Here is a 288,358-nt window from a genome sequence, read left to right on the forward strand (position 1 = left end):
ATACCTCCCACTGTACAGTAACCATCACACCCCAACATACCTCCCTCTGTACAGTAACCATCACAGCCCGACATACCTCCCACTGTACAGTAACCATCACAGCCTGACATACCTCCCACTTTACAGTAACCATCACACCCCGACATTCCTCTCACTGTACAGTAATCATCACAGCCCGACATACCTCCCCCTGTACAGTAACCATCACACCCCGACATACCTCCTACTGTACAGTAACCATCACAGCACGACATACCTCCCACAGTCCTGTAACCATCACACCCCGACATACCTCCCACTGTACTGTATCCATCACAGCCCGACATACCTCCCACTGTACTGTAACCATCACACCCCGACATACCTCCCACTGTACTGTAACCATCACGGCCCGACATACCTCCCACTGTACGGTAACCATCACACCCCGACATACCTCCCACTGTACAGTAACCATCATGGCCCGACATACCTCCCACTGTACAGTAACCATCACAGCCCGACATACCTCCCACTGTACAGTAACCATCACAGCCCGACATACCTCCCACTGTATAGTAACCATCACGGCCCGACATACCTCCCACTGTACAGTAACCATCACACCCCAACATACATCCCACTGTACAGTAATCATCACACCCCGACATACCTCCCACTGTATAGTAACCATCACACCCCGACATACCTCCCACTGTACAGTAACCATCACACCCCGACATACCTCCCACTGTACAGTAACCATCACGGTCCGACATACCTCCCACTGTACAGTAACCATCACACCCCGACATACCTCCCACTGTACATAAACCATCACACCTCGACATACCTCCCACAGTACAGTAACCATCACACCCAGACATACCTCCCACTGTACAGTAACCATCACACCCCAACATAACTCCCTCTGTACAGTAACCATCACAGACCGACATACCTCCCATTGTACAGTAACCATCACACCCCAACATACCTCCCTCTGTACAGTAACCATCACACACCGACATACCTCCCACTGTACATTAACCATCACACCTCGACATACCTCCCACTGTACAGTAATCATCACACCCCAACATACCTCCCACTGTACAGTAACCATCACACCCCGACATACCTCCCACTGTACAGTAACCATCACACCTCGACATACCTCCCACTGTACAGTAACCATCACAGCCCGACATACCTCCCACTGTACAGTACCCATCACACCCCGACATACCTCCCACTGTACAGTAACCATCACGGCCCGACATACCTCCCACTGTACAGTAACCATCACACCCCGACATACCTCCCTCTGTACAGTAACCATCACAGACCGACATACCTCCCACTGTACAGTAACCATCACGGTCTGACATCCCTCCCACTGTACAGTAACCATCACACCCCGACATACCTCCCACTTTACAGTAACCATCACAGCCCGACATACCTCCCACTGTACAGTAACCATCACACCCCGACATACCTCCCACTGTACAGTAACCATCACAGCCCGACATACCTCCCACCGTACAGTAACCATCCCACCCCGCCATACCTCCCACTGTACAGTAACCATCACACCCCGATATACCTCCCACTGTACAGTAACCATCACACCCCGACATACCTCCCCCTGTACAGTAACCATCACACCCCGACATACCTCCCACTGCACAGTAACCATCACAGCCCGAAAAAACCTCCCACTGTACTGTAACCATCACAACCCGACATACCTCCCACTGTTCTGTAACCATCACAGCCCGACATACCTCCCACTGTACAATAACCATCACACCCCGACATACCTCCCACTGTACAGTAACCATCACACCCCGACATACCTCGCACTGTACAGTAACCATCACACCCCGACATACCTCCCACTGTACATTAACCATCACGGCCCGGCATACCTCCCTCTGTACAGTAACCATCACACCCCGACATACCTCCTCCTGTACAGTAACCATCACACCCCGACATACCTCCCAATGTACAGTAACCATCATGGCCCGACATACCTCCCACTGTATAGTAACCATCACACCCCGGCATACCTCTCACTGTACAGTAACCATCACAGCCTGACATACCTCCCACTGTACAGTAACCATTTCAGCCTGACATACCTCCCACTGTACAGTAACCATCACACCCCGACATACCTCCTCCTGTACAGTAACCATCACAGCCCGACATACCTCCCACTGTATAGTAACCATCACGGCCCGACATACCTCCCACTCTACAGTAACCATCACAGCCCGACATACCTCCCACTGTACAGTAACCATCACACCCCGACATACCTCCCACTGTACAGTAACCATCACAGTCCGACATATCTCCCACTGTACAGTAACCAACACACCCCGACATACCTCCCACTGTACAGTAACCATCACACCCAGACATACCTCCCACTGTACAGTAACCATCACGGCCCGACATCCCTCCCAATGTACAGTAACCATCACAGACCGATATACCTCCCACTGTACAGTAACCATCACACCCCGACATACCTCTCACTGTACAGTAACCATCACAGCCTGACATACCTCCCACTGTACAGTAACCATTTCAGCCTGACATACCTCCCACTGTACAGTAACCATCACAGCCCGACATACCTCCCACTGTACAGTAACCATCACACCCCGACCTACCTCCCACTGTACATTAACCATCACGGCCCGACATACCTCCCTCTGTACAGTAACCATCACACCCCGACATACCTCCTCCTGTACAGTAACCATCACACCCCGACATACCTCCCACTGTACATTAACCATCACGGCCCAACATACCTCCCTCTGTACAGAAACCATCACACCCCGACATACCTCCTCCTGTACAGTAACCATCACAGCCCGACATACCTCCCACTGTATAGTAACCATCACGGCCCGACATACCTCCCACTGTACAGTAACCATCACACCCCGACATACCTCCCACTGTACGGTAACCATCACAGCCCGACATACCTCCCACTGTACAGTAACCATCACAGCCCGACATACCTCCCACTCTACAGTAACCATCACAGCCCGACATACCTCCCACTGTACAGTAACCATCACGGCCCGACATCCCTCCCTCTGTACAGTAACCATCACAGCCCGACATACCTCCCACTGTACAGTAACCATCACAGCCCGACATACCTCCCACTGTACAGTAACCATCACACCTCGACATACCTCCCACAGTACAGTAACCATCACACCCAGACATACCTCCCACTGTACAGTAACCATCACACCCCAACATAACTCCCTCTGTACAGTAACCATCACAGACCGACATACCTCCCATTGTACAGTAACCATCACACCCCAACATACCTCCCTCTGTACAGTAACCATCACACACCGACATACCTCCCACTGTACATTAACCATCACACCTCGACATACCTCCCACTGTTCAGTAATCATCACACCCCAACATACCTCCCACTGTACAGTAACCATCACACCCCGACATACCTCCCACTGTACAGTAACCATCACACCTCGACATACCTCCCACTGTACAGTAATCATCACAGCCCGACATTCCTCCCACTGTACAGTACCCATCACACCCCGACATACTTCCCACTGTACAGTAACCATCACGGCCCGACATACCTCCCACTGTACAGTAACCATCACACCCCGACATACCTCCCTCTGTACAGTAACCATCACAGACCGACATACCTCCCACTGTACAGTAACCATCACGGTCTGACATCCCTCCCACTGTACAGTAACCATCACACCCCGACATACCTCCCACTTTACAGTAACCATCAGAGCCCGACATACCTCCCACTGTACAGTAACCATCACACCCCGACATACCTCCCACTGTACAGTAACCATCACAGCCCGACATACCTCCCACCGTACAGTAACCATCACACCCCGCCATACCTCCCACTGTACAGTAACCATCACACCCCGATATACCTCCCACTGTAGAGTAACCATCACACCCCGACATACCTCCCCCTGTACAGTAACCATCACACCCCGACATACCTCCCACTGCACAGTAACCATCACAGCCCAAAAAAACCTCCCACTGTACTGTAACCATCACAACCCGACATACCTCCCACTGTACTGTAACCATCACAGCCCGACATACCTCCCACTGTACAATAACCATCACACCCCGACATACCTCCCACTGTACAGTAACCATCACACCCCGACATACCTCGCACTGTACAGTAACCATCACAGCCCGACATACCTCCCACTGTACAGTAACCATCACACTCCGACATACCTCCCACTGTACATTAACCATCACGGCCCGACATACCTCCCTCTGTACAGTAACCATCACACCCCGACATACCTCCTCCTGTACAGTAACCATCACATCCCGACATACCTCCCACTGTACAGTAACCATCATGGCCCGACATACCTCCCACTGTATAGTAACCATCACACCCCGACATACCTCTCACTGTACAGTAACCATCACAGCCTGACATACCTCCCACTGTACAGTAACCATTTCAGCCTGACATACCTCCCACTGTACAGTAACCATCACAGCCCGACATACCTCCCACTGTACAGTAACCATCACACCCCGACATACCTCGCACTGTACATTAACCATCACGGCCCGACATACCTCCCTCTGTACAGTAACCATCACACCCCGACATACCTCCTCCTGTACAGTAACCATCACACCCCGACATACCTCCCACTGTACATTAACCATCACGGCCGGACATACCTCCCTCTGTACAGTAACCATCACACCCCGACATACCTCCTCCTGTACAGTAACCATCACAGCCCGACATACCTCCCACTGTATAGTAACCATCACGGCCCGACATACCTCCCACTGTACAGTAACCATCACACCCCGACATACCTCCCACTGTACAGTAACCATCACAGCCCGACATACCTCCCACTGTACAGTAACCATCACAGCCCGACATACCTCCCACTCTACAGTAACCATCACAGCCCGACATACCTCCCACTGTACAGTAACCATCACACCCCGACATACCTCCCACTGTATAGTAACCATCACAGTCCGACATACCTCCCACTGTACAGTAACCAACACACACCGACATACCTCCCACTGTACAGTAACCATCACACCCAGACATACCTCCCACTGTACAGTAACCATCACGGCCCGACATCCCTCCCACAGTACAGTAACCATCACAGACCGATATACCTCCCACTGTACAGTAACCATCACACCCCAACATACCTCCCTCTGTACAGTAACCATCACAGCCCGACATACCTCCCACTGTACAGTAACCATCACAGCCCGACATACCTCCCACTGTACAGTAACCATCACACCCCGACATTCCTCTCACTGTACAGTAATCATCACACCCCGACATACCTCCCCCTGTACCGTAACCATCACACCCCGACATACCTCCTACTGTACAGTAACCATCACAGCCCGACATACTTCCCACAGTACTGTAACCATCACACCCCGACATACCTCCCACTGTACTGTATCCATCACAGCCCGACATACCTCCCACTGTATTGTAACCATCACACCCCGACATACCTCCCACTGTACTGTAACCATCACGGCCCGACATACCTCCCACTGTACGGTAACCATCACACCCCGACATACCTCCCACTGTACAGTAACCATCATGGCCCGACATACCTCCCACTGTACAGTAACCATCACAGCCCGACATACCTCCCACTGTACAGTAACCATCACAGCCCGACATACCTCCCACTGTATAGTCACCATCACGGCCCGACATACCTCCCACTGTACAGTAACCATCACACCCCAACATACATCCCACTGTACAGTAATCATCACACCCCGACATACCTCCCACTGTATAGTAACCATCACACCCCGACATACCTCCAACTGTACAGTACCCATCACACCCCGACATACCTCCCACTGTACAGTAACCATCACGGTCCGACATACCTCCCACTGTACAGTAACCATCACACCCCGACATACCTCCCACTGTACAGTGACCATCACACCTCGACATACCTCCCACAGTACAGTAACGATCACACCCAGACATACCTCCCACTGTACAGTAACCATCACACCCCGACATACCTCCCTCTGTACAGTAACCATCACAGACCGACATACCTCCCATTGTACAGTAACCATCACACCCCAACATACCTCCCTCTGTACAGTAATCATCACACCCCAACATACCTCCCACTGTACAGTAACCATCACACCCCGACATACCTCCCACTGTACAGTAACCATCACACCTCGACATACCTCCCACTGTACAGTAACCATCACAGCCCGACATACCTCCCACTGTACAGTAACCATCACACCCCGACATACCTCCCACTGTACAGTAACCATCACGGCCCGACATACCTCCCACTGTACAGTAACCATCACACCCCGACATACCTCCCTCTGTACAGTAACCATCACAGACCGACATACCTCCCACTGTACAGTAACCATCACACCCCGACATACCTCCCTCTGTACAGTAACCATCACAGACCGACATACCTCCCACTGTACAGTAACCATCACACCTCGACATACCTCCCACTGTACAGTAACCATCACAGACCGACATACCTCCCACTGTACAGTAACCATCACACCCCGACATACCTCCCCCTGCACAGTAACCATCACAGACCGACATACCTCCCACTGTACAGTAACCATCACTCCCCGACATACCTCCCACTGTACAGTTACCATCACACCCCAACATACCTCCCTCTGTACAGTAACCATCACGGCCCGACATACCTCCCACTGTACAGTAACCATCACGGCCCGACATACCTCCCACTGTACAGTAATCATCACACCCCGACATACCCCCCACTGTACAGTAACCATCACACCTCGACATACCTCCCACTGTACAGTAACCATCACACCTCGACATACCTCCCACTGTACAGTAACCATCACAGCCCGACATACCTCCCACTGTACAGTAACCATCACGGCCCGACATACCTCCCACTGTACAGTAATCATCACACCCCGACATACCCCCCACTGTACAGTAACCATCACACCCCGACATACCTCCCTCTGTACAGTAACCATCACAGACCGACATACCTCCCACTGTACAGTAACCATCACGGTCTGACATCCCTCCCACTGTACAGTAACCATCACAGACCGACATACCTCCCACTGTACAGTAACCATCACACCTCGACATACCTCCCACTGTACAGTAACCATCACAGACCGACATACCTCCCACTGTACAGTAACCATCACACCCCGACATACCTCCCCCTGCACAGTAACCATCACAGACCGACATAACTCCCACTGTACAGTAACCATCACTCCCCGACATACCTCCCACTGTACAGTTACCATCACACCCCAACATACCTCCCTCTGTACAGTAACCATCACGGCCCGACATACCTCCCACTGTACAGTAACCATCACGGCCCGACATACCTCCCACTGTACAGTAATCATCACACCCCGACATACCCCCCACTGTACAGTAACCATCACACCTCGACATACCTCCCACTGTACAGTAACCATCACACCTCGACATACCTCCCACTGTACAGTAACCATCACAGCCCGATATACCTCCCTCTGTACAGTAACCATCACGGTCCGACATACCTCCCACTGTACAGTAACCATCACACCCCGACATACCTCCCACTGTACAGTAACCATCACACCCCGACATACCCCCCACTGTACAGTAACCATCACACCCCGACATACCTCCCACTGTACAGTAACCATCACAGCCCGACATACCTCCCCCTGTACAGTAACCATCACGGCCCGACATACCTCCCACTGTACAGTAACCATCACGGCCCGATATACCTCCCTCTGTACAGTAACCATCACGGTCCGACATACCTCCCACTGTACAGTAACCATCACGGCCCGACATACCTCCCACTGTACAGTAATCATCACACCCCGACATACCCCCCACTGTACAGTAACCAACACACCTCGACATACCTCCCACTATACAGTAACCATCACACCCCGACATACCTCCCACTGTACAGTAACCATCACACCCCGACATACCCCCCACTGTACAGTAATCATCACACCCCGACATACCCCCCACTGTACAGTAACCATCACACCTCGACATACCTCCCACTGTACAGTAACCATCACACCTCGACATACCTCCCACTGTACAGTAACCATCACAGCCCGATATACCTCCCTCTGTACAGTAACCATCACGGTCCGACATACCTCCCACTGTACAGTAACCATCACACCCCGACATACCTCCCACTGTACAGTAACCATCACACCCCGACATACCCCCCACTGTACAGTAACCATCACACCACGACATACCTCCCACTGTACAGTAACCATCACAGCCCGACATACCTCCCCCTGTACAGTAACCATCACGGCCCGACATACCTCCCACTGTACAGTAACCATCACGGCCCGATATACCTCCCTCTGTACAGTAACCATCACGGCCCGACATCCCTCCCACAGTACAGTAACCATCACAGACCGATATACCTCCCACTGTACAGTAACCATCACACCCCAACATACCTCCCTCTGTACAGTAACCATCACAGCCCGACATACCTCCCACTGTACAGTAACCATCACAGCCCGACATACCTCCCACTGTACAGTAACCATCACACCCCGACATTCCTCTCACTGTACAGTAATCATCACACCCCGACATACCTCCCCCTGTACCGTAACCATCACACCCCGACATACCTCCTACTGTACAGTAACCATCACAGCCCGACATACTTCCCACAGTACTGTAACCATCACACCCCGACATACCTCCCACTGTACTGTATCCATCACACCCCGACATACCTCCTACTGTACAGTAACCATCACAGCCCGACATACTTCCCACAGTACTGTAACCATCACACCCCGACATACCTCCCACTGTACTGTATCCATCACAGCCCGACATACCTCCCACTGTACAGTAATCATCACACCCCGACATACCCCCCACTGTACAGTAACCATCACACCTCGACATACCTCCCACTGTACAGTAACCATCACACCTCGACATACCTCCCACTGTACAGTAACCATCACAGCCCGATATACCTCCCTCTGTACAGTAACCATCACGGTCCGACATACCTCCCACTGTACAGTAACCATCACACCCCGACATACCTCCCACTGTACAGTAACCATCACACCCCGACATACCCCCCACTGTACAGTAACCATCACACCCCGACATACCTCCCACTGTACAGTAACCATCACAGCCCGACATACCTCCCCCTGTACAGTAACCATCACGGCCCGACATACCTCCCACTGTACAGTAACCATCACGGCCCGATATACCTCCCTCTGTACAGTAACCATCACGGTCCGACATACCTCCCACTGTACAGTAACCATCACGGCCCGACATACCTCCCACTGTACAGTAATCATCACACCCCGACATACCCCCCACTGTACAGTAACCAACACACCTCGACATACCTCCCACTATACAGTAACCATCACACCCCGACATACCTCCCACTGTACAGTAACCATCACACCCCGACATACCCCCCACTGTACAGTAATCATCACACCCCGACATACCCCCCACTGTACAGTAACCATCACACCTCGACATACCTCCCACTGTACAGTAACCATCACACCTCGACATACCTCCCACTGTACAGTAACCATCACAGCCCGATATACCTCCCTCTGTACAGTAACCATCACGGTCCGACATACCTCCCACTGTACAGTAACCATCACACCCCGACATACCTCCCACTGTACAGTAACCATCACACCCCGACATACCCCCCACTGTACAGTAACCATCACACCACGACATACCTCCCACTGTACAGTAACCATCACAGCCCGACATACCTCCCCCTGTACAGTAACCATCACGGCCCGACATACCTCCCACTGTACAGTAACCATCACGGCCCGATATACCTCCCTCTGTACAGTAACCATCACGGCCCGACATCCCTCCCACAGTACAGTAACCATCACAGACCGATATACCTCCCACTGTACAGTAACCATCACACCCCAACATACCTCCCTCTGTACAGTAACCATCACAGCCCGACATACCTCCCACTGTACAGTAACCATCACAGCCCGACATACCTCCCACTGTACAGTAACCATCACACCCCGACATTCCTCTCACTGTACAGTAATCATCACACCCCGACATACCTCCCCCTGTACCGTAACCATCACACCCCGACATACCTCCTACTGTACAGTAACCATCACAGCCCGACATACTTCCCACAGTACTGTAACCATCACACCCCGACATACCTCCCACTGTACTGTATCCATCACAGCCCGACATACCTCCCACTGTATTGTAACCATCACACCCCGACATACCTCCCACTGTACTGTAACCATCACGGCCCGACATACCTCCCACTGTACGGTAACCATCACACCCCGACATACCTCCCACTGTACAGTAACCATCATGGCCCGACATACCTCCCACTGTACAGTAACCATCACAGCCCGACATACCTCCCACTGTACAGTAACCATCACAGCCCGACATACCTCCCACTGTATAGTCACCATCACGGCCCGACATACCTCCCACTGTACAGTAACCATCACACCCCAACATACATCCCACTGTACAGTAATCATCACACCCCGACATACCTCCCACTGTATAGTAACCATCACACCCCGACATACCTCCAACTGTACAGTACCCATCACACCCCGACATACCTCCCACTGTACAGTAACCATCACGGTCCGACATACCTCCCACTGTACAGTAACCATCACACCCCGACATACCTCCCACTGTACAGTGACCATCACACCTCGACATACCTCCCACAGTACAGTAACGATCACACCCAGACATACCTCCCACTGTACAGTAACCATCACACCCCAACATACCTCCCTCTGTACAGTAACCATCACAGACCGACATACCTCCCATTGTACAGTAACCATCACACCCCAACATACCTCCCTCTGTACAGTAATCATCACACCCCAACATACCTCCCACTGTACAGTAACCATCACACCCCAACATACCTCCCACTGTACAGTAACCATCACACCTCGACATACCTCCCACTGTACAGTAACCATCACAGCCCGACATACCTCCCACTGTACAGTAACCATCACACCCCGACATACCTCCCACTGTACAGTAACCATCACGGCCCGACATACCTCCCACTGTACAGTAACCATCACACCCCGACATACCTCCCTCTGTACAGTAACCATCACAGACCGACATACCTCCCACTGTACAGTAACCATCACGGTCTGACATCCCTCCCACTGTACAGTAACCATCACAGACCGACATACCTCCCACTGTACAGTAACCATCACACCTCGACATACTTCCCACTGTACAGTAACCATCACAGACCGACATACCTCCCACTGTACAGTAACCATCACACCCCGACATACCTCCCCCTGCACAGTAACCATCACAGACCGACATACCTCCCACTGTACAGTAACCATCACTCCCCGACATACCTCCCACTGTACAGTTACCATCACACCCCAACATACCTCCCTCTGTACAGTAACCATCACGGCCCGACATACCTCCCACTGTACAGTAACCATCACGGCCCGACATACCTCCCACTGTACAGTAATCATCACACCCCGACATACCCCCCACTGTACAGTAACCATCACACCTCGACATACCTCCCACTGTACAGTAACCATCACACCTCGACATACCTCCCACTGTACAGTAACCATCACAGCCCGACATACCTCCCACTGTACAGTAACCATCACGGCCCGACATACCTCCCACTGTACAGTAATCATCACACCCCGACATACCCCCCACTGTACAGTAACCATCACACCCCGACATACCTCCCTCTGTACAGTAACCATCACAGACCGACATACCTCCCACTGTACAGTAACCATCACGGTCTGACATCCCTCCCACTGTACAGTAACCATCACAGACCGACATACCTCCCACTGTACAGTAACCATCACACCTCGACATACCTCCCACTGTACAGTAACCATCACAGACCGACATACCTCCCACTGTACAGTAACCATCACACCCCGACATACCTCCCCCTGCACAGTAACCATCACAGACCGACATACCTCCCACTGTACAGTAACCATCACTCCCCGACATACCTCCCACTGTACAGTTACCATCACACCCCAACATACCTCCCTCTGTACAGTAACCATCACGGCCCGACATACCTCCCACTGTACAGTAACCATCACGGCACGACATACCTCCCACTGTACAGTAATCATCACACCCCGACATACCCCCCACTGTACAGTAACCATCACACCTCGACATACCTCCCACTGTACAGTAACCATCACACCTCGACATACCTCCCACTGTACAGTAACCATCACAGCCCGATATACCTCCCTCTGTACAGTAACCATCACGGTCCGACATACCTCCCACTGTACAGTAACCATCACACCCCGACATACCTCCCACTGTACAGTAACCATCACACCCCGACATACCCCCCACTGTACAGTAACCATCACACCCCGACATACCTCCCACTGTACAGTAACCATCACAGCCCGACATACCTCCCCCTGTACAGTAACCATCACGGCCCGACATACCTCCCACTGTACAGTAACCATCACGGCCCGATATACCTCCCTCTGTACAGTAACCATCACGGTCCGACATACCTCCCACTGTACAGTAACCATCACGGCCCGACATACCTCCCACTGTACAGTAATCATCACACCCCGACATACCCCCCACTGTACAGTAACCAACACACCTCGACATACCTCCCACTATACAGTAACCATCACACCCCGACATACCTCCCACTGTACAGTAACCATCACACCCCGACATACCCCCCACTGTACAGTAACCATCACACCCCGACATACCTCCCACTGTACAGTAACCATCACACCCCGACATACCTCCCACTGTACAGTAACCATCACGGCCCGACATACCTCCCACTGTACAGTAACCATCACGGCCCGAGATCCCTCCGACTGGACAGGAACCACCACGGCCCGATATAACTCCCACTGTACTGTAACCATCACGAGCAGCATGGTTGCTCAGTGGATTGCACTGCTAGTTCACAGCACCAAGGTCCTGGGGTGACTGTCTGTGTGGAGTTTGCACGTTCACCCTGTGTCTGTGTGGGTATCCTCCCACAGTCCAAAGATGTGCACGTCAGGTGAATTGGCCATAATTAATTTCCCGTAGTATTAGGTGCTTTAGCCAGAGGGAAATTGGTCTGGGTGGATTACTCCTCTGAGGGTTGGTGTGGACTATTTGGGCTGATGGGCCTGTTTCCACACTGTAGGGAATCTAATCTACTCTCCAAGGTTCAATTCAGGAATATGATGGAATAATCATTTGTCTGAATGAGTGCAGCTCCAATAGTACTCTAATATGGACTTATTCGTGACAGGCTGTTGTATGGTGAACATCATGTCTCACAAACTTGATTGAACATTTTGAGGAAGTGACAAAGTTGATTGATGAGGGCATGGGGCTGGATGTTGCCATTTGGACCTTATCAAGGCCTTTGATATGGTTCCTTATGGCTGGAAGGTGAAGGGAAAGGGGATCAGCGGTCAGTTAGTAAGATGGATAGAGAACTGCTTGGTCATAGACTAAAGAGTAATGGTGGAACAGTGTTTTGTGATTGGAGACCTGTAAATAGATTAGCGGAGTTGCGGATTGTGAGGATCATTGCCAGAGAATACAGTAGGATATAGGTGGGCTGCAGACTTGGACAGAGAAAACACAGATATAACTTTATCTAGACAACTGTGACGTGATATGTTTTAGAAGGTCTTATGCAGGAGAGAAGTGTACAGTGGATGGAAAAACTACTGATTGAATCAGCATCCGAAAGGATCTTGGTGTACAGCTCCACAGTTCCCTGAAAGTGGTAACACGGGTGGAGAGGGTGATCAAGAAGACTAACGGCAAACTTGCAGACAAGCATCAGAGCATACAGTATGAAAATTAGCAGGTCATATTGCAGCTGTAGAGAAGCTTAGTTCGGGAACATTTAGAATATTGTGTACAGTACTGGTTGCCACACCAGCAGAACGATGTGGAAGTGTTGGAGAGGGTATGGAAAAGGTTTCCCAGGATGTTGCCTGGTTTGGAGGGTATTAGTCAGAAGGAGAAATTGAACAAACATGGTTTGTTTGCACCTGGTAACATTGGATATGGGGGTACCTGATAGATATTTACACAATTATCAGAGGCATAGATAGAAGGACAGTTAGAAGCTTTTTTTCCCAGAGTAGAAATTTCAATTACTCAAGACCGTAGGTTTTTGGTAAAGGGGAGAAAGTTTAGGAGATATGATCGGCAAGGTTTATTTTGCTTTTCCAGACAGAATGTGCAAGTGCCTGGAATGCAGTGATAGAGGGGAAGAAGCCAATATAGCAAGGTTTAAGAGGGATCTTGGCACAAGTATGAGTAAGTAGGGAACAGAATGACATGGCGGTGTCGAAGCAAAAGCGTTCTTTTTAACTTTAGAACGGCATCATGTGTCAGTGTGGTCTTGCTGGGATGAAGGGCCTGTTCCTGTGCTGGACTGATCTCGAAAACAAGGGAGTGGCGAGATGTTGACTGAATGATTACTAATGATCAACAGCCACATTCAGTGGGTCTATCCTCAACAACTTGCAGTTTCATATCCTCCCTCCCACAGTCGGGAAACTCAATATGGAGAATTTGACGTGAAAGTCCGAGCTGGTAACTGGTGACTCCATCTCGCCCCGCGCTCCTACGGCCTTCTATCTTGGATATCAACGTCTCGGTGGACACTGCACTGAGAGAAGCTGCATGTAATCCACACTCACCAATGCTGACATCTGACACGTCAGCCTCACCACGCCATCCCAGAATATCTCCGTCCCACTGACAGTGTACATTTGTACTTCAATGCTGCAGCTCAGGGTCCACTGACAACTCTCATTGCAATGCCGCTGCAAGGCCACTGTGCTCAGGGACACACCCAGCTCATGGACTATCCCTCTGGGCTGCTCACTCCGTGTTTGTACACACTCAATGATGCTGCAAGGACACTGAGCTTAGGCACACACCCAGTTCATGGACCGTCCGTCTGGGCTACTGACTCTGTGTTTGTACACATTCACTTTGAGCTGATTTGAATGCTGACAGAATTATTGCTTTGCCTTACCCTGTCTTTAGTAGTGTTACCCCTCAGCCAGAGCTACCAGGCTCACCCTCCTGCTGTATTGTTTTGGTGTTTAGATTAGATTAGATTAGATTACTTACAGTGTGGAAACAGGCCCTTCGGCCCAACAAGTCCACACCGCCCCGGCGAAGCGCAACCCACCCATACCCCTACATTTACCCCTTACCTAACACTACGGGCAATTTAGCATGGCCAATTCACCTGACCTGCACATCTTTGGACTGTGGGAGGAAACCGGAGTACCCGGAGGAAACCCACGCAGACACGGGGAGAACGTGCAAACTCCACACAGTTAGTCGCCTGAGGCGGGTCTGTTTAGCACAGACACAAACCCAGGAAGCTTGATATCATTGTCACGGTGCCCAGTAGTGAGACAAGGGGACTCAGATCCCAATCCGGGAGCTTGTATGTGGTCAGTCAGGCTCCTTCCCCTGTGAGGGGGATGAGGAGCTGAATGTTGGGGAGAGCCATGCCTCGTTTGGCTCTTTCTCTCCGATTGTGGAATGGTTCCTTCTGGAATGCGAAAATTAACAAATGTTATAAAGGGAGATGGAAAAGGTTGGTACAGCTGTTAGTGCTGGGACAGCTGGAGGAAAGGTGGCAAGGTATCCTGAGTGAGTGAGTGGGCAGCACAAACACCAACGCAGAGTGACAGAGAAGCGGTTAGAGAAAGACTGAGAGAAGATGCTGCATTCAGTGAGAGTGGGAGACCATAGGCCTTGGTGGGAGATGGGTGCAGTAACAGAGAGAGAATGTGGGCGAGGTCATTAAGTGCAGATGGTGGCACTTACCATGATGGAGGGGAGACGGTCACTGACCTGCTTCCTGCACTGCTGGGCATTCACCAAGAAGGCTGACAACTCACTGACCAGGGAACCCCCTCGGACCAAGCTGGCAGGGTATAATGTCATGGCCTCCCCTGCCAGTCCTGGAGGAAGATAATGTTCCTCTCCTGCACCATGTCATACACCAGAACCTCTGAGGCTTGGCCACAAAGTGAAGCTCCAGTTTTACCCTCTCTGCCATGTCCAGGGCAGTTTCGGAGTGATAATCCAAGTGTGTAATGACTTTTTAAAGATGGCCACTGGAACGGGGAGGCTGGTGCATTCTGGGAAATCCAGGCAGTGGGTGGTTGTTATGACAAAAGGAAAAATCATCACCTTAGTGTCAGATGAGCGGAAGAGCACACGGTCAGGAAGGGTAGTTAATGAAGCAGATTGTGGATGGCATCATGAGAAAATGCACTTCACCTTGTGGAGAGAAACCTTCCAGGAAACCCGACTAAAATCGGACTTGACCAAATCAAAAGATGGTTCAGGCCTCTGTCTGTCTGAACCAAAATAGGGATGCAGTGTGAAATATTGGGAGCAACAAACTTGGAGCGGAGAATCATAAGGAGATTCAAATCCTCAAAAAGGGGTAACACAATGTTCCAAACTGTTAAATAAAGCCGAGGAAAATGCCCTGCCTTATAGTTACCCACATTATCCAATCCTCACTGGATGCAGGGATGGTGCCGGAAGCCTGGAGAATGGCTAACACTGCAGCTTTGTTTAATGTCGAGCAAGGGACTGACAATAGGTCGCGGCTGGAATTCTGAGACAGTGGATGAACGGTCACTGAGAAAGTCCCGGGATTTGTTCAAGGAAGATTCTGTGTAATTAATCTGACTGTGTCGGTTTGAGGCAGTAACTTGTAACTGCATGTGACTTACATGGATATGATGAGAGATCCCATGGGAGCCTATTTAAAAACAGCAACTATGGGGTCCAGGTGAATGGAGCAAACAACCTAGAGAAGTGCAAGGCAATGTATTTGGGGACATCAACAAAAGAGAGGAATGGACAATAAATGAGAGAATAGTCTGTGTGGGCGGATAAATGAAGGTAGCTGGAAACATCAATCATCTCGTTAATGCAACAATTGGCATTATTTCCTCTATCAGACAAAATACGGAACTTCAGAGTTGGAAGCTTATCCTGGAACTGTATAAATAATGAGCTCAGTCACAGCTTGGAGACTGTGTACATTTCTGGTCATCCCATCACATGGAAGGATGGAATTGGACTGGAGAGGGTCCAGAGGAGATTCTCCTCCCTGTGACAGTGGAAGTGCAGTTATGGGGAACGATTGGAACGGAGGATGCTCAGAGGAGATTTGATTGGGGTGCACATATTGTCAGGAGCCTGGGTACAAAGGGAGAGAATACCTTGTTCCTGTTGGAGAGCTCAGTTACCAGTGGTGTATATTTAAGGTAATTGGTTGAAATATTTGTGAGGTTGTGAGGAAAGTTGTTATTTCACCCAGAGTATGGTCGGGATCTGGGAGTCACACATGGAAGGGGAGTAGAGGCAGAAACTCTCAAACCATTTTAAAAAGGTGCCGGGATCTGCAGCTGAAGTCCGACACTGTCTGGGGAGACAGAACTGGGGCTTCAAACAACAACGTTACATCTTGTCCAATGCAGACATTGGACAGAGTAATCTCCTCTGTACTGTGCTATTTTCTGAAATTTTCAAAGGTTACCAACATCTGATAGGATCAATACACAGGGATGAGGGGTGAGGGCAGGGAGTAGCAGTGTGCGAATTGATTAGCATCACAATAATACTGATCCCATCCTTTTACACAATGCTACTTCACTGTGTTGGCCTGCTTATCCTTCCTGTAGAAATGGGGAAAACCTTTGATTATCCAGTTCTCAGTCGTGGTCACACGACAGCCACATCTCCACAATCCCAGCTCCATCTGATCTAGCTATTTAAAGCTACCATTTCACTGGCCTTGTTGAAAGGTTCCCAGCTCCATTCTTGCCCCATTGAAGGCTGATCACAGTCAACTAATGTTTCTCACTCTTAATTATTGCATATCATTCTCTACCATCATTCTGAACTTTACAATAAAATGATCGCTGCACCCCAAAACGTTCCCCTACTGACACTGCATCCACTTGCCCCATCTCTTTCCCAAGGACCAGGTCCAACAGTGCATACTCTCTTAGGCTGGACACATACTCCTGAAGTGAGCTCTCCTCCATATAATCCAGGGATACTGGCCCCTCATGACCCTGCACCACCAATAACCCAGTCAATATCTGGATAAATTAAGTTTCTCAGTATAACTAATCTGTAGTATTATCATCGCTCTCAAATGCCCCTGCATATTTATTCTCTCCATCCTTTCCAATGGTGGCTGGCTGATAGACTGTACCTCAGTGTAATTGTACACTTTTTGTTCTGTAGCTCCAGCCAAATTCATTCCATCCTTGGATGGATCCTCATTCCCTTGGACCCCTTAACTAACGCTAATCTCAACCAGTACTTCTACCTTCATCTATTCCTTTCCCTACTATTATTTTGGAATCCTTTATACCTGGCAATATTGAACACAAAGGCCTGCCATTCCCTGAGCCAGCTCTCGCTGATCAGTACATCAGATTTCCACACACCAATCTGCATCTGGAAAGCCCCACATCCCGAGTATTCATGTCCATGTCCATAAGGCTTTCTTTCTCATTCTATCTTGCACTGATAAACTTGTTGTTGTAAATTAGTACCAACTATATCTCCCATTATTTTGAGATTCCTGGTAGTCTCCTCTACTATTCCTTTTTAAATCCTAAGCACACGCCAAGTTATTTTCAATCACTCCCAAACACCCCGTAAGAGATTTAGTCCTGGTTCTGTCACGTTAGCTCATCCAGCTTGTACAGCTGCTGCCTTCCCCAGAATCAGTCCCAATGTCCCAAGAATCTGAAGCCCTTCCTGCTGCACCATCGTTCCAGTCACACTCTCATCTACCTAAAACTCCGAGTTCTGTTCTCACTTGGAGACGGCACTGGCAGTAACCAAGGGATTGCTACATTTGAGGTCCTGCTTGCTTACCATCCACCAAGCTCCCTAAATTCTGATTCCCAGACCACTTCAACCTTCCCTCCCAGGTCATTCCTACCAACATGGCTGCTCACTGTCCATAAGACGAATGTCCTGCAGACACCGTGACATTCTTCACTCCACTATCCTGGAATTACAGGAACACTGACACCTTCTTCAATTTCCTGACTCCCCTGTGCCTATTACTCCACCTTCCTTATCCCCCACATCCCCCCCCCCCCCCCCCCCCCGCCACCTCCTGTACAGTCAGGCTGCTTGTGGTGCAGCAGACATGGCTCCGACTGCCCTCCCTGAGCATCCAGCACCTTCATCAGCTTCCAAACCAGGAAACTGAATTGGGACGGAGATATCAGGATATTATCCCATTCCTTGAATGTTTCTCTGCGATTGTCTATTCCCCTGTTCCCTTTCTTCTTCTCAGCTGTCATGTCTGCAGGGTGATCTACTCTGTGTGTGTACTATCCCCCTAATTCTCAGCATCACAGATGTCCCATTGAGTCTCTAGTCACTGTCTGAGCTCCAACACCCAGTGTCCAACTAGGACACGAGCAGGGGCTATAACATCCCAATGTAACAGAACACATTTTCCATCTGACAAACATGTCTTGTCATGTCTTAAAATGCAACATGTCTAGAGTAACTTCATTCTTAGTAATTAATTAAGTTAATATCAGGGAAATAACATTAATGGTTAACTCTCTAATTCCACTATGGCTTACTGAGGATAATTTATTATATTGGCTCAGAATTTCACTTCTTCCTCTTAGTTGTGAGTTCAACTCTTATTTCAGAAGTTGACAAAATACATTTGCTGACTTACAGCAGTTAACTGACAGTCGCTAATAACAACGTCATTAGAAGCCAATGAAACTTATAGCCTTTTCTGTGATGGCTCGAGCCCTTCTGTCAAACTCGGTGCAGGCAGGTCCAAGTAGCAGAAAGTTATCTCTCTGACTCCCAGGGACGTGTAATCCTCCAGCTCCCACTCCACTCTGCTCCCTCACAGGGTCACCGTCTCTGTGACTCCCAGGGACGTGTAATCCTCCAGCTCCCACTGCACCCTGCTCCCTCACAGGGTCACCGTCACTGTGACTCCCAGGTACGTGTAATCCTCAAGCTCCCACTCCACTCTGCTCCCTCACAGTGTCACCGTCTCTCTGACTCCCAGGGATGTGTAATCCTCCAGCTCATACTGCACTCTGTTCCCTCACTGGGTCACCGTCTCTGTGACTCCCAGGGACGTGTAATCCTCCAGCTCCCACTCCACTCTGCTCCCTCACAGTGTCACCGTCTCTGTGACTCCCAGGGACGTGTAATCCTCCAGCTCCCACTCCACTCTGCTCCCTCACAGGGTCACCGTCTCTGTGACTCCCAGATACGTGTAATCCTCCAGCTCCCACTCCACCCTGCTCCCTCACAGGGTCACCATCTCTGTGACTCCCAGGTACGTGTAATCCTCAAGCTCCCACTCCACTCTGCTCCCTCACAGTGTCACCGTCTCTCTGACTCCCAGGGATGTGTAATCCTCCAGCTCATACTGCACTCTGTTCCCTCACTGGGTCACCGTCTCTGTGACTCCAAGGGACGTGTAATCCTCCAGCTCCCACTCCACTCTGCTCCCTCACAGGGTCACCATGTCTGTGACTCCCAGGCCTTGACCCTCAGTGCTGATTTATATCCTCCCACTTTGGTGCTTCTGTAACACCCAGGTGAGTGTGAGCCTCATGTTCCTGCTTCAAGTTGCTGCCTCACGTGGTCACTCCCTTGTGACTTGGTGCTGGTTTAGAGCCTCCTGCTCTGCTGTTTGTTCAACACCAAGTCCCAGTCGGCCCCGATCCTCGCTGCTGATTTATATTCTCCAGCTTTGTGCTGCTCAAGGTCAGGTTTTCTCCCTTTGTCATTCCCAGCTAATGGTAGGCCTCAAGCCTCAGCTGAGATGTATAATATCCCACTCCACACTGCTCCCACATAGGATCGCCGCTGTGCCTTGGAGGACAGAGGAAAAGAGGAGGTTTAGAGTATACAGAGGGTGTTACAGTGATTGAGCGAGCTGTCGGGGATGGAACAGGTTATCTGGAGAGGTAGGCAGACCTGCAGTGTCTAAAGCAGGTTACTGGAAGATACAGGGAGGATTGTAGGCACTGAGGGAGGCAAAATAAATAGAGAGATGGTGGTTTGTTGGTTACGGAGCCTTGTAGACTCTAAAGGGCTTTTTGTGAGCTACTTACTGAGATGTGAAGACTTCAACAAATTCAAATTGACAGCCAGTAAGTGTTGTACGGTACTGGAGACTGTTGGATGTTACAGAGTTAGAAGACTCGCAGTAACTGGGGGGGTTACAGATGTTTGAAGCACTCGTGATATTCAAGGACCCTCAGGACATAAGGAGGTACAGAGATGGGAGCATTGCAAATTAGTGGGATTGCAGCGGCTGGAAGAGCTAACATGGATAAGGGGGATGAAAAGTACCAATTTAGCACAACCAGCCGCTGTAATTCACAGAGATTTAAGGAAGGGAACCTGTGCTGTCATTGATTACAGTTATATGGAGAGTTGCAGATACCGAGGGGTTACAAATTTAGAAAGGAAGAGGTTATAGAAAATCAGAAGTTTAAACAAGAATAAAAACATTTGAGAGATCATGAGTGTAGATGGGAATGGAGGTGGTGAGACATTCTGATGAACAATAAGTGTTGTCGGTAGAGGAAGATGTCACATATACAGGAAGAGCTGCATTGTCTATGCATTTACAGACATGAGGAGTGTTGTGGCGCCTGCTGGAGGGGATACAGATAACAGCATTTCCATCGGCTGGTGCAGTGGTTCAGGAAGGCAGCTCACCACCACCTTCTCAGGGACAACTCCAAATCAACAATACATCCAGCAATTCGCATGACCACGAGTGAATAAATAAATAAAAGATCTTCAAGCAGCACGGAGGTCACTCAGGAAGGCTCTTTCAACAGTCCTTCACAAACCCGGAACCACTATACCCTGGAAGTACATTAGTTCCAGGTGCACGGGAACACCAGCATTTCCAAAGTGACTGCCAAGCCACACTCCATCCTCCCAGCGCTGTATCTGTCCCTACACCAAAAGGACTGCAGTGCGTCAGGAAGGCAGGTTACCATCACCTTCTCCAGGGAAGTAGAAATGGGAAGGTAATGATGGCCGAGCAAGTGATGGCCACATCCCATCAATGAATTTGAACAAGGGAAACTCATGGACTGTTCATGTCCCCTTTGCTTCCTCCACACAACCCACATTCCTATCGAGTTCGATGTCAGCAACAAACATGGAATCAGTCGATTTTGTCCACCATCAAATGTATCGAATCCCTTTGTGAATAGTTAGGGGTCAAGCACTAATCCATTTATTCCCGCTTAGTTTTCAGTTAAAGAATTCCCATACCATGCCAGTACATTCCCTCCAACCCCACACATGTTAATTTTGCTTATCCTCCTCTTCATTGGGACCTTGTTGAAATATTTATAAAATTCCCGACAAACCGTTCCTCCCTTTTATCTACTTTGCTGTTTACAGCCAGACAGGAAATCAAATCCGGCAGGGTTTATGAAATGGAATTTCAGGTTCAGAACAACATGCTTGGCATGGATAGAGGATTGGCTGATTGACAGAAGACAGGGAGTGAGTATAAAGGAGTTGTTTTCACGATGGGATCTGGTGATGAGGGGAACTCCGCAGGGGTCAGTGTTGGGACCACGCTGTACATGTCATGCATTAACAGTCTGGAAAAAAATGTGAAGGGGGACAAGAACTAGTTTTCCAAGAATGAGCCCAGAATGAAATGCTTGTCATATGAGGAGCAGGTGAAGTCTCTGGATCTGTACTCGATGAGGTTTAGGAGGCAGTGGCTGAAACTCATTCAAACTTACACAATACTGAGGGGCCTAAATGGAGATGATGTGGGGAAGATGTTTCCACTCGGCAGAGAGACTAGGGGCCAAGGGCACATCTTCCGTGTGAAGGTACGACCCGTTAGAATGGAGATGTGAAGGAATTTATTCAGCCAGAGGGTGATGGATCAGTGGAACTCACTACCTCATGGGACTGTGGAAGTAAGTAATTCAGTGCATTTAACTCAGAGATAGATAGGCTGTTCATGAACGAAGAGATCAATGGTTACAGGGAGTAGCTGAGAGAATGGGGCTCACACAAAATACAGCCATATTTGAATGGTGTGGCAGTTTCGATAGACTGAATGGCCTAATTCTATTCTTGTACCCGATGGTCTTGTGGACAGTGCTTATTCCATAGGTTTCTAAGTGTGCATTTGTCCTTTCTGCCATATCGTTTACCATGCATTCGGGCATTTTCCTAATTTTTGCAGTCACCTCTTGGTTTCAGACAGACTGCAGAAAGCTGCACCACAGAGTAAGGTGGGGAGCCTTGTGTATAAACCTCAGAAAGGTGGTATACAAGGTCAGCAGGTCATAAAGAAGGCAAGTGGAATGCTGGGATTGATTCCAAAGGGAATGGAGAATAACAGTAGGGAAAGCCTGTAACAATTATAGAGAGTTCCAGTCAGCTCACACTGAGAATACTGTGAACAGGTTCGGTCCCCTATCTTGAGGGGGAATGTTCTTGCATTGGAGGCAGCCCAGAGAAGGTTCAACAGACTGTTGCTCAAAATGGAAGGTTATTGATTGAGTAGGTGGAGAAGGTTGAACTTGAACTCATTAGAATTTAGAAAATGAGGCAAAATTATTCATACACCGAATATCCTTGTGTTCTTACAGGTTCGGTACTGAGACGTTGTTCCCCTGAGCAAGAATCTGTAACCGGAGATAATGGGGAATGCAGGCACGAGGGAAGCTTACATAGAAAAGCAGGGAGACTGGAGGATGTTATAGAGTTCGGATGGTTTGAGATCACTGTTGGTGGTTAGAGATCAAATAGGTTGTCGGGATGAAAGATATCTCATAGAGGTAGAAGATTATCAGTCCAGAAGAAGTTACAGCGATATGGAGGAATATAGGGACTAGAGATTACACAGATAGGGCTGGTAGGTGGAGCTCCAGGAGATACAGAGACTGGAAGGTGGTCGGGACTGGAGATTACACAGATATGGATGGTAGTTGGAGCGACAGGAGGTTTTGGAGAAAAGGAGGGGCGTAGGCACTGGAAATTACAGAGATAGTGGTGGTGGTCGGAGCTGCAGGAGTTTTTAGAGAAAGGGAAGATTTGAGGGACTGGAGATTGCATAGAAAAGGGTGACAATTGGAGATGCAGGACTTACAGAAATGGGGACGGTTGTAGGTCTGGAGTGTACGCAGATAGGGATGGTGGTTGGAGCTTATGGAGTTTATAGGATAGGGAGGATTGTTAGTGCTGGGGATTACACTAACAAGGACAGTACTTGGATCTGCAGGGATCAGTGAGATAGGGAGGTTCAAAGTGGCTGGATAAGTTCACAGAGCCAGGGAGAATTTTTGCGATTGAAGAACTCAGAGATACTGAGGATTGTAAGGCCACAGGAGTTCAGAGAGTTAGTGGGGTCTATGAAGGCAGGATTGCAGCATTCCCATCAGTTACAGAGATGTGGAGTGCTGCTATGGAGGAGGTTACAGAAATCAAGAGGGTTGGAGATGCTGGAAGATGTGACAACGACAGTGAGCTGTAGTATTTGAGGAGGTTACAGCGACAGGGTGCATTGAGGAGTTGGAGGCTGCTACAGGTGTTAAACCTTACATCGATCAGGGGAGTTGGAATGTCTGGAGATAGAGAACGAGAATTGCATGGAATGAAGAATATCATTGTATTCAAAGGAGTCAGGGAAGATACAGGGAGATCTGAACGGACCACAGGTGATCAAAAGGACAGTGAGGCTTCTCACTGTAGGATGGGGCAGTTTACGCAGACAGTGAGTATTTTATGGAATGGTACTAGTTACTGAGATTACAAAGTTGTATAGAATTGAGGAACGAACAGAGATGTGAAAGGCTGTAGTTAATGAAGACATTTGTCAATGTCGGCTACTAAGGTTCTGGAAATTAAATGGATGTGAGAGCTGGACAGTCTGTTAGAGCTTACAGAGACAGGAACATCAATAGAGCTTGGTGACAATAACACATATTAGGAAGCATGACACACACTGGAGGAGGTTCCTGCGGTAGAGAGGGTTCTGGGCGAGGGTGACGTTTACACAGATAGAGGTGTAAGAGCTGGAGAAGATTATGGACATGATTAGAAAGATAGAGACCACAGGAGCTTACATTGACAGGGCGGGTGAAGTGACGGGAGGAGGTTACATAGATAGAGAGTTTTGTAGGAACTGGATTGAGAGAGTCACAGGCATTGGAGTGGGTTCTACAGGTTGCGAGTGGTGCAGCAACCAAACGCAGAGGATGACGCAGATAGGGAGGATGGTAAGATCTCCACATTATCAGAGGGTTTTAGGACTGGAAGAGTTTACATAGAAAAGGAGGAATGTTGGAGCTGTCGGAGTTTACAGAGACTGGGCGGTTTGGAGGGTTTGGGGTTATTTATGGATAGAGGTATATTTTTAGGGACTTTAATATGGAACGCAGAGGTAGAGTTTAGATTAGACTAAATCCCCGACAGTACTGAAACAGGCACTTCGGCCCAACAAGTCCACACCGACCTAACACGATGGACAAATTAGAATGGCCAATGCACGTAATCTGAATATCTTTGGACTGTGGGAGGAAACCAGAGCACCTGAAGGAAATCCACGGAGGCATGGGGAGAATGTGCAAGCTCCACACAGACAGTCACCCAAGCCTGGAATCAAACCTCAGTCCCTGCCACTGTCAGGCATCAGTGTTCATCACGGAGCCACCATGATGCCCCAAATTACAGAGTTACACAAAGAGAGAGTTTGAGATGGTGGGAGGGTTGTAGGATGTGGAGGAGCAAATAGAGGTATATGGTGTTGTTTCAGCTGGAAAAGGGTCTGTAGCTGTTTATATAGATAAGGAGGTCTTTAGGGATGGGAGATGGTTACTGAGGTCGTGTGGTGCTATAGGCCAGGAGGCAGGAATATGATCGGGCCTGCAGAAGGTTACAGTGATATCATGGTCTCTTGGGGCTTGAGAAAGATACACAGGTCGGTATTTTGGTCCGGGCTGAACGACTTTACAGAGACAGGGTAGACTGTAGTTGTTTTGCAAGACTACAGGAATAGGGATTATTGTACTGAGTCCAGGATGAGGTTATTGAGATTGGGCATGTTATTGAGACTGGAGCAATTTACAAATTGGGAGAGTCGTCAGCATTGGAGTAGGTTTCAAATATATAGCAGGATTATGGGAGGGGTGGAGGTTACAGAAATAAGACATTTCCTGGGAATTACAAGCATTCAAGACACTAGTACAGATGAGTTGGACCAAAAGGTGCGTTTCCTTGCTGTATGACGCTTTCACACGACAAGAGACAGTGTGAGAGGGGAACCTAGAACAGAAAGATCCCAGGTTTCAATACCACCTTCCTAAGGGAGGCCTGCTTTCCCCTCTGTTGTACTGATCCTCACTAAGACAGCACAGACCTGGATTGATAACTGTGAACTTCCTATATTGTCAGAGGAAGGCTCAGTACAGCAGAGATGAAAGTAAACAAGAGGGTGGGGATTGAGCCTGGGATCTTCATGCTCTGTGTTCACCCTTCAACACTGTATCTGTATTGTGTCTTCTGTATCAAACATCAATCCCTTAAATACGCTCTGCTCTGTTCACTGTGAGTGACCGTACCTCATTGCAGTATTTACTGAAGGTTCCAGATCTCACAATTCATCTCTCTCTGGCTGACTAACCATCCTCAATGAGGTGATTGACGAGATAGGGGTTGGGAATTCTGCTGAGTCAGGAATATCCTGAGTACAGACAGAAGACAGAGAAATAGACAGAATGGGAAATTAGACTGATGCATTGAGGGTTACACATGGAGAATGACACTGAGTCCCAGAGATCTGAAATATCCCAGTCTCCATCCCTGGCCTGTGCTGCCTCGACTCTCTGAAGTGGAGAATTCTGTTGGCTCAGGATCTGGAGTAGCTGCAAAAGGTGGAATCAGAGACAGCAATTAGACCCTGACAGTGACAGATACCAAATGGACAGATACTGAGTGATATCACCAGAGTGCAGGAAGGCATCAGGATCAAACCACAGTCAGGAAGAAGAGTGTTTGATTCATGGTGAACTGGGATCAGTACTCAGGGATGAGGGAGCTATCAGTGAGCCAGGCAATGGTCTGGTGTTACTCTCACTAGACTGTTCATCCAGAATTTAATGCTGGTGTCAGGCATACCCATGTGAATTCTCAATAGCCTTTAAGGAAGGAAATCTGTTATAGGCAGCTGGTCTGGCCTACATATGAATTCAGACCCACAACAATGGGACTGACACTCAACTGCCCTCTGACATGATCTAACAAGCCACTCAGCTCAAGGGCAGCTCAGGGTGGGCATGAAGTGCTGGCCAGCCAAAGACAGCAACATCCCATGAATGCTTTAAAACTAACCCTGCTGATAGCAGTATCCTGGCCAGTCATATCAGTAGGTTTATTTACAGAGAGGATTCGGGGATAGGGTTCAGGTGAAAGGAGCTTTCCAAATTCAAAGATGAAAGGTGAAGCATCGGAACAGCATGGGGAATGGGGCTGAAGACAAGCAGAAAGGAACGGGAAGGGACAGAGTTGAACTAAAACTGTACATCAGTGAGTAGGTTTGTGACAGGACATTGTGGGAAAGAGGAAATTATAATGTTCTTTTCTGGAATTGCCAAAGTATCTGCAATAAGGTAATAGATTAGTGACATAGAGATAGCTGAGATTTAGTCACCAGACAGTCATAATTACAGTGTGAACAAAAGGTGGAACATAAATATTTAATGGTAAACAACCTTAATGGATCTCAGGCCGAATAGGAGCGCAGGAGCCTAACCCTGACAGTGATGTGGAACAAAGGCAGTACAGAGAAAGCATTTGGCCTCAGATGATGTGGCTTAATCAGCCTGAATGTGAATTCTATGTCCTACGAGAGAAAAGCACAGCAGAAGAACTTTTATTTTTAAGGCTCCCTAGCAGCATTTCGTTGTTCATCACTGCAATAAACAGGAATTTGTTGGAATTTGTAACAAAGGTGGTGTGATAATTTTGAGAGACTTCAATATTTGCATGATCTGGGACAGTCGCACTGGCAAGAATGATATTCTGCAAGCTCCTGTTTGAATGTTTTTGTCAGTGTTTCTTTGAGTAACATATTGTCCAAATGGCTAGGGATGTCACTATCTCAGATCAACCGTTGAGTGATGAAGCTGACTGAAGGAGTGATGTAACACAGAGATCCTCCAGGAGATTGCAATATGGTGGAATTCAAAGAGATTATCAAGTTTTCAAGTGACCATAAAAATCACATGAGCATCAGAAACAAAGCCAATTACATGAGTGCAAGTGGAGAACTGACCAAGGTAAACAGGGGAAACCGACTAAAATATATGGTTGTAAGTGAACAGTGGAAAACAATTAGGGTCATACAGTCATAGAGATATACAGCTGAGAAATAAGCCCCTCAGTCCAATTCATCCACGCCGACCAGATGTCATAACCATTCTTGTCCCATTTACCGGCATTTAGCCCATATCCCACTAAACCCTTCCTATTCATATCGCCATCCAGGTGCCTTTTAAATGTTGCAACTATACTAGCCTCCACCACTTCCTCTGGCAGTTGATTCTGTACATACAACTCCCTCTGCATGAAATATTTGCCCCTTAGGTCCCTTTTAAATCTTTCACCTCTCACTTGAACTTATGCCTTCTGTTCTGGACTCCCCTACCCCAGGGATAAGACCTTGTCTGTTTATTCTAACCATGCTCCACATGATATTATAAACCTCGATAAGGCCAGCCCCTCAGCCTCTGACACTCGACTGTTTTCCCTCGAGTCTTTGTTACAAATTCCAACAAATTCCTGTTTATTGCAGTGATGAACAATGAAATGCTGCTCGGGAGCCTTATAAATAAACGTTCTTCTGTTGTGCCTTTCTCTCCAGCTGACACTCTTCACTCCATTGGCTCATCTGATAAAGAGGAGACAGTGAGGTCTACAAATGTTGGAGATCAGAGTTGAGTGTGTATTGCTGGAAAAGCACAAGTCAGGCACCATCTGAGTAGCAGGATAGTCGATGTTTTGGGCTGGAGCCCTTCCTCAGGAATGAGGCTGGGAGCCTCGGAGGTGGAGAGATAAATGGGAAGGGGAGTTGGGGGAAAGGTCACTGAGAGTGCAATAGGTGGTTGTTGATGGGGATAAGATTGTTAGGTCAGAGAGGACGGTGGAGCGGATAGGTGGGAAGGAAGATTGACAGGTGGGACAGGTCATGAGGGTAGCGCTGAGCTGGATGGTTGGAACTCGGGTAAGGGGGGAGGGGAAATGAGGAAACTGGTGACGTCCACATTGATGTCATGGGGTTGAAGGGTCCCAAGGCAGAAGATAAGACGTTCTTCTCTCTTCCTTCCTCAGGTGGTGAGGGAGTGGCGAAGTTCTCGGCAGAGTGGGAGGGGGAGTTCAAATGTTTGGCCACAGGGCGGTGAGTTGATTTTCAGGTGTCGTGGAGATGTTCTGTGAAGCAAGATGTGAGAAGGCATCAGTTTCCTCATCTCCTCGCAGACCACTTTAGAGAACATCTCCTAACATCTGCACCAATCAACCCCACCGCCCTGTTGGCCAGGATTCAAACCTGTGTGGGCAAGCCCCAATGGATTTCTAACCCATCGCCTAAACCACATGTCTACCACCACATGCTTACAGAGGATACAGAGCTAAGGAGGATTGTAGGGACTGGAAGATGTTTCACAGTTTAAGAGTGTAGTGGGGACTGGAGGAAAATACCAAAATCTGGAGGGTTTAAGATTGAAGGATTCTGCAGAGAAATGTTACAAGGTTAAAGCCAGGATTCTTGACAGTGAGGAGTAACAGAAAATTCTTGGGGTCAACGTCCAGAGATTCTTCAAAGTTGCCAACCAAGTTGTTAAGGGTTGTTAAGAAAGCCAATGATGTGTCAGCTTTCCTTAGTAGGGGATTGAGTTTAAGAGCTGTGAGGTTATGCTGCAGCTTGATACAGCCTGTGGTTAGACCACAATTGGAATATTGTGCTTAGTTTTGGTTGCCTCATTTCAGGAAAAACGTGGAAGCTTTGGAGATGGTGCAGAGGAGATTTATCAACATTCAGCCTGGACTGGAGGGGAGGACTTATGAAGAAAGGTTGAGGAGCAAGGGCTTTTCTGTTTGGAATAAAAAAGGATGAGAAGTGACTTGATAGAGGTGTATGAGATGATGAGAGGCATACATAGAGTGGGTGGCCTGAGTTTTTTTTTCCAATTGCGAAAATGGCTATATCTTGGAGGCAAAATTGTCAGGTAATTGGAGGAAGGTTGAGGGGTGATGTCAGAGGGAGGTACTTTAGACAGAGTGTGGTGGATGAGTGGAATGTATTGCCCGTATTGGTGGTAGAGTCAGATACATTAGGACATTTAAATACATTTTGGACAGGCACATGAGTGACAGCAAAATTAATTTCTCAAAATGGAGACCTGTGACCAGTGGAGCAGTCCCAGCACGGACCACAGGGATCCGTGCTGGGACCACTGTTGCTTTCGATACATATCAATGATTTGGAAGAAGGTATCGGTTCCTTGATTAGTTTGCAGATGACACTAAGATTAGTGGAGTAGCAGACAGTGAACGGGACTGTCAGAGAATACTACAGAATATAAATGGATTGGAGAGGCGGGCAGAGAAACGGCAGATGGAGTTCAATCTTGGCAAATGCAAGGTGATGCATGTCGGAAGATCCAATTCAAAAGTGAACCCACAGTAAATGGAAAAGTCCTGGGGAAAATTGATGTACAGAGATGTCTGGGTATTCAGGTCTATTATTCCTTGAAGGTGGTAATGCAGGTCAGTAAAGTGGTCAAGGTGGCATACGGCATACTTTCCTTCATTGGACGGGGTATTGAGTACAAGAGTTGGCAGGTAATGTTACAGTTGCTTAGGAGTTTGGTTTAGAATATTACGTACAGTTCTGGTCTCCACATTACCAAAAGGATGTGCATGCTTTGGAGAGGGTGCAGAGGAGGTTCAGCAGAATGTTGCCTGGCATAGAGGGCGCTAGCAATATGGAGAGATTGAATAGTTTTGGATTATTTTCATTAGAAATACAAAGTTTGATTGGGGACCTGATTGAGGTCTGCAAAATCATGGGATTTATAGACAAGGTGAATAGCAAGAAGCTTTTTTCCCCAGAGTGCGAAACTCAATTACTAGGGGTCACGAGTTCACAGTAAGAGAGGAAAGATTTAGGGCAGATATGCGTGGCAGGCCCCCATACGCAGAGAGTGATGGGGTCCTGGAACACTTTGCCAGCGGAGGAGGAACAGGCAGGAATGATAACGTCAGTTAAGATGTATCCAGACAGATGCCTGAATGGGCAGGGAGCAGATCCTCACAAAATAGGTGAAGGGTTTAGACAGAGAATCTGGATCAGCGGAGTCTTAGTGGGCTGAAGAGCCTGTTCCTGTGCTGTGATTTTCTTTGTTCTTTCAATGGTCTGCAGGTTAAATTGATCTTAGAGTAGGATAAAAGATTGGCACAACACTGAGGGCTGAAGGGCTTGTACTGTGCTGTACTGTTCCTTGTTTTAAATAGGGAGAGTTACGATGGCAGGAAGAGGTTTCAGGAGGCTGGAGAGGATGGGATCTGAATGAATAGACACATTAGGAAGGGTTTACTAGGATTGTCGGAGGTAACAGAGACAGCAATAATCTGATCTGGAGAAGACGACCCAGACTGGGAGGGTTGTGGTGAGTGGAGGTGGTTTCACAGGGAGCACATCGAGCCCCAGGATGTTACAGAAATGTGGATAGCTGTACTGTCTACATGTGTTCATGAAGATGGAGAGGTTGGGAGGGATGGAGCAGTTTACAGAGAGAAGGATGTTAGTAGGATGGAGCGGTTTACATAGACAGGGAGGATTTTCGGTGAATGGAGGAGATTATAGAGATAAAGTGGATTGTATAAACTGGAGGACCAAACAGAGATATGGAGAGTAGTCGTGACTGAAGATGTTTACAGATATAGGACGTTTAACTTTGCAGATTATTTAGATATGAAGAGTGTGGAGTCTGACAGATTTTCCAGAAGGGCAGTAATTTTGGTTGGAGACAGTTTCACAGATTAGGGAACATTAGTAACCTCCTCCAGAATGGTCAAAGTGGGAAGGGTTGTAGGGGAGGGTGACATTTACACAAGTAGGGGCATAAATGCTGGAGAAGGTTGTAGAGATGAGTAAATGGATGGAGATACAGGAGGGGCTTACATTGAAAAGGTGGGTGCTAGCGATGAGATGATGTTACACAGAGAGTGAGTCTTGTCCGAACTGGTTCGCGAGAGTCACAGGCTTTCAGTGGGTTCGACAGATTGGGAGTGCTCCAGGGACCTGAGAGGGTTGTTGTGTCTCCACCGAGTGATCGGGTCTTTAGGACTGGAAGAGGTTACGTAGATACGGAAACATCGAAGACAATGTGTGCCGCCTTCTTTTTCTTGAACAGAGCCTCAATATCCCCCATCAGCCATGGATCCCTAAACCTGCCAGCTTTTCCCGTCACTCTAACAGAGATCACACTTTTAAAATCCTCCCATTTGCCAGTCATTCCATTTCCTTCAAACAGACTCACCCAGTTGACAGGAGCATGATGTGGAGGAGCTGGTGTTGGACTGGGATGGACAACGTTAAAAACCACCCAACCCCAGCTTACAGTCCAGCGGGTTTATTTGGAGGCACTGGGTTTCATCGCGCTGCTCCTTCAGCAGGTGGTTGTGGAGCACAATAATCAGGCACAGAATTTATAGCAACAGGATTGCAGTGTCATGGAATGTAATACCAAACATATTTAGTTGAAGTTTTCATCTTTCAGAATGATCACCTGGATTTCGAAAGCTGGTCCTTTGAATTAAACCTGTTCGACTATAACCTGGTGTTGTGTGATTTTTAATTCACCCAATCGACCTCTGCTCAATCTGCCAAATAGCCCCAAAATTGGCCCTGCTGCAGATTAAGACCTTAATCTGTGGACCTGCCTGATCTTTTTCCATAACGATGTTAAAACGAGGACAGTTGTGGTCATTGGACCCAAAGTGCTCTCCGACTGACACTTCAGTCACTTGCCTGAACTCATTTTCTGAGGGGAGGTCTCGTTTTCAGCTGCCTGAGTAGAGTGGGGCCCTCTCCATTTTGATCGAGGAAACTTTCTTGGACACATTTGACAAATTCCACCCCATACAGGACCTTTTACACTCCGGGTGGTCCAGTCAATCCAGGGGAAGGTAAAATCTCCAACCAATACTATTCTATTATTTCTATAGGTACCTGCAATCTCTCTACACATTTTCTCCTCTAGTACCCGCTGGCTATTTGTGGGTCCAGAACACAATCCCAGCAGACTGACTATCCCCTTTTTGATTCTAAATTCTAACCATATGACCTCATTTGATCACCCCGAAAGAGTATCCTCTCTCAGCACTGTTGTTATGTCCTCCCTTACCAAAAGGGGCAACTCCCCCTCCTCACATACTTGCCCTTCTATCACGCCTGTAGCTTCCGTGTCCTGGAACACTGAGTTGCCAGTCCTGGCCTTCTCCCAGCGATGTTTAGGTTATGGTTATAATATCCTAGTCCCCAGAGCCAATCCATGCTCTGATCTCGTCTGCCTTACCTGTCAGGCCTCATGTCTCAAAATAAATGTCCTTTAAACCAGAAGTCTTTTCCCTCCCTTTACTGTGCCCCTAGATATCCTGGATAGAAAACATGCTCTCGATGGCTGATGCATTTTTCCCTTGACTGATCAATGGGCCGTCTCTTACTTAGAGTCAAAAACCCTGCCAAACTAGTTTAAACCCTCTGGGGTAAGACAAACAAATCTCCCCCCCCAGGGATACTGGTGCACCTCTGGTTCAAGTCTAACCTGCCCCCCTTTTTCAGGTCACCTCTACCCCAGAAGAGATCCCAATGATCCAAGAACTGAAAACCCTGCCCCCTCCACCAGCTCCTCAGCCACGTATCCATCTCGCCAATCTTTCTATTTCTACCCTTATTGGCATGTGGCACTGGGAGTATTCTGGAGATCACAACCCTTGAGGTATTGCTTTTTAACTTCTTTCCGCACTCCCTGTACGTATTTCACAGGATACCATCCCTTTGACTAACTGTGTCATGTGGACCAATGTGAACAATAACCTCTGAATATTTATCCTTCCACTTCAGAATGTTCTGTAACTGCTCAGAGACATCCTTGACCCTCATACCAGGGAGGCAGCACACCATCCTGGGGTCTCTTCTGCAGCCACACAACCGAACCTCCTATCAGTATCACTATCAATAGAGAGGATCGGACAAACAGAGATTGGGAGGACTATCTGCAGTTGGGTTTATATTTGGAAAGTGGGAGTACGTTAAAGCGATGCAGTGAGAGTTCAGGGCCAGTGTGTTCCTGACGAGGGAATAGTAAAGGCAGCTGGTCCAGCAAATACTAATCAAGTGATATCGTGAGTTTGATAAACAAAATACACTGCAATAAACACAGGTGAAGCCATTCAAAAAGTATAGGGAGTGCAAGTTGGGCTCCAGAAAAATGAATGTATTTTAGCAGTATAGTAAGGATAGGAAAATTACTGAGGGAAGAGTTGGAAACTAAAGGACCAATCTGTGCATGGAGCCAGAGGGAGTAGGTGAGAGCTTCAATTAATACTTCCCATCTGTATTCACACAGGAGAAAGGCATTGTACCCGGGGACTTCAGTTGGGATGGCAAGATCAATAAGGCGGAAGTGTTCAATTTGTTCACATGCATAAAGTTGGAGGAATCCCCAGTGCCCAATGAAATGTATTCCAGGCTGCTATGGGAGGTAAGGAAGGAGATTGCTGGGGCCCTGATGGATATGTTTAATACTTTGTTGGCCACAGGTGAAGTGCTGAATGACTGGAGAATCGCTAATGTGGTTCCTTTATTCAAGAAGGGCAGCAGGGATAGGCCAGGTAATTACAGAGCAGAGAGTCTGACAGCAGGGGCAGGGAAATCATTCGAAACAATTCTGATTGACAGAATGAATCAACATTTGGAAAGGCAAAGATCAATTATGGATACTCATCACGAATTTGATAAAGATCCTGTCCCAAATTCAGCAGAGATTTTTGTTTGAAATTATGATTGAGGATTTTGATGAGGGCAGTGCAGAAGCTGTAGGTTACATGAAGTTCATTAAGGAGCTTGACAAAGTCCCTCATGGAATGCAGGTCCAACAGACCAATGGGATCCAAGGCAATTTGACAACCTGGATCCACAACGGTGGAGGGTAAGTTTTGTGTTTGAAATTCTTTCACCAGCGGGTGTACCACAGGGATCTGAGCAGCAACCATTGCTGTTTATTATAGAAAATAGAACATCGAAAAGTACGGCACAGAACAGGCCCATAGGCCCACGAAGTTGTGCTGAGATTTAATCCTAATGTAAAATATAGTAACTTAACCTACGGACCCTTAGATTAGATTACATGACAGTGTGGAAACAGGCCCTTCGGCCCAACAAGTCCACACCGACCCGCCAAAGCGCAACCCACCCATACCCCTACATTTATCCCTTACCTAACACTACGGGCAATTTAGCATGGCCAATTTACCCTAACCTGCATTCTTTGGACTGTGGGAGGAAACCAGAGCACCCGGAGGAAACCCACGCAGACACGGGGAGAATGTGCAAACTCCACACAGACAGTCACCTGAGTCGGGAATTGAACCCAGGTCTCTGGCGCTGTGAGGCAGCAGTGCTAATCACTGTGCCACCGTGCCGCCCCTCAACTCACTACTATCCATGTGCATGTCCAGCAGTCGCTTAAATGTCCCCAATGACTTCGCTTCCACCAGCACCGCTGGCAATGCATTCCATGCATTCACAACTCTCTGCGTAAAGAACCTACCTCTGATGTCTCCTTTATACCTCCCTCCTAATATCTTCAAACTACGACTTCTCGTACCAGTCAATCCTGCCCTGGGGAAAAAAAGTCTCTGGCTATTTACTCTATGCATTCCTCTCATTATTTTGTACAGTATTATATACATTTATGAGTTGGATGTGAAAGCAGAAGGTATCATTAGTAAGTTTGCAGCTGACGTGAAGGTGAGGGTGCTGTCCGCAGTGAGGGAGATGGTCTCAGGCTATAGTCTGAAGGTTGAGGCTGGGACAGAATTTCAAGACAGGAATTTAAATAGAGGGAAAACTGATTCATTAAAGTGCATTTAATCGAAAGTAAAAAGCCTAACAGTTAAGGCAGATGAACTCAGTGCATGAACGGGAACATGGGACTGGGGTACCATAGTATGACAGAAACACAGCTGAGGGAGGGGCAGGACTGGGAGCTCAATGTTCCAGGGTACAGATTCTACAGGATGGAGAGAACAGGTGGTGAGAGAGAAGGGGGAGTGGAGTTTTTGATCAATGAAAACATTACAGCAGGACTTCGAGAGGATATTCCAGAGAACGCTCAGTGAAGCCATAATGGTGCAACTGAGAAATGAGAATGGGTTATCAGTTTGATATGACTGTACTACAGGCCCACAGTAGTCAGCGTGAATTTGAGCAGCAAATATGTCGGGAGATCTCAGAAATCTGTAAGAATGATAGGATTGTAATGGTCGGGGAGTTTAACTTTCCAAACCAAGACTCGGACTGCTAGAGTGTTCAGAGCTTGGGTGCGAAGAATTTGTTAGTCATATTTAAGAAAACTGTCTCAGTCAAAATGTAAATGGTCAGACTGCAGAAAGGGGTAAAACCTGACCTCCCCTTGGGAAACAAGGAAAGGAAAGGGACTGAGTCATTAGTGGGGCAACACTTTCGCAAAGTTCTCACGATTCTATTAGTTTGAAAATAGCGATGGAAAAGGATAAGCCTGGTCCACAAGTTAAAGATCAAAACTGGCCTTGCTTCAAGAGCTTTTAACAATTGATTGTGGAGGATATTTGCAGGTAAAGGGACGTCAGGCAGGTGAGAAACTTTCAAAAGAGAGATAAAATGAAAGGTCAGGGCCAGCATATTCCTGTTAGTGTGAATGACAATGCTGACACAAGTAGGAAACATTGGATAAGGGGGGGTATTGAGGATCTGGTCAACAAAAGGGGGCAAATGTCACATATAGCCAGCTGGTTTAATGGAATTCATTGAAGAACATTGCGGGTGGAGTAATACATTTAAGAGGGAAATCACGAGGGCCCAAAGGGGACCTGAGAAAGCTTTGGCAAATCAGGCTGAGGAAAATCCAAAGAGATTCTACATGTATATTAACAACACAAGATTAACTAGGGTGAGAATACGGCTCCTTGAAGATGAAAAGGAGCCAGCCACAGGAGATGGGTGAAATACTAAACGAAAATGTCACGTTTGATCTTACTGTGGAGGAAGACTGGTGAAGTCAGGGGGGAAAAATGTGATGTCTTCAAAAGACTCCAGATAACAGGAGGTACTAGAGGTATTAAAATGCATATAAGGGAGACAAGTCCTTGGGAACTAATGCAGTATATCTCAGGATATTGTGAGAAGCTCAGGAAGAAATTGCGGAGTCCCAAAAAGAGATTTTTCTATCACTGATAGTCGGAGGTTATCAGTGTCTCCAGGGAGCCAGGCGGGGGGCTAATGTTGTGCCAGTGCTTAGGAAAGGCTCCGAGGGAAAGCCAAGGGACATCAACACCAATTGGCTTGATGTCAGTGGTGCATACATTGTTGGAAGCAAGTCCGCAGGACAGGAGTTATATGCATTCCAAAGACAAGGATTGATTAGGGATAGTCAGCACAGCTTTGGAGTACTGCATAGAATTCTGATCATCCTGATTTAGGAAGCATTTTCTGAAACTGTAAATGCTGCAAGGATTGATGAAGATGTTACTGATACTGGAGGGTGTGACAGAAACAGAGAGGATGGATAAGCTGGAAAGTAACATGGGGGTGGGGGGGGATGAGATAGTTTTGGCAGATAAGGTAAAGGAGAATGCAACGAGTTTTCTACAGCACAAAAGTACAAAAATGCAACTGGAGAGACACTAGGGCCCCTCAAAGATCAGTGAGGCCATCGATGTGTGGAACCACAGGAGATGGGCAAGAGCCAAAATGAGCATTTCATGTCAGAACGTACTGTGAACAAAAACTAGGAAACAAAGGAAAGAAACAGTGATGGCTTGTAAAGAGTCCCTATTACAGAAGAGGTGGTACTGGAGGTCTTAGAACACAAAGGGAGAGAAAGCCCTAGGTCCTAAACAAGTGTATCCCAGAACATTGTGACAGCGTAGTGACAGGGACATGAGCAGGGATATTGATATCATTGTCTTTCTCATTTCCATTGGGTGTAGGTGGCTGAGGGGTGACCTTATCAAGGTTTAGAAAACCATGAAGGGCACAGGAAAGTTGATTAGCCAACGTCTTTACCCCAGGGTAGTGGGGTCCATAACTAGATGGGATTGAACTGCAAAAGGAGAAGGTGTTAGCAATTCTGGAAAGTGTTAAAATTGGTAAGTGCCTTGCACTAGATAGGATTGATCCTTGGATTCTCTGGTAAGCCAGGAAGGAGATTGTCGAGCCTTTGGCTTTGATCTTTATGTCATCATTGTGTACAAGAATAGGGCCAGATGGCTGGAGGAGAGCAAATGTTGACCCCTTGACCAAGAAGGGAAGTAGAGACAACCCTGGGTAATTATAGACCTGTGAGCCTTACTCCGATTCTGGGTAAAGTGTTGAAAAGGCTTGTAAAAGAGGCTAGGATTTATAATCATCTGGAGGTGAATACATTGATGAGGGATAGTCAGCACGGTTTTGTGAAGGGTAGGTCATGCCTCACAAACCTTATTGACGTATTTGAGAAGGTGACCTAACAGGTGGATGTGGGTAAAGCAGATCTTGGTAGTGCAGATGAACAGAGAGATCACTGTGTCTATGTACATGGATTCATTGAAAGTCACCACCCAGTTTGAAAGAGTTATTAAGAAGGCATTCAGCGGGTGAGCTTTTATTGGTACAGGGATTGAGTGTCAGAACCATGAGATAATGCTGCAGCTGTTCAAAACTCTGGTGCGGCCGCATTTGGAGTTTTGACTATGGTTCAGACCAACGCATTACAGGAAGGATGTTGAAGATTTGGATAGGGTTCAGAGGAGACTTACTAAGATTTTACCGAGTCTGGAGTGAAGGTCTTATGAGTAACGCTGAGAGACTTGAATCTGTTTCTGGTTGTGAGAAGACATTTGAGGCCAATTAATTGAGACATATAACATAAACAGAGTTAGATGAGTTGGACAGTGAGAGCCTTTTGTCTTGGATCACGATGCCTAATGCGAGGGGAGACAGTAAATTGAGGTAGATACTAATACTAATAAATAGATATGGGACAGATGCCAGAGGTAGGTTCTTTACTCAGAGTAGTCGGGCCATGGAATGCATTGCCGGCAACAGTGGTGGACTCGTCAACTTTAAGGGCATTTAAATGGTCCTTGGATAGGCATATGGACAAGAATGGACTAGTGTTAGTTACTTGGGCTTCAGATTAGTTCCACAGGTCAGCGCAACATCGAGTGCTGAAAGGCCAGTACTGCACTGTCATGATCTGTGTTCTAGAGGGCATAAATATGAGATGGGAGAGGAAAGACTTAGATGGGATTGGAGGAGAACATTTTTCACACAGAGGATGGCGCAGGCATGGAATGGGTTCCCAGGGGAAGTGGTAGAGAAAAGTACAATAACAACATGTAAAAGACATTTGGGCAGGTACATGGAGAGGAGAAGGTTTGAAGGGATATGGGTCAAGTGCAGGGAAACATGACTTGTTCAGGGACTCTGGTCAGCATGGACTAGTTGGATCCAAGGAACCCTTTTATGCTGCATGGCTCTGTCTCCAGTGATTGGAGGAGGAGATAAGGCATGTGATAGACACTGTAGCAAGTCACAGTGATAGTGATTGTAGTCTGGAATGCAGTACATTTCAAATATGTGGAGGGGCTATCGGGAAGGGAGGAGGTTACAGAGACAGGAACTGTTATAGGAGTTACAAATTATTGAAGACACTGGTGCACAAGACATGCCACAGATACAGTGTTGCAGAGTAATGAGTCTTAGTACAACAGAACTTACAGTAGGGGTGGGGATTGAGCCTGAGGGGTGTGTGTACTGTGCTCCCCCTCCAGTACTGTATCTATGTCATGTCTTGTTAGCCGATGTTTGGAGCCCACTCTTGCTCTCTGCTCTGTGCGCTGTCAGTGATCTTACCTTATGCAGGATTTATTGAAGACTCCAGATCTCCCTTCCCTTTGTCTTTCTGGCTGACCAACTATATTCAATGTGGTGATGGACGGGACACCCAGCAGATGGGAAGTCTATTGAGTCAGGAACCTACTGGAGACAGAGAAGTAGACAGAATGGGATGTTAGACGGACGAACTGAGGGTTACACATACAGAATGGCACTAAGTCACACAGAGATCTGGAAAATCCCAGTCTGCATCCTTGGCCTGTTCTGCCTCATCTCTCTGTAGTGGAGAATTCTGTTGGCTCAGGATCTGGAGTAGCTGCAAGAGTGAGAGACGCTGACAGAGGCAGCAATTAGACCCCCACAGTGAGGGATACCACATGGAGAGAGACTGAGTGATATCACCAGACTGCTTGAAGATGTCAGTATCAAATAATTGTGTAGGAAGAATGGGTTTTGCTTCAGTATGCACTGGCATAAACGATCAGGAATGAGCAACCTGTGAGCAGGTGAAGTGATGGCCGAGTGGTATTATTGCTAGAGCATGTATCCCAAACCTCAGCTAATGTTCAGGGGAGACAGGTTTGAATCCCACCAACAGAAATGGGGGAAGTTTAAATCAATAATTAAAAACAACTTGCAATTACAAATTCATGAATAAGTATGAAACCATTGCTGATGTCCAAAATAATCTTTGTTCATCAAAAAGACACTGGTCCTTTAGAGAAGAACATCTGCCTATCCTCACGTGGTCTGCACGACATACCCACAGTAAAGTGTTTGTCTCTCAATTTACCTCTGAAATGGCCGAGCAAGTTACTCAACTCAAAGGCAGCTCAGGCTGGGCAGCCAGAGACACCCATATCCCACAAGTAAATAAAAACAATCCCATTGCACTGGGATCCAGTGGAACCATGATGAGAACGGAGTATTGGTAATTATGTTGGCAGGTTTATGGACAGAGCTTTAAATTGATAGAGAGGATGCAGGGACAGGGTTCAAGTGAAAGGAGCTTTCCAAATCCAAAGATAAAAAGTGAAGCATCAGAACAGCATGGGAATGTGACTGAAGTCAAGCAGACAGGAACAGGATGGAAAAACTTTAACTAAAACTGTACATCAGGTTTGTGACAGGAGATTATGGGAAAGAGTAAATTATGTTTTATTTTGGAATGGACAAAGTATTTTCAATAAGGTAGATGGATTTGTGACACAGAGATAAATGGGATTTAGACACTAGAGAGACATGGTTACAGGACGAACAAAAGGTGGAACATAAATATTCAATGGTTCACAATCTTGCGGGGTCTAAGGCAGAATGGGAAAGGACGGTTGGGTAACGCTGACAGACATGGGTAACAAAGGCATTACAGAGAAAGTATTTGGCCACAGATCATGAAGTAGAATCTGTCTGAATGTAAATTCTGGCTACTACTTGCCAAGGTCACAAGCAGCAGAACAGTTTTAGCCACCGAACAGGATTTCCTTGCTCATCATTGCATTAAACAGGAACTCATTGGAATTTTTAACAAAGGCATTGAGATAATTTTGGGAAACTTCAATATTCGCATAATCTAGCACAATCACACTGACAAGAGTGATATTCGAAGAGGAGAACTTTTTTTTCCCATCAGTGTTTCTTTGAATATCACATTGTGCAACTGGCGAGGGACGCAGCTATCTCAGAGCGACTGTTGTCTGACGAAGCTGAGTGAATGAGTAATGGCACACAGGGAGATCCTCTGGGAAACTGGGATAAAGTGAAATTTAATTAATTCTAAAGCTTTAACATGAATCACAGAATGGACAAGACACAATGTGAAACAAAATAGCCCATTTACATGGGTTTGAGAGGAGAACTGACCAAGGGTTAACAGGATGAACAGACTAGAATGTGTGTCTGTAAGCAAACAGTTGAAAACACTTGAAGAATGATGTAAAACACTCAACAAAAGGACATTCCATTGAAACAGTCAAAATCTCAGCAAGAAATTTCCTGCTGTCCCTCACTCAGGACAAATGGATCTTATTAGATTATCAGGCTTAGAAGATCACCAAAAAGTACTAACAATTCTAAAGTGAGAGAGTGTTTATGCAGTAAGTGTTAGAGGGATTGTGAACTGTTTGCTTGCAGGAGGGGGGCAGTGAGAAGGGAAATCACTGTCAGGGTTTGATGAGATGATAGGAACAGGGAGAGGTGAAGGTGCTGGAGGTGGTGAGAGTGTTACAGAGAGTGGTCAGGGCCTGAATGGTGTTACAAAGCCAGTACGGATTGCTGCAGCTGGAGGGGTTCACAGAGGAATGGAGGGACATATGTATTTAACTTATTCATTCATGGGATGTGGGTGTCACTACCAGAACCAGCATTCTTTGCCCCACTGCTAATTACCCAGAGGGCAGCTCCGAATCAGCCATATTGCTGTGGGTCTGGAGTAACATGACAGACAGACCAGGTTAGAATGTCAGATGTCCTTCCCTAAAGGATGTAAGTGAACCAGATGTATTTCTCCTACTGATCAACAATGCTTTTATGGTGACCTCACCAGTGTCCACCACAACATGACATCCCAACTCCTACTCTCAATGCTGTGACCAATGAAGGTAACCATCCCAAACATCTGCTTCACCAACCTGTCTCCCTGAGACACCACTTTCAAAGAGCTGTGTACCTGCATCTCTGGCTCGCTGACTGACAACACTACCCAGGGCCCGAACATTAACTGTACAAGTCCCGCCATGGCTTGGTTTACCAAAATAGAACACTTCACATTATTTAATTAAACTCCATCTGCTATTCTTCAGCCCACTATCCCAGCAGTACTGTTCATCCTGTTTTATCATAGTTAACCTTCTTCACTGTCCAGTATATCAGTAATCTTAGTGCCACCTACAAACGTATTTACCAGGAAAGTAATATTCTCAGCCAAATCAATTATCCAAATGACAAACACCCCCAGTCAGAAAAACAAAATGTCTCCAATGACCCTCTGTCTCCTACCATGTGGTAAATTGTATATCCAGTTGACTAGCTCCTCCTGGATGCCGTATCCTTTTACTTTGATCAGAACATATTACCCAGTTTTCCATACGGAACGTAGAACATAAAACAGTACAGTATAAGGCCCTTGGGCCCTCAATGTTCTGCCGACCTTTTATCCTCCTCTAAGATCAAACTAACCTACATACATTTCATTTTGCACTATCATCCAAGTGCCTTTCCAAGATTCTTATTAAATGCCCTTAACGCACCTAACTACTACCACCACTGCAGTACATTCGACACACCCACCACTCTGTGGAGAACCAAACTCTGAAATCTCCCCTTAACCTTCTTCCAGTCACCTTAATATTATACTCCCTTCTGATAGACATTTCTGCCATGGGGGAAAAAATCACTGTTCACTGTGTCTGCACCTCTTATTATCTTGTTCTCCTCGACCAAGACGTCCCTCATCCTTCTTCACTCCAATGAGGAAAGCCTTACCTCCCTCAACCTTTCTTCATAAGACATGTTCTCCAGTACAGGCAGCACCCTTATAAATCTTCTCTTTACCATCTCTTAAGCTTTCACATCCTTCCTGTAATGAGAGAATCAAAACTGAATATAATATCAAAGAGTGGTCTAAGCAGAGCTCCATAGAGCTGCAGCATAGCCTCACGGCTCTGAAACTCAATCCCCCAGCTAATGAAAGCCAACACAACGTATTCCTTCTGAACAACCCTATCAGCTTGGGTAGCAACTTTGAGGGATCTATGGACATGGAACCAAATATCCAACTGTTACTCCACATGCCAAGAATCTTACTTTTAACCCAATATTCCAAATTCAAGTTACGACCTTCCAAAACGAATCACTTCACACTTTTCCAGGTTGAATTCTTTCTGCCACCTCTCAGCCCAGCTCCCCATCATGTCAATGCCCCGTTGCAACCAGCAACAGATCTCCACACTATCCACCACTCCAACAATCTTTGTGTCATTGGCAAACTTACTAAACCAATCTTCCACTCCCACATCCAAGTCATTTATAAAAATCACAAAGAGCATGGTTCCGGGAACTGATCCCTGCAGAACACGACTGGTCACTGAACTCCAGGCTGAAGGTTTTGTATCTATCATCGTCCTCTGTCTTCTAGAGGCCAGGAATTCTGCATCCAGACAGATAGGTTTCCCTGTATCCCATGCCTCCGTACTTTCTGAATAGTTGGAGGTCATGAGGTGCTGTATGAAAGGATGGAGAAGTGCTGTGGGGACTGGAGAAGGTTGCCGTGATATCATGTGCTGGAGAGGCTGGAACGTAGATCAGTAAGGGCTGGATGTTACAGACAGAGTAGGGTTGTAGGTGCTGGACAGGATGACAGACATAAGGAATTTTGTAGTGTTTTGGGGATAGTGGACACAACACTAAGTGTCAAAGTCATTTTGGAAAGAGATAAGGAGAGTGCAGAAGTGAAGGTGCCAAATTTGGAGAAGCTCCCTAATCATTAGAATATTACAGTCACTGGGCATTATCATTATCACGAGACAGGATCTGGCAAACACAGACTGGGAGGAACTATTTGCAGTTGGGTTCATATTCGGATAAAGGAAGAAAGTTCAAGTGATTCAGTGAGAATTCAGGGCTAGTGCGCACCCAGAAGAGAAGAGTGAAAGACAAAGGCAGTAACTGCAGTGAATACTGGTCACGCGATATCGTGACCTGGATAAAGTAAGTACAGTGCAATGAAAACAGGCGAAGCACTTCAAAAGTATAGAGAGTGCAAGGGGTCCTTAAAAATGAGGAGCAAAGAATGGGCTTGAAATACCCTTGGGAGATACCGTTAAGAAAAGGCCACAAGGTATTTTATCAAGGAAGAAGATTACTAGTTAAATAGTTGTGCCTGTTAGAAACCAAAGGGATAATCTGTGCATGGAGCCAGAGGAAGTAGGTGAGGTCTCCAATGAATACTTCCCATCGTATTCACACAGGAGAAAGACATTGTAGCCGGGGATTTCAGTTGGGATGGTGAGGTTCTACAACATGTTAAGATCAATAAGGAGCAAGTATTAAATGTCTTCACAGGCATAAAGGTGGGGAAATCCCCAAAGCCCAAAGAAATATATCCCAGGCTGCTATGGGAGGTAAGGGAGGAGATTGCTGGGGCACTGGTGGATATATTTAATACTTTGCTGGCCACAGGTGAAGTGCTGAATGACTGGAGGATCGCTAAGGTGGTTCCTTTGTTCAAGAAGGGCAGCAAGAATAGGCCAGGTAATTACAGAGCAGATAGTCTGACAACAGGGGGAGGGACATTTCTGGGAACAATTCTGAGGATGAATAAACACTTGAAAAGGCAGGGATCAACTTGGCTGAGTCATCGCGGATTTGGCAGAGGAAGATACTGTCTGAGGAATTCAGTTGCGTTTTTTTTTAAATGATCTCTCAAAATATTGATGAGGGCAGTGCAGATGATGTGGTTTACATGGACCTGAATAAGGCCTTTGACAAGGTCCCACATGGAAGGCTGGTCCGAAAGGGAAGAGCCACTGGGATTCAAGGCAAGTTGGTAAATTGGATACAAAATTCGTGGATAAACCTCTTCGTGTTTGAAATTCTTTCACCAGCGGGTGTACCACAGGGATCTGTGCAGGAACCAGCACTGGTTAATCTATTGAATAATAACTTCGATGTGAAAGCAAAAGTTATCATTCATAGGTTTGCAGTCGACATGAAAGATGAAGATGTTCACAGTGAAGGGGATGGTCTCTCGTTACAGTCTGATGACGATCAGATGATAATCTGAGCACAGTTTAGTTCTGATCAATGTGAGGTCATACCCTGTGGGAGGTATGATAAGCAAAGGGCAGACATAATGAATGGTTGGTTCTTGCCGACTACTGAGGAACGCAGGGACCTGAGTGGACAATCCAAATATCCCTAAAGGTGTCAGAACAGGTGGACTGGGTGGGGAAGGCACCTGAACTGGGAGCAGGAGGGGGACCCATATCCTGGTGGGGTGAATTGTGAGAGCTGCTTGAGAGGATATAATCCAATCTGGCAGGGTGTTGGACCGTAAACATTCATAAGGTCAGAAAGAAGATTGAGGTTGGTGCACAAGTTAAAGACAGCAATTTCAACAGACAAGGCAGGCAAGAACATAGCAGGGAATAGTGGAAAACCGATGATTAAACTGCATTTATTTCATTGCAAGGGGCCTGACAGCTAAGGAAGATGAACTCAGGACATGGATTGGAACATGGGACTGGGATATTATAGTTATTACAGAAACACAGCTGAGGGAGGGGCAGGACTGGCAGCTCATTGTTTCAAGGTAGAGATGCTACAGGAAGGGGAGGCAAGAGAGGACGCGTGGTGGTGGGTTTTGATTGCATGAATCATCACAGCAGTACTTAGAGAGGATATTCCTGTGGGATCGCCCAGTGAAGCTATGTTAGTGGAACTGAGAAATAAGAATGGGTCATCACTCTGACACAATTGTCCTATTGACCCCGAATAATCCGTGGCAGACTGAGAAACAAATATGTCAGGAGATCTCAAATATCGATCACAATAATAGGGTTGTTATGGCAGGGGTTTTTAAACTTTCCAAACTGAGACTGGGACTGCCAGTGTTCAGCATTTGCAAGGGAGGAATTTGGTAATTGCGTTCCAGAAAACTCCCAATCAATATGTAAATGGACTGAAAAGAGAAATGGGCAAAACCTGACCTCCACTTGGGAAACAAGGTAGGGAAAGGGACTGAGGCAGTTGTATGAGTTTGAAAATGGCTATGGAAAAGGACAGGCCTGGTCCACAAGTTCAAATTGTAAAATGAGGCCAGACTAATATTGATCGTATCAGCCAAGGAACTTTGAAAAGGTGATTGGAGAGTCCATTTACAGGGAAAGTGAAATCTGGCAAGTGAGAATATATTAAAAGTGAGATAAATTGAGCGTTCAGTGCCAGCATGTTCCTGTTTGTGTGCAAGTCAATGCTGACAGCATTTTGAAACACTGGCTGTCTGTTAAGAGTCTGGTCAAGGAAAAGGGGAACATGTCAGCTGGATGAAGGGAATCCACGAGGATCACAGGGGCTGGAGAAATACACTTTGGGTGGAAATCAGGAATGCAGAAAGGGTACATGAAATAGCCTCTGCAGAGAAGCATAAGGAGAATCCAAAAGTGGTTGTATAAATATATTAAGCGTAATAGAGTAACTCAAGACAAAATAAGGGCCCTTAAAGATGAATGAGGCAATTGATGTGCGGAAGTGCTGGATATTTCCTAAGACCCTAAACAATGTTTTCACTCCAGAACTTACTGTGGAGAAAGACTGGGGAACTCAGGGAACCACAATTCAGACCACAATTGAGTTCTCGGCAATTCCAGTCACCCTGCTATAGGAATGACGTTGTGAAATTTGAAAGTGCTCAGAAAAGATTAACAAGATATTGCCCGGGTTGTTGCTGAATAAGCTGGGGTTACTGTCACTGGAGAATCGGAGACTGAGGGGTGACCTTACAGAGGTTTATATAAACATGAGGGGTATGGATTGGGTAAACATTGAAGGTCTTTTCCCAGGGGTTGGGAGTCCAAAACTAGAGGGCATAGGTTTAAGGTTAGAGGGGAAAGATTTCAAAGGGACTGAAGGGACAGCTTTTTCATGCACATGGTGATGCGTGTATGGAATGAGCTGAGAGAGAAAGTAACATAGACTAATACAATTACAACATTTAAAAGGTATCTGGTTGGGTATATCAATAACAAGTGTTTTGAGGTACTTGGGCCAAATGCTGGTAAATGGGATGGATGCATTTAGATCTTCTGGTCAGCATAGATAAGTTGGACCGAAGGCTCTGCTTCCATGGTATCCATCTCTATGACTTGAAAAGAGTGCATATTATAGAAGAGGTGGTGCTGGAGGTTTTAAAACACAAAGGTATGGACAGCCCCACGACTTCATTAAGTGTATCATAGGACATTGTGGGATGCTAGGCAAGAAATTGTGGAGCACTGAGCAAAGGTATTTGTACAATTGACTGCCAAGTGTGAGGTGCTGGAAGACTGGAGGGTGGAATCGTGGACTGTGAAGGAGGTTTGCTAAAATGGATCTTGATAATATGGCTGAAATGGCTGAGAAACCGTAGATGGAATTCAATCTGAATAAATGCGAGGTAGTGCACTTGGTAAAACAAACAAGAGTAGAGCTTATACAATTAATGTTTGGGCCTCGGTTAGTGTTTTAGAGCAGAGGGCCCTCCGGGTTCAGGTACATAAATCTTGAAGCTTACATCACAGGATGGATAAGACAGTGCTTGGCATGCCTGACTATTGCTCAGTCCATTGAGTGGAGGATTTGGGACATCATGTTGAGATTGCACAGATATTGGTGAGGCCTGTTCTGCAATACTCTGTCCAGTTCTGGTCGCCCAGTTATTGTGAGGATATTATTAAGCTGCAGGGCGTTCAGAAGAGATTTACCAGAATGTGGCTGGGTATGGAAGGCTTGAGTTTTGAAAAAAAGCCCATCCAGCCAGTCTTTTTTCACTGGAGCCTGGAGGATGAGAGATGGCCTGATGGAAGTTTATGAAAAAGATGAGGGATATAGATAGAGTTAATGGCAGTTACCTTTTCCTCAGGATGGGGGAGTCTCAAGTGGAAGGGCCACATTTTTAAGGTGAGAAGAGGGACATGTTAAAAAAAAAACATGGGGGCTAATTGTTACACAGAGGGTGGTTTGAGAGTGGAATAAACTTCCTGAGGAAGGGGGGGGGGAAATGTGGGTACAAATACAATGTTTAAAACACATTTGATTAAGTACAGGAATAGGGAGGGGTAAGAGGGATATGGGCCAGCAACAGGCAGCTGGGATGTGTTTAGTTTTAGGTTATGTTTGGTACCAACTGAAGGGTCAGTTTCCATGCTGTATGGCTCTATGGCAAGAATATAGTTTTATTCCATTATTTATGAAAGGCTGCAATGGAAAGCCAGGGAACTTAAGACCAATTAGCCCAACGTCAGTGGTGGGTAAGTTGTGAAAGTGATTCTGCCAGATAGGAGTCACATTCATTTGGAAAAGCAAAGATTGATCAAAGATCGTCAGCAGGGCATTGTGCAGACAAAGTCAGGGCTCACGAACTTGATTGATTTCGTTGAAGTTGTGACCAGATATTGTCTACACCAATGTCAGCAGGGCCTTTGACAGGGTTTAGCATGATATACTGGTTAGTAAGGTTAGATCACATGGGATCAGGGAGAGCTCGCTAACTGGATACAAAATTGGCTTCACATTAGGAGACAGAGGGAGGTGGGAGAGGGTTGTTGTTCAGACTGGAGGCCTGTGACCAGCGGTGTGCCATCAGGATCAGGGATGGGCCCACTGATGTATATCATCTACATAAACGATTTGGTTGAGAATATAGGAGCCATTGTTTGTAATTTTATGGATGATCAAATTAATGGTGTAGTGGACAGTGAATACGGTTATCAAAGGGGATCTCGACCGACTGGTGCTGCATGCCTCTGTCTCCAGTTATTGGAGGAGGAGACTTCCGAGATAAGGCATGTTGTAGATACTGAAGCAAGTTACAGAGACAGGGATGGTAGGCTGGAATGCAGTACATTTCAAATATGTAGAGGGACGAAAGGGAAGGGAGGAGGTTACAGGGACTGGAACTGATGTAGGGGTTACACACTGTTGAAGACACTGGTCAAGGAGACATGACATAGATACAGTGTTGGAGAGGGAGCGCAGAACAGAAAGATCCCAGGCAGCAGTCCCACCCTCTCGTGGGAGGCCTGCTTTCCCCTTTGTTGTACTGATACTCACTAAGACAGCACAGACCTGGATCGATAACTGTGACACTCCCGATGCTGACTCAGTACAAAGTAAGTTAAAGTTGGGGCGGTGATTGAGCCTGGGGTGTGTCTGTACTGTGCTCCCCCTCCAGCACGGTATCTATGTCATGTCTTGTTAGCCGATGTTTGGACCCCTCTCATTGCTCCTTGCTCTGTGCACTGTGAGTGATCTTACCTCACTGCAGGATTTATTGAAGGCTCCAGATCTCCCTGCACTTTGTCTCTCTGGCTGACCAAACATCTTCAATGTGGTGATGGACGAAACACCCAGCAGCTGGGACTTCCACTGAGTCAGTAACTTCCTGAGTACCTATAGGAGACTGAAAGATAGATAGATTAGGAAATTAGACAGCAGCAGTGAGGGTTACACAGGGAGAATGATACTGTGTCCCACAGATATCTGGAAAATCCCAGTCTCCATCCCTGGCCTGTGCTGCTGTATCTCTCTGGAGTGGACAATTCTGTTGGCTCAGGATTTGGAGTTGCTGCAAGAGTGAGAGACACTGACAGAGGCAGCAATTAGATCCAGACAGTGAGGGATACCACTTAGAGAGAGACTGAGTGATATCACCAGAATTCAGGATGATTTTAGGATCAAACAAGTGTGTCGGAAGAACGAGTTTAGCTTCATGATGTATCAGTGCTCAGGGTTGAGCAACCTGTGCACAGGTGAAGTGCTGGCCTGGTATTATTGCTAGACCATGTATGCCAAACCTCAGTGAATGTTCTGTGGAGGCTGGTTTAAATCCCACCATCAGAAATGGAGAAATTTGAAATCAATAACTCAAACAAATGGTAATTAACAATCCATAAATACGTATGAAAACATTGCTGATGTACAAAAAAAAGCCCAAACACGTGTCTTTTAGAGAAGGACATCTGCCCATCCTCATGTGGTCTGCCCGACATACCCACAGAAAAATGTTTGCCTCTCAATGACCCTCTGAACTGGCCGAGCAAGTTAATCAGCTCAAGGGCAGCTAGGTCTGAGCAAGAAAGGCTGGTCAGCCAGAGACACCCATATCCCATACCTGATTTAAAATAATCCATTCGGATGGTCCCACTGGAACTGTGCAGGGACCAGTATCTTGGCCAATCATGTCGGTAGGTTTATGGACAGGGCTTCAAACTGACAGAGAGGATGCTGGGACTGGATTCAGGTAAAAGGAGCTTTCCAAATCCACAGAGAAAAGGTGAAGTATAGGAACAGTGTGGGAATGTGACTGAAGACAAGCAGAAAGGAACAGGATGGGACAGAGTTTAACTAAACCTGTACATCAGGGAATCGATTTGTGAGAGGAAATTGTGGGAAAGAGTAAATTATGTTTATTTTGGAATGGATAATGTCTCTTCAATAAGGTAGATTCATTTGTGACACAGAGATAAAAGAGACTTAGACACCAGAGAGACGTGTTTACAGGGCAAACAAAAGGTGGACATAAGTTTTCAATGGATCACAACCTTGCAGAAACTCAGGCAAAATGGGTAACACTAACAATAATGGATAACATAGGCATTACAGAGAAAGCATTTGGTCTCAGATCATGAAGTAGAGTCAGTCTGAATGTAAATTCTGGCTACTACTTGCCAAGGACACAAGCAGCAGAACAGTTTTAGCCACTGAACAGCATTTCATTGCTCATCACTGTATTAAACATTGTTAAAAAATTCCAAACACATTATGATAATTTTGGGAAACTTCAATATTCCCATAATCTGGGACAGTCACACTGACAACAGGAATATTGGAAGAGGAGTTCAGAGAACTTTTTTCAGTGTTGCTTTGAATAACAAATTGTGCAACTGGCTAGGGATATAACTATCTCAGTGCGATCGTTGTGTGATGAAACTTAGTGAATAAGTAATATCACCTGGAGAGATCCTCTGGGAAATTGTGATAAAGTGCAGTTTAAAGAAATATAAAGTTTTAAAGTGAATCACAGAAAGGACATGCGACAACTAGAAACAAAAATAACCAATTACATGGGTTTGAGAGGAGAAATGACCAAGGTAAACAGGCTAAACAGACTGAAATGTGTGCCTGTAAATGAACAGTGGAAACCATTTGAAGGAACAGTGTAAATCACTCAACGAAAGAACATTCCATTGAAGCAGACAGCATGAAATTTCCACCGGCCCCTCACTCAGGACAAAATGTATCATATTCGATTATGAGGATGAGAAGATCATCACAAAGTACTTAAAATGAGAGTGTGTTGAAGGAGTAAGTGTTAAAGGGATTGCAAAGGGTCTGCTAGCAGGGGGAAGGCAATGGGAAGGGGAATCATTGTCAGGATTTAATGTCACAAAAGGAACAGGGAGAGGTGAAGGTACTGGAGGTGGTAAGAGTGTTACAGAGAGTGGCCAGGGCATGAACAGTGTTACAAAGCCACACCGATTTGCTGCAGCTGGATGTGTTTGCAGAGGTAGGGACGGACGTATGTATTTTTATTTATCCATTCATGGGATGTGGGTGCCACTGCTAATTAGCCAGAGGACAGCTCAGAGTCAGACATATTGCAGTGGGTCTGGAGTCACATGTTAGCCAGACCATGTTAGAATGTCAGATGTCCTTCCCTAAAGGAGGTAAGTGAACCAGATGAGTTCTTCCCACTGATCAACAATGCTTTTATGGTGACCTGACCAATATCTTGTACAGATACAACATGACATCCCAACTCCAACACTTAATGCTCTGCCCAATAAAGGAAACCAGCCCAAACGCCTGTTTCACCAGCCTGTGATACCACTATCAAAGAACTGTGTACCTGCATTCCTGGGTCACTGATTGACAAAACTACCCAGGGCCAGAACATTAACTGTACAATCCCGCCCTGGTTTGTTTCACCAAAATGGATCACTTCACATTTATCTAATTAAACTCCATCTGTTATTCTTCAGCCCACTATCCCAGCAGTACTGTTCATCCTGTTGTATCACAGATAACTTCATCACTGTCCACTTTACCACCAATTCCAGTGTCACCCAAAAAACTTATTTAACGGGAAACCAATATTCCCATCCAAACCATTTATCCAAATAACAAACAACAGGGGACCGACTCCACCGCTGGTCACATGTCTCCAGTCAGAAAATAAACATGTCTCCCATCGCCCTCTGTCTCCTACCATCAAGCCCAACTTCCTATCCAGTTGACTAGCTTCTCCTGAATGCCATATCCTTTTACACTGATCTGAGCTTATTACCCAGTTTAAGATACGACAGTTAGAACACAGAACAGTACAGAACAAGACCCTTCAGCCATGGTGACATGCCAATCCTTTATCCGACCGTAAGATTAAAAAAGAGTGGCAGATAAAGTTTAATTCAAATAAGTGCGAGGTGTTCCATTTTAGGAAAGTACTTCTTAACAGGACTCAAACACTTAATGGTAAGGTCCTAGGGAGTGTTGCTGAACAAAGAGACCTTGGGGTACAGGTTCATAACACTTTGAAAGTGGAATCGCAGGCAGATAGGATAGTGAAGGCGGCCTTTTCTATGCTTTCCTTTATTGGTCAGAGTACCGTGTACAGGAGTTGGGAGGTCATGTTGCGACTGTACAGCACATTAGCTAGGCCATTGTTGGAATATTGCGTGCAATTTTGGTCTCCTTACTATCAGAAAGGTGTTGGGAAACTTGAAAGGGTTCAGAAAAGATTTGCAAGAATGTTGCCAGGGTTAGAGGATTTGAGCTACAGGGAGAGTGTCAGAGGCTGAGGGGTGACCTTAAAGAGGTTTACAAAATTATGAGGGGCATAGATAGGGTAAATAAACAAAGTATTTTCCATAGGGTAGGGAAGTCCAGAACTAGAGGGCATAGGTTTAGGGTGAGAGGGGAAAGATATGAAAGAGACCTAAGGGGCAACATTTTCACACAGAGGGTGGTACGTGTATGGAATGAGCTGTCAGAAGAAGTGGTGGAGGCTGGTACAATGGCAACATTTAACAGGTATTTGGATGTGTATATGAATTGGAGGGGTTTGGAGGGATACGGGCCGAGTGCTGGCAGGTGGGACTAGATTGGGTTGGGATATCTGGTCAGCATGGACGGGTTGGACTGAAGGGTCTGTTTCCATGCTGTACATCTCTATGACTCTAACTTCCATACCCTTCATTTTATTACCATTCATGTGCCTATCCAGAAGTATATTAAATGTCCCTAATGCATCTACTTTTACTGCCACCACTGGCAGTGCATTCCACATACACCAATCAGTCTGTAACGAGCCTACCTCTGAAATCTCCCCTTAACCATCCGCTAATCACCCGAAAATTATACCCCCTTGTCATAGCTATTTATGTCAGGGTAAAAAAATCTCTCTCTATTCACTCTATGACTCTCAGCACCTTGTTCACCTCTGCCAAGTCACCCGTCACCCTTCTTCACTCCAATGAGAAAAGCCTAATCTCCCTCAACCTTTCTTCATAAGACATGCTCTCCAGTACAGGCAGCAACCTGGTAAATCTCCTCTTTACCCTCTCTAAAGCTTCCACATCCTTCCTGTAATGAAGGGAACAGAACTTAACACAATATTCCAAATGGGGTCGAACCAGGGCTCTGTACAGCTGCAGCATAACCTCATGGCTTTAAAACTCAATTCTCAAACTAATGAAATCCAACACAATATATTCCTTTTTAACAAGCCTATCAGCTTGGGTGGCTACTTTGAGGGATCTAGGGACTTGGAACCCAAGATCCCTCTGTTCCTCCACACTGCCAAGGATCCTACCTTTAACGCTGTATCCTGCATTCAAATTCAATCTTCAAAATGAATGACTCCACACTTTTCCAGATTGAACTCCATCTGCCACTTCTCAGCCCAGCTCTACATCCTGTCAATGTCCCATTGCAACCGACAACAGCCCCCCACACTATCCACCACTCCACCAACCTTCGTGTCTTTGGCAAACTTACTCACCAACTCTTCCACTCACACATCCAACTTATTCATAAAATCACAAAGAGCAGAGGTCCTGTAACAACTCCCTGCAGAAAACCACAGGTCACTCAGCTCCAGGATGAATTGTTTCTATCGATCATCACCCTCTGTCTTCTGTGGGCCAGTAATCCCGTATCCAGACAGACAGGTTTCCCTGTATCCCATGTCTCCGTACTTTCTGAATGAGCCATAAAGGTGTTTCATCACATTCTCAAAAGATTCAATAAGACATGTAAGGCATGGCCTACCCCTTACAAAATCATGCTGACTACCTCTAATCAAACTATGGTTTCCCAAGGAATAATAAATCCTGTCTCTCAGAGTCCTCTCCAATAATCTGCACACCACAGACATAAGACCGAGAGGTGTGCATTTCCCAGGATTATCCCTATTCCCTTTCCTGAACAAGGGACTAATATTTTCCTGCCTCCAATCATCTGGTAAGACTCCAGTGGACAGTGAGGGCACAAAGGTCATCACCAGGTGCGCAGCAATCCATTCCCTCGGTTCGTATAGTAACTTTGGACGCATCTCGTCTGGTTCAGCGACATATCTATCCTTATCTTTTACGAAATTCTCAGCATATCGTCCTTCTTAACATCCACCTATACATGTACATCAGCCTGTATCACGCTGTCCTCACAAACGACAAGACCCTTCTCAGCAGTGAATACTGAGACATAGTATTCATGAAGGACCTCTCATTAAGGAGCTCCTTTATCTCAGAATCTCCTCGAACAACTTCCCCATCACTGGGCTCACCGGCTGTAATTTCCTGGCTTTTCCCTGCAGTCCTTAAGTGACGGAACAGCATTAACAACCCTCCAGTCCTCCAACACCTCACTGTGTCTGTTGATAATATAAATATCTCTGTTAGGGATTCTGTAATCTCTTCCCGAGCTTCCCACAATATTCTAGCACAGACCTAATGAGCTCCTGAGGATTGATCTACCTTTATTTGATTTAAGATTCCAACACTTGCTCTTCTCTGGTGAGGATTCTTTCCAACACATCACTATTTAATTCCCCAAGTTCCCGAGCTTCCATGTCTTTCGCCACAGTAAATTCTGACACGATTATTTTGTCTAAATATCTCACCCATCTCCTCTGGTTTCACACATTGGTGAGCTTATTGATCTTTAAGGGGCCCTATTCTCTACCAAATTACTCTTTAGCCCTTATTGAAACTTGTGTAAAGTTCAAATTCAAATACACCATATCCCCTATACCACTACACCCCTCCTACACCCTTACAATTCTGCCATTTATATTCACACCAACAAATTAAATCCAACAGGCTCAAAAACAAATTCTCTTTTATCAAATGTGTTTCTAAGTGGCCAGTTATTGTATATTGACATATCCTTTCTAACTATTTCAGCATGCTGGGTCAGATGCTGGGAAGTTAGAAAACTTAACAGTGCAGCACAGAAACAGGCCATTCGGCCCACCACGTCTATGCTGTCGAAGATACTATTCTAACTCATCCCATCTGCCTGCACATGGTCCATATCCCTCTATTCTCTACCTGTTCATGTTTCTGTCTTAATCCCACTTGAAACCTTTACTCACATTTCTGCTTCTACGACCTCCCTCAGTAACATCCACTCTACACAAAAAAACACTTGCCTCACACATCTCGTTTAAACTTCCTCTTTCTCACCTTAAACCAGTATTTGAAACCAGCTCTAGTATTTGAAACTTACACACTAGAAAAGAGATTCTGATTATCTAAATTATCTAACCCTGTTCCAAATGTTATATTACTGTACCTGGTCACCTGTCAGCCTCTTATACTCTCATTAAACAATCCAACTTTGTATAATTTCCTCTTACACCAAACACACCCTTAAAAATCCCTAACACAGGCAATGTGCTGATAAACCCCTTTTGTCCCCTCTCCAAAGCCTCCCCATCCTTCCTATTGTGTGGAGATGAGACCTGCACACAGTACTCCAGATGTGGCCAAACAAACATTTTATAGAATCACAGCATCAGATGCAATCCACAATACCCAACGTTGTGACCGATGAAGGTCAGTGCTCCATTTGTTTTCTTTCCCAGCTGAAACACTTCTGTTACCATTTTCTGAGAGTTACTGACTTGCACCAAGATCCTTCTGTATATCAATATCCCTCAGTATGATAACTTTCTTATTGAATTTGACACTATCTCACACTTGTCCAGATTAAACTAAATTTGCCATTTCTGTCTATCTCTCCAACTGTTCTGTTATCTCCTGCAGATTTTAGTTCATGAGGGAAGCAAAGGTTTTGTGGAAAAGGCAGGAAAGTAGAGTTGAACAGCCATGATCTGATTGAAGGACAGAGCATACTCAATGGGCCAAATGGCCTCATTCCCCTCCTAAATCTCATGGTCAGGGCACAAACTCAATATATCCTGCATAATATTATTTGTCTCTGCTCACAAAACTCCTTTATAATGGGATTCTTGGATATTTATTAGTACACAGCATTTGATCTACAAATATGATATGATGTTATAGAAAACTCTCACCTACAATCCAGGATTCTATCCGTTACAGTACTGATACCCATTGCTGTATGAATCGGCATGGAGACCACTGTCACACACAGTTACTGTCCTGCTCTTGCTACAAGTACATTCAGTGTCCTGACTGTAACCATATTGACATTCCCATCACTGGGTGGTGCCTACAAAAGAATTTCTGCTAACAGTTGCTGCTGCTTGCTTATTCTCAGCTCTACTTTTCATATTCAGATCCACATGTCTGTCTCATTAATGCATTAACATCATCCTTCCTTCACAACTTGTTGGCTTTTTGCCTAGTCTGCCTATTGGGACTAGATTGGGTTGGAATATCTGCTCAGCATGGATGGGTTGGACCGAAGGGTCGGTTTCCGTGCTGCACATCTCTCTGACTCTATGGCTCTATCCCAACAACCCTTCAGTATTCACTTCCCAGCGATGGTCATTCTGCAGCTACATCTCCGGAATGACAGTTCCATCATATCTGTTCACTGTCATTCCATCTCCCTTATGGCGAATACAGGGAGTCATTCCTCGGTAGTGGGGAGTTGAACAGATGCGTAGAGGTTACAGAGATAGGAAGGCTTACAGGACTCGAGGATGTTAGAGTTAAAGAGAGTTACATCTGGTCAAGAATGTCAGTGGGACAAAGGAGTTTGGGGATTGGAGGAACTTTCAGAGATAGAAGAGGGAGCTGGATTAGATTCTGGAGATAAGGATAGGGATGGAGAAAGGAAGAGATAAGCAGACGAAGAGGCACAGACAGGGGGCTGTTTCATCTCAGAGATTATTGTGTATACTAATAGAGATATGGAAGGTTGTCGTGACTGAAGACATTTACAGATATAAGGCGGCTTCTAGGCTCTGGAGGTTACAGAGATCAGAAGGCAATGGAGAATGCCAGGTTATTGGGATGGAGACAGTTACACAGATGGGGAGGGTTGCACAAACTGAAAGAGGTTCCTATGGTCGGGAGGGGTATGGTGTCGGGAATGAGAGTGAAATTTAACAAGATAAAGATCAAAGAATTGGAGAAGGATAAGGAGATTACAAATTTTTCACAGCTAAGGAAGGATTGTAGGAGCTGGAGAAGATTACATAGGTAGGGACGGATGGAGAGGTTAAAGACAAATACATTGACATGGAGGGTGGTATTGGTGGGAGGAGCTTACAGGGATAGACAGGGCTCTCAGGGTTTATAGGGATGAAGGAATTTAGTATCTACTGGAGAAGGTTAGGGATTAGGGTGTTAGGGACTGGAGAACCTGACAGAGACAGAGACAGAGACACAGAGAATGATGTGGACTAGAGGAGATTCCAAACAGAGGAAGGATTATCGGGACTGGAGAATATTACAGAGATCACTAACACAGCATGGGCCAGGATTGATGCCTGCGATCCCCTGTGCTGTCGCATTGAGGACCAATACAGAAGAGGTGAAAGCAGGACCCTCACAAGATGGTGGGAATGAAACCTAGAATGTTGCTGTTCCTTACCCAGCTCTGTATCTCTGTCCTGTCTTCCTGGTCTACCTCCACCCTGTGCTGTTTACTGTGAGCGATCTTAACAGTTGCAGGAATTACTGAAGGCCCCAGATCTCCCTCTCCATCTCTCTCTGGCTGACCAACCAGTTTCAATGAGGTGATGGATGAGACAGGAGTTAGGAACATCCTGATGACCTGCATGAGACAGAAATAGACAGAATGGGAAACTAGAATGATGCAATGAGGATAACACATGCAGAGTGGCACTGAGTCCAGCAGAGATCTCGATAATCCCAGTCTCCATCCCTTGCCTGTGCTGCTGCATCTCTCTGGAATGTTCAATTCTGTTGACTCAGGATCTCAGACCATCTGTAAGAGGGAGAAATGCTGACAGAGGCAGTAAATAGACTGACACAGCGAGGGATACCAGATGGAGAGATACTAAGTGATAGCACATTATTAGACACTGTATTAACAGGGAATTATTTGAATTTGTAACAAAGGCACTGGGATAATTGTGAGGGGATTCAACCTTCCTATCTCATCATCTCTTTGGCAGTGGCTCACAGATGAGGCTGACCCTCTCCCACTCTCAGTGGGGGTGGGAGAGTCTGGAGTTGGCTGTACAGACCGATGTGACCTTCCACAGACTCGGTTACACTTGAGGCTGATGGTGGACATGGAAAGGGGGTGGGTGGGGCGTTGATATAACAGCGCGCTCCTTGTGCTGTTTTCTCCTGGATTCCCGTTTTCCCCACAGAAAGTCTCGAGGTGCTCGACACCTTCCCAATGCTCCTTCCCCACTTCAGACGGTCTTGGCCGATTTGATTAAGAGCTGAAAAAAAAACTGATCAATTCTGAAGTAACCAACATTTAGAAATGTGTAGGAGTGCAGTAGGAAGAGGAAATATTGTCAGTGTTTAATCAGAGTAGCGGAACAGGGACAATTGAAGGTGCTGGAGTTGGTGAGAGTGTTACAGAGAGGGGCAAAGGCCTGAACAACATTACAAAGCCAGTACGGATTGCTGCAGCTAGAGCCGTTTGCAAAGGTAGGGATAGACATCTGTATTTTTCATTGATTCATTCACCGCCTAAGGATGTCACCGGATGGACCAGCATACATTGCCCTCCTGCTAATTGCCCAAGTGCAGCTCAGAGTCGGCCATATTGTTGTGGGACTGGAGTCACATGTGAGCCAGACCAGGTAAGAATGTCAGATATCCCTCCCTAAAGGACATATGTGAACAAGTTGGTTTTTTCCAGATAATCAACAATGCTTATACAGAGGCCTCACTAATGTCCTGTACAGATACACCATGACATCCCAACTCCTACTCTCAATGCTCTGCTCAATGAAGGGTAACCCTCCCAAACACCTGCTTCACCAGCCTGTTTACCCATGACGCTACTTTCAAAAAACTGTGTACCTGCATCACTGGGTCACTGACAACAGTACCCTGGGCCCGAACATTAATTGTACAAGTCCAGCCTGGTCTGCTTTACCACAATACAACATCTTGCATTTCTCCACCTGTTATTCCTAACCTCAGTGGTCCAGCAGTACTGTTGATCCCATTGTACTCTTCGATAACCCTCTTCACTGTCCACATTATCACCAATTTCAGTCTCACTCACAAACTTGAGAACCATGGCGACTGTATTATCATCCAAACTGTTTATATAAATGATGCACAACAGTGACCCAGCGCCGAACCCCAGGGCACACCGTTGGTCACAGGCCTGCAGTTTGAGCAGCAACTCTCTATGAACATGCTGTGTCTCCTACCATCAATCCTGTTTTGTATCCAGTTGGTGAGCGCTCCCTGGTTCTGTCTGATCTAAACTTACTAACCAGTCTGTCATGCAGAACCTTGTCAAAGGCCTTGATAAAGTTCATGTGGACATCGTGTACTGCTCTGCTTTGATCTCTCACTTGTCTACCTCCACACTCAGGTTTGAGGCATGATTTCCCATTCACAAAGCCATGCTGACGATCGTTAATCTGTCCTTACCTTTCCAAATGCACGATGATCGTTTCTCTCAGAATCTCCTCCAACAACTTACCACCCTGCCATCAGTCTCACTGGTCCGTAGTAGCTGTTGATGATACAAATATCTCTGGAAGGTGCCCTGTAATTTCCTCCCTGGCTTCTCACAAGGCGCTGGGATATATCTGACCATGTCCCAAGGTTTTATCTAACTTATTGCATTTTAAGACATCCAACACCTCCTGTTCTCCAATGTGCACTCTTTTCAAGATATCACTATGTATTTTCCTAACTTACCGAGCTTCCATGTCTTTCACCACAGTAAATCCTAACGCAAAATATGTGTTCAGTATCTCCCCCATCAGCAGTGATTCCACACAGACAGCCTCATTGATCTTTCAGGGTCCCTATTCTCTCCCGAGCTAAGTTTTAGCCCTTGTTGAAACTTGTCAAAATACTTCTGAAATTTCAAATATCCCTCTACCACAACTAGCCTCCCCCAACCTTATCTATTCTGCATTTATAGTCACACCAAAATATAGAATCCAACAGATTTAAAAATATTCTCCTTTTATAAAATCATACATCTCCCATTGTTTCTAAACATCCAGTTATCATTTATTGTCATATTCTTTATAGCACATTCCAGCACGTTACCGACTTACTGTCAGGCTAACACCGTTTGGTTCAGACTCACTGCACAAAGGATTTTGGGAATCCATGTGCATCAATCTGAAACAGGTAGCTTCCAGGATCAGCAGGTCATAGAGAAGGCAAAGGGAATGGAGTCTAAAAATAGGGAGGTCTTGCTAAAATGATGCAAGGTACAAGTCAGACCACACCTAGATTATAAAGAACAGTATGCGTGCCCTAAGGAAAGACATTCTTGTGTTGGAGGCAGGCCAGGGAAGGTTCACTCGGCTGATCCTGGAGATGGCAGGATTTTCCAATGAGAAGAGGTGGAGTAGATTGACCTTGAACCTAATGGGGTTTTGAAGAACGGGAGAGAAATTGAATGAAACATCCTGGATTGTGAGGGGCTTTGACAGGGTGGATGCCGTGAAGTTAGAAACTAGAATAGTACAGCACAGGAAAAGGCCCTTCGGCCCACCATGGCTGTGCTGACCATGATGCTATTCTAAACTAATCCCATCTGCCTGCACATGGGTGATATCCCTCTCTTCTCTGTTTGTTCATGTTTCTGTCTAAATGCTACTTCAAAACTGAGTGACAGTCTGCAGAGAACAACAGAATCCACGAATCCCCGTTGCATGTATCAGGGTCAATGACAAAAGTTTCATTCTTTTAAAAATGACAACTCCTCAATTCCTGCATCTCATAAAACTGCCATTTAAAAATATTAAAATAAAGAACATTCTAAATGAAGGTTTTGATGCGGTGACCTCTGGTCAGTCCTGTCGATCTGTTTGTTACCAGATGCACGGAGAGTGCTTTTTACCAGAGCATCACCAGGTCAGTGTCAGGCACACAGAGAGAACGGGCAAATAGATTCACACCTGAATTCACATCTCCCAGCCTGGCAATCGTAAGCTGTGCTCACCATTCCGGTAAAGATCTCTAGAAACAGGACATCAGAGCCAGAAGACTGGAGGTTGGCTATCGTGTTGCTACTATTTAACAAAGGCAGTAAGGAAAAGCCATGGAACTATAGACTGGTGAGCCTGACATCGGTGTGTACGTTGTTGGAGGGAATCGTGAGGGGCAGGATGAACATGTATTTGGAAAGGCAAGGACTGATTAGGGATAGTCAATATTTCTTTTTGAGTGGGAAATCATGTCTCACAAACTTGATTGAGTTTTTAGAAGAAGTAACAGAGAAGATTGATGAGGGCAGAGCAGTGGATGTGATCTATATGGACTTCAGTAAGGCGTTCAACAAGGTTCCCCATTGGAGACTGGTTAGCAAGGTTAGATCTCACGGAATACAGGGAGAACTAGCCATTTGGTAAAGAACTGGATCACAGGTAGAAGACAAAGAGTGGTGGTGGAGGGTTGGTTTGCAAACTGGAGGTCTGTGACCAGTGGAGTGCCACAAGGATCGGTGCTGGGTCCAATATTTTGCATTGTTTCCATAAATGATCTGGATGTGAGCATAAGAGGCATAGTTAGTAAGTTTGCAGATGACAACAAAATTGGAGGTGTAGTGGCCAGCAAAAGAGGTTACTTCCAATTACAATGAAATCTTGATCAGATGGGCCAATGCGCTGAGAAGTGGCAGATGGATATTAATTCAGATAAATGCGAGGTGCTGTATTTTGCGAAAGCAAATCTTTGCTGGACTTATACACTTAATGGTAAGTTTTGACGGAGTGTTGCTGAACATAGAGATATTGGAGTGCAGGTTCATAGCTCTTGAAAGCAGAGTTGCAGGTAGGTAGGATAGTGAAGAAGGCATTTGGTATGCTTTCTTTTATTGGTCAGAGTATTGAGTACAGGCATTGTGAGATCATGTTGTGGCTGTACAGGACATTGCTTAGGTCACTTTTGGAATACTGTGTGCAATTCTGGTCTCCTTTCTTTGAGAAAGATGTTGTGAAACTTGAAATGGTTCAGAAAAGATTTACAAGGATGTTGCCAGGATTGGAGGGTTTGTGCTATAGAGAGATTGAATAGGCTGTGGCTGTTTTCCCTGGAGCATCGAAGGCTGAGGGGTGATCATTTAGAGGTTTATAAAATCATTAGGGGCGACCATATAGAGTTTTATAAAACCATATAGAGCTTTATAAAGTAGGGGCATGGAGAGGCTAAAGAGACAAAGTCTTCACCCTCGGGAATGGGAGTCCAGAACTGGAGGACACAGGTTTACGGTTAGAGGAGAGAGATATAAAAGAGACTTAAGGGGCTTTTTTTCCACGCAGAGGGTAGTACGTGTATGGAATGAGCTGCCAGAGTAAGTGGTGGAGGCTGATACAAAGATATCCAGATGGGTATATGAATAGGAAGGGTTTGTAAGAATATGGGCCAGATGCTGGTAGGTGGGACTGGATTGGGTTGGGATATATGTTCGGCATAGACAGGTTAGACTGAAGGGTCTGCTTCCATGCTGTACATCTCTTTGACTCTAAGATCGGCTGAATGGTCCAATCAAAGATGATCTGTGATTCAAATCTTAACATCCTTCAGGGTCCACAACCCATTCTTGGTCCCATCCTGCAGGCTCTATGAATCCCACACTGTCTAACCTCCTGCAGGATCCACGTTCCTTCCTACATTAGTACCATCCTCCAGGTTCTGCAGCCCTTCCTACCTCCGTAACATGGCCCAGTCTCTACAAATCTTCCTTCCTTTGCAATGTTCCCCAGAAAGGCACTGGAGGATGGTGGCATTTACAGAGTTAGGGAGGGATATCGGGATTGGAGGATTTTGCAGGCATTAGGAATATAGGGACTTGAGGAGGTTTCACAGTTTATGAGTGTTATATAGATTGTAGGAAGTTACAAAGATAGGGATGGTTTCAGATTGGAAGAATCTGCAGAAAACGTTTACATGGTTAAAGGCAGGAACCTTAGCAGTGTGCACGAACAGAGTGATCCTGTGTCCCTGAAGTTACCACCCAAGTTGAGAGGGTGTTAAGAATGCATATGGTGTGTTGGCTTTCATTAGCAAGTATGGCTAAGACCCTAAACATTTGTTTTCCCTCCAGAACTTACTGTGGACAAAGACTGGGGAACGCAGAGAACAAGAGTAATACGTTAGACCACAATTGGAGTTCTCTGCAATTCCAACCTCCCTGCTACAGGAAGGATGTTGTGAAGCTTGAAAGTGTTCAGAAAAGATTAACAAGATGTTGCAAGGATTTCTGCTGAATAAGCTGGGGTTATTTTCCCTGGAGCATCAGAGACTGAGGGGTGACCTGACAGAGGTTTATATAAACATGAGGGGCATGGATTGGGTAAACAGTCAAGGTCTTTTCCCGGGGTTCGAGAGTCCAAACCTAGAGAGCATAGGTTTAAGGTTGAAGGGGAAAGGTTTAAAAAAGGGACTGAAGGGACAACTTTTTCATGCACATGGTGCTGTGTGAATGGAATAAGCTAAGAGAGAATGTAATGGAGACGGATACAATTATAACATTTAAAAGGTATCTGGATGGATATATGGACAGTCAGAGTTTAGCGGTACATGGGCCAAATGCTGGTAAATGGGATGAATTTATTTACATCTTGTAGTCAGCATGGATGAGTTGGACTGAAGGCTCTGTTTCCATGCTGCACACCTCTGTGATTTGAAAAGAGTGCATGTTACAGAAGAGGTGGTGCTGGTGGTTTTAAAACACAAAGGAATGGAAAGCCCCAGGCCCTGATTAAGAGTATCACAGGACATTGTGGGATGCTAGGGAAGAAATTGTGGAGCTTCTAGCAAGGGTATTTGTACCACTGACAGCCATGTGTGATTGGCTGGAAGGCTGGAGGGTGGCATAGTGGATTTCTAAGATTCCAAAGGGATCTTGATGAAATGGGTGAATTGGCTGAAAAACCGCAGATGGAATTCAATCTGAATAAATGCGAGGTAATGCATTTGGTAAAACAAACAAGGGTAGAGCTTATACAATTAATGTTCAGGCCTTGGTTAGTGTTTTAGAGCAAAGGGACCTCCGGGTTCAGGTACATAATTCTTGAAGCTTGCATCACAGGATGGGTAAGACAGTGCTTTGCATGCCTGACTATTGCTTAGTCCATTGAGTGTAGGATTTGGGACGTCATCTTGAGATTGTGCAGACATTTGTGAGGCCTGTTCTATAATACCACATCCAGTTCTGGTCGCCCAGTTATAGGGAGGATATTATTAACCTGAAGGGTGTTCAGAAGAGATTTACCAAGACGTTGCTGGGTATGAAATGTTTGAGTTCTGAAAAATGGCTGGATATGCAGAGTTTTTTTTGACTGGAGCCTGGAGGTTGAGAGGTGACCTTATAGAAGTTTAAGAAAAAAAGTTGGGATATACATAGAGTCAGTGGTAGCTGCCCTTTCCTTTGGGTGACGGAGTCACAAGTGGAGGGGCCACATTTTTCAGGTTAGAGGAGAGATATGTTCAAAAAAAAGGATATAAGGGGCAATTAGTTACACAGAGGGTGGTTTGGGTGTGGAATGAACTTCCTGAGGTGGATGTCGGTACAATTACGTTTAGTTAAGCACATGAATAGGAAAGGGTTGGAGGGATACAGGCCAGCAACAGGCAGCTGGGACAAGTTTAGTTTGAGATTATGGTTGGTATCAACCGAAGGGTCAGTTTCCATGCTGTACAGCACTGACAACACTATGGTTTTGATCCATTATTTAAGAAAGGCTGCAAGAGAAAGCCAGGGAACTGAAAACCAATTAGCCCAACGTCAGTGGTGGGTTAGTTGTGAAAGTGATTCTGCCAGACTGGAGTTACATTCGTTTGTAAAGACAAGGATTGATGAAAGATAGTCAGCATACAAAGTCAAGTCTCACTAACTTGATGGCTTGTGTTGAATTGGTGACCAGACATTGTCTACACCAATGTCAGCAGGGCCTTTGACGGGATTTAGCATGATTTAGGTTGTAGGTTTGCTCGCTGAGCTGTAGGTTTGATATCCAGATGTTTTGTTACCTGGCTGGGTAACATCATCAGTGGCGACCTCCAAGTGAAGTGAAGCTGTTGTCTCCTGCTTTCTATTTATATCTTTCTCCTGGATGGGTTTGTGGTGAACCCCAGGAACCCCATCCAGGATAAAGATATAAATAGAAAGCAGGAGACAACAGCTTCGCTTCACTTGAAGGTTGCCACTGATGATGTTACCGTGCCCAGGCAACGCAATGTCTAGATATCAAACCTACAGCTCAGAGAGCAAACCTACATCCTAAACCTCAATCTGAGCAACAAACCTTCATAAACCTTGCATTTAGCATGATATACTGGTTCGTAAGATTAGATCACATGTGATCAGGAAGAGCTAGTCAACTGGACACAAAATTGGATTGACAGTAGGAGACAGGGGTTGGTGGGAGAGGGTTGTTGTTCAGACTGGAGGCCTGTGCCCAGCGGTGTGCTACAAGGATCAGGGATGGGACACTGATGTGCATCATCTACATAAACAATTAGGTTGAGAATATTGGAGTCATTGTTAGTAATTTTGTGGATGATCAAATGAATGGTGTAGTGGGCAGTCAATACGGTTATCAAAGGGGATCTCGACCAACTGGGCCAGTGGACCAAGGCATGAAAGATGGATTTTAATTCAGGTATTGAGTTTTGGACTAACTCAGGTAATGGTACACTCCTGGGTAGTATTGTCGAACAGAGAGATACCAAGAGGTGCAGTTATATTGGTCTTTGGAAGTAGCATCACAGGTGGACAGGGTGGGGAAAGCGGTATTTGGCACACTTGCTGTCATTGGTCAACACTTTGATACATGAGTTGGAGATATTTGTAACATTGCCTTCAATATTTCCCTTGGAGAGAGGTGGCTTATAAAGGGGTGACCTTATAAAGGTTTATAAAACCATATGGAGAGTAAGAATGGTGAATAGCCACAGGTAAGTGAGTCCAAAACTAGAGGGTATAAACGTGAGGTGAGAGAACAAAGATTTAAAGAGGGAGCTGAGGGGCAACATCCACAGAGGATGGTGCATAGACGGAATGAACTGCCAGGGGCACATGGGAGAAACAAGAACAATTACAACTTGGAAAAGAAATTTAGGCAGGCACATGGAGAAGGGAAGGTTTGAAGGGATATGGGCCAAACACAGGCAAATGCGACTCATTCAGGTTTGGGGAAAATAGTCAGCATTGATGACTTGGACTGAAGGTTCTGTTTTCATGCAGCATGATCCTGTACCCAGTTAAAGAGGAGGAGAATACGGAGAGAAGGCATGTTGTAGACACTGAAGCAAGGTATCGTGATAGGGATGGTAGTCTGCAATGCGGTACATTTCAAATATGCGGAGGGCCTAGATGTAAAGAAGGAGGTTACAGAGATAGGAACTGTTATAGGAGTTAAAAATTATTGAAGACACTGATCCACAAGACATACCTTAGGTACAGTGTTGGAGAAGGTACACAGAACAGAAAGATCTCAGGCAGCATTCCCACCCTCTCGTGGGAGGCCTGCTTTCCCCTTTGTTGTACTGATGCTCACTAAGAGAGCACAGGCCTGGATTGATAACTGTGAACTCTCTACGTTGTCTCAGTACAATGTAAGTTAAAGTAGACGTGGTGATTGAGCCAGAGTTGTGTCTGTACTGTGCTCCCCCTCCAGCACCGTATCTATGTCATGTCCTGTTAGCTGATGTTTGGATCCCTCACATTGCTGTCTGCTCTGTGCATTGTGAGTGATCTTACCTCACTGCAGGATTTATTGAAGGCTCTAGATCTCCCTGCACTTTGTCTCTCTGGCTGACCAACCATCTTCAATGGGGTGATGGATGGAACACCCAGCAGCTGAGAAGTCTATTGAATCTCCCTGAGTACCTACAGGAGACAGACAAATAGACAGAATGGAAAATTACACTGATGTAGTGAAGGTTACACATGTAGAATGGCACTGAGTCCCACAGAGTCCCTGTGCTGTTGCATCCCTCTGGAGTGGAGAATTCTGTTAGCTCAGGATCTGGAGTAGCTGCAAGAGTGAGAGACACTGACAGAGGCAGCAATTAGACCCACACAGTAAGGGATACCACATGGAGAGAGACTGAGTGATATCACCAGAGTTCAGGAAGGTGTCAGGATCAAACAATTGTGACAGAAGAAGATGTTTAGCTTCATGATGCCCTGGTATCAGTGCTCAGGCATGAGCAACGTGCGAGCAGGTGAAGTGATGGCCTCGTGGTATTGTTGCTAGAGCATGTATCCAAAACCTCACTAATGTTCAGGGGAGACAGGTTTGAAACCCACCATCTGAAGTGGTGGAATTTGAAATCAATAAATTCAAATATTATAATTAACCATCCATAAATATGTATGAAACCATTGCTGAGGTACAAAAAACCCAAACACTTGTCCTTTCGAGAATGACATCTGCCCATCCTCACATAGTCTGCATGACATACCAACAGCAAAGTGTTTTCCAAATCCAAATAGAAAAAGGTGATGCATCAGAACAGCATGGGAATGTGGCTAAAGACAAGCAGAAAGGAACAGGCTGGGCCAGAGTTTAACTAAAACTCTACATTAACGAATTGGATTGTGATAGGAAATTGTGGAAAACAGAACAGAAACTTGTTTTCCGCATAGACAAAGTATCTTCAATAAGTTAGCTGGATTTGTGACACAGCTGAAAGAGATTTAGATACCAGAGAGATGTGGTTACAGGGTAAACAAAATGTGGAACATAAATATTCAATGGTTTACAACCTTGTGGAAACTCAGGCAAAATGGACAACACTAACAATAATGGGTAACAAAGGTGTTAGATAGAAAGCGCGGGGGGTGGGGGTGGGGTTTCTTAAAAATAAACGGGCAAACAATGGTCACAAAATATCCTTAGCAGATAATGTTCAGGATAAGCCACGAGATATTTAATAAGTACAGTTAGAGGAAGAGGATCCCCAACTAAGCAGTGGGGCCTGTTAGAAACCAAAGGGACAATCTGTGCATGGAGCCAGAGGAAGCAGGTGAGGTCTTCAATGAATACTTCCCATCTGTATTCACTCAGGAGAAAGGCATTGTAGGGATTTCAGTTGGGATGGTGAGGCTCTGGAACATCTTATGATCAATGAGAAGGAGGCGTTAAATGTATTCACAGGCAAAAAGGTGGAGAAATTCCCAGTTACAATAAAATATATCCCAGGCTGCTATAGGAGGTAAGGGAGGAGATTGCTGGGGCCCTGGCGGATATATTTAAAACTTTGCTGGCCACAGGTGAAGTGCTGAATGACTGGAGGATGGCGAATGTGGTTCATTTGTTCAAGAGCAGCAGTGATAGGCCAGGTAATTACAGAGAAGATAGTCTGACAACAGGGGGAGGGAAAATATTGGAAACAATTGTGAGGGACACGATGAATCAACATTCAAAAGGACAGGAATACATTAGGGATTGTCTGTATGGATTTGGTAGAGGACTGTCCTCTGATATTGATGAGGCCAGTGCAGATGGTGTGGTAACATGGTGTTTATTAATGTCTTTGACAAGGTCTCACATGGAAGGCCGGTCCAAAAGGAAAGAGCCCATGGAATCCAAGGCAAGTTGGAAAATTGGATCCATAATTGGTGGAGCAGGTTTTTCACAACTGGAAAACTTTGCCCAGCGGGTGTACCACAGGGTTCTGTACAGGAACCATTGCTGGTTATTATGTACATTAATATCTCAGATGTGAAAGCAGAAGGTATCATTGGTAGGTTTGCAGATGACATGAAAGGTGAGGGTGTTGTCCACAGTGAGGAGCATGGTCTCAGGCTGCAGTCTGATATCGATCAGATGATAAACTGAGCAGAGTAATGGAAGATGGAGTTTACTTCTGATCACTGTGAGGTAATGCACTGTGGGAAGTCTAATAAACGGACGATATCCATCATGAATGGTAGGTCCTCTTGGAGTACTGAGGAATACAGGGACCTTGGTGGACAAGTCCCTGGATGTCTGAAGGTGTCAGCACAGGTAGACAGGGTGGGGAAGATACCTGAACTGGGAACAGGAGGGGGAACCAACATCCTGGTGGGGAGAGTTGCTGGAGCTGCTCGCGAGGATTTAAAATCGTCTGGCAGGGATGTGGGACTGCAAACAGTCGTAAGGCCAGAAAGAAGTTTGAGGCTGGTATAAATGTTCAAGAGAGCAATTTAAATAGACAAGGCAGGCAAGAACATAGCAGGCAATGAGGGAAAATTGATTAATTAAACTGCATTTATTTCAATGCAAGGGGCCGCACAGATAAGGCAGATGAACCCAGAGCATGGAAGGGAACATGGGACTGGGATACCATAGATGTTACAGAAACACAGATAAGGGAGGGACAGGACTGGCAGCTCAATGTTCCATGGGACAGAGGCTACAGGAAGGATAGAACAGGAGGCAAAACAGGAGGAGAGGTGGTGGTTTTGATTGGGGGAAAACATCACAGCAGTACCTCGAGGGAATATTCATTCAGGATCGCCGAGTTAAATGATATTAGTGGAACTGAGAAATAAAAATTAGTCATCAGTTTGCTCCGATTGTACAAAAGCGATAGGCAATGGGAGATGAAAGAGCAAATATGTCAGGAGATCTCAGATATCTGTTAGAATGATAGCGTTGTAATGGTAGGGGATTTTAACCTTTCCAAACCTGGACTGGGATTGCTACTGTGTTAAGCAGTTGGATGGAAGGAATTTGTAAAGTGTTCCAGAAACTCCCAGTCATTATGTAAATGACCCAACTGGAGAATGGGGCTAAACCTGACCTCCACTTGAGAAACAAGGTAGGGAACAGGACTGAGGTGTTAGCAGGGACGCACTTTAGAAAGTCACCAGATTTGTAATAGTTTGAAAATAGTGATGGAAAAGGACAGGCCTGGTCCACAAGTTCAAGTTATACAATGGAGCAAGATAGTCATGAATTTTTAAAGTAGATTTGGGGAGGCTATTTGCAGATAAAGGGAAGTCTGGTAAGTAGGAATATTTTAAAACCGAGATAAAAGGAGCGTTCAACGCCAGCGTGTTCCTGTTAGTGTGCAGCTCAATGCTGACTGAATTAGGAAACACTGGCTGAGTTTCGAGGCTCCAGTCAAGAAGAAAAGGGTCACATGTCAGATATAACTGGCTGACTCAAGGGAATCCCTTCAGGAGCATCAGGGCTGTAGCAATACATTTAGGATGGAAATCAGGAATGTAAAAAGGGGACACGAGATCGCTTTGGCAGAGAAAGTTAAGGAGAATCCAAAGAGACTCTACAAGTGTATTAAGAGCAAAAGAAGAGCTCGGGACAAACCCAGTCTCCTTAATGATCAATGAAGGCAACGATGTGTGAAACTACAAGGTCCAAAACAAATATTTCACTTTGGAACTTACTGTGGATAAAGACTGGGGTGCTCAGGGAACTAAACAGTGTTTGGCCTGACTACTATTGGAATACTGTGTGCAATTCTGGTCTCAATGCTGTGGATGTTGTGGAACATGAAAGGGTTCAGGTGACCAAGGATTTGCCAGGGTTGTAGGGTTTGCGCTGCAGGGAAAAGCTGAATAAGCTGGGGCTGAATTCACTTGAACATGGGAGGCTGAGGAGTTACCTGATAAAGGAGTTTAAAATCATGATGGTCATCGATAGGGTGAATAGACAAGGTCTTTTCCCCAGGTTGGGGGGATTACAAACTGACAGGCCATAGCTTTAAAGTTCGAGGGGAAATTTTCAAAGGGACCTAAAGGACAATTGGTTCCTGCAGAGTGGATGGAATAAGCTGCCAGAGGAAATAGTGGAGGCTGATAGAAATACATTTAAAAGGCATGTGAATGGGTGTATGAATAGGAAGGGTTTAGAGGGATATTGGCAACATTCTTGCAAATGTGACTAGATACGTCATGCAGGATTTGGTCTGAAGGATCTACTTCTGTTCTGTACACCTCTGTGACTCAATGTCTTGAAATGAGTCCACATTATAGGAAAGGAGGTGCTGGAGGTTTTAATACACAAAGGTAGATAAATCCCCAGGACCTGATCAAATGTATATTAAGACATTGTGGGAAGCTGGTGAAGAAATTGTAGGGGCCCTAGCAGAGATGTTTGTACCATAGAGAGCTATGTGTGATAGGCTGTTAGACTGGAGGGTGGCATTGTGGACAGTGAAGAAGGTTTTCTAAGATGACAAAGGGATCCTGATGAAATGTGTGAATGGCTGAAAAATAGTAGATGGAGTTCAATCTGAATAAATGTGAGGTAAGGCATTTGGTGCAACAAACACGGGCAGGACTTATACAATTAATGATAGGACCTTCGGTAGTGTGTTGTAGAACTCGGGGTTCAGGGACATAATTCTGTGAAGCTTGCAACATGGAGAGACAGGATGGTCAAAAAAAGGTGCTTGCCTCACTTCCTTTCATTGCTCAGTCCTTTGGATATAGGAGTTGGGAAGTCACATTGAGATTATACAGTCCATTGCTGAGACCTCTTCTGGAATACTGTGTCCAGTTCTGGTCGCCCAGGATATCGGAAGGATATTATTAAGCTGGAGAGGGTTCAGAGGAGATTTACTGGGACGTGGACGGGTATGGAAGGTTACAGTTATAAAGAAAGGCTGGAGAGATTAGTATTTTTTTATTGAGGAGAAAGTGAGGACTGCAGATGCTGGAGATCAGAGCTGAAAATGTGTTGGTGAAAAAGCCTGAAGAAGAGCTGATGCCCGAAATGTTGATCCTCCTGTTCCTTGGATGCTGCCTGACCTGCTGCGCTTTTCTAGCAACACATTTTTTCACTGAAACCTGAATGTTGACAGATGACCTCATAGAAGTTTATAAAGTCATGAGGGGGATAGATAGAGTTAATGGGAGTTGTCTTTTCCCATGGACAGGGGAGTTTCAAGACAAGGCACTACATTTTTAAGTTTAGAGGAGAGACATATAAAAAAAAGACACGAGAGGCACTTTGTTACACAGAGGATGGGTTGTGTGTGGAATGAACTTCCCAAGGAAGGGGTGAACATGGGGACAATTACAATGTTTAAAAGACATTTGGATTACTCCAGGAATAGGAATGGTTTGAAGGGATATAATCCAGGAACAGGCAGGTGGGACGAGATCAGTTTTAGAGTATGGTTAGTGCTAACCAACAGTGCAGTATGACTGTCTGACTGTGATTATAATATTGTGCCATTAATTAAGGAAGGGTGCAAGAGAAAGCCAGGGGTGTACAGACTGGTGAGCCAGACATCAGGGTGAGTCAGTTGTTGAAGGTCATTCTGAGAGATATGACTTACTTGCAGTGGGAAAGATAAGGACTGATTACAACCAGCCAGCATGGCTTTGTGCGTGGGAAAACATGTCTCACAAACTTGATTGGAGTTTGTTCAAGATGTGACCAAGAAGACGAAGGCAGAGCAACAGACGTCAAGGTGTAGCATGACACATTGGTAAGTAAGGGTAGATCACAAGGGATCAGGGAGAGCTCACCAACTGGATACACAATGGGATGACAGTGGGAGACAGAGGGAGGTGGGAGAGGGTTGTTGTTCAGACTGGAGGCCTCTGACCAGCAGTCTGCTTTCAGGATTGGTGCACCATTTACATAAACAATCTGAGTGAAAATATAGCAGTCTCTGTTAGTATGTTTGTGGATACCAAGATTAGTGGAAGAGTGGGCAGGGAATATAGTTATCGAAGGGATATTAATCAACTGGGCTAGTGGGCCAAGGAATGAAAGATGGAATTTAATTCAGGTGCTGGATTGAATTAAGTCAAACCAGGGAGGACTAATACAGTTAATAGTCGGGCCCTGGACTGTGTTGTCAAACAGGGAGAGACCAAGAGGTGCAGTAACATGGTTAGTTGGAAGTGCCATCACAGGTGGACAGAGTGGTGGGGAAAGCAGCATTTGGCACACCTGTCTTCATTGGTCAGAGCATTGAGTACATGAGTTGGAGATATTTGTAACATTGTTGTCAATATTTCTCCTCAGCAGAGGAGGCCATGGGGTGACTTTATAAAGGCTTATGAAACCATGTAGGGCCTAAGTAAGGTGAATAGCCAAGGGTAGGTGAGTCCAAAGCTAGAGGCATAAACGTGAGGTGACAGAGCAAGGATTTAAAGAGGGAGCTGAGGGGCAACATTTTCCACAGAGGATGGTGCATAGACGGAATGGACTTCCAGAGGAAATGGCAAAAACAAGTACAATTACAACATGGAAAAGACACTTGGGCAGGTACATGGAGAGGAGAAGGTTTGAAGGGATATGAGCCCAACATAGGCAAATGCAACACATTCCATTTATGAAACCTCAGCCGAAGAGTCATGCAGCACAGAAACAGACCCTGTGTCTCCAGTTGTTGGAGAGGGAGACTATCGAGACAAGGCATGTTGGAGAGACTGAAGCAAGTTACAGCGATATGGATGGTCATCTGAACTGGAGGTTTCAAATATGTGAAATAATTGGTGAGAGGGGAGGAGAAGACAGAGATAGGAACTGTTATAGGAGTTAGAATGATTGAAGACACTGCTCCTCAATACAAGCCAGAGATACAGTGTTGGAGAGGGAATAGGGAACAGGAAGATCCCAGGAAGCATTACCACCATCTCGTGGGAGGCCTGCTTTCCCCTCTGTTGTCCTGATGCTCACCAAGATAGCACATATCTGGATTGAAAACTGGGAACTCTTGATGCTGTCTCAGTACAAAACCAAACTTAAAGTAAAGGTGGTGACTGAGCCTGGTGTGGGTCTGGACTGTACTCACCCTCCAGTACTATATTTATGTCATGTCTTGTTAGCTGATGTTTGGAGCCCTCTAATTGCTCTCTGTTCTGTGCACTGGAATGATCTTACCTGGCGGCAGGATTTATTGAAGACTCCCAACCTCCCTGACCTTTGTCTCTCTGGCTGACCAACCATCGTCCCAACCAGCAGTTGGCAAGTCTATTGAGTCATGAACTCCTTGAGTACCTGTAGAAGACACAGAAATAGGCAGAATGGGAAATTTGACTGATGCTGTGAGGGTTACACATGTAGAATGGCATTAAGCCCCACAGAGGTCTGGAAAATCCCAGTCTCCAATCCTGGTCTGTGCTGCCTCATCTCTCTGGAGTGGAGAATTCTGTTGGCTCAGGATCTGGAGTAGCCTCAAGAGTGAGAGGCGCTGACAGAAGCAGCAATTTGCCCCACACAGTGAGGGATACCACATGAGAGATACTGAGTCATATCACAGAGTGCAGGATCAAACAATTGTGCAGTAAGAAAGGGTTTTGATTCATGTTACAGTGGAATGCGCAAACTGTGAGCAGGCGAAGTGATGGACTAATGGCATTATTGTGAGATAATTAATCCAGAAACTCAGCAAATGTTCCCTGGACACAGGTTCAAATCCCACCATTGCAAATGTTTGGATGTGAATTAAATGTTTCAAAAAAGATTAGATTAAAAACCCATAAGTGAGTATTAAATAATTGCAGATGTAAGAAATATCCATAGAGTGCATTCCTGACTTTAGCGAAGTAATCTAAGATGGGACTGGGATATCACAGGTATTACAGAAACACATCTAGGGAGGGACAGGACAGGCAGCTCAATGTTCCAGGGGACAGATGCTGCAGGAAGGACAGAAGGGGAGCTGAGAGAGGAGGAGAGCTGCTGGTTCTGATGGGGTGAAACATCCCAGCAGGACTGAGAGAGGATATTCCTGCAGGACCGCCCAGTGAAGCTGTGTTCGTGGAATTAATCAATAACAATGGGTCTTCCCTTTCCTCTGATTGTTCTCCAGACCCAGATAGCCCCGCCCTCCTGCACCTTGACCTTCTCAAGATGGCGGCCCCCAGGCCCGCGCTCCCTCTTCCCTCAAACAAATGGCGGCTGTAACCCTGGGCCGCTTCCCTGATCAGAGACCGCCTCCTCCTGACCCGGGCCTGAAGGGTCTTTTTCGGGGTTTTAACCTTTACTTGGGACTTGTGAATTCTCTCCGTTCCTTTCTCCCAACAAGGCTCCCACACACCTGCTCTGAGCGCTGCTCTTTGAAGCCGATCGCAGACGCTGCCGGAGAAAACAGCTCCATGTCTCTCTGTCCTGGTCAATGTGACATTGCGCATGCTCCACATAGAAAGCAAACTACGCGTGCGTCTGAAGTTATCAATGAGTTTACAGAGAATATTCATACCTGCACAGAATCATGGGGGAAATATTAGTCATTAATAATTGCTCTGTCGAGTTATAGTCATGGCGCTATCTAGCATGTAAATAGACTGGTCGCTTCAATTTAACCATACCGGCCAGGTATGTAAATTACTAATTGTTCTGGGAGTTTGAAAAGAGGTTTCTTACTCGAATTGTGGAAATCGTTTGGAAATGTGTACGTTATCAGATTTGCATCTCAACTGTTTGTTAAATTTTCACATAGATGTTTGAGAGAGGTTTAATGCTCCACTATGTTAATGAGAATTATCAATCCTGCAAAACAGTTTGCTTTCTGACCAATCTTGAAGCGTTTACTCCCGGAGAATGCTTTGGCCACGATCCTCACTCACTTCTGGTTGGAGGACCGGCCGCTGCTCGGTCATCAGTTCTGCCCCTTCCTCCCAATTGCAGAGTTGATTCAGACGTGACTCAGCACAAGAAACAATAAGGGACAAGGGAAGTTAGAGTCAATGTCTTGTGATGTAGTGAAAATATCTCGAATCTTGGATCGAGAGGCTTGAGTTCAATTCACAGCAAGTGCAGGTGTGTGTAATAACTACTTTGAACAGGTTCATTAGGAAAAACAAGGGAAGTTAGGAACAGAGGAAAAAATATAGAAAATACATACAATGTGGTGGGGCTCTCAATGCTCAGAAGATTTCAGTCTTTACCAAGTGCTCAGGGCCCCATTGGTCCCAATACAGACTGTTGCACTCCTCCTTGTGCACAGCCAGATACCACGATTGTGGGGCAAAGTGTTGTGGTGGGATATGGAGTTGCTTTTGTAGAATTTCCTCAGTTTTAGAGGTGAAAATAGATGAGAAGGTGTCGGGTTTTGTATGGAGTTACCTCTTCCCCTCCTGTTGCAGCATCATATTATTGCCCTGACTCTACCTCGTACATTGTTGGCAGAGATCGCTGACATTTTGAAAGCCCACAATACAAGATCCATCACTCTGTTTAAGACAGCAGAAATCTCTTGTAGCACTATAGTCATAGAACAATACAGTGCAGAACAGGCCCTTCGGTCCTTGATGTTACGCCAACCTGTGAATTATTCTCAGCTCGTCCCCCTACACTATCCCAAAATCACCCATGTGCTTAAGTAAAGGATTGTTTAAATTTCCCTAATGTGGCTGAGTTAACTACATTAGCAGGTAGTGCATTCCATACCCTAACCACTCTCTGAGTAAAGACCCTGCCTCTGACATCTGTTTAAATCTATCACCCCTTAATTTGTAGTTGTACCCCCCATACATGCTAGCGTCATCATCCTAGGAAAAAGATTTTCACTGTCTACCCTATTTAATCCTCTGATCATCTTGTATGTCTCTATCAAATCCCCTCTTAGTCGCTTCTTGCCAATGAGAACAGGTTCAAGTCTCTCAACCTTTCCTCATAAGACCTTCCATCCAGACGAGGCAACATCCTGGTAAATCTCCTCTGCACTTTTTCAAATGCTTCCACATCCTTCCCGGATTATGGGCACCAGAACTGCACACAATATTCCAAGTATGGCCGCACCAGCATTTTGTTCAGTTGCAGCATGATATTGCAGCTCCGGAACTCAATTCCTCTATGAATGAAACCTAACACACCGTATACTGCCTTAACAGTACTATCCACCTGGGTGGCAACTTTCAGGCATCTATGTACATGGACTCCACCATCCCTCTGCACACCCACACTACCAAGAATCTTTCCATTAACCCAGTACTCTGCCTTCCTGTTATTCTTCTCAACGGCATCACCTCACATTTAGCTGCATTTAACTCCATTTGCCACCTCTCAGCATAATTCTGCAGTTTATCCAAGTCCACCTGCAATCTGTAACATTCTTCCACACTGTCCACTCCACGGACTTTAGTGTCGTTTGCAAGTTTACTGATCCAGCCACCTATGCCTGCATCTACGTAATTTATAAAAATGACAAACAGCAGTGGTGCCAAAACAGATCCTTGTGGCACACCACTACTAACCTGAGTCCAGGCTGAATATTTTCCATCAGCCACCACTCGCTGCCTTCTTTCAGAAAGCCAGTTTCGAATCCAAACTCCTATATCACTCTCTGTTTCATGTCTTTGCATTTTCTCCAACAGCCTACCATGTGGAACCTTATCAAATGCTTTACTGCAGGCCATGTATATCATGTCAACTGCCCCACCCTCATCTACATGCTTGGTCACCTTCTCAAAAAACTCAGAGGTTTGTGAGACATGACCTGCCCTTGATGAAACCACGTTGATTACCTGAAATCAAATTGTTGTTTGCTCATTGATTATAAATCTTATCTCTTATAATCCTTTGCAAAACCTTTCCTATAACAGAAGTAAGGCTCACTGGTCTATAATAACCTGGGTCATCTCCATTGCCCTTCTTGATCTCTCCATTGCCCTTCTTGATCAAGGGCACAACATTTGCAATCCTTCAGTCCTCTCGTACCAAACCTGTAGAGAATGACGACTCAAATATCAAAGCCAAAGTCTCTGTTATCTCCTCCCTAGCTTCCCAGAGAATCCTCAGATAAATCCCATCCAGCCCAGGGGTCTTGTCTACTTTCTGGAATTGATAACACCTGATTGTAACTAACCTCTATCCTTTCTAGTCTAATATGTTGTACCTCATTCTTCTCCTCTACAATATTCTCCTTTTCCTGAGTGAAAACTGATGAGAAATGTTCATTTAGCACCTCACCGATCTCCACAGGGTCCACACTGAACTTCCCACTTCTGTCTTTGACTGGCCATATTCCGACCCTATGCTTTTGTTTCTCACATACCTATAGAAAGCTTTAGGGTTCTCCTTTATTCTATTCACTAAAGACTGCTCGTGTCCTCTCTTTGCTCTTAACTCTCCCTTTAAATCCTTCCTATCTGATATGTAACTCTCCATTACCTCATCTGTACCATCTTGCCTCATCAACACATAAGCCTCCTTCTTCTTCTGAACAAGAGATGCAATTTCCACAGTAAACCATGGTTGCCTTACCTTATCACTTCCTTCCTGCCTGACAGGGACATACCTGTCAAGGACATGTAATATCTGTTCATTAAACCAGCTCCACATTTCAATAGTCTGCATCCCCTGCATTTTGCGACCCCATTCTATGCATCCTAATTCTTGCTGAATCGCATTATATTTGCCCCGCCCCATCGATAAGGAGGAGGTTAATTAGGTTGTTTCCGGAGTTGAGGGGCTTGGCTTAACAGTAGATTGGTAATGTATTCATTGGAATTCAGAAGAATGGAAAAATATAAAGTAATGAATGGAATGGATAAAATAGAAGTAGAGAGGATGTTGCCACTGGCAGGTGAAGCGAGCACAAGAGGGATCATCTCAAGATTAGAGGCAGCAAATTTAAGACTGAATTGAGAAGGAACTTCTTGACCTCTATGGAATTCATTGCCCAGGGAAGTAGTTGATGATAGTTCAGTAAACGTTTATAAAGCTAAGGTAGGTTTTTTAAAAAAGAAATAATTAATTAAGGTATACGGTGAGAACGTGAGTAAATGGTTCTGCATCCACGAAATAATCAGCCATGGTCACATTGAATGGCAAAGCAGGCTCAAAGGGCAGGACGGCCTTCTCCTGTTCCTAGTTCTTTTGTTATGTTATGCATTCCTCCCTCACTCGACTTGGAAGTGCTGGTTCTGGATTAGTGGTGCTGGAAGAACACAGTAGTTCAGGCAGCATATGAGGAGCAGTAAAATCGACGTTTCGGGCAAAAGCCCTCCATCAGGAATAAAGGCAGAGAGCCTGAAGTGTGGAGAGATAAGCTAGAAGAGGGTGGGGAGAAAGTAGCATAGAGTACAAGAGGTGAGTGGGGAAGGGTATGAAGGTGATAGTTCAGGGAGGAGGGTGGAGTGGATAGGAGGAAAAGAAGATAGGCATGTAGGACAAGTCAAGGGGACAGTGCTGAGCCAGAATTTTGGAACTAGGGTGAGGTGGGGGAATGGGGAAATGAGGAAACTGTTGAAGTCCACATTGTTGCCCTGGGGTTGAAATGTGGACTTCAACAATTTCCTCATTTCCCCTTCCCACACCTCACCCTAGTTACAAACTTCCAGCTCAGCAGTGTCCTCTTGACTTGTCCTACCTGCCTATCTTCTTTTCCACGTATCCACTCCACCCTCCCCCCACCCCATCACCTTCATCCCCTCCCCCACTCAATGCTACTTTCTCCCCACCCCCACCCTCCTCAAGCTTATCTCTCCACGCTTCAGGGTCTCTGCATTTATTCCTGATGAAGGGCTTTTGCCTGAAATGTCGAGTTTACTGCTCCTCGGATGCTGCCTGAACTGCTGTGCTCTTCCATCACCACTAATCCAGAATCTAGTTTCCAGCATCTGCAGTCATTGTTTTTACCTTAGAGGTGCTGGTGTTGGATTAGGATGGACAAAATTCAAAATTCACAGAACACCATGTTATAGTCTACTGGGTTCATTTGGAAGTACGAGCTTTGCTGCTTCTTCATCAGGTGGTTGTGTGATTTTTAACTTTGTCCCTCACTCTTGTAACTGATAAACAGCAACAAAAGTCATGAAGCAGTGCGCATGCTCTAGCTAACAATCGGGCCCGGGTGGGAGGAGGTTGAGCAATTCATCAACTTCACCAACACATTCCACCCTGACCTGAAATTAACCTGGACCACCTCTGACACCTCCCTCTCCTTCCTGGACCTCTCCATCTCCATTAATGACTACCGACTAGACACTGACATTTTTTACAAACCCACCAACTCCCACAGCTACCTGGATTATACTTCTTCCCACCCTACCTCTTGCAAAAATGCCATCCCATATTCCTAATTCCTCTTCCTCCACCGTATCTGATCCCAGGAGGACCAGTTCCACCACAGAACACACCAGATGGCTCCTTCTTTAGAGACCGCAATTTCCCTTCCCACGTGGTTAAGGATGCCCTCCAATGCATCTCGTCCACCTCCCGCACCTCCGCCCTCAGACCCCACCCCTCCAACCGTAACAATGACAGAATGCCCCTGGTGCTCACCTTCCACCCTACCAACCTTCGCATAAACCAAATCATCCATCAACATTTCCGCCACCTCCAAACAGACCCCACCGCCAGGGATATATTTCCCTCCCCACCCCTTTCCGCCTTCTGCAGAACCGTTCCCTCCGTGACTACCTGGTCATGTCCACGCCCCCCTACAACCCACCTTCCCATCCTGGCACTTTCCCTTGCCACCACAGGAACTGTAAAACCTGTGCCCACACCACCTCCCCTACCTCTATCCAAGGCCCTAAACGAGCCTTCCACATCCAAAGTTTTACTTGCACATCCATCAATATCATTTATGGTATCCGTTGCTCCCGATGCGGTCTCCTCTACATTGGAGAGACTGGGCGCCTCCTAGCAGAGCACTTTAGGGAATATCTCCGGGACACCCGCACCAATCAACCACACCGCCCCGTGGCCCAACATTTCAACTCCCCCTACCACTCTGCCAAGGACATGGAGGTCCTGGGCCTCCTTCAACATCGCTCCCTTACCATCAGACGCCTGGAGGAAGAACGCCTCATCTTCCGCCTCGGAACACTTCAACCCTAGGGCATCAATGTGGACTTCAACAGTTTCCTCATTTCCCCTTCCCCCACCTCACCCTAGTTCCAAACTTCCAGCTCAGCACTGTCCCCATGACTTGTCCTACCTGCCTATCGCCTTTTCCATCTATCCACTCCACCCTCTCCTCCCTGACCTATCACCTTCATCCCCTCCCCCACTCACCCATTGTACTCTATGCAACTTTCTCCCCACGCTTCAGGCTCACTGCCTTTATTTGGGCTTTTGCCCGAAACGTCGATTTCGCTGCTCCTTGGATGCTGCCTGAACTGCTGTGCTCCTCCAACACCACTAATCCAGAATCTGATTTCCAGCATCTGCAGTCATTGTTTTTACCCCGGGTTAATGATGTCAGTGGTGGACCAATGGAAAGGCAGGGGTAGAGCTGGAGGACCTGTTGGGGTAGTTGGTCCTCCGGTCAATCAGTGAATGAGGGCGGGACTTGACTATACCACGTGATCATCCTCGCGGTCGGCGCGGATGTTGGGGATGTGTGAGCGGAGTGCTGTCGGTAAGGAAAGAAATAAGCAGCAGGATGTGGGAGGGAAATGGTGTTGGTATGGTCTGAGAGGTTTTACAATCATTTGGTACACATCGGAAAATACAAATTTGAAACTTTCAGTCTCATTTTTGAAGTAAACGGGAAAATGCCTCGTTGAGTAATCGGCCCGAGTGAGCGCCGCCATCTTTATTCGGGGCAATGATTCACTGGACACGTGCGCGGCCGCCAGCTTTGTAGGGGGCAAAGTTCAGAGGGATGGATGTACAGTCTTCCCTGGTAAAAAGAGTCATAGGGCAGGATTTACACAGAGCACATTCAAACCCAGAGAAATGGACTTTTTTTCTGGATTTGTTTCGTAATTCATTTAAATGATTTGGATATGAATAGAGGCCGTTTAGTTAGTAAGTTTGCAGGTGACACCAAAATTGGAGGTATTGTGGACAATGAAGAAGGTTATCTCAGAGTACAGTGGGATATTGATCAGATGAGGAGTGGCAAAAAGGATTTAATGAAGGTAGATTAGATTAGGATATCTGGTTGGTATAGGTTGGACCGAAGAAGTCTGTTTTTGTGCTAGACATCTTTGACTGTGGGATCATAAAAGTGAACTCTGCCCTGGTTCATCTCTGGGTTCTCTGATGTCCACTTGTTCATTATCTCGCTTCCTCAATCTCTCATGGGTATATTTTTGCTCTGTATAGTATTTTACAATTACTTTCACAGCTGTTTTGAAAATGAATTGAAAAATGTAGAGCTGGAAAAACACAGCAGGCCAGGCAGCATCCGAGGAGCAGGAGTATCAACGTTTCGGGCATAAGCCCTTCTTCAGGAATGTAAATGAATTGTCTACTGCTGCCCGGCTCCTGACCGTATGATGTTCCATTATCAGGTTATTTTTTTCCACAATATCTTTGACAGTCAAGAATTCTTTTTTCCAATAAGCGAGTGCATTTTCCTTCAATTTCTGACAGTCAAATTCTGCACCATTTTCATTCCCTATAATTCATATTGCACTCCCTGAAACATCAACTGTGTATTTCTCCTTCCACAGAAACCAGCGATCAATGCCAAAGCCTTGTTGCCTGTGGAGAGGGTGATGTTTGACTTCCTTGTACTGCTGCAGTTTGTATGGTGAAGGTGCTCCCACAACGTGGTTGGGTAAGAGACATTACAGATTATTCACTCAGCGATATTGAAGAGTAGAAGATATCTGTACAAATCATCATGGTTTTAATTTCACAAAAATATTATTGAGAAGTTTTGACATAAGGTTACAGATGGAGAATATTGTGTCCAGTGACCAAAACCATTGCCAAATAAGCAGTTTTTCAAGAATGCCTTGAAGTAAGAAAGTAGATCTTAGAGAGTTAGAGTGGGGATTCCAGACCATGTTCCCTTGGAGTCTATAGAAATATTCACACAGGAGAACTCAAAAATAAACACATCATTGAGAGTCTGGACTAAAATGAGTTATTGAGATATGAAAAGGTGTGTGGTGCAGGGAGATAGGAATGATTACAGCCAGGAATTAATTCAAAGGAGCGAAAATAACCACTTGTTGCTTATAAATGGGAGTCTTTTGATTGATCAGCAAGTTTTGGTACAAGTGAGCACTTCGGCAGTAGAGTTTTCAATATTCTTGAGATTATCGGGAGGGTGAATGTGATGCTGGCCAGGAGTGGGTTTAGATAATGAAATCTAGAGTCAACAAAAGGAATGAATAAGAGTTTCAGCAAATGAGCTGAGACTGTGGTGAGGTCAGGTGATATGACTGAAGTCGAAATAGTGGTCTTGGAGGGGGGCTGACCTGTCATCCTCACCTCATTCAGCTGTTTGTCAGTTTGTGAATCAAGTCTGTAACAAGCTCAGGAACTGAGTGTCCCTGGCAGAACCCAAACTGGGCATCGCTGAGCAGGTTATTGCTGAGCAGTTGCTTGACAGCATTGTTGATGACACCTTCCATCACTTCACTGCTGAGCGAGTGTGGACTGATGGAGGGGAATTGGCTGAGTTGGATCTGCCCTGTGTTTTTGTGTTGGAACATCCCTGAGCAATGTTCCACAAAGTCGGTAGGTGCCAGTACTGGAACAGTACTTGTCTTGGTGGGCAGCAGGTTCTGGAGCACAGCCAACAGTATTATTGCCAGAATATTGGCAGGGCCCATACCTTTACACTGCTTATCCATTTCTTGATCTGATTGGAAATGAGTTTTCAACCAAGTCGATTCATATCTGTGATGGCAGGGACCAATGGAGAAGGCTCATCCACTTGGCACTGCTGGCTGAAAATCGCTGCTAATGCTGTCCTCTTATCTGTTGCATGAATCTGTGAGACCCCTCCATCAGTAAGGGTGGATATATCTGTGATGCTTCCTCCAGTGAGTTGTTTAATTGTCCATCACTATTCTTGACTTGGTGTGGCAGAACTGCAGAACTCCAATCTAATCTGTTGGTTATGGGATCACTTAGTTCTATTTGGTGTTGCTTGTGCTGTTTGGCTTGCAGGTTTGGTAGCTGCACCAGGTTGGCACCTAATTTTTAGGTATGCCTTGTACTGTTCCTGACATGCCCTCCTGCATTCACCATTGAACCAGGGTTGATTCCCCTGGCTTGATGTTAATGGTTAAGTGGGGGATATCAGGCCATGAGATTTCAGATTGGGCTGGAGTACAGTTCTGCTGCTGTTGTTGGCCCACAGTGAGGCAGAAGTTGCAGGGTCAAGAGGGCTGATTGTGTGGTTGTATTTTCCAGTGCATTGGTAGATGTAATGTGGCCCATCCAGTTTCATTCCTTTGTTGAGACTGTGTAGTGGTTAATACAATGAGTGACTTGATGGACCACTGTCGGGTTTCTTTCCCTCAAGGACATTGTCAATGGCAGAAAAACATCCCCAATGGTTCCATGGCAAACAGTAGATTCTTCATTCCAGTTATTTTTTTTTCTTGAATTCAGAGCCACCCTCTACCGATTTGGGATTCAAACCTGAACTTCAGTTGTATATTTTAATATTCTTGATAAATGATAAATACGACAGGTTTGTTCACTTATTTTTAGAATCACTATCACAGGTTTTGTTTATTGTTTTGGAAATAAAAACACTGTCCATTACCCTGTTTCCTCCATCCTCCCCTCCAACAACAAGAGTGAGGAGCACATGGAGTTTCTCTGTCAATAACATTGAGACAATCCGATCAGCTGCCTCTGCTTCTTTCCTCCCTCTCCACTAGCCCACCGAGCCATTCTGCCTCACAAGAGTGCTCCTCATTTTAGTCCTAAACTTGCATTTCCTTGAGTCCCTTGTCAAGCCTTATTAGAGATCATCTTGACCATTTACCCTCATGTAGCTAAATCATGGACATTCCAAATCTGTCTCATCCTCCTGCTTGTCACCGCCCTCCCTCCCTCCACCACGGTCACCCCCCCCCACTTGCAATTCACAGATATTGTTCCATGATCTGTCTGTCTGTCTTTTCTGGTTATGTCCTTCTCTCCCATTCTGCTAAAACCTAATATTTGACCTCACCATCGTTGGAAAATCCTGCTCCGTCTCCACTCTCCGTTTCCTTTCTGAATTCCTTGTATTTGGTGTCCCTCCAGGGTCTATCCTTGGTTTGTCCTGTTTCTCACCTACATACTGCCAGGAGATAACATCGCCCAAAAGCACCGTGTTAGGTTTCACATGTACACTGGCAATGCCCAGCTCTCCCTCCCCATCATCCCTCTCCATTACTCCACCATTACTCAGTTATCAAACTGCTTACCACACTTCAATTAGCTGCAATTCACTCCAATGATACACTGTCATTGTTAAACCCATTGCCTTCAGTTGCTATTCCAAATTCATTTCCCTTACTGCTGTGTCCCTCCCTCTCACTGGGAAGTGTCTGAGGCAGAACTACATTCTTCACAATATTGCTCTCATATCTGACCCCAAGGTGACCTTCTGATCAGACATCTACACAATCACAAACACCAGGAATTCCAATCTCTAAAACGTTGCTTATCTCCTTCTCACTCCAGCTCCATTGCTACTGAAACCCTAACCTGTGTCGGTGTTGCCTTTAACTTGAGAAATCTGAAACAGAGCCCTTGATTCCGCGACTGATCCAGAATCTGGTTCAAGACTCACCGTAATGGGACACATCCTCTCCATATTTACCCTGTCAAACCTCGACAGAATCCTGTATGTTTCAAAGAGATCACCTCTCATTCTTCCAAAGTCCAGTGAGTATATTCCCAACTTATTCAGCCTTTGCTTACAGGATGATCCCTTCAAAACAGGGATCATCCCAATGGATCTTCTCTGAAATGCCTCCAATAAACTGCTCTATTTCATGAACTAAAGTGACCAAATCTGTTCACGTTACTCCAGATGTGGTCTCACTTGTCATTTGTTTAGTTGCCCTAAGGTATATACTCCAAACTCTTACATTGCAAACTCTTTGAAATAAGGGACAGTATTCCATTCCCTTTCCTGATTCCCTGTTGTAACTGTGTGCTCGCTTTCTGTTTCCTGCTCATTTTCCCCCAGTCCCTTTGTGATGCAGCTTTCTACAGTTTATCCCAAGTTATACTCTATTTGCCAACTTGTTGCCCAAGTTTCCTGTGAATATCTCTCTGTAAACTGTTTATAATCCTTTTGGAACTTTCCTGTTATGCCTTTTCTGGGAGATTCCCCCCTCATTATTCGAAACATGTACTGTGAGCACTGGGCAGTGGGAAGCATGCACAGTTGCTATCTTTCAGGGATACTCTGTTTCATGACTGGGAGGAGCTTGTTGCCCATTGGTCAGAATGGAGACAACTTGCCCATCAAGGTGCATGAGCCTTTCACACCCCATGTCTTATTGAGGAGGCTCAGCGGCAGAATGGAAGGAAAGAAAAGGAAGCAAATCCTCCTCTCCATATCTCACTGAATCTTGGAACATTCTGTCCCATATTCAGTCACATGAAGTTCCAAGGTGGAAATTCATAGAAACCCACATAGATTTGCCCTTGAAGAGCCTGCTGACCTCCACCAGGGGTAATGTGTACAGTCATCCTGGGCCAGGAGGAAGGGATTGTATGAGTTTCAAACTTGTACTGACAGTGACGGATTTTATAAACTTGTATTACAGGTAGATATTCAGATGGTAATCTCAGTCATTGTAACGCCAAACTCTGACAGAATTACTCAATACATCAGGGCCTGGATATTCGTATTGTGTGAGAGTATTGTGTTCCAGATCAATACCATTTGCTGAATAAAAGTTCTCCTTTGAATCAAACCATCCTTTCAATAGATCTTCCCAAATCTTCAACATGTGTCCTGGAATCCTTGTATAATGAGCTGAAGGATCTAAGGTTTATTATAATAATGCGTAACTTTTGTAAACCACTTTGTCACAGCTCCCCAAATTTCTTTTGCTACAAGGAGAACACCTCAGTTTCCCCAAACTCCTGATTCCCCAATGTCTGTTTGCTCTCTATAAGGTACACATCAGGGTTGTGTTGGAACATTCTCCACTTGCCTGCATCAGTGCACCCCCCTCCAACAATATTAAAGAAAGTGAATATCCTCCAGGATAAAGTACTGTACCCGAGTGATTTCCCATCCACCACCTTCAGCATTCCCTCTCCCCACCCTAGAGGCACAGTGGCATCACTGTGTAAAAGATCAAGTCAGCATTGTCCTACCCGACCACAGGACAGCTCTCTCATTAGAGAGAGATGTCTGGTAGTGGTTAACCTGAATATTACCACAGCGCAGGCAAGGGGAGAGGTTGAAAAGGAGAGTCCATTAATTGCGGATGGTTATTCTTGATGTATATTAGCAACACACATGTCACGTGAACAATTAATGTTAAAAAAGGCCCACAAATTCTGCAACTAAAATCCCCCATTCCTTGAACCATCCTGGTAAATCTCCAGTGCCCCCTGTCAGGGACCCTGCCATCCTTCCCAATGGGCGATCTCTGGTTCGCACAAACCGTGCTGCTCTGTACTCTGTTATTGAGACTGGAGGAGATTAGAGATTGGAGGATGTTGCAGAGATTGAGATGTCTTTGATGCAGAGATAATGATAGTTCTGAGGCTAGAGAGGAATTATAGAAATAAGAATGAGTTGTTAGCTTTCCCAACACTACCTCTTTACTGATAATGATTGTTTCTCTGTCCTCATCTGCCACATCCTCCATAGGCCTGTGACAATGACAGTACACAGACAGTATGTTCCCGTTAAGGCCAAGGCTGGGAGGCATCGAGAATGCTGCATGACCTGAGAAATTGAGGCTCTGGTCAAGAAAATGAAGGAAGGATATGTCAGGTACAGACCGCACTGTGTTTGTGTGAATCCCTAGAGGACTGTAAGGGCAGTAGGAGTATACTCGCGGGAAACCAGGAGGCGAAAAAGGGGACATGAGATAGCTTTGGGAAAAAGGTTTAAGGAGAATCCAAAGAGATTCTACAAATACACTAAAGACAAAAGAATAACTAGGCAGCGAATAGCCACCCTCAAAGATCAACAAGACTGTCTATGGAACAGCAGGAGGTGGGAGAGATTCTGTAATTATTTCATGTCAGTTTTTACTGAAAGGGGATGTGGAAGTTAGAGAAGTTGGAGAAATAAATATTGATAACTTGGCGAGTGTACATATTACAGAGGAGGAGGTATTGGATGTCTTAAAATGCATAAAAGTTGATAAATCCCTGGAATTTAATCAGGTATATCCCAGAACTTTGTAGGTAATTAGAGAAGCTTTTGCTGGGCCCCTCGCTATGATATTTGTATCATTGATCGCCACATGTGAGGTGCTGGAAGATTTGTCCCATTATTTGAGAAAGGTGGTAAGGAAAAGCCAGGGAACTATAGACCGGTGAGCCTGAAGTCAGTGGCAAAGAAGTTGTTGGAAGGGATTCTTAGGGACAGGATTTACATGTCATTGGAAAAGCAAGAAAATATTAGGGAGAGTCAGCATAGCTTTGTGCATTGAAATCAGTACCTTGGACTTGAGAAAGACACAAGGTTTCACATAACACACTGGTTAGCAGGTTCAATACCATAGAATTCTGTCAGAACTAGCTGTTTGGATACGGAATTGGCTGGAAGGTCAAACAGTCATAGATGGACAGCACACAAACAGAGACCCGTCGGTCCAACCAGTACATGCTGATCAGATATCCCAATGCAATCTAGTCCCCCCTGTCAGCACCCGGCCCATATCCTTCCTATTCATATAAACATGAAGATGCCTTTTAAATGTTGCAATTGTAATGGCCTCCACCACTTCCTCTGACAGCTCATTCCATACACGTACCACCCTCTGTGTGAAAACGTTGTCTCTCAAGTCTCTTTAAAGTCTTTCCCCTCATACCATAAACCTATGCCCTCTTGTGCTGGGAACCCCCACGCCAGGGAAAAGACTTTGTCTATTTATCATATCAATCCATCTCAGGTTTTTATATACATAGATAAGATCACCTCTCAGCCTCCAACGCTGCAGGGAAAACAGCCCCAATCTATTCAACCTCTATTCAACCCCCCAGCCTAACTCAAATCCTCCAACCCTGGCAAAGGTCTTGTAAATCTTTTCTGAACCCTTTCAAGTTTCACAACATCCTTCCAATAGGAGGGAGACCAGATTTGTACACAACGTTCCAAAAGTGGCCTAACCAATGTCCTGTACAGCCACAACATGACCTCACAACTCCTGTACTCAATACTTTGTCCGATAAAGGAAAGCATACCAAATGCCGCCTTCACTATCCTATCTACCTGCACTCCAAGGATTCTTTGTTCAGTAACACTCACCAGGACCTTACCATTAAGTGTATAAGACCTGCTAAGATTTGAGTTTCCAAAATGCCAATCCTCAGCCCATTCACCCATCTGATCAAGATCCCATTGTACTCTGAGGTACTGTTTATCACTGTCCACTACACCTCCAGATTTGGTGTCATCTCACTAACTATACCTCCGATGTTCACATCCAAGTCATTGATATAAATGATGAAAGGTAGTGGATCCAGGAGTGATCCTTGTAACAGTCCACTAGTCACAGGCCTCCAGTGTGAAGAGCCAGTTCTGTATCCAAATGGTTAGTTCTCCCTGTATGCCATGAGCACTAACCTTGCTGAGAAGTCAGTGTCAGAGTGGAGGGTACTTTTTGGACTGGAAGCCTGTGATGACCAATATGCTGTCAGGCTGGGTACTGGGTCCACTGCTTTTTGCCATTTATATAAATGATTTCTATGTGAATATAGGAGCTATGGTTAGTAGGTTTACAATAGACACCAAAATTGGAGGTGCAGTGGACAGCAAAGTTACCCGAGAGTACAATGAGACTCCAATCAAATGTGCTGAGGAGTGGCAAATGAAGTTTAATTTAGATAAATATGAGGTTCTGCATTTTGGAAAAGCAAATCAGGACAGGATTTCTACACTTAATGGGAAGGTCCTGGTGATTGTTGCTGAACAAAGAGATCTTGGAGTGCAGGTTCATAGTTCCTTGAAAGTGGAATCATAGATAGGCAGGGCAGTGAAGAAAGTGTTTGGTACTTGCCTTTATTGGTCAGTGCATTGAGTACAGGAGTTGTGACGTCATTTTGCGGCTGTACAGGACATTCATTCAGCCACTTCTGGAATTCTGCTTTCAGTCCTGCTCTCCCTGCTATCGAAATGATATTGTTAAACTTGAAAGGATTCAGAAATAATGCAAAGATGTTGCCAGGGTTGAGGGATTTAGCTATAGGGAGAGGCTGAATAGACTGAGGCTGTTTTCACTGGAGAATCGGATGCTGAGAGGTGACCGTAGAGTTTGATAAAATCGTGAGGGACATGGATAGGGTAAACAGCCAGGGTCGTATTCCTGTTTAGGTGAGTCCAAAACTAGAAAGCACAGGCATGAGGGAAAAGATTGAAAAGGGATATTAGGGGCAAAGGTACGTGTATGGAATGAGCTGCCAGAGAAAGTGTGGAGGCTGGTACAGTTACAATATTTAAAAGGCATCTCATTGGATATGTGATTGGGAAAGGTTTCGAAGGATATGGGCCAACTGTTGGCATATGGGCCAAGATTAATTTAGGATATCTGGTCAGCATGGACAAGTTGGACTGAAGGGTCTGGTTCTGTGCTGTACATCTCCACGGCACTAATAAATTAAAATTAAGATAGGTTTCTCTGTTATGGAGAGTTAGCAGAAGGTCTGACAATTCTCCTTGGAGCTGAGAAGGTTAAGCAGTGATTTCGACCAGGAGTTGATTTGTTTCCAGGGTATTTCATTTACAGAGAGACAGAGTGAGAAATTTTTAATGTCACAATTTTTAGTAACTATTTTCAGGTAACTGGCAAATAATGCAAAGAAAAATGTGAAGATTATTTTACTCACTAAGTTCTGAGCATCTGGAACAGTTTGACCAACAGCTGGATGCAGATTCAGTAATTATTGTCAAAACAAATTTGAAATTTAACATTTTTAAGGAAGGATTTGGAGGGCTCTGTCCAAATGGGAGGTGAGTTGGGACTGACTGGTACCATCTCCAGAGGGAGAGAGTACAGCCCCAATGGGCTGAATAGCCCTCAGCCCCTGTCCTCTGTGATACTGACCCATCCAGAAGCTCATCACAGGGCAGAGCCGTAGAGATGTACAGCATGAAAACAAAACCCTTTGGTTAAACTGGGCCATTCTGACTAGATATCCCAACCTAATCTTGTCCCTTTTGCAAACACTTGGCACATATCACTCTACACCCTTCCTATACATATACCCATCCAGATGCCAAATGGTATAATTATACCAACATCCTCCACTTCCTGACAGAAGACTCCATACATGCACCAACCTCAGTGGGGGAAAAAAATGCCCCTCAGATCCATTTTAAATTCTTCCCCTCTCACCTTAAACCTACACCCTCTCATTCTCGACTCGCCGACCCCAGGGAAATGACCTTGTCTATTTATCCTACCCATGCCCCTCATGATTTTATAAACCTCTCTGAGGTCACCCCTCAGCCTCTGATACACCTGGAAGGATCCCAACACTCATGTCACAATGGGGCCTGGCTGATTGACACAGCTTCAGACCAATAGGAGAGTTGGCGTGATCCTCCAGCCAATGGGAGTGAATGAGGGGTCCAGCAGGCCAACACATGACCATCAGCTTTGCAGGCGCAGTGTCACTGTGAGGGGGGACTGAATATGAAGGAGTGGGAGAGACAGCAGATACTGGGAGAGAGATGGAGTTAGTGTGGACTGGGAAGGTTGATAAACACTGTTTCATTCTGCTGGACCTGAATTATATACTCCGGGTAAATTAGAACCAGAAGAACTGTGGATGCTGTAAATCACACACAACAACCAGAAGGTACTGGAAATGCTCAGCAGATCAGGCAGCATCTGTGAAAAGAAATCAGTTCGCATTTTCGATCCAGTGACGCTTCCTCGGGAACTGACGTTACTGAGAAAAAAAGTCTGTTTTTATGCAGAAGGTAGGGGTTAAGGAGTAAATGATAGGTGGGGATAGAGTCCAAAGAGAGAGATAGGAGCAGTTGGACAAAGGAGTGAATAACGATCGGATGGGGGGGTGGGGGGGAAGGTGAATAGCTGTTTATGGGGACTGTTAGTGGCTAACCATAGGTAATGTGTAATGGTAGGCTACGTAATAACAAGGCCTGGTATGTGGGGTAGGGGGCAAAGATGAGGTGTTCTTCCTCCAGATGTTGGGTGGCTCGGATTTGGGGATGGAGGACTTGCATGTCCTTGGCAGCATGGTGGCGAAGGGAGTGGGGGGTAGCCGAAATGGTCGGCCACAGGGCGGTGGGGTTGGTTGGTGCATGTGTCCCAGAAATGTTCCCTGAAATATTCCACAATTTGGCATCCCGAGAGCAAGGGACACACTAGGTGAGGTGTTTGGGTGGGCAGGGAAATGTCTGCTGGATGTGGAAGGATCCAGTGGTGCCTTGGATGGAGTTAAAGGGAGGGTTTGGGCAAAGATTTTCCATCTCTTGCAGTGGCAAGCAAAGGTGCCTGGAGTGAAGAGTGGGTTGGTGGGGAGTGTGGATCTAAAGTGGAAGTCACAGAAGGTATGATCTCTGTGGAATGCTGAAAGGGGTGGGGAGGGAAATATATCTCAGGGGGTTGGATCTGATGGTGGAAGGTGAGGATGGTGGGGTTCCATCTTAGTTGAATTTGACGGGGTGGAGTTCAAGGGCAGTGGTGTGGGAAGTGGAGGAGATACACTGGAAGGCATTGTTAACAACATGTGAGGGGAAATTGCAACCCTTGAAATAGGAAGCCATTTGGGTATGTTCTGAAGTGTTCTTCCAGCTTGCATCAAGCTTCACTGGAACACTGCAGTAAGCATGAGACAGAGATGTTGGACAGGGAACACTCTTGTGTGTTAAAGAACAGGCAACTGGAAGCTCAAGGTATTTTTTGCAGGCACAATGTAGCTACCATTTTCACCACTGCCACTGAAATGCTAGAAGGTTCCTGTCTCCTCCATTAACAACTTTCCAACTTCCCACTCCCTTATCTTTCCAAATGTTCCTGTGTCTCTTTGGGCTCTGTCCCCACCTATTATTTACTCTTTAACCCCTATCTCCTATAGTCCAAAGATCTATAGGTGAGGTGAATTGGCCCAGCTAAGGTTCCCGTAGTGTTCAGGGATGTGCATTAGTTCGGGGGAAATGGAGAGTAATAGAATAGGAGAATGGGTCTGGGTGGGATAAACTTCGGAGGGTGGGTGTGGAATTGTTGGGCCAAAGGGCCTGTTTCCTGAAGGGATTCTAATTTTCCCAGCTGTCATCGGTTCGGAGGAAGGGTCACTGGACCTGCGGTAACCCATGGTGTGTGCAGGAGGCGGAAAGGGGAAAGGGGAGAGTGGCAGCAGAAACCGGATGAAATGTATCCGTGTAGACTGGGAGGATTTATTTACACTCTGTGCAGGTCGTTAGTCTGAATTAGAAACTCTTGGTCCCACATTTGCAGCAAAGGGGAAGATGGCTTGGGCCTCAGGCAGTGAGAGGTCCTGGGTTATGGCCACCATCTTTATTTGGGGCAAAGTACAGCAAGGAGCATGTACTTGTCCTCTTCCTGGGTGGAGGCGGGGTGATTTGAAGAGGAGCATTTACACATCAAACACATACCAAGAGAAGTGTTTACCTTCACTGTTCATCTTGCACTGACTGTGAGCTTTGTTTTGTGAATTCATTTTATAGGATATTAATTGAGAATAATTGAGACTGGGATCTCAAAAAACATGTTTCTACAGTCAGCGGAGTCATCAGGATCTGAATATCATTGGCATTTAACTGTGGAAGGAGAAAGGTTTGTTTGTTCTGTCTGTGGGAATATATCTTCAATATTTTTGTCTAGCCAAAGGCAGAAAGATGTTCAAGTTCATGGTTGGATCCCCCTTGGGGTATGTGTTCAATTCTTGGCCCTGCAGCTGTGGAAGGAGGTATTGACCTGAGAGAGAGCACAGATTTATCCAAATTACACCTCGTCTTTTTGCAGGAACTGTCAGATTTAGTCTCAATCATCCACTTTATAATGTTAAACTGTAAACTCCCTACTTCCAATTCTCTGCAAATTTCTCATTGAAATTCCTTGTGGACTCAAATTCCAGCACCATTTCAGGTGGAATGTTCCAGATTCTGACAACTGTCTGTTCATTCAGAAACTGCTGAAGTCCATTTTGACTGGGGTTACAAAGGGCTGAATTGAAAGATGATTTGCTGTTCCTGAGCTCCCATTGTGTTGTATTGGAACAGTACAGGAGGCTGAAGGAAGTGTAGGTGTGAGCAGACAATGAAAATGCCCGGGCTACACTGTGAGTGCTGCTTGGCTCAATGAGAGTGTTTTGGAGTTGGGTGTAAATAGTGAGGTGAGACAGGGAGAAGGTGAAGCTGAAACTCCGTTTTAATTCAGGCCTTTCAGAAATTCACAGTCCCAATGGGAATAGCCAATTTTTCAGTGATACCTGTGGAGTATTTAAGTTTTTAAAGTATGACATATCAGCTTAAATAAAGATATTTTTTGTTATTGTAATGGACATGTTTGAAGTGAAGGAAGGTTGCTCACTCATTTAAATTCTCTTAATGGAAGTAACTAGATGAATGTAGAGAGACGTTGTGACAGGAGCCCTCAGACCCGTGGTGTGCTCCTCTTGCACAATGTGGGAAATAAGGGCCGCTTCCAGTGTCCCTGACGGCTATTTGTGCAGCAAGGGTTCCCATCTGCAGCTACTGGGAAACTGCTTTTCCGAGCTGGAGCTGAGAGTGGACTCACTGTGGAGCATCTGCAATACTGAGAATGTTATGGACAGCACGTTTAGTGAGTTAGTCACCCTGCAGGTGAGGGTTACACAGGCAGAAAGGGAATGGGTGACCATCAGATCTAGTAAAAGGCTCAGGAAGTGAGTACAGGAGTCCCCCGTTGTTATCCCCTTCTCATACAGATACTGTATACCACTTGGGATTCTGTAAGGGCGGGAATGGGTGGGGTGGCTTCTCGGGAAATCAGCAACAGCCAGGTTCATGACACCACAGAGAGCTCTGCTCAGGACAAGAGGAATGAGAGTGGCAGGGCTATAGTGACGGGATTCAATAATCAGGGGTACAGCCAGGCACTGCTGTGCCCACAGACATGAATCCAGGATGGTGTGTCATCTCCCTGGTGCCAAGATCCATGATATCATGGAGTGGCTGCAGGACATTCTGGAGCTGGAGGGTAAACAGGCCGTGGTGGTGCAACACACAGATACCAACGACATCGCTAAACAGAGGGATGAGGGCCTGAAAGCTGGATATAGGGAGAGCAGAGATACATTAAAATGTAGCTCCTGAAATGTAATAATGTCAGACTTACTCCCAGTGCCATGTGCTAATGAGAGCAGGAATGAGAAGGTAGATCAGCTGGATGTGTGGCTGGGGAAATGGTGTACCACAGAAGGGTTTTGATTCTTCAGGCACTGGGTCTGTTTCAGGGTGGGACCTATACCAGCCTGATCGGTTACCCCGGGCAGAGCTGAGACAAATCTGGTGGGGGCTTTTGCCAGTTCTGTTGGTGAGTTTGTAACTAGTCTGGCAGGGGGATGGGAACTAAAGTGTAGGCTTAGAGGGTCAGATTCAGGACAGGGAATGGGAGGTAGAATACTAGTGATGTAGTTAGCGGCTCAGAAAGCCAAAGGAAAGGAGGATTAAACGAAGATTGAGTCCCTCTTCAGCCATCAGTCCTGACATCCCAGGAAGGTGAGTCAACAAAATCTGGAGCTGTTTACATGTCTATGACTCTGTGTTTCAGGAAAATGGTGGAAATCTGCAATACAAACAAAAAGCGCTGGAGATCCTCGGCAGGTCAGGCAGCACTGGAAATGGTGACAGATGCAGGAAACATTGCAGCCTTGTAGAAGTGTTTAGATGATCACACCAAGCAGTAAAATATCGGTTACACACTGAGTGCCAGAACGTTGGACTAGCATAAATAGGTGCTTGATGACCAGCATGAATACGATGGGGCTGGAAAGTTGACGTTTTGGGTCAGGGTTATTTATCAAGACTGACAAAGGGTCCCGACCCAAAACATCAACCTTCCTGCTCCTCTGATGCTGCCTGACCTGCTGCACCTCCCCAGGTCCACATTGTACAGACTCTGACTTCCAGCATCTGCAGTCCTTAACTATCTTCACATCCCAGGACTCATCTGGTGATCCTCCTTTACACACTCTCAATAACCAGGACAGCCTTCCGTGGAAAAGGGGAACAAAGGTGTATACAGTACTCCAGGTGTGGTCTCACCAAGGCCCTTCCAGAAAGGGATCCCTGCCCCCATCTTATCCATAATGGTCATCAAGCACACATGCCTGGTGTGATCATCTCAACACTTCTTCAAGGCTGCAATGTTTCCTGCATCTGTCACCATTTCAGATGCTGCCAGACCTGCTGAGGATCTCCAGCACTTTGTTTTCTCTGCTGTAGAGTATTGAAAGGGGGGACTGGCAGTTGAGAAATTCAAATTGAACTTCATGTTACATGATCCGTGCCGATCTGAATATCATTGGCCTTTTCATCTGGAAGGAAAGGTTTGCATTCTCTCCGTGGGTGAATATTTCAAATGTCCGTGTGACGAAAAAAGTACTGAGACAGTGAAGTCCATGTTAGCGTGGGGACTTGGTTTTTTAAAGTCTAAAAAATCATGGCACATTTCCCTGGAACAGTCAAGCCACAGATTGGTTTTGTATGAGGACAATTAGCCATGAAACCAGAAAGACCAAAGGATTCCTGCATCATGGAAAAAGCTATGAAAATGGGATTGCTGTAATGGAGTGAATTATCAATCATTGATTGTAATCCATTGGTGTTGTCACATCGGTTCCAGCGCCGTAGGGACACACAGGAAATGTGATGAATGCAGTGTCAGTTTAAGTTATTCAACTGGAAAGGTGAAGAAGAAATTTACAAGGATGATGCCAGGTCTCAGGGGTCTGAGTTACAGGGAGAGGTTGGACAGGCGAGGACTTTTTTGTTTAGAGCAGAGGAAACCGAGGGGTAATATTTTATAGTAGTGTATAAGACCATGAGAGGCATGGGTAAGGTGAATGCCTCGGTCTTTTTCGCAGGGACTCAAGGATTGGAGGGCATCCGGTTAAAGTTAGAGGAGAAAGACTACATGGGAAACTGAGGGGCAAGTGTTCTACACAAAGGTGGTATGTATATGGAATGAGCTGCCAGTGGAAGTGGTTGAGGTGGGTATATTAACAACAAGTGAAAGACATTTGGACAAATACAAGGATAGGAAAGTTTCAGAGGCAGATGGGCCAAGTGCAGGGATATGGGGTTAGCGTGGATGGACATTCTGATTGGTATGGGCCAGTTTGGGCCAAAGGGCCTGTCTCTGCTGTAGGATTCTATAACTCTAAGTGCATTTGCTATTTCTACCCCTAACTCTGTTGGTATCCTGGGATGTATTCCATCAGGGCAATGAGACTTGTTTACCTTTAGCTCCATTAGCTTGCCCAGCTCTAACTCTTTCGTGATAATGATTGTTTCTAGATCCTCACCTTCCTCAGTCTCCTTATCAATTACTGGCATGTTCTTCGTATCCTCCACTGTGAAGACTGACTGCTGTGTACTCATATTCCTGAACCCTGTTGGATAGGAATAACCAGGCACAGAACTCTGAGAGGTCTTCTTTGAGTCTTTATTGATGAGACACGGCAGTTACCTGGATAGTGTACATGCAAAACACCTCCAGGCAGCATCAGGTAACTCCCCGCCTGTCGGATGTGCCACTCCCATTCTTAAACCTTTGTGGTTTGGGACCTTGAATAGAGACGTAGTCTCTCAGTATTATCTCCATGGCAACGGCAGTTAGAAAGTCTAGTTCAGTTCAGCACTTTGTGGCTAAAACACACACCCTTCCCCACACCCCTGTGGCTCCCTCAAGTATGTGACAGGCACTTCAGTTTCAGTGGGGTATCTATCAGGATTCTGATGTGGAGGAGCCGGTGGTGGGGTGGACAAAGTTTAAAAACCACACATCACCAGGTTATAGTCCAACAGGATTATTTGGAAGTACAAGCTTTTGGAGTGTGCTGTGATTTTTAACTTGATCAGGATTATCTCTATGGTAACTGTTAAATGCTTCAACAATTACAGAGGCCATATGTTCCCTACACAATAAGTTTCCCTCTAGCAGTGTAAACTGCTATTCTGGCCCTGGGGATAGCTACTCATCACTTTTTATCCCCAATTTCATCATGCTTTCTGTAGATCTTTGAAGTTTTTCCAATCTCCGAATTTATCCTTGGTCTTTGACAGTTTGTATGCCTTCTACTTCAATTTGACAGTCTCCCTTATTACCTTAGACATGGCAGATTACTCCTTTTTCCTACAGTCCTTCCTTTTCACTGATATATACTTTTGCTGAGAAATTTGAAAAATAACTTTGATATTCCTCCACTGTCTGTCAACTGTCCCACAGTAAAGTCTTTGCTTCCACTCTGCATTCGCCAACTCCTGCCTCATCATATTGTAGTCTCCTTTGTTTAAGCACAGTATCTTGGGATTGGATTTAAGCTTCCCGCTTTCCATCTGTGTTCTAAATTCTATCAGACTTATGACAAGTCATTTTATCAGATTATGAGGGGAGGCAATGTTTCTTGGGTGTTTTGGTTTCATTGTCAGTGACCTTGGCTTTGTAATAAAGTACAGGATAGATATTCACAACAGAGTATTCTGGACGCTGTGAATGTACTACACAGTCTAAAACCATAAATCACTGTCACCCCTCAGTTTAAAATTGCAAAATCATTATCTCCTAGACGCTTCCTCACTACCTAAGTTTGGAACACTAATCCACCTGACTATCCTGCTGTTTCTGAAAATCTCCTTTGGTGAAGATGGTGAGTTTTGGATTCATCTTTCTGGTTAGTACCATAAGAAGATAAGCCCTGGGCCCAGGAGAGGCAATGCAGCCCTTTGAACCAGCTCCACCATTTAATACGGTGATGATTGAGCTCACCTCGGTCACAGCTGGATTTTCCTGCCTGCTCTCTCTCACGCTTCAACTCATTGCAAATTAAACATCTGTATCTCTTCATTACATTTGCTCATTGTCTTGGCATCCACCGCATTTTGAATAGGAAATTCCACAGATTCACAACACATTGAGATAGGTACATTCTTCTTCATGAGAATAGAATAGAATCCCTATAGTGCAGAAACAGGGTATTCATCCATCGATTCCACACCAACCCTATAATGAGCATCCCACTCAGACCCACCCATTCCCTGTAACCCTACATTTCCCGTGGCTAATTGCCTAACCAGCACATGCATGGACCCTGTGAGCAGTTTGGCATGACCAATCCACCTAACCTGCACGTCTTTGCACTGTGGGAGGAAACTGGAGCACCGAACAAAACCATACAGACGTGGGGAGAATGTGTAAACTCCACACAGTTGCCTAACGCTGGAATCAAACCCGGGTCGCTGACGCTATGAGGCAGCAGTGTTAGCCACTGAGCCACCTCTGCTTAAAATCTGCTGCCCATTATTAACCTCCCCACCCCGCAATTGGCTGAATGTATTTTCCTTACGTCAGAAGTCCGGGTGTCTAAGCAGATGTCTCTGTAAATCCCAGTGGCAGCCCACATGTCCTGTGTGTCTGAATGGATATTCTATCGACAACACCCTCCAGCCCACACTTTCTCTCACTTTCCAGGGACAGGTCTCCAGAGGCTTAATGGGGACTACAAATCCCACAAGCCCTGAGGCAGGGACCACACGTGTGTGAGGAAACCCACCACTGTACATGTACAGAATGTGGGCGGGTTTTGGAGCATGTTCTTTGGGGTAACTCGCGGAAAGCATTTCACACTGTCATTGGCAGGAGAAGGGATGCATCTACCTATAGTATTGATCAGCTTTGGGGGGATCAAAGTGACACTACGCCTAGATGGGACCAAGTTCCATTCGCAACTTGTCATAACACTGGGAATTGACCAATGGGAAACAAGGAAGAATCTGACCCATTCTCCCAGTCTGAAGGTTCCTCTTCTGTCCAGGATCTGCCACCTCCCTTTCTGTTTCCTTTTGTTTCAGTCTGCTGTTACATTATTGACTTGCAGCAACTGAAGGGAAAAGAAGTGAACCCAGAATGGGTGCAGAGTCTAACCAGGGACGGGAAGTGGTGGCATGGATCTGTTTATCAGTAACACCATGAGAATGTAGAGGGTGTACATTAGGGGGTAGCAGAGTCAGAATGATGGGAGAGAGTAAGAGGGCTGGAGGGTTACAGCTTTGGGAGAAGAAAGGGGAGAAAGATATTCCAGAGAAACTAGAATTGTCTGTTCTCAATTTCTAATCTGTACATATTCCTTTTATACAAGGTGCGAGATAGTGAAGATTTGCAGACTGAAATCTCAAAATCACGTGCAGATCATGATTAAGTTACACAACATTTGATGAACCAAAGATGGAGAATCACTGGGCCAAAATCCTGCAACACTCTCTCTCCCAGCGTTGTCGGTCTCTCTGCGCCAAATGGACTGTGAATGGTACAAGACAGCAGCTCACTACCATCTTCTCAAGGGTAACTAGAGATGGGGAATAAATGCTGGCTGAGCCAGTCATGCCCATATCCTGGAAACCGTTTCTATCACTAGTTGCTGAAACCCAGTTGATGTTACTGCAGGATGATGAGGGACGCTGAGTGCATCCTCCAGGAGGCAGCACCATCACATTTCCCCTGCCTACACCTACACAGTAACGCAACAACGTCACTGGAACAAAAGGCAGTGAAGCTGAAGGAGGACTTCGATATAGTTCTTCAAGGTAAAGTCATGAAAGGGGATTGGAACACAGCAGGAACAGGAGATTGAGCTGGATGGTCAGCTGTTTCCCATTGAATGGTGGAGCAGGATTGAAAGGCTGAATGGTCTCCTCCTGCTGCTATCTCCCAGGTATGTATATAGTCATGGAGCCCGGGTAGGAAGAAGGGGGCAGGGATTCTCCAGGAGATTGCACTTCCACATCAGTTTTCAGTGAAAGGATGGTTTGATGGATTTTATTTAACATTTATCTTTAACACGAGGTTTGTAAATTTTGGTTTCAAATGTTGTAAAAGCTTTTTGCACAGCAAATAAAATTAAAGAAAATAAATTGAACTGTCTGAATATAACAGTTTTAAAACTTTCAACCTCCTGTAAAACAAAATCCTGTCTATTCCCAGACACCAGCACTTTCCAGCTACTCAAACTCCTGGGAAATATTCCCTCTTTGTCTGAACCTTTGGTTTGATTTAACTGCTTTTCAGCTTTCGTTCTGTGAGCTGTGAAGTGTTGTTTTTCCCCTTTTCTCCGACCCAGAAATATTATCACAGCAAACTTCCCACCATCAAAATCATCATTATGCCATTTTGCTTTTGGTTAACATATAATCACCAGCAGTGCGAAAGTGAGGACTGCAGATGCTGGAAACCAGAGCCTAGATTAGAGGGGTGCTGGAAAAGGGCTTTTGCCAAAACATTCATTTTCCAGCTCCTCGGATCCTGCTTAACCTGCTGTGCTTTTCCAGCACCGCTCTAATCTAGACATATAATCACCAGCAGTAAACCATTCGTGTGACTAATAGAATATCTCCAAACAAAGCTCATTACGGGCCAAGCAAACCATTACAAGTGACAGAGTGAGAAGGGACCAAATCTAAGTAGAGTTGTGGGGAGGGGGCAGCGGTGGAGATAAAGCACTATATCCCCTACAGTGCCCACCTCTATCTAAAGGCATAGACAGCATTGATGCACACCACATGCTCCTTCTCTAAGGCACCCTGCTCTGTTGCATTTATCCTCAGTCAGTGAATAAAATCCCTACAGTGTGGGAGGAGAGCATTGTCCCATCAAACGCCACCGACCATCCGAAGAACATCACGCCCAGAGCACTCTATCACTGTAACACTGCATTTCCCATGGCTGATCCACCTAGTCTGCACATCTTTGGACTATGGGAGGAAACCAGAGCACCTGGAGGAGACTCACACTATCATGGGGAGAATGTGGGAACTCCACACAGGCCGTTGGCCAAGGCTGGACTCCAACCTTGTACCTGATGCTGTGAAGCAGCCGTGCTACAGTCACAATTTAAATCAAAACTGATGATCCCTGCTCATTGTCACAGTGCTGTTTGTGGAGACTTACTGCCCAGAGAGACATCCTGAGGTTTAGAAAGTGGCAACGTAAGTTCAGTCACGTCCAGCCCAGTTAATGTGGTTAACAACAACATCAATACTCCAGCAGTGTCATCAAGTACAAGGTCCACTCCTGACTCTGATGGACAGTAACATCAGAATCAGAGTCCTGCAGTCCACATGGAGCAGGGGGGATGACCACTTCCCTGTGAGCACTCACTGGGCTCGCAATAGTGTTGAAGACGCAGCAAATCCCTTGTCACACAGAGGGGTGAACAGCTCCTACCCAGAGTGAACCCACTGGGGTCTCGGGGGATGGGATGAATCACTGAATCCCTTCTCCCACACTGACCATCGGAATGGCTTCTCCCCCTGTGTGGGCTCACTGGGGACTCCAAAGGTGCTGCATTTGAGTGTATCTCCCCCCACATTGGGAACAAGTGAATGACCTTTCCCCAGAGTGAGCTCGCTGGTGTTTAAGCAGATCAGAGGACTGAGTGAATGCTTTCCCACACACTGAGCAGGTGAATGGCCTCTCCCCGGTGGGAATGCACCAATGTCTCCTCAGGTGAGAGGTTTTAATTGTTAGCACTGCTGCCTCACAGCGCCAGAGACCCGGGTTCAATTCCCGCCTCAGGCAACTCACTGTGTGGAGTTTGCACGTTCTCCCCGTGTCTGCGTGGGTTTCCTCCGGGTGCTCCGGTTTCCTCCCACACTCCAAAGATGTGCAGGCCAGGTGAATTGGCCATGCTAAATTGCCCGTAGTGTTAGGTAAGGGGTAGATGTAGATGTAGGGGTATGGGTGGGTTACGCTTCGGCAGGGCGGTGTGGACTTGTTGGGCCGAAGGGCCTGTTTCCACACTGTAAGTAATCTAATCTAATCTAATCTAATCTTTCTCACAGATGGAGCAGGTGAAGGGTCTAAACCAACTGTGCCATCTCTGGTGCCTCAGCAGATTGTAGGATCGAGTAAATCCCTTCCCATACGTGGGGCAGGTGAACGGCCTCTCTGCAGTGTGACTGTGTTGGTGAGTGTTCCACTGGGAGGGTTAACTGAATTCCTTATTCTGATTGAGCCCGTCCTCCTGTTTCTCTCAGTTATTATTGACAATCTCACACCAGAACCTGTTCCAGAATGTGTTCCAGAACAGGCAGAATGGTCAGCTGCAGCTGGTCACCTGACCGGTCACTGGTCCTGAAAGGTTCACTCTCCACAGATGCTGCCAGATCTGCTGAATTTTTCCAGCGATTTCTGTGTTTTTTTTTCTGATTTCCCAGCATTTGCAGATGTTTAGTTTTCCAATACTCTTCTTGTCTGTTACAGAGGAGTTTATTAATGAAATTAGAGGGTTTTGAAAATTGTCCGTTAGGTCACACATCAGCTATGATCATCATGAATGGCAGAGCAAAGTCAAGGTGCTGAATGGCCTCCTCCTGTTCCAATGAAAGTTTTATTGTCAGCTTGTGGTAACATTTCCCCTCACTGCTCACTTCACCTCCACGTCGAACACATTGTTACTGACTGAACAAACCTCCTGTGTTTGAAATTAACTTGCTAATGTTCAGTGACTCCCTCTCCTGCCACCCGGGTTTAACTCTCATCATCGAATGCTGTCTCGTATTACTGCAGGAATGCCCACAAGGACTAATCCTGGAGTCTGTATCCCCTGGGATCCACAATCACCGTTTATTTCCTTCTTCCTATTTCATTCGGGTTATTGAACTCTCGGTTTCAATCCAATCTCCTGTCATGCTCTTCAACGTGTCCATGTGGGTGGACGAGAGGCAGCTGGGATATAATGAAGGGAAGTGGGGATTAGGCGGAAGTACGAGGAGCGGTGACAGCAAAGACAGTTCTCCTTGTAACGGCAGAGGTTCTCCATGACCCAGTGAGTGGTGAGGCACCTGAGTTCGTGAGCGGAGACAGATTCAATCAGGGATTTGGTAAGACACTCAGACATTGACCTGTCCATCTGATTGTTAACTCAGACAGATAGAAAGAAATATGCACATTTAGACAGCACCTTTGATGATCTGGGGCAATGAGACACGCTTCCAAACCAATGATTTCAACCACAAATCTCTGAAAACACAGACACAAAGCTTTCTACTTGTAACAGCTTGTCTCTGAGCCTCCTCTTTCCTTGAGAAAAGCGCTTTGAGCTGGTCAGCCTTTCCTGGTGAGTATAACCGCTATGGTCCTGTAAGATCCGTGACAGAACCTTTATTTTCCTCTTCCTTGTGAGTGATGAAAGTAGCAGAAACAGTTCCTGACCTGTGAGGGGTTTTGGTTGGAGTATTTATATTTACAAATCCATTCCCACCCTCTCATACAGTGTGAAATTGATGTAAAACTGAAGGAAATGAGTGGGTGAGCACCCACAGAATCATAAAGGAAGCATATGTATCTGAGTTGAATGAACCTGGCATGAGGAAAACATGACAACAATCACAACTAGTTAGAATCACAGAATCCCGCGGGTGCAGAAAGACTCTATTCGTCCCATCGAGTCTGCAATGACCTGCTTACCCACGCTACCACAATAACCACACATTAACCATGGCTAGCCCAACCCACCTAAATTGCACACTGCGACCATGTTAGCATGCCCAATCCAGTCACGTTACACATCTGTGGGAGGGTCACAAATTACATCCAAGTGCTAGGAATTGTGGATGAAGGCTCACAAATACTTGACTCTGACACAAATGCTCTGTTTTTCAAAATAAAATCTGGGGGACACTGCAACCGGAAAAAATTCTGATTATCTCAGGAGGAAGAGAATTCAAAACTCACGCCATTCACCCAGGGGGTGCAGTGAAAGTTACAGAGGTCTGGGAACCATCAGAAATGTAACAGGTTGTGAGCAAGGTGGGGGTGAGACAAGGATATAAAGACAGTCTGTCACATGGGGGAAGGCAGGAGAGATTAAATGGCAGAAATGGTCGTCCCTCAAGGCCACGGGGAATGGAGTTCGAGCTGGGAAAGAAACAAGGAAACAAGGTGTCCAGCTGCCAGAGTAACATGTTAAAAACAGATTATAAAAGCATAGAGGGCACAGTTCAGTCTGAAATTGTTGCTCTCAATGGTGAGTACAAAAAGCTGTAAAGCCTGGGGAGTTCTATTACAGCCAACACATACCCAGGATTGGCCAAGTGTGCTGTAAATATCTGATATTTCTTTTTTCTGACATTTGTAGTTCAAGTCTGATGGCGCTAGTAACTTTTCAATTTGTACTGGAGTTTAATATTCTGGAGAAATGTCAAATAAATCACATTGATCATATTCTGCAGATCTTAGTCCATTACCCTGCATGTTCCAGCATTTCAGTTACATCCATGTCCTGCCGGTGGGACAGGACACACAGGGATGGTGACGATGGTTTCTAGGGCATTGTAAGCTGTGATTCTGTGCGTATGACTGTGTCAGCTTGTTACTTGACTAGACTGCATTCCAAATCACCCAATAAGATGTTAGCAGGTTGAGACACTACAGTTGGAGCTCCTCTGCTCGCCAGTTCCTTTCCTTTCTGCTTTTTCAGAATTTCTTACTCTCTCACTCTCCCCTTTGCAGACTCTGACACCAGTGTCTCAACCTTGAATCATGACAATTTTTTTAAAAATTTATCTACAAGAAAACCAATGGAGGAAAATATACTATTCTTGCATCAACTGCATTTTTAAACAAAAACAATCCTGCTCAATAGACACTGTCTCATTTTTTTCCTTCAATTCAATCAATCAATATTTTGTCCCTCAGTTTACCGATCTTCATAAATATCCAATCAATTTCAGAGGAACATGCTGATAAAGTATTGAACCAATTTATCTGTTTAGGTTTTAGCATTAGTTATCAAGTCATTACCATTACAATAATTGCATAATAATTGGCCTGGGTAACAAGTGTATGGAGGTTCACGACTTAATTTATTGACTTTTTGAAAAATGGTGCAATATATCCTTTTTTCAGGATTCTAACAGTAACTGTTAATGCATTTGAATGACAATAATTATAGTATGCTTTAGTTTAGTCTTGCTAACAACTACATTGAAGTTTATATTTGAATTTAATCCAATCTTCCCTAGTACCTATACAGTAATATAAAAATCCATTTTATTTCCAATCAACACACCTACAAAAGAATCCATTATTTCTGATGCAATGCGCACTGTCAAAAATATGAGTTTTGCTTATTTGAATGATCTGTGTAATTCCAGCTTTATACATTTAGAAAATCCTAATTACTTTTCCCTGCAATAATTCCGTTCATTTCTGCAGATAGCACAGTCAAATAACAAGATGAAATTTATCATTATTCTTAAGTATGGTAATAGAATTTTGAAAATCTATGTGTTGTTAATATAAAATAATTGTTAATTTCAATCCATAGAATATAGAACAGTACAGCACAGTACAGGCCCTTTGGCCACGATGTTGTTCCGACATTTTATCCAACTCTAAGATCAAACTAACCAACATGCCCTTCATTTACTATCATCCATGTGCCTATCCAAGAGTCGCTTAGATGTCCCTGATGGATCTGAATCTTCTCCCACCACTGGCAGTGCATTCCACACACTCACCATTATCTATAAAGAAACTATCTCTGACATCTCCGCACAAATTCCCCCATTCATCTTAAAATTATGCCACTTTGTAGGGAAAAGTCTTTCATTATCCACTCTATCTATGCCTCTCATCAACTTACCCAAAGCTATCAAGTAAACTATCATCCTCATTCATTGCAATGACCAAAGCCCCAGCTCTGTCAACCTTTATTCATAAGACATGCCTTCCAGTCCAGACAACATTTTGATAAATCTCATCTGCACTTTTCCTAAAGCTTCCACATCCTATGTCTTATGAGGTGATCAGAACAGAACACAATATTCCAAGTATAGTCTCATCAGGGATCCATAGAGCTGCAGCATAACCTCGTGGCTCTTAAACTCAACCTCCCCATTAATGAAAGCCAACACGCTATGCACTGTCTTAATAGCCCTATCACCTTAGATGTCAGCTATGAGGGATGTATGGACATGCACCCCACGATCCCTCTGTTTCTTCACATTGTCAAGAATCCTGTATTTAATCTGAAAAATGTGCATTCAAATTTGAAATTCCAAAATGAATAATTTCACATTTTCCGAGGTTGAACTCCACCTGCCACTTCTCAGCCCACCTCTGCATCCTGTCAATGTCCTCGAGCAACCTACAAAAGCCCTCCACACTATCCACAACTCCACCAACCCTCGTGTCATTGGCAAACTTCCTAACCCACCCTTCCACTTCCTCATCCAAGTCATTTGTAAAAATCACAAAAAGCAGAGGTCCCACAACTGATCCCTTCAGAACACCATTGGTCACCGTGCTCCAAGCTGAAAACTAACCATTTAATCTCACCCTGTCCTCTATGGGTCAACCAATTTATTATCTAACCAGGCAGGTTTCCCTATATCCCATGTCTCATTACTTTCTGAATGAGCCTACAATGGAGAACCTTATCAAACATCTTGCTAAAATCCTTATACACCACATCCACTATTCTGTCCTCACCAATGTGTTTGCCACAACCTCAAATAATTCAATGAGGCTTGTGAGGCATAATCTGCCGCTCACAAAGCCATGTTGACCATCTTTAATTAATCTATGCTTTTCCAAATAATCATAAATCCTGTCTCTCAGAATTCTCTCCAAGAATTTGCCCACAACTGATGTAAGACTGACTCATCAATGATTCCCAGGATCATCTCAAATGCCTTTCTTCAATAAGGGAATAACTTTTGCCAACCTTCAATCATCTGGTATGACTCGAGTGGACAGTGAGGATGCAAAGATCATTGCCAAAACACAGTAATCAATTGCCTCCCTTTCCATAACAACATAGGTTATATCCTTTCTGGCCCAGGGCACTTATCTATCCCCATGATTTTTAAATATTTTCAGCACATTCTCTGTCTGAACATCGACCTGTTCCACCATATCAACCTGTTTCACGTTGTCCTAACAAGGAACAAGGTCCCACTCACTTGTGAATACTGAAGCAAAGTACTCAGTAAAGACCTCCCCTACCTGCTCAGACTCCTGGCACAAGTGTGCTTCACTATAAGGGGTATAAATGTGGAATTATGTCTCAGCACTGAATTAATGTAAAGATATTGCAGTGTACAATCACTCGACTACTTTGAATATTAAACGGTATTTTAACTGAGAAAACACAGTTAAATTGATTTGATTATGTTTCACTTCATGCTAACATTTATTGTATTTAGAACCACAATAAGAGTTTCCTTTTTACATATATGAAACTTACTTCAAATTCATCGCACGTTTATGTGAAGAAAATAGAATTAGCATCTGTTTGTTCCTTCCTTTATCAATGACTGTTCATTTTGAAATTGTGGAAGTTGTACGTTGTTGACAGGAAGGGAACTTGTCTTCGGCTGAATTTTCATTTTGAATGACTGATGCATTTTTAAAATTAAAGTACAATGATCATGCAGTTTTGTCAATTTGTCTTTCAAAGAATTGTCACGAGATTCTCTTTATTTAAGACTATCATTCATTTATTCTATTGTTAATGTAAAATATTGTTTAATTTCCAGTCCATTGCACACAGAAACTACCTAATTAATTCCCATTCAAATTACTAGAATAAACAGCTGATTAGTTTTCATTTTGAGTAACCATATTAACCATAATATTGTAGTCCTGCCGTCCTGAGTGGGAACATTACGAAAGGAGCCTGTGGAGCTGTGGCAGTGTCTCTATTACTAAACCCGAGGGAAGGTTTCAAATCAAACCTTCACCACAAATATATCAAGAGCTATTTGGATGGAGATTAGAGAGTACCTAAGCACAGATTGAACTGCTTTTCAATCCAACATTAGATCTGCTTTTATCTATTATATCAATAATCACAAAATCTGATGCTTATTTGTGTCAGGTTACCAAGAAATATGTGTTGGAAAATTCGCTTTAGCCACTTTGCTTTTACAAAAGACTTACATCTGTCCCTGTTTTCTCTGACTGGAAGAAATCTGAAGAGGATTTTCACTTTTACGAAGAAAAGGGGAGGTGTTTCCCATATAAATTAATGCTTCTTCGACGAACGCCTTTTCAGTTTATGTAAGGTTTCATAATAACGCTTTACTTTTGGACAGTGGGGAGACCTGTATCTAATTCTGTCGCTTATAAATTCCTGGAGAATATTTGAAAATGTTGCAGAATTAAAGATTACCATGTCTAAGTAATGAGATTGATCTTTTATTGCTGCAAAGGGGCAAGTCCAAAAAAATTGAAACACATTAAACATTATTCTGTCGTTGTATAAATTGAAAATAAAGTTGATATCTTCTTCAGTAAACTAACAAATGCTACCACGTATTACTTGTCAGTCAGCTGATTACCTACTTTGTTACTAAATGTTGTGATTCATCTATATATTACTCTGTCCTTTGATCAAAGTGAATTTGTAATTGTTGTTCAGTTTATGAATTGTCAGAAATTTGTTTTTATTTTTCCATTCACCTGTTCATTTTGACCGTAAGATTGAAATGCTTTGGAAATATTGGAGTTTGTTCATTTAAAAATAAGGTTTGCACATCTCACTTCTTGTATTATGATTCAAGTATGTTTTCTGGTGGAATTCTAGGAAATATCAAACATTTGTTGGCTTCAAATAAGGTCTTTAACACCCAGTTATCAATCTGTTGTTAATGTTTCAGCTGTTACATTGACATTGATTAGGTACTCATTCAGAGAGATCAACTGACAATTAGAAACTTGCAGGATTATTGAATTGAGAAAAAGATACAGACGTGGAAACATTTTTTAGAAGGAATTGCTTTTTCATTCAAATGTGTAGGCTGTTCAAGAATTCTATATCGCCTTCCATTGGTTTTCTTGTCGAGAACGTAAATTTATAATTCATGTGAATTTTAATGTGTTCTGTATTTTGAAATTTGTATCAGATTTAAGAAGAAAAAGAGGAGCAATTAACATCAAACGTTCCGTGAATAGAAAGCACAGTCAATTAAATTGACAGAGGTAACTTTTAGTATTGTCTCTGAATATTTAGTCAAATATTTCTAATGGCAAGAGCGTTGTACCGGTAAAGCACAGCAGGTCAGGCAGCATTCAAGGAGAAGCAGAATCGATGTTTTGGGCATAAGCCCTTCATCAGGAATCTTTTCGATACTCCTGCTCTTTGAATGTGCCTGCACTTTTGCAACACCACAGCTTTCCTCACTTTCTCCAAATATGCCTAATGAACATGAACTGAAAATGTTAGCATCAGCAGCTGAACAATACCAAATAAACACATTTTTTGCAATATTTATAGTGAAAACTTGTTTGAGAACATGCATCAAATCAGATCGAACAACATCTCTTGCCGTTAGAACACTTGGCCCTTCATAATAAAGAATAAACATGCTTTGAACAACCAGTATGGTGTATAACGACTGAACTGAAATACCAGAGGACAACGATTGCATTTATTGAAGGGAATGATAACCAGATCCTTACTGTGATAGTGCGATTGATCTCAGAAACAATAACATTTTACTGTGATTATTCTCTGAACAGTAATTAGATGGTCATGAGGATCTTTGTGCGGCTTTATGTGCAGTGTTTTGTTTGAACATTGATTCCAGTAACATTGAGATATTTTACATATTGACAATTGACAGTTAAAGGTAAGTTTTAAATGCAACAGTTAAAAAAAATTGTCAGTTTTGTTTAGCGAAACACAATTCTAAGTTTATACAATCCCTACTGTGTGGAAACAGGCCATTTGGCCCAACAAGTCTACACTGACGTTCCAAAGAATAATCCACTCAGCACCATTCTGCTCTCAGACAACTGGACATTTACTCCTGACTAATGCATATAACCTACACATCCCTGAACAGAACATGCAGCTTAGCATGGCCAATTTACCTCACCTGCATATCTTTGGATTGTGGGAGAAAACCAGAAGGTGGCCCAGTGTATTGTGACAAGACCATTATACCAAGTACCATCCCCAAAGGACTTAAGATGTATCTCTGAGCTGCGGTACTGTCTCTGATTATCTACATCCCACAATTTACTAAACTGCATGCATCAGCGTCTATTTCTTGTGGATTATCAGATGCAGGGACCGTTAATAATACATATGAAATTATATTTGACAAAATCCCAATACGAAGAGAGCTAGCATCATAACTCTAAGATCCCCAGCATTCTAAAAATTCTGCTGAAGTACAATAAAACTTAATACACAATCCTACAGAAATAATCCTGCGCTCGTGTCACCACTGTATAATCAGTTACTCTAAGTCTCTTCAGCCTGAGTTTCAGCGGGTCTTCCGTTGATTCGGCTGTCCAGACTTCTTCCTCAACTGCAGATTTCACTTTCCCTTTGATCCGAGTGTAGTGAGTCCAGCCTTTCTCCGCTGTCCTTATAGTCGTTTCGGTAATCAAAGGATCCCGATATGGCCCTTCCCAGTCCGGCTGCAATTTAGTCTCTGTCCATGATTTTACTAAAACCCAATCTCCCGGCCGGATGGGATCAACGGTGAATTCAAGGGGTGGAGTCTGTGCCAATAAACTCTGTTTCCTGAGGAAATTCCCAACCCTTTCATTATCTCCTGTAACACTTTAGAGGTAAAATGAGTTCCTTGGTCGAAATCTTTATGGTTCACTAGCCCATATCGGGGAATTATGTGCTCCAATATTGTTTTACACACCACACTCGCAGTGGCAGTAGCCTCAACCCAAAAAGATAGATGATCTACTATGACCAGTATATATTTTAGTCTTCCTGCTCTGGGTAGTTCAGTATAATCTTCTTGTATACTCTGGAAGAGTCTCAATCCCGGGTCTCTTCCTCCCGAGGTCTGTTTTCTCAAGACTTTATTATTTACCTTTCTGCATATGATACATCCCTCACATATGTGTTTAGCAATTGTATATATTCCTTTACATCCATATTCCCTAAGAACTAAAAGATACGTTGCTTGTACGGCCCAATGGCTGACTTGATGTAGGACAGCCATAATTTCTCGCATCTTCATTTTGTTTAACATTTCCCTTCCATCAGGTAACATCCAATGCCCATCTGCTGTTTTTTCAGCCCCAAAATCTGTCAATTATTTTTCAATTCTTTCAGTAAATATAAGAGCTTCCGGGGATCAGGAACAGGAGATATTAGGGAATGAATTAGCACTCCTTGTGTGTCCAGGCCTGCTTCCTTATCCACTTTATCGCCTAATCTTTTCCCCCTAACCTCTGGTTCATTTCCTTTCTGATGACCATTTACATGCACTACCGCTATTTCTCAGGGAAGTAATAGGGATTCCAAGACCCGTTTAATCAACTCCTCGTGTGCAAATTCCTTCCCCCGGCTATTGATCAGTGCTCTTTCCTGCCGGATCTTTCCGAAAGTGCCAACACCAAATACATATTTAGAGTCTCTGTATGCTGCTCCCTCTGTATTTTCTAACGCCCTAAGGACACTTTCCAATGCATAGAGTTCGCAGGTCTGAGCTGACCACCCATTTGGCAACCTTCCTGCCTCTACCACACCACCTTCCATCCCGTCTACGAGTACATACCCATTATGTCTTTTCTCTTCAGTCACCCGGGATGATCTGTCTATAAACAGTCAGGCTCCTGCATGAAGCGGAACATTTCTCAGGTCCATGAAGACTTAGTTTGGTATTCTATAATGTCAAGGCAGTCGTGCCCTGGATTCTAAGGATATTCTCCTTCCCCTTTCCAAAGAAAGGCAGCTGGATTTAAAAAATTATGCGTGACCAACACTACATCATCCTTTCTTACTAATATTGCCTCATATTTCAGAACCCGCGAATCTGTCAACCATCACCCAGCTTTTTGGTTTAGGATCATTCTCACTTGGTGTGGAGTGCTTACTAGTGTAAGCACCCAAGTGTAAGCTTCCTGCTTTCCTCCACCAACAGTGCAGTGGCAGCCACGGCCTGCACACACTCAGGCCTGCCCTGGGATACTGGATCCAATAGCTTTGAAAGATATGCTACTGGCTGTTTCATTACTCCCCACCTCTGGGTTAATACTCCCAAAGCCGCGCTCTTCATATATGGTAGCAAAGAGATGGAAAGGTTTATGTAGAGAAGGTAAGGCTGACCCGGGGGCATGATTCAGATCTCTTTTAAATTCTTAAATAGTTCTTTTTCCTATTCTTCCCAACTCAGACTCAGCGTGTTATAAATAGCTCCATAATACTCCCCCTTTGTTTTTATCTTTATCTTTAATCAGTTAGACTGGAAACGTCAGCTCTTATCTCTCCTTGCAGATGGTGCCAGACCGGCAGAGATTTTCCAGCATTTTCTCTTTTGGTTTCAGATTCCAGCATCCGCAGTAATTTGCTTTTATTAATGGCTCTATGATATTGCTGGTGATATGATAACTCCAGTGTCGATGCATGAGAGGTGAGCAAGCGAACGAATTGCCTCTGGAAGTCGTGTGACGAGTATCAACAGAGATCCAGGAAAATAACACGAACGAATCTTTGATTGAATTGAAGCGTGAACTCTGGTTCTCCTCCGAGACGGTGCCAGGTCTGCCTAAGACTGCACATATTTCATGTTTTGCATTTGTTGGTGAAAACAACTGAGATTGGTTGTTTTGCTGCAGTCATCACGGGGACGGCGATCAAGTCGTGCGTCTAACCCTGTCAAATGTTTTATTGCGCAGATGGCGCTTCCGGCTTTCTGGAGCACGTTGTTTGGAAACACAGCAACCACAAAAGCGCTGCATGAGGTCAGTGTGGGGATCGAACCCACGACCTTGGCGTTATTAGCACCACGCTCTAACCAGCTGAGCTAACCGACCAACGCGGGCGGCCCAGCGAAAGCAAATGCCTATATTGCCGGTGCTCACAACCACGGCTGCTCTGCATTTTCTGCTTCTCATCGATCGCACGATAGTCTGAAGTATTTCCTGTCGTTGCAAAGCTTTTCAACAAAAATAAAACATTTACTTTTCCGAACGCGCATACTCGAGTTAACTATTTGCTCTGATATCTAAAATTAAGCACAAAGTCCGGACGCATGCAATTTCAATCGCAACGCCACCAGCTCAGCTGCAGCTTCTCACGTTGACAAATTTCGTCTGGAGAACCGTACCTTCAACGATCGCTCACTGTTCTTCTGGATACTCACAGACCTTTGGAGTCAGGATTACGTGCTGCTGATTAACTGCGGCGAGCCTTATGCCAAATGCATTTGAATTGTAATCTATCAGTGGGGTTCTTTCTGCTCCCGAACGACGCAGTTGCTTTGGTGTCAGCAACAGCTCAGAAGTCAATTGCACGTTTTGCGCAATGACTCATGTTGCTTATGAAATCTTCGTTTGACAGCATATTTAGCAAGTTGTCAGGCCTTCCTGCAGAGTTTGTCAGCGACAGGTCAGCTGCTAAAATGATTGCTTCAGACAGCATGCGACATCATCCTACATTTGAAAATGGAAAAGGTGCAAACGTTTACAGGCTGAACACTCGCTCACTATTTCGCCTGGCACGTCAGAGGCTGGGAGCTGATTTTACGGAGGTTTTTCAATCATGAGGGGAATGAATCGGGGAAATAGACAAGTTCCTTTCGCTCAGGTGGGGCAGTTCAGAACTAGAGGGTATAAATCTGGTGTGGGAGGGTGAGAATTCGAAAGGCAGTGAGGGGCAACGGCTGCACGCAGAGGGTGGTGCGTTTCTGGAATAAGTTACCAGACGAGCCGGTGATGGATGGTATAATTCCAATACTAATAAGGAATCTGGGCGTGTACTTGAATAGGAAAGGTTTAGAGAGAAATGGGTCAAGTGCATGCAATCGCGGCTGGATCAGTTGAGGATATCTGTTCGGAATGGACGAGTGCGACCGAAGACGATGTTTTCAGTGCTGTCCATATCTAATGGCTCTATGATAGTACAGGTGAAATGATAAAAAAGATAAATAAAAAAAAAGAAGTAAAATTGTCTGAAGTTGTTGAATTCTAACAACTTCAGGTAATTTTATTTCAATTATTTTATTTAACTTTTTTAGTTGTGTTTTTTTTTCACTGTTCTGTACCTCTTATTTCTTGACTGTCTCTCTTTCTCTCGCTCCCCACTCTCTCAATACCTTTTTCCTCTCCTCTTCCCGCTTTGCTACCCTTCTCCTCTGTGTTCGATTTTGTCTCTGCTTCACCCATCCCTCACATATTTTGTCACATAGCGCTGGCTTCAGCCTGGGTCATTCACGCCTCTTAATCTCCCTCTAATCTCTGCATGCACTGTCATTATCACCTTTGCATCTGGAGCCTTGACTCACCTTCTCTCAGCGTGGTATAAATAGCTCCATAATACTCCCCCTTTGTTTTTATCTTAATCTTTAATCAGTTAGACTGGAAACGTCAGCTCTTTTCTCTCCTTGCAGATGGTGCCAGACCTGCAGAGATTTTCCAGCATTTTCTCTTTTGGTTTCAGATTCCAGCATCCGCAGTAATTTGCTTTTATTAATGGCTCTATGATATTGCTGGTGATATGATAACTCCAGTGTCGATGCATGAGAGGTGAGCAAGCGAACGAATTGCCTCTGGAAGTCGTGTGACGAGTATTAACAGAGATCCAGGAAAATAACACGAACGAATCTTTGATTGAATTGAAGCGTGAACTGTGGTTCTCCTCCGAGACGGTGCCAGGTCTGCCTAAGACTGCACATATTTCATGTTTTGCATTTGTTGGTGAAAACAACTGAGATTGGTTGTTTTGCTGCAGTCATCACGGGTACGGCGATCAAGTCGTGCGTCTAACTCTGTCAAATGTTTTATTGCGCAGATGGCGCTTCCGCCTTTCTGGAGCACGTTGTTTGGAAACACAGCAACCACACAAGCGCTGCATGTGGTCAGTGTGGGGATCGAACCCACGACCTTGGCGTTATTAGCACCACGCTCTAACCGGCTGAGCTAACCGACCAACGCGGGCGGCCCAGCGAAATCCTATATTGCCGCTGCTCACAACCACGGCTGCTCTGCATTTTCTGCTTCTCATCGATCGCACGATAGTCTGTCTGAAGTATTTCCTTTCGTTGCAAAGCTTTTCAACAAAAATAAAACATTTACTTTTCCGAACGCGCATACTCGAGTTAACTATTTGCTCTGATATCTCAAATTAAGCACAAAGTCCGGACGCATGCAATTTCAATCGCAACGCCACCAGCTCAGCTGCAGCTTCTCACGTTGACAAATTTCGTCTGGAGAACCGTACCTTCAACGATCGCTCACTGTTTTTCTGGATACTCACAGACCTTTTGAGTCAGGGTTACGTGCTGCTGATTAACTGCTACGAACCTTATGCCAAATGCATTTGAATTGTAATCTATCAGTGGGGTTCTTTCTGCTCCCGAACGACGCAGTTGCTTTGGTGTCAGCAGCATCTCAGAAGTCAATTGCACGTTTTGCTCAATGACTCATGTTGCTTATGAAATCTTCGTTTGACAGCATATTTAGCAAGTTGTCAGGCCTTCCTGCAGAGTTTGTCAGCGACAGGTCAGCTGCTAAAATGATTGCTTCAGACAGCATGCTACATCATCCTACATTTGAAAATGGAAAAGGTGCAAACGTTTACAGGCTGAACACTCGCTCACTATTTCGCCTGGCGCGTCAGAGGCTGGGAGCTGATCTTACGGAGGTTTTTCAATCATGAGGGGAATGAATCGGGTAAATAGACAAGTTCCTTTCGCTCAGGTGGGGCAGTTCAGAACTAGAGGGTATAAATCTGGTGTGAGAGGGTGAGAATTCGAAAGGCAGTGAGGGGCAACGGCTGCACGCAGAGGGTGGTGCGTTTCTGGAATAAGTTACCAGACGAGCTGGTGATGGATGGTATAATTCCAATACTGTTAAGGAATCTGGGCGTGTACTTGAATAGGAAAGGGTTAGAGAGAAATGGGTCAAGTGCATGCAATCGCGTCTGGATCATTTGAGGATATCTGTTCGGAATGGACGAGTGCGACCGAAGACTGTGTTTTCAGTGCTGTCCATATCTAATGGCTCTATGATAGTGCAGGTGAAATGATAAAAAAGATAAATAAAAAAAAGAAGTAAAATTGTCTGAAGTTGTTGAATTCTAACAACTTCAGGTGATTTTATTTCAATTATTTTATTTAACTTTTTTAGTTGTGTTTTTTTTCACTGTTCTGTACCTCTTATTTCTTGACTGTCTCTCTTTCTCTCGCTCCCCACTATCTCAATACCTTTTTCCTATCCTCTTCCCGCTTTGCTACCCTTCTCCCCTGTTTTCCATTTTGTCTCTGCTTCACCATTCCCTCACATATTTTGTCACATAGCGCTGCCTTCAGCCTGGGTCATTCACGCCTCTTAATCTCCCTTTAATCTCTCCATGCACTGTCATTATCACCTTTGCATCTGGAGCCTTGACTCACATTCTCTCAGCGTGGTATAAATAGCTCCATAATACTCCCCCTTTGTTTTTATCTTAATCTTTAATCAGTTAGACTGGAAACGTCAGCTCTTTTCTCTCCTTGCAGATGGTGCCAGACCTGCAGAGATTTTCCAGCATTTTCTCTTTTGGTTTCAGATTCCAGCATCCGCAGTAATTTGCTTTTATTAATGGCTCTATGATATTGCTGGTGATATGATAACTCCAGTGTCGATGCATGAGAGGTGAGCAAGCGAACGAATTGCCTCTGGAAGTCGTGTGACGAGTATCAACAGAGATCCAGGAAAATAACACGAACGAATCTTTGATTGAATTGAAGCGTGAACTCTGGTTCTCCTCCGAGACGGTGCCAGGTCTGCCTAATACTGCACATATTTCATGTTTTGCATTTGTTGGTGAAAACAACTGAGACTGGTTGTTTTGCTGCAGGCAACATCCACCAGTCATCACGGGTACGGCGATCAAGTCGTGCGTCTAACCCTGTCAAATGTTTTATTGCGCAGATGGCGCTTCCGGCTTTCTGGAGCACGTTGTTTGGAAACACAGCAACCACAAAAGCGCTGCATGTGGTCAGTGTGGGGATCGAACCCACGACCTTGGCGTTATTAGCACCACGCTCTAACCAGCTGAGCTAACCGACCAACGCGGGCGGCCCAGCGAAAGCAAATGCCTATATTGCCGGTGCTCACAACCACGGCTGCTCTGCATTTTCTGCTTCTCATCGATCGCACGATAGTCTGAAGTATTTCCTTTCGTTGCAAAGATTTTCAACAAAAATAAAACATTTACTTTTCCGAACGCGCATACTCGAGTTAACCATTTGCTCTGATATCTCAAATTAAGCACAAAGTCCGGACGCATGCAATTTCAATCGCAACGCCACCAGCTCAGCTGCAGCTTCTCACGTTGACAAATTTCGTCTGGAGAACCGTACCTTCAACGATCGCTCACTGTTTTTCTGGATACTCACCGACCTTTTGAGTCAGGGTTACGTGCTGCTGATTAACTGCTACGAACCTTATGCCAAATGCATTTGAATTGTAATCTATCAGTGGGGTTCTTTCTGCTCCCGAACGACGCAGTTGCTTTGGTGTCAGCAGCAGCTCAGAAGTCAATTGCACGTTTTGCTCAATGACTCATGTTGCTTATGAAATCTTCGTTTGACAGCATATTTAGCAAGTTGTCAGGCCTTCCTGCAGAGTTTGTCAGCGACAGGTCAGCTGCTAAAATGATTGCTTCAGACAGCATGCTACATCATCCGACATTTGAAAATGGAAAAGGTGCAAACGTTTACAGGCTGAACACTCGCTCACTATTTCGCCTGGCGCGTCAGAGGCTGGGAGCTGATCTTACGGAGGTTTTTCAATCATGAGGGGCATGAATCGGGTAAATAGACAAGTTCCTTTCGCTTAGGTGGGGCAGTTCAGAACTAGAGGGTATAAATCTGGTGTGGGAGGGTGAGAATTCGAAAGGCAGTGAGGGGCAACGGCTGCACGCAATGGTGGTGCGTTTCTGGAATAAGTTACCAGACGAGCTGGTGATGGATGGTATAATTCCAATACTGTTAAGGAATCTGGGCGTGTACTTGAATAGGAAAGGGTTAGAGAGAAATGGGTCAAGTGCATGCAATCGCGGCTGGATCAGTTGAGGATATCTGTTCGGAATGGACGAGTGCGACCGAAGACTGTGTTTTCAGTGCTGTCCATATCTAATGGCTCTATGATAGTGCAGGTGAAATGATAAAAAAGATAAATAAAAAAAAGAAGTAAAATTGTCTGAAGTTGTTGAATTCTAACAACTTCAGGTAATTTTATTTCAATTATTTTATTTAACTTTTTTAGTTGTGTTTTTTTTCACTGTTCTGTACCTCTTATTTCTTGACTGTCTCTCTTTCTCTCGCTCCCCACTATCTCAATACCTTTTTCCTATCCTCTTCCCACTTTGCTACCCTTCTCCCCTGTTTTCCATTTTGTCTCTGCTTCACCATTCCCTCACATATTTTGTCACATAGCGCTGCCTTCAGCCTGGGTCATTCACGCCTCTTAATCTCCCTTTAATCTCTCCATGCACTGTCATTATCACCTTTGCATCTGGAGCCTTGACTCACATTCTCTCAGCGTGGTATAAATAGCTCCATAATACTCCCCCTTTGTTTTTATCTTAATCTTTAATCATTTAGACTGGAAACGTCAGCTCTTTTCTCTCCTTGCAGATGGTTCCAGACCTGCAGAGATTTTCCAGCATTTTCTCTTTTGGTTTCAGATTCCAGCATCCGCAGTAATTTGCTTTTATTAATGGCTCTATGATATTGCTGGTGATATGATAACTCCAGTGTCGATGCATGAGAGGTGAGCAAGCGAACGAATTGCCTCTGGAAGTCGTGTGACGAGTATCAACAGAGATCCAGGAAAATAACACGAACGAATCTTTGATTGAATTGAAGCGTGAACTCTGGTTCTCCTCCGAGACGGTGCCAGGTCTGCCTAATACTGCACATATTTCATGTTTTGTATTTGTTGGTGAAAACAACTGAGACTGGTTGTTTTGCTGCAGGCAACATCCACCAGTCATCACGGGTACGGCGATCAAGTCGTGCGTCTAACCCTGTCAAATGTTTTATTGCGCAGATGGCGCTTCCGGCTTTTTGGAGCACGTTGTTTGGAAACACAGCAACCACAAAAGCGCTGCATGTGGTCAGTGTGGGGATCGAACCCACGACCTTGGCGTTATTAGCACCACGCTCTAACCAGCTGAGCTAACCGACCAACGCGGGCGGCCCTGCGAAAGCAAATGCCTATATTGCCGGTGCTCACAACCACGGCTGCTCTGCATTTTCTGCTTCTCATCGATCGCACGATAGTCTGAAGTATTTCCTTTCGTTGCAAAGATTTTCAACAAAAATAAAACATTTACTTTTCCGAACGCGCATACTCGAGTTAACTATTTGCTCTGATATCTAAAATTAAGCACAAAGTCCGGGCGCATGCAATTTCAATCGCAACGCCACCAGCTCAGCTGCAGCTTCTCACGTTGACAAATTTCGTCTGGAGAACCGTACCTTCAACGATCGCTCACTGTTCTTCTGGATACTCACAGACCTTTTGAGTCAGGATTACGTGCTGTTGACTAACTGCGGCGAGCCTTATGCCAAATGCATTTGAATTGTAATCTATCAGTGGGGTTCTTTCTGCTCCCGAACGACGCAGTTGCTTTGGTGTCAGCAACAGCTCAGAAGTCAATTGCACGTTTTGCGCAATGACTCATGTTGCTTATGAAATCTTCGTTTGACAGCATATTTAGCAAGTTGTCAGGCCTTCCTGCAGAGTTTGTCAGCGACAGGTCAGCTGCTAAAATGATTGCTTCAGACAGCATGCTACATCATCGTACATTTGAAAATGGAAAGGTGCAAACGTTTACAGGCTGAACACTCGCTCACTATTTCGCCTGGCACGTCAGAGGCTGGGAGCTGAACTTACGGAGGTTTTTCAATCATGAGGGGAATGAATCGGGGAAATAGACAAGTTCCTTTCGCTCAGGTGGGGCAGTTCAGAACTAGAGGGTATAAATCTGGTGTGGGAGGGTGAGAATTCGAAAGGCAGTGAGGGGCAACGGCTGCACGCAGAGGGTGGTGCGTTTCTGGAATAAGTTACCAGACGAGCCGGTGATGGATGGTATAATTCCAATACTAATAAGGAATCTGGGCGTGTACTTGAATAGGAAAGGTTTAGAGAGAAATGGGTCAAGTGCATGCAATCGCGGCTGGATCAGTTGAGGATATCTGTTCGGAATGGACGAGTGCGACCGAAGACGGTGTTTTCAGTGCTGTCCATATCTAATGGCTCTATGATAGTACAGGTGAAATGATAAAAAAGATAAATAAAAAAAAAGAAGTAAAATTGTCTGAAGTTGTTGAATTCTAACAACTTCAGGTAATTTTATTTCAATTATTTTATTTAACTTTTTTAGTTGTGTTTTTTTTTCACTGTTCTGTACCTCTTATTTCTTGACTGTCTCTCTTTCTCTCGCTCCCCACTCTCTCAATACCTTTTTCCTCTCCTCTTCCCGCTTTGCTACCCTTCTCCCCTGTGTTCGATTTTGTCTCTGCTTCACCCATCCCTCACATATTTTGTCACATAGCGCTGGCTTCAGCCTGGGTCATTCACGCTTCTTAATCTCCCTTTAATCTCTCCATGCACTGTCATTATCACCTTTGCATCTGGAGCCTTGACTCACCTTCTCTCAGCGTGGTATAAATAGCTCCATAATACTCCCCTTTGTTTTTATCTTTATCTTTAATCAGTTAGACTGGAAACGTCAGCTCTTTTCTCTCCTTGCAGATGGTGCCAGACCTGCTGAGATTTTCCAGCATTTTCTCTTTTGGTTTCAGATTCCAGCATCCGCAGTAATTTGCTTTTATTAATGGCTCTATGATATTGCTGGTGATATGATAACTCCAGTGTCGATGCATGAGAGGTGAGCAAGCGAACGAATTGCCTCTGGAAGTCGTGTGACGAGTATCAACAGAGATCCAGGAAAATAACACGAACGAATCTTTGATTGAATTGAAGCGTGAACTCTGGTTCTCCTCCGAGACGGTGCCAGGTCTGCCTAAGACTGCACATATTTCATGTTTTGCATTTGTTGGTGAAAACAACAGAGATTGGTTGTTTTGCTGCAGTCATCACGGGGACGGCGATCAAGTCGTGCGTCTAACCCTGTCAAATGTTTTATTGCGCAGATGGCGCTTCCGGCTTTTTGGAGCACGTTGTTTGGAAACACAGCAACCACAAAAGCGCTGCATGTGGTCAGTGTGGGGATCGAACCCACGACCTTGGCGTTATTAGCACCACGCTCTAACCAGCTGCGCTAACCGACCAACGCGGGCGGCCCAGCGAAAGCAAATGCCTATATTGCCGGTGCTCACAACCACGGCTGCTCTGCATTTTCTGCTTCTCATCGATCGCACGATAGTCTGAAGTATTTCCTTTCGTTGCAAAGATTTTCAACAAAAATAAAACATTTACTTTTCCGAACGCGCATACTCGAGTTAACTATTTGCTCTGATATCTAAAATTAAGCACAAAGTCCGGACGCATGCAATTTCAATCGCAACGCCACCAGCTCAGCTGCAGCTTCTCACGTTGACAAATTTCGTCTGGAGAACCGTACCTTCAACGATCGCTCACTGTTCTTCTGGACACTCACAGACCTTTGGAGTCAGGATTACGTGCTGTTGACTAACTGCGGCGAGCCTTATGCCAAATGCATTTGAATTGTAATCTATCAGTGGGGTTCTTTCTGCTCCCGAACGACGCAGTTGCTTTGGTGTCAGCAACAGCTCAGAAGTCAATTGCACGTTTTGCGCAATGACTCATGTTGCTTATGAAATCTTCGTTTGACAGCATATTTAGCAAGTTGTCAGGCCTTCCTGCAGAGTTTGTCAGCGACAGGTCAGCTGCTAAAATGATTGCTTCAGACAGCATGCTACATCATCCGACATTTGAAAATGGAAAAGGTGCAAACGTTTACAGGCTGAACACTCGCTCACTATTTCGCCTGGCACGTCAGAGGCTGGGAGCTGATCTTACGGAGGTTTTTCAATCATGAGGGGAATGAATCGGAGAAATAGACAAGTTCCTTTCGCTCAGGTGGGGCAGTTCAGAACTAGAGGGTATAAATCTGGTGTGGGAGGGTGAGAATTCGAAAGGCAGTGAGGGGCAACGGCTGCACGCAGAGGGTGGTGCGTTTCTGGAATAAGTTACCAGACGAGCCGGTGATGGATGGTATAATTCCAATACTAATAAGGAATCTGGGCGTGTACTTGAATAGGAAAGGTTTAGAGAGAAATGGGTCAAGTGCATGCAATCGCGGCTGGATCAGTTGAGGATATCTGTTCGGAATGGACGAGTGCGACCGAAGACGGTGTTTTCAGTGCTGTCCATATCTAATGGCTCTATGATAGTACAGGTGAAATGATAAAAAAGATAAATAAAAAAAAGAAGTAAAATTGTCTGAAGTTGTTGAATTCTAACAACTTCAGGTAATTTTATTTCAATTATTTTATTTAACTTTTTTAGTTGTGTTTTTTTTTCACTGTTCTGTACCTCTTATTTCTTGACTGTCTCTCTTTCTCTCGCTCCCCACTCTCTCAATACCTTTTTCCTCTCCTCTTCCCGCTTTGCTACCCTTCTCCCCTGTGTTCGATTTTGTCTCTGCTTCACCCATCCCTCACATATTTTGTCACATAGCGCTGGCTTCAGCCTGGGTCATTCACGCCTCTTAATCTCCCTCTAATCTCTGCATGCACTGTCATTATCACCTTTGCATCTGGAGCCTTGACTCACCTTCTCTCAGCGTGGTATAAATAGCTCCATAATACTCCCCTTTGTTTTTATCTTTATCTTTAATCAGTTAGACTGGAAACGTCAGCTCTTTTCTCTCCTTGCAGATGGTGCCAGACCTGCAGAGATTTTCCAGCATTTTCTCTTTTGGTTTCAGATTCCAGCATCCGCAGTAATTTGCTTTTATTAATGGCTCTATGATATTGCTGGTGATATGATAACTCCAGTGTCGATGCATGAGAGGTGAGCAAGCGAACGAATTGCCTCTGGAAGTCGTGTGACGAGTATTAACAGAGATCCAGGAAAATAACACGATCGAATCTTTGATTGAATTGAAGCGTGAACTGTGGTTCTCCTCCGAGACGGTGCCAGGTCTGCCTAAGACTGCACATATTTCATGTTTTGCATTTGTTGGTGAAAACAACTGAGATGGGTTGTTTTGCTGCAGTCATCACGGGGACGGCGATCAAGTCGTGCGTCTAACCCTGTCAAATGTTTTATTGCGCAGATGGCGCTTCCGGAGCACGTTGTTTGGAAACACAGCAACCACACAAGCGCTGCATGTGGTCAGTGTGGGGATCGAACCCACGACCTTGGCGTTATTAGCACCACGCTCTAACCAGCTGAGCTAACCGACCAACGCGGGCGGCCCAGCGAAAGCAAATGCCTATATTGCCGGTGCTCACAACCACGGCTGTTCTGCATTTTCTGCTTCTCATCGATCGCACGATAGTCTGAAGTATTTCCTTTCGTTGCAAAGCTTTTCAACAAAAATAAAACATTTACTTTTCCGAATGCGCATACTCGAGTTAACTATTTGCTCTGATATCTCAAATTAAGCACAAAGTCCGGACGCATGCAATTTCAATCGCAACGCCACCAGCTCAGCTGCAGCTTCTCACGTTGACAAATTTCGTCTGGAAAACCGTACCTTCAACGATCGCTCACTGTTCTTCTGGATACTCACAGACCTTTGGAGTCAGGGTTACGTGCTGCTGATTAACTGCGGCGAGCCTTATGCCAAATGCATTTGAATTGTAATCTATCAGTGGGGTTCTTTCTGCTCCAGAACGACGCAGTTGCTTTGGTGTCAGCAACAGCTCAGAAGTCAATTGCACGTTTTGCGCAATGACTCATGTTGCTTATGAAATCTTCGTTTGACTGCATATTTAGCAAGTTGTCAGGCCTTCCTGCAGAGTTTGTCAGCGACAGGTCAGCTGCTAAAATGATTGCTTCAGACAGCATGCGACATCATCCTACATTTGAAAATGGAAAAGGTGCAAACGTTTACAGGCTGAACACTCGCTCACTATTTCGCCTGGCGCGTCAGAGGCTGGGAGCTGATCTTACGGAGGTTTTTCAATCATGAGGGGAATGAATCGGGGAAATAGACAAGTTCCTTTCGCTCAGGTGGGGCAGTTCAGAACTAGAGGGTATAAATCTGGTGTGGGAGGGTGAGAATTCGAAAGGCAGTGAGGGGCAACGGCTGCACGCAGAGGGTGGTGCGTTTCTGGAATAAGTTACCAGACGAGCCGGTGATGGATGGTATAATTCCAATACTGTTAAGGAATCTGGGCGTGTACTTGAATAGGAAAGGTTTAGAGAGAAATGGGTCAAGTGCATGCAATCGCGGCTGGATCAGTTGAGGATATCTGTTCGGAATGGACGAGTGCGATCGAAGACGGTGTTTTCAGTGCTGTCCATATCTAATGGCTCTATGATAGTACAGGTGAAATGATAAAAAAGATAAATAAAAAAAAGAAGTAAAATTGTCTGAAGTTGTTGAATTCTAACAACTTCAGGTAATTTTATTTCAATTATTTTATTTAACTTTTTTAGTTGTGTTTTTTTTTCACTGTTCTGTACCTCTTATTTCTTGACTGTCTCTCTTTCTCTCGCTCCCCACTCTCTCAATACCTTTTTCCTCTCCTCTTCCCGCTTTGCTACCCTTCTCCCCTGTGTTCGATTTTGTCTCTGCTTCACCCATCCCTCACATATTTTGTCACATAGCGCTGGCTTCAGCCTGGGTCATTCACGCCTCTTAATCTCCCTTTAATCTCTGCATGCACTGTCATTATCACCTTTGCATCTGGAGCCTTGACTCACCTTCTCTCAGCGTGGTATAAATAGCTCCATAATACTCCCCTTTGTTTTCATCTTTATCTTTAATCAGTTAGACTGGAAACGTCAGCTCTTTTCTCTCCTTGCAGATGGTGCCAGACCTGCAGAGATTTTCCAGCATTTTCTCTTTTGGTTTCAGATTCCAGCATCCGCAGTAATTTGCTTTTATTAATGGCTCTATGATATTGCTGGTAATATGATAACTCCAGTGTCGATGCATGAGAGGTGAGCAAGTGAACGAATTGCCTCTGGAAGTCGTGTGACGAGTATTAACAGAGATCCAGGAAAATAACGCGAACGAATCTTTGATTGAATTGAAGCGTGAACTGTGGTTCTCCTCCGAGACGTTGCCAGGTCTGCCTAATACTGCACAAATTTCATGTTTTGCATTTGTTGGTGAAAAAAACTGTGATTGGTTGTTTTGCTGCAGTCATCACGGGGACGGCGATCAAGTCGTGCGTCTAACCCTGTCAAATGTTTTATTGCGCAGATGGCGCTTCCGGCTTTCTGGAGCACGTTGTTTGAAAACACCGCAACCAAACAAGCGCGGCAGGTGGTCAGTGTGGGGATCGAACCCACGACCTTGGCGTTATTAGCACCACGCTCTAACCGGCTGAGCTAACCGACCAACGCGGGCGGCCCAGCGAAAGCCTATATTGCCGGTGCTCACAACCACGGCTGCTCTGCATTTTCTGCTTCTCATCGATTGCACGATAGTCTGTCTGAAGTATTTCCTTTCGTTGCAAAGCTTTTCAACAAAAATAAAACATTTACTTTTCCGAACGCGCATACTCGAGTTAACTATTTGCTCTGATATCTCAAATTAAGCACAAAGTCCGGACGCATGCAATTTCAATCGCAACGCCACCAGCTCAGCTGCAGCTTCTCACGTTGACAAATTTCGTCTGGAGAACCGTACCTTCAACGATCGCTCACTGTTTTTCTGGATACTCACAGACCTTTTGAGTCAGGGTTACGTGCTGCTGATTAACTGCTACGAACCTTATGCCAAATGCATTTGAATTGTAATCTATCAGTGGGGTTCTTTCTGCTCCCGAACGACGCAGTTGCTTTGGTGTCAGCAGCAGCTCAGAAGTCAATTGCACGTTTTGCTCAATGACTCATGTTGCTTATGAAATCTTCGTTTGACAGCATATTTAGCAAGTTGTCAGGCCTTCCTGCAGAGTTTGTCAGCGACAGGTCAGCTGCTAAAATGATTGCTTCAGACAGCATGCTACATCATCCGACATTTGAAAATGGAAAAGGTGCAAACGTTTACAGGCTGAACACTCGCTCACTATTTCGCCTGGCGCGTCAGAGGCTGGGAGCTGATCTTACGGAGGTTTTTCAATCATGAGGGGCATGAATCGGGTAAATAGACAAGTTCCTTTCGCTCAGGTGGGGCAGTTCAGAACTAGAGGGTATAAATCTGGTGTGGGAGGGTGAGAATTCGAAAGGCAGTGAGGGGCAACGGCTGCACGCAGAGGGTGGTGCGTTTCTGGAATAAGTTACCAGACGAGCTGGTGATGGATGGTATAATTCCAATACTGTTAAGGAATCTGGGCGTGTACTTGAATAGGAAAGGGTTAGAGAGAAATGGGTCAAGTGCATGCAATCGCGTCTGGATCAGTTGAGGATATCTGTTCGGAATGGACGAGTGCGACCGAAGACTGTGTTTTCAGTGCTGTCCATATCTAATGGCTCTATGATAGTGCAGGTGAAATGATAAAAAAGATAAATAAAAAAAAGAAGTAAAATTGTCTGAAGTTGTTGAATTCTAACAACTTCAGGTAATTTTATTTCAATTATTTTATTTAACTTTTTTAGTTGTGTTTTTTTTCACTGTTCTGTACCTCTTATTTCTTGACTGTCTCTCTTTCTCTCGCTCCCCACTATCTCAATACCTTTTTCCTATCCTCTTCCCGCTTTGCTACCCTTCTCCCCTGTTTTCCATTTTGTCTCTGCTTCACCATTCCCTCACATATTTTGTCACATAGCGCTGCCTTCAGCCTGGGTCATTCACGCCTCTTAATCTCCCTTTAATCTCTCCATGCACTGTCATTATCACCTTTGCATCTGGAGCCTTGACTCACATTCTCTCAGCGTGGTATAAATAGCTCCATAATACTCCCCCTTTGTTTTTATCTTAATCTTTAATCAGTTAGACTGGAAACGTCAGCTCTTTTCTCTCCTTGCAGATGGTGCCAGACCTGCAGAGATTTTCCAGCATTTTCTCTTTTGGTTTCAGATTCCAGCATCCGCAGTAATTTGCTTTTATTAATGGCTCTATGATATTGCTGGTGATATGATAACTCCAGTGTCGATGCATGAGAGGTGAGCAAGCGAACGAATTGCCTCTGGAAGTCGTGTGACGAGTATCAACAGAGATCCAGGAAAATAACACGAACGAATCTTTGATTGAATTGAAGCGTGAACTCTGGTTCTCCTCCGAGACGGTGCCAGGTCTGCCTAATACTGCACATATTTCATGTTTTGCATTTGTTGGTGAAAACAACTGAGACTGGTTGTTTTGCTGCAGGCAACATCCACCAGTCATCACGGGTACGGCGATCAAGTCGTGCGTCTAACCCTGTCAAATGTTTTATTGCGCAGATGGCGCTTCCGGCTTTCTGGAGCACGTTGTTTGGAAACACAGCAACCACAAAAGCGCTGCATGTGGTCAGTGTGGGGATCGAACCCACGACCTTGGCGTTATTAGCACCACGCTCTAACCAGCTGAGCTAACCGACCAACGCGGGCGGCCCAGCGAAAGCAAATGCCTATATTGCCGGTGCTCACAACCACGGCTGCTCTGCATTTTCTGCTTCTCATCGATCGCACGATAGTCTGAAGTATTTCCTTTCGTTGCAAAGATTTTCAACAAAAATAAAACATTTACTTTTCCGAACGCGCATACTCGAGTTAACCATTTGCTCTGATATCTCAAATTAAGCACAAAGTCCGGACGCATGCAATTTCAATCGCAACGCCACCAGCTCAGCTGCAGCTTCTCACGTTGACAAATTTCGTCTGGAGAACCGTACCTTCAACGATCGCTCACTGTTTTTCTGGATACTCACCGACCTTTTGAGTCAGGGTTACGTGCTGCTGATTAACTGCTACGAACCTTATGCCAAATGCATTTGAATTGTAATCTATCAGTGGGGTTCTTTCTGCTCCCGAACGACGCAGTTGCTTTGGTGTCAGCAGCAGCTCAGAAGTCAATTGCACGTTTTGCTCAATGACTCATGTTGCTTATGAAATCTTCGTTTGACAGCATATTTAGCAAGTTGTCAGGCCTTCCTGCAGAGTTTGTCAGCGACAGGTCAGCTGCTAAAATGATTGCTTCAGACAGCATGCTACATCATCCGACATTTGAAAATGGAAAAGGTGCAAACGTTTACAGGCTGAACACTCGCTCACTATTTCGCCTGGCGCGTCAGAGGCTGGGAGCTGATCTTACGGAGGTTTTTCAATCATGAGGGACATATGAATCGGGTAAATAGACAAGTTCCTTTCGCTTAGGTGGGGCAGTTCAGAACTAGAGGGTATAAATCTGGTGTGGGAGGGTGAGAATTCGAAAGGCAGTGAGGGGCAACGGCTGCACGCAATGGTGGTGCGTTTCTGGAATAAGTTACCAGACGAGCTGGTGATGGATGGTATAATTCCAATACTGTTAAGGAATCTGGGCGTGTACTTGAATAGGAAAGGGTTAGAGAGAAATGGGTCAAGTGCATGCAATCGCGGCTGGATCAGTTGAGGATATCTGTTCGGAATGGACGAGTGCGACCGAAGACTGTGTTTTCAGTGCTGTCCATATCTAATGGCTCTATGATAGTGCAGGTGAAATGATAAAAAAGATAAATAAAAAAAAGAAGTAAAATTGTCTGAAGTTGTTGAATTCTAACAACTTCAGGTAATTTTATTTCAATTATTTTATTTAACTTTTTTAGTTGTGTTTTTTTTCACTGTTCTGTACCTCTTATTTCTTGACTGTCTCTCTTTCTCTCGCTCCCCACTATCTCAATACCTTTTTCCTATCCTCTTCCCACTTTGCTACCCTTCTCCCCTGTTTTCCATTTTGTCTCTGCTTCACCATTCCCTCACATATTTTGTCACATAGCGCTGCCTTCAGCCTGGGTCATTCACGCCTCTTAATCTCCCTTTAATCTCTCCATGCACTGTCATTATCACCTTTGCATCTGGAGCCTTGACTCACATTCTCTCAGCGTGGTAGAAATAGCTCCATAATACTCCCCCTTTGTTTTTATCTTAATCTTTAATCATTTAGACTGGAAACGTCAGCTCTTTTCTCTCCTTGCAGATGGTTCCAGACCTGCAGAGATTTTCCAGCATTTTCTCTTTTGGTTTCAGATTCCAGCATCCGCAGTAATTTGCTTTTATTAATGGCTCTATGATATTGCTGGTGATATGATAACTCCAGTGTCGATGCATGAGAGGTGAGCAAGCGAACGAATTGCCTCTGGAAGTCGTGTGACGAGTATCAACAGAGATCCAGGAAAATAACACGAACGAATCTTTGATTGAATTGAAGCGTGAACTCTGGTTCTCCTCCGAGACGGTGCCAGGTCTGCCTAATACTGCACATATTTCATGTTTTGTATTTGTTGGTGAAAACAACTGAGACTGGTTGTTTTGCTGCAGGCAACATCCACCAGTCATCACGGGTACGGCGATCAAGTCGTGCGTCTAACCCTGTCAAATGTTTTATTGCGCAGATGGCGCTTCCGGCTTTTTGGAGCACGTTGTTTGGAAACACAGCAACCACAAAAGCGCTGCATGTGGTCAGTGTGGGGATCGAACCCACGACCTTGGCGTTATTAGCACCACGCTCTAACCAGCTGAGCTAACCGACCAACGCGGGCGGCCCAGCGAAAGCAAATGCCTATATTGCCGGTGCTCACAACCACGGCTGCTCTGCATTTTCTGCTTCTCATCGATCGCACGATAGTCTGAAGTATTTCCTTTCGTTGCAAAGATTTTCAACAAAAATAAAACATTTACTTTTCCGAACGCGCATACTCGAGTTAACTATTTGCTCTGATATCTAAAATTAAGCACAAAGTCCGGGCGCATGCAATTTCAATCGCAACGCCACCAGCTCAGCTGCAGCTTCTCACGTTGACAAATTTCGTCTGGAGAACCGTACCTTCAACGATCGCTCACTGTTCTTCTGGATACTCACAGACCTTTTGAGTCAGGATTACGTGCTGTTGACTAACTGCGGCGAGCCTTATGCCAAAGGCATTTGAATTGTAATCTATCAGTGGGGTTCTTTCTGCTCCCGAACGACGCAGTTGCTTTGGTGTCAGCAACAGCTCAGAAGTCAATTGCACGTTTTGCGCAATGACTCATGTTGCTTATGAAATCTTCGTTTGACAGCATATTTAGCAAGTTGTCAGGCCTTCCTGCAGAGTTTGTCAGCGACAGGTCAGCTGCTAAAATGATTGCTTCAGACAGCATGCTACATCATCCGACATTTGAAAATGGAAAAGGTGCAAACGTTTACAGGCTGAACACTCGCTCACTATTTCGCCTGGCACGTCAGAGGCTGGGAGCTGAACTTACGGAGGTTTTTCAATCATGAGGGGAATGAATCGGGGAAATAGACAAGTTCCTTTCGCTCAGGTGGGGCAGTTCAGAACTAGAGGGTATAAATCTGGTGTGGGAGGGTGAGAATTCGAAAGGCAGTGAGGGGCAACGGCTGCACGCAGAGGGTGGTGCGTTTCTGGAATAAGTTACCAGACGAGCCGGTGATGGATGGTATAATTCCAATACTAATAAGGAATCTGGGCGTGTACTTGAATAGGAAAGGTTTAGAGAGAAATGGGTCAAGTGCATGCAATCGCGGCTGGATCAGTTGAGGATATCTGTTCGGAATGGACGAGTGCGACCGAAGACGGTGTTTTCAGTGCTGTCCATATCTAATGGCTCTATGATAGTACAGGTGAAATGATAAAAAAGATAAATAAAAAAAAAGAAGTAAAATTGTCTGAAGTTGTTGAATTCTAACAACTTCAGGTAATTTTATTTCAATTATTTTATTTAACTTTTTTAGTTGTGTTTTTTTTTCACTGTTCTGTACCTCTTATTTCTTGACTGTCTCTCTTTCTCTCGCTCCCCACTCTCTCAATACCTTTTTCCTCTCCTCTTCCCGCTTTGCTACCCTTCTCCCCTGTGTTCGATTTTGTCTCTGCTTCACCCATCCCTCACATATTTTGTCACATAGCGCTGGCTTCAGCCTGGGTCATTCACGCTTCTTAATCTCCCTTTAATCTCTCCATGCACTGTCATTATCACCTTTGCATCTGGAGCCTTGACTCACCTTCTCTCAGCGTGGTATAAATAGCTCCATAATACTCCCCTTTGTTTTTATCTTTATCTTTAATCAGTTAGACTGGAAACGTCAGCTCTTTTCTCTCCTTGCAGATGGTGCCAGACCTGCTGAGATTTTCCAGCATTTTCTCTTTTGGTTTCAGATTCCAGCATCCGCAGTAATTTGCTTTTATTAATGGCTCTATGATATTGCTGGTGATATGATAACTCCAGTGTCGATGCATGAGAGGTGAGCAAGCGAACGAATTGCCTCTGGAAGTCGTGTGACGAGTATCAACAGAGATCCAGGAAAATAACACGAACGAATCTTTGATTGAATTGAAGCGTGAACTCTGGTTCTCCTCCGAGACGGTGCCAGGTCTGCCTAAGACTGCACATATTTCATGTTTTGCATTTGTTGGTGAAAACAACAGAGATTGGTTGTTTTGCTGCAGTCATCACGGGGACGGCGATCAAGTCGTGCGTCTAACCCTGTCAAATGTTTTATTGCGCAGATGGCGCTTCCGGCTTTTTGGAGCACGTTGTTTGGAAACACAGCAACCACAAAAGCGCTGCATGTGGTCAGTGTGGGGATCGAACCCACGACCTTGGCGTTATTAGCACCACGCTCTAACCAGCTGAGCTAACCGACCAACGCGGGCGGCCCAGCGAAAGCAAATGCCTATATTGCCGGTGCTCACAACCACGGCTGCTCTGCATTTTCTGCTTCTCATCGATCGCACGATAGTCTGAAGTATTTCCTTTCGTTGCAAAGATTTTCAACAAAAATAAAACATTTACTTTTCCGAACGCGCATACTCGAGTTAACTATTTGCTCTGATATCTAAAATTAAGCACAAAGTCCGGACGCATGCAATTTCAATCGCAACGCCACCAGCTCAGCTGCAGCTTCTCACGTTGACAAATTTCGTCTGGAGAACCGTACCTTCAACGATCGCTCACTGTTCTTCTGGATACTCACAGACCTTTGGAGTCAGGATTACGTGCTGTTGACTAACTGCGGCGAGCCTTATGCCAAATGCATTTGAATTGTAATCTATCAGTGGGGTTCTTTCTGCTCCCGAACGACGCAGTTGCTTTGGTGTCAGCAACAGCTCAGAAGTCAATTGCACGTTTTGCGCAATGACTCATGTTGCTTATGAAATCTTCGTTTGACAGCATATTTAGCAAGTTGTCAGGCCTTCCTGCAGAGTTTGTCAGCGACAGGTCAGCTGCTAAAATGATTGCTTCAGACAGCATGCTACATCATCCGACATTTGAAAATGGAAAAGGTGCAAACGTTTACAGGCTGAACACTCGCTCACTATTTCGCCTGGCACGTCAGAGGCTGGGAGCTGATCTTACGGAGGTTTTTCAATCATGAGGGGAATGAATCGGAGAAATAGACAAGTTCCTTTCGCTCAGGTGGGGCAGTTCAGAACTAGAGGGTATAAATCTGGTGTGGGAGGGTGAGAATTCGAAAGGCAGTGAGGGGCAACGGCTGCACGCAGAGGGTGGTGCGTTTCTGGAATAAGTTACCAGACGAGCCGGTGATGGATGGTATAATTCCAATACTAATAAGGAATCTGGGCGTGTACTTGAATAGGAAAGGTTTAGAGAGAAATGGGTCAAGTGCATGCAATCGCGGCTGGATCAGTTGAGGATATCTGTTCGGAATGGACGAGTGCGACCGAAGACGGTGTTTTCAGTGCTGTCCATATCTAATGGCTCTATGATAGTACAGGTGAAATGATAAAAAAGATAAATAAAAAAAAGAAGTAAAATTGTCTGAAGTTGTTGAATTCTAACAACTTCAGGTAATTTTATTTCAATTATTTTATTTAACTTTTTTAGTTGTGTTTTTTTTTCACTGTTCTGTACCTCTTATTTCTTGACTGTCTCTCTTTCTCTCGCTCCCCACTCTCTCAATACATTTTTCCTCTCCTCTTCCCGCTTTGCTACCCTTCTCCCCTGTGTTCGATTTTGTTTCTGCTTCACCCATCCCTCACATATTTTGTCACATAGCGCTGGCTTCAGCCTGGGTCATTCACGCCTCTTAATCTCCCTCTAATCTCTGCATGCACTGTCATTATCACCTTTGCATCTGGAGCCTTGACTCACCTTCTCTCAGCGTGGTATAAATAGCTCCATAATACTCCCCTTTGTTTTTATCTTTATCTTTAATCAGTTAGACTGGAAACGTCAGCTCTTTTCTCTCCTTGCAGATGGTGCCAGACCTGCAGAGATTTTCCAGCATTTTCTCTTTTGGTTTCAGATTCCAGCATCCGCAGTAATTTGCTTTTATTAATGGCTCTATGATATTGCTGGTGATATGATAACTCCAGTGTCGATGCATGAGAGGTGAGCAAGCGAACGAATTGCCTCTGGAAGTCGTGTGACGAGTATTAACAGAGATCCAGGAAAATAACACGATCGAATCTTTGATTGAATTGAAGCGTGAACTGTGGTTCTCCTCCGAGACGGTGCCAGGTCTGCCTAAGACTGCACATATTTCATGTTTTGCATTTGTTGGTGAAAACAACTGAGATGGGTTGTTTTGCTGCAGTCATCACGGGGACGGCGATCAAGTCGTGCGTCTAACCCTGTCAAATGTTTTATTGCGCAGATGGCGCTTCCGGAGCACGTTGTTTGGAAACACAGCAACCACACAAGCGCTGCATGCGGTCAGTGTGGGGATCGAACCCACGACCTTGGCGTTATTAGCACCACGCTCTAACCAGCTGAGCTAACCGACCAACGCGGTCGGCCCAGCGAAAGCAAATGCCTATATTGCCGGTGCTCACAACCACGGCTGCTCTGCATTTTCTGCTTCTCATCGATCGCACGATAGTCTGAAGTATTTCCTTTCGTTGCAAAGATTTTCAACAAAAATAAAACATTTACTTTTCCGAACGCGCATACTCGAGTTAACCATTTGCTCTGATATCTCAAATTAAGCACAAAGTCCGGACGCATGCAATTTCAATCGCAACGCCACCAGCTCAGCTGCAGCTTCTCACGTTGACAAATTTCGTCTGGAGAACCGTACCTTCAACGATCGCTCACTGTTTTTCTGGATACTCACCGACCTTTTGAGTCAGGGTTACGTGCTGCTGATTAACTGCTACGAACCTTATGCCAAATGCATTTGAATTGTAATCTATCAGTGGGGTTCTTTCTGCTCCCGAACGACGCAGTTGCTTTGGTGTCAGCAGCAGCTCAGAAGTCAATTGCACGTTTTGCTCAATGACTCATGTTGCTTATGAAATCTTCGTTTGACAGCATATTTAGCAAGTTGTCAGGCCTTCCTGCAGAGTTTGTCAGCGACAGGTCAGCTGCTAAAATGATTGCTTCAGACAGCATGCTACATCATCCGACATTTGAAAATGGAAAAGGTGCAAACGTTTACAGGCTGAACACTCGCTCACTATTTCGCCTGGCGCGTCAGAGGCTGGGAGCTGATCTTACGGAGGTTTTTCAATCATGAGGGGCATGAATCGGGTAAATAGACAAGTTCCTTTCGCTCAGGTGGGGCAGTTCAGAACTAGAGGATATAAATCTGGTGTGGGAGGGTGAGAATTCGAAAGGCAGTGAGGGGCCACGGCTGCACGCAGAGGGTGGTGCGTTTCTGGAATAAGTTACCAGACGAGCTGGTGATGGATGGTATAATTCCAATACTAATAAGGAATCTGGGCGTGTACTTGAATAGGAAAGGGTTAGAGAGAAATGGGTCAAGTGCATGCAATCGCGTCTGGATCAGTTGAGGATATCTGTTCGGAATGGACGAGTGCGACCGAAGACTGTGTTTTCAGTGCTGTCCATATCTAATGGCTCTATGATAGTGCAGGTGAAATGATAAAAAAGATAAATAAAAAAAAGAAGTAAAATTGTCTGAAGTTGTTGAATTCTAACAACTTCAGGTAATTTTATTTCAATTATTTTATTTAACTTTTTTAGTTGTGTTTTTTTTCACTGTTCTGTACCTCTTATTTCTTGACTGTCTCTCTTTCTCTCGCTCCCCACTCTCTCAATACCTTTTTCCTATCCTCTTCCCGCTTTGCTACCCTTCTCCCCTGTTTACCATTTTGTCTCTGCTTCACCATTCCCTCACATATTTTGTCACATAGCGCTGGCTTCAGCCTGGGTCATTCACGCCTCTTAATCTCCCTTTAATCTCTCCATGCACTGTCATTATCACCTTTGCATCTGGAGCCTTGACTCACATTCTCTCAGCGTGGTATAAATAGCTCCATAATACTCCCCCTTTGTTTTTATCTTAATCTTTAATCAGTTAGACTGGAAACGTCAGCTCTTTTCTCTCCTTGCAGATGGTGCCAGACCTGCAGAGATTTTCCAGCATTTTCTCTTTTGGTTTCAGATTCCAGCATCCGCAGTAATTTGCTTTTATTAATGGCTCTATGATATTGCTGGTGATATGATAACTCCAGTGTCGATGCATGAGAGGTGAGCAAGCGAACGAATTGCCTCTGGAAGTCGTGTGACGAGTATTAACAGAGATCCAGGAAAAGAACACGAACGAATCTTTGATTGAATTGAAGCGTGAACTGTGGTTCTCCTCCGAGACGGTGCCAGGTCTGCCTAAGACTGCACATATTTCATGTTTTGTATTTGTTGGTGAAAACAACTGAGATTGGTTGTTTTGCTGCAGTCATCACGGGGACGGGGTTCAAGTCGTGCGTCTAACCCTGTCAAATGTTTTATTGCGCAGATGGCGCTTCCGGCTTTCTGGAGCACGTTGTTTGGAAACACAGCAACCACAAAAGCGCTGCATGTAGTCAGTGTGGGGATCGAACCCACGACCTTGGCGTTATTAGCACCACGCTCTAACCAGCTGAGCTAACCGACCAACGCGGGCGGCCCAGCGAAAGCAAATGCCTATATTGCCGGTGCTCACAACCACGGCTGTTCTGCATTTTCTGCTTCTCATCGATCGCACGATAGTCTGAAGTATTTCCTTTCGTTGCAAAGCTTTTCAACAAAAATAAAACATTTACTTTTCCGAATGCGCATACTCGAGTTAACTATTTGCTCTGATATCTCAAATTAAGCACAAAGTCCGGACGCATGCAATTTCAATCGCAACGCCACCAGCTCAGCTGCAGCTTCTCACGTTGACAAATTTCGTCTGGAAAACCGTACCTTCAACGATCGCTCACTGTTCTTCTGGATACTCACAGACCTTTGGAGTCAGGGTTACGTGCTGCTGATTAACTGCGGCGAGCCTTATGCCAAATGCATTTGAATTGTAATCTATCAGTGGGGTTCTTTCTGCTCCAGAACGACGCAGTTGCTTTGGTGTCAGCAACAGCTCAGAAGTCAATTGCACGTTTTGCGCAATGACTCATGTTGCTTATGAAATCTTCGTTTGACAGCATATTTAGCAAGTTGTCAGGCCTTCCTGCAGAGTTTGTCAGCGACAGGTCAGCTGCTAAAATGATTGCTTCAGACAGCATGCGACATCATCCTACATTTGAAAATGGAAAAGGTGCAAACGTTTACAGGCTGAACACTCGCTCACTATTTCGCCTGGCGCGTCAGAGGCTGGGAGCTGATCTTACGGAGGTTTTTCAATCATGAGGGGAATGAATCGGGGAAATAGACAAGTTCCTTTCGCTCAGGTGGGGCAGTTCAGAACTAGAGGGTATAAATCTGGTGTGGGAGGGTGAGAATTCGAAAGGCAGTGAGGGGCAACGGCTGCACGCAGAGGGTGGTGCGTTTCTGGAATAAGTTACCAGACGAGCCGGTGATGGATGGTATAATTCCAATACTGTTAAGGAATCTGGGCGTGTACTTGAATAGGAAAGGTTTAGAGAGAAATGGGTCAAGTGCATGCAATCGCGGCTGGATCAGTTGAGGATATCTGTTCGGAATGGACGAGTGCGATCGAAGACGGTGTTTTCAGTGCTGTCCATATCTAATGGCTCTATGATAGTACAGGTGAAATGATAAAAAAGATAAATAAAAAAAAGAAGTAAAATTGTCTGAAGTTGTTGAATTCTAACAACTTCAGGTAATTTTATTTCAATTATTTTATTTAACTTTTTTAGTTGTCTTTTTTTTTCACTGTTCTGTACCTCTTATTTCTTGACTGTCTCTCTTTCTCTCGCTCCCCACTCTCTCAATACCTTTTTCCTCTCCTCTTCCCGCTTTGCTACCCTTCTCCCCTGTGTTCGATTTTGTCTCTGCTTCACCCATCCCTCACATATTTTGTCACATAGCGCTGGCTTCAGCCTGGGTCATTCACGCCTCTTAATCTCCCTTTAATCTCTGCATGCACTGTCATTATCACCTTTGCATCTGGAGCCTTGACTCACCTTCTCTCAGCGTGGTATAAATAGGTCCATAATACTCCCCTTTGTTTTCATCTTTATCTTTAATCAGTTAGACTGGAAACGTCAGCTCTTTTCTCTCCTTGCAGATGGTGCCAGACCTGCAGAGATTTTCAAGCATTTTCTCTTTTGGTTTCAGATTCCAGCATCCGCAGTAATTTGCTTTTATTAATGGCTCTATGATATTGCTGGTAATATGATAACTCCAGTGTCGATGCATGAGAGGTGAGCAAGTGAACGAATTGCCTCTGGAAGTCGTGTGACGAGTATTAACAGAGATCCAGGAAAATAACGCGAACGAATCTTTGATTGAATTGAAGCGTGAACTGTGGTTCTCCTCCGAGACGTTGCCAGGTCTGCCTAATACTGCACAAATTTCATGTTTTGCATTTGTTGGTGAAAGAAACTGTGATTGGTTGTTTTGCTGCAGTCATCACGGGGACGGCGATCAAGTCGTGCGTCTAACCCTGTCAAATGTTTTATTGCGCAGATGGCGCTTCCGGCTTTCTGGAGCACGTTGTTTGAAAACACCGCAACCACACAAGCGCGGCAGGTGGTCAGTGTGGGGATCGAACCCACGATCTTGGCGTTATTAGCACCACGCTCTAACCGGCTGAGCTAACCGACCAACGCGGGCGGCCCAGCGAAAGCCTATATTGCCGGTGCTCACAACCACGGCTGCTCTGCATTTTCTGCTTCTCATCGATTGCACGATAGTCTGTCTGAAGTATTTCCTTTCGTTGCAAAGCTTTTCAACAAAAATAAAACATTTACTTTTCCGAACGCGCATACTCGAGTTAACTATTTGCTCTGATATCTCAAATTAAGCACAAAGTCCGGACGCATGCAATTTCAATCGCAACGCCACCAGCTCAGCTGCAGCTTCTCACGTTGACAAATTTCGTCTGGAGAACCGTACCTTCAACGATCGCTCACTGTTTTTCTGGATACTCACCGACCTTTTGAGTCAGGGTTACGTGCTGCTGATTAACTGCTACGAACCTTATGCCAAATGCATTTGAATTGTAATCTATCAGTGGGGTTCTTTCTGCTCCCGAACGACGCAGTTGCTTTGGTGTCAGCAGCAGCTCAGAAGTCAATTGCACGTTTTGCTCAATGACTCATGTTGCTTATGAAATCTTCGTTTGACAGCATATTTAGCAAGTTGTCAGGCCTTCCTGCAGAGTTTGTCAGCGACAGGTCAGCTGCTAAAATGATTGCTTCAGACAGCATGCTACATCATCCGACATTTGAAAATGGAAAAGGTGCAAACGTTTACAGGCTGAACACTCGCTCACTATTTCGCCTGGCGCGTCAGAGGCTGGGAGCTGATCTTACGGAGGTTTTTCAATCATGAGGGGCATGAATCGGGTAAATAGACAAGTTCCTTTCGCTCAGGTGGGGCAGTTCAGAACTAGAGGGTATAAATCTGGTGTGGGAGGGTGAGAATTCGAAAGGCAGTGAGGGGCAACGGCTGCACGCAGAGGGTGGTGCGTTTCTGGAATAAGTTACGAGACGAGCTGGTGATGGATGGTATAATTCCAATACTGTTAAGGAATCTGGGCGTGTACTTGAATAGGAAAGGGTTAGAGAGAAATGGGTCAAGTGCATGCAATCGCGTCTGGATCAGTTGAGGATATCTGTTCGGAATGGACGAGTGCGACCGAAGACTGTGTTTTCAGTGCTGTCCATATCTAATGGCTCTATGATAGTGCAGGTGAAATGATAAAAAAGATAAATAAAAAAAAGAAGTAAAATTGTCTGAAGTTGTTGAATTCTATCAACTTCAGGTAATTTTATTTCAATTATTTTATTTAACTTTTTTAGTTGTGTTTTTTTTCACTGTTCTGTACCTCTTATTTCTTGACTGTCTCTCTTTCTCTCGCTCCCCACTATCTCAATACCTTTTTCCTATCCTCTTCCCACTTTGCTACCCTTCTCCCCTGTTTTCCATTTTGTCTCTGCTTCACCATTCCCTCACATATTTTGTCACATAGCGCTGCCTTCAGCCTGGGTCATTCACGCCTCTTAATCTCCCTTTAATCTCTCCATGCACTGTCATTATCACCTTTGCATCTGGAGCCTTGACTCACATTCTCTCAGCGTGGTAGAAATAGCTCCATAATACTCCCCCTTTGTTTTTATCTTAATCTTTAATCATTTAGACTGGAAACGTCAGCTCTTTTCTCTCCTTGCAGATGGTTCCAGACCTGCAGAGATTTTCCAGCATTTTCTCTTTTGGTTTCAGATTCCAGCATCCGCAGTAATTTGCTTTTATTAATGGCTCTATGATATTGCTGGTGATATGATAACTCCAGTGTCGATGCATGAGAGGTGAGCAAGCGAACGAATTGCCTCTGGAAGTCGTGTGACGAGTATCAACAGAGATCCAGGAAAATAACACGAACGAATCTTTGATTGAATTGAAGCGTGAACTCTGGTTCTCCTCCGAGACGGTGCCAGGTCTGCCTAATACTGCACATATTTCATGTTTTGTATTTGTTGGTGAAAACAACTGAGACTGGTTGTTTTGCTGCAGGCAACATCCACCAGTCATCACGGGTACGGCGATCAAGTCGTGCGTCTAACCCTGTCAAATGTTTTATTGCGCAGATGGCGCTTCCGGCTTTTTGGAGCACGTTGTTTGGAAACACAGCAACCACAAAAGCGCTGCATGTGGTCAGTGTGGGGATCGAACCCACGACCTTGGCGTTATTAGCACCACGCTCTAACCAGCTGAGCTAACCGACCAACGCGGGCGGCCCAGCGAAAGCAAATGCCTATATTGCCGGTGCTCACAACCACGGCTGCTCTGCATTTTCTGCTTCTCATCGATCGCACGATAGTCTGAAGTATTTCCTTTCGTTGCAAAGATTTTCAACAAAAATAAAACATTTACTTTTCCGAACGCGCATACTCGAGTTAACTATTTGCTCTGATATCTAAAATTAAGCACAAAGTCCGGACGCATGCAATTTCAATCGCAACGCCACCAGCTCAGCTGCAGCTTCTCACGTTGACAAATTTCGTCTGGAGAACCGTACCTTCAACGATCGCTCACTGTTCTTCTGGATACTCACAGACCTTTGGAGTCAGGATTACGTGCTGTTGACTAACTGCGGCGAGCCGTATGCCAAATGCATTTGAATTGTAATCTATCAGTGGGGTTCTTTCTGCTCCAGAACGACGCAGTTGCTTTGGTGTCAGCAACAGCTCAGAAGTCAATTGCACGTTTTGCGCAATGACTCATGTTGCTTATGAAATCTTCGTTTGACAGCATATTTAGCAAGTTGTCAGGCCTTCCTGCAGAGTTTGTCAGCGACAGGTCAGCTGCTAAAATGATTGCTTCAGACAGCATGCTACATCATCGTACATTTGAAAATGGAAAAGGTGCAAACGTTTACAGGCTGAACACTCGCTCACTATTTCGCCTGGCACGTCAGAGTCTGGGAGCTGAACTTACGGAGGTTTTTCAATCATGAGGGGAATGAATCGGGGAAATAGACAAGTTCCTTTCGCTCAGGTGGGGCAGTTCAGAACTAGAGGGTATAAATCTGGTGTGGGAGGGTGAGAATTCGAAAGGCAGTGAGGGGCAACGGCTGCACGCAGAGGGTGGTGCGTTTCTGGAATAAGTTACCAGACGAGCCGGTGATGGATGGTATAATTCCAATACTAATAAGGAATCTGGGCGTGTACTTGAATAGGAAAGGTTTAGAGAGAAATGGGTCAAGTGCATGCAATCGCGGCTGGATCAGTTGAGGATATCTGTTCGGAATGGACGAGTGCGACCGAAGACGGTGTTTTCAGTGCTGTCCATATCTAATGGCTCTATGATAGTACAGGTGAAATGATAAAAAAGATAAATAAAAAAAAAGAAGTAAAATTGTCTGAAGTTGTTGAATTCTAACAACTTCAGGTAATTTTATTTCAATTATTTTATTTAACTTTTTTAGTTGTGTTTTTTTTTCACTGTTCTGTACCTCTTATTTCTTGACTGTCTCTCTTTCTCTCGCTCCCCACTCTCTCAATACCTTTTTCCTCTCCTCTTCCCGCTTTGCTACCCTTCTCCCCTGTGTTCGATTTTGTCTCTGCTTCACCCATCCCTCACATATTTTGTCACATAGCGCTGGCTTCAGCCTGGGTCATTCACGCTTCTTAATCTCCCTTTAATCTCTCCATGCACTGTCATTATCACCTTTGCATCTGGAGCCTTGACTCACCTTCTCTCAGCGTGGTATAAATAGCTCCATAATACTCCCCTTTGTTTTTATCTTTATCTTTAATCAGTTAGACTGGAAACGTCAGCTCTTTTGTCTCCTTGCAGATGGTGCCAGACCTGCTGAGATTTTCCAGCATTTTCTCTTTTGGTTTCAGATTCCAGCATCCGCAGTAATTTGCTTTTATTAATGGCTCTATGATATTGCTGGTGATATGATAACTCCAGTGTCGATGCATGAGAGGTGAGCAAGCGAACGAATTGCCTCTGGAAGTCGTGTGACGAGTATCAACAGAGATCCAGGAAAATAACACGAACGAATCTTTGATTGAATTGAAGCGTGAACTCTGGTTCTCCTCCGAGACGGTGCCAGGTCTGCCTAAGACTGCACATATTTCATGTTTTGCATTTGTTGGTGAAAACAACAGAGATTGGTTGTTTTGCTGCAGTCATCACGGGGACGGCGATCAAGTCGTGCGTCTAACCCTGTCAAATGTTTTATTGCGCAGATGGCGCTTCCGGCTTTTTGGAGCACGTTGTTTGGAAACACAGCAACCACAAAAGCGCTGCATGTGGTCAGTGTGGGGATCGAACCCACGACCTTGGCGTTATTAGCACCACGCTCTAACCAGCTGAGCTAACCGACCAACGCGGGCGGCCCAGCGAAAGCAAATGCCTATATTGCCGGTGCTCACAACCACGGCTGCTCTGCATTTTCTGCTTCTCATCGATCGCACGATAGTCTGAAGTATTTCCTTTCGTTGCAAAGATTTTCAACAAAAATAAAACATTTACTTTTCCGAACGCGCATACTCGAGTTAACTATTTGCTCTGATATCTAAAATTAAGCACAAAGTCCGGACGCATGCAATTTCAATCGCAACGCCACCAGCTCAGCTGCAGCTTCTCACGTTGACAAATTTCGTCTGGAGAACCGTACCTTCAACGATCGCTCACTGTTCTTCTGGATACTCACAGACCTTTGGAGTCAGGATTACGTGCTGTTGACTAACTGCGGCGAGCCTTATGCCAAATGCATTTGAATTGTAATCTATCAGTGGGGTTCTTTCTGCTCCCGAACGACGCAGTTGCTTTGGTGTCAGCAACAGCTCAGAAGTCAATTGCACGTTTTGCGCAATGACTCATGTTGCTTATGAAATCTTCGTTTGACAGCATATTTAGCAAGTTGTCAGGCCTTCCTGCAGAGTTTGTCAGCGACAGGTCAGCTGCTAAAATGATTGCTTCAGACAGCATGCTACATCATCCGACATTTGAAAATGGAAAAGGTGCAAACGTTTACAGGCTGAACACTCGCTCACTATTTCGCCTGGCACGTCAGAGGCTGGGAGCTGATCTTACGGAGGTTTTTCAATCATGAGGGGAATGAATCGGAGAAATAGACAAGTTCCTTTCGCTCAGGTGGGGCAGTTCAGAACTAGAGGGTATAAATCTGGTGTGGGAGGGTGAGAATTCGAAAGGCAGTGAGGGGCAACGGCTGCACGCAGAGGGTGGTGCGTTTCTGGAATAAGTTACCAGACGAGCCGGTGATGGATGGTATAATTCCAATACTAATAAGGAATCTGGGCGTGTACTTGAATAGGAAAGGTTTAGAGAGAAATGGGTCAAGTGCATGCAATCGCGGCTGGATCAGTTGAGGATATCTGTTCGGAATGGACGAGTGCGACCGAAGACGGTGTTTTCAGTGCTGTCCATATCTAATGGCTCTATGATAGTACAGGTGAAATGATAAAAAAGATAAATAAAAAAAAGAAGTAAAATTGTCTGAAGTTGTTGAATTCTAACAACTTCAGGTAATTTTATTTCAATTATTTTATTTAACTTTTTTAGTTGTGTTTTTTTTTCACTGTTCTGTACCTCTTATTTCTTGACTGTCTCTCTTTCTCTCGCTCCCCACTCTCTCAATACCTTTTTCCTCTCCTCTTCCCGCTTTGCTACCCTTCTCCCCTGTGTTCGATTTTGTCTCTGCTTCACCCATCCCTCACATATTTTGTCACATAGCGCTGGCTTCAGCCTGGGTCATTCACGCCTCTTAATCTCCCTCTAATCTCTGCATGCACTGTCATTATCACCTTTGCATCTGGAGCCTTGACTCACCTTCTCTCAGCGTGGTATAAATAGCTCCATAATACTCCCCTTTGTTTTTATCTTTATCTTTAATCAGTTAGACTGGAAACGTCAGCTCTTTTCTCTCCTTGCAGATGGTGCCAGACCTGCAGAGATTTTCCAGCATTTTCTCTTTTGGTTTCAGATTCCAGCATCCGCAGTAATTTGCTTTTATTAATGGCTCTATGATATTGCTGGTGATATGATAACTCCAGTGTCGATGCATGAGAGGTGAGCAAGCGAACGAATTGCCTCTGGAAGTCGTGTGACGAGTATTAACAGAGATCCAGGAAAATAACACGAACGAATCTTTGATTGAATTGAAGCGTGAACTCTGGTTCTCCTCCGAGACGGTGCCAGGTCTGCCTAAGACTGCACATATTTCATGTTTTGCATTTGTTGGTGAAAACAACTGAGATGGGTTGTTTTGCTGCAGTCATCACGGGGACGGCGATCAAGTCGTGCGTCTAACCCTGTCAAATGTTTTATTGCGCAGATGGCGCTTCCGGAGCACGTTGTTTGGAAACACAGCAACCACACAAGCGCTGCATGTGGTCAGTGTGGGGATCGAACCCACGACCTTGGCGTTATTAGCACCACGCTCTAACCAGCTGAGCTAACCGACCAACGCGGTCGGCCCAGCGAAAGCAAATGCCTATATTGCCGGTGCTCACAACCACGGCTGCTCTGCATTTTCTGCTTCTCATCGATCGCACGATAGTCTGAAGTATTTCCTTTCGTTGCAAAGATTTTCAACAAAAATAAAACATTTACTTTTCCGAACGCGCATACTCGAGTTAACCATTTGCTCTGATATCTCAAATTAAGCACAAAGTCCGGACGCATGCAATTTCAATCGCAACGCCACCAGCTCAGCTGCAGCTTCTCACGTTGACAAATTTCGTCTGGAGAACCGTACCTTCAACGATCGCTCACTGTTTTTCTGGATACTCACCGACCTTTTGAGTCAGGGTTACGTGCTGCTGATTAACTGCTACGAACCTTATGCCAAATGCATTTGAATTGTAATCTATCAGTGGGGTTCTTTCTGCTCCCGAACGACGCAGTTGCTTTGGTGTCAGCAGCAGCTCAGAAGTCAATTGCACGTTTTGCTCAATGACTCATGTTGCTTATGAAATCTTCGTTTGACAGCATATTTAGCAAGTTGTCAGGCCTTCCTGCAGAGTTTGTCAGCGACAGGTCAGCTGCTAAAATGATTGCTTCAGACAGCATGCTACATCATCCGACATTTGAAAATGGAAAAGGTGCAAACGTTTACAGGCTGAACACTCGCTCACTATTTCGCCTGGCGCGTCAGAGGCTGGGAGCTGATCTTACGGAGGTTTTTCAATCATGAGGGGCATGAATCGGGTAAATAGACAAGTTCCTTTCGCTCAGGTGGGGCAGTTCAGAACTAGAGGGTATAAATCTGGTGTGGGAGGGTGAGAATTCGAAAGGCAGTGAGGGGCCACGGCTGCACGCAGAGGGTGGTGCGTTTCTGGAATAAGTTACCAGACGAGCTGGTGATGGATGGTATAATTCCAATACTAATAAGGAATCTGGGCGTGTACTTGAATAGGAAAGGGTTAGAGAGAAATGGGTCAAGTGCATGCAATCGCGTCTGGATCAGTTGAGGATATCTGTTCGGAATGGACGAGTGCGACCGAAGACTGTGTTTTCAGTGCTGTCCATATCTAATGGCTCTATGATAGTGCAGGTGAAATGATAAAAAAGATAAATAAAAAAAAGAAGTAAAATTGTCTGAAGTTGTTGAATTCTAACAACTTCAGGTAATTTTATTTCAATTATTTTATTTAACTTTTTTAGTTGTGTTTTTTTTTCACTGTTCTGTACCTCTTATTTCTTGACTGTCTCTCTTTCTCTCGCTCCCCACTATCTCAATACCTTTTTCCTATCCTCTTCCCGCTTTGCTACCCTTCTCCCCTGTTTACCATTTTGTCTCTGCTTCACCATTCCCTCACATATTTTGTCACATAGCGCTGGCTTCAGCCTGGGTCATTCACGCCTCTTAATCTCCCTTTAATCTCTCCATGCACTGTCATTATCACCTTTGCATCTGGAGCCTTGACTCACATTCTCTCAGCGTGGTATAAATAGCTCCATAATACTCCCCCTTTGTTTTTATCTTAATCTTTAATCAGTTAGACTGGAAACGTCAGCTCTTTTCTCTCCTTGCAGATGGTGCCAGACCTGCAGAGATTTTCCAGCATTTTCTCTTTTGGTTTCAGATTCCAGCATCCGCAGTAATTTGCTTTTATTAATGGCTCTATGATATTGCTGGTGATATGATAACTCCAGTGTCGATGCATGAGAGGTGAGCAAGCGAACGAATTGCCTCTGGAAGTCGTGTGACGAGTATCAACAGAGATCCAGGAAAATAACACGAACGAATCTTTGATTGAATTGAAGCGTGAACTCTGGTTCTCCTCCGAGACGGTGCCAGGTCTGCCTAATACTGCACATATTTCATGTTTTGTATTTGTTGGTGAAAACAACTGAGACTGGTTGTTTTGCTGCAGGCAACATCCACCAGTCATCACGGGTACGGCGATCAAGTCGTGCGTCTAACCCTGTCAAATGTTTTATTGCGCAGATGGCGCTTCCGGCTTTTTGGAGCACGTTGTTTGGAAACACAGCAACCACAAAAGCGCTGCATGTGGTCAGTGTGGGGATCGAACCCACGACCTTGGCGTTATTAGCACCACGCTCTAACCAGCTGAGCTAACCGACCAACGCGGGCGGCCCGGCGAAAGCAAATGCCTATATTGCCGGTGCTCACAACCACGGCTGCTCTGCATTTTCTGCTTCTCATCGATCGCACGATAGTCTGAAGTATTTCCTTTCGTTGCAAAGCTTTTCAACAAAAATAAAACATTTACTTTTCCGAACGCGCATACTCGAGTTAACTATTTGCTCTGATATCTAAAATTAAGCACAAAGTCCGGACGCATGCAATTTCAATCGCAACGCCACCAGCTCAGCTGCAGCTTCTCACGTTGACAAATTTCGTCTGGAGAACCGTACCTTCAACGATCGCTCACTGTTCTTCTGGATACTCACAGACCTTTAGAGTCAGGATTACGTGCTGCTGATTAACTGCGGCGAGCCTTATGCCAAATGCATTTGAATTGTAATCTGTCAGTGGGGTTCTTTCTGCTCCCGAACGACGCAGTTGCTTTGGTGTCAGCAACAGCTCAGAAGTCAATTGCACGTTTTGCTCAATGACTCATGTTGCTTATGAAATCTTCGTTTGACAGCATATTTAGCAAGTTGTCAGGCCTTCCTGCAGAGTTTGTCAGCGACAGGTCAGCTGCTAAAATGATTGCTTCAGACAGCATGCTACATCATCCGACATTTGAAAATGGAAAAGGTGCAAACGTTTACAGGCTGAACACTCGCTCACTATTTCGCCTGGCGCGTCAGAGGCTGGGAGCTGATCTTACGGAGGTTTTTCAATCATGAGGGGCATGAATCGGGTAAATAGACAAGTTCCTTTCGCTCAGGTGGGGCAGTTCAGAACTAGAGGGTATAAATCTGGTGTGGGAGGGTGAGAATTCGAAAGGCAGTGAGGGGCAACGGCTGCACGCAATGGTGGTGCGTTTCTGGAATAAGTTATCAGACGAGCTGGTGATGGATGGTATAATTCCAATACTGTTAAGGAATCTGGGCGTGTACTTGAATAGGAAAGGGTTAGAGAGAAATGGGTCAAGTGCATGCAATCGCGTCTGGATCAGTTGAGGATATCTGTTCGGAATGGACGAGTGCGACCGAAGACTGTGTTTTCAGTGCTGTGCATATCTAATGGCTCTATGATAGTGCAGGTGAAATGATAAAAAAGATAAATAAAAAAAAGAAGTAAAATTGTCTGAAGTTGTTGAATTCTAACAACTTCAGGTAATTTTATTTCAATTATTTTATTTAACTTTTTTAGTTGTGTTTTTTTTCACTGTTCTGTACCTCTTATTTCTTGACTGTCTCTCTTTCTCTCGCTCCCCACTATCTCAATACCTTTTTCCTATCCTCTTCCCGCTTTGCTACCCTTCTCCCCTGTTTACCATTTTGTCTCTGCTTCACCATTCCCTCACATATTTTGTCACATAGCGCTGCCTTCAGCCTGGGTCATTCACGCCTCTTAATCTCCCTTTAATCTCTCCATGCACTGTCATTATCACCTTTGCATCTGGAGCCTTGACTCACATTCTCTCAGCGTGGTATAAATAGCTCCATAATACTCCCCCTTTGTTTTTATCTTAATCTTTAATCAGTTAGACTGGAAACGTCAGCTCTTTTCTCTCCTTGCAGATGGTGCCAGACCTGCAGAGATTTTCCAGCATTTTCTCTTTTGGTTTCAGATTCCAGCATCCGCAGTAATTTGCTTTTATTAATGGCTCTATGATATTGCTGGTGATATGATAACTCCAGTGTCGATGCATGAGAGGTGAGCAAGCGAACGAATTGCCTCTGGAAGTCGTGTGACGAGTATCAACAGAGATCCAGGAAAATAACACAAACGAATCTTTGATTGAATTGAAGCGTGAACTCTGGTTCTCCTCCGAGACGGTGCCAGGTCTGCCTAATACTGCACATATTTCATGTTTTGCATTTGTTGGTGAAAACAACTGAGACTGGTTGTTTTGCTGCAGGCAACATCCACCAGTCATCACGGGTACGGCGATCAAGTCGTGCGTCTAACCCTGTCAAATGTTTTATTGCGCAGATGGCGCTTCCGGCTTTTTGGAGCACGTTGTTTGGAAACACAGCAACCACAAAAGCGCTGCATGTGGTCAGTGTGGGGATCGAACCCACGACCTTGGCGTTATTAGCACCACGCTCTAACCAGCTGAGCTAACCGACCAACGCGGGCGGCCCAGCGAAAGCAAATGCCTATATTGCCGGTGCTCACAACCACGGCTGCTCTGCATTTTCTGCTTCTCATCGATCGCACGATAGTCTGAAGTATTTCCTGTCGTTGCAAAGCTTTTCAACAAAAATAAAACATTTACTTTTCCGAACGCGCATACTCGAGTTAACTATTTGCTCTGATATCTAAAATTAAGCACAAAGTCCGGACGCATGCAATTTCAATCGCAACGCCACCAGCTCAGCTGCAGCTTCTCACGTTGACAAATTTCGTCTGGAGAACCGTACCTTCAACGATCGCTCACTGTTCTTCTGGATACTCACCGACCTTTTGAGTCAGGATTACGTGCTGCTGATTAACTGCGGCGAGCCTTATGCCAAATGCATTTGAATTGTAATCTGTCAGTGGGGTTCTTTCTGCTCCCGAACGACGCAGTTGCTTTGGTGTCAGCAACAGCTCAGAAGTCAATTGCACGTTTTGCTCAATGACTCATGTTGCTTATGAAATCTTCGTTTGACAGCATATTTAGCAAGTTGTCAGGCCTTCCTGCAGAGTTTGTCAGCGACAGGTCAGCTGCTAAAATGATTGCTTCAGACAGCATGCTACATCATCCGACATTTGAAAATGGAAAAGGTGCAAACGTTTACAGGCTGAACACTCGCTCACTATTTCGCCTGGCGCGTCAGAGGCTGGGAGCTGATCTTACGGAGGTTTTTCAATCATGAGGGGCATGAATCGGGTAAATAGACAAGTTCCTTTCGCTCAGGTGGGGCAGTTCAGAACTAGAGGGTATAAATCTGGTGTGGGAGGGTGAGAATTCGAAAGGCAGTGAGGGGCAACGGCTGCACGCAATGGTGGTGCGTTTCTGGAATAAGTTATCAGACGAGCTGGTGATGGATGGTATAATTCCAATACTGTTAAGGAATCTGGGCGTGTACTTGAATAGGAAAGGGTTAGAGAGAAATGGGTCAAGTGCATGCAATCGCGTCTGGATCAGTTGAGGATATCTGTTCGGAATGGACGAGTGCGACCGAAGACTGTGTTTTCAGTGCTGTGCATATCTAATGGCTCTATGATAGTGCAGGTGAAATGATAAAAAAGATAAATAAAAAAAAGAAGTAAAATTGTCTGAAGTTGTTGAATTCTAACAACTTCAGGTAATTTTATTTCAATTATTTTATTTAACTTTTTTAGTTGTGTTTTTTTTCACTGTTCTGTACCTCTTATTTCTTGACTGTCTCTCTTTCTCTCGCTCCCCACTATCTCAATACCTTTTTCCTATCCTCTTCCCGCTTTGCTACCCTTCTCCCCTGTTTACCATTTTGTCTCTGCTTCACCATTCCCTCACATATTTTGTCACATAGCGCTGCCTTCAGCCTGGGTCATTCACGCCTCTTAATCTCCCTTTAATCTCTCCATGCACTGTCATTATCACCTTTGCATCTGGAGCCTTGACTCACATTCTCTCAGCGTGGTATAAATAGCTCCATAATACTCCCCCTTTGTTTTTATCTTAATCTTTAATCAGTTAGACTGGAAACGTCAGCTCTTTTCTCTCCTTGCAGATGGTGCCAGACCTGCAGAGATTTTCCAGCATTTTCTCTTTTGGTTTCAGATTCCAGCATCCGCAGTAATTTGCTTTTATTAATGGCTCTATGATATTGCTGGTGATATGATAACTCCAGTGTCGATGCATGAGAGGTGAGCAAGCGAACGAATTGCCTCTGGAAGTCGTGTGACGAGTATCAACAGAGATCCAGGAAAATAACACGAACGAATCTTTGATTGAATTGAAGCGTGAACTCTGGTTCTCCTCCGAGACGGTGCCAGGTCTGCCTAATACTGCACATATTTCATGTTTTGTATTTGTTGGTGAAAACAACTGAGACTGGTTGTTTTGCTGCAGGCAACATCCACCAGTCATCACGGGTACGGCGATCAAGTCGTGCGTCTAACCCTGTCAAATGTTTTATTGCGCAGATGGCGCTTCCGGCTTTTTGGAGCACGTTGTTTGGAAACACAGCAACCACAAAAGCGCTGCATGTGGTCAGTGTGGGGATCGAACCCACGACCTTGGCGTTATTAGCACCACGCTCTAACCAGCTGAGCTAACCGACCAACGCGGGCGGCCCGGCGAAAGCAAATGCCTATATTGCCGGTGCTCACAACCACGGCTGCTCTGCATTTTCTGCTTCTCATCGATCGCACGATAGTCTGAAGTATTTCCTTTCGTTGCAAAGCTTTTCAACAAAAATAAAACATTTACTTTTCCGAACGCGCATACTCGAGTTAACTATTTGCTCTGATATCTAAAATTAAGCACAAAGTCCGGACGCATGCAATTTCAATCGCAACGCCACCAGCTCAGCTGCAGCTTCTCACGTTGACAAATTTCGTCTGGAGAACCGTACCTTCAACGATCGCTCACTGTTCTTCTGGATACTCACAGACCTTTGGAGTCAGGATTACGTGCTGCTGATTAACTGCGGCGAGCCCTATGCCAAATGCATTTGAATTGTAATCTATCAGTGGGGTTCTTTCTGCTCCCGAACGACGCAGTTGCTTTGGTGTCAGCAACAGCTCAGAAGTCAATTGCACGTTTTGCGCAATGACTCATGTTGCTTATGAAATCTTCGTTTGACAGCATATTTAGCAAGTTGTCAGGCCTTCCTGCAGAGTTTGTCAGCGACAGGTCAGCTGCTAAAATGATTGCTTCAGACAGCATGCTACATCATCCGACATTTGAAAATGGAAAAGGTGCAAACGTTTACAGGCTGAACACTCGCTCACTATTTCGCCTGGCGCGTCAGAGGCTGGGAGCTGATCTTACGGAGGTTTTTCAATCATGAGGGGCATGAATCGGGTAAATAGACAACTTCCTTTCGCTCAGGTGGGGCAGTTCAGAACTAGAGGGTATAAATCTGGTGTGGGAGGGTGAGAATTCGAAAGGCAGTGAGGGGCAACGGCTGCACGCAATGGTGGTGCGTTTCTGGAATAAGTTATCAGACGAGCTGGTGATGGATGGTATAATTCCAATACTGTTAAGGAATCTGGGCGTGTACTTGAATAGGAAAGGGTTAGAGAGAAATGGGTCAAGTGCATGCAATCGCGTCTGGATCAGTTGAGGATATCTGTTCGGAATGGACGAGTGCGACCGAAGACTGTGTTTTCAGTGCTGTGCATATCTAATGGCTCTATGATAGTGCAGGTGAAATGATAAAAAAGATAAATAAAAAAAAGAAGTAAAATTGTCTGAAGTTGTTGAATTCTAACAACTTCAGGTAATTTTATTTCAATTATTTTATTTAACTTTTTTAGTTGTGTTTTTTTTCACTGTTCTGTACCTCTTATTTCTTGACTGTCTCTCTTTCTCTCGCTCCCCACTATCTCAATACCTTTTTCCTATCCTCTTCCCACTTTGCTACCCTTCTCCCCTGTTTTCCATTTTGTCTCTGCTTCACCATTCCCTCACATATTTTGTCACATAGCGCTGCCTTCAGCCTGGGTCATTCACGCCTCTTAATCTCCCTTTAATCTCTCCATGCACTGTCATTATCACCTTTGCATCTGGAGCCTTGACTCACATTCTCTCAGCGTGGTAGAAATAGCTCCATAATACTCCCCCTTTGTTTTTATCTTAATCTTTAATCATTTAGACTGGAAACGTCAGCTCTTTTCTCTCCTTGCAGATGGTTCCAGACCTGCAGAGATTTTCCAGCATTTTCTCTTTTGGTTTCAGATTCCAGCATCCGCAGTAATTTGCTTTTATTAATGGCTCTATGATATTGCTGGTGATATGATAACTCCAGTGTCGATGCATGAGAGGTGAGCAAGCGAACGAATTGCCTCTGGAAGTCGTGTGACGAGTATCAACAGAGATCCAGGAAAATAACACGAACGAATCTTTGATTGAATTGAAGCGTGAACTCTGGTTCTCCTCCGAGACGGTGCCAGGTCTGCCTAATACTGCACATATTTCATGTTTTGTATTTGTTGGTGAAAACAACTGAGACTGGTTGTTTTGCTGCAGGCAACATCCACCAGTCATCACGGGTACGGCGATCAAGTCGTGCGTCTAACCCTGTCAAATGTTTTATTGCGCAGATGGCGCTTCCGGCTTTTTGGAGCACGTTGTTTGGAAACACAGCAACCACAAAAGCGCTGCATGTGGTCAGTGTGGGGATCGAACCCACGACCTTGGCGTTATTAGCACCACGCTCTAACCAGCTGAGCTAACCGACCAACGCGGGCGGCCCAGCGAAAGCAAATGCCTATATTGCCGGTGCTCACAACCACGGCTGCTCTGCATTTTCTGCTTCTCATCGATCGCACGATAGTCTGAAGTATTTCCTTTCGTTGCAAAGATTTTCAACAAAAATAAAACATTTACTTTTCCGAACGCGCATACTCGAGTTAACTATTTGCTCTGATATCTAAAATTAAGCACAAAGTCCGGACGCATGCAATTTCAATCGCAACGCCACCAGCTCAGCTGCAGCTTCTCACGTTGACAAATTTCGTCTGGAGAACCGTACCTTCAACGATCGCTCACTGTTCTTCTGGATACTCACAGACCTTTGGAGTCAGGATTACGTGCTGTTGACTAACTGCGGCGAGCCGTATGCCAAATGCATTTGAATTGTAATCTATCAGTGGGGTTCTTTCTGCTCCAGAACGACGCAGTTGCTTTGGTGTCAGCAACAGCTCAGAAGTCAATTGCACGTTTTGCGCAATGACTCATGTTGCTTATGAAATCTTCGTTTGACAGCATATTTAGCAAGTTGTCAGGCCTTCCTGCAGAGTTTGTCAGCGACAGGTCAGCTGCTAAAATGATTGCTTCAGACAGCATGCTACATCATCGTACATTTGAAAATGGAAAAGGTGCAAACGTTTACAGGCTGAACACTCGCTCACTATTTCGCCTGGCACGTCAGAGGCTGGGAGCTGAACTTACGGAGGTTTTTCAATCATGAGGGGAATGAATCGGGGAAATAGACAAGTTCCTTTCGCTCAGGTGGGGCAGTTCAGAACTAGAGGGTATAAATCTGGTGTGGGAGGGTGAGAATTCGAAAGGCAGTGAGGGGCAACGGCTGCACGCAGAGGGTGGTGCGTTTCTGGAATAAGTTACCAGACGAGCCGGTGATGGATGGTATAATTCCAATACTAATAAGGAATCTGGGCGTGTACTTGAATAGGAAAGGTTTAGAGAGAAATGGGTCAAGTGCATGCAATCGCGGCTGGATCAGTTGAGGATATCTGTTCGGAATGGACGAGTGCGACCGAAGACGGTGTTTTCAGTGCTGTCCATATCTAATGGCTCTATGATAGTACAGGTGAAATGATAAAAAAGATAAATAAAAAAAAAGAAGTAAAATTGTCTGAAGTTGTTGAATTCTAACAACTTCAGGTAATTTTATTTCAATTATTTTATTTAACTTTTTTAGTTGTGTTTTTTTTTCACTGTTCTGTACCTCTTATTTCTTGACTGTCTCTCTTTCTCTCGCTCCCCACTCTCTCAATACCTTTTTCCTCTCCTCTTCCCGCTTTGCTACCCTTCTCCCCTGTGTTCGATTTTGTCTCTGCTTCACCCATCCCTCACATATTTTGTCACATAGCGCTGGCTTCAGCCTGGGTCATTCACGCTTCTTAATCTCCCTTTAATCTCTCCATGCACTGTCATTATCACCTTTGCATCTGGAGCCTTGACTCACCTTCTCTCAGCGTGGTATAAATAGCTCCATAATACTCCCCTTTGTTTTTATCTTTATCTTTAATCAGTTAGACTGGAAACGTCAGCTCTTTTGTCTCCTTGCAGATGGTGCCAGACCTGCTGAGATTTTCCAGCATTTTCTCTTTTGGTTTCAGATTCCAGCATCCGCAGTAATTTGCTTTTATTAATGGCTCTATGATATTGCTGGTGATATGATAACTCCAGTGTCGATGCATGAGAGGTGAGCAAGCGAACGAATTGCCTCTGGAAGTCGTGTGACGAGTATCAACAGAGATCCAGGAAAATAACACGAACGAATCTTTGATTGAATTGAAGCGTGAACTCTGGTTCTCCTCCGAGACGGTGCCAGGTCTGCCTAAGACTGCACATATTTCATGTTTTGCATTTGTTGGTGAAAACAACAGAGATTGGTTGTTTTGCTGCAGTCATCACGGGGACGGCGATCAAGTCGTGCGTCTAACCCTGTCAAATGTTTTATTGCGCAGATGGCGCTTCCGGCTTTTTGGAGCACGTTGTTTGGAAACACAGCAACCACAAAAGCGCTGCATGTGGTCAGTGTGGGGATCGAACCCACGACCTTGGCGTTATTAGCACCACGCTCTAACCAGCTGAGCTAACCGACCAACGCGGGCGGCCCAGCGAAAGCAAATGCCTATATTGCCGGTGCTCACAACCACGGCTGCTCTGCATTTTCTGCTTCTCATCGATCGCACGATAGTCTGAAGTATTTCCTTTCGTTGCAAAGATTTTCAACAAAAATAAAACATTTACTTTTCCGAACGCGCATACTCGAGTTAACTATTTGCTCTGATATCTAAAATTAAGCACAAAGTCCGGACGCATGCAATTTCAATCGCAACGCCACCAGCTCAGCTGCAGCTTCTCACGTTGACAAATTTCGTCTGGAGAACCGTACCTTCAACGATCGCTCACTGTTCTTCTGGATACTCACAGACCTTTGGAGTCAGGATTACGTGCTGTTGACTAACTGCGGCGAGCCTTATGCCAAATGCATTTGAATTGTAATCTATCAGTGGGGTTCTTTCTGCTCCCGAACGACGCAGTTGCTTTGGTGTCAGCAACAGCTCAGAAGTCAATTGCACGTTTTGCGCAATGACTCATGTTGCTTATGAAATCTTCGTTTGACAGCATATTTAGCAAGTTGTCAGGCCTTCCTGCAGAGTTTGTCAGCGACAGGTCAGCTGCTAAAATGATTGCTTCAGACAGCATGCTACATCATCCGACATTTGAAAATGGAAAAGGTGCAAACGTTTACAGGCTGAACACTCGCTCACTATTTCGCCTGGCACGTCAGAGGCTGGGAGCTGATCTTACGGAGGTTTTTCAATCATGAGGGGAATGAATCGGAGAAATAGACAAGTTCCTTTCGCTCAGGTGGGGCAGTTCAGAACTAGAGGGTATAAATCTGGTGTGGGAGGGTGAGAATTCGAAAGGCAGTGAGGGGCAACGGCTGCACGCAGAGGGTGGTGCGTTTCTGGAATAAGTTACCAGACGAGCCGGTGATGGATGGTATAATTCCAATACTAATAAGGAATCTGGGCGTGTACTTGAATAGGAAAGGTTTAGAGAGAAATGGGTCAAGTGCATGCAATCGCGGCTGGATCAGTTGAGGATATCTGTTCGGAATGGACGAGTGCGACCGAAGACGGTGTTTTCAGTGCTGTCCATATCTAATGGCTCTATGATAGTACAGGTGAAATGATAAAAAAGATAAATAAAAAAAAGAAGTAAAATTGTCTGAAGTTGTTGAATTCTAACAACTTCAGGTAATTTTATTTCAATTATTTTATTTAACTTTTTTAGTTGTGTTTTTTTTTCACTGTTCTGTACCTCTTATTTCTTGACTGTCTCTCTTTCTCTCGCTCCCCACTCTCTCAATACCTTTTTCCTCTCCTCTTCCCGCTTTGCTACCCTTCTCCCCTGTGTTCGATTTTGTCTCTGCTTCACCCATCCCTCACATATTTTGTCACATAGCGCTGGCTTCAGCCTGGGTCATTCACGCCTCTTAATCTCCCTCTAATCTCTGCATGCACTGTCATTATCACCTTTGCATCTGGAGCCTTGACTCACCTTCTCTCAGCGTGGTATAAATAGCTCCATAATACTCCCCTTTGTTTTTATCTTTATCTTTAATCAGTTAGACTGGAAACGTCAGCTCTTTTCTCTCCTTGCAGATGGTGCCAGACCTGCAGAGATTTTCCAGCATTTTCTCTTTTGGTTTCAGATTCCAGCATCCGCAGTAATTTGCTTTTATTAATGGCTCTATGATATTGCTGGTGATATGATAACTCCAGTGTCGATGCATGAGAGGTGAGCAAGCGAACGAATTGCCTCTGGAAGTCGTGTGACGAGTATTAACAGAGATCCAGGAAAATAACACGAACGAATCTTTGATTGAATTGAAGCGTGAACTCTGGTTCTCCTCCGAGACGGTGCCAGGTCTGCCTAAGACTGCACATATTTCATGTTTTGCATTTGTTGGTGAAAACAACTGAGATGGGTTGTTTTGCTGCAGTCATCACGGGGACGGCGATCAAGTCGTGCGTCTAACCCTGTCAAATGTTTTATTGCGCAGATGGCGCTTCCAGAGCACGTTGTTTGGAAACACAGCAACCACACAAGCGCTGCATGTGGTCAGTGTGGGGATCGAACCCACGACCTTGGCGTTATTAGCACCACGCTCTAACCAGCTGAGCTAACCGACCAACGCGGTCGGCCCAGCGAAAGCAAATGCCTATATTGCCGGTGCTCACAACCACGGCTGCTCTGCATTTTCTGCTTCTCATCGATCGCACGATAGTCTGAAGTATTTCCTTTCGTTGCAAAGATTTTCAACAAAAATAAAACATTTACTTTTCCGAACGCGCATACTCGAGTTAACCATTTGCTCTGATATCTCAAATTAAGCACAAAGTCCGGACGCATGCAATTTCAATCGCAACGCCACCAGCTCAGCTGCAGCTTCTCACGTTGACAAATTTCGTCTGGAGAACCGTACCTTCAACGATCGCTCACTGTTTTTCTGGATACTCACCGACCTTTTGAGTCAGGGTTACGTGCTGCTGATTAACTGCTACGAACCTTATGCCAAATGCATTTGAATTGTAATCTATCAGTGGGGTTCTTTCTGCTCCCGAACGACGCAGTTGCTTTGGTGTCAGCAGCAGCTCAGAAGTCAATTGCACGTTTTGCTCAATGACTCATGTTGCTTATGAAATCTTCGTTTGACAGCATATTTAGCAAGTTGTCAGGCCTTCCTGCAGAGTTTGTCAGCGACAGGTCAGCTGCTAAAATGATTGCTTCAGACAGCATGCTACATCATCCGACATTTGAAAATGGAAAAGGTGCAAACGTTTACAGGCTGAACACTCGCTCACTATTTCGCCTGGCGCGTCAGAGGCTGGGAGCTGATCTTACGGAGGTTTTTCAATCATGAGGGGCATGAATCGGGTAAATAGACAAGTTCCTTTCGCTCAGGTGGGGCAGTTCAGAACTAGAGGGTATAAATCTGGTGTGGGAGGGTGAGAATTCGAAAGGCAGTGAGGGGCCACGGCTGCACGCAGAGGGTGGTGCGTTTCTGGAATAAGTTACCAGACGAGCTGGTGATGGATGGTATAATTCCAATACTAATAAGGAATCTGGGCGTGTACTTGAATAGGAAAGGGTTAGAGAGAAATGGGTCAAGTGCATGCAATCGCGTCTGGATCAGTTGAGGATATCTGTTCGGAATGGACGAGTGCGACCGAAGACTGTGTTTTCAGTGCTGTCCATATCTAATGGCTCTATGATAGTGCAGGTGAAATGATAAAAAAGATAAATAAAAAAAAGAAGTAAAATTGTCTGAAGTTGTTGAATTCTAACAACTTCAGGTAATTTTATTTCAATTATTTTATTTAACTTTTTTAGTTGTGTTTTTTTTTCACTGTTCTGTACCTCTTATTTCTTGACTGTCTCTCTTTCTCTCGCTCCCCACTATCTCAATACCTTTTTCCTATCCTCTTCCCGCTTTGCTACCCTTCTCCCCTGTTTACCATTTTGTCTCTGCTTCACCATTCCCTCACATATTTTGTCACATAGCGCTGGCTTCAGCCTGGGTCATTCACGCCTCTTAATCTCCCTTTAATCTCTCCATGCACTGTCATTATCACCTTTGCATCTGGAGCCTTGACTCACATTCTCTCAGCGTGGTATAAATAGCTCCATAATACTCCCCCTTTGTTTTTATCTTAATCTTTAATCAGTTAGACTGGAAACGTCAGCTCTTTTCTCTCCTTGCAGATGGTGCCAGACCTGCTGAGATTTTCCAGCATTTTCTCTTTTGGTTTCAGATTCCAGCATCCGCAGTAATTTGCTTTTATTAATGGCTCTATGATATTGCTGGTGATATGATAACTCCAGTGTCGATGCATGAGAGGTGAGCAAGCGAACGAATTGCCTCTGGAAGTCGTGTGACGAGTATCAACAGAGATCCAGGAAAATAACACGAACGAATCTTTGATTGAATTGAAGCGTGAACTCTGGTTCTCCTCCGAGACGGTGCCAGGTCTGCCTAATACTGCACATATTTCATGTTTTGTATTTGTTGGTGAAAACAACTGAGACTGGTTGTTTTGCTGCAGGCAACATCCACCAGTCATCACGGGTACGGCGATCAAGTCGTGCGTCTAACCCTGTCAAATGTTTTATTGCGCAGATGGCGCTTCCGGCTTTTTGGAGCACGTTGTTTGGAAACACAGCAACCACAAAAGCGCTGCATGTGGTCAGTGTGGGGATCGAACCCACGACCTTGGCGTTATTAGCACCACGCTCTAACCAGCTGAGCTAACCGACCAACGCGGGCGGCCCGGCGAAAGCAAATGCCTATATTGCCGGTGCTCACAACCACGGCTGCTCTGCATTTTCTGCTTCTCATCGATCGCACGATAGTCTGAAGTATTTCCTTTCGTTGCAAAGCTTTTCAACAAAAATAAAACATTTACTTTTCCGAACGCGCATACTCGAGTTAACTATTTGCTCTGATATCTAAAATTAAGCACAAAGTCCGGACGCATGCAATTTCAATCGCAACGCCACCAGCTCAGCTGCAGCTTCTCACGTTGACAAATTTCGTCTGGAGAACCGTACCTTCAACGATCGCTCACTGTTCTTCTGGATACTCACAGACCTTTGGAGTCAGGATTACGTGCTGCTGATTAACTGCGGCGAGCCTTATGCCAAATGCATTTGAATTGTAATCTGTCAGTGGGGTTCTTTCTGCTCCCGAACGACGCAGTTGCTTTGGTGTCAGCAACAGCTCAGAAGTCAATTGCACGTTTTGCTCAATGACTCATGTTGCTTATGAAATCTTCGTTTGACAGCATATTTAGCAAGTTGTCAGGCCTTCCTGCAGAGTTTGTCAGCGACAGGTCAGCTGCTAAAATGATTGCTTCAGACAGCATGCTACATCATCCGACATTTGAAAATGGAAAAGGTGCAAACGTTTACAGGCTGAACACTCGCTCACTATTTCGCCTGGCGCGTCAGAGGCTGGGAGCTGATCTTACGGAGGTTTTTCAATCATGAGGGGCATGAATCGGGTAAATAGACAAGTTCCTTTCGCTCAGGTGGGGCAGTTCAGAACTAGAGGGTATAAATCTGGTGTGGGAGGGTGAGAATTCGAAAGGCAGTGAGGGGCAACGGCTGCACGCAATGGTGGTGCGTTTCTGGAATAAGTTATCAGACGAGCTGGTGATGGATGGTATAATTCCAATACTGTTAAGGAATCTGGGCGTGTACTTGAATAGGAAAGGGTTAGAGAGAAATGGGTCAAGTGCATGCAATCGCGTCTGGATCAGTTGAGGATATCTGTTCGGAATGGACGAGTGCGACCGAAGACTGTGTTTTCAGTGCTGTGCATATCTAATGGCTCTATGATAGTGCAGGTGAAATGATAAAAAAGATAAATAAAAAAAAGAAGTAAAATTGTCTGAAGTTGTTGAATTCTAACAACTTCAGGTAATTTTATTTCAATTATTTTATTTAACTTTTTTAGTTGTGTTTTTTTTCACTGTTCTGTACCTCTTATTTCTTGACTGTCTCTCTTTCTCTCGCTCCCCACTATCTCAATACCTTTTTCCTATCCTCTTCCCGCTTTGCTACCCTTCTCCCCTGTTTTCCATTTTGTCTCTGCTTCACCATTCCCTCACATATTTTGTCACATAGCGCTGCCTTCAGCCTGGGTCATTCACGCCTCTTAATCTCCCTTTAATCTCTCCATGCACTGTCATTATCACCTTTGCATCTGGAGCCTTGACTCACATTCTCTCAGCGTGGTATAAATAGCTCCATAATACTCCCCCTTTGTTTTTATCTTAATCTTTAATCAGTTAGACTGGAAACGTCAGCTCTTTTCTCTCCTTGCAGATGGTGCCAGACCTGCAGAGATTTTCCAGCATTTTCTCTTTTGGTTTCAGATTCCAGCATCCGCAGTAATTTGCTTTTATTAATGGCTCTATGATATTGCTGGTGATATGATAACTCCAGTGTCGATGCATGAGAGGTGAGCAAGCGAACGAATTGCCTCTGGAAGTCGTGTGACGAGTATCAACAGAGATCCAGGAAAATAACACGAACGAATCTTTGATTGAATTGAAGCGTGAACTCTGGTTCTCCTCCGAGACGGTGCCAGGTCTGCCTAATACTGCACATATTTCATGTTTTGCATTTGTTGGTGAAAACAACTGAGACTGGTTGTTTTGCTGCAGGCAACATCCACCAGTCATCACGGGTACGGCGATCAAGTCGTGCGTCTAACCCTGTCAAATGTTTTATTGCGCAGATGGCGCTTCCGGCTTTTTGGAGCACGTTGTTTGGAAACACAGCAACCACAAAAGCGCTGCATGTGGTCAGTGTGGGGATCGAACCCACGACCTTGGCGTTATTAGCACCACGCTCTAACCAGCTGAGCTAACCGACCAACGCGGCGGCCCGGCGAAAGCAAATGCCTATATTGCCGGTGCTCACAACCACGGCTGCTCTGCATTTTCTGCTTCTCATCGATCGCACGATAGTCTGAAGTATTTCCTGTCGTTGCAAAGCTTTTCAACAAAAATAAAACATTTACTTTTCCGAACGCGCATACTCGAGTTAACTATTTGCTCTGATATCTAAAATTAAGCACAAAGTCCGGACGCATGCAATTTCAATCGCAACGCCACCAGCTCAGCTGCAGCTTCTCACGTTGACAAATTTCGCCTGGAGAACCGTACCTTCAACGATCGCTCACTGTTCTTCTGGATACTCACCGACCTTTTGAGTCAGGATTACGTGCTGCTGATTAACTGCGGCGAGCCTTATGCCAAATGCATTTGAATTGTAATCTGTCAGTGGGGTTCTTTCTGCTCCCGAACGACGCAGTTGCTTTGGTGTCAGCAACAGCTCAGAAGTCAATTGCACGTTTTGCTCAATGACTCATGTTGCTTATGAAATCTTCGTTTGACAGCATATTTAGCAAGTTGTCAGGCCTTCCTGCAGAGTTTGTCAGCGACAGGTCAGCTGCTAAAATGATTGCTTCAGACAGCATGCTACATCATCCGACATTTGAAAATGGAAAAGGTGCAAACGTTTACAGGCTGAACACTCGCTCACTATTTCGCCTGGCGCGTCAGAGGCTGGGAGCTGATCTTACGGAGGTTTTTCAATCATGAGGGGCATGAATCGGGTAAATAGACAAGTTCCTTTCGCTCAGGTGGGGCAGTTCAGAACTAGAGGGTATAAATCTGGTGTGGGAGGGTGAGAATTCGAAAGGCAGTGAGGGGCAACGGCTGCACGCAATGGTGGTGCGTTTCTGGAATAAGTTATCAGACGAGCTGGTGATGGATGGTATAATTCCAATACTGTTAAGGAATCTGGGCGTGTACTTGAATAGGAAAGGGTTAGAGAGAAATGGGTCAAGTGCATGCAATCGCGTCTGGATCAGTTGAGGATATCTGTTCGGAATGGACGAGTGCGACCGAAGACTGTGTTTTCAGTGCTGTGCATATCTAATGGCTCTATGATAGTGCAGGTGAAATGATAAAAAAGATAAATAAAAAAAAGAAGTAAAATTGTCTGAAGTTGTTGAATTCTAACAACTTCAGGTAATTTTATTTCAATTATTTTATTTAACTTTTTTAGTTGTGTTTTTTTTCACTGTTCTGTACCTCTTATTTCTTGACTGTCTCTCTTTCTCTCGCTCCCCACTATCTCAATACCTTTTTCCTATCCTCTTCCCGCTTTGCTACCCTTCTCCCCTGTTTTCCATTTTGTCTCTGCTTCACCATTCCCTCACATATTTTGTCACATAGCGCTGCCTTCAGCCTGGGTCATTCACGCCTCTTAATCTCCCTTTAATCTCTCCATGCACTGTCATTATCACCTTTGCATCTGGAGCCTTGACTCACATTCTCTCAGCGTGGTATAAATAGCTCCATAATACTCCCCCTTTGTTTTTATCTTAATCTTTAATCAGTTAGACTGGAAACGTCAGCTCTTTTCTCTCCTTGCAGATGGTGCCAGACCTGCAGAGATTTTCCAGCATTTTCTCTTTTGGTTTCAGATTCCAGCATCCGCAGTAATTTGCTTTTATTAATGGCTCTATGATATTGCTGGTGATATGATAACTCCAGTGTCGATGCATGAGAGGTGAGCAAGCGAACGAATTGCCTCTGGAAGTCGTGTGACGAGTATCAACAGAGATCCAGGAAAATAACACGAACGAATCTTTGATTGAATTGAAGCGTGAACTCTGGTTCTCCTCCGAGACGGTGCCAGGTCTGCCTAATACTGCACATATTTCATGTTTTGTATTTGTTGGTGAAAACAACTGAGACTGGTTGTTTTGCTGCAGGCAACATCCACCAGTCATCACGGGTACGGCGATCAAGTCGTGCGTCTAACCCTGTCAAATGTTTTATTGCGCAGATGGCGCTTCCGGCTTTTTGGAGCACGTTGTTTGGAAACACAGCAACCACAAAAGCGCTGCATGTGGTCAGTGTGGGGATCGAACCCACGACCTTGGCGTTATTAGCACCACGCTCTAACCAGCTGAGCTAACCGACCAACGCGGGCGGCCCGGCGAAAGCAAATGCCTATATTGCCGGTGCTCACAACCACGGCTGCTCTGCATTTTCTGCTTCTCATCGATCGCACGATAGTCTGAAGTATTTCCTTTCGTTGCAAAGCTTTTCAACAAAAATAAAACATTTACTTTTCCGAACGCGCATACTCGAGTTAACTATTTGCTCTGATATCTAAAATTAAGCACAAAGTCCGGACGCATGCAATTTCAATCGCAACGCCACCAGCTCAGCTGCAGCTTCTCACGTTGACAAATTTCGTCTGGAGAACCGTACCTTCAACGATCGCTCACTGTTCTTCTGGATACTCACAGACCTTTGGAGTCAGGATTACGTGCTGCTGATTAACTGCGGCGAGCCTTATGCCAAATGCATTTGAATTGTAATCTATCAGTGGGGTTCTTTCTGCTCCCGAACGACGCAGTTGCTTTGGTGTCAGCAACAGCTCAGAAGTCAATTGCACGTTTTGCGCAATGACTCATGTTGCTTATGAAATCTTCGTTTGACAGCATATTTAGCAAGTTGTCAGGCCTTCCTGCAGAGTTTGTCAGCGACAGGTCAGCTGCTAAAATGATTGCTTCAGACAGCATGCTACATCATCCGACATTTGAAAATGGAAAAGGTGCAAACGTTTACAGGCTGAACACTCGCTCACTATTTCGCCTGGCGCGTCAGAGGCTGGGAGCTGATCTTACGGAGGTTTTTCAATCATGAGGGGCATGAATCGGGTAAATAGACAACTTCCTTTCGCTCAGGTGGGGCATTTCAGAACTAGAGGGTATAAATCTGGTGTGGGAGCGTGAGAATTCGAAAGGCAGTGAGGGGCAACGGCTGCACGCAATGGTGGTGCGTTTCTGGAATAAGTTATCAGACGAGCTGGTGATGGATGGTATAATTCCAATACTGTTAAGGAATCTGGGCGTGTACTTGAATAGGAAAGGGTTAGAGAGAAATGGGTCAAGTGCATGCAATCGCGTCTGGATCAGTTGAGGATATCTGTTCGGAATGGACGAGTGCGACCGAAGACTGTGTTTTCAGTGCTGTGCATATCTAATGGCTCTATGATAGTGCAGGTGAAATGATAAAAAAGATAAATAAAAAAAAGAAGTAAAATTGTCTGAAGTTGTTGAATTCTAACAACTTCAGGTAATTTTATTTCAATTATTTTATTTAACTTTTTTAGTTGTGTTTTTTTTCACTGTTCTGTACCTCTTATTTCTTGACTGTCTCTCTTTCTCTCGCTCCCCACTATCTCAATACCTTTTTCCTATCCTCTTCCCGCTTTGCTACCCTTCTCCCCTGTTTTCCATTTTGTCTCTGCTTCACCATTCCCTCACATATTTTGTCACATAGCGCTGGCTTCAGCCTGGGTCATTCACGCCTCTTAATCTCCCTTTAATCTCTCCATGCACTGTCATTATCACCTTTGCATCTGGAGCCTTGACTCACATTCTCTCAGCGTGGTATAAATAGCTCCATAATACTCCCCCTTTGTTTTTATCTTAATCTTTAATCAGTTAGACTGGAAACGTCAGCTCTTTTCTCTCCTTGCAGATGGTGCCAGACCTGCTGAGATTTTCCAGCATTTTCTCTTTTGGTTTCAGATTCCAGCATCCGCAGTAATTTGCTTTTATTAATGGCTCTATGATATTGCTGGTGATATGATAACTCCAGTGTCGATGCATGAGAGGTGAGCAAGCGAACGAATTGCCTCTGGAAGTCGTGTGACGAGTATCAACAGAGATCCAGGAAAATAACACGAACGAATCTTTGATTGAATTGAAGCGTGAACTCTGGTTCTCCTCCGAGACGGTGCCAGGTCTGCCTAATACTGCACATATTTCATGTTTTGCATTTGTTGGTGAAAACAACTGAGACTGGTTGTTTTGCTGCAGGCAACATCCACCAGTCATCACGGGTACGGCGATCAAGTCGTGCGTCTAACCCTGTCAAATGTTTTATTGCGCAGATGGCGCTTCCGGCTTTCTGGAGCACGTTGTTTGGAAACACAGCAACCACAAAAGCACTGCATGTGGTCAGTGTGGGGATCGAACCCACGACCTTGGCGTTATTAGCACCACGCTCTAACCAGCTGAGCTAACCGACCAACGCGGGCGGCCCAGCGAAAGCAAATGCCTATATTGCCGGTGCTCACAACCACGGCTGCTCTGCATTTTCTGCTTCTCATCGATCGCACGATAGTCTGAAGTATTTCCTTTCGTTGCAAAGATTTTCAACAAAAATAAAACATTTACTTTTCCGAACGCGCATACTCGAGTTAACCATTTGCTCTGATATCTCAAATTAAGCACAAAGTCCGGACGCATGCAATTTCAATCGCAACGCCACCAGCTCAGCTGCAGCTTCTCACGTTGACAAATTTCGTCTGGAGAACCGTACCTTCAACGATCGCTCACTGTTTTTCTGGATACTCACCGACCTTTTGAGTCAGGGTTACGTGCTGCTGATTAACTGCTACGAACCTTATGCCAAATGCATTTGAATTGTAATCTATCAGTGGGGTTCTTTCTGCTCCCGAACGACGCAGTTGCTTTGGTGTCAGCAACAGCTCAGAAGTCAATTGCACGTTTTGCTCAATGACTCATGTTGCTTCTGAAATCTTCGTTTGACAGCATATTTAGCAAGATGTCAGGCCTTCCTGCAGAGTTTGTCAGCGACAGGTCAGCTGCTAAAATGATTGCTTCAGACAGCATGCTACATCATCCGACATTTGAAAATGGAAAAGGTGCAAACGTTTACAGGCTGAACACTCGCTCACTATTTCGCCTGGCGCGTCAGAGGCTGGGAGCTGATCTTACGGAGGTTTTTCAATCATGAGGGGCATGAATCGGGTAAATAGATAAGTTCCTTTCGCTCAGGTGGGGCAGTTCAGAACTAGAGGGTATAAATCTGGTGTGGGAGGGTGAGAATTCGAAAGGCAGTGAGGGGCAACGGCTGCACGCAGAGGGTGGTGCGTTTCTGGAATAAGTTACCAGACGAGCTGGTGATGGATGGTATAATTCCAATACTGTTAAGGAATCTGGGCGTGTACTTGAATAGGAAAGGGTTAGAGAGAAATGGGTCAAGTGCATGCAATCGCGGCTGGATCAGTTGAGGATATCTGTTCGGAATGGACGAGTGCGACCGAAGACTGTGTTTTCAGTGCTGTCCATATCTAATGGCTCTATGATAGTACAGGTGAAATGATAAAAAAGATAAATAAAAAAAAGAAGTAAAATTGTCTGAAGTTGTTGAATTCTAACAACTTCAGGTAATTTTATTTCAATTATTTTATTTAACTTTTTTAGTTGTGTTTTTTTTTCACTGTTCTGTACCTCTTATTTCTTGACTGTCTCTCTTTCTCTCGCTCCCCACTCTCTCAATACCTTTTTCCTCTCCTCTTCCCGCTTTGCTACCCTTCTCCCCTGTGTTCGATTTTGTCTCTGCTTCACCCATCCCTCACATATTTTGTCACATAGCGCTGGCTTCAGCCTGGGTCATTCACGCCTCTTAATCTCCCTCTAAACTCTGCATGCACTGTCATTATCACCTTTGCATCTGGAGCCTTGACTCACCTTCTCTCAGCGTGGTATAAATAGCTCCATAATACTCCCCTTTGTTTTTATCTTTATCTTTAATCAGTTAGACTGGAAACGTCAGCTCTTTTCTCTCCTTGCAGATGGTGCCAGACCTGCAGAGATTTTCCAGCATTTTCTCTTTTGGTTTCAGATTCCAGCATCCGCAGTAATTTGCTTTTATTAATGGCTCTATGATATTGCTGGTGATATGATAACTCCAGTGTCGATGCATGAGAGGTGAGCAAGCGAACGAATTGCCTCTGGAAGTCGTGTGACGAGTATTAACAGAGATCCAGGAAAATAACACGATCGAATCTTTGATTGAATTGAAGCGTGAACTGTGGTTCTCCTCCGAGACGGTGCCAGGTCTGCCTAAGACTGCACATATTTCATGTTTTGCATTTGTTGGTGAAAACAACTGAGATGGGTTGTTTTGCTGCAGTCATCACGGGGACGGCGATCAAGTCGTGCGTCTAACCCTGTCAAATGTTTTATTGCGCAGATGGCGCTTCCGGAGCACGTTGTTTGGAAACACAGCAACCACACAAGCGCTGCATGTGGTCAGTGTGGGGATCGAACCCACGACCTTGGCGTTATTAGCACCACGCTCTAACCAGCTGAGCTAACCGACCAACGCGGTCGGCCCAGCGAAAGCAAATGCCTATATTGCCGGTGCTCACAACCACGGCTGCTCTGCATTTTCTGCTTCTCATCGATCGCACGATAGTCTGAAGTATTTCCTTTCGTTGCAAAGATTTTCAACAAAAATAAAACATTTACTTTTCCGAACGCGCATACTCGAGTTAACCATTTGCTCTGATATCTCAAATTAAGCACAAAGTCCGGACGCATGCAATTTCAATCGCAACGCCACCAGCTCAGCTGCAGCTTCTCACGTTGACAAATTTCGTCTGGAGAACCGTACCTTCAACGATCGCTCACTGTTTTTCTGGATACTCACCGACCTTTTGAGTCAGGGTTACGTGCTGCTGATTAACTGCTACGAACCTTATGCCAAATGCATTTGAATTGTAATCTATCAGTGGGGTTCTTTCTGCTCCCGAACGACGCAGTTGCTTTGGTGTCAGCAGCAGCTCAGAAGTCAATTGCACGTTTTGCTCAATGACTCATGTTGCTTATGAAATCTTCGTTTGACAGCATATTTAGCAAGTTGTCAGGCCTTCCTGCAGAGTTTGTCAGCGACAGGTCAGCTGCTAAAATGATTGCTTCAGACAGCATGCTACATCATCCGACATTTGAAAATGGAAAAGGTGCAAACGTTTACAGGCTGAACACTCGCTCACTATTTCGCCTGGCGCGTCAGAGGCTGGGAGCTGATCTTACGGAGGTTTTTCAATCATGAGGGGCATGAATCGGGTAAATAGACAAGTTCCTTTCGCTCAGGTGGGGCAGTTCAGAACTAGAGGGTATAAATCTGGTGTGGGAGGGTGAGAATTCGAAAGGCAGTGAGGGGCCACGGCTGCACGCAGAGGGTGGTGCGTTTCTGGAATAAGTTACCAGACGAGCTGGTGATGGATGGTATAATTCCAATACTAATAAGGAATCTGGGCGTGTACTTGAATAGGAAAGGGTTAGAGAGAAATGGGTCAAGTGCATGCAATCGCGTCTGGATCAGTTGAGGATATCTGTTCGGAATGGACGAGTGCGACCGAAGACTGTGTTTTCAGTGCTGTCCATATCTAATGGCTCTATGATAGTGCAGGTGAAATGATAAAAAAGATAAATAAAAAAAAGAAGTAAAATTGTCTGAAGTTGTTGAATTCTAACAACTTCAGGTAATTTTATTTCAATTATTTTATTTAACTTTTTTAGTTGTGTTTTTTTTCACTGTTCTGTACCTCTTATTTCTTGACTGTCTCTCTTTCTCTCGCTCCCCACTATCTCAATACCTTTTTCCTATCCTCTTCCCGCTTTGCTACCCTTCTCCCCTGTTTTCCATTTTGTCTCTGCTTCACCATTCCCTCACATATTTTGTCACATAGCGCTGCCTTCAGCCTGGGTCATTCACGCCTCTTAATCTCCCTTTAATCTCTCCATGCACTGTCATTATCACCTTTGCATCTGGAGCCTTGACTCACATTCTCTCAGCGTGGTATAAATAGCTCCATAATACTCCCCCTTTGTTTTTATCTTAATCTTTAATCAGTTAGACTGGAAACGTCAGCTCTTTTCTCTCCTTGCAGATGGTGCCAGACCTGCAGAGATTTTCCAGCATTTTCTCTTTTGGTTTCAGATTCCAGCATCCGCAGTAATTTGCTTTTATTAATGGCTCTATGATATTGCTGGTGATATGATAACTCCAGTGTCGATGCATGAGAGGTGAGCAAGCGAACGAATTGCCTCTGGAAGTCGTGTGACGAGTATCAACAGAGATCCAGGAAAATAACACGAACGAATCTTTGATTGAATTGAAGCGTGAACTCTGGTTCTCCTCCGAGACGGTGCCAGGTCTGCCTAATACTGCACATATTTCATGTTTTGTATTTGTTGGTGAAAACAACTGAGACTGGTTGTTTTGCTGCAGGCAACATCCACCAGTCATCACGGGTACGGCGATCAAGTCGTGCGTCTAACCCTGTCAAATGTTTTATTGCGCAGATGGCGCTTCCGGCTTTTTGGAGCACGTTGTTTGGAAACACAGCAACCACAAAAGCGCTGCATGTGGTCAGTGTGGGGATCGAACCCACGACCTTGGCGTTATTAGCACCACGCTCTAACCAGCTGAGCTAACCGACCAACGCGGGCGGCCCGGCGAAAGCAAATGCCTATATTGCCGGTGCTCACAACCACGGCTGCTCTGCATTTTCTGCTTCTCATCGATCGCACGATAGTCTGAAGTATTTCCTTTCGTTGCAAAGCTTTTCAACAAAAATAAAACATTTACTTTTCCGAACGCGCATACTCGAGTTAACTATTTGCTCTGATATCTAAAATTAAGCACAAAGTCCGGACGCATGCAATTTCAATCGCAACGCCACCAGCTCAGCTGCAGCTTCTCACGTTGACAAATTTCGTCTGGAGAACCGTACCTTCAACGATCGCTCACTGTTCTTCTGGATACTCACAGACCTTTGGAGTCAGGATTACGTGCTGCTGATTAACTGCGGCGAGCCTTATGCCAAATGCATTTGAATTGTAATCTATCAGTGGGGTTCTTTCTGCTCCCGAACGACGCAGTTGCTTTGGTGTCAGCAACAGCTCAGAAGTCAATTGCACGTTTTGCGCAATGACTCATGTTGCTTATGAAATCTTCGTTTGACAGCATATTTAGCAAGTTGTCAGGCCTTCCTGCAGAGTTTGTCAGCGACAGGTCAGCTGCTAAAATGATTGCTTCAGACAGCATGCTACATCATCCGACATTTGAAAATGGAAAAGGTGCAAACGTTTACAGGCTGAACACTCGCTCACTATTTCGCCTGGCGCGTCAGAGGCTGGGAGCTGATCTTACGGAGGTTTTTCAATCATGAGGGGCATGAATCGGGTAAATAGACAACTTCCTTTCGCTCAGGTGGGGCAGTTCAGAACTAGAGGGTATAAATCTGGTGTGGGAGCGTGAGAATTCGAAAGGCAGTGAGGGGCAACGGCTGCACGCAATGGTGGTGCGTTTCTGGAATAAGTTATCAGACGAGCTGGTGATGGATGGTATAATTCCAATACTAATAAGGAATCTGGGCGTGTACTTGAATAGGAAAGGGTTAGAGAGAAATGGGTCAAGTGCATGCAATCGCGTCTGGATCAGTTGAGGATATCTGTTCGGAATGGACGAGTGCGACCGAAGACTGTGTTTTCAGTGCTGTCCATATCTAATGGCTCTATGATAGTGCAGGTGAAATGATAAAAAAGATAAATAAAAAAAAGAAGTAAAATTGTCTGAAGTTGTTGAATTCTAACAACTTCAGGTAATTTTATTTCAATTATTTTATTTAACTTTTTTAGTTGTGTTTTTTTTCACTGTTCTGTACCTCTTATTTCTTGACTGTCTCTCTTTCTCTCGCTCCCCACTATCTCAATACCTTTTTCCTATCCTCTTCCCGCTTTGCTACCCTTCTCCCCTGTTTACCATTTTGTCTCTGCTTCACCATTCCCTCACATATTTTGTCACATAGCGCTGGCTTCAGCCTGGGTCATTCACGCCTCTTAATCTCCCTTTAATCTCTCCATGCACTGTCATTATCACCTTTGCATCTGGAGCCTTGACTCACATTCTCTCAGCGTGGTATAAATAGCTCCATAATACTCCCCCTTTGTTTTTATCTTAATCTTTAATCAGTTAGACTGGAAACGTCAGCTCTTTTCTCTCCTTGCAGATGGTGCCAGACCTGCAGAGATTTTCCAGCATTTTCACTTTTGGTTTCAGATTCCAGCATCCGCAGTAATTTGCTTTTATTAATGGCTCTATGATATTGCTGGTGATATGATAACTCCAGTGTCGATGCATGAGAGGTGAGCAAGCGAACGAATTGCCTCTGGAAGTCGTGTGACGAGTATCAACAGAGATCCAGGAAAATAACACGAACGAATCTTTGATTGAATTGAAGCGTGAACTCTGGTTCTCCTCCGAGACGGTGCCAGGTCTGCCTAATACTGCACATATTTCATGTTTTGTATTTGTTGGTGAAAACAACTGAGACTGGTTGTTTTGCTGCAGGCAACATCCACCAGTCATCACGGGTACGGCGATCAAGTCGTGCGTCTAACCCTGTCAAATGTTTTATTGCGCAGATGGCGCTTCCGGCTTTTTGGAGCACGTTGTTTGGAAACACAGCAACCACAAAAGCGCTGCATGTGGTCAGTGTGGGGATCGAACCCACGACCTTGGCGTTATTAGCACCACGCTCTAACCAGCTGAGCTAACCGACCAACGCGGGCGGCCCGGCGAAAGCAAATGCCTATATTGCCGGTGCTCACAACCACGGCTGCTCTGCATTTTCTGCTTCTCATCGATCGCACGATAGTCTGAAGTATTTCCTTTCGTTGCAAAGCTTTTCAACAAAAATAAAACATTTACTTTTCCGAACGCGCATACTCGAGTTAACTATTTGCTCTGATATCTAAAATTAAGCACAAAGTCCGGACGCATGCAATTTCAATCGCAACGCCACCAGCTCAGCTGCAGCTTCTCACGTTGACAAATTTCGTCTGGAGAACCGTACCTTCAACGATCGCTCACTGTTCTTCTGGATACTCACAGACCTTTGGAGTCAGGATTACGTGCTGCTGATTAACTGCGGCGAGCCTTATGCCAAATGCATTTGAATTGTAATCTATCAGTGGGGTTCTTTCTGCTCCCGGACGACGCAGTTGCTTTGGTGTCAGCAACAGCTCAGAAGTCAATTGCACGTTTTGCGCAATGACTCATGTTGCTTATGAAATCTTCGTTTGACAGCATATTTAGCAAGTTGTCAGGCCTTCCTGCAGAGTTTGTCAGCGACAGGTCAGCTGCTAAAATGATTGCTTCAGACAGCATGCTACATCATCCGACATTTGAAAATGGAAAAGGTGCAAACGTTTACAGGCTGAACACTCGCTCACTATTTCGCCTGGCGCGTCAGAGGCTGGGAGCTGATCTTACGGAGGTTTTTCAATCATGAGGGGCATGAATCGGGTAAATAGACAAGTTCCTTTCGCTCAGGTGGGGCAGTTCAGAACTAGAGGGTATAAATCTGGTGTGGGAGGGTGAGAATTCGAAAGGCAGTGAGGGGCAACGGCTGCACGCAGAGGGTGGTGCGTTTCTGGAATAAGTTACCAGACGAGCTGGTGATGGATGGTATAATTCCAATACTGTTAAGGAATCTGGGCGTGTACTTGAATAGGAAAGGGTTAGAGAGAAATGGGTCAAGTGCATGCAATCGCGGCTGGATCAGTTGAGGATATCTGTTCGGAATGGACGAGTGCGACCGAAGACTGTGTTTTCAGTGCTGTCCATATCTAATGGCTCTATGATAGTACAGGTGAAATGATAAAAAAGATAAATAAAAAAAAGAAGTAAAATTGTCTGAAGTTGTTGAATTCTAACAACTTCAGGTAATTTTATTTCAATTATTTTATTTAACTTTTTTAGTTGTGTTTTTTTTTCACTGTTCTGTACCTCTTATTTCTTGACTGTCTCTCTTTCTCTCGCTCCCCACTCTCTCAATACCTTTTTCCTCTCCTCTTCCCGCTTTGCTACCCTTCTCCCCTGTGTTCGATTTTGTCTCTGCTTCACCCATCACTCACATATTTTGTCACATAGCGCTGGCTTCAGCCTGGGTCATTCACGCCTCTTAATCTCCCTCTAAACTCTGCATGCACTGTCATTATCACCTTTGCATCTGGAGCCTTGACTCACCTTCTCTCAGCGTGGTATAAATAGCTCCATAATACTCCCCTTTGTTTTTATCTTTATCTTTAATCAGTTAGACTGGAAACGTCAGCTCTTTTCTCTCCTTGCAGATGGTGCCAGACCTGCAGAGATTTTCCAGCATTTTCTCTTTTGGTTTCAGATTCCAGCATCCGCAGTAATTTGCTTTTATTAATGGCTCTATGATATTGCTGGTGATATGATAACTCCAGTGTCGATGCATGAGAGGTGAGCAAGCGAACGAATTGCCTCTGGAAGTCGTGTGACGAGTATTAACAGAGATCCAGGAAAATAACACGATCGAATCTTTGATTGAATTGAAGCGTGAACTGTGGTTCTCCTCCGAGACGGTGCCAGGTCTGCCTAAGACTGCACATATTTCATGTTTTGCATTTGTTGGTGAAAACAACTCAGATGGGTTGTTTTGCTGCAGTCATCACGGGGACGGCGATCAAGTCGTGCGTCTAACCCTGTCAAATGTTTTATTGCGCAGATGGCGCTTCCGGAGCACGTTGTTTGGAAACACAGCAACCACACAAGCGCTGCATGTGGTCAGTGTGGGGATCGAACCCACGACCTTGGCGTTATTAGCACCACGCTCTAACCAGCTGAGCTAACCGACCAACGCGGTCGGCCCAGCGAAAGCAAATGCCTATATTGCCGGTGCTCACAACCACGGCTGCTCTGCATTTTCTGCTTCTCATCGATCGCACGATAGTCTGAAGTATTTCCTTTCGTTGCAAAGATTTTCAACAAAAATAAAACATTTACTTTTCCGAACGCGCATACTCGAGTTAACCATTTGCTCTGATATCTCAAATTAAGCACAAAGTCCGGACGCATGCAATTTCAATCGCAACGCCACCAGCTCAGCTGCAGCTTCTCACGTTGACAAATTTCGTCTGGAGAACCGTACCTTCAACGATCGCTCACTGTTTTTCTGGATACTCACCGACCTTTTGAGTCAGGGTTACGTGCTGCTGATTAACTGCTACGAACCTTATGCCAAATGCATTTGAATTGTAATCTATCAGTGGGGTTCTTTCTGCTCCCGAACGACGCAGTTGCTTTGGTGTCAGCAGCAGCTCAGAAGTCAATTGCACGTTTTGCTCAATGACTCATGTTGCTTATGAAATCTTCGTTTGACAGCATATTTAGCAAGTTGTCAGGCCTTCCTGCAGAGTTTGTCAGCGACAGGTCAGCTGCTAAAATGATTGCTTCAGACAGCATGCTACATCATCCGACATTTGAAAATGGAAAAGGTGCAAACGTTTACAGGCTGAACACTCGCTCACTATTTCGCCTGGCGCGTCAGAGGCTGGGAGCTGATCTTACGGAGGTTTTTCAATCATGAGGGGCATGAATCGGGTAAATAGACAAGTTCCTTTCGCTCAGGTGGGGCAGTTCAGAACTAGAGGGTATAAATCTGGTGTGGGAGGGTGAGAATTCGAAAGGCAGTGAGGGGCCACGGCTGCACGCAGAGGGTGGTGCGTTTCTGGAATAAGTTACCAGACGAGCTGGTGATGGATGGTATAATTCCAATACTAATAAGGAATCTGGGCGTGTACTTGAATAGGAAAGGGTTAGAGAGAAATGGGTCAAGTGCATGCAATCGCGTCTGGATCAGTTGAGGATATCTGTTCGGAATGGACGAGTGCGACCGAAGACTGTGTTTTCAGTGCTGTCCATATCTAATGGCTCTATGATAGTGCAGGTGAAATGATAAAAAAGATAAATAAAAAAAAGAAGTAAAATTGTCTGAAGTTGTTGAATTCTAACAACTTCAGGTAATTTTATTTCAATTATTTTATTTAACTTTTTTAGTTGTGTTTTTTTTCACTGTTCTGTACCTCTTATTTCTTGACTGTCTCTCTTTCTCTCGCTCCCCACTATCTCAATACCTTTTTCCTATCCTCTTCCCGCTTTGCTACCCTTCTCCCCTGTTTACCATTTTGTCTCTGCTTCACCATTCCCTCACATATTTTGTCACATAGCGCTGGCTTCAGCCTGGGTCATTCACGCCTCTTAATCTCCCTTTAATCTCTCCATGCACTGTCATTATCACCTTTGCATCTGGAGCCTTGACTCACATTCTCTCAGCGTGGTATAAATAGCTCCATAATACTCCCCCTTTGTTTTTATCTTAATCTTTAATCAGTTAGACTGGAAACGTCAGCTCTTTTCTCTCCTTGCAGATGGTGCCAGACCTGCAGAGATTTTCCAGCATTTTCACTTTTGGTTTCAGATTCCAGCATCCGCAGTAATTTGCTTTTATTAATGGCTCTATGATATTGCTGGTGATATGATAACTCCAGTGTCGATGCATGAGAGGTGAGCAAGCGAACGAATTGCCTCTGGAAGTCGTGTGACGAGTATCAACAGAGATCCAGGAAAATAACACGAACGAATCTTTGATTGAATTGAAGCGTGAACTCTGGTTCTCCTCCGAGACGGTGCCAGGTCTGCCTAATACTGCACATATTTCATGTTTTGTATTTGTTGGTGAAAACAACTGAGACTGGTTGTTTTGCTGCAGGCAACATCCACCAGTCATCACGGGTACGGCGATCAAGTCGTGCGTCTAACCCTGTCAAATGTTTTATTGCGCAGATGGCGCTTCCGGCTTTTTGGAGCACGTTGTTTGGAAACACAGCAACCACAAAAGCGCTGCATGTGGTCAGTGTGGGGATCGAACCCACGACCTTGGCGTTATTAGCACCACGCTCTAACCAGCTGAGCTAACCGACCAACGCGGGCGGCCCGGCGAAAGCAAATGCCTATATTGCCGGTGCTCACAACCACGGCTGCTCTGCATTTTCTGCTTCTCATCGATCGCACGATAGTCTGAAGTATTTCCTTTCGTTGCAAAGCTTTTCAACAAAAATAAAACATTTACTTTTCCGAACGCGCATACTCGAGTTAACTATTTGCTCTGATATCTAAAATTAAGCACAAAGTCCGGACGCATGCAATTTCAATCGCAACGCCACCAGCTCAGCTGCAGCTTCTCACGTTGACAAATTTCGTCTGGAGAACCGTACCTTCAACGATCGCTCACTGTTCTTCTGGATACTCACAGACCTTTGGAGTCAGGATTACGTGCTGCTGATTAACTGCGGCGAGCCTTATGCCAAATGCATTTGAATTGTAATCTATCAGTGGGGTTCTTTCTGCTCCCGAACGACGCAGTTGCTTTGGTGTCAGCAACAGCTCAGAAGTCAATTGCACGTTTTGCGCAATGACTCATGTTGCTTATGAAATCTTCGTTTGACAGCATATTTAGCAAGTTGTCAGGCCTTCCTGCAGAGTTTGTCAGCGACAGGTCAGCTGCTAAAATGATTGCTTCAGACAGCATGCTACATCATCCGACATTTGAAAATGGAAAAGGTGCAAACGTTTACAGGCTGAACACTCGCTCACTATTTCGCCTGGCGCGTCAGAGGCTGGGAGCTGATCTTACGGAGGTTTTTCAATCATGAGGGGCATGAATCGGGTAAATAGACAAGTTCCTTTCGCTCAGGTGGGGCAGTTCAGAACTAGAGGGTATAAATCTGGTGTGGGAGGGTGAGAATTCGAAAGGCAGTGAGGGGCAACTTCTGCACGCAGAGGGTGGTGCGTTTCTGGAATAAGTTACCAGACGAGCTGGTGATGGATGGTATAATTCCAATACTGTTAAGGAATCTGGGCGTGTACTTGAATAGGAAAGGGTTAGAGAGAAATGGGTCAAGTGCATGCAATCGCGGCTGGATCAGTTGAGGATATCTGTTCGGAATGGACGAGTGCGACCGAAGACGGTGTTTTCAGTGCTGTCCATATCTAATGGCTCTATGATAGTGCAGGTGAAATGATAAAAAAGATAAATAAAAAAAAGAAGTAAAATTGTCTGAAGTTGTTGAATTCTAACAACTTCAGGTAATTTTATTTCAATTATTTTATTTAACTTTTTTAGTTGTGTTTTTTTTTCACTGTTCTGTACCTCTTATTTCTTGACTGTCTCTCTTTCTCTCGCTCCCCACTATCTCAATACCTTTTTCCTATCCTCTTCCCGCTTTGCTACCCTTCTCCCCTGTTTTCCATTTTGTCTCTGCTTCACCATTCCCTCACATATTTTGTCACATAGCGCTGCCTTCAGCCTGGGTCATTCACGCCTCTTAATCTCCCTTTAATCTCTCCATGCACTGTCATTATCACCTTTGCATCTGGAGCCTTGACTCACATTCTCTCAGCGTGGTATAAATAGCTCCATAATACTCCCCCTTTGTTTTTATCTTAATCTTTAATCAGTTAGACTGGAAACGTCAGCTCTTTTCTCTCCTTGCAGATGGTGCCAGACCTGCAGAGATTTTCCAGCATTTTCTCTTTTGGTTTCAGATTCCAGCATCCGCAGTAATTTGCTTTTATTAATGGCTCTATGATATTGCTGGTGATATGATAACTCCAGTGTCGATGCATGAGAGGTGAGCAAGCGAACGAATTGCCTCTGGAAGTCGTGTGACGAGTATCAACAGAGATCCAGGAAAATAACACGAACGAATCTTTGATTGAATTGAAGCGTGAACTCTGGTTCTCCTCCGAGACGGTGCCAGGTCTGCCTAATACTGCACATATTTCATGTTTTGTATTTGTTGGTGAAAACAACTGAGACTGGTTGTTTTGCTGCAGGCAACATCCACCAGTCATCACGGGTACGGCGATCAAGTCGTGCGTCTAACCCTGTCAAATGTTTTATTGCGCAGATGGCGCTTCCGGCTTTTTGGAGCACGTTGTTTGGAAACACAGCAACCACAAAAGCGCTGCATGTGGTCAGTGTGGGGATCGAACCCACGACCTTGGCGTTATTAGCACCACGCTCTAACCAGCTGAGCTAACCGACCAACGCGGGCGGCCCAGCGAAAGCAAATGCCTATATTGCCGGTGCTCACAACCACGGCTGCTCTGCATTTTCTGCTTCTCATCGATCGCACGATAGTCTGAAGTATTTCCTGTCGTTGCAAAGCTTTTCAACAAAAATAAAACATTTACTTTTCCGAACGCGCATACTCGAGTTAACTATTTGCTCTGATATCTAAAATTAAGCACAAAGTCCGGACGCATGCAATTTCAATCGCAACGCCACCAGCTCAGCTGCAGCTTCTCACGTTGACAAATTTCGTCTGGAGAACCGTACCTTCAACGATCGCTCACTGTTCTTCTGGATACTCACAGACCTTTGGAGTCAGGATTACGTGCTGCTGATTAACTGCGGCGAGCCTTATGCCAAATGCATTTGAATTGTAATCTATCAGTGGGGTTCTTTCTGCTCCCGAACGACGCAGTTGCTTTGGTGTCAGCAACAGCTCAGAAGTCAATTGCACGTTTTGCGCAATGACTCATGTTGCTTATGAAATCTTCGTTTGACAGCATATTTAGCAAGTTGTCAGGCCTTCCTGCAGAGTTTGTCAGCGACAGGTCAGCTGCTAAAATGATTGCTTCAGACAGCATGCTACATCATCCGACATTTGAAAATGGAAAAGGTGCAAACGTTTACAGGCTGAACACTCGCTCACTATTTCGCCTGGCGCGTCAGAGGCTGGGAGCTGATCTTACGGAGGTTTTTCAATCATGAGGGGCATGAATCGGGTAAATAGACAACTTCCTTTCGCTCAGGTGGGGCAGTTCAGAACTAGAGGGTATAAATCTGGTGTGGGAGGGTGAGAATTCGAAAGGCAGTGAGGGGCAACTTCTGCACGCAGAGGGTGGTGCGTTTCTGGAATAAGTTACCAGACGAGCTGGTGATGGATGGTATAATTCCAATACTGTTAAGGAATCTGGGCGTGTACTTGAATAGGAAAGGGTTAGAGAGAAATGGGTCAAGTGCATGCAATCGCGGCTGGATCAGTTGAGGATATCTGTTCGGAATGGACGAGTGCGACCGAAGACGGTGTTTTCAGTGCTGTCCATATCTAATGGCTCTATGATAGTGCAGGTGAAATGATAAAAAAGATAAATAAAAAAAAGAAGTAAAATTGTCTGAAGTTGTTGAATTCTAACAACTTCAGGTAATTTTATTTCAATTATTTTATTTAACTTTTTTAGTTGTGTTTTTTTTTCACTGTTCTGTACCTCTTATTTCTTGACTGTCTCTCTTTCTCTCGCTCCCCACTATCTCAATACCTTTTTCCTATCCTCTTCCCGCTTTGCTACCCTTCTCCCCTGTTTTCCATTTTGTCTCTGCTTCACCATTCCCTCACATATTTTGTCACATAGCGCTGCCTTCAGCCTGGGTCATTCACGCCTCTTAATCTCCCTTTAATCTCTCCATGCACTGTCATTATCACCTTTGCATCTGGAGCCTTGACTCACATTCTCTCAGCGTGGTATAAATAGCTCCATAATACTCCCCCTTTGTTTTTATCTTAATCTTTAATCAGTTAGACTGGAAACGTCAGCTCTTTTCTCTCCTTGCAGATGGTGCCAGACCTGCAGAGATTTTCCAGCATTTTCTCTTTTGGTTTCAGATTCCAGCATCCGCAGTAATTTGCTTTTATTAATGGCTCTATGATATTGCTGGTGATATGATAACTCCAGTGTCGATGCATGAGAGGTGAGCAAGCGAACGAATTGCCTCTGGAAGTCGTGTGACGAGTATCAACAGAGATCCAGGAAAATAACACGAACGAATCTTTGATTGAATTGAAGCGTGAACTGTGGTTCTCCTCCGAGACGGTGCCAGGTCTGCCTAAGACTGCACATATTTCATGTTTTGTATTTGTTGGTGAAAACAACTGAGACTGGTTGTTTTGCTGCAGGCAACATCCACCAGTCATCACGGGTACGGCGATCAAGTCGTGCGTCTAACCCTGTCAAATGTTTTATTGCGCAGATGGCGCTTCCGGCTTTTTGGAGCACGTTGTTTGGAAACACAGCAACCACAAAAGCGCTGCATGTGGTCAGTGTGGGGATCGAACCCACGACCTTGGCGTTATTAGCACCACGCTCTAACCAGCTGAGCTAACCGACCAACGCGGGCGGCCCAGCGAAAGCAAATGCCTATATTGCCGGTGCTCACAACCACGGCTGCTCTGCATTTTCTGCTTCTCATCGATCGCACGATAGTCTGAAGTATTTCCTGTCGTTGCAAAGCTTTTCAACAAAAATAAAACATTTACTTTTCCGAACGCGCATACTCGAGTTAACTATTTGCTCTGATATCTAAAATTGAGCACAAAGTCCGGACGCATGCAATTTCAATCGCAACGCCACCAGCTCAGCTGCAGCTTCTCACGTTGACAAATTTCGTCTGGAGAACCGTACCTTCAACGATCGCTCACTGTTCTTCTGGATACTCACAGACCTTTAGAGTCAGGATTACGTGCTGCTGATTAACTGCGGCGAGCCTTATGCCAAATGCATTTGAATTGTAATCTGTCAGTGGGGTTCTTTCTGCTCCCGAACGACGCAGTTGCTTTGGTGTCAGCAACAGCTCAGAAGTCAATTGCACGTTTTGCTCAATGACTCATGTTGCTTATGAAATCTTCGTTTGACAGCATATTTAGCAAGTTGTCAGGCCTTCCTGCAGAGTTTGTCAGCGACAGGTCAGCTGCTAAAATGATTGCTTCAGACAGCATGCTACATCATCCGACATTTGAAAATGGAAAAGGTGCAAACGTTTACAGGCTGAACACTCGCTCACTATTTCGCCTGGCGCGTCAGAGGCTGGGAGCTGATCTTACGGAGGTTTTTCAATCATGAGGGGCATGAATCGGGTAAATAGACAAGTTCCTTTCGCTCAGGTGGGGCAGTTCAGAACTAGAGGGTATAAATCTGGTGTGGGAGGGTGAGAATTCGAAAGGCAGTGAGGGGCAACGGCTGCACGCAATGGTGGTGCGTTTCTGGAATAAGTTATCAGACGAGCTGGTGATGGATGGTATAATTCCAATACTGTTAAGGAATCTGGGCGTGTACTTGAATAGGAAAGGGTTAGAGAGAAATGGGTCAAGTGCATGCAATCGCGGCTGGATCAGTTGAGGATATCTGTTCGGAATGGACGAGTGCGACCGAAGACTGTGTTTTCAGTGCTGTGCATATCTAATGGCTCTATGATAGTGCAGGTGAAATGATAAAAAAGATAAATAAAAAAAAGAAGTAAAATTGTCTGAAGTTGTTGAATTCTAACAACTTCAGGTAATTTTATTTCAATTATTTTATTTAACTTTTTTAGTTGTGTTTTTTTTTCACTGTTCTGTACCTCTTATTTCTTGACTGTCTCTCTTTCTCTCGCTCCCCACTATCTCAATACCTTTTTCCTATCCTCTTCCCGCTTTGCTACCCTTCTCCCCTGTTTTCCATTTTGTCTCTGCTTCACCATTCCCTCACATATTTTGTCACATAGCGCTGCCTTCAGCCTGGGTCATTCACGCCTCTTAATCTCCCTTTAATCTCTCCATGCACTGTCATTATCACCTTTGCATCTGGAGCCTTGACTCACATTCTCTCAGCGTGGTATAAATAGCTCCATAATACTCCCCCTTTGTTTTTATCTTAATCTTTAATCAGTTAGACTGGAAACGTCAGCTCTTTTCTCTCCTTGCAGATGGTGCCAGACCTGCAGAGATTTTCCAGCATTTTCTCTTTTGGTTTCAGATTCCAGCATCCGCAGTAATTTGCTTTTATTAATGGCTCTATGATATTGCTGGTGATATGATAACTCCAGTGTCGATGCATGAGAGGTGAGCAAGCGAACGAATTGCCTCTGGAAGTCGTGTGACGAGTATCAACAGAGATCCAGGAAAATAACACGAACGAATCTTTGATTGAATTGAAGCGTGAACTCTGGTTCTCCTCCGAGACGGTGCCAGGTCTGCCTAATACTGCACATATTTCATGTTTTGCATTTGTTGGTGAAAACAACTGAGACTGGTTGTTTTGCTGCAGGCAACATCCACCAGTCATCACGGGTACGGCGATCAAGTCGTGCGTCTAACCCTGTCAAATGTTTTATTGCGCAGATGGCGCTTCCGGCTTTCTGGAGCACGTTGTTTGGAAACACAGCAACCACAAAAGCACTGCATGTGGTCAGTGTGGGGATCGAACCCACGACCTTGGCGTTATTAGCACCACGCTCTAACCAGCTGAGCTAACCGACCAACGCGGGTGGCCCAGCGAAAGCAAATGCCTATATTGCCGGTGCTCACAACCACGGCTGCTCTGCATTTTCTGCTTCTCATCGATCGCACGATAGTCTGAAGTATTTCCTTTCGTTGCAAAGATTTTCAACAAAAATAAAACATTTACTTTTCCGAACGCGCATACGCGAGTTAACCATTTGCTCTGATATCTCAAATTAAGCACAAAGTCCGGACGCATGCAATTTCAATCGCAACGCCACCAGCTCAGCTGCAGCTTCTCACGTTGACAAATTTCGTCTGGAGAACCGTACCTTCAACGATCGCTCACTGTTTTTCTGGATACTCACCGACCTTTTGAGTCAGGGTTACGTGCTGCTGATTAACTGCTACGAACCTTATGCCAAATGCATTTGAATTGTAATCTATCAGTGGGGTTCTTTCTGCTCCCGAACGACGCAGTTGCTTTGGTGTCAGCAGCAGCTCAGAAGTCAATTGCACGTTTTGCTCAATGACTCATGTTGCTTCTGAAATCTTCGTTTGACAGCATATTTAGCAAGATGTCAGGCCTTCCTGCAGAGTTTGTCAGCGACAGGTCAGCTGCTAAAATGATTGCTTCAGACAGCATGCTACATCATCCGACATTTGAAAATGGAAAAGGTGCAAACGTTTACAGGCTGAACACTCGCTCACTATTTCGCCTGGCGCGTCAGAGGCTGGGAGCTGATCTTACGGAGGTTTTTCAATCATGAGGGGCATGAATCGGGTAAATAGACAAGTTCCTTTCGCTCAGGTGGGGCAGTTCAGAACTAGAGGGTATAAATCTGGTGTGGGAGGGTGAGAATTCGAAAGGCAGTGAGGGGCAACGGCTGCACGCAGAGGGTGGTGCGTTTCTGGAATAAGTTACCAGACGAGCTGGTGATGGATGGTATAATTCCAATACTGTTAAGGAATCTGGGCGTGTACTTGAATAGGAAAGGGTTAGAGAGAAATGGGTCAAGTGCATGCAATCGCGGCTGGATCAGTTGAGGATATCTGTTCGGAATGGACGAGTGCGACCGAAGACTGTGTTTTCAGTGCTGTCCATATCTAATGGCTCTATGATAGTGCAGGTGAAATGATAAAAAAGATAAATAAAAAAAAGAAGTAAAATTGTCTGAAGTTGTTGAATTCTAACAACTTCAGGTAATTTTATTTCAATTATTTTATTTAACTTTTTTAGTTGTGTTTTTTTTTCACTGTTCTGTACCTCTTATTTCTTGACTGTCTCTCTTTCTCTCGCTCCCCACTATCTCAATACCTTTTTCCTATCCTCTTCCCGCTTTGCTACCCTTCTCCCCTGTTTTCCATTTTGTCTCTGCTTCACCATTCCCTCACATATTTTGTCACATAGCGCTGCCTTCAGCCTGGGTCATTCACGCCTCTTAATCTCCCTTTAATCTCTCCATGCACTGTCATTATCACCTTTGCATCTGGAGCCTTGACTCACATTCTCTCAGCGTGGTATAAATAGCTCCATAATACTCCCCCTTTGTTTTTATCTTAATCTTTAATCAGTTAGACTGGAAACGTCAGCTCTTTTCTCTCCTTGCAGATGGTGCCAGACCTGCAGAGATTTTCCAGCATTTTCTCTTTTGGTTTCAGATTCCAGCATCCGCAGTAATTTGCTTTTATTAATGGCTCTATGATATTGCTGGTGATATGATAACTCCAGTGTCGATGCATGAGAGGTGAGCAAGCGAACGAATTGCCTCTGGAAGTCGTGTGACGAGTATCAACAGAGATCCAGGAAAATAACACGAACGAATCTTTGATTGAATTGAAGCGTGAACTCTGGTTCTCCTCCGAGACGGTGCCAGGTCTGCCTAATACTGCACATATTTCATGTTTTGCATTTGTTGGTGAAAACAACTGAGACTGGTTGTTTTGCTGCAGGCAACATCCACCAGTCATCACGGGTACGGCGATCAAGTCGTGCGTCTAACCCTGTCAAATGTTTTATTGCGCAGATGGCGCTTCCGGCTTTCTGGAGCACGTTGTTTGGAAACACAGCAACCACAAAAGCACTGCATGTGGTCAGTGTGGGGATCGAACCCACGACCTTGGCGTTATTAGCACCACGCTCTAACCAGCTGAGCTAACCGACCAACGCGGGTGGCCCAGCGAAAGCAAATGCCTATATTGCCGGTGCTCACAACCACGGCTGCTCTGCATTTTCTGCTTCTCATCGATCGCACGATAGTCTGAAGTATTTCCTTTCGTTGCAAAGATTTTCAACAAAAATAAAACATTTACTTTTCCGAACGCGCATACGCGAGTTAACCATTTGCTCTGATATCTCAAATTAAGCACAAAGTCCGGACGCATGCAATTTCAATCGCAACGCCACCAGCTCAGCTGCAGCTTCTCACGTTGACAAATTTCGTCTGGAGAACCGTACCTTCAACGATCGCTCACTGTTTTTCTGGATACTCACCGACCTTTTGAGTCAGGGTTACGTGCTGCTGATTAACTGCTACGAACCTTATGCCAAATGCATTTGAATTGTAATCTATCAGTGGGGTTCTTTCTGCTCCCGAACGACGCAGTTGCTTTGGTGTCAGCAGCAGCTCAGAAGTCAATTGCACGTTTTGCTCAATGACTCATGTTGCTTCTGAAATCTTCGTTTGACAGCATATTTAGCAAGATGTCAGGCCTTCCTGCAGAGTTTGTCAGCGACAGGTCAGCTGCTAAAATGATTGCTTCAGACAGCATGCTACATCATCCGACATTTGAAAATGGAAAAGGTGCAAACGTTTACAGGCTGAACACTCGCTCACTATTTCGCCTGGCGCGTCAGAGGCTGGGAGCTGATCTTACGGAGGTTTTTCAATCATGAGGGGCATGAATCGGGTAAATAGACAAGTTCCTTTCGCTCAGGTGGGGCAGTTCAGAACTAGAGGGTATAAATCTGGTGTGGGAGGGTGAGAATTCGAAAGGCAGTGAGGGGCAACGGCTGCACGCAGAGGGTGGTGCGTTTCTGGAATAAGTTACCAGACGAGCTGGTGATGGATGGTATAATTCCAATACTGTTAAGGAATCTGGGCGTGTACTTGAATAGGAAAGGGTTAGAGAGAAATGGGTCAAGTGCATGCAATCGCGGCTGGATCAGTTGAGGATATCTGTTCGGAATGGACGAGTGCGACCGAAGACTGTGTTTTCAGTGCTGTCCATATCTAATGGCTCTATGATAGTGCAGGTGAAATGATAAAAAAGATAAATAAAAAAAAGAAGTAAAATTGTCTGAAGTTGTTGAATTCTAACAACTTCAGGTAATTTTATTTCAATTATTTTATTTAACTTTTTTAGTTGTGTTTTTTTTTCACTGTTCTGTACCTCTTATTTCTTGACTGTCTCTCTTTCTCTCGCTCCCCACTATCTCAATACCTTTTTCCTATCCTCTTCCCGCTTTGCTACCCTTCTCCCCTGTTTTCCATTTTGTCTCTGCTTCACCATTCCCTCACATATTTTGTCACATAGCGCTGCCTTCAGCCTGGGTCATTCACGCCTCTTAATCTCCCTTTAATCTCTCCATGCACTGTCATTATCACCTTTGCATCTGGAGCCTTGACTCACATTCTCTCAGCGTGGTATAAATAGCTCCATAATACTCCCCCTTTGTTTTTATCTTAATCTTTAATCAGTTAGACTGGAAACGTCAGCTCTTTTCTCTCCTTGCAGATGGTGCCAGACCTGCAGAGATTTTCCAGCATTTTCTCTTTTGGTTTCAGATTCCAGCATCCGCAGTAATTTGCTTTTATTAATGGCTCTATGATATTGCTGGTGATATGATAACTCCAGTGTCGATGCATGAGAGGTGAGCAAGCGAACGAATTGCCTCTGGAAGTCGTGTGACGAGTATCAACAGAGATCCAGGAAAATAACACGAACGAATCTTTGATTGAATTGAAGCGTGAACTCTGGTTCTCCTCCGAGACGGTGCCAGGTCTGCCTAATACTGCACATATTTCATGTTTTGCATTTGTTGGTGAAAACAACTGAGACTGGTTGTTTTGCTGCAGGCAACATCCACCAGTCATCACGGGTACGGCGATCAAGTCGTGCGTCTAACCCTGTCAAATGTTTTATTGCGCAGATGGCGCTTCCGGCTTTTTGGAGCACGTTGTTTGGAAACACAGCAACCACAAAAGCGCTGCATGTGGTCAGTGTGGGGATCGAACCCACGACCTTGGCGTTATTAGCACCACGCTCTAACCAGCTGAGCTAACCGATCAACGCGGGCGGCTCAGCGAAAGCAAATGCCTATATTGCCGGTGCTCACAACCACGGCTGCTCTGCATTTTCTGCTTCTCATCGATCGCACGATAGTCTGAAGTATTTCCTGTCGTTGCAAAGCTTTTCAACAAAAATAAAACATTTACTTTTCCGAACGCGCATACTCGAGTTAACTATTTGCTCTGATATCTAAAATTAAGCACAAAGTCCGGACGCATGCAATTTCAATCGCAACGCCACCAGCTCAGCTGCAGCTTCTCACGTTGACAAATTTCGTCTGGAGAACCGTACCTTCAACGATCGCTCACTGTTCTTCTGGATACTCACAGACCTTTGGAGTCAGGATTACGTGCTGCTGATTAACTGCGGCGAGCCTTATGCCAAATGCATTTGAATTGTAATCTATCAGTGGGGTTCTTTCTGCTCCCGAACGACGCAGTTGCTTTGGTGTCAGCAACAGCTCAGAAGTCAATTGCACGTTTTGCGCAATGACTCATGTTGCTTATGAAATCTTCGTTTGACAGCATATTTAGCAAGTTGTCAGGCCTTCCTGCAGAGTTTGTCAGCGACAGGTCAGCTGCTAAAATGATTGCTTCAGACAGCATGCTACATCATCCGACATTTGAAAATGGAAAAGGTGCAAACGTTTACAGGCTGAACACTCGCTCACTATTTCGCCTGGCGCGTCAGAGGCTGGGAGCTGATCTTACGGAGGTTTTTCAATCATGAGGGGCATGAATCGGGTAAATAGACAACTTCCTTTCGCTCAGGTGGGGCAGTTCAGAACTAGAGGGTATAAATCTGGTGTGGGAGGGTGAGAATTCGAAAGGCAGTGAGGGGCAACTTCTGCACGCAATGGTGGTGCGTTTCTGGAATAAGTTACCAGACGAGCTGGTGATGGATGGTATAATTCCAATACTGTTAAGGAATCTGGGCGTGTACTTGAATAGGAAAGGGTTAGAGAGAAATGGGTCAAGTGCATGCAATCGCGGCTGGATCAGTTGAGGATATCTGTTCGGAATGGACGAGTGCGACCGAAGACTGTGTTTTCAGTGCTGTCCATATCTAATGGCTCTATGATAGTGCAGGTGAAATGATAAAAAAGATAAATAAAAAAAAGAAGTAAAATTGTCTGAAGTTGTTGAATTCTAACAACTTCAGGTAATTTTATTTCAATTATTTTATTTAACTTTTTTAGTTGTGTTTTTTTTTCACTGTTCTGTACCTCTTATTTCTTGACTGTCTCTCTTTCTCTCGCTCCCCACTATCTCAATACCTTTTTCCTATCCTCTTCCCGCTTTGCTACCCTTCTCCCCTGTTTTCCATTTTGTCTCTGCTTCACCATTCCCTCACATATTTTGTCACATAGCGCTGCCTTCAGCCTGGGTCATTCACGCCTCTTAATCTCCCTTTAATCTCTCCATGCACTGTCATTATCACCTTTGCATCTGGAGCCTTGACTCACATTCTCTCAGCGTGGTATAAATAGCTCCATAATACTCCCCCTTTGTTTTTATCTTAATCTTTAATCAGTTAGACTGGAAACGTCAGCTCTTTTCTCTCCTTGCAGATGGTGCCAGACCTGCAGAGATTTTCCAGCATTTTCTCTTTTGGTTTCAGATTCCAGCATCCGCAGTAATTTGCTTTTATTAATGGCTCTATGATATTGCTGGTGATATGATAACTCCAGTGTCGATGCATGAGAGGTGAGCAAGCGAACGAATTGCCTCTGGAAGTCGTGTGACGAGTATCAACAGAGATCCAGGAAAATAACACGAACGAATCTTTGATTGAATTGAAGCGTGAACTGTGGTTCTCCTCCGAGACGGTGCCAGGTCTGCCTAAGACTGCACATATTTCATGTTTTGTATTTGTTGGTGAAAACAACTGAGACTGGTTGTTTTGCTGCAGGCAACATCCACCAGTCATCACGGGTACGGCGATCAAGTCGTGCGTCTAACCCTGTCAAATGTTTTATTGCGCAGATGGCGCTTCCGGCTTTTTGGAGCACGTTGTTTGGAAACACAGCAACCACAAAAGCGCTGCATGTGGTCAGTGTGGGGATCGAACCCACGACCTTGGCGTTATTAGCACCACGCTCTAACCAGCTGAGCTAACCGACCAACGCGGGCGGCCCAGCGAAAGCAAATGCCTATATTGCCGGTGCTCACAACCACGGCTGCTCTGCATTTTCTGCTTCTCATCGATCGCACGATAGTCTGAAGTATTTCCTTTCGTTGCAAAGCTTTTCAACAAAAATAAAACATTTACTTTTCCGAACGCGCATACTCGAGTTAACTATTTGCTCTGATATCTAAAATTGAGCACAAAGTCCGGACGCATGCAATTTCAATCGCAACGCCACCAGCTCAGCTGCAGCTTCTCACGTTGACAAATTTCGTCTGGAGAACCGTACCTTCAACGATCGCTCACTGTTCTTCTGGATACTCACAGACCTTTGGAGTCAGGATTACGTGCTGCTGATTAACTGCGGCGAGCCTTATGCCAAATGCATTTGAATTGTAATCTATCAGTGGGGTTCTTTCTGCTCCCGAACGACGCAGTTGCTTTGGTGTCAGCAACAGCTCAGAAGTCAATTGCACGTTTTGCGCAATGACTCATGTTGCTTATGAAATCTTCGTTTGACAGCATATTTAGCAAGTTGTCAGGCCTTCCTGCAGAGTTTGTCAGCGACAGGTCAGCTGCTAAAATGATTGCTTCAGACAGCATGCTACATCATCGTACATTTGAAAATGGAAAAGGTGCAAACGTTTACAGGCTGAACACTCGCTCACTATTTCGCCTGGCACGTCAGAGGCTGGGAGCTGATCTTACGGAGGTGTTTCAATCATGAGGGGCATGAATCGGGTAAATAGACAAGTTCCTTTCGCTCAGGTGGGGCAGTTCAGAACTAGAGGGTATAAATCTGGTGTGGGAGGGTGAGAATTCGAAAGGCAGTGAGGGGCAACGGCTGCACGCAATGGTGGTGCGTTTCTGGAATAAGTTACCAGACGAGCTGGTGATGGATGGTATAATTCCAATACTGTTAAGGAATCTGGGCGTGTACTTGAATAGGAAAGGGTTAGAGAGAAATGGGTCAAGTGCATGCAATCGCGGCTGGATCAGTTGAGGATATCTGTTCGGAATGGACGAGTGCGACCGAAGACTGTGTTTTCAGTGCTGTCCATATCTAATGGCTCTATGATAGTGCAGGTGAAATGATAAAAAAGATAAATAAAAAAAAGAAGGAAAATTGTCTGAAGTTGTTGAATTCTAACAACTTCAGGTAATTTTATTTCAATTATTTTATTTAACTTTTTTAGTTGTGTTTTTTTTCACTGTTCTGTACCTCTTATTTCTTGACTGTCTCTCTTTCTCTCGCTCCCCACTATCTCAATACCTTTTTCCTATCCTCTTCCCGCTTTGCTACCCTTCTCCCCTGTTTTCCATTTGTCTCTGCTTCACCATTCCCTCACATATTTTGTCACATAGCGCTGCCTTCAGCCTGGGTCATTCACGCCTCTTAATCTCCCTTTAATCTCTCCATGCACTGTCATTATCACCTTTGCATCTGGAGCCTTGACTCACATTCTCTCAGCGTGGTATAAATAGCTCCATAATACTCCCCCTTTGTTTTTATCTTAATCTTTAATCAGTTAGACTGGAAACGTCAGCTCTTTTCTCTCCTTGCAGATGGTGCCAGACCTGCAGAGATTTTCCAGCATTTTCTCTTTTGGTTTCAGATTCCAGCATCCGCAGTAATTTGCTTTTATTAATGGCTCTATGATATTGCTGGTGATATGATAACTCCAGTGTCGATGCATGAGAGGTGAGCAAGCGAACGAATTGCCTCTGGAAGTCGTGTGACGAGTATCAACAGAGATCCAGGAAAAGAACACGAACGAATCTTTGATTGAATTGAAGCGTGAACTCTGGTTCTCCTCCGAGACGGTGCCAGGTCTGCCTAATACTGCACATATTTCATGTTTTGTATTTGTTGGTGAAAACAACTGAGACTGGTTGTTTTGCTGCAGGCAACATCCACCAGTCATCACGGGTACGGCGATCAAGTCGTGCGTCTAACCCTGTCAAATGTTTTATTGCGCAGATGGCGCTTCCGGCTTTTTGGAGCACGTTGCTTGGAAACACAGCAACCACACAAGCGCTGCATGTGGTCAGTGTTGGGATCGAACCCACGACCTTGGCGTTATTAGCACCACGCTCTAACCAGCTGAGCTAACCGACCAACGCGGGCGTCGGAGCGAAAGCAAATGCCTATATTGCCGGTGCTCACAACCACGGCTGCTCTGCATTTTCTGCTTCTCATCGATCGCACGATAGTCTGAAGTATTTCCTTTCGTTGCAAAGCTTTTCAACAAAAATAAAACATTTACTTTTCCGAACGCGCATACTCGAGTTAACTATTTGCTCTGATATCTAAAATTAAGCACAAAGTCCGGACGCATGCAATTTCAATCGCAACGCCACCAGCTCAGCTGCAGCTTCTCACGTTGACAAATTTCGTCTGGAGAACTGTACCTTCAACGATCGCTCACTGTTCTTCTGGATACTCACAGACCTTTGGAGTCAGGTTTACGTGTTGCTGATTAACTGCGGCGAGCCTTATGCCAAATGCATTTGAATTGTAATCTATCAGTGGGGTTCTTTCTGCTCCCGAACGACGCACTTGCTTTGGTATCAGCAACAGCTCAGAAGTCAATTGCACGTTTTGCGCAATGACTCATGTTGCTTATGAAATCTTCGTTTGACAGCATATTTAGCAAGTTGTCAGGCCTTCCTGCAGAGTTTGTCAGCGACAGGTCAGCTGCTAAAATGATTGCTTCAGACAGCATGCTACATCATCGTACATTTGAAAATGGAAAAGGTGCAAACGTTTACAGGCTGAACACTCGCTCACTATTTCGCCTGGCACGTCAGAGGCTGGGAGCTGAACTTACGGAGGTTTTTCAATCATGAGGGGAATGAATCGGGGAAATAGACAAGTTCCTTTCGCTCAGGTGGGGCAGTTCAGAACTAGAGGGTATAAATCTGGTGTGGGAGGGTGAGAATTCGAAAGGCAGTGAGGGGCAACGGCTGCACGCAGAGGGTGGTGCGTTTCTGGAATAAGTTACCAGACGAGCCGGTGATGGATGGTATAATTCCAATACTAATAAGGAATCTGGGCGTGTACTTGAATAGGAAAGGTTTAGAGAGAAATGGGTCAAGTGCATGCAATCGCGGCTGGATCAGTTGAGGATATCTGTTCGGAATGGACGAGTGCGACCGAAGACGGTGTTTTCAGTGCTGTCCATATCTAATGGCTCTATGAGTATACAGGTGAAATGATAAAAAAGATAAATAAAAAAAAAGAAGTAAAATTGTCTGAAGTTGTTGAATTCTAACAACTTCAGGTAATTTTATTTCAATTATTTTATTTAACTTTTTTAGTTGTGTTTTTTTTTCACTGTTCTGTACCTCTTATTTCTTGACTGTCTCTCTTTCTCTCGCTCCCCACTCTCTCAATACCTTTTTCCTCTCCTCTTCCCGCTTTGCTACCCTTCTCCCCTGTGTTCGATTTTGTCTCTGCTTCACCCATCCCTCACATATTTTGTCACATAGCGCTGGCTTCAGCCTGGGTCATTCACGCTTCTTAATCTCCCTTTACTCTCTCCATGCACTGTCATTATCACCTTTGCATCTGGAGCCTTGACTCACCTTCTCTCAGCGTGGTATAAATAGCTCCATAATACTCCCCTTTGTTTTTATCTTTATCTTTAATCAGTTAGACTGGAAACGTCAGCTCTTTTCTCTCCTTGCAGATGGTGCCAGACCTGCTGAGATTTTCCAGCATTTTCTCTTTTGGTTTCAGATTCCAGCATCCGCAGTAATTTGCTTTTATTAATGGCTCTATGATATTGCTGGTGATATGATAACTCCAGTGTCGATGCATGAGAGGTGAGCAAGCGAACGAATTGCCTCTGGAAGTCGTGTGACGAGTATCAACAGAGATCCAGGAAAATAACACGAACGAATCTTTGATTGAATTGAAGCGTGAACTGTGGTTCTCCTCCGAGACGGTGCCAGGTCTGCCGAAGACTGCACATATTTCATGTTTTGCATTTGTTGGTGAAAACAACAGAGATTGGTTGTTTTGCTGCAGTCATCACGGGGACGGCGATCAAGTCGTGCGTCTAACCCTGTCAAATGTTTTATTGCGCAGATGGCGCTTCCGGCTTTTTGGAGCACGTTGTTTGGAAACACAGCAACCACAAAAGCGCTGCATGTGGTCAGTGTGGGGATCGAACCCACGACCTTGGCGTTATTAGCACCACGCTCTAACCAGCTGAGCTAACCGACCAACGCGGGCGGCCCAGCGAAAGCAAATGCCTATATTGCCGGTGCTCACAACCACGGCTGCTCTGCATTTTCTGCTTCTCATCGATCGCACGATAGTCTGAAGTATTTCCTTTCGTTGCAAAGCTTTTCAACAAAAATAAAACATTTACTTTTCCGAACGCGCATACTCGAGTTAACTATTTGCTCTGATATCTAAAATTAAGCACAAAGTCCGGACGCATGCAATTTCAATCGCAACGCCACCAGCTCAGCTGCAGCTTCTCACGTTGACAAATTTCGTCTGGGGAACCGTACCTTCAACGATCGCTCACTGTTCTTCTGGATACTCACAGACCTTTGGAGTCAGGATTACGTGCTGCTGATTAACTGCGGCGAGCCTTATGCCAAATGCATTTGAATTGTAATCTATCAGTGGGGTTCTTTCTGCTCCCGAACGACGCAGTTGCTTTGGTGTCAGCAACAGCTCAGAAGTCAATTGCACGTTTTGCGCAATGACTCATGTTGCTTATGAAATCTTCGTTTGACAGCATATTTAGCAAGTTGTCAGGCCTTCCTGCAGAGTTTGTCAGCGACAGGTCAGCTGCTAAAATGATTGCTTCAGACAGCATGCTACATCATCCTACATTTGAAAATGGATAAGGTGCAAACGTTTACAGGCTGAACACTCGCTCACTATTTCGCCTGGCACGTCAGAGGCTGGGAGCTGATCTTACGGAGGTTTTTCAATCATGAGGGGAATGAATCGGGGAAATAGACAAGTTCCTTTCGCTCAGGTGGGGCAGTTCAGAACTAGAGGGTATAAATCTGGTGTGGGAGGGTGAGAATTCGAAAGGCAGTGAGGGGCAACGGCTGCACGCAGAGGGTGGTGCGTTTCTGGAATAAGTTACCAGACGAGCCGGTGATGGATGGTATAATTCCAATACTAATAAGGAATCTGGGCGTGTACTTGAATAGGAAAGGTTTAGAGAGAAATGGGTCAAGTGCATGCAATCGCGGCTGGATCAGTTGAGGATATCTGTTCGGAATGGACGAGTGCGACCGAAGACGGTGTTTTCAGTGCTGTCCATATCTAATGGCTCTATGAGTATACAGGTGAAATGATAAAAAAGATAAATAAAAAAAAAGAAGTAAAATTGTCTGAAGTTGTTGAATTCTAACAACTTCAGGTAATTTTATTTCAATTATTTTATTTAACTTTTTTAGTTGTGTTTTTTTTTCACTGTTCTGTACCTCTTATTTCTTGACTGTCTCTCTTTCTCTCGCTCCCCACTCTCTCAATACCTTTTTCCTCTCCTCTTCCCGCTTTGCTACCCTTCTCCCCTGTGTTCGATTTTGTCTCTGCTTCACCCATCCCTCACATATTTTGTCACATAGCGCTGGCTTCAGCCTGGGTCATTCACGCTTCTTAATCTCCCTTTAATCTCTCCATGCACTGTCATTATCACCTTTGCATCTGGAGCCTTGACTCACCTTCTCTCAGCGTGGTATAAATAGCTCCATAATACTCCCCTTTGTTTTTATCTTTATCTTTAATCAGTTAGACTGGAAACGTCAGCTCTTTTCTCTCCTTGCAGATGGTGCCAGACCTGCTGAGATTTTCCAGCATTTTCTCTTTTGGTTTCAGATTCCAGCATCCGCAGTAATTTGCTTTTATTAATGGCTCTATGATATTGCTGGTGATATGATAACTCCAGTGTCGATGCATGAGAGGTGAGCAAGCGAACGAATTGCCTCTGGAAGTCGTGTGACGAGTATCAACAGAGATCCAGGAAAATAACACGAACGAATCTTTGATTGAATTGAAGCGTGAACTGTGGTTCTCCTCCGAGACGGTGCCAGGTCTGCCGAAGACTGCACATATTTCATGTTTTGCATTTGTTGGTGAAAACAACAGAGATTGGTTGTTTTGCTGCAGTCATCACGGGGACGGCGATCAAGTCGTGCGTCTAACCCTGTCAAATGTTTTATTGCGCAGATGGCGCTTCCGGCTTTTTGGAGCACGTTGTTTGGAAACACAGCAACCACAAAAGCGCTGCATGTGGTCAGTGTGGGGATCAAACCCACGACCTTGGCGTTATTAGCACCACGCTCTAACCAGCTGAGCTAACCGACCAACGCGGGCGTCGGAGCGAAAGCAAATGCCTACATTGCCGGTGCTCACAACCACGGCTGCTCTGCATTTTCTGCTTCTCATCGATCGCACGATAGTCTGAAGTATTTCCTTTCGTTGCAAAGATTTTCAACAAAAATAAAACATTTACTTTTCCGAACGCGCATACTCGAGTTAACTATTTGCTCTGATATCTCAAATTAAGCACAACGTCCGGACGCATGCAATTTCAATCGCAACGCCACCAGCTCAGCTGCAGCTTCTCACGTTGACAAATTTCGTCTGGGGAACCGTACCTTCAACGATCGCTCACTGTTCTTCTGGATACTCACAGACCTTTGGAGTCAGGATTACGTGCTGCTGATTAACTGCGGCGAGCCTTATGCCAAATGCATTTGAATTGTAATCTATCAGTGGGGTTCTTTCTGCTCCCGAACGACGCAGTTGCTTTGGTGTCAGCAACAGCTCAGAAGTCAATTGCACGTTTTGCGCAATGACTCATGTTGCTTATGAAATCTTCGTTTGACAGCATATTTAGCAAGTTGTCAGGCCTTCCTGCAGAGTTTGTCAGCGACAGGTCAGCTGCTAAAATGATTGCTTCAGACAGCATGCTACATCATCCTACATTTGAAAATGGAAAAGGTGCAAACGTTTACAGGCTGAACACTCGCTCACTATTTCGCCTGGCACGTCAGAGGCTGGGAGCTGATCTTACGGAGGTTTTTCAATCATGAGGGGAATGAATCGGGGAAATAGACAAGTTCCTTTCGCTCAGGTGGGGCAGTTCAGAACTAGAGGGTATAAATCTGGTGTGGGAGGGTGAGAATTCGAAAGGCAGTGAGGGGCAACGGCTGCACGCAGAGGGTGGTGCGTTTCTGGAATAAGTTACCAGACGAGCCGGTGATGGATGGTATAATTCCAATACTAATAAGGAATCTGGGCGTGTACTTGAATAGGAAAGGTTTAGAGAGAAATGGGTCAAGTGCATGCAATCGCGGCTGGATCAGTTGAGGATATCTGTTCGGAATGGACGAGTGCGACCGAAGACGGTGTTTTCAGTGCTGTCCATATCTAATGGCTCTATGAGTATACAGGTGAAATGATAAAAAAGATAAATAAAAAAAAAGAAGTAAAATTGTCTGAAGTTGTTGAATTCTAACAACTTCAGGTAATTTTATTTCAATTATTTTATTTAACTTTTTTAGTTGTGTTTTTTTTTCACTGTTCTGTACCTCTTATTTCTTGACTGTCTCTCTTTCTCTCGCTCCCCACTCTCTCAATACCTTTTTCCTCTCCTCTTCCCGCTTTGCTACCCTTCTCCCCTGTGTTCGATTTTGTCTCTGCTTCACCCATCCCTCACATATTTTGTCACATAGCGCTGCCTTCAGCCTGGGTCATTCACGCCTCTTAATCTCCCTCTAATCTCTGCATGCACTGTCATTATCACCTTTGCATCTGGAGCCTTGACTCACCTTCTCTCAGCGTGGTATAAATAGCTCCATAATACTCCCCTTTGTTTTTATCTTTATCTTTAATCAGTTAGACTGGAAACGTCAGCTCTTTTCTCTCCTTGCAGATGGTGCCAGACCTGCAGAGATTTTCCAGCATTTTCTCTTTTGGTTTCAGATTCCAGCATCCGCAGTAATTTGCTTTTATTAATGGCTCTATGATATTGCTGGTGATATGATAACTCCAGTGTCGATGCATGAGAGGTGAGCAAGCGAACGAATTGCCTCTGGAAGTCGTGTGACGAGTATTAACAGAGATCCAGGAAAATAACACGAACGAATCTTTGATTGAATTGAAGCGTGAACTCTGGTTCTCCTCCGAGACGGTGCCAGGTCTGCCTAAGACTGCACATATTTCATGTTTTGCATTTGTTGGTGAAAACAACTGAGATTGGTTGTTTTGCTGCAGTCATCACGGGGACGGCGATCAAGTCGTGCGTCTAACCCTGTCAAATGTTTTATTGCGCAGATGGCGCTTCCGGCTTTCTGGAGCACGTTGTTTGGAAACACAGCAACCACAAAAGCGCCGCATGTGGTCAGTGTGGGGATCGAACCCACGACCTTGGCGTTATTAGCACCACGCTCTAACCAGCTGAGCTAACCGACCAACGCGGGCGACCCAGCGAAAGCAAATGCCTATATTGCCGGTGCTCACAACCACGGCTGCTCTGCATTTTCTGCTTCTCATCGATCGCACGATAGTCTGAAGTATTTCCTTTCGTTGCAAAGATTTTCAACAAAAATAAAACATTTACTTTTCCGAACGCGCATACTCGAGTTAACTATTTGCTCTGATATCTAAAATTAAGCACAAAGTCCGGACGCATGCAATTTCAATCGCAACGCCACCAGCTCAGCTGCAGCTTCTCACGTTGACAAATTTCGTCTGGAGAACCGCACCTTCAACGATCGCTCACTGTTCTTCTGGATACTCACAGACCTTTGGAGTCAGGATTACGTGCTGCTGATTAACTGCGGCGAGCCTTATGCCAAATGCATTTGAATTGTAATCTATCAGTGGGGTTCTTTCTGCTCCCGAACGACGCAGTTGCTTTGGTGTCAGCAACAGCTCAGAAGTCAATTGCACGTTTTGCGCAATGACTCATGTTGCTTATGAAATCTTCGTTTGACAGCATATTTAGCAAGTTGTCAGGCCTTCCTGCAGAGTTTGTCAGCGACAGGTCAGCTGCTAAAATGATTGCTTCAGACAGCATGCTACATCATCCGACATTTGAAAATGGAAAAGGTGCAAACGTTTACAGGCTGAACACTCGCTCACTATTTCGCCTGGCGCGTCAGAGGCTGGGAGCTGATCTTACGGAGGTTTTTCAATCATGAGGGGCATGAATCGGGTAAATAGACAACTTCCTTTCGCTCAGGTGGGGCAGTTCAGAACTAGAGGGTATAAATCTGGTGTGGGAGGGTGAGAATTCGAAAGGCAGTGAGGGGCAACTTCTGCACGCATAGGGTGGTGCGTTTCTGGAATAAGTTACCAGACGAGCTGGTGATGGATGGTATAATTCCAATACTGTTAAGGAATCTGGGCGTGTACTTGAATAGGAAAGGGTTAGAGAGAAATGGGTCAAGTGCATGCAATCGCGGCTGGATCAGTTGAGGATATCTGTTCGGAATGGACGAGTGCGACCGAAGACTGTGTTTTCAGTGCTGTCCATATCTAATGGCTCTATGATAGTGCAGGTGAAATGATAAAAAAGATAAATAAAAAAAAGAAGTAAAATTGTCTGAAGTTGTTGAATTCTAACAACTTCAGGTAATTTTATTTCAATTATTTTATTTAACTTTTTTAGTTGTGTTTTTTTTTCACTGTTCTGTACCTCTTATTTCTTGACTGTCTCTCTTTCTCTCGCTCCCCACTATCTCAATGCCTTTTTCCTATCCTCTTCCCGCTTTGCTACCCTTCTCCCCTGTTTTCCATTTTGTCTCTGCTTCACCATTCCCTCACATATTTTGTCACATAGCGCTGCCTTCAGCCTGGGTCATTCACGCCTCTTAATCTCCCTTTAATCTCTCCATGCACTGTCATTATCACCTTTGCATCTGGAGCCTTGACTCACATTCTCTCAGCGTGGTATAAATAGCTCCATAATACTCCCCCTTTGTTTTTATCTTAATCTTTAATCAGTTAGACTGGAAACGTCAGCTCTTTTCTCTCCTTGCAGATGGTGCCAGACCTGCAGAGATTTTCCAGCATTTTCTCTTTTGGTTTCAGATTCCAGCATCCGCAGTAATTTGCTTTTATTAATGGCTCTATGATATTGCTGGTGATATGATAACTCCAGTGTCGATGCATGAGAGGTGAGCAAGCGAACGAATTGCCTCTGGAAGTCGTGTGACGAGTATCAACAGAGATCCAGGAAAATAACACGAACGAATCTTTGATTGAATTGAAGCGTGAACTCTGGTTCTCCTCCGAGACGGTGCCAGGTCTGCCTAATACTGCACATATTTCATGTTTTGTATTTGTTGGTGAAAACAACTGAGACTGGTTGTTTTGCTGCAGGCAACATCCACCAGTCATCACGGGTACGGCGATCAAGTCGTGCGTCTAACCCTGTCAAATGTTTTATTGCGCAGATGGCGCTTCCGGCTTTTTGGAGCACGTTGTTTGGAAACACAGCAACCACAAAAGCGCTGCATGTGGTCAGTGTGGGGATCGAACCCACGACCTTGGCGTTATTAGCACCACGCTCTAACCAGCTGAGCTAACCGACCAACGCGGGAGGCCCAGCGAAAGCAAATGCCTATATTGCCGGTGCTCACAACCACGGCTGCTCTGCATTTTCTGCTTCTCATCGATCGCACGATAGTCTGAAGTATTTCCTGTCGTTGCAAAGCTTTTCAACAAAAATAAAACATTTACTTTTCCGAACGCGCATACTCGAGTTAACTATTTGCTCTGATATCTAAAATTAAGCACAAAGTCCGGACGCATGCAATTTCAATCGCAACGCCACCAGCTCAGCTGCAGCTTCTCACGTTGACAAATTTCGTCTGGAGAACCGTACCTTCAACGATCGCTCACTGTTCTTCTGGATACTCACCGACCTTTAGAGTCAGGATTACGTGCTGCTGATTAACTGCGGCGAGCCTTATGCCAAATGCATTTGAATTGTAATCTGTCAGTGGGGTTCTTTCTGCTCCCGAACGACGCAGTTGCTTTGGTGTCAGCAACAGCTCAGAAGTCAATTGCACGTTTTGCTCAATGACTCATGTTGCTTATGAAATCTTCGTTTGACAGCATATTTAGCAAGTTGTCAGGCCTTCCTGCAGAGTTTGTCAGCGACAGGTCAGCTGCTAAAATGATTGCTTCAGACAGCATGCTACATCATCCGACATTTGAAAATGGAAAAGGTGCAAACGTTTACAGGCTGAACACTCGCTCACTATTTCGCCTGGCGCGTCAGAGGCTGGGAGCTGATCTTACGGAGGTTTTTCAATCATGAGGGGCATGAATCGGGTAAATAGACAAGTTCCTTTCGCTCAGGTGGGGCAGTTCAGAACTAGAGGGTATAAATCTGGTGTGGGAGGGTGAGAATTCGAAAGGCAGTGAGGGGCAACGGCTGCACGCAATGGTGGTGCGTTTCTGGAATAAGTTACCAGACGAGCTGGTGATGGATGGTATAATTACAATACTGTTAAGGAATCTGGGCGTGTACTTGAATAGGAAAGGGTTAGAGAGAAATGGGTCAAGTGCATGCAATCGCGGCTGGATCAGTTGAGGATATCTGTTCGGAATGGACGAGTGCGACCGAAGACTGTGTTTTCAGTGCTGTGCATATCTAATGGCTCTATGATAGTGCAGGTGAAATGATAAAAAAGATAAATAAAAAAAAGAAGTAAAATTGTCTGAAGTTGTTGAATTCTAACAACTTCAGGTAATTTTATTTCAATTATTTTATTTAACTTTTTTAGTTGTGTTTTTTTTCACTGTTCTGTACCTCTTATTTCTTGACTGTCTCTCTTTCTCTCGCTCCCCACTATCTCAATACCTTTTTCCTATCCTCTTCCCGCTTTGCTACCCTTCTCCCCTGTTTTCCATTTTGTCTCTGCTTCACCATTCCCTCACATATTTTGTCACATAGCGCTGCCTTCAGCCTGGGTCATTCACGCCTCTTAATCTCCCTTTAATCTCTCCATGCACTGTCATTATCACCTTTGCATCTGGAGCCTTGACTCACATTCTCTCAGCGTGGTATAAATAGCTCCATAATACTCCCCCTTTGTTTTTATCTTAATCTTTAATCAGTTAGACTGGAAACGTCAGCTCTTTTCTCTCCTTGCAGATGGTGCCAGACCTGCAGAGATTTTCCAGCATTTTCTCTTTTGGTTTCAGATTCCAGCATCCGCAGTAATTTGCTTTTATTAATGGCTCTATGATATTGCTGGTGATATGATAACTCCAGTGTCGATGCATGAGAGGTGAGCAAGCGAACGAATTGCCTCTGGAAGTCGTGTGACGAGTATCAACAGAGATCCAGGAAAATAACACGAACGAATCTTTGATTGAATTGAAGCGTGAACTCTGGTTCTCCTCCGAGACGGTGCCAGGTCTGCCTAATACTGCACATATTTCATGTTTTGCATTTGTTGGTGAAAACAACTGAGACTGGTTGTTTTGCTGCAGGCAACATCCACCAGTCATCACGGGTACGGCGATCAAGTCGTGCGTCTAACCCTGTCAAATGTTTTATTGCGCAGATGGCGCATCCGGCTTTCTGGAGCACGTTGTTTGGAAACACAGCAACCACAAAAGCACTGCATGTGGTCAGTGTGGGGATCGAACCCACGACCTTGGCGTTATTAGCACCACGCTCTAACCAGCGGAGCTAACCAACCAACGCGGGCGGCCCAGCGAAAGCAAATGCCTATATTGCCGGTGCTCACAACCACGGCTGCTCTGCATTTTCTGCTTCTCATCGATCGCACGATAGTCTGAAGTATTTCCTTTCGTTACAAAGATTTTCAACAAAAATAAAACATTTACTTTTCCGAACGCGCATACTCGAGTTAACCATTTGCTCTGATATCTCAAATTAAGCACAAAGTCCGGACGCATGCAATTTCAATCGCAACGCCACCAGCTCAGCTGCAGCTTCTCACGTTGACAAATTTCGTCTGGAGAACCGTACCTTCAACGATCGCTCACTGTTTTTCTGGATACTCACCGACCTTTTGAGTCAGGGTTACGTGCTGCTGATTAACTGCTACGAACCTTATGCCAAATGCATTTGAATTGTAATCTATCAGTGGGGTTCTTTCTGCTCCCGAACGACGCAGTTGCTTTGGTGTCAGCAGCAGCTCAGAAGTCAATTGCACGTTTTGCTCAATGACTCATGTTGCTTCTGAAATCTTCGTTTGACAGCATATTTAGCAAGATGTCAGGCCTTCCTGCAGAGTTTGTCAGCGACAGGTCAGCTGCTAAAATGATTGCTTCAGACAGCATGCTACATCATCCGACATTTGAAAATGGAAAAGGTGCAAACGTTTACAGGCTGAACACTCGCTCACTATTTCGCCTGGCGCGTCAGAGGCTGGGAGCTGATCTTACGGAGGTTTTTCAATCATGAGGGGCATGAATCGGGTAAATAGACAAGTTCCTTTCGCTCAGGTGGGGCAGTTCAGAACTAGAGGGTATAAATCTGGTGTGGGAGGGTGAGAATTCGAAAGGCAGTGAGGGGCAACGGCTGCACGCAGAGGGTGGTGCGTTTCTGGAATAAGTTACCAGACGAGCTGGTGATGGATGGTATAATTCCAATACTGTTAAGGAATCTGGGCGTGTACTTGAATAGGAAAGGGTTAGAGAGAAATGGGTCAAGTGCATGCAATCGCGGCTGGATCAGTTGAGGATATCTGTTCGGAATGGACGAGTGCGACCGAAGACTGTGTTTTCAGTGCTGTCCATATCTAATGGCTCTATGATAGTGCAGGTGAAATGATAAAAAAGATAAATAAAAAAAAGAAGTAAAATTGTCTGAAGTTGTTGAATTCTAACAACTTCAGGTAATTTTATTTCAATTATTTTATTTAACTTTTTTAGTTGTTTTTTTTTCACTGTTCTGTACCTCTTATTTCTTGACTGTCTCTCTTTCTCTCGCTCCCCACTATCTCAATACCTTTTTCCTATCCTCTTCCCGCTTTGCTACCCTTCTCCCCTGTTTTCCATTTTGTCTCTGCTTCACCATTCCCTCACATATTTTGTCACATAGCGCTGCCTTCAGCCTGGGTCATTCACGCCTCTTAATCTCCCTTTAATCTCTCCATGCACTGTCATTATCACCTTTGCATCTGGAGCCTTGACTCACATTCTCTCAGCGTGGTATAAATAGCTCCATAATACTACCCCTTTGTTTTTATCTTAATCTTTAATCAGTTAGACTGGAAACGTCAGCTCTTTTCTCTCCTTGCAGATGGTGCCAGACCTGCAGAGATTTTCCAGCATTTTCTCTTTTGGTTTCAGATTCCAGCATCCGCAGTAATTTGCTTTTATTAATGGCTCTATGATATTGCTGGTGATATGATAACTCCAGTGTCGATGCATGAGAGGTGAGCAAGCGAACGAATTGCCTCTGGAAGTCGTGTGACGAGTATCAACAGAGATCCAGGAAAATAACACGAACGAATCTTTGATTGAATTGAAGCGTGAACTCTGGTTCTCCTCCGAGACGGTGCCAGGTCTGCCTAATACTGCACATATTTCATGTTTTGTATTTGTTGGTGAAAACAACTGAGACTGGTTGTTTTGCTGCAGGCAACATCCACCAGTCATCACGGGTACGGCGATCAAGTCGTGCGTCTAACCCTGTCAAATGTTTTATTGCGCAGATGGCGCTTCCGGCTTTTTGGAGCACGTTGTTTGGAAACACAGCAACCACAAAAGCGCGGCATGTGGTCAGTGTGGGGATCGAACCCACGACCTTGGTGTTATTAGCACCACGCTCTAACCAGCTGAGCTAACCGACCAACGCGGGCGGCCCAGCGAAAGCAAATGCCTATATTGCCGGTGCTCACAGCCACGGCTGCTCTGCATTTTCTGCTTCTCATCGATCGCACGATAGTCTGTCTGAAGTATTTCCTTTCGTTGCAAAGCTTTTCAACAAAAATAAAACATTTACTTTTCCGAACGCGCATACTCGAGTTAACCATTTGCTCTGATATCTAAAATTAAGCACAAAGTCCGGACGCATGCAATTTCAATCGCAACGCCACCAGCTCAGCTGCAGCTTCTCACGTTGACAAATTTCGTCTGGAGAACCGTACCTTCAACGATCGCTCACTGTTCTTCTGGATACTCACAGACCTTTGGAGTCAGGATTACGTGCTGCTGATTAACTGCGGCGAGCCTTATGCCAAATGCATTTGAATTGTAATCTATCAGTGGGGTTCTTTCTGCTCCCGAACGACGCAGTTGCTTTGGTGTCAGCAACAGCTCAGAAGTCAATTGCACGTTTTGCGCAATGACTCATGTTGCTTATGAAATCTTCGTTTGACAGCATATTTAGCAAGTTGTCAGGCCTTCCTGCAGAGTTTGTCAGCGACAGGTCAGCTGCTAAAATGATTGCTTCAGACAGCATGCTACATCATCCTACATTTGAAAATGGAAAAGGTGCAAACGTTTACAGGCTGAACACTCGCTCACTATTTCGCCTGGCACGTCAGAGGCTGGGAGCTGATCTTACGGAGGTGTTTCAATCATGAGGGGCATGAATCGGGTAAATAGACAAGTTCCTTTCGCTCAGGTGGGGCAGTTCAGAACTAGAGGGTATAAATCTGGTGTGGGAGGGTGAGAATTCGAAAGGCAGTGAGGGGCAACAGCTGCACGCAATGGTGGTGCGTTTCTGGAATAAGTTACCAGACGAGCTGGTGATGGATGGTATAATTCCAATACTGTTAAGGAATCTGGGCGTGTACTTGAATAGGAAAGGGTTAGAGAGAAATGGGTCAAGTGCATGCAATCGCGGCTGGATCAGTTGAGGATATCTGTTCGGAATGGACGAGTGCGACCGAAGACTGTGTTTTCAGTGCTGTCCATATCTAATGGCTCTATGATAGTGCAGGTGAAATGATAAAAAAGATAAATAAAAAAAAGAAGGAAAATTGTCTGAAGTTGTTGAATTCTAACAACTTCAGGTAATTTTATTTCAATTATTTTATTTAACTTTTTTAGTTGTGTTTTTTTTCACTGTTCTGTACCTCTTATTTCTTGACTGTCTCTCTTTCTCTCGCTCCCCACTATCTCAATACCTTTTTCCTATCCTCTTCCCGCTTTGCTACCCTTCTCCCCTGTTTTCCATTTGTCTCTGCTTCACCATTCCCTCACATATTTTGTCACATAGCGCTGCCTTCAGCCTGGGTCATTCACGCCTCTTAATCGCCCTTTAATCTCTCCATGCACTGTCATTCTCACCTTTGCATCTGGAGCCTTGACTCACATTCTCTCAGCGTGGTATAAATAGCTCCATAATACTCCCCCTTTGTTTTTATCTTAATCTTTAATCAGTTAGACTGGAAACGTCAGCTCTTTTCTCTCCTTGCAGATGGTGCCAGACCTGCAGAGATTTTCCAGCATTTTCTCTTTTGGTTTCAGATTCCAGCATCCGCAGTAATTTGCTTTTATTAATGGCTCTATGATATTGCTGGTGATATGATAACTCCAGTGTCGATGCATGAGAGGTGAGCAAGCGAACGAATTGCCTCTGGAAGTCGTGTGACGAGTATCAACAGAGATCCAGGAAAAGAACACGAACGAATCTTTGATTGAATTGAAGCGTGAACTCTGGTTCTCCTCCGAGACGGTGCCAGGTCTGCCTAATACTGCACATATTTCATGTTTTGTATTTGTTGGTGAAAACAACTGAGACTGGTTGTTTTGCTGCAGGCAACATCCACCAGTCATCACGGGTACGGCGATCAAGTCGTGCGTCTAACCCTGTCAAATGTTTTATTGCGCAGATGGCGCTTCCGGCTTTTTGGAGCACGTTGCTTGGAAACACAGCAACCACACAAGCGCTGCATGTGGTCAGTGTTGGGATCGAACCCACGACCTTGGCGTTATTAGCACCACGCTCTAACCAGCTGAGCTAACCGACCAACGCGGGCGTCGGAGCGAAAGCAAATGCATATATTGCCGGTGCTCACAACCACGGCTGCTCTGCATTTTCTGCTTCTCATCGATCGCACGATAGTCTGAAGTATTTCCTTTCGTTGCAAAGCTTTTCAACAAAAATAAAACATTTACTTTTCCGAACGCGCATACTCGAGTTAACTATTTGCTCTGATATCTAAAATTAAGCACAAAGTCCGGACGCATGCAATTTCAATCGCAACGCCACCAGCTCAGCTGCAGCTTCTCACGTTGACAAATTTCGTCTGGAGAACCGTACCTTCAACGATCGCTCACTGTTCTTCTGGATACTCACAGACCTTTGGAGTCAGGATTACGTGTTGCTGATTAACTGCGGCGAGCCTTATGCCAAATGCATTTGAATTGTAATCTATCAGTGGGGTTCTTTCTGCTCCCGAACGACGCACTTGCTTTGGTATCAGCAACAGCTCAGAAGTCAATTGCACGTTTTGCGCAATGACTCATGTTGCTTATGAAATCTTCGTTTGACAGCATATTTAGCAAGTTGTCAGGCCTTCCTGCAGAGTTTGTCAGCGACAGGTCAGCTGCTAAAATGATTGCTTCAGACAGCATGCTACATCATCGTACATTTGAAAATGGAAAAGGTGCAAACGTTTACAGGCTGAACACTCGCTCACTATTTCGCCTGGCACGTCAGAGGCTGGGAGCTGAACTTACGGAGGTTTTTCAATCATGAGGGGAATGAATCGGGGAAATAGACAAGTTCCTTTCGCTCAGGTGGGGCAGTTCAGAACTAGAGGGTATAAATCTGGTGTGGGAGGGTGAGAATTCGAAAGGAAGTGAAGGGCAACGGTTGCACGCAGAGGGTGGTGCGTTTCTGGAATAAGTTACCAGACGAGCCGGTGATGGATGGTATAATTCCAATACTAATAAGGAATCTGGGCGTGTACTTGAATAGGAAAGGTTTAGAGAGAAATGGGTCAAGTGCATGCAATCGCGGCTGGATCAGTTGAGGATATCTGTTCGGAATGGACGAGTGCGACCGAAGACGGTGTTTTCAGTGCTGTCCATATCTAATGGCTCTATGATAGTACAGGTGAAATGATAAAAAAGATAAATAAAAAAAAAGAAGTAAAATTGTCTGAAGTTGTTGAATTCTAACAACTTCAGGTAATTTTATTTCAATTATTTTATTTAACTTTTTTAGTTGTGTTTTTTTTTCACTGTTCTGTACCTCTTATTTCTTGACTGTCTCTCTTTCTCTCGCTCCCCACTCTCTCAATACCTTTTTCCTCTCCTCTTCCCGCTTTGCTACCCTTCTCCCCTGTGTTCGATTTTGTCTCTGCTTCACCCATCCCTCACATATTTTGTCACATAGCGCTGGCTTCAGCCTGGGTCATTCACGCTTCTTAATCTCCCTTTAATCTCTCCATGCACTGTCATTATCACCTTTGCATCTGGAGCCTTGACTCACCTTCTCTCAGCGTGGTATAAATAGCTCCATAATACTCCCCTTTGTTTTTATCTTTATCTTTAATCAGTTAGACTGGAAACGTCAGCTCTTTTCTCTCCTTGCAGATGGTGCCAGACCTGCTGAGATTTTCCAGCATTTTCTCTTTTGGTTTCAGATTCCAGCATCCGCAGTAATTTGCTTTTATTAATGGCTCTATGATATTGCTGGTGATATGATAACTCCAGTGTCGATGCATGAGAGGTGAGCAAGGGAACGATTTGCCTCTGGAAGTCGTGTGACGAGTATTAACAGAGATCCAGGAAAATAACACGAACGAATCTTTGATTGAATTGAAGAGTGAACTGTGGTTCTCCTCCGAGACGGTGCCAGGTCTGCCTAAGACTGCACATATTTCATGTTTTGCATTTGTTGGTGAAAACAACAGAGATTGGTTGTTTTGCTGCAGTCATCACGGGGACGGCGATCAAGTCGTGCGTCTAACCCTGTCAAATGTTTTATTGCGCAGATGGCGCTTCCGGCTTTTTGGAGCACGTTGTTTGGAAACACAGCAACCACAAAAGCGCGGCATGTGGTCAGTGTGGGGATCGAACCCACGACCTTGGCGTTATTAGCACCACGCTCTAACCAGCTGAGCTAACCGACCAACGCGGGCGGCCCAGCGAAAGCAAATGCCTATATTGCCGGTGCTCACAACCACGGCTGCTCTGCATTTTCTGCTTCTCATCGATCGCACGATAGTCTGTCTGAAGTATTTCCTTTCGTTGCAAAGCTTTTCAACAAAAATAAAACATTTACTTTTCCGAACGCGCATACTCGAGTTAACTATTTGCTCTGATATCTAAAATTAAGCACAAAGTCCGGACGCATGCAATTTCAATCGCAACGCCACCAGCTCAGCTGCAGCTTCTCACGTTGACAAATTTCGTCTGGAGAACCGTACCTTCAACGATCGCTCACTGTTCTTCTGGATACTCACAGACCTTTGGAGTCAGGATTACGTGCTGCTGATTAACTGCGGCGAGCCTTATGCCAAATGCATTTGAATTGTAATCTATCAGTGGGGTTCTTTCTGCTCCCGAACGACGCAGTTGCTTTGGTGTCAGCAACAGCTCAGAAGTCAATTGCACGTTTTGCGCAATGACTCATGTTGCTTATGAAATCTTCGTTTGACAGCATATTTAGCAAGTTGTCAGGCCTTCCTGCAGAGTTTGTCAGCGACAGGTCAGCTGCTAAAATGATTGCTTCAGACAGCATGCTACATCATCCTACATTTGAAAATGGAAAAGGTGCAAACGTTTACAGGCTGAACACTCGCTCACTATTTCGCCTGGCACGTCAGAGGCTGGGAGCTGATCTTACGGAGGTGTTTCAATCATGAGGGGCATGAATCGGGTAAATAGACAAGTTCCTTTCGCTCAGGTGGGGCAGTTCAGAACTAGAGGGTATAAATCTGGTGTGGGAGGGTGAGAATTCGAAAGGCAGTGAGGGGCAACGGCTGCAAGCAGAGGGTGGTGCGTTTCTGGAATAAGTTACCAGACGTGCTGGTGATGGATGGTATAATTCCAATGCTGTTAAGGAATCTGGGCGTGTACTTGAATAGGAAAGGTTTAGAGAGAAATGGGTCAAGTGCATGCAATCGCGGCTGGATCAGTTGAGGATATCTGTTCGGAATGGACGAGTGCGACCGAAGACTGTGTTTTCAGTGTTGTCCATATCTAATGGCTCTATGGTAGTGCAGGTGAAATGATAAAAAAGATAAATTTAAAAAAAAGAAGTAAAATTGTCTGAAGTTGTTGAATTCAAACAACTTCAGGTAATTTTATTTCAATTATTTTATTTAACTTTTTTAGTTGTGTTTTTTTTTCACTGTTCTGTACCTCTTATTTCTTGACTGTCTCTCTTTCTCTCGCTCCCCACTCTCTCAATACCTTTTTCCTCTCCTCTTCCCGCTTTGCTACCCTTCTCCCCTGTGTTCGATTTTGTCTCTGCTTCACCCATCCCTCACATATTTTGTCAGATAGCGCTGGCTTCAGCCTGGGTCATTCACGCCTCTTAATCTCCCTTTAATCTCTGCATGCATTGTCATTATCACCTTTGCATCTGGAGACTTGACTCACCTTCTCTCAGCGTGGTATAAATAGTTCCATAATACTCCCCTTTGTTTTTATCTTTATCTTTAATCAGTTAGACTGGAAACGTCAACTCTTTTCTCTCCTTGCAGATGGTGCCAGACCGGCAGAGATTTTCCAGCATTTTCTCTTTTGGTTTCAGATTCCAGCATCCGCAGTAATTTGCTTTTATTAATGGCTCTATGATATTGCTGGTGATATGATAATCCAGTATCGATGCATGAGAGGTGAGCAAGCGAACGAATTGCCTCTGGAAGTCGTGTGACGAGTATTAACAGAGATCCAGGAAAATAACACGAACGAATCTTTGATTGAATTGAAGCGTGAACTGTGGTTCTCCTCCGAGACGGTGCCAGGTCTGCCTTAGACTGCACATATTTCATGTTTTGCATTTGTTGGTGAAAACAACTGAGACTGGTTGTTTTGCTGCAGGCAACATGCACCTGTCATCACGGGTACGGCGATCAAGTCGTGCGTCTAACCCTGTCAAATGTTTTATTGCGCAGATGGCGCTTCCGGCTTTCTGGAGCACGTTGTTTGGAAACACAGCAACCACACAAGCGCGGCATGTGGTCAGTGTGGGGATCGAACCCACGACCTTGGCGTTATTAGCACCACGCTCTAACCAGCTGTGCTAACCGACCAACGCGGGCGGCCCAGCGAAAGCAAATGCCTATATTGCCGGTGCTCACAACCACGGCTGCTCTGCATTTTCTGCTTCTCATCGATCGCACGATAGTCTGAAGTATTTCCTTTCGTTGCAAAGATTTTCAACAAAAATAAAACATTTACTTTTCCGAACGCGCATACTCGAGTTAACCATTTGCTCTGATATCTCAAATTAAGCACAAAGTCCGGAAGCATGCAATTTCAATCGCAACGCCACCAGCTCAGCTGCAGCTTCTCACGTTGACAAATTTCGTCTGGAGAACCGTACCTTCAACGATCGCTCACTGTTCTTCTGGATACTCACAGACCTTTGGAGTCAGGGTTACGTGCTGCTGATTAACTGCTACGAACCTTAAGCCAAATGCATTTGAATTGTAATCTATCAGTGGGGTTCTTTCTGCTCCCGAACGACGCAGTTGCTTTGGTGTCAGCAACAGCTCAGAAGTCAATTGCACGTTTTGCTCAATGACTCATGTTGCTTATGAAATCTTCGTTTGACAGCATATTTAGCAAGTTGTCAGGCCTTCCTGCAGAGTTTGTCAGCGACAGGTCAGCTGCTAAAATGATTGCTTCAGACAGCATGCGACATCATCCTACATTTGAAAATGGAAAAGGTGCAAACGTTTACAGGCTGAACACTCGCTCACTATTTCGCCTGGCACGTCAGAGGCTGGGAGCTGATCTTACGGAGGTTTTTCAATCATGAGGGGAATGAATCGGGGAAATAGTCAAGTTCCTTTCGCTCAGGTGGGGCAGTTCAGAACTAGAGGGTATAAATCTGGTGTGGGAGGGTGAGAATTCGAAAGGCAGTGAGGGGCAACGGCTGCACGCAGAGGGTGGTGCGTTTCTGGAATAAGTTACCAGACGAGCTGGTGATGGATGGTATAATTCCAATACTGTTAAGGAATCTGGGCGTGTACTTGAATAGGAAAGGGTTAGAGGGAAATGGGTCAAGTGCATGCAATCGCGGCTGGATCAGTTGAGGATATCTGTTCGGAATGGACGAGTGCGACCGAAGACTGTGTTTTCAGTGCTGTCCATATCTAATGGCTCTATGATAGTGCAGGTGAAATGATAAAAAAGAAAAATAAAAAAAAGAAGTAAAATTGTCTGAAGTTGTTGAATTCTAACAACTTCAGGTAATTTTATTTCAATTATTTTATTTAACTTTTTTGGTTGTGTTTTTTTTCACTGTTCTGTACCTCTTATTTCTTGACTGTCTCTCTTTCTCTCGCTCCCCACTATCTCAATACCTTTTTCCTATCCTCTTCCCGCTTTGCTACCCTTCTCCCCTGTTTTCCATTTTGTCTCTGCTTCACCATTCCCTCACATATTTTGTCACATAGCGCTGCCTTCAGCCTGGGTCATTCACGCCTCTTAATCTCCCTTTAATCTCTCCATGCACTGTCATTATCACCTTTGCATCTGGAGCCTTGACTCACCTTCTCTCAGCGTGGTATAAATATCTCCATCATACTCCCCCTTTGTTTTTATCTTCATCTTTAATCAGTTAGACTGGAAACGTCAGCTCTTTTCTCTCCTTGCAGATGGTGCCAGACCTGCTGAGATTTTCCAGCATTTTCTCTTTTGGTTTCAGATTCCAGCATCCGCAGTAATTTGCTTTTATTAATGGCTCTATGATATTGCTGGTGATATGATAACTCCAGTGTCGATGCATGAGAGGTGAGCAAGCGAACGAATTGCCTCTGGAAGTCGTGTGACGAGTATCAACAGAGATCCAGGAAAATAACACGAACGAATCTTTGATTGAATTGAAGCGTGAACTGTGGTTCTCCTCCGAGACGGTGCCAGGTCTGCCTAATACTGCACATATTTCATGTTTTGCATTTGTTGGTGAAAACAACTGAGACTGGTTGTTTTGCTGCAGGCAACATCCACCAGTCATCACGGGTACGGCGATCAAGTCGTGCGTCTAACCCTGTCAAATGTTTTATTGCGCAGATGGCGCTTCCGGCTTTCTGGAGCACGTTGTTTGGAAACACAGCAACCACACAAGCGCTGCATGGGGTCAGTGTGGGGATCGAACCCACGACCTTGGCGTTATTAGCACCACGCTCTAACCAGCTGTGCTAACCGACCAACGCGGGCGGCCCAGCGAAAGCAAATGCCTATATTGCCGGTGCTCACAACCACGGCTGCTCTGCATTTTCTGCTTCTCATCGATCGCACGATAGTCTGAAGTATTTCCTTTCGTTGCAAAGATTTTCAACAAAAATAAAACATTTACTTTTCCGAACGCGCATACTCGAGTTAACCATTTGCTCTGATATCTCAAATTAAGCACAAAGTCCGGGCGCATGCAATTTCAATCGCAACGCCACCAGCTCAGCTGCAGCTTCTCACGTTGACAAATTTCGTCTGGAGAACCGTACCTTCAACGATCGCTCACTGTTCTTCTGGATACTCACAGACCTTTGGAGTCAGGGTTACGTGCTGCTGATTAACTGCTACGAACCTTAAGCCAAATGCATTTGAATTGTAATCTATCAGTGGGGTTCTTTCTGCTCCCGAACGACGCAGTTGCTTTGGTGTCAGCAACAGCTCAGAAGTCAATTGCACGTTTTGCTCAATGACTCATGTTGCTTATGAAATCTTCGTTTGACAGCATATTTAGCAAGTTGTCAGGCCTTCCTGCAGAGTTTGTCAGCGACAGGTCAGCTGCTAAAATGATTGCTTCCGACAGCATGCTACATCATCCTACATTTGAAAATGGAAAAGGTGCAAACGTTTACAGGCTGAACACTCGCTCACTATTTCGCCTGGCGCGTCAGAGGCTGGGAGCTGATCTTACGGAGGTTTTTCAATCATGAGGGGAATGAATCGGGGAAATAGACAAGTTCCTTTCGCTCAGGTGGGGCAGTTCAGAACTAGAGGTTATAAATCTGGTGTGGGAGGGTGAGAATTCGAAAGGCAGTGAGGGGCAACGGCTGCACGCAGAGGGTGGTGCGTTTCTGGAATAAGTTACCAGACGAGCTGGTGATGGATGGTATAAATCCAATACTGTTAAGGAATCTGGGCGTGTACTTGAATAGGAAAGGGTTAGAGAGAAATGGGTCAAGTGCATGCAATCGCGGCTGGATCAGTTGAGGATATCTGTTCGGAATGGACGAGTGCGACCGAAGACGGTGTTTTCAGTGCTGTCCATATCTAATGGCTCTATGATAGTACAGGTGAAATGATAAAAAATTGAAATAAAAAAAAAGAAGTAAAATTGTCTGAAGTTGTTGAATTCTAACAACTTCAGGTAATTTTATTTCAATTATTTTATTTAACTTTTTTAGTTGTGTTTTTTTTTCACTGTTCTGTACCTCTTATTTCTTGACTGTCTCTCTTTCTCTCGCTCCCCACTCTCTCAATACCTTTTTCCTATCCTCTTCCCGCTTTGCTACCCTTCTCCCCTGTTTTCCATTTTGTCTCTGCTTCACCATTCCCTCACATATTTTGTCACATAGCGCTGGCTTCAGCCTGGGTCATTCAGGCCTCTCAATCTCCCTTTAATCTCTCCATGCACTGTCATTATCACCTTTGCATCTGGAGCCTTGACTCACCTTCTCTCAGCGTGGTATAAATCGCTCCATAATACTCCCCCTTTGTTTTTATCTTTATCTTTAATCGGTTAGACTCGAAACGTCAGCTCTTTTCTCTCCTTGCAGATGGTGCCAGACCTGCTGAGATTTTCCAGCATTTTCTCTTTTGGTTTCAGATTCCAGCATCCGCAGTAATTTGCTTTTATTAATGGCTCTATGATATTGCTGGTGATATGATAACTCCAGTGTCGAATCATGAGAGGTGAGCAAGCGAACGAATTGCCTCTGGAAGTCGTGTGACGAGTATCAACAGAGATCCAGGACAATAACACGAACAAATCTTTGATTGAATTGAAGCGTGAACTCTGGTTCTCCTCCGAGGCTGTGCCAGGTCTGCCTAATACTGCACATATTTCGCATTTGTTGGTGAAAACAACTGAGACTGGTTGATTTGCTGCAGACAACATCCACCAGTCATCACGGGTCCGGCGTTCAAGTCGTGCGTCTAACCCTGTCAAATGTTTTATTGCGCAGATGGCGCTTCCGGCTTTGTGGAGCACGTTGTTTGGAAACACAGCTGAGATCCGGCATGGGAGCGGGGAATTCATGTTCCACGACAGCGATTGTCGGCTTTCGTATGAATACACGTCTTAACCGATCATGTGACAAACGCTTGCAGACAGTGAACCGTGATACCGCGCTGCTGACCACACAAGCGCTGCACATGCTCAGTGTGGTGATTGAACCCACGACTTTCGCGTCATTTGCACCACGCTCGAACCAGCTGAGCTTACCAACCAACGCATGCTGGCTGGCGAAAGCAAATGCCTATATTGCCGGTGCACACAACCACGGCTGCTGTGCATTTTCTGCTTCTTATCGATCGCACGATCGTCTGAAGTATTTCCTTTTGTTGCAAAGGGTTTCAACAAAAAAAGCATTTACTTTTCCAAACGCACATACTCGACTTAACCATTTGCTCTGATATCCAAAATTAAGCACAATGTCCGGACGCATGCAATTTGAATCGCAACACCACCAGCTCAGCTGCAGCTTGTAACGTTGACAAATATCGTCTGGAGAAACGTACCTTCAACGATCGCTCACTGTTCTTCTGGATACTCACAGACTTTTGGAGTCAGGGTGATGTGCTGCTGATAAACTGCTACGAACCTTAAGCCAAATGCATTTGAATTGTAATCGATCAGTGGGGTTCTTTCTGCTCCCAAACGACTCAGTTTCTTTGGTGTCTGCAAGTTAAGGGCTCAACTTGCTCCACTTGTGCCACTCAGCTGTCATAGAGAGATGCAGTGTAAATCGCTATGATAGTATAAAAGGGGACAAGCATTCCCCTGAGCAGGAGCACACTCAACCTCGTAATTTTCTGCGCCTCTATACCATCATAGAAGGACAGCACGCTCACCGATTGCATCACTGGAGCCAGAGAGTAACTGCGCAGTTTTTCCCATCTCCATTTCCGGTTCGAGATGAGCGGCTGTGCCGATGTTAAGCTGAAATGCTATTGAAGCATACATTTCAACAATATCCTGTACTGTCCCCCTAGTCTTTGATGTTTTGTCGGAATCGATCAATCTAATTTTTCAACATTCTCATTCAAGTGATCTTCACAGCCTCTGAAGACATGGAACTGAAAGATTCAGCTCATTCTCAGTTCCCACATGTCTGTCACTGTTCACTGAGTACTGATATTGTACATGTGCTATTCTTCCGAACATTTCCTCTGCTAGTATACTTATTGCTGCTTGCAAGCATCCTGTTCTGTGGTTACTGTGATCGTGGTTGTCGGTATTTTGCATTGTGACCACAGCAACCTCGATTTGAAACCAAATCACGGCACGAAGTGTTCTCTCCGTTGTCCTTTTTGTGACACATGCTAAGAAATTAATTGTTTTACCTTCAAATTCCGCTCTCTTACATCTCTGCGTTTCATATATCAGGATTCAAACTCACCCGTTGTCAGAGATTCCGGTCCTTCCCACGATCATTAAACCTCCTTTCAGTCCCTCTCCCCATTTCTCTGAGGCAATGCCCAATCGATCACTCTCTTTCACATCCATACTGTTCTGTCTGTGCTGCTGCTGCGGTCACTGTTGTTGGGTGAACGTGCCCCAATCCCACCATCGGGACCTTCAAACAAGTCGATCCATTTGGATACCGCGGTTGTGAAATCAATCACTTTGTCACAGCTTTTACTGACCAGAGACAATTGTAGCGTCAGGCTCATGGAAAATACCCAGGGCAGTTCTGGTGAAAAGACATTTTATTGTTAAAGATCAGCTTTGTGGCTTTCTGTGTTGGTCTTGTGGTAATTTCATAGGACTGATAATCCAGAGACCGAGGTAATAGTCTGGGTACTCGGGCTTGAATCCCACCATGCCATGATTGTCAAATTTGGATCCAAAAAATATCTGCAAGGAAGAATCTAATGACTACTATAGATCCATTGACAGTTGTTGAAAGAAAATCTGTTTCACTGATGTCATTTCAGAATGGAATCTGCTATCCTTACTTGGTCTGGGCTGCATGTGACTTCAGACTCATAGCAATATGGTTGAGTCTCAACTGACCTCTGGGCAATTCGGAATGGGTAATAAATTCTGCTTAGCCAGAATCGCCCTCATACTAATCCAGAAATTTTAAAACAAATGCTCATAAGACTCACACAAGAGTGTCGTTGTGCAGTTTTGCAAGTCACATTATAGCAGGGATGTTATCACACTGAGAAAATTGCAGGAGTTATTTACCGGGATACTGTTTGGGCTGAAGAGTTTCAGTTGTGAAGAAAGACAGGACAGAGTGGAGTGTTTGTCGCAGTGCAAAGGGGATGTTGACAAGACATGATTGAGTTCGGGTATGGACAGGGTTGACTGAACGAGTTTCCCATTGATGGAGGGATAGATCAACAGGGGCCAGAGACTTAAGGAGAAAGACAGAAAGGTTTGAGAAGATGTGCGAAAAAGCTTTATCAGCCAGTGGGTAGTTGGAATTTGGAATACACTGTCTGCATTGTTCAGAGCGGCAGAAATCATTATAACATGAATAAATATTCAGATGCGAACTTTTGATACCAAGACATATAAGGCTGTGGGGTTAGCATTGTAAAATGGGATTCAGTTCATTAGGCAGTTGTTTTTGACAAGTGTGGCCACATTTAGTTGAAGGGCCTTCTTTGACGTTCTTGTCCTCGGTAGTATAATGATTAATGTCCCCGCCTGTAACAGGGCTCAATTTTCCCCTGGGGACAATGTAAACATTTTAAAACTGTCGCTCCATTCCCACATGTGGGTATTGATACCTGTCCATCCATTCTCGATGGGGCATGTCACAGGAAGGACAGTGCTGCCTGAATCAAGGTGGGGAAGCTGAAAATGTGTTGCTGGAAAAGCGCAGCAGGTCAGGCAGCATCCAAGGAACAGGAGAATCGCCGTTTCGGGTATAAGCCCTTCTTCTGGAATCCTGATTCCTGATGACGGGCATAAGCCCGAAACGTCGATTCTCCTGTTCCTTGGATACTGCCTGACCTGCTGCGCTTTTCCAGCAACACATTTTCAGCTCTGATCTCCAGCATCTGCAGTCCTCACTTTCTCCTTAAAGTTGGGGAAGGACTGCAACTCTCAGGAACGCAGAGTGTCAGTGAACGGCCAAACACGTGACTTCTGCAAACTACACCTTGTGCCTGTGTTGGAATGAAAAGCATTTGACAGACTTGTTCCGGATTGAAGTGTTTACTAGAAGCAGGAAGCTAAGGAAGAAACAACATAAACGCATTCAAATATGAATGCAGAAACATTTCCCGCAGCACGAATGAAATTGTAAAGGACAGAGTAGCGTTTCGATACATTGAATTTGGGTTCATTTGTTTTGATGAGGCTGTTACCAGGGTAGAAAACCATTACGAAATGATACAGCATATGCTCAGTATGATGGAACATTGTCTCAGTAATTCGCATTGCTGTTCAGAGGGAGGGTTAGGTTGATTGGCAAAGTTAAATTGCCCTCTCGGTGTCCAGGGAGTGAATTAAGTAAATTAGGTGAATTAGCCATGGGTAACGTGGGGATAAGGTCAGAAGTCACAGGACGTCAGGTTATACTCCAACAGGTTTATTTGAAATCATATGGGGGAGGGATTCCCTTTCTTCAGGTGAAATATAAGGAAATAGGGAGGGGAGCAAGGTCTGGGTGAGATGCTCTTCAGAGAGTCGACACCGGCTCGATTGACTGAAATGCTCTTTCCACACTGTAGGATTCTGTGATTCTATGAATCGATAATGACGGTGTTTACTGGGGTGTAAAGCCATTAGAGAAGATGCAGATGGGGGTGTACTGAGGATGAGATTTTATTCACTTGTCTTCTTGGAAAATTGAGAACAGTTATCCCTGAACCAAGGAAAACTTAATGGTTTTTTTCAGGTTATGAATTGTTTGAACAGACTAAATAGGTGGAAAATTCCCTCTTTCAAGTAAGTAAACATCGAGATGCCAGGCATTCAATAGCTTTGATAAAACCTTGGAAGAGCAAAGAAATGATGAGAACAGAATCGCTGTCACTCCAAGAATCTGTTTTTCAAAATATTTGGAAAGGCACATTTGGTGACATACAAGGAATACATTTCACAAGGAGAGAGACAGCGTGTGGCTAGGTAAAGGTGCAGAGGTGGGGTGTAGTCGGTCGGAAGTTGCGGGAAACAATGTCTTAGTTGCTTAACTTTAAATGTAAAGAAATTTCTTTAATGTGTGCAACTGAATAAATTCGCTTCCAAAACTCTGCATTTTGAAAGATTTGGCATAATATTCCACCTAAAGCATTGTAAATGGAACTGAGTGGATTTTTATTTATTATGAACAGAAGATATTACATAATGAATAGGAAGTGACCAGTTGCTTGGAGATCGACTTCCTGCTTTCATCACATGCTTTAAGGATGTGAGAACAAACACCATGATGTTTGGTCCATTTAATACTCAACATTTAATAAAGCAACAAGCAACAAAACTGGTGGGTTTTCTTTTGCACTTTAACCCTCTGTTTTTCTAAGCAGTATTTTCCTTAAGCTGAAATAAAGTCAGAGCAAATTTGAATACAACATTAATCGTTCCAATGAGATATATCTAATTCACTTCTGATCATTACAATGAAAATTGTGAGGTTTCAGCAAAATTAAAATGAAAGGAACAAATCAGCATTTCTTGCGATTGAATCCAATTCAGGTTCAGCCACATGAGAAAGGCCATTGAGCGACAACATCACCTTTATTTCACTCACCATGGCTGCTTCTTCACGTGAGAGAAAAAGCGACTGAAGAAATTATGAGTCAAATGTAGGTGTAAATATGACGGAAAATTCTTGTCCTGTTTCATTCTGACTCAGTTCTGACTCAGAATGTATTACTGACAGCTATTCATTCTGACCAGCATGGCTATTTATTGGAATTTGCTGTTATTATAATTCTCGTGAAAGCAGTAACACAATGGTGTGGATTCGATTCCGCTCTGGAACTTTCTCATCCATGACTTTCACTGCATATAACCTGATGAGGTCACATGTCACCCCACTACAAAATGTGCAGAGGAGATTGTGAAATTACGGTGCTGGGTTATTATACCGCTGTGCTCCACATTCACGGGTTCGAGTCACACTCTGGTTGCTAACTTTACACACCGCTCTAGTAGTTTTCCTTTGCACCTCACACTCTGGTATACACTGGATCGAGAATCTTGCCCTTCACTGCACGTAAGATTCACAAATAATCTTCACCACATTAAAGTCGAAATGAAGAGTGAGAGCAGCCATTCTATTCAACTGTAGATGAAATTGGTGTAATGAGAAGGAACGCATTTTTCTTTCTGCCCTAAATTCCATCTTGTCTTTCTATGAATTTACATCGAAAGAAAGAGAAAAAATTAACAAGAGATCGGGAGCACAAGTTTATCCAGTGGGGTTGTTCATGAGTATTTTAACCTAACACTTCACACAAAGATCTGATCAGCATTTCAAACAGTCACTCGGAATTGGAAACGCAGAAAACTTCTCCAATGAAACAAACATTTCATTCTTTCACAAATTTCTGCTGTGTGCGAATCATACAAGGATCCATTATCCAGAGTGATCACTGACTTGCCAACTGTATAAGATCTGGCAACTTCCTTCAGCAATCACAGCATCTGGACAGCCACCTGTGCTAGGGCCCAGTGTCATTTGTCGCCCCCAGGTCATAGCACATTTCTTCTTCCTGAGTATTCGAGGCTTGTTCCTGATCTGTCTTATCTGTTTAATGAACCTTTTCTGTAACTTCTTCCCATCCCCTCACATTTCTGAACTTATGAATAAAATAAGGCGTTAGACGAAATGTTAAACCAAGTGGAAGTATGCTATTCAACCCAAGGAGTCTGCTCAACCATTCAACGAACTCATGGTGGATCTGATTTTGAGATGCGGATGTTGGACTGGGGTGTACAAAGTTAAAAATCACACAACACCAGTTTATAGTCCAACAGGTTTAATTTGAAGCACACTAGATTTCGGAACGATGCTCCTTCATCAGGTGATAGTCACTCCGAAGGCTAGTGTGCTTCCAATTAAATCTGTTGGACAATAACCTGGTGTTGTGTGATTTTTAACATAGTTGATCTGATAATCTTGAATTTCTTTCTGCACACTTAGATCAACAAAGCTTCATCATCTTTCTTATTAACTATCTGGCACAGTTTGAAAATACCCAACCACATAGTCTCAACAGCGGTTACTTGGAAAATGCCACAGATTCTTTGACTCCTGAGCAAAGAAATTACTCCTCATTTCTGAATTAAATGGGCAATATCTAATTCTGAGATTATGTCCTCTAGTGCTCTCCTCAGAGCATAGGCCAAGCCACCTGCCCGTATCTACCCTGTCAAGATCCCACGAATATTGAACGTTTATAATTGTTATTATGTGAATATAGATTTCCCCTCCTCCTCCTTTGTTTAAGGAGAATAATCCCAGCCTAACCAATCATTTCACGAAGTTCTACTGTATACAGAGTTAGCAACATGTTAGTAAGTCTGCGCTGTCCCTTACAGCGTCCTTACATATTATTAAGACAGGTGGAGAAATTTCGGCGAGGAAACGGGTTGATATTTCAGGCGCAGATGGGAATTGAAACTTGAAATCAGAAAGTGATTAGAATTGGATTGACCCACAGAAGGACCAAATACAGCGAAGATAACTCTGACAAATGAGAATCTACTCATATTCGATTGACATTCAATGGCTTCAATGTAACTGAATTCCTCCGTGTAATCGTCCTGGGAGCTAGTATTTAAGAAAAATGGAACCTGACCGCCCATATAAAGAAGTTGACGACAAGAACCTGTCCTTGGGTCGACTTTGTTTGATTATTAACTCAACTCTTGTCTCCTTGAAGCCTACATCATCCGCAACGCACAAATTAGATGTTAAACAGAACTCTCTCCATTTGCCTGGGTGGGTGCAGCTTCAATGCCACTGAAGGAACTGGGCACCCTCCACTACAATGCAGTCACTAAACTGTATATTGTTCAACACCTGAGTATTTATTCCCTTAACTGCTAAGGTGCAATTGCAGCAGAGTGCACCACATAGAAGATTCACTGGAGTAAGTCATCCAGGCTTTGTTTGCAGAATCTTCAAAGCTCAAAAATTGTAACGACTATGAGGACAATTTTGAAGATGCACTGAACCTTCACCATTTGCAAATTACCCTCTAAGGCACATACCAGCATGACCTGGAGAGGAATCAGTGGTAAATTCATTGAGCGGTGAAGTTGTTTGATGGGCAAAGAGTTACACTTCAGCCCTCTATCTTTCATCTTTCAATTTTTAAAAATGTAGATTATTGCATGGACCAGACTTGTGCTCGTTCCTTTAGTTGTTTCCTAAACTAGCGGTTGCTAAAGATCGAATATCATCCACTTTCTGTTGTCAACAATAGAAAATATCCAAAAACCTCTGGAACGACTGATCTCCCTGTCTAACAATCTTCAGGGATCTGTGAATGTCCACTCCAAGATCTCTTTGTTCCTGTGCACCACTCAGAATCCTCACTGTTATTGTTACAACTTCCCAAATTCACTACCACTCATTGGTCTGGATTCAATTCCATTCGCCATTTTTCCTTTACACCCCATGGATACATCCCTGCGGTCCCTGACATTATTCATCATAGTCAACTACACGACTATGTATCATCAGTAAATTTCTACATCTTGACTCCTAATAAAAAAGTGTGAATTAATGATCTACATCAGGAGACAGTGGTACCTCACTGGGAACAAGCGTCCAAACATGGTTCATTGCTGCATGGGATGAACAACTGCCATGTTCCAATCTCCAAGGGTTGCTAGCCCAGTAACTCGCCACTACATTTGCAGATGACACAAAGATTGGCAGAGTAGCCAGAAAACAGAGGGGACTGTCAAAGAATGAAGGAGAATATAGATAGACAGAAGAGTTGAGCGGAGAAGTGGCAAATGGTGTTCCATCCAAGCAAATGTGAGGTGATGATTTGGGAAAGTCTAATTCCAGAGCCAAGTATACAGTAAACGGAAGAGCCTTGGGTAAACTTGATGAGAAGAGAGATCTAGGTGTTCAGGTCCTTTGTACCCTGAAGGTGACTGCACAGGTGGATAGAGTGGTCAAGAAGGCATATGGCATGCTTGCCTTCACAGGATAGAGCATTGAGTATAAGAGCAGGCAAGTCCTGCTAAAATTATACAAGAGTTTGTTTCGGCCGCGTTTAGATTACTCTGTACAATTCTGGTCGCCAAATTACCAAAATTATGTGGACGTTTAGGAGAGAATGCGGAGAAGGTTTATGCAGATGTTGCCTGGTATGGAAGATGCAAGCTCTGAAAAGAGGTTGAATAGGTTACTTCTGCTTTCATTAGAAAAAACGAGATAGAGAGGACCTGATTGAGGTCTACAATATCATGAACGGTGCAGACAAGGTGGATAGAGATAAGCTTTTCCCAAGATGAGGGATTCAATAATGAAACGTCACGCATTCAATGAGAGAGGTGAAACGTTTAAGGGAGACAGACATGGAAAGTATTTTACACGGAGGCTGGTAGGTGCTGGAACGCGTTGCCAGCAGAGATCGTAGAGGCAGGCATGGTAGATTCATTTCAGGTGGGCCTGGATAGATGCATGTGTAAGTGAGAAGCAGAGGGATACGGATGCTTAGAAATTGGGCGACATGTTTAGATAGTTGATTTGGACAGGCTCAGGCTTGGCCGTCCAAAGAGCCTGTTCCTGGGCTGCACATTTTCTGTATTCTTTGTTCTTCTTTGTTCACTACACTACCAACTGTGCGTTACAGGTGAAGTATTGCTACTTCTGCAATCATAATTACTTATGCAAGGTAAATGAACTCACACCAGTGTACAATTGTTTCAACTAAGAGCTGAGTCAACAAGAATGAAACCTACATGAAGGAAATATATAAATTGCTTTCATATTAGCTAAAATGTGCATACAAGAATGAAAGGTGTCTGCAAACAAAGGTATATGGTACAGACAAATAGATAAGGTGCTGTGAGGATGTAGGTTAAGCCAGATATGCTTGTACAAGCAGTGGTTACAAACATTTGTTTACCATTTCTGCAAAAACAAAAAAAAACAAACCCCAATTAATAGGGAGTAAGGTTCAATATGTTTGGGGAAAGGGAGGAAATGTCACAAGTGGGGGAAATAAATCGCAGTGAAGGAGGATATACCTACCAGTTGACCACAGCCAGGATGTGGTGAAAAGGCCAAGCAAAACCTGCACTTTGTTATGCACAAGGCTGGATAAGGCAAGAGAGAAACAATAGTAATGGGCACTGGGTTTGGAGTAGCGAATCCTATGTACTTGCTAAACTCTCCGAGTCTATTTCAGGCACCACGCTTGCAAGCGCATAATAAACATACTGATTGCTTCAGATCTTGTATTGCACTGAAATTATTGATGTGAGTGGGCTTAGTTTCTCACAATTGGGGAATCAACTGGGATATTCTTCCATCGCCAGGGGGAGTGGCTGGCCCTGGACACTGGGAAGATGCCTCCCATTCACAATTGAGGAGCGGTTTCTTGACCCGGTTTTGCCCACTCCCTTGGGACACTGGTATGAATCCCACAAGAGAGACATCTGAGTCAGACAGTGAAAGGAGGTCGATAAAAAAAATGGTTAAAAAAGTGGCCAGGCAACTCTGTGCACAGACGAACGTCAGAAAATTGACTTTTAAGTATTAACTTGGTGGCCGGGTAAAGGGGTATTTAATCGCTGAGGGACTGGTGAGGGCCCCAAGAAATGGTGGGTAGGCAGAGTAAGTCGAACTGTCATGGAGTAAAGGAAGAAAAAGTCCCTGGTAACATTCCTCCTAAAAGTCCTTTGGGGAGGATGTTGAGGGAATGGACAAGGAACACTTGTACAAGGGAAAAAGATAAAAAGAAAATGATTAAATATTGTTGTTTATTATGGACCAAAGACCCAATCCTTCGTCCATCTGTCTTCTGGCCAAAGTATGGTTCGGCCGAGGATTGGGTCTATCAGTATTGAAATTTGTATGTGAATAAAAAACAACCTTTTAGTCAAGAAGAGGCGGAGTATGCGTCCTGTTGGAAAGGCAGTTTGGGAATGATGGTAGTAAAGACAAAGGATTCCCCCTCTACCCCACCCAGTCCCTGGGATCCTTTTGCCTGTTTGCACTCCCAACCCCGTACCATAAAATCAGATTAGGTGAAAATGGGGTAGGAGGAGAGACAGACAGACAGGGACAGAGAACGGATGACCCACAAGAGGAGGACGAAGGGGCGGTGGACGGGGATGGTGTTGTTCCCCACCATCAATCCGCAACAAAAGAAAGGAAAGATAAAGTAGATGTAGAGGAGGACTCTGGAGTATCTGAACGAAAGCCAAAGGGGTGAAAACAAAAACAAAAAAAGGGGAAGAATATAAAGACTTATCCCCTTCGGGAAGTACCAATAGGGGACAAAGAGATTGGGTTTGTAAGTGCCCCCCTCACCAGTGGGGAGGTCAGAACATTTAAAAAAGAGATGCACGTCCTGGTAGAGGATCCGGTAGGACTGTCTGAACAAATTGATGAATTTTTGGGGCCCAGTCTGTATACGTGGACTGAGTTAATGTCTATTTTGAATATACTATTTACTGGCGAAGAAAGGGGACTTATACCAGGAGCAGCCATTAAAATATGGGACAGGGAACTTCCCATTGGCGATGGGGATACTGGACAGGGAGAGACGGAGTTTCCCCTCAGAGACACCCAGTGGGAAAATCAAAACCCGGAGCATAGGGAAGAGATGATGGAATTGAAAGACCTGATACTAAAATGAATAAGACAGGCAGTTCCGAAGTCGCAGAATTTGACTAAAGCCTTTGAAATTACAAAGGAGAAAGATGAGATACTCTCAGCTTTCTTGCAAAGATTAAGAGACTCAATGCGGAAATACTCTGGAATGAACCTTGAGGACCCAGTGGCAAAGGGTCTTTTGAAAGTATAGTTTGTGACAAAGGCATGGCCAGACACAGAGAAAGATACTGAAGATAGATGGGAGGAGTGAAAAACCATTAGATGAATTGTTAAGAGAGGCACGGAAAGTGTTTGCAAAGAGAGAGGATAAGATACAAACAGAAGGCAAAATTGATGGTAGCTACGATTGATGATGTAGTTAAGAAAAGAATGGAACCAATAGTGAGCAACCAGAGCGGTGGATGGCAGCATGTAGGACATAGAGGAAGAGGGAGAGGGAGAGGAAAAGGGGGAGCATTTGATAGAAGGTTCGGGCGACAGGAGCAGAGATGGAAGTCTCCACAGGCAGGATATTGTTATTGCACAAACTCGGGCATTTTAAGCGGGAGTGTCCTCATCTACAAAGGGAAGAAAGGACAATTCCGCTTATGAATTTTAATGAAGAATAGGGATGTCAGTGGTTCCTGCCCCCGGGGAGCCACTAGGAACTCTTGGTAAACTTGAAGGTGGGACCCTGTGGGGAAGAGGTAGTCTTCCTCGTAAATACGGGGGCAGCACGGTCATCACTGAATTTTATACCAAAGAAGTAGGAATGTCAACACGGTCAATTACTGTTTCCAGGGGAAAAGGGGAAGGATTTACTGTTCCAGTATTTGAACCTATGATGACAGAAGGTCCTAAGTATACAGTCACAGGGGAACTGTTGCATATCCCTGATATAGGAAGTAACTAACTAGGGAGAGATTTAATTATCCTTTTAGGACTGAAGATTTGAATTCAGGAAAAAGAATTAGTTGTACAAATGGCAATGTTGACAGAAGATGTGGAGGGAGAGAGAGATCGACCCTATTAAATGGGCTAGAGAAGGGAATCGTGGAAAAAAACAGATCCGTCCCCTCGAAATAAGTTTAAAAAGGAAAGTGGACGTTGTTTATGAGCGACAATATCCCATTTCCCCAGAAGGTTAACGAAGACTACAGCCAGTAATTGAGGGGCTAGAGATGGACTGTTGGAGCCATGTATGTCTCCTTATAATATCCTAATTCTACCAGTGCGAAAATCCGATGGAACTTATCGATTGGTGCAGGATTTGAGAAGATTGAATCGAATAGAACAAATGAGGCACCCAGTGGTGCCAAACCCCTATAGGTTATTAAGTAAGATCCCTCATGACCACAAATGGTTGTGTGTGATAGATTTAAAGGATGCCTTTTGGGCTTGTCCCTTGGCGGAGGAAAGTAGGATTTTTTTCGCCTTTAATTGGGACGATCCCAAGACAGGACAAAAACAGCAATACCAGTGTGCCGCGCTCCCCCAGGGGTTTACAGAATCCCCGAATTTATTTGGACAAGTGTTCGAACAAATATTGGAGCAATTTAGCAGCCCCAAGGGAACTACACTTTTGCAGTATGTCGACGACATCTTAGTAACAGGAAAGAAAAGGGAAAGAGCAGTAGGAGCCACTAAAAAAAAATGAATTTCCTGGGTCAGTAAGGACTGTGAGTATCTAAAAGCAAAATACAATATGTGGAGCGAGAATTAAAATACTTGGGACATTTAGTTAGTGAGGGAAATTGAAAGATCAGACCGGAATGGTAAGAGGGTATAGTGGGTATTCCGCTTCCCAGGACTAAACGGGAATTACGTAATTTTTTGGGTTTAACGGGATATTGCAGATTGTGGATTGATTCTTATGCTGAAAAGACGAATGACTTATATCTCTAACTATTGGAGGAGGAACCAAAGTGTCTGAGTTGGGAAGAAGAGGAAAAATAACTATTTAAGAATTCAAAAGAGATTTGATCCATGCCCCCATGTTAGCTTTACCTTCTCTAGATAAACCTTACCACCTCTTTGCTACTGGAGATAAGGGAGCGGCTTTAGGAGTATTAACCCAGAGATGGGGAGGAATGAGACAGCCAGTAGCATATCTTTCGAAGCTATTGGATCCAGTATCCCGAGGGTGGCCTGAGTGTGTGCAGGCCGTGGCTGCCACTGCACTGTTGGTGGGGGAAAGCAGGAAGCTTACATTTGGGGGAGCCCTAATAGTAAGCACCCCACACCAAGTGAGAACGATCATAAACCAAAAAGCTGGGAGATGGTTGACAGACTCGCGGGTTTTTTTAGATTAGATTACTTACAGTGTGGAAACAGGCCCTTCGGCCCAACAAGTCCACACCGCCCCGCCGAAGCGCAACCCACCCATACCCCTACATCTACCCCTTACCTAACACGACGGGCAATTTAGCATGGCCAATTCACCTGACCTGCACATCTTTGGACTGTGGGAGGAAACCGGAGCACTCGGAGGAAACCCACGCAGACACGGGGAGAATGTGCAAACTCCACACAGTCAGTCGCCTGAGGCGGGAATTGAACCCGGGTATCTAGCGCTGTGAGGCAGCAGTGCTAACCACTGTGCCACCGTGCCGCCCACATGCAGGGTTCTGAACTTTGAGGAAATATTAATAGAAAATGATGATCGAGTGTTGGTCACAGACAATTGTTTAAATCCAGCTGACTTTCTTTGGAAAGAGGAAGGAGAATCTCCTCAGAATCCAGAGCACAACTGCCTTGACATTATAGAATACCAAACTAAGGTCTGCATGGACCTGAGAGATATTCCACTTCATGCAGGAGCCTAACTTTTTATAGACGGATCATCCCGGGTGACTGAAGGGAAAAGACATAATGAGTATGCAGTTGTAGACAGGACGAAAGGTAGTGTGGTAGAGGCAGGAAGGTTGCCAAATGGGTGGTCACCTCAGACCTGCGAACTCTATGCATTGGAAAGAGCTCTTAGGGCGTTAGAAAATAAAGAGGGAGCAGCATACAGTGACTCTAAATATGTATTTGGTGTTGTGCACACTGTTGGAAAGATATGGCAGGAAAGAGCACTGATCAATAGCCGGGGGAAGGAATTAGGACATGAGGAGTTGGTTAAACGTGTCTTGGAGTCCCTATTACTCCCCTGAGAAATAGTAGTGGTGCATGTAAATGGTCATCAGAAAGGAAATGAACCAGAAGTTAGGGGGAATAGATTAGACGATGAAGTGGCTAAGAAAGCAGGCCTGGACCCACAGGGCGTGCTGATTCATTCCCTAATACCTACTGTCCCTGATCCCCAGAAGCTCCTATATTTACTGAAAGAGAAAAAAAAAGAATTTAAAGATTTAGGGGGTTCAAACACAGCAGATTGGATGTTACCCGATGGAAGAGAAATGTTAAACAAAATGATGATGAGAGAACTTATGGCCATGCAACACCAAATTAGCCATTGGGGAGTACAAGCAATGTGTGATTTAGTTCTTAGGGAATATGGATGTAAAGGAATATATACAATTGCTAAACACATATGTGAGGGATGTATAATATGCACAAAGCTAAATAATAAAGTCTTGAGAAAACAGACCCCGGGAGGAAGAGACCCGGGATTGAGACCCTTCCAGAGTATACAAGTAGATTTTCCTGAACTACCCAGAATAGGAAGACTAAAGTATATGCTGGTCATAGTAGATCATCTATCTGGTTGGGTTGAGGCATACCCCCGAGCCACCGCCACTGCGGGTGCGGTGTCCAAAACAATATTAGAGCACATAATTCCCCGATATGGGCTAGTGAACCGTATAGATTCCGACCAAAAACTCATTTTACCTCTGAAGTGTGACAGGAGATAATGAAAGGGTTGGAAATTTCCTGGGAGTTCCATGCTCCATGGCACCCGCCATCATCAGGAAGGTTTGAGAGAATGAACCAAACACTCAAATGACAGCTCTCTAAATTCATAATAGGAACCAGACTCCCTTGGACCAAATGTTTACCTATCGCTCTCTTACGAGTACGAACAGCCCCAAGGAAAGATTTGGGACTATCCCCTATGAAATTATACTTGGATTACCTTATCTGGGAACGAACGGAGAATTGACAATTCCCGAAATTAAAGACTTGTTCTAAAGAAATATATACTGGGCTTGTCCGCCTCTTTGTCTCTCCTCAGGAAACAGAGTTTATTGGCACAGACTCCACCCCTTGAATTCACCGTTCATCCCATCCGGCCAGGAGATTGGGCCTTAGTAAAATCATAGAGAGAAACTAAATTGCAGCCGGACTGGGAAGGCCGTATCAGGATCCTTTGATTACCGAAACGACAATAAGGACAGCGGAGAAAGGGTGGACTCACTACACTCGAATCAAAGGGACAGTGGACCCTCCAGTCAGCCGAATCAACGGAAGACCCGCTGAAACTCAAACTGAAGAGACTTTGAGTAACTGATTATACAGTGGCGACGCGAGTGCGGGATTATTTCTGTAGGATTGTGTATTAAGTTTTTTTGTGCTTCAGCAGAATTTTTAGAATGCTGGGGATGCTTAGAGTTATGATGCTAGCTCTGTAAGTATTGGGATTTTGTCAAATATAATTTCATATGTATTATTAACGGTCCCTGAGTCTGAAAAATCCTACGTAATAGACCTGATGCATGCAGTTTCGTAAATTGTGGTGATGTAGATAATCAGAGACAGTACCACAGCTCAGAGATACATCTTAAGTCCTTTGGGGATGGTACTTGGTATAATGGTCTTGTCACAATACACTGGCCACCTTCCGATCACCTCTCAATTGTCCCGATAAAGAGCATAACCCAATATACCTAATGATAAAGAAAACCACATGGCACAAAGCAATTCTCTGGGTGGGGGGGAGGCACGTATGAGATACAATTAGATGAAACATTTGGGATAGAAATGTAAGCAAACGGGAAGGATTTCTCGGGCTGTTGTTTTCAAATTAGTGTAGGACAGGGAATACGGGCAGAACTATTGGATAATAAGGTACAACCTTTCACCCCTCCCGATGATCCTACAGTAGTAAAAATTATAGTGATAAAGGACTTGAAACAGATCATCGAAATAGAAACTGGATATTGGGATGCAAATGCCTGGGTTGAATGGGTAAAATGTACTGTAAAAAGTCTGAACAAGAGCAATTGCTATGCATGTGTCTCCAGGAGACCAGTGACCAAGGTTCCCTTTCCACTCGGGTGTAAGCGAGACAGGAAGGGCATGAAATGTATAATAGCCCGGTCACAGGATAAGACTGCACGGAATGATAGGAATTGTACCTCCCTATCTCTGACGTTCGCTCCCTTGGAGAAGAAAGATTCAAAAGCCCCCACACCGCCCACGTTTTCAGCTGCAGTCGGAAATCACACGACGTGTGTGCGTAGATAAGGTGCAAATCGCTCTAGAGATTTGGGGGAGCTGAAAGTATGGACAGAGATTAAGAATATCACCGAAATGGACAAGGCAGGGAACTACTCGGCACCAAAGCCTCCCCGAGCGGATCTGTGGTGGAACTGTGGAGGCAAAATATTGAGACCCACCCTACCATCGGATTGGAGAGGGATATGTGCAATTGTACAATTGGTAATTCCATTTATCCTGGCATTTGAGAAGGGAAAGATAGTGGGGGAAGAGGGAAGGAGTAAGAGATCACTGTTAGACACTTCTTTCAATGGCAGGATTTATCTCGATTCTGAATGAGTCCCTAGGAGGGTACATGATGAATTCAAGCCTCGTAATCAGACTGCAGAAGGCTTTGAGTCAGCTTTCTATTGATGGGTAACAATTAATAAAAATATAGATTGGATAAATTACATTTTCTATAATCAACAGCGATTTATAAATTATACAAGAGATGCGGTTAAAAGAATATCAGACCAGCTTGATGTGACAAGTAGGATGGCATGGGAAAACAGAATGGCCCTTGATATGGTTTTAACGGAAAAAGTGTGAGTGTGTGTGATGTTAGGAGGAAGCTGTTGCACCTTTATTCCTAATAACACTGCACCTGATGGTTCTATTACTCGGGCATTAAGCGGATTGACGACCTTAGCAGAGGAACTAGCTGAGAATTCAGGAGTAGACACATCTCTCACGGGATGGCGTGAATCATGGTTTGGAAAATGGAAGGGAGTGGTGGTTTTGATCCTTACTTCCCTGATCGTAGTAGCCGGGGTATTGGTAGCCATTGGCTGTTGTATCATGCCCTGTATACGAGGACTCAACCAAAGGCTGATTCAGACAGCCTTAATAAAACAGATACCCCTAAAATGGAATCAGGCAGAGGAACTTTGTCGATTAAATAATGAGGGGATGAGTGAAACCCAGATGGATGAAATATCCAGAATGATGCTTGCGAATCTTGGGGGCAATACTTAAAAGAAAAATGCAGAAGATAACAAATGGTAATTAAAGAAAAAGGGGGAAATTTGGGATATAGGTAAAGTAGTGTCACTTCTGCAATCGTCATTATTTATGCAAGGTTAATGCACTCACACCAGTGTATAATTGTTTCAAACAAGAGCTGAGTCAACGAGAATGAAAACTATGCGAAGGAAATATATAATTATTTTTGTATTAAATAAAATGTGCATACAAGAACGAAACGTGCTTGCAAACAATGGTAGATGTTACAGACAACAAGAGAAGGTGCTGTGAGGATGTAGGTTAAGCGAGATTTGCTTGTACAAACAGTAGTTATAAGCATCTGTTTCCCACTTTTGAAAAAACACAAAAACAAACCACTATTAAAAAGTCAAAAGGATCAATATGGTTGGGGCAAGGGAGGAAATGTCACAAGTCGGGGATTTAGATAGAAGTGATGGAGGATATACCTCACAATGGACCACAGCAGGATGTGGTGAAATGGCCAAGTAAAACTTGTACTTTGTTAAGCACAAGGCCGGATAAGGCAAGCGAGAAACAATAGTAATGGGCACCGGGTTTGGAGTAGTGAGTCCAATATAAGATTTGCTAAACTCTGTGTGCCTTATTCCAGGCACCACGCTTGCAAGCGTCTAATAAACAAACTGATTGCTTCAGATCTTGTCTTGGGCTGAAATTATTGAAGTGAGTGAGCTTTGATTCTCACAGTCTGTAATTTAAATTTACTGTATTTTCTATTCTCTCAAGTTCTTATATTAATTGCTCTTCATTTTCTTCTTAACTTTGAGACAAATACTCAAAATTCCGGGCACAATAAAAGCGATATGATTTATAAATTAGTATCTGGACAAGAGAACCAATGAACAGCTACATAGGCCTCTTGAACATGGGAGCTGGGTATTGAGAACAGAGGATCAGTGGTTAGCACTCGTGTCTTACAGTGTTATGCACTTGGGTTTGAGTCCATCCTCAGTCACATGTTTGTGTGGATTTTGCATGTTCTGGTTTTCTCCCACAATGCAAAGATATGCAGGTGAGGTAAATTGGCCATGCTTAGCTGCATGTTCTGTTCAGGGATGTGTAGGTGAAATGCATTAGTCAGGGGTAAATGTCCAGTAATCTGAGAGCAGAATGGTGCTGAGTGGATTATTCTTTGGAACGTCAGTGTAGACTTGTTGGGCTAAATGACCTGTTTCCACATAGTAGGGATTCCATAAATTTAGAATTGTGTTTCACTAAACAAAATTGACATTTTTTTAAAATGTTGCATTTAAAACTTATCTTTAACTGTCAATTGTCAATCTTGTAAAATATCTCAATGTTACTGAAATCAATGTTCAAACAAAACACCACATAATGCCGCACAAAGATCTTCATGACCATCTAATTACTGTTCAGTGGAATATTCACAGTAAAATTTTACTGTTTCTGAGATCAATCCCCACTATCACAGTGAGGATCTGGCTGTCATTCCTTTCAATAAATGCAATCGTTGTCATCTGGTATTTCAGCTCAGTCGTTATAACCATACTGGTCGTTCAAAGCATGGTTATTCTTTATTATGAATGGCCAAGGGTTCTAACGGCAAGAGATGTTGTTCCATTTGCTTTGTTGCATGTTCTCAAACAAGTTTTCAATATAAATATTACAAAAAAATGTGTTTATTTGGTCTTGTTCAACTGCTGATGCTAACATTTTCAGTTCATGTTCATTAAGCATATTTGGAGAAAGTGAGGAAAGCTGTGGTGTTGCAAAAGTGCAGGCACATTCAAAGCGCAGGAGTATCGAAAAGATTCCTGATGAAGGGCTTTTGCCCAAAACGTCGATTCTGCTTCTCCTTGAATGCTGACTGACCTGCTGTGCTTTACCGGCACAACGCTCTTGCCATTAGAAATATTTGACTAAGGAGTCAGAGACAATACTAAAAGTTACCTCTGTCAATTTAATTTACTGTGCTTTCTATTCAATGAAGTTTTCATGTTATTTGCTCCTCTTTTTCTTCTTAAATCTGATACAAATATCAAAATACAGAACACATTAAAATTCACATGAATTATAAATTTGCATTCTCGACAAGAAAACCAATGGAAGGCGAGAAAGAATTCTTGAACAGCCTACACATTTAAATGAAAAAGCAATTCCTTCTAAAAAATGTTTCCACGTCTGTATCTTTTGCTCCATTCAATTAATCCTGCAAGTAGTTAATAATTGCCAGTTGATCTCACTGAATGAGTACCTAATCAATGTCAATGTAACAGCTGAAACATTAACAACAGATTGATAACTGGGTGTTAAAGACCTTATTTGAAGTGAACAAATGTTTGGAATTTACTTGAATTCCACCAGGAAACATTCTTGAATCTTACTATAAGAAATGAGATATGTGAGAGATGTGCAAACCTTATTTTTAAATGAACAAACTCCAATATTTTCAAAGCATTTCAATCTTACTGTCGAAATGAACAGGTGAATGGAAAAATAAAAACAAGTTTCTGACAATTCATAAACTGAACAACAATTACAAATTCACTTTGACCAAAGGACAGAGTAATATTTAGATGAATCACAACATTTAGTTACAAAGTAGGCAATCAGCTGACTGGCAAGTAATAGGTGGTAGCATTTATTAGTTTACTGAAGAAGATATCAACTTTATTTCACAGTTATAGCACGAGAGAATAATGTTTAATGTGTTTCAATTTTTTGGACTTGCCCCTTTGCAACAAAAAAAGATCATTCTCATTACTTAGACATCGTAATCTTTAATTCTGCAACATTTTCAAATATTCTCAAGGAACCTATAAGCAACAGAATTAGATACTGGTATCCCCACTAGCCGAAAGTAGAGCGTTATTACGAAATCTTACATAAACTGAAAAGGCGTAGATCGAAGAAGCATTAAGTTATATGGGAAACACCTCCCTTTTTTTGTAAAAGTGAAAATTCCCTTTAGATTTCTTTCAGTTAGAGGAAACAGGGACAGATGTAAGTCTTTTGTAAAAGCAAAGTGGCTAAAGCGAATTTTCCAACACATATTTCTTGGTAACCTGACACAAGTAAGTATCAGATTTTGTGATTATTGATATAATAGATAAAAGCAGGTCTAATGTTGGATTGAAAAGCAGTTCAGTCTGTGCTTAGGTGCTCTCTAATCAACATTCAGATAGCTCTTGATATATTTCTGGTGAAGGCGTGATTTGAAGCCTTCCCTCTGGTCTTGTAATAGAGACACTGCCACAGCTCCACAGGCTCCTTTCATAATGTTCCCAATCAGGACGGTAGGACTGCAATATTATGTTGAAAGTGGCTACACAAATGAAAACTAATCAGCTGTTTATTGTAGTAATTCGAAAGGGATATAATTAGGTCGTTTCTGTGTGTATTGGACTGGAAATTAAACAATATTTTACAATAACAATAGAATGATGGAATGGTGGATTTAAGTAAACAGGAATCTCATGATAATTCTTTGAAAGACAAATTGACAAAACTGCGTGATAATTCTACTTTAATTTTAAAAATGCATCAGTTATTCCATGTGAATATTCAGCCGAAGACAAGTTCCTTTCCTTTCAACAATGTACAACTTCCACAATTTCAAAATGAACAGTCATTGATAAAGAAAGGAACAAGCAGATGTTAATTCTACTTCTTTCACATAAACGTGTGATTAATTTAAGTAAGTTTCTTATATGTAAAAAGGAAACTCTTATTGTGGTTCGAAATACAATAAACATTAACATGAAGTGAAATATAATCAAATCAATTCAACTGTGTTTTCTCAGTTAAAATAGCGTTCAATATTCAAAGTAGTCGAGTGATTGTACACTGCAATATCTTTACATTAATTCAGTGCTGAGACATAATTCCACATTTATACCCCTTATAGTGAAGCAAACTTGTGCCAGGAGTCTGAGCGGTTGGGGAGGTTTTTACTGAGTACTTTGCTTCAGTATTCACAAGTGAGTGGGACCTTGTTCCTTGTGAGGACAACGTGATAAAGGCTGATATGGTCGAACAGGTCGATGTTAAGACAGAGAATGTGCTGAAAATATTGAAAATTCATGGGGATAGATAAGTCCCCTGGGCCAGAAATGATGTAACTTAGGTTGTTATGAGAAGGGAGGTAAGATATTACTGTGTTTTGGCAATGATCTTTGCATCCTCACTGTCCACTGGAGTCATACCAGATGATTGGAGGGTGGCAAACGTTATTCCCTTATTGAAGAAAGGCAATTGAGATGATCCTGGGAATCATCGATGAGTCAGTTTTACATCAGTTGTGGGCAAATTATTGGAGAGGATTCTGAGAGACAGGATTTATGATTATTTGGAAAAGCATAGATTGATTAGAGATGGACAGTATGGCTTTGTGAGCGGCAGGTTATGCCTCACAAGCCTCATTGAATTATTTGAGGTTGTGGCAAACACATTGGTGAGGACAGAATAGTGGGTGTGGTGTATAAGGATTTTAGCAAGGGTTCTCCATGGTAGGCTCATTTAGAAAGTAATGAGGCATGGGACATTTATTATCTGACCTGCCTGGTTAGATAATAAATTGTCTGACCCTTCGAAGATAGTGTGAGATTACATGGATAGTTTTCAGTTTGCAGCCAGTAACCAATGCTGTTCTGAAGGGATTAGTTCTGGGACCTCTGCTCTTTGTGATTTTTGCAAATGACTTGGATGAGGAAGTGGAAGGGTGGGTTAGGAAGTTTGCCAATGACACGAGGGTTGGTGGATAGTATGGAGGGCTTTTGTAGGTTGCTAGAGGACATTGACAGGATGCAGAGCTGGGCTGAGAAGTGGCAGATGGAGTTCAACCTGAGAAAATGTGAAGTTATTCATTTTGCAATTTCAAATTTGAATGCATATTTTCAGATTAAATGCAGGATTCTTGACAATGTGAGGAACAGAGGGATCGTGGGGTGCACATCCATACCTCCCTCATAGCTGACATCTAAGGTGATAGGGTTATTAAGACGGTGCATAGTGTGTTGGCTTTCATTAGCGGGGAGGTTGAGTTTAAGAGCCACGAGGTTATGCTGCAGCTGTATGGATCCCTGATGAGACTACACTTGGAATTTTTGTTCTGTTCTGATCGCCTGATTAGACATAGGATGCGGAAGCTTTAGAAAGGTGCAGCTGAGATTTATCAAGGTGTTGCCTGGACTGGAAGGCATGTCTTATGAATAAAGGTTGACAGAGCTGGGGCTTTGGTCATTGCAGTGGAAGAGTTTACTTGATAGCTTTGGGTAAGTTGATGAGAGGCATAGATAGAGTGGATAATGAAAGACTTTTCCCTACAAAGTGGCAAAATTTTAAGATGAATGGGGGAAGTTGCGGGGAGATGTCAGAGATAGTTTCTTTATAGATAGTGGTGAGTGTGTGGAATGCACCGCCAGTGGTGGTCGTCGATTCAGATCCATCAGGGACATCTAAGCGACTCTTGGATTGGCACATGGATGATAGTAAATGAAGGGAATGTTGGTTATTTTGATCTTAGAGTTGGATAAAATGTCGGAACAACATCGTGGCCAAAGGGCCTGTACTGTCCTGTACTGTTCTGTATTCTATGGATTGAAATTAACAATTATTATATATTAGCAACATATAGATTTTCAAAATTCTATTAGCTTACTTACAAATAATGATAAATTTCATCTTGCCATTTGACTGTGCTATCTGCAAAAATGAACAGGAATTGTTGCAGGGAAAAGTAGTTCGGTTTTTCTAAATTTATATGGCTGGGATTACACAGATCATTCAAATGAGCAAAAGTCATATATTTTATCAGTGCGCGTTACATCAGAAATAATGGATTCTTTTGTAGGTGTGTTGATTGGAAATAAAACAGATATTTATATTACGGTATAGGTACTAGGGAAGATTGGATTAAATTCAAATGTACACTTCACTGTAGTTGTTAGCAAGACTAATCTAAGGCATACTATAATTATTGTCATTCAAATGCCTTATCAATTACTGCTAGAATCTTGAATAAATGATATATTGTACCATTTTTCAAACAGTCAATAAATTATATTGTGAACCTCAGTATACTTGTTACCCAGACCAATTATTATGCAATTATTGTAATGGTAATGACTTGATAAATAATGCTAAAACCTTAACAGATAAATTGGTTCAATACTTTGTCAGCATGTTGCTCTGAAATTGATTGGATATTTATTAAGATCGGTAAACTGAGGGACAAAATATAATAGATCGCTTGATAGAATTGAAGGAAAAAAATGAGACAGTGTTAATTGCACAGAATTGTTTTTCTTTAAAAATGCAGTTGATGGGAGAATAATATATTTTCCTCCATTGGCTTTCTTATAGAGACATGTTTTTTTTTAATTGTCATGATTCGAGGTTGAGACACTTGTGTCAGAGTCTGCAAAGGGGAGAGTGAGAGAGAATGAAATTCTAAAAAAGCAGAAAGGAAATGAACTGGTGAGCAGAGGAGTTCCAACTGTAGTGCCTCACCCTGCCAGCATCTTATTGGGTGAGCTGGAACGCAGACTAGTCAAGCAATAAGCTGACACAGTCATACGCACAGAATCATAGCTTACAATGTCCCAGACACCATCGTCACCACCCCTGTATGTCCTGTCCCACCGGCAGGACATGGATGTCACTGAAATGCTAGAACATGCAGGGAAAAGGACTAAGATCTGCAGAATGTGATCAATGTGATGCATTTGACATTTCTCCAGAATATTAAACTCCAGTCGAATTTGAAAAGTTACAAGCGTCATCAGACTTGAACTACAAATGTCAGAAAAAAATTATCAGAAAGTTGCAGCACACTTGGCCATTCCTGGAGATTTGTTGGCTGTAATAGTTCTCGAGGTAAAAGCAATGACTGCAGATGCTGGAAACCAGCAGATGCTGGAAACCTTATTCTTGATGAAGGGCTTTTGCCCAAAACGTCGATTTCGAAGCTCCTTGGATGCTACCTGAACTGCTGTGCTCTTCCAGCACCACTAATCGAGAATATCATAGAACTCCCCAGTCTTTACAGCTTTTTATACTCACCATTGAGAGCAAAAAAGTCAGACTGATCTCTGCCCTCTATGCTTTTATAATCTGTTTTTTAACATATTTTTTTGGCAGCTGCACACCTTGTTTATTTATTTCTTTCCCAGCTCTAACTCCATTCCCCGTGGCCTTGAGGGATGACCATTTCTGCTGTTTAATCTCTCCTGCCTTCCCCCATGTGACAGAGTGTCTTTATGTCCTTGTCTCACCCCCACCTTGCTCACAACCTGTTAAATTTCTGATGGTTCCCAGATATCTGTAACTTTCACTGCACCCCCTGGGTCAATGGCACGAGTTTTGAATTCACTTCCTCCTGAGATAATCAGAAATTTTTCAGGTTGCAGTGTCCCCCAGATATTATTTTGAAAAGCAGAGCATTTGTGTCAGAGTCAAGTATTTGTGAGCCTTCATCCACAATTCCCAGCATTTGGATATATTTTGTGACCCTCCCACAGATGTGTAACGTTACTGGATTGGCCATGCTAACATGGTCACAGTGTGCAATTTCGGTGGGTTGGGCTAGCCATGGTTAATGTGGGGTTATTGTGGTAGCGTGGGTAAGCAGATCATTGCAGACTCGAAAGGCTGAATAGACTCTTTCTGCATCCACGGGATTCTGTGATTCTAACGAGTTGAGATTGTTGTCATGTTTTCCTCAAGCCAGGTTCATTCAACTCAGATACATATGCTTCCTTTATAGTTCTGTGGGTGCTCACCCACTCATTTCCTTCAGTTTTACATCAATTTCACACTGTGTGAGAGGGTGGGAATGGATTTGTAAATGTGAATACTCCAAACGAAACCCCTCACAGTTCAGGGACTGTTTCTGCGACTTTCATCACTCACAAGCAACTGGGATATAAAGGTTCAGTTACAAACCTTACAGGAACATAGCGATTAAAATCACCAGGAAAGGCTGAACAGCTCAAAACGCTTTTCTCAAGAACAGAGGAGGCTCAGAGACAACCTATTATAAGTAGAAAGCTTTGTGTCTGTGTTTTCAGAGATTTGACTTTGAAATCATTGGGTTGGAAATATGTTTCATTTCCCCAGATCATCAAAGGTGCTATCTCAATGTGCATCTTTCTTTCAATCTGTCTGAGTTAACAATCAGATGGACAGCACAATGTCTGAGTGTCTTACCAAATCCCTGATTGAATCTGTCTCCGCTCACAAACGTAGGTGCCTCATTATTCACTCGGTCATGGAGAAACTCTGCCGTTACAATGAGAGCTTTATTTGCTGTCACCGCTCCTCGTACTTCCGCCTAATCCCCACTTCCCTTCATTCAATCCCAGCTGCCTCTAGTCCACCCACATGGACATTTTGAAGAGCATGACAGGAGATTGGATTGAAACCGAGAGTTCAATAGCCAGAATGAAATAGGAAGAAGGAAATAAACGGTGATTGTGGATCCCAGGGGATACAGACTCCAGGATTAGTCCTTGTGGGCATTTCTGCAGTAATACGAGACAGCATTCGATGATGAGAGTTAAACCCGGCTGGCAGGAGAGGGAGCCACTGAACATTAACAGGTTTAGTTCAAACACAGGAGGTTTGTTCAGTGAATAACAGTGTGTTAGACATGGAGGTGAAGTGAGCAGTGAGGGGAAATGTTTCCACAAGCTGATGATGGATAACTTTCATTGGAAAATCAGGAGGCCATTCAGCCCCTCAACTCTGCTCTGCCATTCATGATGATCATAGCTGATGTGTTACCTAACGTACAATTTTGAAAACTCTCTAATTTCATCAAAAAAACTCCTCTGCAACAGACAAGATGAGTATTGGAAAACTAAACATCTGCAAATGCTGGGAAATCAGAAAAAAAAACAGAAATTGCTGGAAAAATTCAGCAGATCTGGCAGCATCTGTGGAGAGTGCACCTTTAAGCACCAGTGACCGGTCAGGTGACCAGCTGCAGCTGACCATTCTGCCTGTTTTGGAACACTCTCTGGAACAGGTTCTGGTGCGAGGGGAATGAGGTTGTCAATAATAACTGAGAGAAACAGGAGGACGGGCTCAATCAGAATAAGGAATTCACTTAACCCTCCTAGTGGGACACTCACTGACACAGTGACACTGCGGAGAGGCCATTCACCTGCCCGACGTATAAGAAGGGATTTACTCGATTTTACAATCTGCTGAGACAACAGAGATAGCACAGTGGATTTAGACCTTTCACCTGCTCCATGTGTGATAAAGGATTCATTCAAATCTCTCACCTGCGGAGACATTAGTGCATTTACACCAGGGAGAGGCCATTCACCTGCTCAGTGTGTGGGAAAGCATTCATCAGTCCTCTGACCTGCTTAAACACCAGGGAGTCACTGTGGGGAAAGATCATTCACTTGTTCCCAGTGTGGGGGGAAATTCACTCAAATACAGGACCTGCGGAGTCCCGAGTGAGCCCACGCAGGGGGAGAGGTCATTCAGATGGTCACTCTGTGAGCGGGGATTCAGTGATTCATCCTGCCCCACTGAGACCCCAGTGAACCCACACAGGGGAGAGGCCATTCAGATGGTCAGTGTGAGAGAGGATTCAGTGATTCATCCCATCCCCGGAGACCCCAGCGGGTTCACACTGGGAAGGAGCTGTTCACCCGTCTGTGTGACAAGGGATTTGCTGCATCTTCATCACGATTGAGAGGCCAGTGAGTGCTCACAGGGAAGTGGTCATCCCCCTGCAGGACTCTGATTCTGATGTTACTGTCCATCAGAGTCAGGAGTGGACCTTGTACATGATGAAACTGCTGGAGTATTGATGTTGTTGTTGTTCACCACATTAACTGGGCTGGAGGTGACTGAACTTACATTGCCACTTTCTGAACCTCAGGATGTCTCTCTGGGCAGTATGTCTCCACAAAAACCAATCTGACAAGGAGCAGGGATCATCTGTTTTGATTTAAATTGTGATTGTAGCACGACTGCTTCACAGCACCAGGTACAAGGTTGGAGTCCAGCCTTGGCCATCAGCCTGTGTGGAGTTCTCACATTCTCCCCAAGATAGTGTGTGTCACCTCCAGGTGCTCTGGTTTCCTCCCATAGTCCAAGGATGTGCAGGTCAGGTGGATCGGTCGTGCTAAATTGACCACAGTATCCACGATTGTGCAGACTAGGTGGATCAGCCATGGGAAATGCAGTGTTACAGTGATAGAGTACTCTGGGCGTGATGTTCTTCGGATGGTCGGTGGGGTCTGATGGGCCAATGCTCTCCTTCCACACTGTAAGGGTTTTATTCTATGATTGAGGATGAAGGCTACACAGCAGTGTGTCCCTGGAGAAGGATCACGTGGTGTGCATCAGTGCTCTGGATGCCTTTTGGTAGAGGTGGGCACCATAGGGGATATCGTGCTTTATCTCCACTGCTGTCCCCTCCCCACAACTCTACTTTGATTTAGTCCCTTCTCACTCTGTCACTTGTAAAAGTTTGCTTGGCCCATAATGGGCTTTATTTGAAATATTCAATTGGTTTCACAAATGGTTTACTGCTGGCGATTATATGTCTAGATTAGAGTGGTGCTGGAAAAGCATAGCAGGTCAGGCAGGATCCGAGGAGCTGGAAAGTCAACGTTTTAGCAAAAGCCCTTTTCCAGCACCACTCTAATCTAGGCTCTGTTTTCCAGCATCTGCGGTCCACACTATTGCACCACTGGTAATTATATGCTAACCAAAAGTAAAATGGCGTAATGATGATTTTGATGGTGGAAATGTTGCTGTGATCACATTTCTGGGTCGGGGAAAAAAAAGAACACTTCACAGCTCACAGAACAAGAACTGAAAAGCAGTGAAATCAAACCAAAGGTTCAGACAGGGAGGGAATATTTCCCTGCTGTTTGAGTAGCTGGAAAGTGATCGTGTCTGGGAATAGACAGGTTTTGTTTTACAAAGGTTGAAAGCTTTAAAACTGTTATATTCAGACAGTTTAATTTATTTTCTTTAATTTTATTTGCTGTGCAAAATACTTTTACAACACTTTACAAACAAAATTTACAAAGCTTGTGTTAAAGATAAATGTTAAATAAAATCCATCAAACCATCCCTCACTGAAAACTGTTGTGGAAGTGCAATCTCCTGGAGAATCCCTGCCCACTCCTTCCTACCCGGGCTCCATGACTATGTACATACCTGGAAGATAGCAGCAGCAGGAGACCATTCAGCCTTTCAATCCTGCTCCACCATTCAATGGGAAACAGCTGACCATCCAGCTCAGTCTCCTGTTCCTGCTGTGTTCCAATCCCCTTTCATGACTTTACCTTGAAGAACTATATCTAAGTCCTCCTTTGGCTTCACTGCCTTTTGTTCCAGTGGCGTTGCGGTGTTACTGTGTGGGTGTAGGCAGGGGTAATGTGATGGTGCTGCCTCCTGGAGGATGCACTCAGCATCCCTCATCATCCTGCAGTAACCAACTGGGTTCCAGCAACTAGAGATAGAACCCATTTCCAGGATATGGGCATCACTGGCTCAGCCAGCATTGATTCCCCATCTCTAGTTACCCTTGAGAAGATGGTAGTGAACTGCTGTCTTGAACCATTCACAGTCCATTTGGCACAGATAGACCAACAATGCTGGGAGGGAGAGTGTTGCAGGATTTTGGCAGAGTGATTGTCTATCTAGAGTTCTTCAAATGCTGGGTAACCTAATCACGACGTGCACGTGATATTGAGATTTCAGTCTGCAAATTTTCACCATCTAGCACCCTGTGTAAAAGAATATGTACAGATTAGAAATTCAGAACAGACAATTCTAGTTTCTCTGGAATATCTTTATTCCCCTTCTTCCCCTGAAGCTGTAACCCTCCAGCCCACTTACTCTCTCCCACCATTCTGACTCTGCTACTCCCTAATGTGCACCCCCCAGATTCTCATGGAGTTGCTCATAAACAGATCCATGGCACCACTTCCCGTCCCTGGTTCGACTCTGCATACTTTCTGGGTTCACTTCCTTTCCCTTCAGTTCCTGCAAGTCAATAATGTAACAGCAGAATGAAATAAAAGGAAACAGAAAGGGAGGTGGCAGATCTTGGACAGAAGAGGAACCTTCAGTCTGGGAGAATTGGTCAGATCTTTCTTTGTTTTCCATTAGTTGATTCCCAGCATTACAATGAATTGTGTATGGAGAGTGGTCCTACTTGGATGTGGTGACACTTTGACACCCCAACTGATGAATACTATAAGCAGATGTATTCCTCCTCCAGCCAACCACAGTGTGAAATACTTTCAGCAAAGCATACTTACCCAAAGCACATGCTCCAAAACTCGCCCACATTCTGTACATGTACAGTGCCGGGTTTCCCCACACACATGTGGTCCCTGCTTCAGGGATTGTGGGAGTTGTAGTCCCCATGAAACCACTGTAGCCCTGTCTCTCGAAAGTGATTGAAAAGTGTAGTCTGGAGGGTGTTGTGTGTAGTATCCCCATTCAGACACACAGAACATATGGACTGTCACTGGGTTTTACTGAGACACCTGCTTCCACAACCTGATTTGCTGATGTAAGGAATATAGATTCAGCCAACTGGGGCGTGGGGTGGTCAATAGGAGGAGGAGATTTTAAACAGAGGTGGCTCAACTGTTAGCACTGTTGACTCACAGCGTCAGGGACCTGGATTGACTCCATCCTTAGGCGACTGTGTGGAGTTTACACGTTCTCCCCGTGTCTGTGCGGGTTTCCTCTGGGTGCTCCAGTTTCATCCCACAGTCCAAAGATGTGCAGGTTAGGTGGATTGGCTATGCTAAATTCCCACAGTGTCCATGCCTGTGCAGGTGAAGCCATTAACCATGGGAAATACAGGGAATGGGTGAATCTGAATGGTATGCTCATGATAGGATTGGAGTAGACTCCATGGACGATTACCCTTTTTCTGCACTGTCGGCAGTCTATTCTATTGTCATGAAGAAGAATGTACCTATCTCAATGTGCTGTGAATCTGTGGAATTCCCTATTCAAAGTACAGTGGATGCCAGGACAATGAGCAAATTTACTGAAGAGATACAGATGTTGAATTTGCAATGAGATGAAGGGTGAGAGAGAGCAGGCGGGAAAATCCAGCTGAGACCGAGGTGAGCTCAATCATCACCGTTTTAAATGGTGGGGCTGGTTCGAAGGGCTGCATTGCCTCCCCTGTGCCCAGGGCTTATCTTCTTACGGTAATAACTGGAAAGCTGAATCCAAAAATCACCAGCTTCACCGAAGGAGATTTTTGGAAAATGCAAGATACTCAGGTGGATTAGCGTTCCAAACTTAGATAGTGAGGAAGTATGTGGGAGATAATGATTTTGCAATTTTAAACTGAAGTGAGTTAAAAATCACACAACAACAGGTGAGAGTTCAACAGGTTTAATTTGATCATGATGAAGGAGCAATGCTCCGAAATCCAGTGTGTTTCCAATTCATCCTGAGGGACTATAACCTGGTGTTGTGTGATTTTTAACTTTGTACATCCCAGTCCAACACTGGCATCTCCAAATCATGTAAATTGAGGGGAGACAGTGATTTATGGTTTTTGACTGTGTAGTATATTCGCAGCGTCCAGAATACTCTGTTGTGAATATCTGCCCTGTACATTATTACAAAGCCAAGCTCTCTGACAATGAAAACCAAAACACCCAGGTAACATTGCCTCACCTCGTAATCTGATAAAAGACTTGTGATAAATATGGTTGAATTTAGAATGCAGCTGCAATGCGGGAAGATTAAATTCAATCCCAAGATCCTGTGCTGAAACAAAGGAGACTACAATAGGATGAGGCACGAGTTAGTTAATGTAAACTGGAAGCAAAGACTTTAGGGTGGGACAGTTGAGAGACAGTGGAGAAATATCAAAGAATTTTCAAAGTGCTCAGCTAAAGTATATATCAGTGAAAAGGAAGGACTGTAGGAAATGGAATAATCTGCCATGAATGCCTAAGGAAATAAGGGATTCTTCAAACTGAAATAGAAAGCATACAAGGAAAAAGACCAAGGAGAAACTAGGAGATTAGAAATCTGCAAAGATCAACAGAAAGCTCGATGGGATTGAGGGAGAAAAGTGACGAGTAGCTATCCCCAGGGCCGGAATAGAAGTTTACACTGCTAGAGGGGAACCTATTGTGTGGGGAACATATGGCCTCTGTAATTGTTGAAGCATTAACTGTTACTATAGAGATAATATTGATCAAGTTAAAAATCACAGCGCACTCTAAAAATTTGTACTTCCCAATAAACCTGTTGCACGACAACTGATATGTGGTTTTTAACTTTGTCCACCCCGCTCCAACGCCAGTTCTTCCACATCAGAATCCTGACAGACAGCCCCACTGAAACTGAAGTGCCTGTCAGATACCTGACTGAGCCACAGGGCCATGGGGGAGGGCTATGTGGTTTAATCACAAAGTGCTGAGCTGAACTGTACTTTTTAACTGCCATTGCCATGGAGATAATGTTGAGAGACAGCATCCATTCAAAACCAGAAACCACAAAGTTATAAGAATGAGAGCGGCACATCGGACAGGCGGGGAGTTACCTGATGCTGCCTGGAGGTGTTTTGCAAGTACACCATCCAGGCAACTGCCATGTCTCATCAATAAAAGACTCAAAGAAGACCTCTCAGAGTTCTGTACCTAGTTATTCCTATCCAGCAGGGTACAGGAATATGAGCACACAGCAGTCAGTCTTCACAGTGGAGGATACGAAGAACATGCCAGTAATTGATAAGGAGACTAAGGAAGGTGAGCACTTAGAAATAACCATTATCACGAAAGCGTTAGAGCTAGGCAAGCTAATGGAGCGAAAGGTAGACAAGCCTCCTTGCCCTCATGGAATACATCTCAGGGTGCTACCAGAGATAGCGGGAGAAATAGTAAATATACTTGGAGTCAGAATCCTACAGCAGAGACAAGCGGTTTTGCCCAAAGTGGCCCATGTCGGCCAAAACGTCCATCCACGCGAATCCCATTTCCCTGCACTTGCCCCATCTGCTTCTGACCCTTTGCTATCCATGTATTTGTCCAAATATCTTTTACATGTTGTTAATGTACCCGCCTCAACCACTTCCACTGGCAGCTCAATCCATATACATACCACCCTGTGTGTAAAACAGGTGCCCCTCAGGTTCCCTTTCACTCTTTTTCCTCAAATTTAAACTGATGCCCTCCACTCCTTGATTCCCTGGGCAAAAGGCTGAGTGCATTCACCTTACCCAAGCCTCTCATGGTCTTATACGCTTCTAGAAAAGATCCCCCCTCTGTTTCCTCTGCTCTAAACAAAAAAACATCCTCGCTTGTCCAACCTCTCCCTATAACTCAGACCCCTGAGCCCTGGCAATAATTCTTGTAAATTTCTTCGACACTTTTTACAGTTTAATAACTGAAACCTCCATTACATTCATCACATTTCCAGTATTTCCCCACGGGGCTGGAACCGACGGGACAATGCCAATTGATTACAAACCATGATCGATAATTAACTCCTTTACAACAATCCCCTTTTCATAGTGTTCCCCATGGTGCAGGTATCCTTGTCTCTTTCAGGTTGCATGATTAATTAAAACTTGTCCTCATACAAAACAAATCTGTAGCTTAATTGTTCCTGGGAAATGAGCCTTGTTCTTTCAAATTATTAAAAACAAATGAGATCTCTCTCCAAATTCACCACGCTAACATGGACTTGGCTTTGTCTCAGTACTTTTGCCATTCACACTGAGATTTGAAATATTCGCCCATGGACAAAATACACACCTTTGCACATTCTTTCATTGTCTGCGTGGGTTTCCTCTGCGTGCTCCGGTTTCCTCCCACAATCCAAAGACTGACAGTGCAGATCACGTGAATTGACAATGCTAAATTACCCATAGTGTTAGGTGCTTTAGTCAGAGGGAAATGAGTCTGGGTAGGTTGCTCTTCGGAGGTTCGTGTAGACTGGTTGGGCCGAAGGGCCTGTTTCCACACTGTAGGAAATCTAATCTAATCAAATCAATGAGTCTGACTCAGAGCCTCCTGGGTGTTGATGAATCCTCCCCCCACGTCCTAGGGTTTCTTTCCGCGTCAGACCCACATTGTATTTTTTCCCCAGTCTGGAAATTCTTATTTAATTACCCCACAGACCTCTGATGAGAACCATCCTGCACACACTGGCCAAATCATACCTGGTTGAACGGAAATGAACCAAATTAGAACTCCAATTACAGGCAGACCCCTGTCCCTCTCCATAACATTCCTGAATCTTCACAAGAGTTCTGATAGCTTTCTGCAAAATGCTTCCCCATTGATACTTTGACCACTTGTCAGGATACCAGGGGAGGGGACATTTCCCTGGGTCCTGCTTTCAGAGGGAGGAAGCTGCCAATGACAGATTAATCCCACCCACCTACAGCCTCCCTGGAACTGAACAATGCTGCACATACGCCAACAATTGGCCAGCACTGTGCCCATGCACTGGTCTCCCCTCCTACATCACATGCTCCAGATCACACAGGAGCCTGGGTGATTGACAGCAACTGCTGCCCAAGAGAGTGGAGGGGACGGGGCTAGAGGACTGGAGTAATGGGATTGTAAGCAATGAATGAATGTGGAGGATACTGGGGGATGGATAGGTCAGGGAGGGACAGGAGCAGAGCAGCAGCAGGACGGAATCCTGGACAGACTGAGCAATGGGAGAGTCTGACAGGAGAGAACCCACAGGAAGGTTCAGGTTAAAGGCTCAGGCAGGGACAGCTGGAAGAAAGTATGGTCTGGTGGCTTGGGCACGTTTTCCAATCAGCCTCTTCAAAGATGCTGTTACTCAACTCTGAACCCAATCTTCCTGGTCCAGAGGTCAGGACATTACCACCATTTCTTGATGGGCTAGTGGAAAGAAGGGAAGAATTTCTCAATCTCACTCACATGGAAACTCCATGAGCTCCTCCCACTTACTTTCTACGGTGGGGATGGAGGAGACAGAGCAGATGGAAGGGGGATTAGGATTTTCGGGACTGCCTTTCAAAAGGAACTCATCTGTGTTGGTGATATCAACAAGACTCAATACACAGTCATTAACACAAAGCTGGTGTACGTGAACTTTATCCAGAATATTAACACCCATAACTGGGTGACACAGACCCCAATGTACAGAGTTAAGTCCTGGATATTAATAACTGCTTTGTGTGTGAGAAATCACGCCTCATGAACTTGAGTCAATTTTTTTGAATACGCAACAAAGAGGATTGATGAGGGCAAAGCGGTGGAAATGATCTACATGGACTTCAGTAAGGCGTTCAACAAGGTTCCCCATAGGAGACTGGTTAGCAAGGTAAGATCTCATGGAATACAGAGAGAACTGGCCATTTGGATACAAAACTTGTTCAAAGGTAGAAGACAGAGTGTGGTGGTGGAAGGTTGCTTTTTAGATTAGAGACCTGTGACCAGTGGGGTGTCACAAAGGATCGGTGCTGGATCCACTAATTGTCATAATATATATCAATGATTTGGATGTGAATATAGGAAGTAATGTTTGTAAGATGACACCAAAATTGGAGGTGTAGTGGAAGTGAAGAGGATTAACTCAGAGTATAACGGGATCTTGATCAGATAGTTGAATGTGCTGAGGACTGGCAGGTGGAGTTTAATTTAGATAAATGTGAGGTGCTGCATTTTGGAAAAGCAAATATTAGCAGGTTGTATACACTTAATTGTAAGGTCCTCGGGAGTGCTGCTGAACAAAGAGACCTTGGAGTGCAGGTTCATAGCTCCCTGAAAGCAGAATCGCAGTTAGATAGGATAGTGAAGAAGGTGTTTAGAATGCTTTCCTTTATTGGTCAGAGCACTGAGTACAGGAGTTGGGAGGTCATATTGCGGCTGTACAGGACATTGGTTTGGTCACGCTCGGAATATTGCGTGCGATTCTGGTCTCCTTCCTATCAAAACAATATTGTGAAACTTGAAAGGGGTCAGCAAAGTATTACAAGCATGTTGCCAGGGTTGGAGGATTTGAGCTACAGGGAGAGGATAAATACTCTGTTTTCTCTGTAGTGTCAGATGCTGATGGGTGACCTTATAGAGGTTTATCAAATCAGTAGGGGCATGGATAGGGGAAATACACAAGGTCTTTCCGCTGTGGAGGAGGCACAATGGGGGATGGGAGACAGAGGGGAGAGACGGAGGGGGGAGGGTGACCGTTATCTTGTAGATTATAACACAACCCTGTTCCTGTTTTCTCCCTATCCCCTTCAATCCCTCTGAAGGGCTCAGAACAAGTGTACAGTCCCTGGAAAGTAGAGCTTCAGGGTGGTCAAGTGCTGAAGGTTGCATTTGGGACGCTGACCTTTATTGGTCTGTGCACTTATCAATAAATGGACCTGGGTTCAATTCCACTGTCCTGGATTCATGTCTGTGGCCACAGAACCGCCTGTCTCTGACACTGACTACTGGATCCCCTGTCACTATATCTCTGCCACTCTCCTTCCTCCCGTTCTGTGCAGCGGAGCTATCTGTGGTGACATGAACCAGGCTGTTGCTGATTTCCCAAGAGTCCACCCCACCTATTCCCCCCTTATAGAATCCCAAGCGGTGCACAATATCTGTTTGAGAAGCGGAACGATCAGTGGAGAGTCCTGCACTTCCTTCCAGAGCCTCTTACTTGATCTGATAGTCACCCATTCCCTTTCTGCCTGTGTAACCCTCATCTGCAGTGTGACGAACTCACTAAACGTGCTGTCCATAAGATTCTCAGTTTTGCTCCACAGTGAGTTCACTCTCAGCTCCAGGTCTGAAAAGCAGTTTCCCAGTAGTTGCAGATGGGCACTCTTCCTGCACACATCGCCGTCACGGACACTGGAAGTGTCCCTTATTTCCCACATTGTGCAAGAGGAGCACACCACTGGTCTGAGGTCTCTGATCACAATGTCTCTCTAGCTTCAGTTAGTTACTCCCATTAGGAGAATTTAAATGATTTAGCAACCTTCCTTGTGCTATAGAATCACAGCAGCAGCAGAACTGTATTCAATCACAGTCTGTAATTTTTTCCCCAGGGCAACCCTCAGTATACCATTACCATCAAGCCAATCTACGGTACAGTGACGAGTGTGGGTGAACATGACAGGGCCAGAATCATTTGTACCGAATCCTGATGACAACCCATTAAAGATACCACACTTGTCCGGCTACATTCCAAACAGCAGAACTAACATCTGATACAGAGGGCGAAATGATCCCGAGACTAGCCTATCATATCAAAGCTCTGCAGTCCTGCCACATCCAGGCATAAATGTCGATGGACTATTAAACAACTCACTGGAGGAGAGAACTCCACAAATCTCCCCATCCTACTTAACAGAATAGCCCTTACATCAGTGTAAAAGACTTCACCGTCTTCATCTGTTGTATCTTCACCGTCCTCAGCCAGAAGCGTTCAGTTGATGATCCACCTCACCTCGCCATGATGCCCACAGAATCACAGATGCCAGTCTTTGCTCAATCTGATTCGCTGCACATAACATGAAGAAACAGCTGAACAAAGTTGATACGATAAAGGCGATGGACCCTGACACCATTCCTGCAATAGGATGGAAGGCTTGTGCTGCACAACAAGCCATGTCCCTGGGAAGGCTGTTTCATTCCAGCTCCAACTCTGACATCTCCCTGGCAATTTGGAAAATTAGGCAACTATGTCCAGTTCCCTATGAGAGGAATAATTACCATCTGACCAATTACCACCCCTTCAGTCCCATCACAAAAGCGAAATTGTTGGGAGTTCTTTTTTGACAGAGCTGGCAACTAGCACAGAAATAATCCGCTCAGTGTAATTTCCGGTAGGTCACCATGTGTAGATGGTGCTGTTGTGGAAATGTCACTGGATTACTAATCCAGACCAGGGTCATGCTCTGGCAGCTGGTGGAAATTAAAAACAATTAATAAAATATCGAGATCTAAAGGCTCGTGTCAGTAATAGTGACCTTGAAGCCAGAGTCGATTGTAAACATCAAATTCCTTCCCCAATGTACTTTCAGGAAGTGAATCTCCAGTGCTTTCCTGGTCGGGCCTAAAAGTGACTCCAAACGCACAGACACGTGATAAATTATTCAATGGTCTCTGAAATGGTCAAGCAAGACACACAATTATATCAAACTGCTCCAAGGTCTTAAATGGTAAAACCGGACAGAACCCCCGGCCCTAGCCTCAGTATCAGAACGGGATTTACAGTCCGGTCAACCTACTGAGTCCTCCTTCCTAACATCTGAGAGCTGGTGGAAACATTTCCAGAGCTTTCCCACAGACTGCACAGAAACATCGGGAAAGGAGCAAGTCATTCAACACACTGAGCATCCTTCATTGCCTACCTTTGTTCATCAAGTGAGCTCCCGCTCACTGTGACGTGATTCCATTTCAAGCACCCGCTGAACAACAAAACCCAGTTTCAGGGTCCTCTGTCTGCAAAATGTACCCTCAGTGAGTTCAGCTAAAACAGGTAAGTAATCTCCTCTGCAAGCCTTGAACTTGAGCCTGAAAGTGGGATTTGTAGTCTACATTTAAAATGAACTTTATTTCAAACTGGGGGAGAATCTTGGAGAGAACTGGAATTCTGCATTGGAATCACGTGGTCAGTCAGATCGCGCGCTTTCTGGTGAAAAGCTTGGTGAAAGGCACACTGCTATAGTCAGTGACTGTCGTGTTACTGTACTAATTCATTACAACATATGTTTTAAAGATTTGTGTAGACTGCGCTATCGTTTGTGTTAGACTGATTATTATTTTTGTTTTGATTTTTACTGATATTATTGGAAGTTCGCCGCTTACCCTTTATTTCCAATTGGTCTCCTTATTTATATTGCACCGTTTTCTATAGTACAGTGTTCCACAGGAATGCAGCTGCCGCATAATCGGAGAACTACCTGTAATAATCACTGATCCTCTATCTTCACACGAAACTCCTGCTCTCTTCCTATTCCTTTAGTGTCTAGAAATCCTTATTTATATTCAGCGCCTCGGCTTCCACAGTCTAATGTGGTCGAGGAGACCCCAGGTTCACTGGTTTCTGAGTTCAGACATTTATTCTCATCTCAATGCACTTTGGCCTGTCTGTACCTAATGATGTGGGCCCTTGTTTAAGCCATCCCAGCCAGGGGAATTATCATCCTTGCTTTCATACTGTCTCGTCCTGTCGGAGGTGTACATAGTTCACCCATTTTCCTAAACTCTATGGAACACAGGTCCAGCCAACTCAACTCTGCTCCCACAACAAGCCTGTCATCCCAGAGATCAGTCTGGTCACTCTTCGCTGCACTTCCTCAATGTCAGTTTTGCCCTTTATGAGGTAAGGATACCACACCTGCACATACTATTGCATAATGTTCGAGATTGGGTCTCACCAAGGCCATATAGGCTGTAGTAAGACACACTTACTCCAGGACTCAAACCGCTTTGAAATGAAGGTAAACACACCATATATTTTCAACAATGCTGTGTATTCCCCCAGACAGTTGAGTTGCTGTACAGGAAGTTAGTGAGATCACATCTGGAGTAATGTGCTTAGAATTAATCTCCTCATTGAGGAAACGACATTGGAATTAACTCAGAGATTATTACCTCAAATGATTTCTGCAACAAAGGTGTTATTCATAGAATCCCTATAGTGTAGAAACAGGCCATTTAACCCATCGACTCCACACTGATATGCTGGAAACCATCCCATGCAAACCCTAATCCCCCAGCACAATCTCTGCACACCTGACATTTTCCACGACTAATCCAGTTAACCTGCACAATTTGGAGACTGCGGGAGCAAACTGGAGTACCCGATGGGAATACTTGCAGGGACAGGGAGAATGTGCAAACTCCACACAGATAGTGACCGAGACTGAAATTGAACCCATATATCTAGTGCTGGGACGCAGCAGTGCTAACCACTTAGCTACCTCTGTGGGCAATACAGCCTGCCTGCACAATTCAACCCTCTAAACGTGGCATAACAGAAGGGAGCTTCCATACATCTCCAAACCTGTCATTGAGCAACAGGAGGAGGACATTGAGATCTTGAGCCGTTTGGTCAGGAATAGGCGCAGGGCATGCAATCCATCGAGTTTATAATGTAGGAACACCAGGAGGACATTCAGCCCATCGAGTGATTAAAGCAGGAACGGAATGAGTCCAATCAGCCACTCATGCCTCTTAAAGAGCAATTGGAGCCGATCTTTTACAGCCTCGTTCCTGCCACACACGAATTGTGAAAGGGACTGTCGAGGTTATGGAAATGGAACAACTTCAAATAACCAACTTCACTTGGGAATGGAAAGGTATGAGTAAACGATTGGGACTGAAGGCAAGTTATTTATTTCAGTTATTAAGAAATTAACAAGAGACTTTCAAAGTCAAAGCACAATCCATCACAGTCGACATGGTTTTATTAAGGGTAACTCATGTTTGAATGATTCGTTTAACTTTTTTTTAAAATGCGACAAACAAGGTGAACGAAGGGGATCCGAATGATGTATTATATCTGGACTTTCAGAAGGCAATGCATAAAGTGCCTGACAAAAGATTAATATAAAATACAAGAGCACATGGGGTTAGGAAATTTATTTGCTTGGAGAAAATATTGGCTAACCAATAAAAAAACCATGACATGGAAGTGCTGGCTTTGGACTGAGTTGGACAAGGTCAAACATCACACGGCACCAGGTTATCGTCCAACGGATTTAGTTAAAAACACAAGCTTCCATAGCGCTGCTCATTCATCAGGTGTTAGAGAGAGAAGATCTTAGAAACAGAATTTATGAGGAAAGATCAAAAGGTTGTACAGCTCATGTGCATGAATTGAACACATCGAAGATGGTTCCTAAATCTTTAATCAGTTAGAATCGAGATTAAGGTTTTGATTGTTTATATGCAAAGCTGAGAATTTATTTCAAGTCACTGCCTGGAGACACCTTCAGGTATTATCAATGTAAAGGAGGTGACCCCTCCAGTCAGGCAATGTATTTTACAGTGAGGTCTTGTTTAGAGTGTGTCTGTGTCTTCACGTGGAGTCAGTCGAGGTTTATGTCCAAAGTAGGAGTTTATAAAATACCGCATTGACTGACTGTATACAAATTGTATACTTTTTGACAAAATATAATGTATCTGCAAATACAAATCGGCAAATGCAAATTCAGCTCAGATGTGTGTGTGTGTGTGTGTGTGTGTGCGTGTGTTTGCGTTCAAGCAGATGTGTGTGTTTGAGAGCGAGGTGGAGTGTCTACGTGAGGGGATGAGAGACAGGGTATGCCTGCGTGTGAGAGAGGGGGGAGTGAGTTTGTGTGGTGGGAGGAGAGGGAGAGAGTGCATGGGTGTATTTAATGGGTAGAGCGAGAGGATGCATGTGTCCTTATTAACACACAGACAGATTTGATAGATCCACTTCCCCACACACTCGCACCATGGTTTCAGAGCTTCCCCTCTCTGCAGCCTCTGCTCCATTTGTTGTTCATGTTACAGACCCAGATGCCGTCACTACACTCCCGTTCCTCCATCCAGAGTTGGGTCACCAAATCCTCTGGTCTCCCTGAATTTCTGAGGCAGCTCACAGCACAACCTCCAGTGAACCACCCGCTGCACTTCCTCTAACCTTTCAGTAACAGGAGTCAGTCAGAAGCCCCACAGCTACAAGTTAGACGCCTGGTCCTTTACAATAATACCGAAGGGGCTTCCTCATGTTACTGACCACACGATCATCTGAGAGGGACCAACAGGCTTTCAGTGGACAGGCACAGACCAACTTTCAAAGGCATGTCTCAAAGCTGCTGGATCCCACTACACAACATGGAACAACAGCCCCCCACATACCATTTCATGGTTTCTGAGCTTCACAATACCAACACTCGATACATTCGGGAGCCACAAAACAACACCAGGGAAAGGCACAAAAAAAACAATGAATTAACTGGTAACATGTTGTGAAAATATGGATAAGGAGACAGGGAAGTGAGACAATGGTGGGTCCAATTACAAGAATGGAAACATTCATTATAGCCATATGATTGCAGAATTATTGCCAGATTAGTTGAAATGGTTAGTTACATCAAATTCTGAATCTGCCTCACAGAACTATCTCAGACACCAAAAACTGGAGCAAGGTACCAGCCAGAATGGTGAGCTGTGCCGACCATGCAAGTGGACTACTCTATAAACTCGAATACATGCCCGGCATGGGGAGCCTTGCAAATGTTTGCCAGTATGTTACTACTATACGTGCACTGCATATAAGACTTGCACAGGAAGATTTGCAACCCATGCAGTGAATGACAAATGTATGGTTCTGTATCTCCATTGCACCAGTATAAGGCGAGAGATTTTGTGTGTGTGTTCGTGTGTGCGTGTGTGCGTGCGCGCGTGTGTATATGTGTGTGTGTATTGGCGACAGTAGATATGACATTTGTTGTTTGAGAGAGAACAGACATGGAGGAAATCAGATTAAATGTGAACAACTGACAGGAATTTGTGTAATTAACAGAGGGAGACTGAGAACAGTGTCATAGACAGAGGTGACGTCGTGCTTGTGAATATTAAAGGAAAGGCATTGCCAGAACCAAACACAATATAAGTCAATCCGTACAGGAATGATGGGATTTTGGTCTGCGTTTAAATGCAAGCCATGGAGTATCAGACTCAAATTTGCTTTGGCAAGTTTGAAGCTGGGAGAGTCAGCAGCAGATTATTGGCTTCATTAAGACTGCATTTCATAGCTCAAAGTTAAAATAGCAGATGGCATGAACCAGTGAAGTATATTCTGCAGGTGTTGATAGTTAAAATTAGAAATGGTTAGGATATGGTGTCTGTAATCAGCTCGTGGCTAAAAGCATCACCATAGATGTGACTCATCTGTTTCAGCCTCAGTTATTGACCAGGGGTAAGATGGAGTCAGAGGAAGGAAATGGAATTTGTATCCAGAACAGAAGATAGTGACCTCCAAGCTTTCAATATTTAAATAGCAAGGGCAGTGATGGAATGAATCCTTCTTCATAGCTGAAACTGAGTAGGTCACCCCACAAGGCGCAGTCAGAACTAAAGACGGAGAGAAAGACTGAAACAAGTTCACTGTTGTTGTTCCTGGTGATTTGGAGAGTTAATGTTTACAGAGTAGAGTAATTGAAAAGAAGAGTAATACAGTCGCACATGGTTAATGCAAATAATAAATGGACAGCGAAACTTACCAGGGACCCCAACAATAGCCAGGATAGGATAATAAAAATATTGAATAATGTAAAGTGCATATTTGATCCGCGGTGATAATAGCTACCAATAATATGTAGGAAGAATTGAAACATAACTGGATAAACTCCCGTTCATTGTTGGAACATTCCAGTTTAATGTTCTCAGATTCTGATCTCTCTTCCCCTTCTCTCTGGAGCTGGTGATCCCATTTAGTGCTGTCCGTGTTGCTCCCACTCATACCATGGGATAACATATTGAACAGAGCCCATTTATCATTCAAAGATAGAAACCCTCCACTGGGATAGTTATAATCAACGGAGACTGACATTAATCACAATCAACAAACAATCACATTCAGACAACCAATTCCATACATCATGTTACATATCACAATGAAAGGCAAAATCTACTCAGTTTGAATGGAATGGATAAAGTTTGCTGAAGGATCGATTATAAATCTTTCAATCTTTTTAATCTTTCTTCTCTGAATGTGGGAGTATTGCCGGAACACAGCTGGATTGTATATGTTTTGCCCTGTTTCTTTATGGGACTGGGATACAATAACATACCAGCTGCAAAAGATGTCTGGTGGGGAAGATTCTAGATCCCTTTCTGTAATGCTGCTCCTAGTTTGAAATGCCTTGTTATCAAGTCCTTGCATAACCTTGAGACATCATTCAGAGCTTTAAAACTGCTGCTCAGAAACAGGGAAAAACAGGAGGCAGTCACTCAACTGCTCGAGCCTGGAACACAGGAACAGGAGGGAGTCACTCAACTGCTCGAGACTGGGATACAGGGACAGGAGGGAGTCATTCAACTCCTCGAGACTGGGACACAGGAACAGGAGGGAGTCGCTCAACTGCTCGAGATTGGGACACAGGAATAGAAGGCAGTCCCTCAACTGCTCGAAACTGGCACTCAGGAACAGGAGGCAGTCATTCACCCACTCAACACTGGGACACAGGAACAGGAGGCAGTCACTCAACTGCTCGATATTGGGACACAGGAACAGGAGGCAGTCCCTCAACTGCTCGAGACTGGGATACAGGGATAGCAGGCAGTCATTTAACTGCTCGGGACTGGAACGGGAGAAATCAGGGGGCGAGTGAGGCCCCAGGGTCCTGTTACGCAGGAACACAAGGAGATGACTCAGTCCCCATCAGAATGGGTCACTGGGAGAGAAGGGGAATTGTCTTGTTTCAGACAAAAATATCAGAGCTTTGAAACTACTGCTCAGAAACAGGGGAAAACAGGAGGCATTCACTCAACTGCTCGAGCCTGGGACACAGTCTCCAGGAAACGGTGCTCAACATTTCCACGAATGTACCAAAATTAGAATTAAGTCAAATGACACTCAACTGCAAGTAGGAAACCTGGTCTGAATCAGTAACAATTGAGGGGATTCCTCATGTTACTGAGCACACGATCAGCAGCGAGTGATTAACACAGGCATTCAATGGATAGGCACAGAGCATGTTTCAAAGATGTGCCTGAAAACTGCTCGAAAACCTACTATTCAAAATGGAGCACAGGACAGGATACTTGGAAGTCAAAGAAAATGCAAGCTATGCATTTTGCACATTGTTTTTAAGCATCTTAATGTTGGAAACTGATGCTCTCGGGTGAGCAATGTTAAAGGTAAGAGGAAGATATGGGACAATTATTCACATTAAAACTGGACAATTAAAATTGGATGTCAGGGTTTAAATACCAACAGTTTTAAATAGCAACAAATGGGAGGGATTTGGGAAATAGACAGAGAGAGAGAGACTTAGATACAGTGCTATGGGAGGATGTGTTCACAGGTTTCAGAATGCTGAAGTGAAGGCATTTGGATGGCATCTCACAACATAAACTGGTATTTCTGGGAATGAATAATTAATGGTATATTTGAGTGAGGTCAGACAGGGACATGGAGTCTTGGAGATATGCAGCACGGAAACAGATCCTTCAGTCTAACTCGTCCATGTCGATCAGATATCCCAAATTAAACGAGTCCAATTTGCCAACATTTGGCCCATATCATTGTAAACTCTTACTCTTCATGTACCCATTCAAATGTCTTTTAAATGTTGTAAGTGTAACAGCCTCCTCCATCTCCACTGACAGCTCATTCCAAACATGCACCAACCTCTGTTGGAAAAAGTTGCTGCTTCGGTCATTTTTAAATCTTACCCCTCTCACTGGAAATACATGTCCTCTAGGTTTGGGGAAAAGACCTTGGCGATTCATCCTATACATGCCCCTCACGCTCCAGGAAAAATCGCCCCAACGTGCTCACCCTCTCCCTATAGCTCAAATCCTGGCAACGACCTTGTAAATCTTTTCTGACTCCCTTCAATATTCATAATATCTTTCTGAGAGGAGGGAAACGCGAATTAAATGCAACACTGCAAAAGTGGCCAAACTAGGTGCTGTACAGCAGCAACGTGACCTCCCAAATCAAAGCACTAGCCAGTAAAGGCAAGCATACCAAATGCCTTCTTCACTATCCTACCAACCTGCGATTCTACTTTCAATGAACTATGAACCTGGATTGCAAGGTCTCATGGATCAGGAACACCCCGCAGATCCTTACCATTATTGTATACGTCCTGCCCTGATTTGCATTTGCAAAATGCAGCACCTCACACTTATCTAAATTAAACATCATTTGCCACGCCTCAGCCCATCAGCCCATCTGATCAGCATCCCATTTTACTCTGAGGTAAACCTTCTTGCTGTCCATTCAACCATCAATTTTTGGTGTCATCTGCAAACTTACCAATTATCGCTGCTGTGTTCACATCCAAATGATTTACATAAATCGTGAAAATAGTGGACCCAGCACGGATATTTGTAGAACACCACTGGTCACAGACCTCCTGTTGGAAAAGCAACCCTTCACCACCACCCTCTGTCTTTTACCTTCGAGCCAATTTTATATCCACATGGCTCGTTCTCCATGTATTCCATGTGAACTAAACTTGTTAACCAGTCTGCCATGTGGAAAGGTTCAAATGTTTGACTGAAGTCCATATCGACAAGGTGCACCTCTCGGCCTCAATGAATCCTCTTAGTCACTTCATCAAAATAAAACTCCGTCAATTTAGTGAGACACGATTCCCCATGCTTCAAGCCATGTTGCCTATCCCTTATCAGTCCTTGCCATTCAAAATACATGCAAACCTTGTGCCACATAATCCTCACCAACAATTTGCCCTCCACTGACGTCAGCCTCACCGGCTTTTCCTTACCATCCTTCTTAAATGGTTTTAGTAATTCCAGCAAGTTATCAAATCTCCTATCTCCCAGTACCTCACCTGTGGCAATTGACAATACAAATATCCCAGCAAGGGGCCCAACAATCACTTCCCTCGCTCCCACAGAGTTCTCGGGTACACCTGATCAGGTCCTGGGGATTTTCCCACCTTTACAGGCTTTACGAAGTCCAGCATCTCCTCCTCTGGTAATGCAGACACTTTTCACGATGCCACTGTTAAGTTCTCTGGCTTCCATATCCTTCTGCACAGTCAAAACGCTTGTTCAGTGTCGCCTCCATCTCCTGTGGTTTCGCACATCGGCAGCTTAGCTAATCTTTAGATGGCCCAAAACTCTCCAGAGTTACTCTTTTCTCCTAAATGTATGGGTAGAGTACATTTGGATTCTCCTTAACCCTATTTGCCAAAACTATCTCATGTCCCCATCATGGCCTCCTTATACCCCGCTTAAGTATACTCCTACTGGCTTTAGACACACTGGACATTGACTTTAAATCTGGAATTAAGAGGCTAATGATGATGACAAAGACATTTTCGATTTTTGGAAAAAACCCAACTGGTTCGCTGACGTTCTTGAAGTAAATAAACAGCCACCCTCACCTGTCATTGGTTACACGTGACTCCAGATCGACAATAATGTGTATGACTCTTAACTGCCCTCTAGGCAATTAGTAATCGGCAATAAATGCAGGCCCAACCAGCGATACTCTCATCCCGTGAATGAATACTGAAAACCCTCGATTCCTCCTCTCTCTACCTGAAATATGTTTCCCTCTTATCCATGACCAGACCCTTAATTTCTCCAGTCCTCCAGCATTCCTTACACTTACCAGCCTTACCCTTCACCCTAACAGGGACATACTGTGTCTGAGCTCTTGACATCTCATTTTTGAAGGCTTCAATCTGCACAGTTGGCCCGTTATTTGCGAATATCTGTCCAAATCCAGTTTGGAAGTTCTTGCTAATATCATCAAAATTGGCCTTACTCCAATTTTGAACATTATCTTTTAGACCCAGTTCATTCTTTTCCATCTCTATTTTAAAACTAACGGAATTATGATTATTTGTCCAAAGGTGCGTCCTAACTGATATCTCAGTCACCTGACCTGCCTTATTTCCCAAGCGTAGTTCATGTTTAGCTCGTTCTCTGTGATGGAGAGTATTGGATAAGCAAATGCAGCTTTGTTACTGTTAGTGGGGTCAGCAATGTATTCGACTCATTGGATTGAATCTAACAATAATTCGTCTCCTAGCCATTTTCACTGAGTGTGACAGAGGGATCGACTGCACAAAGCTGAGCTAGTTTCCTGGTGCTATCTTATAAAATTTTTCTCATTAACCCCCACCCCATGGTGTCCTTCTCATTCAATGCCAGCCCTATTCTCCCATCCATCATGTCTGGAGGTATTCACCATCGCCCAGATACCCCTGGATATTCCGTGATCCCTGGCACTGGTGCCATCTTTAAAAGGCCAATAGGCACACGGTTGAGCTTTCTCAGTTTGGAGCTGCCCTGCACAGTTTACCCCGAGTGTTGCAGATAATGGGAAATTACAAGACGGTTTGTCGACAGGGGAATGGAGGTCCTACTGGATGGGCTAGTACAGAGGGGGGCCTTACTCTTCCCTGAGGGGGCCACACCACCAGACCCACCAAGCATGGTCGGAGCTCTCCACCCAGCTCAGTGCAGTATCTGCGGTCTGAAGAAATGCCCAGCAATACAGGACAAGCATCCAAAACCTTCCCCGCTTTGTCAGGGTCAGTGTCACTCCATTCCCTCTGCTCCCTCACACTCACTGTATATCTGTTATAGCACCGACCCCAAACAAGGCTCATGGCCCACCACTCTCACTACTGCATGCAGCACCTTCCCCCGTCTCTCTCTCTCTCTCTCTCTCTTTCGACCCCTCTCTCTTCCCCCAATATCCACCCCCCCCCCAACAATAATAACACTGCATGGATACAACACTATGGACTGACTCCCTCCAGACACCTCACCATATCTCCCCCTACCTACACCAGCACTAACAACAGCGCCACCCACTCCTACCCTCCCTCCCCTTCTCCCATTCCAGGAGAAACAGCCTGGAATAGGACAGAAAGTGCTAAGCCGTGTGGTGGAGTGCCCGATATCCATTCCCTCACCCCGCTCCCCCCGCCATGTGGGGAGGACCCTTGTAGGAGCCGGAGAGGACCGGGATGCCTCGTGTGGAGATTCTGAAACATCCACGTCCCACCGATCGAGTAAGGAGCAATGTTCAGTGAAGGGAAATTCTCACTTTAAACCCACTGGTAGCTCCTTTTCCCCCCGGCACAACTTGGAAGCCATGGCCCTGATGCCATCTCCCTTTTGTGTTGAGCTGTTACAAATAGAATCCCCACAGTTTTGGTGGGCATGAGGGTGGACTCACAACACACCATCTCCACCACCTCCCAGGAAGCGGGCACGGAGACTCCTTCCTCCTGTAAACAGCTCAGATACTGACACTAATTTGTGAGATTTTCCGCTACCCCCACTTATCCTGACTTCTTCGATAATCTGTGCTCATACATCCAGCACCCTCTGCTCTTGCACCTCCTTTATAACAGTATAGCCTGTTTAATGTTACCTTTCAATGTCCTTCCTACCAAAGAGCATCACCTCACACTGTTCTGCTTTGATCAGATTTGCCATACGCCTGAATACTACACCAAAATATAACTTTCCTGATGGACTTCCATGCTGTCCTCAACAAACTTTACAATTCTTCCAAGTTTGATATCTGCAAAGATTGAAATTGTCCTACAGTCACACTCCACACAGAAATACTGACACACACCAGTCAGAACGACTGAAATATTGACAAGGTTACCATGGAGCGAGAGAACTACTGACACTCTCCATGTCTGTAGTGTCAATGAACAGCAAGTGCCTCTATGTGTGTATATTCGTGTGTGTATCTGTGTCTGGCGAATCTGGCAGTCTCTGTGGTGTTTAAAGTGCTGTAATGTCCCCCGACACGAGTTCTGAGTAAGGGTCACTCGATCCAAAACGTCAACTTCCATTTCTGTCCAAATATGGCTGCCAGAGCTGCTGAGCTTTCTGTTGTTGTCAATCTCTGTTGCACTCCAAACCCCATCCCCCACCTCCCACCTCCGACGTCACTGTAATCGTGGTGGTAAAGTGTGTAAACCATCAGGGATTCAGTTTGGGAGGCAGAGAGAGGGCAGCAGTTCACAGCACAATCCAATCTAAATTTTGATTGCACCAAACACACACACACACACACACACACACACACACACACACACATACGCGCGCACACACACACACACACACACACACACACACACACACACACACACACGCACCCACACACACCCACACACACACACACACTAGGTTGGTGTGGACAGGATTGTCATTGGACTGAAGCCCTCAGAGTGGAACAGTTTCATGTGCACAAATGTCTGCTCTCCTTCTCGAATGTGGAAACGGTTTGTCACTGGGTAGTATTTTTAATACACAGTATATTCATTAAAGCATATTTCCATTGCAATTATATCCAAGCAAATCCGAGTAGCCACATTGCAAGGCGATGAGATTAATTTTAATGCACTTCCTGTAACTTGCAATTTTTAATGTCTTACTCTTACAAGTAACCTTACGTGTGAGAAAGGATTGAAAAGATTAGATTAGATTAGATTAGATTAGATTAGATTACTTACAGTGTGGAAACAGGCCCTTCGGCCCAACAAGTCCACACCGCCCCGCCGAAGCGTAACCCACCCATACCCCTACATCTACATCTCACCCTTACCTAACACTACGGGCAATTTAGCATGGCCAATTCACCTGACCTGCACATCTTTGGACTGTGGGAGGAAACCGGAGCACCCGGAGGAAACCCACACAGACACGGGGAGAACGTGCAAACTCCACACAGTCAGTCGCCTGAGGCGGGAATTGAACCCGGGTCTCCGGCGCTGCGAGGCAGCAGTGCTAACCACTGCTAAACCAGACCTAAACCAGACCAGCAGAGTGTGGGATTGATCACTTTAAAGAAAAGAGAAAAAGGGAGAGGAAAAGAGAGCGGTTTTGACCCCGTTTCAGTGATTCACACCAAAAACAACAAGAGTTCCAATTCCACAGAGATGCAGAGACAGAGATCCACACACTAATGCAGGAACACACCTAACAAGCACAGAGAGATAGACATGCACATAATGGTACACAGCGACATATGTAGACACACGGGAATAGACAAACACAACAGAAACATGCAGATACATACTTGGATATGTAAATACACATAGACTCATCGAGTTATACAGGGTATTTGCAAACAGACCTATCGGCCATTACAGTCCATGCTGACAATAATTCCAAACTAAACCAGTCCCATCTGCCTGCGCTTGGTCCAGATTTATCCAAACATTCGCTTATTCTTGTACTTAATCAAGTGCATTTTAAATGCTGTAACTTTACCCATAATCCATCACTTCCTCAGGAGGTTCACTCTCTACATGAACCACATGTTGTGTAAAAAAACAACCTCACGGGTCCTGATCATGTGAACCCAATAACTCTGTAGGAAGATAAGGAATTGATTGCAGGGCCCCTTGCTGAGATGTTTTTATCATGAATAGCCACAGGTGAAATGCTGGAATTCATGAGTTTGACTAAAGTTGTGCTATTAAACAAAATGGAAAGGAAGAGCTAGGGAACTATAGATTGGTGAACCTGATATCAGTGGTAGGCAAGTTTTTGGAGGGAATCATGAGGTACAGGACTTACATGTATTTGGAAAGATACATTAGGGATAGACAAATGTGAGGACTGTAAATGCTGGAGATGAGAGTCTAGATTAGAGTGGTGCTGGAAAAGCACAGCAGGTCAGGCAGCATCTGAGGAGCAGGAAAATAGATGTATTGGGCAAAAACACTTTATCAGGATAGGCAAATTGGGTTGTGCCTGGAAAATCATGTCTCACTAACTTGATTATTTTTTGTTTAGAAGTAACGGAGAGGATTGATGTGGGCTGAACGCTGGATGTGATCTATACAGACTTCAATTAGGCATTCGACAAGGTTCTGCATGGGAGACTGGTTAGCAAGGTTAGGTCACATGGAATACAGGGGGAATTGGCCAGTTGGATATAGAATTGGCTTAAAAGTAGAGGACAGAGGGTTGTGGTGGAGGGTTGTTTTTCAGACTGGAGGCCTGTGACCAGTGGAGTGCCACAAGGATCGGTGCTGGTTCTGCTACTTTTCATCATGTATATAAATGGTTTGCATATGAACATCGGAGATATAGTTCGTAAGTTTGCAGATGACACCAAAATTGGAGGTATAATGGCCAACAAATAAGATTATCTCAGATTACGACAGGATCTTGATCAGATGAGCCAATGGACCGAGGAGTGGCCGACAGAGTTTAATTTAGATAAATGTGAGATGCTGCATATGGGAAAGGCAAATCAGGGCAGGACTAATACACTTAATGGTCAAGTCATGGGGAGTGGTGCTGAACAAAGTGACCTCAGAGTATAAGTTTATAGTTCCTTGAAAATGGATTTGCAGGTAGATAGAATAGTGAAGAAAGTATTTGGCATGTTATTGGTCAGTGCATTGTGTATGTGAGTTAGGAGAATGGGTTACATCTGTACAGGACAAAGGTTAGACCACTTTTAGAATACTGTATGCAATTCTATTCTACCTGCTGTAAGAACGATGTTGTGAAACCTGAAAGGGTTCAGAAAGGGTTTACAACAATGTTGCCAGGACTGGAGTGTTTAAGCTACAGGTAGAGGCTGAATAGGCTATAGCTGTTTTCCCTGGAGCATCCGAGGATGAGGATTGACTTTAGAGGTCGTTAATAGTGAATAGCCAAGGTCTTTTCCCTAGGGTAATGCAGCCGAAAACTAGACGGCAAAGGTTTAAGGTGAGATGGGAAAGACATAAAAGGGATCCAATGGGCAACATTTTCATGTAGAGGGTGGTTGTGTGTAATGAGCTGCCAGAGGAAGGTGTGGAGGCTGGCACAATTACAACATTTAAAAGGCATCTGGACGGGCAGATGAATGGGAAGGGTTCAGGTAGAAATGGGCCAAATGCTGGCAAAGGGTGGAGATTAATTTTGGCTATCTAGTCTGCATGGACGCGTTGGACCAAAGGGACTGTTTCCATGCTATACAGCTCTATGACGCTATGTCTTTTTAGAAAAGTGCTCCTCTTATCTAAAATCAATCCCCCACTCGAGGTAAAAGACCCCTACAATTCAACATTATCGATACCCCTCATGATATTATAAATCTCTATAATGTCACCTCTCAGCCTCCTACGCTCCAGTAGATAATGTCCAAGTCTATTGAGCCTGTCCTTATAACTCAAAGACTCCATTCCCAGCAACATCCTGATATATCTCTTCTGAACGCTCTCGAACTTGATAATATCCTTTATATAACAGGGCGGACAGAACTGCACACAGTCCTCCAAGACATGCCTCACGAATGTCCTGTGCAACCTGAACATACCGTCCCAAATCCTGCACTCAAAGGACTGTCCACTGCTACTTGTCATGTATATAAATGATTTGGATGTGAACATGTGAGATATAGTTAGTAAATTTGCAGGTGACACCAAAATTGGAAATGTAGTGGACAATGAAGAAGGTTACCTCAGAGTAAAATGGTATCTTGATCAGATGGGCCAATGGATTGAGGAGTGGCAGATGGAGAGATATTTAGATAAATGTGAGGTGCTTCATTTTGGAAAGCAAATCAGAGCAGGACGCATACACTCAATGGTAAAGTCCCGGAGAATGTTGCTGAACAAAGAGACCTTGGAGTACAGGTTCGTAGCTCCTTGAAAGTAGAGTCGCAGGTAGATACGATAGTGAAGGTGTTTGGTATGCTTTCCTTTATTGTTCAGACCACTGAGTACAAGAGTTGGGAGGTCATGTTGTGGCTGCAAAGGACATTGGCTAGGTCACTTTTGGATTATTGTGTGCAATTCTGGTCTCATTCCCATTGGAAAGATGTGAAACTTATAAGAGTTCACAAAAGATTTACAAGGATGTTGCCAAGGCTGGAGGATTTGAGCTGTAGGGAGAGCCTAAATAGGCTGGGACAGTTTTCTCTGTGGGTGAATTACAGAGGTTCATAAAATCATGAGAGGCATGCAAAGGGTAAATAGACAATGTCTTTTCCTTAGGTTGGGCGAGTCTACAACTGGAAGGCATAGGTTTAGGGTGAGCGGGGAAAGATTTAAAAGGGACCTCAGGGGCAATTTTGTTTTTGCACAGAGGGTGGTGCGCGTATGGAATGAGTTGCCAGAGGAAGTTGTGGAGGCTGGTAAAACTAAAGTATTTAAAAGACATCCGGATGAGTATATGAAAAGGAAGGGTCGAGAGGGATATGGGCAACGTGTTGGCAAATTTAACGAGATTAGGTTAAGCTATCTGGTCGGCATGGACGAGTTGGACCAGAGGGTCTCTTTCCACGCAGTTCCTCTCTATGACTCTATGTCTCTATTATGAAGGCCTGCAAGCGAAACACCTTCATAACTACCCTGCCCACACATGATACAAACTTCAAAGAATTATGCCTGAAACCATAAGTCGTTCTGATCTACAACACTACTATTGGCTCGACTTTTCATTGTATATGTGTTTTCTTTGTTTGTTTTACCAAAGTACAATACCTTGCATTTATCAACATTATACTCCATCTGCCATTCTTTAGCTAGTGAGTGATCGTACTGGGGAAGAAAGGCTGGAAAGTAATCAGCTGCCTGTATTATTTAATAGTTTTCGGAAGAGGGCAGTCACACGTTAGAGGTGGGAAACAGTGATCGGTGTTTGAGGCCAGAAAGTATGTGCTTTCTTTGTCTCAGATGTTCAGTATTGATATCTATTCGATTTCCTTCATAGTGCAGTGTGTGTCTGCATGACTCCATTCCCTCATATTGCAGACTACAGATAATATTCATTTATGCTGGAAATAATAGCCAAGTATTTAAAGATGTTCATATTTTATCTCGAAAGTAGAGCACATAAACTCGACATCCTACAATTGAGGCAAGTACCTTGTATTTTTTAAACAATGTTATTATTCTCACTATGTTATTCAGTAAAGTGAACCAGATTTCAATGAATCTATACCAAACTGAAAGCTGGCACTTAAAATTAAACATTTAGGCACTGTTTAGGTCTTGTGTAGTCAGTAGTGTTCCTACCTCTGATGCAGAGCTCTGGATTCTATTCCAATTCCTGAATTTGTCTGAACGTGTCCCTAGCTCGAGACCAGACAGTCTGGATTCAGGTGCAGAGATGTGTCACAGCATGTCAGAACAGGCTGCTGAACAAACACACAGGAGAATAGTGTTCGAAGTTTAGGGACTATTGTGGAGTGGTGGTAGGGTCCCTACCTCTGGCTGCAAAGCTCTATTTTCAAATCCTACTGGACGTGTTTTATAATATGTTTGAACACGTTGACTAAAATGAGTTTAGAATTGTGATTTGATCGAGATGGAAGAGGTTTCAGTCTTCAATTTCAGAATTTAAGCTCCGGATGACTGAAACCACAGGCCCTGGTTTGGAGTCACATTTGCACCTTCTAGAGGTTTATAAATTCATGAAGGGCATGGATAGCGTGAGTAGTCAAGATCTTTTCACCACGTTTGGAAGTCCAGAATTAGAAGGCATATATTTAATGTGAGAGGGGAAAGATTTTAAAGGGAGCTCAGTGGCGACATTTTCACTCAGAAATTGGAGCGTGTATATGATGAAATGCCGGAGGAAGTGGTGGAGGTTGGTATAATTACAACATTTAAAAGGCACCCAGATGGGTATTTTAATAGGAAGGATTTAGAAGGGTATGGGCAAATTTATGACACATAGATCAGATTTCCTGCAGAGTCCAAACAGGCCTTTTTGCCCAACAAGTCAACACCAACCCTCTGAAGTTACCCACCCAGAACCATTTAACCTTGACTAATGCATCTGACACTATGTTCAATTTAGCATGGCCAATTCACCCAATCTGCACATCTTTGGACTGTGGGAGGAAACCAACGCAGACACTGGGATAAAGTGCAACCTCCACACAGTCAGTCACCCTGGTAATATGAGGCAGCAGTGCTAACCACTGAGCCACCGCACCGACCCAAATAGGGCACGATTAATTTAGGAAATCAGGTTGCATGGACGAGTTCGTCAAAAGTGTTTGCTTCAGCGCAGTACAACTCTATGATTCGTTAAGACATTTGATCAAGGTACCTGTATAATCTTCACTGTCCACTATATAGCCAATCTTGGTTTCATCGTTCTAACTACACCTTCCATAATTATCATCTGAATCATTTCTATAAATGACAAACAAAAATGGATTGAGCATAAGTCCCTGTGGAACACCACTGTGCAGTGTCACAAAGATTGTCCCTTTTCTCTGAAAGTTTCCTTTTCTCAAAGATACTGTATTATTGATTTTTTTTCAGAGGTATCGTAAGTAGCTCTAAGCTCCAAGGTGACTGGTTTGGTCCAGAGATTAAACGGTGATGTGATCAAAGGTATAATGAAAGGGGAGTGGTCAGCTGTCTCGGTGAGCTGTTCAGTCCAGATGGAGTTCAGCTGTGTGGACAATCTCTCTCTCTCGCTCTCTCTCTCCCTCTCTCTCTCTCTCCTTGTGCCCTTCTAACTTCAACCGGTTAGCAGATGTTCCACCTTTCCAGTTTTTAATGGGGGTTTGTTTATTGGGACTGGTGTGTATGTTCAGAACAGCTAATTAAGTCTAGTTTGAATAGACTGAGTTCTGTAGGGTTCTTTATTCTGTTCTTTGTGTTTCATTGTGTAATTTTGTGAATTACATTTTGTCTATATTAAAACATGATAGTCAACCTAGCTAGGTTACTCTGGGTAATTTTCACTGTGCAATTATTGAAACAAATTGCATTCTTAAGCAGGTCTCTCCTGCCTGCTTAAGAACGTTTTGAGTGAGCTGGCCGAGAACATGACATCATGCCTCCAGTCTGAAAAATAGCCCTCCTCAATAATGCTGCCTCCTGCTATTAGGCAAACACACACACAGGTACACAGACCCACACGCACACACACACACAGATACAGACACATACACAGAGACACACACAGACAGACAAACAGACACACAGACACATGCACACACTCCCGACACATGCACAGAGACACACATACGCACACAGACACACATACACAGATACACACGCACAAAGGCACGCACACAGCGTCACACAGGCACACACACAAGCACAGACACACACAGAGACAAAACATGCACGCAGACACACACGGGCACACAAACACACACACACACAGCCAGATACACACACGTTCAGACACACATACACACACAGAGAGACACATTAGCGTCTTTAGGATAAAACTCGATAAGTTATGCTTGAAGATGTGATCAAGGCTTGTTGTGAGTAGGCAGGAGAATTGGCCTGAAAAACATGTCAGCCATGATCAGTAGCTCAGTAGACTGAATGGGCCAAATGGCCTTTTTTCTGCACTACTTTTTTTACGTTCTGCGGTACATGCATTTATCTGTGTTTGTGCGCATACTTGTATGTGAACGTGTCTGTGTGTGTATCCGTGTTTTTGTGTCAGTGTTTTTGTGTGTTTGAGTGTAGCTGTGTGAACATGTCTGTGTGTGTGTTTGAGTGCGTCTGAGCGTGTGTGTTTGGGTGTGTATTTGAGTGTGCCTGTGTGTGCTTGTCTGTGTATGTATCTGTGCGTGTGTCTGTGTGTGTTTATGCTCCTCAGTATTTTTAGAAATGGAAATATCAACGTACATTTTTGTAATTTCTATTCTGTTTGACATTCACCTTTCCATCATAGTTTGAGGAACTTGTTTTCGTCATGATTTTGTTATTTTAACAAATGAAAGAAATCAACCTGACCTCTTCCGAGGTTGACCCTGACCCAATGTGAGACCTATATCTCTAGCCATATCATCAACCTGGTTTCACCGATAAGTTGCTGTGACCAATTGAGGAGTGGCAGTAGAAAAGATAACAGTTACACAACGACCCAAGGAACTCTTGACCAGTGAGCCAGACATCAGTGGTGGGTGAGTTGTTGGAGTAGTTTCTGAGGGATAGCTAATTGCTTGCATTTTCAAATGCAATGATTGATTGGGGATAGTCACCATGGCTTTTTGCATGAGAAATCGTGTCGCACTGATTGGACTGAGTTTGTTAAAGAGGTGACAAAGCAGATTGATGAAGACAGTGTTGTAGATGTTTTCCATACACACTGGAACAAGTTGTTCGACAAGATTCTGCAAATTAGGCAAGTTAGTAAGGTTAGATCACGTGGGAACCAGCGCACCCAAGGCAATTGAATAAAAAATTAGATTGAAGGGAGGAGACAGAGGTTGGTAGAGGATTGCTTTTCAGACTGGAGGCCTGTTTTAAGGTACGAGGGGAAATATTTTAGAGGGAACTTAGACGCATTGTTTTCATACAGGGAGGGGGTGGGGTGTCCATATGGAATTATCTGCCAGAGGAAGTGGTGGAGTCTGGCATCTTTTTGGGTATCTGAATAAGGAGGTTTAGAGGAATATGAGCCAAATGCTGTCAAATCAGACACGATGATAATGGAATGTCTGGTCAGCACTTACACAATTGAATGCTTTATGACTCGATAAGAGGAATGAACAGAAATTCTAAACAGGCATTTCAAGTGGGAATTCTCTTCCCCACAAGTTTGAATTCTCTCTTTGTTTACATTTATTCAACCCTAAATTAGTTAAATATTGGACAGAGAAGTGGCACGCAGGCAGGAAAGTGGAGCTGAGACCACAACCTGATCGGCCACAATCTTAGTCCCTGGTAGAGAAGGCTCAAAGTGTCTAATGACCCACTCCTGCTCCTCAGTCCCATGTTTCTGTGTTCCATTCCGCCCATCAAACCTGCTAGATAGGAGCAGTTAGAGGCTCCTTACTGCTATACCCTGGTACACAGAAACAGAGGAGACCATTCAGCCCTTCAAAACTGTCCAACCCAGTTTGGGCTGGTTTGGAAAGTGCAATTGGAAAACCCAGGCTGGGTTGTGAAAGAGGCTCCTCATCACTCCGAACTGAGATTCCCCTTTCTGAAACTTGTGCTTCGTTTGTTGGTCAAGTTGTAGACCCAGTTTCAGTGTGAATACAGCCCCCATTCCTCACCCAGAGATGGTCCAGCTAATCTGGATATATTCAATAACAGAGCTTCCAGGAGAATAACAGTGTCTACTTTCCAATAACAGAATGTGAGAACATCACAAACAGGAGAATGTTATTCATCCACATCATTCACACTCCCCGACCACCCCCACCATACCACACCCCACGCCCCACACCCCTCCCCCGCAAGCCTGCCTTGCCCCACAATAAAATCATAAGTTCCAATATCCGCTTTCATGTCCAATTCTTCACAGCCCACAATGCTCTGACTGATCAAAAAACACTCCCTGCCCCCACACTGTGGCCTGTTGATATGACCAAAAGATGTGAACACAAGGGCTCAGGGAAGAGTGTCCGGCCCTGACATCAAGGCAGCATTTAACCAAGGACGGTCTCAATGAGCCTGAGCAGGATTTCATTTAATGGCAATGAGTTGTAAACTTCCCTGGTTAGAGTGATTTAAAGCATAAAGCACAATGATTGTGGTTTGTGTACAAAAATCCAAGCAGTCCTGGACATGTCTGCAAAAGATCCTCAAGGAAGCTTCCTCAGCACAAACATCTTCAGCTGTTTCACAAATATCTTGCCCACACCATAAGATTACAAGTGGGGTGTGTTTACTGAAGATCATGCAATATTCAGAGAAAAAGACCCCTTCAGCTCCTGAAGCAGTCTGTGTCCATGTGCAGCAAGACCTGGACAACATTAAGGCTTGTGCTGTTGAAATGTTGGTAACATTCATGTAACAGTACTGCTGGACACTGCACATTTCCACAGTTAAAAGGAAGAGCTCATTCAGCTCCTCACGCTACTTTCACAGGAATACGAGGAAATCATTCTGCTCTATGAAATGATTGGAGAAGTGTATAGATAGCCCATTTAGTGCCTCCATACAATTACACAAGAAGGGAGGAGTCACGTGTTTCGGACCACACCAGAGCCCCTCAAAAATAATTGAAGGCGGTAGTCTAAACTCTAATGTTTTCTTATTTTAAAGTAAATGTAAAGTGTCTGTTCCAGATGCAATGTGCCTGGTCAAACTACAAGACCATAAGAAAAACACAATTTATTTACACACTACAGTTAAAATACAGGCAAACAAACAGAAATTCCGAAAATTATGTGGCTCCCAGAACAGCACACAGCATTGTATCTATGACCTAACCAATAGCATGTTTTGCTCATATTATTTCGCCTCGATGTGTAAACTCTGTGACTACAGTCCCGTGTGCTTTCTTAACTAGCTATTACACTATCCAGTCACATTTAGAGATATGTGGAGAAACACCCTCTGAGCTTCCTAGTGTGCTGCCATTTATTGAGTACTCCCCTATGTGGTTCTTTCTTCCACACTGCATCACCTCATATTTATCAGGTTTGCATTCCGTCTGCCATTGATCTGCCCATCTGACCATTCCATTTGTATCTTCCTGTAAAATAAGGCCTTCCTCCTCACTGCCAACCACCTTGCCAATCTTTGTATCAAACACAAAATTGCTTATTACACTCAACCCCAAACCCACTCTTCACTCCACATTCACATCTACATCATTTATGAATATCACAAATAATAAGATACACTGCACTGCTCGCTATGGTACACCACTGGACACTGGTCTATCTCCACCAACTTTCCTGTAACTTGGCAAAACATCGCTGTTCTCTAGTCCTCTGGCATCTCCTTCGCGATGAGATTCGACTGAAACATTTAGGTCAGATCATTTCCTCTCTTGTCTCCAACAGTATCCTGAGATACAACTCATCTGGACTTTAAATCATTCAAAACCATCAATCCCAACTTGCAAATTATATCAATTTGTTCGAGAGCTTCACAATGCATCTTCTTGAATTCTGTACATGCTCCTCCTTCTCCCAAGTAAAACGGATGTGAAGCTCTTGTGTCACAATCGATCAATGTTCATCAGCTTCACACACAGATAGCCGCATTGGTTTTGAAATTGTTCCCTGGTTATTCTGTTCTGATCGATATTTTTGTAGAACATCTTGGGATTCCCCCAACCTTGCCTGCTGCACTTCTCCATGCCCCTGTATTAGTCAATCTGCTGTGCATGAATTTTCTAAGATCCCCTGAGATTCTTTGAAACAGTACAGAATACAGGTATAATCTCATCCGCGCTGCATGCAGCCTGTGCAGAACGCTTTTACATCGATATTCCAATTTCCATTAAATGAAGGCCAACTTTACTTTTATCTTTCCATTTCCAAATGTCCCTCCTGAACAGCGTTGGTTTAATTTTATTTAATATTCACGTTCTGAACTCTTAAACATCCAACTATATTACATGCAATGTTTCTTTATTGTCTCCATCTACAAGAAACATCTTCAAACCATTTCAAAAACACTTTGTTAACAGTGATTATTCGGGTGAGATCCAAGATGGCGGCGATCCAGTAGGACTGCCCTGCTGAGCTCTGCACAAGAACCCAGACACAGTGGTGCGTTCATCCTCTATTTCTTCCCTATTGTTGTAAACATCGTTCGCTTTTGATCCCCAGTATTGCTCTCTGCCATTTTAAGTGAGTAAGGAAAATGTCTAAGAGAAAATGGCCATGACGATCACAACCAGCAGGGCACTTCTGCAATGGACACGCCAGCAGCTGTGATGTCGGCCTCCGCGAGCACCCCAGGGAACTTATTTGTGGAGCAGAGGCTGGTCTCGGAGTGCAGGAGCTTGCGAGAGAAGATTGATTCAGCAATGGAGGAGACCTGAATCATGGTGAACTGATCTCAGCCATGCTGCAGAAGCAATACCAGGCTATCCAGCATCTCGGGCCACATGTCGTGGAGGTGGAAGAGCAGACTGCGGCTTTGGAAACCATGACAGGATCCGCAGCGGGTCAGGTCCAAGCCCTAGAATTTTAGGTACAGGCCTTAGTAGAATAGGTCGTGGACCTCGAAAATCGGAGTCATCAGAAGAACATCAGTTTGGTCGGGCTGCTGGAATGAGAAAAAGAAGACCAGCTCGTCAGCTTCTTGGAACAATGGCTCACACAATTTTTGAAGCTGCATGTCAGGGCAGACAGGGTGCGGGTCGAGCGGACCCACCGGGTAGCAGTGTACAGGCCCAGATAGGACCAACATTCCTTCCTGGTTCTAGTGCAACTCCAACACGATAGAGAAAAACAGGTGCTGTAAGCTTCTCAAGCTCTGTGGAAGGATACATAGGTTCTGATCTACAAAGGATCACAAATTGTGTATTTCTATGGCTGTGATCCGTAAGAGGCAAGCCTTTGATATGGCAAAAAGGAGGCTGAGGGAGGTGAATATTCTGTACTTGGGAAGATATCCAGCAATATTATGTTTCAGGCATGGAATGTCTGTGTTTAATTTGACTCACTAGAAAACGCAAAGGACTTCCTGTACACATTAAAATAGACTGGCTGGTTCAAATACTATGGACAAATGTATTCCCTTTGTTTTCTCTGGGCTTTGCCTGGTCTACCTCGTTTTAGTTTGTTTTAGTATGTGCAGGTCCCATTTTTCCTTTTTCTCTCTCCTCCTTTCTTCCTCCCCTCCCATTATCCTTTGTTTTTTCTATCATTTGCTTTTCGTTTATCTCTCTTAGTACGGAATGGGAAAGGGGGTTGGGGAGGTGGGGTGGTTACATTTTGTTTCTTGGGTGAAGGTATGGATGGGACGGGGTTGAATGTCCACTTTTAATTTTTTTGTTGTAAGACCCATGTAATGTTTTTTAACTTTGTTTTGTCTGGGTTGGGAGCGGCTTCAGCTAGGAGGAGCCATGGGGGATTAGTGGTAGTATGAGCGTCACCTGTGGGCAAGGGGGAATGCCTCTGCTTATTTGTGTTCTATGTTGGTTCATGGTCAAAGTAGTTCTTAGAAGTTTTAATTTGGTTGCTTTTGTCGTTATATTTTCAAGTTTATACGAACTGTTTACAGCTTTCACTCGGCGCTCTATAAATGGGATTCTTCTCTCAATGGGTCATCGGCTTCTTCGGATGGTTATGGCTAACCGCTCGTTTAAATGGTGCACCTGGAATGTTAAAGGGAGCCATTCACTCATTAAGAGAAAAAGAAATATACGTTCAAGCCTTAAACAATGAAATGGTTGATGTAGTCTTGCTGCAAGAAACACATCTGACTGATAAGGAACATTGAAAGTTACGCAGGGAATGTTCAGCCAGGTGTTTTTTCATCCTTTAATTCAACAAGTAGAGGAGTAGCTATACTCATTCATAAAAACCTTCCACTTCAGTTGTTTGACCAAATTAAGAGTGAATGTGAGTGGTCTCTGATCCTTAAATCTTTAATACATGGAGAGGAATATGGGACCTTGATTAATATTGCCCCTGCACACCCCCACAAATTACAAATAGATGCACTCTCCTCGTTGATGATCCTTGAAGCAAGTCATACAATTAATGGGAGACTTTAACTGACGTATAGACCCCGAGGTGGATAGGATGTCGAGGGGTTTAGCGGGTATTTCCCCACCACCCAGGCAGCGGGGGGACCTGAACAGGTAGCTGGGTTGGTGGATGCGTGAGATGTCTTCACCCTGAAGATCGGGACTTCACCTTTTTTTCTAACCCACATAAATGCTATACTGGGATTGACATGTTATATGCCATATTGGTCTTTTTAAATTCAGTGCTGTCCTGTAGAATTGGGAACATAGCCATTTCTGATCATGTGACAGTGTACATGGAGGTCAAGGATGGTGGCAAAGGGTCAGGCTCACGGCACTGGCACGTGGATCCTTTCCTCCTGAAGGATAGCAAATTCATTGAGCATTTTTCGGGGGAATTTAAATGTTTTTGGAACATTAACTTGTGTACAGCCAGTTATCCGACGGTGCTCTGGGAGACTGCCAAGGCCTAGTCAAGAGGTTTGATTATTTCTTACTCGGCGACTCAGAAGCTGCAGAAGGGTGAGCAGCAACGTATACTTGAGGCTTTGCTGAAGAGAGCTGAGACACCATAGTTTGTCAGACTGTCCATAACTTAATTGCTGCAGATTACAGCCCTCCGGACTGGTCTGAATGTTGCACTCGCACAGATAGCAAAGAGAGAGATTTCCTTTGCGAAACAGAAGTTATTTGAGCATGGTGATAACCAGGTAGATTTTAGGCGTATTTGGCCAGAAAGAAGAATGCTGCTATTATCACCCGCGATCCCAAAACGATTAAGGCAGCGTTCAGTTGGGTTGTTCCAGTCAGCGGGCTGGGAGGACTGATTGGTGACGGTAGAGTCCTTTATTAAGACCTTGAACCTCCCAGGTATACGTTCAGAGCTGCAATTTGTCCAGGTTAATAGGAGGCCATCTCTTTAGATTGCCCCTCTGATAATCCGAGATTAGATTACTTACCGTGTGGAAACAGGCCCTTCGGGCCAACAAGTCCACACCGACGCGCACCCACCCAGACCCATTCCCCTGCACCTAACACTACAGGCAATTTAGCATGGCCAATTCACCTGACCTGCACATTTTTGGACTGTGGGAGGAAACCAGAGCACCCGGAGGAAACCCACGCAGACACGGGGAGAATGTGCAAACTCCACACAGTCAGTCGCCTGAGGCAGGAATTGAACCCGGGTCTCTGGTGCTGTGAGGCAGCAGTGCTAACCACTGTGCCACCGTGCCACCGTGCCGCCCAAATAGATATGCAGGAGACAGCTCCAGAGTGGAAAAAAACCCCGGCCCAGATGGATTTTCGGAGTGAAATTTAGAAGGAGTTGATAGACATGCTGGCTGGGCCAATGTTGGATATGTACAATTATTGTACAGTCAGGACTGCCTCCCATCCTCTCTGAGAGAAGGAAATATTTATCTTATTCTCAAGAGAGGGAAAGTCCCAGAATGCCTATGTCATTATTAAACGTGGTCTTTAAAATTTTGCCGAAAATGACGGCATTGAAGGCCCATCGTGAAAGAGGACCATTTTTATTAGGGGCCGTACTCCTCTGATAACAATAGAAGAGTGCTAAATATGTGTCCAGTGTGCCAGCAAGGTTCGATTCCAGGCTCGGTAATCTCCCTGGATGCAGAGAAAGCACTTGACTGGGTGGAGTGCATGGGCACCTTTTATGTCCTTGAATGGTTTGGTCTTGGAGGGGTCTTCGCCAGTTGGGTGGCAGTGTTATATAGTGACCCGAAAGCAGCGGATTTCACTAATAGTATAAGATCTGACAATTTCAGTATTGGCAGTGTTAGCCAATGAAGTTGCCCCCTTTCACCGTTACCGTTTACATTAATGATTGTGCTGTTGGCAGAAGCCATCCATAGCGACACCAATATCACTACCATGGAGGTAGGACCAGGAAGGCATAAGATCACCCTTTAAACAGATGGCGTTCCTCTCTTTCTAACTAAGCCAATAATATCTGTGTCCTGTTTAATACTAATAACGAATTTATTTGGATTTTTCTCAGGGTATAAAATTAACTTTATGAAATCAGAGGCCATTCCTGTTGGGGGTCTTATTAGAGTTCCCGACCTTGGGGTGGAATCTGTTTCCCTTCTAATCGTCACAAGGAGGTTTAGGTATTTTCTTATCATCCAAACCTTCAATTAATTATATAAAGCTAACTTCGTGCAGTTGCTACAGAAGATAAGACAGAATCTTCCAATATCCTGTTTGAGTTAGTTCTGGTTAAAATGAATGTTATTCCTTGTTTTTGATACCCCATGCCAATGCTCCCTTTGACGCTGCCCAGGCAGGCGCTACGGAGGCTGAACAGTAGGCTTTGATCTGTAATCTGGCGTCACAGATGGCCTCCTATTAACCAGGACAAATTGCAGCTTCCACAGTGAATGGGGGCGTGTAGATTTTCCATAGTTTAAGAAATACCAACCAAGTTCCTTGCTTTCCGATGTGGCTGATTGGACTTGTCAGGACCCATGGTCAATTTAGCTGGACATAGAGGCCTTCTAGGCAAATTGCCCTTCATTAATCTGTTGTTCATGGACAAGATGAGGACTGTTATGGAGAATTGCAGAAACCGATTGTCCCTAACACAGTGAAAGCATGGAGAAAGGTGGGACAATTTCAGGGCACTTTACAAAACAAAAAAACTTCGGTTTTCACTCCCATTGTAGGATTTGTAGGATTCCAGCGGGATTTATGGATTCTGGCTTTAGTCTCTGGGAGTCCAGACGAGTTTCCTGTTTGGGAGAATTTTTTGACAGGGAGGTCATGATGAATTTTGAGCAGCTGATCCAGGAATATGAGGTATCTGGGAGGGACCTCTTTTGTTACTTTCAGCTTCAGAACTTAATACAGAAAAAGGACTATATTAATGTTCATCTCTGTAAGTCAGATATGGAGACGAGAGTGCTTTTGAGTACGGGCACGCTCTCATTCAGCGTCTTCTGTCATTTATTAGGAGGTAGTGTCTCAAAGGACATTGACCCTGTTACAACAGCACAGCAAGAGGCTATTCAGACCCTGGAGCCTAATATACAGTTACGGGAGGAGGCCAGTCAGCTCCTCGAGTCGATAACACTGGCCCAGAGTAGGCCATGCAGCACCAGTATCCTGTTATTCAGCAATAGGATCAGTCTATTAAGTCTCCTCATGTCTGCAACACAGGAACTGGAAGAGGGACCGGAGATTGGTGCATTGGGATACCAGGAGGATTATCAGTCCCATCGAGCCTGTTGCACGGGAATTGGAGAAGGATGCAACCTATCGATTTCTTATGGGAAAGGAGGAAGAAGTTTACCTCACGTGTCTCGTGTATGGGAACAGAAGAAGGCCAATAATTCCCTCAGTCCTCTATCAGGAGAGACCGATCAGTATCTCCAGCCTGTGATGGAGGAATATGATAAGGTGTTTTCAGCCCCTCAAACTGTGACACAGCAACAGGAAGTTTGCATAAGCCCTCACGACTCTTACGCATAAACAGGAGGAGGAATTGCAGACCATCGAGACTGTGATGTGAACACCAGAAAGACATCAGCCCACCGACTTTGTGCACAAGGAAGAGAATGAGTCCATTCAGCGACTCCGACCTCTTACAGAGCAATCAGAGCAGGTCATTTCACGCCATGTGCCAATTTTACAGGATTGGAGCGAACAAAGAGATTATCGAGCAGTAAGAATTTAGAATTATCACCATCACGATGGAATATAGAGTAGTGAGAAAACTGTTCGAATTTAAGAAATATTGGTAAAGTCCATTATTCAGGTATTAATGACAAGAAATTTGCAAAGTCAAACCACAATCCATCAGAATCAACATGATTTCGATTATGGGATCCGATAGATGAAATATTTGGACTTCCAGAAGGCATTGAATAGCTCTACACAATTGATTAATCTGCAGAATAAGATCGTTTATGGGTAAAAGTAATTTATCAACTTGGTACAGGCTTGGTGAGGCAACAAAATGCAGTGAGATGGAAAAATATGGGTCATTTTCTGTTGGCAAAATTCAATTTTTAGGAAACCATATGTCTTGGTACCCATGCCCCAACTATTTACAATCTATAGTCTTAAGTAGTTGAGAGGATAGAACATGTTATAACCAATTAACAGATGACACTAACTCAGGTGAGAAATTGCAATGAAGATGTAAGAAGTTAGAAAATATATATGGATAGGTTGGGGCAACATTTGACAGAAGAAACTGAACAACGAAAAGTATGAGTGTATCCGTTTGGATCAGTGTAGCAGAAAGGCAAATTATTATCCAAATGGAGAGAGACTTCAGAATGATTAGGTACAGAGGCATCTGACTGTCCGCGTCCATACTACAGAATACTCAGATGTAGGTACAGCAGATAATAAGAAAGGCAAGTGCAACTTTGGCATTTATTTCTAAAACATTGGATTATAACGGGAGGGAGGTGTGAGATCCCAACTGAGTACAGTGTGCAGTCTTGGTGTCCTGACTGTAGGAGGGATGTATTTGCCATGGAGGCAGTTCAGAAGTGGTTTGCTCGATTTACTCCAGAGATGTGGAGTTTGTCCTCTGAAGAGAGGTTGAGCAGTTCAGGCCAATACTGCCTGGAGTATAGAAAAATGAGAGGAGATGACGGAGGTCTGGACGATGTTAAAGGTGATTTACAATGTAGATGTGAAGTGGATATTTCCTCATGTGGGACAATCTCGAACGATCCTAAAACCATAGTTTTAGGATGAGGTGGGGGAGAATTTAAACAGGGGTGAGGAGAACATACTTCTTTCACAGGGTTGGGTATCAGTGTAATTCACTGCCTGAGGATGCAGTAGGTGCTGGGATATTGAGTAAGTGAAGGAATATGGAGAGCGGACAGGAACGTGGAACTGAGGCCGCAATGACATCAGCTATGATTGTATTCAATGTCAGAAGAGGCCTGAGGGGCTGGATTGCCGAACTGATGCTCCTCGTTCTTATTCAGCGCTTTGAATGTGTTACACATAATTGGGGGAGGACTGGTTATCAGACAGGAAGCAGGCACTCCGGATAAATCAACCTTAGTCAGTTTGACAGAACGTCACCAGTGGAGTCACACAGTGACCAGTGCTGGGTCCACAGCTCTTTCTAATCTGTATCAATGATCAGGAGGAGTGGAACAAATGTACTGTAACTACGCATGCCGATTAAACTAAGATAAACAGGACACTAAATTATCAAGGGAAGGTGGAGAGTCTGTAATTGGATATGGACAGGTGACGTCAATGGATTAAAGTTTAGCAAATGGGATTAAAGACAATATATAATCTGTCATTTTCTTTAGGAAGAATGGTAGGTAGTATGTTACAGAAACGGAAAAATACTACAGGACTTAGTGATGCAGTGTGTACTGAAGGGTTCATTCTGACCCGATCAGACACGAGAAGTGTTTCTCCATCTTCCTGATGTTCCCAGGGACCCCACTGCTCTCAACCACCATATATATCCTCCGTCTCCAAATGGTGATGTTGACGTTGGCATACTGGGAGATGAGGGATCTGTCACCCACTCATGCCTGGAAAGTTCGGGATCATAGAAGCTGAGTGAAACAGTGACCCTAACAGCCACTGGCAGCACCGGTCTCCCTTGGTGTGAAGCTGCAGGTCGTGTTGAAGGAAGTGACACCACTCTGTGACCAGTTCCTTGTTCAATCAGGGTCCCCTCACACTCTGCTCCTGAGTTAAATGTAACTCGGGAAGCTGTTCCTGGAAAACCCGGTGTGGATACAGCAGATCCCTTTCCCCAAGGACACTCACTCCGTGGTTTCAGATCTTCCTCCCTGTGCGGCCTCTGCTCCATTTGTTGTTAATCTTACAGACACAGATGTAACTACAGTCCCTATGGTCCATCCAGAGTTGGGTCACCAAATACTCAGGTGTCCCTGAATGTCTGAGCACAACCTCTAGCAAACCATCCACATGGGGCACATCGGGAAGTGAACGATAACACAGCACAGACACCCCTGTCCATGGATTATTACATGGGGCACACAGCGAAGTGAACAATAGCCCAGCACACACACACCTCCTTGTCCATGGATCACCACATGGGCCAAACAAGAAGTGAACAATAGCCCAGCAAACACACCTCCATCTTCATGGATCACCTCATGGGGCACACAGGGAACTGAACAATAGCCCAGGACACACACACACCTCTGTCCATGGATCACCACATGGGGTGCACCGGGAAGTGAACAACAGCCCAGCACACACGCACCTCCTTGGCCATGGATCACCACATGGGACAAGCAAGAAGTGAACAATAGCCCAGCACACACACCTCCCTCTTCATGGATCACAACATGGGACACACCAGGAAGGAGAACACTAGCCCACCACACACACACCTCCCTGTCCATGGATCACCACATGGGACGCACCGGAAAGTGAACAGCAGCACAGCACACACACACGCCCCTGTCCGTGGTTCACCACATGGGGCACACCGGGAAGTGAACAATAGCCAATTACAAACATAGCCCAGTCCATGGATCACCACATGGGGCACACCGGGAAGTGAACAATAGCCCAGTACACACACACCTCCCTGTCCATGGATCACTACATGGCACGCACCGGGAAGTGAACAGCAGCCCAGCACACACACACGCCCCTGTCCGTGGTTCACCACATGGGACACACCGGGAAGTGAACAATAGCCAAGCACAAACACAGCCCAGTCCATGGATCACCACATGGGGCACACTGGGAAGTGAACAACAGCCCAGCACACACACACTACTGTTCATACATCACCAAATGGGACACACCGGGAAATGAACAATAGCCCAGCACACACACACCACTGTTCATGGATCACAACATGGGGCACACCGGGAAGTGAACACCGGCCAAACACACACACCTCCCTGTCCATGGTTCACCACATGGGGCACACTGGGAATTGAGCAATAGCCCAGAACACGCACACCTCACTGTCCATGGATCACCACATGGGTCACACCAGGAAGTGAACAATTTCCAGCACAGTCCACTGTTCATGGATCACCACATGGGGCACACTGGGAAATGAACAGCAGCCCAGCACACACACCTCTGTCCATGGATCACCACATGGAGCACACTGGGAAGTGAATGACAGCCAAGCACACACACACAACAATGTCCATGGATCTTCACATGGGACACATTGGGAAGTGAACAATAGCCCAGCACACACACACCCCTGTCCATGGATCACAAAAAGGGGCACACTGGGAAGTGAACACCAGCCAAACACACACCTACCTGTCCATGGATCACCAGATGGGGCACACCCGGAAGTGAACGATAACACAGCACAGACACCCCTGTCCAAGGATCACCACATGGGGCAAACCGGGAAGTGAACAGCAGCCCAGCACACAAGCACCTCCTTGTCCTTGTATCACCACATTGGGCAACCAAGAAGTGAACAATAGCCCAGCACACACACCTCCCTCTTCACGGATCACCACATGGGACACACCAGGAAGTGGACAGCAGCCCAGCACACACACAGCCCTGTCTATGGATCACCACTTGGGGCACATCGGGAAGTGAACAACAGCCCAGCAGACATACACCCCTGTCCATGGATCAACACCTGGGGCACACCGGGAAGTGAACAGCAGCCCAGCACACACACACCCCTGTCCATAGATCACCACATGGGACCCATCGGGAAGTTAACAATAGCCTAGGACACACACACCTCCCTGTCCATAGATAACCCCACATGGGACATACCCGGAATTGAATAGCAGCCCAGCACACACACACCCCTGTCCATAGATAACCACATGGGAAAAACCGAGAAGTGAACAATTCCCCCGGGAACACGCACCTCCCTGTCCAGGATCACCACATGGTGCACACTGGGAAGTGAACAATAACCCAGAACACACACACCTCACTGTCCATGGATCACCACATGAGGCACACCGGGAAGTGAACAATTTCCAGCACAGTCCACTGTTCATGGATCACCACATGGGGCACACCGGGAAATGAACAGCAGCCCAGCACACACACCTCTGTCCATGGATCACCACATGGAGCATACTGGGAAGTGAATAACAGCCAAGCACACACACACCACATTTCATGGATCTTCATATGGGACACACCGGGAAGTGAACAATAGCCCAGCACACACACACCCCTGTCCATGGATCACAAAAAGGGACACACTGGGAAGTGAACACCAGCCAAACACACACCTCCCTGTCCATGGATCAACATACGGGGCACACCCGGAAGTGAACGATAACACAGCACAGACACCCCTGTCCATGGATTACCACATGGGCCACACCGGGAAGTGAACAATAGCCCAGCACACATACACCCCTGTCCATGGATCACCAAATGGGATGCACCGGGAAGTGAACAGCAGCCCAGCACACACACACCCCGGTCCATAGATCACCACATGGGACACATCAGGAAGTGAACAATAGCCCAGGACACACACACCTCCCTGTCCATGGATAACCACATGGGACACACCCGGAATTGAACAGCAGCCCAGCACACACACACCCCGGTCCATAGATCACCACATGGGACACATCAGGAAGTGAACAATAGCCCAGGACACACGCACCTCCCTGTCCATGGATAACCACATGGGACATACCCGGAATTGAACAGCAGCCCAGCACACACACACACCTGTCCATAGATAGCCACATGGGAAAAACCGAGAAGTGAACAATAGCCCAGCAACACACACACCACTGTCCAGGATCACCACATGATGCACACTGGGAAGTGAACAATCGCCCAGGACACACACACCCCTGTCCATGGATCAACACATGGGGCGCACCGGGAAGTGAGCAATAGCCCAGCACACACGCACATCCCTGTCCATGGATCACCACATGGGGCACACCAGGAAGTGAACAATAGCCCAGACCA

At 44.7% G+C, this 288,358-nt stretch overlaps 2 long non-coding RNA genes and 48 other non-coding genes across 57 annotated transcripts; 1 reads left to right on the forward strand and 49 right to left on the reverse strand.

The window, feature by feature from the left end:
- Positions 1-20,653: 20,653 nt before the first annotated feature.
- On the reverse strand, positions 20,654-76,924 carry LOC140494441 (uncharacterized). 7 transcript variants are annotated; one of them, XR_011963961.1, is made up of 9 exons: positions 76,856-76,924; positions 75,697-75,813; positions 68,601-68,729; positions 59,301-59,483; positions 50,529-50,673; positions 44,001-44,094; positions 40,539-40,664; positions 36,214-36,279; positions 26,744-29,806 (listed from the first exon to the last, which is right to left on the reverse strand). It is a non-coding gene; the product is annotated as an uncharacterized lncRNA (long non-coding RNA). The 7 variants fall into 7 exon arrangements; XR_011963960.1 differs by having other exon boundaries at positions 36,214-36,284; XR_011963958.1 differs by lacking the exons at positions 26,744-29,806; positions 36,214-36,279 and adding an exon at positions 20,654-21,196.
- A 49-nt stretch (positions 76,925-76,973) lies between these two features.
- Positions 76,974-102,686, forward strand: LOC140494368 (uncharacterized). Of its 2 annotated transcripts, none has more exons than XR_011963930.1 (3): positions 76,974-77,133; positions 84,171-84,277; positions 101,989-102,686. It is a non-coding gene; the product is annotated as an uncharacterized lncRNA (long non-coding RNA). The 2 variants fall into 2 exon arrangements; XR_011963929.1 differs by lacking the exon at positions 76,974-77,133 and adding an exon at positions 83,078-83,128.
- A 12,883-nt stretch (positions 102,687-115,569) lies between these two features.
- On the reverse strand, positions 115,570-115,643 carry trnai-aau (transfer RNA isoleucine (anticodon AAU)). Its single transcript has one exon. It is a non-coding gene; the product is annotated as a tRNA-Ile (tRNA).
- Positions 115,644-117,682: 2,039 nt separating this feature from the next.
- On the reverse strand, positions 117,683-117,756 carry trnai-aau (transfer RNA isoleucine (anticodon AAU)). Its single transcript has one exon. It is a non-coding gene; the product is annotated as a tRNA-Ile (tRNA).
- A 2,049-nt stretch (positions 117,757-119,805) lies between these two features.
- On the reverse strand, positions 119,806-119,879 carry trnai-aau (transfer RNA isoleucine (anticodon AAU)). Its single transcript has one exon. It is a non-coding gene; the product is annotated as a tRNA-Ile (tRNA).
- A 2,050-nt stretch (positions 119,880-121,929) lies between these two features.
- On the reverse strand, positions 121,930-122,003 carry trnai-aau (transfer RNA isoleucine (anticodon AAU)). The gene has a single exon. It is a non-coding gene; the product is annotated as a tRNA-Ile (tRNA).
- Positions 122,004-124,040: 2,037 nt separating this feature from the next.
- On the reverse strand, positions 124,041-124,114 carry trnai-aau (transfer RNA isoleucine (anticodon AAU)). Its single transcript has one exon. It is a non-coding gene; the product is annotated as a tRNA-Ile (tRNA).
- A 2,029-nt stretch (positions 124,115-126,143) lies between these two features.
- Positions 126,144-126,217, reverse strand: trnai-aau (transfer RNA isoleucine (anticodon AAU)). Its single transcript has one exon. It is a non-coding gene; the product is annotated as a tRNA-Ile (tRNA).
- Positions 126,218-128,254: 2,037 nt separating this feature from the next.
- trnai-aau (transfer RNA isoleucine (anticodon AAU)) lies at positions 128,255-128,328 on the reverse strand. The gene has a single exon. It is a non-coding gene; the product is annotated as a tRNA-Ile (tRNA).
- A 2,049-nt stretch (positions 128,329-130,377) lies between these two features.
- Positions 130,378-130,451, reverse strand: trnai-aau (transfer RNA isoleucine (anticodon AAU)). Its single transcript has one exon. It is a non-coding gene; the product is annotated as a tRNA-Ile (tRNA).
- Positions 130,452-132,503: 2,052 nt separating this feature from the next.
- trnai-aau (transfer RNA isoleucine (anticodon AAU)) lies at positions 132,504-132,577 on the reverse strand. The gene has a single exon. It is a non-coding gene; the product is annotated as a tRNA-Ile (tRNA).
- A 2,038-nt stretch (positions 132,578-134,615) lies between these two features.
- Positions 134,616-134,689, reverse strand: trnai-aau (transfer RNA isoleucine (anticodon AAU)). The gene has a single exon. It is a non-coding gene; the product is annotated as a tRNA-Ile (tRNA).
- Positions 134,690-136,718: 2,029 nt separating this feature from the next.
- Positions 136,719-136,792, reverse strand: trnai-aau (transfer RNA isoleucine (anticodon AAU)). Its single transcript has one exon. It is a non-coding gene; the product is annotated as a tRNA-Ile (tRNA).
- Positions 136,793-138,829: 2,037 nt separating this feature from the next.
- Positions 138,830-138,903, reverse strand: trnai-aau (transfer RNA isoleucine (anticodon AAU)). The gene has a single exon. It is a non-coding gene; the product is annotated as a tRNA-Ile (tRNA).
- Positions 138,904-140,940: 2,037 nt separating this feature from the next.
- On the reverse strand, positions 140,941-141,014 carry trnai-aau (transfer RNA isoleucine (anticodon AAU)). The gene has a single exon. It is a non-coding gene; the product is annotated as a tRNA-Ile (tRNA).
- A 2,049-nt stretch (positions 141,015-143,063) lies between these two features.
- Positions 143,064-143,137, reverse strand: trnai-aau (transfer RNA isoleucine (anticodon AAU)). Its single transcript has one exon. It is a non-coding gene; the product is annotated as a tRNA-Ile (tRNA).
- A 2,038-nt stretch (positions 143,138-145,175) lies between these two features.
- Positions 145,176-145,249, reverse strand: trnai-aau (transfer RNA isoleucine (anticodon AAU)). Its single transcript has one exon. It is a non-coding gene; the product is annotated as a tRNA-Ile (tRNA).
- Positions 145,250-147,278: 2,029 nt separating this feature from the next.
- On the reverse strand, positions 147,279-147,352 carry trnai-aau (transfer RNA isoleucine (anticodon AAU)). Its single transcript has one exon. It is a non-coding gene; the product is annotated as a tRNA-Ile (tRNA).
- Positions 147,353-149,404: 2,052 nt separating this feature from the next.
- On the reverse strand, positions 149,405-149,478 carry trnai-aau (transfer RNA isoleucine (anticodon AAU)). Its single transcript has one exon. It is a non-coding gene; the product is annotated as a tRNA-Ile (tRNA).
- A 2,050-nt stretch (positions 149,479-151,528) lies between these two features.
- Positions 151,529-151,602, reverse strand: trnai-aau (transfer RNA isoleucine (anticodon AAU)). The gene has a single exon. It is a non-coding gene; the product is annotated as a tRNA-Ile (tRNA).
- Positions 151,603-153,652: 2,050 nt separating this feature from the next.
- Positions 153,653-153,726, reverse strand: trnai-aau (transfer RNA isoleucine (anticodon AAU)). Its single transcript has one exon. It is a non-coding gene; the product is annotated as a tRNA-Ile (tRNA).
- A 2,050-nt stretch (positions 153,727-155,776) lies between these two features.
- trnai-aau (transfer RNA isoleucine (anticodon AAU)) lies at positions 155,777-155,850 on the reverse strand. Its single transcript has one exon. It is a non-coding gene; the product is annotated as a tRNA-Ile (tRNA).
- Positions 155,851-157,888: 2,038 nt separating this feature from the next.
- On the reverse strand, positions 157,889-157,962 carry trnai-aau (transfer RNA isoleucine (anticodon AAU)). Its single transcript has one exon. It is a non-coding gene; the product is annotated as a tRNA-Ile (tRNA).
- Positions 157,963-159,991: 2,029 nt separating this feature from the next.
- trnai-aau (transfer RNA isoleucine (anticodon AAU)) lies at positions 159,992-160,065 on the reverse strand. Its single transcript has one exon. It is a non-coding gene; the product is annotated as a tRNA-Ile (tRNA).
- Positions 160,066-162,117: 2,052 nt separating this feature from the next.
- trnai-aau (transfer RNA isoleucine (anticodon AAU)) lies at positions 162,118-162,191 on the reverse strand. The gene has a single exon. It is a non-coding gene; the product is annotated as a tRNA-Ile (tRNA).
- A 2,050-nt stretch (positions 162,192-164,241) lies between these two features.
- trnai-aau (transfer RNA isoleucine (anticodon AAU)) lies at positions 164,242-164,315 on the reverse strand. Its single transcript has one exon. It is a non-coding gene; the product is annotated as a tRNA-Ile (tRNA).
- A 2,049-nt stretch (positions 164,316-166,364) lies between these two features.
- Positions 166,365-166,438, reverse strand: trnai-aau (transfer RNA isoleucine (anticodon AAU)). Its single transcript has one exon. It is a non-coding gene; the product is annotated as a tRNA-Ile (tRNA).
- A 2,050-nt stretch (positions 166,439-168,488) lies between these two features.
- On the reverse strand, positions 168,489-168,562 carry trnai-aau (transfer RNA isoleucine (anticodon AAU)). The gene has a single exon. It is a non-coding gene; the product is annotated as a tRNA-Ile (tRNA).
- Positions 168,563-170,591: 2,029 nt separating this feature from the next.
- trnai-aau (transfer RNA isoleucine (anticodon AAU)) lies at positions 170,592-170,665 on the reverse strand. Its single transcript has one exon. It is a non-coding gene; the product is annotated as a tRNA-Ile (tRNA).
- Positions 170,666-172,716: 2,051 nt separating this feature from the next.
- trnai-aau (transfer RNA isoleucine (anticodon AAU)) lies at positions 172,717-172,790 on the reverse strand. Its single transcript has one exon. It is a non-coding gene; the product is annotated as a tRNA-Ile (tRNA).
- Positions 172,791-174,840: 2,050 nt separating this feature from the next.
- Positions 174,841-174,914, reverse strand: trnai-aau (transfer RNA isoleucine (anticodon AAU)). Its single transcript has one exon. It is a non-coding gene; the product is annotated as a tRNA-Ile (tRNA).
- Positions 174,915-176,943: 2,029 nt separating this feature from the next.
- Positions 176,944-177,017, reverse strand: trnai-aau (transfer RNA isoleucine (anticodon AAU)). Its single transcript has one exon. It is a non-coding gene; the product is annotated as a tRNA-Ile (tRNA).
- Positions 177,018-179,068: 2,051 nt separating this feature from the next.
- trnai-aau (transfer RNA isoleucine (anticodon AAU)) lies at positions 179,069-179,142 on the reverse strand. Its single transcript has one exon. It is a non-coding gene; the product is annotated as a tRNA-Ile (tRNA).
- A 2,052-nt stretch (positions 179,143-181,194) lies between these two features.
- trnai-aau (transfer RNA isoleucine (anticodon AAU)) lies at positions 181,195-181,268 on the reverse strand. The gene has a single exon. It is a non-coding gene; the product is annotated as a tRNA-Ile (tRNA).
- Positions 181,269-183,320: 2,052 nt separating this feature from the next.
- trnai-aau (transfer RNA isoleucine (anticodon AAU)) lies at positions 183,321-183,394 on the reverse strand. Its single transcript has one exon. It is a non-coding gene; the product is annotated as a tRNA-Ile (tRNA).
- Positions 183,395-185,445: 2,051 nt separating this feature from the next.
- On the reverse strand, positions 185,446-185,519 carry trnai-aau (transfer RNA isoleucine (anticodon AAU)). The gene has a single exon. It is a non-coding gene; the product is annotated as a tRNA-Ile (tRNA).
- Positions 185,520-187,571: 2,052 nt separating this feature from the next.
- Positions 187,572-187,645, reverse strand: trnai-aau (transfer RNA isoleucine (anticodon AAU)). Its single transcript has one exon. It is a non-coding gene; the product is annotated as a tRNA-Ile (tRNA).
- A 2,052-nt stretch (positions 187,646-189,697) lies between these two features.
- On the reverse strand, positions 189,698-189,771 carry trnai-aau (transfer RNA isoleucine (anticodon AAU)). Its single transcript has one exon. It is a non-coding gene; the product is annotated as a tRNA-Ile (tRNA).
- Positions 189,772-191,822: 2,051 nt separating this feature from the next.
- On the reverse strand, positions 191,823-191,896 carry trnai-aau (transfer RNA isoleucine (anticodon AAU)). Its single transcript has one exon. It is a non-coding gene; the product is annotated as a tRNA-Ile (tRNA).
- A 2,049-nt stretch (positions 191,897-193,945) lies between these two features.
- trnai-aau (transfer RNA isoleucine (anticodon AAU)) lies at positions 193,946-194,019 on the reverse strand. The gene has a single exon. It is a non-coding gene; the product is annotated as a tRNA-Ile (tRNA).
- A 2,038-nt stretch (positions 194,020-196,057) lies between these two features.
- On the reverse strand, positions 196,058-196,131 carry trnai-aau (transfer RNA isoleucine (anticodon AAU)). Its single transcript has one exon. It is a non-coding gene; the product is annotated as a tRNA-Ile (tRNA).
- Positions 196,132-198,169: 2,038 nt separating this feature from the next.
- trnai-aau (transfer RNA isoleucine (anticodon AAU)) lies at positions 198,170-198,243 on the reverse strand. The gene has a single exon. It is a non-coding gene; the product is annotated as a tRNA-Ile (tRNA).
- Positions 198,244-200,281: 2,038 nt separating this feature from the next.
- On the reverse strand, positions 200,282-200,355 carry trnai-aau (transfer RNA isoleucine (anticodon AAU)). The gene has a single exon. It is a non-coding gene; the product is annotated as a tRNA-Ile (tRNA).
- Positions 200,356-202,407: 2,052 nt separating this feature from the next.
- Positions 202,408-202,481, reverse strand: trnai-aau (transfer RNA isoleucine (anticodon AAU)). Its single transcript has one exon. It is a non-coding gene; the product is annotated as a tRNA-Ile (tRNA).
- A 2,050-nt stretch (positions 202,482-204,531) lies between these two features.
- On the reverse strand, positions 204,532-204,605 carry trnai-aau (transfer RNA isoleucine (anticodon AAU)). The gene has a single exon. It is a non-coding gene; the product is annotated as a tRNA-Ile (tRNA).
- A 2,050-nt stretch (positions 204,606-206,655) lies between these two features.
- Positions 206,656-206,729, reverse strand: trnai-aau (transfer RNA isoleucine (anticodon AAU)). Its single transcript has one exon. It is a non-coding gene; the product is annotated as a tRNA-Ile (tRNA).
- A 2,053-nt stretch (positions 206,730-208,782) lies between these two features.
- trnai-aau (transfer RNA isoleucine (anticodon AAU)) lies at positions 208,783-208,856 on the reverse strand. The gene has a single exon. It is a non-coding gene; the product is annotated as a tRNA-Ile (tRNA).
- Positions 208,857-210,894: 2,038 nt separating this feature from the next.
- trnai-aau (transfer RNA isoleucine (anticodon AAU)) lies at positions 210,895-210,968 on the reverse strand. Its single transcript has one exon. It is a non-coding gene; the product is annotated as a tRNA-Ile (tRNA).
- A 2,056-nt stretch (positions 210,969-213,024) lies between these two features.
- On the reverse strand, positions 213,025-213,098 carry trnai-aau (transfer RNA isoleucine (anticodon AAU)). Its single transcript has one exon. It is a non-coding gene; the product is annotated as a tRNA-Ile (tRNA).
- Positions 213,099-215,149: 2,051 nt separating this feature from the next.
- Positions 215,150-215,223, reverse strand: trnai-aau (transfer RNA isoleucine (anticodon AAU)). The gene has a single exon. It is a non-coding gene; the product is annotated as a tRNA-Ile (tRNA).
- Between the last annotated feature and the right edge of the window lie 73,135 nt (positions 215,224-288,358).

Source organism: Chiloscyllium punctatum, chromosome 24 (genome assembly GCF_047496795.1).
Source record: "Chiloscyllium punctatum isolate Juve2018m chromosome 24, sChiPun1.3, whole genome shotgun sequence".
NCBI lineage: Eukaryota > Metazoa > Chordata > Chondrichthyes > Orectolobiformes > Hemiscylliidae > Chiloscyllium > Chiloscyllium punctatum.